Consider the following 288,358-nt stretch of genomic DNA (forward strand, 5'->3'; position numbering starts at 1 on the left):
GCTCCACACAGAAGTGACAAATCCAGGTTCAGGTTGCTGAAAACAAACAATTAGAAATCAAATCAAAGCTTGTTTGGCCTCACAATTGAATGCCAAGATGCAATAGGAATCCTAACAATGCAAAGTAATAGCCTGCCGAATTCAATGAATACAGCTTAATAACTTTGGACCATAGCAAGACTTGGGCAAAATTAAAAGGTAATGTAAAGCTCCTTGGGTACATTCCACTGAATTAGTATTCTGAGGCAAGTGCCTACACACCATCCATAATGAGGACTGCTGGTTTCATTTACAGACACTGCCTACATTAGCTAGCACTAATGTGGAAAAACGTACCATATGCTGGTCTATAAAGGCACACCAAATTTTCATTATGTTTCAGTCAAAAAGCGCTTGTTTTGCAGGATGGAGTCCATGTCAATAAAATGGATTGTATGCCACTTAAACCAAGTGACATGCTAATCTTCTAGAGGCCTCTGTCCTTAATCTCTATAGGACATGAGTCAGTTTAGAAGTGTGAGCTGTTCTCACAGGTACCAACCATTGAGCGGTTTAATGTAAATTCAAAAGCAAAACTTATCAGTGTGTTTCAGAAATTGCTTCAATGTGGTTGCTGTCTATGGAAAAAAAAAAAAATCTTCTTCTTCCCCCAAATCCTTGGCCACTTTCAAGGTTTTACAGTGCCTGGGAGCACCTTTTAATTATAAAGAAATTGGTTTTGCTGATAGCTGCCCTGTGACCAATTAGATTAGAGGCATTTCTTCTGGCTATTATGAGAGCTAACTTGACTATTGCCCAGTGTAGTCTGACATGATCAAAATATTAAATAAAGCTCAATCCAGAACTTGAAGACCCAGTAGCCTAAATTCTTAAAAATTATTCTATAAATAGCCATTTTCTAACAAAAGAACAGAATAATGGGATTGAGATCATGGAGTCTTTGGTTTGTAGAGCGAATTACAAAAACATATGGAAAATCACTTGGATAACGTTTCTTGTATTATAAAATCATATGTATTTTATCATGGGAAAGTTAGAAATCTAAATGACAATCTACAAATATTCTGGATCTATGAGCCAAACTGTTTTACAATAAAATCTTCAAAACATTAAATAAAAATCTCTGTCCTGTAGTCTTTATCTTTTATTTTATAAATACTAAGAAGTATACATTTTCCCTCACATGTTCTAAACAGAATAAGATGCAATCACTATGGCAAGTAATGGTCTATATAACTCTTTCCACAAAAATATAAGAGGATCACATCTATTATTCTACCTAGCATTAAATGAAACTTTCTTGATAAACACAAACATGAAAATTTGAAGTCAAATTAGAATCCTCACATAAAATGATATCACAAACAGAATAAAATAAAAAAAAATATTCCGTCACCTCTGAGATCAAAGCAAAAGAAAATAAGAAATGGAATTAAGGAGTACATTTATACAAAGGAATATTTTCTTTAATTCAGAATTTTTGAAATATAAACTTCTTTTTCTTTTTAAAGTTTGTGCAAAGTATATTTTCATTCTTAGGAAATAAAGTATGCAGAATCAAATTTTACTTTCATTTGATAATTTAATATCAGTCACTAACTTGCATTGTTGTTATAAAGGCCATTTCTCTTAATTATTTACGTAGAAACACTGAAGCCTATTGTGTAGTATCTAGAATTATTCCAATATAAAACAGTCACATTTGTCTTTTTAATATATACTTCTTCATATTAGCTTATATTATTTCCACATTCACAGAGTAAATAATATATGTTTTGTTGACTAACCCGCTGAATATTGTAGCTCTGGTTAATGAAAAATTACATTTATAACAATAAATCAGTTTAACAGTAGCAATAAAATATAGCTTATTTTAGCTATGTTAAAAAAAAGTTCAGCTAAAGTTTTGGAACCATAGCCAAAGGATTAATACTATCATACCCATAAAACAAAAGCATCTTTATGACACATTTAGGAGGAAATTTTAAAAAATGATTTTAGAAATAGTATTTCATACAGCTATGAAGGATGTTGATTTTGTTACTAACATAACATTTAAGAAAGAAATAAATAGGTCATTATGTCTTATGTAATAAGCAAATGTATGCATGGATCGTTATAGATAGCTTCATGTACTGTACATATAGATATTGTTAGAACTACTCGAGGACTTGAAAAAAGGATATCTATCCTAGGATATTACAGATTGCAAAGAGAGAATAGAACTATATCAGTACAAGAGCTGGTTACATAAATTTAGCTAATGACAGTGAAAAACTACACAGAATAAAAATATTTTACAGTCAGTATTGAAAATAAGAGATTTTTCAGTTATTCTTCATTACATAAATTTACAGTGTATATTTTCTTTATATGCCTTCAAGTTATAAAATTATAGCAATTTTAACAGAATATTAGATGAGGACATTTTTATCCAAGAAAAACACAGAGGAAACTAAAGCATTATTTTCCAGATTCTTCCTGAGGTCAGATGAAGAGACCCTGAGTAGAAAAACCTTCTGTTGATGCCGCAGGACTTATTTATCCTGTAAGCGCTGGAAAAAATTGACACTTGTCACAAATAAGTAGAGAATAATTATTCCTTCCTTTCTGTAGCTCCAGAAAGGAAATTAATGCATTTGGCCTATTAGAAAAGGAAGGACTGAGCTGAATATAGGTAACAATAGCAGTGATGTACTTCAGGAAAAGAATAATCTCTTCGCATTTAGAACATCAGGACAAAGGCAATTGGGGGCAGGTTTTATGCAGTTTTTGCAATTGAATCTCTGGTAATAATAGTTGATTGAGTCACTCATATAGACAAAGGGTTCATCTCTAGAGGGCTGTACTGTGCCTAGTGGATCAGCCATGTTCGACTCTCTGCGACCTCATGGGCTGTAGCCCCCTCCAGGCTCCTCTGTCCATAGGGATTCTCAGGGAAGAAGACTGGAGTGGGTTGCCATGCTCTCCTACAGGGGATCTTCCCAACCCAGGGATCGAACCCAGGTCTCCATTGCAGGCAGATTCTTTACCAACTGAGTTACCAGGGAAACCCAAGAATACTGGAGTGGCTAGCCTATCCCTTCTGCAGGTGATCTTCCCCACCCAGGAATTGAACTGGGGTTTCCTGCATTGCAGGAGGATTCTTTACCATCTGAGCTACGAGAGAAGCCCCATCTTAGTGTACCTCCTTATATTATCTTACTTTGGGCATAAAATTATATATTAAAACTATTAAAAATTCCTAATGATGCATTTTAGAAATTTACATGTAAGTTTACTTGGATACACACAGTTGAGGAATAACTACTTTGTTTGATAGCTTTGTTAGAGTAAAGATCAAATATGGAAAATTTCACTGTAGAATGCCTAAGATATATTTAAGGTTTAGTATTGGCCAGACTATGCAAGATACTTATTTGTATAAATCTTAGAGTAATCATATGGGTATATTATTATGTCCATATTCCAGAAGAGAGGATAAGAAAAATTCAGAAAGTTACCAAAATTCATGTAGGTATTATGTATCAGAGTGATATTTAAATCCATATTCTTGTCTCACATATACATTCTTAAATATTATGTTGATGTTTCCCAGTGCTTTCAAAACTAAAATTCAGTATAATAATTTCAAATAACATGTAGAACAAATGGAATTATTAGATGCTAATATTAAAAAGTTTTATGTAAATACCTTTATCTTTTTCCAACCATTTTCTTTTGCATATTTACTTTGATATTGTGATATGTTTTTAGAATAAATTGCAGCAATTTTTCCAGATTTAAATATATGTTTTAAACAGTTGTATTTTAAAACATGCATAAGAATTATTTTATTTAAATGCACTTAATCCTTCCCCATTTGCAAACACTTTAAAACTCTAAATATCTTCTTTTTACTATAATTTATTTTCCTAGAGAAGTTTTTTTTTAATTTTCAAATTAAGCAGGAAATAATTTTTAAAGTATGCCCTACAATACAATTTGTACAGTATAATGAGTTATTTTTAGTCATTCTCTATTTCATTTAGGATGCATTGATAATGATTTCTTTAAATAAAAAAATTATTCTTTTAAATATATGAAGCCAAGAATTTAGAAAATTTAAAGAGAAATGGCAAATAAAAATTGAATAAGATTTAGATTTAACATTGTTATTTTGTTTTAAGGGCTTCCCTGGTGGCTCAGCAGTAAGGAATCTGCCTGCCAATGCAGGAGACATGGTTTCTATCCCACAGTAAGGAAGATCCCCTGGAGAAGAAAATGGCAACCCACTCCAGTATTCTTGCCTAAGAAATCCCACGGAGAGAGGAGCCTGGTGGGCTACACTTTATGGGTTCACAAAAGAGTTGCACAGGGCTTAGCAACCAAAAAACAACAACAAATTTTGCTTTAAATCCTTAGAAGCTAAAAAAGCAGTAAGTCCTTCCTATTACCATTACAATAAAATTTCTTTTCAAACTAGAAAGTTTTGCTTCTTTTAAGTAGATAAAATCTTAGTGTATCAACAAATATATAAGTAAACTGGAACTCAAACATAAGTTCTACATTGCTGGTGTTGACTTGTTCTCTCTAGGCAAAACCCCTGAAATCTTTTAAAAATCATTTTTATATTAAAAAGTTTGACTGGAGAGAACAAGGTGGTGGAGGAGTAGGCAGACATGGAGTACATCTCTCTCCATGGATTCATCAGGAATACACCTTCAGACACAGAAGTGAATGCAGAACACCAGCTGAAAATAGGCAGGAGTACCTGACCAGAGGAAAAGAATATACAGAACCACGCAAAACTTGGTAGGACAAAGGAACTAGGGGGAAGTGTTAGTAGGACTGGACCTGCCCTCAGTGGGTGGGGGAACTGAAGCAGGGGTGCAATCCCCACACCGGGGCAACTGTCTGAGTCAGAGGAGAAACATTTAAGGCTGAGAGTGAAACAGCTGATCTGTGGCAGCCTAAATGGAATGAGAATCAGACAGTCCTTGCCATAGACATATATACCCTGGACAGGGACGCAAGTTCCCTAGAAGGGGCAGTGACTAGGAACTGGAGTTTAAAGATTGTGGAGCAATCCCAGGGTGAGGGCTGCTGTTGACTATGGAGAGATGGATCAAAGGGATGTGAGGGAGGAGACTGTGGTGGGAAATGCCTGTGGAGGAATGCTGGGCAGCCATGGAAGCAAGGTGATACTGCTGAGTCACGCATAGGGGCTGCAGCCATCACCGTAGCCTCTCTCTGCCCACACACCAGCATTGGCAGGTGAACAATGGAGAGGCTGGCCCAACAAACACCTGACACATGCAACTACAGAGCAGGATCCCACCTAGGGGACTCCTTTAAGTGACTGATGCGCTGAACCACAAAGTAGGTCCTCACCCAGGGTGCCCCTTTAAGTGCCTGGCCGCGCCGATCTACAGAGGAGGACTCCATCCAGGGGGACCCCTCTACATGCCTGCTGTACTAAACAACAGCGTAGGACCCCAGGCAAGGGAGCCCTCTAAGTGCCTGAATGGGGGGAGTTACAGAGAAAGACTGGCCAAAGAGGCCTTCTGATTGCAGGCTACAGGAGGTTTCAGAAAAAACTCTGAAAGGGCCTACTCCTGTGGCAGAGGCAGTCTGTGTCCCTGCACACTTGGGGTCACCAGGGTCCCCGCAAGCCAAGCAGCTGCGCCACCTTCACACTCAACTCTCACTGGGGCAGAGCTGCCACAGGTAAAAACAGTCTTGCGCAGGGTCACTTCAGTATTGTCCAGCTCTTTGAGACCATGTGGACTGTGGCTTCTCTGTCACGGAGGGGCTTCTCCAGGCAAGAATATTGGAGCATGTTGGCCAGTACTGTGCCATACCCTTCTAGAGCACAATAGTTCCTGCTGCCCTAGCCGTCAACTCCCCTGAGTTCCTGATGCGGCCAGAACCCCTGTGACCCAAGCAGCTGCACCACCTCCTCCCCTGGCCCTCACAGGGGCAAACCCAAGTCCTCCAGGGCGGCCTCAGGAGCCAACCCCAGTGCACAATCCACATGCAGAGGTGGAAATAAAACCACAATTGAAACCCAGGGCAGTGTGGCAAAGGAAGAAGACCCAAAACCCTCCCAACAGCTGTACAAGCTGCAGATTAAATCCACATGATCAACTAGGCAGACTCTGTGTCTATGGAACGTGTAAAAGGACATTGAGAGCGCCCACAAAAGAAAACACACTAGTTCTGATAGCTGTGGGCATTGGAGGCAAGAACAGACAGGAGTAGGACCAGATGAGAATCTGAGCTTCCCCCACAACAGGTCCAGAGATCAGCACAATGTTAGAGGGCATCCTAGGGAGGTGAGGTGGACTGTGACTCCCAGCGAGGGAAAGGACTCTGACAGCAGTGACGCAAGAAAAACATTTATTATTCTTATGTTTTGACTTGTTCTGTAGATTCTTTTGGATTTTTTCCCTTCCCCGTGCTGACCCCCTCCCCCCCGCCCCTTGTAGTTGTTGATTTTATTGGCACTATGAAATCTAATTAAGCTTTTGAGCTTTTTTTTTTTTCTTTTCCTCAGTCACATTTTTTTATTGTTGTTATAAACCTCTGCCTCTATGTAGGGCTTTTGTAGTTCTGTGGAGTTTGCCTTTTTTTTTCTCTCTTTTTTTACTTTAATTTTTTAATATTTTAAACCTACTATTATTTTTTTCCATATTTACCCTTTTATTTGCTTTTCTTACTGTTCTTTTCCCTTGCAGTTAATCTTTAATGTATATAAACCTTTTTTATCTACCTCTATTTAACTTTGCATATCTATTCTTTCTTTTCTTTTCTTTCTTTCCTTTCCTCTCAACATATTTATTAGTTTTATTTTCATTGCCTTATTCCCCAACTGGCACCTTGCTTTAGTTTTGCTTTCCAGTTTGTGCTTTAGTTAGTTTGGTTCTGGTAGATATAATTTTTGGTTTCCTTTGTTTCACTGGGTCAATTTATTGTACTTTACTTTTGTTGGACTGTTTTGACTTTGCTCATGGGTGTGTGTGTGTGTGTGTGTATACATATATGTATACTTCATTAGTTTGATTATTATTTGCCTGATGTTTAACAGCCATTTGTCTGAGGATCTTCTTTGGCTTCTTATTTTTGGATATTTGTTTAACCTCCCTTAATGCCATAACAAACCACTTGTGGAATCTTCATTCCTTACCAGAGATCAAGCCCTGAGCCTTTAGAGTGGGAGCACTGACTCCAAGACCTTAGACTACCAGAGACTAACCCTAGGGAGTATAAAATAGTGAGAACTCACACAAAGGAAACCACTTGAATACAAGACCCAGCATCACCCAACCATCAGTAACACACTGTGCAGGCTGCCTCATCTAAACAACAAACAAAACAAAATACAAACCAAATAAGCAGACAGGATTACCACCCCACTCAGCCTTGTCCATCAGAGGAAAAACAAACAAAAACTCTGCACAAATCTCACTCTATATGAAGCTTACACAAGCCACTGGACCCACCTTAGGAGGGCAGAAACCAAAAGGAAGAAAGAATTTAACCTTGAAGCCTGGGAAGAGGAGACCTCAAACACAAGAAGTTTAAAAAAAAATAATGAAAAGGCAGAGAAATACTACACAAATGAAGGAATAAACGAGAAACAGAGAGGTCCAAATAAATGAAGAGGAAATATGCAAACTACCTGAAAAAGAATTCAGAATAATGATAGTAAAGATGATCAAAACTCTTGAAAACAAAGTGGACAAGATGCAAGAATCAACTAACAAAGACCTAGAAGAATAAAAGAATATACATGCAGAGACAAACAACACAATTACTGAAATTAAAAATACTCTAGAAGTAATCGAAAGCAAAATATCTGAAGCAGAAGAATGAATCAGTGAGCTGGAAGATAAAATGGTGGAGATAGCTTCTGAAGAGCAGAATAAAGTAAAAAGAATGAAAAGAGCTGAGGGTAGTCTCAGAAACCTCTGGGACAATATCAAACACATGAACATTTGAATTATAGGGGCCCCAGAAAAGAAGAGAAAAATAAAGGGTATGAGAAAAATTTTGAAGAGATTATAGTTGAAAATTTCCCCAATGTGGAAAAGGAAATAGTCAACCAAGTCCAAGAGGCACAAAGAGTCCCATACAGGATAAACCTAAGGAGAAACACGCCAAGACACATACTAATCAAAGTAACAAAGACAAAATATAAAGAAAGAATGTTAAAAGCAGCAAGAGATAAGCAACAAGTAACATACAAGGGAAACTCCATATGCTCAACAGATGATCTTTCAGCAGAAACTGCAAGCCAGAAGGGAATGTCAGGATATATTTAAAGTAGTGAATGGGAAAAATCTATAACCAAGATTACAGTCCCTGGAAAGATCTCATTCAAAATTGATGGAGAAATAAAAAGCTTTTCAGACAAGCAAAAGTTAAAAGAATTTGGTACCACCAAACCAGGTTTACAACAAATGTTAAAGGGACTAACATAGTCAAGCAATACAAGAGAAGAAAAAAGATCTATGAAATCAACCCCAAACAATTAGGAAAATGGCAATAGAAATATATATATATATCAATAATTACTTAAAATGTAAATGGACTAAATGCTCCAACAAAAAGACATAGACTGGCTGAATGAATACACAAACAAGACCCATATATATGCTGTCTATGAGAAACCCACTTCAGACCTCAAGACACATATAGACTGAAAGTGAGAGGATGGAAAAATATATTCCATGCAAATGGGAAGCAATAGAAAGCTGCGGGAACAGTCCTCATATCAGACAAAATAGACCTTAAAATAAAGAAGATTACAACAGATAAGGAAGGACACTTCATAATAATCAAGGGATCAATCCAAGAGGAAGACATAACAATGGTAAATATCTATGCACCCAACATAGGAGCACCTGAATACACATAAGACAAACACTAACAGACATAAAAGGAGAAATAGACAGTAACACAATAATAGTAGTAAACTTTAACACCCCACTCACACCAATAGACAGATCACCAAAACAGAAAATAATTAAGGAAACACAAGTCTTAAATGATACATTAGATAAGATGCATATCATTGATATCTTCAGGACATTCCATCCAAATGCAGAAAAATACACCTTCTCAAGTGCACATGGAACGTTCTCCAGGATAGACCACATCTTGGGTCACAAATCAAATCTCAGTAAATTTAAGAAAACTGAAATCATATCAAGCATCTTCTCAGACAATAATGCTATGAGACTAGATATCAATTACAAGGAAAAAAGTGTAAGAAACACAAAGACATGGAGATTAAACAACCCGTTTCTAAATAACCAACAGGTTACTGAAGAAATCAAAGGGGAAATCAAAACATTTCTAGAAACAAATGACAATGAAAAGACAACAATTTAAAACCTATGGGATGCAGTGAAAGCAGTTCTAAGAGGGAAGTTGATAGCAAGACAATCCTACCTCAAGAAACAAAAACATTGAATAGACAACCTAAGTTTACATCTAAAATAACTGGAGGAAGAAAAAAAATAGTAGAAGGAAAGAAATCATAAAGATACAAGCAGAAATAAATGAAAAAAGAAATGAAAGAAACAGTAGTAAAGATTAATAAAACTAAAACCTGGTTCTTTGAGAAGATAAACAAAATTGACAAGCCTTTAGCCAGACTCATCAAGAAAAAATGAGAAGAATCAAATCAACAAAATTAGAAATGAAAAAGGAGAGGTTACAACAGACAATGCAGAAATACAAGGGATTAAAAGAGACTATTATGAACAACTATATGTCATTAAAATGGAAACCTGGAAGAAACAGACAGATTCTTAGAAAAGTTCAATCTTCCAAGACTGAACCAGGAAGGATTAGAAATTATGAACAACCTAGTTACAAGCACTGAAATAAAAGCTGTGATCAAAAATCTCCCCCAAAAAACAAAAGCCCAGGACCAGATGGCTTCACAGGAGCATTCTATCAAACATTTAGAGAAGAACAAATGCCTATCCTTCTAAAACTCTTTCAAAAAATTGCAGAGGAAGGAACACTTTCAAACTCACTGTTCGAGGCCACCATCACCGTGATACCAAAACCAGGCAAAGGTAACATGAAAAAAGAAAACTACAGGCCAATATCACTGATGAACATAGATTCAAAAATCCTCAACAAAGTTTTAGCAAACAGAATTCAGCAACACATCAAAATGCTCATACACCATGATCAAGTTGGGTTTATTCCAGGACTGCAAGGATTCTTCAATATATGAAAATCAATCAATGTGATATACCATATTAACAAATTGAAAGATAAAAACCATATGATCATCTCAATAGATGCAGGAAAAGGCTTTGACAAAATTCAGCACCCATTTATGATTAAAACTTCAAAAAATAGGCAGAGAAGGAACCTACCTTAAAAGGCCATATATGATAAGCCTACAGCAAACATTATTCTCAATGGTGAAAAACTGAAAGCACTCCCCCTATGATCAGGAACAAGACAAGGGTGTCCACTTTCACCACTATTAGTTAACATAGTTCTGAAAGTCCTAGCTATAGCAATCAGAAAAGAAAAAGAATTAAAAGGAAACTAGATTGGAAAAGAAGAATTAAAGCTCTCCCTGTTTGCAGATGACATGATACTGTACATGGAAAACCCTAAAGATAATATCAGAAAATTACTAGAGCTAATCAGTGAATTTAGCAAAACTTCAGGATATGAAATTAGTACACAGAAATCACTTGCATTTCTCTATACTAACAATGAAAAATTTGAAAGAGAAATTAAGGAATCAATCCCATTCACCACTGCAACAATCTATACTAACAATGAAAAACCTGAAAGAGAAATTAAGGAATCAATCCCATTCACCACTGCAACAAAAATAATTAAATATCTAGAAATAAACTTACCTAAGGAGAGAAAAGACCTGTACACAGAAAATTATAAGACAGTAATGAATGAAGATGACATGAACAGATGGGGAGATATTCCATGTTCCTAGGTAGGAAGAATCAATATTGTGAAAATGACTACTACCAAATGCAAATCTTTTAAAAATCATTTTTATATTAAAAAGTTTGACTGGAGAGAACAAGATGGTGGAGGAGTAGGCAGACATGGAGTACATCTCCATGATTCAATGTGATCCCTATCATATTACCAATGGCATTTTTTCACAGAACTAGGACAAAAAATTTCAAAATTCATCTGGAAATACAAAAGACCTCAAACATCCAAAGCAGCTTTGAGAAAGAAGAATGGAGCCTGAGGAATCAACCTTCCTGTCTTCAGATTATACTACAAAGCTTCAGTCATCAAGACAGTATGGTACTGGCACAAAAACAGAAATACAGACCAGTGGAACAAGTTAGCCCAGAAATAAACCCAACTACCTATGGGTACCATATTATTGATAAAGGAGGCAAGAATATACAATGGGACAAAGACAGCCTCTGCAATAAATGGTTCTGGGAAAACTGGACAGCTACATGTAAAAGAATGAAATTAGAACACTTCTTAACAGCATACACAAAGATAAACTCAACATGGGTTAAAGACCTAAATGTAAGACCAGAAACTATAGAACTCTCAGAGGAAAACACAGGCAGAGCACTCGATGACATAAATCAAAGCAAGATCCTCTATGGCCCACCTCCTAGAGTATGGAAATAAAAAGTAAACAAGTGGGACCTGATTAAACAAAAGCTTTTGCATAGCAAAGGAAACTATAAGCAAGGTGAACAGACAACATTCAGAATGGGAGAAAATAATAACAAATGAAACAACTGACAAAGGATTAATTTCCAAAATATATAAACAGCTCATACAACTCAATACCAGAAAAACAAACAACTCAATCAAAAAGTGGGAAAAAGACCTAAACAGACATTTCTCCAAAGAAGACATACAGATGGCTAATAAATACATGAAAAGATGCTCAACATCCTCATTATTAGAGAAATGCAAATCAAAAGTACAATCACCTCACACCAGTCAGAATGGCCATTGTCAAAATGTCTGCAAAAAATAAATGCTGGAGAGGGTGTGCAGAAAAGGGAACGCTCTTACACTGTTGGTGGGAATGTAAATTGATAAAGGCATTATAGAGGACAGTATGGAGATTCCTTAAAAAACCAGGAATAAAACCACCATGTGACCTAAGAATCCCACTCCTAGGCATATACGTTGAGGAAACCAAAACTGAATAAGACACATGTATCCCATTGTTCATTGCAGCACTATTTACAATAGCTAGAAAATGGAACCAACCCAGATGTCCATCAACAGATGAATGGATAAAGAAGTTGTGGTACATATACACAATGGAATATTACTCAGCCATAAAAGGGAACACATTTTAGTCAGTTCTGATGAGGTGGATGAACCTAGAACCTATTATACAGAGTGAAGTGAATCAGAAAGAGAAAGAGAAATATTGTGTTCTACACATAAATACAGAATCTAGAAAAATGGTACTGAAGAATCTATTTACAGGGCAGCAGTGGAGAAACAGATATAGACTTATGGTCATGGGGAGAGGGGAAGAGAGGGTGAGATGTATGGAAAGAGTAACATGCAAACTTACATTACCATGTGTAAAATAGATAGCAAACGCCAATTTGCTGTATGACGCAGGAAAGTAAAACAGCGGCTTTGTATCAGCCTAGAGGGGTGGGATGCGGCAGGAGACAGGACAGAGGTTCAAAAGGGAGTGGATATATGTATCAGTTCAGTCACTCAGTCGTGTCCGACTCTTTGTGACCCCATGAACCACAGCAGGCCAGGCTTCCCTGTCCTACACCAACTCCCGGGGTTTACTCAAACTCATGTCCATCGAGTTGGTGATGCCATCCAGCCATCTCAGCCTCTGTCGTCCTCTTCTCCTCCTGCCCCCAACCCCTCCCAGCATCAGGGTCTTTTCAAATGAGTCAATTCTTCGCATGAGGTGGCCAAAGTATTGGAGTTTCAGCTTCAGTATCAGTCCTTCCAATGAACACCCAAGACTTATCTCCTTTAGGATTGACTGGTTGGACCTCCTTGCTGTCCTAGGGACTCTCAAGAGTCTTCTCCAACACCACAGTTCAAAAGCATTAGTTTTTCAGTGCTCGGGTTTCTTCACAGTACAATTCTCACAACCATACATGACCACTGGAAAAACCATAGCCTTGACTAGACGGACCTTTGTTGGCAAAGTAATGTCTCTGCTTTTAAATATGCTATCTAGGTTGGTCATAACTTTCCTTCCAAGGAGTAAGCATCTTCTAATGTCATGGCTGCAATCACCATCTGCAGTGATTTTTGGAGCCCCCAAAAATAAAGTCTGACACTGATTCCACTGTTTCCCCATATATTTCCCATGAAGTGATGGGACCAGATGCCATGATCTTAGTTTTCTGAATGTTGAGCTTTAAGCCAACTTTTTCACTCTCCTCTTTCACTTTCATCAAGAGGCTTTTTAGTGTCTCTTCACTTTCTGCCTTAAGGGTGGTGGCATCTGCATATCTGAGGTTATTGATATTTCTCCTGGCAATCTTGATTCCAGCTTGTGCTTCTTCCAGACCAGTGTTTCTCATGATGTACTCTGCATATAAGTTAAATAAGAAGGGTGACAATATATAGCCTTGACGTACTCCTTTTCCTATTTGGAACCAGTCTGTTGTTCCATGTCCACTTCTAACTGTTGCTTCCTGACCTGCATATAGGTTTTTCAAGAGGCAGGTCAGGTGGTCTGGTATTCCCATTTCTTTCAGAATTTTCCACAGTTTATTGTGATCCACACAGTCAAAGGCTTTGACATAGTCAATAAAGCAGAAATAGATGTTCTTCTGGAACTCTCTTGCTTTTTCGATCATCCAGTGGATGTTGGCATATTGATCTCTGGTTCCTCTGCCTTTTCTAAAACCAGCTTGAACATCTGGAAGTTCATGGTTCATGTATTGCTGAAGCCTGGCTTGGAGAATTTTGAGCATTACTTTACTAGCGTGTGAGATGAGTGCAATCATGCAGTAGTTTGAGCATTCTTTGAGAGTGTCTTTCTTTGGGATTGGAATGAAAACTGACCTTTTCCTGTCCTGTGGCCACTGCTGAGTTTTCCAAATTTGCTGGCATATTGAGTACAGCACTTTCACAGCACCATCTTTCAGGATTTAAAATATCTCAACTGGAATTCCATCACGTCCACTAGCTTTGTTCGTGGTAATGTTTTCTATGGCCCACTTGATTCACATTCCAGGATGTCTGGCTCTAGGTGAGTGATCATACCATTGTGATTATCTGGGTCACAAAGATCTTTTTTGTACAGTTCTTCTGTGTATTCTTGCCACCTCTTCTTCGTATCTTCTGCTTCTGTTAGGTCCATAACATTTCTGTCCATTATTAAACTCATCTTTGCATGAAATGTTCTCTTGGTATCTCTAATTTTTTTGAAGAGATCTCCAGTCTTTCCCATTCTGTTGTTTTCCTCTACTTCTTTGCATTGATTGCTGAGGAAGGCTTTCTTATCTCTCCTGGCTATTCTTTGGAACTCTGCATTCAAATGGGAATATCTTTCCTTTTCTCCTTTGCTTTTCACTTCTCTTCTTTTCATAGCTATTTGTAAGGCCTTCTCAGACAGCCATTTTGCTTTTTGCATTTCTTTTCCATGGGGATGGTCTTAATCCCTATCTCCTGTACAATGTCACAAACCTCCGTCCATAACTCCTCAGGCACTCTGTCTATCAGATCTAGTCCCTTAAATCTATTTCTCACTTTCACTGTAGAGTCATAAGGGATTTGATTTAGGTCATACCTGAATGGTCTAGTGGTTTTCCCTACTTTTTTCAATTTAAGTCTGAATTTGGCAATAAGGAGTTCATGATCTGAGCCACAGTCAGCTCCCAGTCTTGTTTTTGCTGACTGTATAGAGCTGCTCCATCTTTGGCTGCAAAGAATATAATCAATCTGATTTCAGTGTTGACCATCTGGTAATGTCCATGTGTAGAGTCTTCTCTTCTGTTGTTGGAAGAGGGTGTTTGCTATGACTAGTGCACTCTCTTGACAAAACTCTATTAGCCTTTGCCCTTCTTCATTCTGTATTCCAAGGCCAAATTTGCCTGTTACTCCAGGTGTTTCTTGACTTCCTACTTTTGTGTTCCAGTCCCCTATAATGAAAAGTACATCTTTTTGGGGTGTTGGTTTTAAAAGGTCTTGTAGGTCTTCACAGAACAGTTCAACTTCAGCTTCTTCAGCATTACTGGTCGGGGAATAGGCTTGGATTACTGTGATGTTGAATGGTTTGCCTTGGAAACAAACAGAGATCCTTCTGTCGTTTTTGAGATTGCATCCAAATACTGCATTTCAGACTCTTCTGTTGACCATGATGGCTACTCCATTTCTTCTAAGGGATTACTGCCCACAGTAGTAGATATAATGGCCATCTGAGTTAAATTCACCCATTCTAGTTCATTTTAGTTTGCTGATTCCTAGAATGTTGATGTTCACTCTTGCCATCTTTTGTTTGACCACTTCTAATTTGCCATGATTCATGGACCTAACATTCCAGGTTTCTATGCCATATTGCTCTTTATAGCATCGGACCTTGCTTCTATCACCAGTCACATCCACAACTGGGTACTGTTTTTGCTTTGGCTCCATCCCTTCATTCGTTCTGAAGGAATATATGTATACCTATGGCTAATTCATGATGAGGTTTGACAGAAAACAGAAAAATTCTATAAAGTAATTATCCTTCAATAAAAAAATAAATTAAAAAGAAAAAATGTTTGAATAAACAAATATAAAATGTCCAACTCGTATTGGTTTTTTGTTTAAAGATAGAAATGTTTGAGAGAACGGTTTGTTTTTTCTAAGAAGAAATCTGACATTGACATTTGTCTCTAACCTATATCAAGTTCATTTGTGATCCCTCAGATATCTTTGAACTGGTGTCCAGCTGTTGGAAAATGTTCTTGGTTTTGTGTGACATTTTGTTGCTGCTTGATCCTCCTGCACCTGTTTGCTCTAATGACTGTTTGCCAGTCTGAGACAATCAGAGCATGTGGTGCCTGGATATCAAAATGCAGATATTTAAATTGTACATAGTGGAGAAGAGGATAAAGGTACTGTGAAGTAGAGCATATCCTTGTTTTACATATGTCCAGAGTTTAGGGGATTCTTAAAATTTGTTATCACAAAAGAAATAGATTTAAAAAATTATAGAAAAAAGCTAGTGTTATATGCTAAATTATAATTCCACAGGTGGAATTTTTTGGGGGGAAATTGTTAAAAGGATGTTTTTTTCTTTCTATAAATAAACAGTCAAATACGAATTCAGAAGTAAAGAAGAATATAATAATGTATAATTTATACAATTAATTAACAAATTAATTGTATAATTAATTAAAAAAAATCCCATCATAATAGAGTAGTGAAGGAAGATATATTCATGTTATGATATTATGTACAGTTTTACTTCTTTCCCTCATGATGTTATAACATTATTCAGGAAAACTATCATGATAACTCAGAAAATTATCACTCAGTATCAGTACCGTTAAAAGTACCATCTTCCTAGTCTGAACCTGGAATGGAGCAAGATGTTAGTGAAAAAATGCAAAATGAAACTTCAATAAAGTGTGGAGTTTAATATAAATATACCAAAGTTGCTTTTCTTAGTTTGAAAAATATACCATGGTGATATAAAACGTTAACAGTAGGGAAAACTGTGTGAGGAATACGTGGGGATTTTTATAAATCTAAAAGTACCCCAAAGTAAAATGTTTATTTAAAAACACTTTATGTTATATCACAGATGTGCATTTTATCTATTTGTTTATCAGATACTCATTCAGTAAGTACTGAATTGAGCTTAGCACAAAGTAGACAGTGGGAAATTAAAAACAAGTGACAACTCAGAAAATACTGTTCTCATGTGACTTACAGGTTTATTTGGGAAAAATTTACTGACTGAATGAATAAAAGAAGATCCTTCATAGGTCAGTCAGTAAAAAATGTGCCTGCAATGCAGGAGACCAGGGTTCAATTCCTGGGTCAGCATGATCCCCTGGAGAAGGAAGTGGCAACCCACTCCAGTATTCTTGCCTGGAGAATCTCCATGGACAGAGGAACTTGCAACCAGGGGGTTGCAAGAGTCAGACATGACCTAGCAACTAAACCACCACCATAATGATAAACTAAATATTTTAATAAAATAGTGATAGATTTAATAAGGGGAAAAGATTACTGAGAGAGAAAATTACAAGTGCTGTGATTTTATAGAGTTTTTAAATTGTGGTAAAACATGGTGGCTCAGTGGTAAAGAATCCACCTGCCAATGCAGGAGAAGTGAGTTGGATCCCTGGGTCGGGTAGATCCCCTAGAGAAGGAAATGGCAACCCACTCCAGTATTCTAGCCTGGAAAATTCCATGGACAGAAGATCCTGATGGGCTGCAGCCCATGGGGTCACAGAAGAGTCAGACACAACTTAAAAACTAAGCAACAACCAAACAAACATAAATGTATATTTAGCAAGTGTACAATTCAATGTCATTAAATATATTCAGTGATGCAACCATCACCAAGAACTTTTCCAGAGTCCATAGTGAAATTGTATCCATGAAAAAATACTTCTCCTTCCTCTGCTTCCCAGCCCTTGGTAACTCTTTTACTACATTCAGTTCATCTAAGTGGAGCCATATGATATTTGTCCTTTTCAGTCTGGCTTAATTTACTTAGCATGTTTCCAAAGTTCACCATGTGGTAGTATGTATCAAAAAATCATTTCTTTTCAAGACAATAACATTCTATTTACACTGTTAGCCACCACTGCTATTTTAAGCAACACAAAGTGTGCAAAGGGAAAGTCATTTGAGGAGTCAGATAGTATGTGGGGAGTAAGTAGGTGTGGAGGGAGTGGAAGAAAGAGAAATTCTGAAACAGAGGAAACAGTGTGGCACAGGGGTCCAAGGCCAGAAAGAGACTGGCCAGTTTTCAACACTAAGAGGTCAGTATGGCTGTCCACAGAGAGAGAAAAGGAGTTGGGTTCAAGACGAGGTGCAGGCCTAGAGAGGGGTCAATTCAGACACGGACATGTCTGCCACTGCAGTGTGTTCACATTTTCTGTGCAAAAAGGAAACACATTGAAGTATTTTAAGTCCTAGGTGGCACAGTGGTAAAGAATCTGCCTGCCAATTCAGGAGATGCAAGAGATGTGGGTTCAATCCCCAAGATCTCCTGGAGGGGAGCACAGCAACCCACTCCAGGACTCTTGCCTGGGAAATCCCACGGTCAGAGGAGCCCGGCGGTTTACAGTCCATCAGGTTGCAAAGAGTTGGATGTGACTGAGCAAAACACACACTAGGGACATCCTATAGTTTAATTTTTTTTTTCATGTGAAAAATAGACAGAATTACGATAGAAATACATGTAATGAGACACATTAGAAGGCTATCGCCACAGTGCTCCAAACATTATTACTCTCTTGTATGAGGAAGGTGGAATTTATGATTTAGCCATAGAAAATTTGTGAAGAATCTAATATAATCAGTGGAAGAAGAAGTAAGGGAGAGGAAAGTGTCAGGCATCACTTCCAGGTTTCTATTTTTAAGAACCAGATGCACAGTTGCAACATTTATCAATGTGGAAGAAAACTGTTTGGAAATTTAAAATTTGAATCATCTATTAGACATGAAAATCCACATTACTATCAGTAAATAAAGTCTTTCCTTGTCTTTAGAGTTATTCATAAGGGAAAAATAAACTTTAGGATTTTTTTTTTTTTTCAGATTCTTATTGCCATTCAAGATACCAACCCTACAGAATAAGCATATTATCTTTTTTTGCTTCTTTTTCTCTGGCAGTTGTAGACAACTGGAGTATCAAAAGAGAAGCAAGATGACTAAATGCACTTAAAACCTTTTAACAATCACTTTATTTCTTAGAGGTATTAAAACATATTACTCACAATTATCTGGTTAATTTACCCTATGTAATTTGTAAAATCTGGTCACTCAAGTAAAATATGCATTACCTTTGGAATATACTGCAAAATGACCTGACTCTACAGGGCTAATTTACTGTATAGATTGGAAATCTTACAATTAACTTCATTTTACAGTTTATTCTCAATTTTATTGTCCTTTATCTTAATATGTTCTTCTCTCATCTTATATTTTAGTCATTCTTATTGTTTGGTTGGATTGCAATCCCTTTTTGTTTCTCATCTATGTGTCCCAGCAAAGAAAATTTGTCACCCACTCTTAGGACTTTAAAACTGTTGTCATTTGGTCACTTATAATCTTAGGGTGCTTGGAATTTCATCAGTTTATGCCATTTCACAAGCAGCTCCTTCCCTTTGATATTTTGCACCATAATTATTTTATCTAGTGGTCCCGCTTCATTCATTTCTGCTCCTTAGAATGCATTTCCAAATAAATTGTCTACTTAGGAGTGTGGAGACATTTTAAATAGCGTAATATATGTTATAATTCTACCACGGTGATTCTTTTAGGAAAAAAGATGTTCTTCACTTGGTAATTTATGTGCTTTACTATCATTTCAACATGGATGTTTGAAAGGTTTAATTGATGCTGTATCAATACGGCAGACCAGAAGAATTACTACTTTTTTGACTTTAGGGTTGTACTTTTTTTCATATTCTTATGGTTACATGAATCTATCATGTATTATTATGGCCCCCTCTATTCATTAGCCAAGATCAAGACAAAGTTTTTCACAGAAAAACAGAAGAAAAGAAAAAAGGAAGAGAGGAAGGAAGAAGAGGATAAGAGAGAAAAAAGTTTAATTTTGAAGGGAAGTGTACTGAAAGTTAAAATATTAAAGTGTCTTTTCTGGTGATAAATGTAATATACAATTAATAATATATGATTAGAAAATACAAAGATTAGCACAGCATAAAGTAATATCTCTGGTAATCCTACTAACAAGAAGTAAACATGGTTTCCATATTAGTGTAGTTTATTTTAACATGAGATTCAACTGATTTTTTAAAATATTTTTTTCTATTGAAAGTAAATTATAACTTAAAGAAATAAAATGATAACAAACTACTTCCAAGCACAGTTTCTGCTACTGTAGAAAATGTTATTGTTTACATGTTTCTGATAAATTTGCAGCATAAAGTGTCAGTCTTGATCACTGATAAGTAATTTGTAACTCTGTGCATTGATAAATGAACTACACAGACCCACTTTAGGTACTGAGAGGATAAAGATGACCCAATAGAGAGGGAGACTGAGGAAAGGGTGGCGCATACAGACCTTATGTCTAGACAGTGGCTGAGTAGTGTTACTCCTTATCTGAAATAACTGTGAAGGTTATTCAACAAGGATTCAGAACGTTATGGCTCACTAAAGGGACAAAAGAAATATATCTCAATGTATAAAAATGATTGTGGAAAAATACATGACATATTTTTTAGAAAATAATAAAATGCAAGCTTCAGATTGATTCTTCTCTGAGGCTTCTTTTAAATATTTAAACATTGGTGACACAATATACAGAGGGATAGGAACTTTACACTTGGAGTCAGACAGTCATGGGTCCAAAGTCTGACTTTAACTGCTTACATCTGTATAAAATGGAGCCTGTCCTCTCACCTCTCCATCTTGACTCATTTTATTTATTATTAAAATGAGATTAACATTACAATCTCCTATTTGGAATGTTGTGACTATTGGATGAAGTTTGTGCAGTTTAATACAGTGAGTGACATAGTAAATAACAAATGAATGATACAAATTAATGGTAGACCTAAGGTATTTCTTACACCATTATTCCTTTTTCCTACTTGAATTATTATGATATAACCCTTAAAAACAGGTACCACACATTCCATTCACATTGCTGATACTACATTAAATATTGGGGGGAAATGTTATTTAAGGGCACAAGCTTGCAACTAAGAGATAAATTAGTTCTGGATATCTAATGTACAGCATAGATGTTATACTCAACAATTCTCTATTATAAACTTCAATTTGCTAAGAAAATAGGTCTTAACTGTTCTTACTACACAGAAAAAGAAATAACTGTATGACATGACAGACATGTTCGCAGAGGTTAAAGTAGTACTCATTTATATACTGCAATGTATAAATATTTCAAATCAATATGTTTTACACCCTAAACAAACAATGTCAATTATATCTCAATAAAAATACCATGAACTTGTGATGTTACAGTTGCATAGAGAATGTGTGTTTTCCTCTGTTCTACTTTACAAATTCAGAGAATATGCTGTATTCTATGTAGGATACTATCTACAATTCTGTGATTGTTTTATAGTCCAGAAGTTGTGGCCCTCTGATGACAGGCCTTGTAAAGCCAACTCGATTTTCTAAGGTGCCTTTGGGACAAAACTTACCAATAGGGAAGCAAGCACAGAACAGGAGGAAAGGCCCTGCTAACCGAGATGAGAGATCCGGTTTTCAGGCCTTGTCCTGCCCTTCAATAGTCACACGATTTCAGTAAATAATTACCCTATAAGACACAGTATCTTGTTTGTGAATGAACTGATTAAATTAGATCGCTTCCTTGAGCTCTATCATTCTCTTCTCCATTCCCTGTGCATTTGCCCTTCACTTTACAAATATCACAGAGCTGACATAGCAAATCTTTACAAACATTAAAGGCTGTTGTTGATTATAAACTGAGGGTAGAGACGATTGAACAGATGATAGAAAATAATACTTCCCTTAGTTAAGATACACAAGTGCACAAAGGCAACATTATCAAAGTATCAAAGACAGATCAGTGGGGAAGCCCTATTGCCAGAGGAAAGAGACTTGATTTTCAGTTGCCAAATAAAGTTAAGAGCTGACAGAAGCCTACAGCAGAATCTTTAGAACCAAAGGCAGGAACATCAAATTGGGATGAGCCTGAATGAAAAGCAGAGGAATAACTTGTCCTTATTGAACAAACAGATTTCATTTGGGCCTTGATGAAACATACTTGCTTCCCTTTTGTGCTTCATATGCTATTTCCATGATTTAGCTCATTGCTGGCCTCGAATTCTCCATAGACTCATAGCATCCCTTTCTCAATCTGTTCCAAACAGATCTACATGGGGTAGGGTGGTGAAAGGTAAAGCCAAACTAATTAAGGACTTCAGACTTGACAAGTAATTTGCTAAGGAATGCACATTCTGATCAAATCAGCAAATAATTATCCATATCACCTCCATTTTATACATCTAAGAACTCAGAGCCAGAGAGGTTGGTTATTTGTTCAAGGTCATACAGATAGTACTGTTCATATGGTTCATGGGGTTCTCAAGGCAAGAATACTGAAGTGGTTTGCCATTCCATTCTCCAGTGGAGCATACCTTGTCCGAGCTCTCCACCATGACCCATCCGTTCCGGGTGGCCCTACACGGCATGGCTCGTAGCTTCATTGAGTTTGACAAGGCTATGATCCATGTGATCAGATTGGTTAGTTTCCTATGATTCTGGTTTTCAGTCAGTCTGCCCTCTGATGAAGAAGGGTAAGAGGCTTATGGAAGCTTCTTGATGGGAGAGACTGACTGAGGGGGAAACTGGGTCTTGTTCTGATGAGCGGGGCCATGTTCAGTAAATCTTTAATCCAATTTTCTGTTGAAGGGTGGGGCTGTGTTCCTTCCCTGTTATTTCAGTTCACTTCAGTCGCTCAGTCGTGTCCGACTCTTTGCGACCCCATGAATCACAGCACGCCAGGCCTCCCTGTCCATCACCAACTCCCGGAGTTTACTCAAACTCACGTCCATCGAGTCTGTGATGCCATCCAGCCATCCCTCCTCTGTCGTCCCCTTCTCCTCCTGCCCCCAATCCCTCCAAGCATCAGGGTCTTTTCCAATGAGTCAACTCTTCGCATGAGGTGGCCAAAGTATTGGAGTTTCAGCTTCAGCATCAGTCCTTCCAATGAACACCTAGGACTTGTCTCCTTCAGGATGGACTGGTTGGATCTCCTTGCAGTCCAAGGGACTCTCAAGAGTCTTCTCCAACACCACAGCTCAAAAACATCAATTTTTTGGCACTCAGCTTTCTTCACAGTCCAACTCTCACATCCATACAAGACCACTGGAAAAACCACAGCCTCCCTGTTATTTACCTGCGGCCAAACTGTGGTGCAGGTAATGAAGATAATGATGACCTCCTTCAAAAAGTCCCATGCGTGCACTGCTACACTCAGTGCCCCCAACCCTGCAGGAGGCCACTGCTGACCCACACCTCTGCCGGAGACTTCTGGGGACACTTAAGGCAAGTCTGGTCAGTCTCTTGTGGGGTCACTGGTCCTTTCTCCTGGGTCCTGGTGTGCACAGGTTCTGTTTGTGCCCACCAAGAGTTTGTTTCCCAGTCCTGCGTAAGTTCTGGCAGCTCTCTGTTGGGGTTAATGGCGACCTCCTCCAAGAGGGCTTATGCCATATCCAAGTCTGCTGCACCCAGAGCCCCTGTCCCTGCGGCAGTCCACTGCTGACCCGGACCTCACAGGAGACGTTCAAACACAGTTCTGTGTCAGTCTCTGTGGGGTCTCTGGGTCCTGGTGCGCACAAGGTTTGTTTGACCCTTTGAGCATTTCTGCTCAAAGGTATGGCGTTTGATTCTAAATGCAAATTTGTCCCTCCTATCGTCTTGCTGGGGCTTCTCTGACGTTGGATGTGGGGTATCTTCTCACAGTCGCTCCCATGCTGCACAGTCCCCACTCCCACACTGCGTAACCAGAGCCACATTAGAAATTAAACCAGAGTCAAGCGTTGAAGAAAATGTCTGTTTGAGCTTTGATGCTAGCTGCATTTTATCCCATGCCTTTTTCTGTTAGCAGCCAGATCTCATCTCGCAGGCCCATCCTCCACCTTGGGGCCCAGAACTGGGTTGGGGGAGGGGTCCACTGGATCATCGAAAAAGCAAGAGTTCAGAAAAATATCTACCAGTGCTTTATTGACTATGTCAAAGCCTTTGACTGTATGGATCACCACAAACTATGGAAAATTCTTAAAGAGATGGGAATACCAGACCACGTGACCTGCCTCTTGAGAAATCTATATGCAGGTCAGGAAGCAACAGTTAGAACTGGACATGGAACAACAGACTGGTTCCAAATAGGAAAAGGAGTACGTCAAGGCTATATATTGTCACCCTACTTATTTAACTTATATTTGGAGTATATCATGAGAAACACTGGGCTGGATGAAGCACAAGCTGGAATCAAGATTGCTGGGAGAAAGATCAATAACCTCAGATATGCAGATGATACCACCCTTATGGCAGAAAGTGAAGAAGAACTAAAGAGCCTCTTGGTGGAAGTGAAAGAGGAGAGTGAAAATGTTGGTTTAAAACTCAACATTCAGAAAACTAAGAGCATGGCATCTGGCCCCATCACTTCATGGCAAATAGATGGGGAAACAGTGGAAACAGTGGCAGACTTTATTTTTTGGGGCTTCAAAGTCACTGCAGATGGTGACTACAGTCATGAAATTAAAAGATGCTTGCTCCTTGGAAGAAAAGTTATTACCAACCTCGACAGTATATTAAAAAGAAGAAACATTACTTTGCCAACAAAGGTCCATCTAGTCAAAGCTATGGTTTTTCCAGTGGTCATGTATGGATGTGAGAGTTGGACAGTAAAGAAAGCTGAGTGCCGAGAATTGATGCTTTTGAACTGTGGTGTTGGAGAAGACTCTTGAGAGTCCCTTGGACTGCAAGGAGATCAAACCAGTCAATCCTAACGGAAATCTGTCCTGAATATTCATTGGAAGGACTGATGCTGAACCTGAAACTCCAATACTTGGCCACCTAATAGGAAGAACTGACCCATTTGAAAAGATCCTGAAAAGGGAAAGGGAAATCTTTCCTGCTGGGAAAGATTGAAGGCAGGAGGAGAAGAGGACGACGGGGGATGAGATGACTGGATGGCAACACTGACTCAATGGACATGAGTTTGAGTAAACCCCGGGTAGTTGGCGATGCACAGGGAGGCCTGGCGTGCTGCAGTCGGGGTCGCAAAGAATCGGACATGACTGATTGACTGAACTGACTGATAAAGATAGTAAGTGTTTATGCCTAGATATAAACCTCTGTTTTGAAATTTCCAAATCCCACATCTTTATATCAATTCACAAGTCTGAACTGGTGCTTTTTATGGGTTAGAACTATCCTGAGATAGTTTTCTCTTAATCAGCCTGGGGAGAGCAGCTGGAACCCTGGGCGGTCGACGCCCCAGTCCAGTTTCCTCCAGCACAAGGTGCAAGCATCGCTTTCCACGTGTGCTATGATTTGAGAAAGGTGAGAAGCCCTGCTCCACTACATAACTTGAACAAGTATAGAAAATAGAAAAAAATAAAGATGCTAAAGAACACACTTATGGCTTTCATTATTTTTTTTTAAACAAAAAATCAGCTTGAGTAAGAAATTAAAATGAAAAGTAATGTGTACTTCTGTAACTTACAACGTCCTTAAAATATGCCAACTGAATAACTGGGAAGAAGCTTTAGCAACTAGAATTCTACCCTTTCAGAAGTTCCATAGGAACAGAGGAACGAGATCAACTGAGATATTTTATTTACATTCTATAGTAATGACTCTAACAATGTTGGCTGTTAACCTATTTCATGTCAATCTCCTGACTATGTCAACAACAGTTTAAGATGTAAAAAATGTCTGTCATTTCCGATATGTAATTTCAATGCTTTAAAACCTCTTCATAAGGAAATGAATATATATTTTTCCATAAATTCATTAGTGTAGATCACATTTTCAATTTATTTGCATATCTAATTACCTATCTACATCCATCTTTATTCCTCCTGGACAGTTTCCAAAACTACATTATATGATAGAAAAAAATAAAGATATAGGAAATGTAAAGGCCAAATGCTACATTGAAACCATAGGTGAAATTAATTCTAAGATGTCCTGAAATTTTGCTACACATAGCCTCTGAGCTTCCTGCTTTGTCATATATGTTGTCTCCTTCAAATTTTACCTTGACAGGACACATTTTGTTCATTTAGAAAACCATCATGCATCTGCCCTGTTTATACGACAAGATTGTTGTGATGCTCAAACAAGTTACAAATCTTAAAATAATAAACACTTACAAAATATAATCATATATCTGCATACTTTAGCAGGCATTTAACTGGTGTTAAAGAAGTTGAGCATATAATAATATGTATTTTTATAACTCAAAATAAACATTAAACTTAATTCAGAAACAACAACAACAAAGTCTCTATGTTATTTTACTATAACAAAATTCAGAAGAAAATGTGAGCTATATAGAGACAAAAAGATAGTTTAAATTTTAATTTTCCTTAAAATTTTGGTTTTAGCTAGACTTTATATAGTGACATATGGTGACAATTTATTACATATATATATTCACTCTTGATTTAATTTTGAAGAGAAATCAACAAATAATAATACCTAGTTACCTAGCATTCATCTATATTTAATACTTCAGTACTATTAAAGTGTTTTATAAATATTAGCTGATATATTTTCTTCAGTTGAACAATAACACCTATGAGCTTTCTCAAAGATAAATAATATAACTAACAGTGAAGAGAAGAGGGCTTTGAGGGGATCTTTCTTGTATTCTTGAATTAACAAGATAGAACAGGTTTTACTCTGTGGATTAGAAAGGGCAAAAAAAGGGTAAAATGGCAAGACAAAGTAAAACTGGTAATGTTTCAAGTAAAGCAATTTGATCTTTTCTAAAATTCTTGAAGACCAGAATGAAAGTAAAGCACTATAAATAAATTAATTCTTTAAGAACTATCTTAAAATGTTTGGACTTAAACTGATATTATCTCAGTGTAAACTGCTTTAGAGCTTCAAACATTTCTTATGGGAGGAATCTTTTGAGACAGAACAGCAGTTTCTTGGAGGTAGATATACAATGTATAATTTACAGAGGCATAGATAGTACTTTGGATTTTCTAAGGATGTGTTATTTTAGGTTTTCTACTTATAAATTTCAAACCAAACATCACTCTAGCTAATAGAAACTGTCTTATAATGAATAATGTTTAAATTTTATAAGATGATTTCACTGTATGTTTTGGGTTGCTTCATTTCCTTTCAATTTATGTTGCTACAGTATTATCCTTTTCATTTCAAATGATCCATTTTCTTAAAATACATAATTTTTAAAAGCCAAGTGCTCTTATGCAATAATTTTACTAATTTCTGATAATTATGCATTGATATAGTTAAGGAATACCTTGAAATGCAAAAAAAACAGGCCATGATTATTTTCTAAACACATATTTGACATATATTGATCAGTTTGCTAGTCAATTTGCATTTATAATCTTATTTTCAAAGATAAGCATTTTGCATGTGACCCTTAAATTTGAATATATATGAACACATGTATTAATATATGCACCACTAATACAACTGTGGTAGCAACAGTGGTAGTGATTAATAATGGAATTAGTAATAGTAATGGAATAATAGTGGAATTAATAATAATGATGATATTATTAACATACCAGTGATAATAATGATCTATTTATTTATTGCCACATTATAGTGTTTTCTCCCCCTCACAGTTTTCTTGCAAGATATGATATATTCATGAGGATGCTGTCACTCAAAGAAGTAAAAATCTTACATCCATTCTCCTAACTCAAGGAATCTAAAGCTGTTCTGTTTGATTATGGTGTATGTGTTTTTCCCATTGCATCAAGTTTTGGTAATCTCTTCTCCAAAATAAATAGTTTCCAGTTTAAATTCACTACTTAATAAAACATATATTCTATGTACATATCGATACCTACAATGTGATGTGCAATGTATGAATAGAATATGTGTTTTCATTTCTCACTATGATAAAATTTCATTCTCAATTTCCATATGCCAATAACTCTTATCACTAAAAGATCTTACTTAAACAGATAAACAAATATGATACAGTAGCTGGCAAAATAATTGTGTAAAAATAGTTCTCACATCTTTACATATAAAGTGAACATTTCCAGCTCAAGATATTACATTATTTAAATTAGGTGATATTGAATATGCATTTAAAGTTTATTTTTTCAATTAAATATAGCTATGTTTATATTTAATTCACTACTTCAAATATTTATTGAAGATATACTATGATAAAAGTGTTGATGGGAAAGCCAAAATGGATAAAAACACACATTTTCCTCCAAAAGAGACTTTGATATAATGGTAAAGATACAGAGTAAATGCACAAAAATAACCATAGCACACATCTTATGACATATAAGTAATCAGGGAGAAGCAACACCCAAGTGGTGTTAAAGCAAGGAGTGAACAAATGCAACTGGGAGAAATTAAGGCATTTCCAAGAAGGAAATCACATTCAAGGAAGATTTAAATGGTTGATTTATAAAGACTGAATTTTAAATCAAAGGCAAAAGATCAAGGAGAGAAGATTAACTGATTATTCAGGGAATAGCTTATTTTTCATTTGTGCAGTAGCATATGGTATGTGGAAAAAACTAGAAGGAGATAAGGTTTGAAAGCCATGATGTAGCCTGAAGTGTCAAAAATTCTGTATTTCACATAGCATAAAAAAACTTAAAAGTTTCTGTTAACCAAGGTGCAACATGAGCAGAGCTTGCATCAGAAAAATTTATCTTGCAACATATTAAAGTCAAATGAAGAAGAGCCTCTTATTAAGCATTATTCTCCTGCGTGGTCCCTGGGAATAGACACGACAGCTTTACAGATTTTTAATACCTATTTAAATAACTTCTTATGTCAGCCACAATAAATTTGAGTTTTCATGGTCTAGTCCTTTTCCCTCACTCTGAAAAAGTAGATTATCCTTGAGAAAGCTTTCTCATGATCTTTACTTGGCATTCAATTGCTTACAGGCACTGCAGTATACACAAAATGAGATTAATCTCTCAGGATCCCAAAAATCCCCCAAATAAGATCCTCTTTATATTCATTCTCCTTTTGAGTAGCACCATAATGCATCGTTACCCAGAAATAAAATTGGGCCAACATCCTGAGTTATTATTTTTTAACCCAGAGCTCAAACAGTCAATGTTTATGTCTGTTCTCTACTCTAGTTCATTCCTTTCTCAGTATCACCAGCCTCAATTTTTGTTATACCTTCTATGTTGTTTATATCAACTATGACTTCAACACCAGTTTTATTCCTTATGCTGCCTTCTGATTAGTCTTTCTGAAACAGTAACCTGATGTTGCTTCTTCTGTGTTTCAGATCCTTCAAAGGGCTTTTTCTGCAGGACAAAGAACACACGACTCAGTTTGGCATGCAAGACCATGAGATTTTTCAGGCCTCTACCTTTCTTTTCTGCCTCTTCTCTCATAACTTCTCTTGAGGTTTGCCTTCTAACAATGATAAGCCCTCTGAGTTCTTAGAAAAGGATCATCCAATTTCTCACCACCAGGCATAATTTCTCATTAGAAAGCCTTTTCTTATTCTTCTCTGTTTCATTTACTTTATTATTTTCTACTATGAAATATATCACAAGATATTCTAGTAGGTGGTATATAACCATTTCCTGTCATTGGAGCAAAACAAGAAGTATCTTTTGCTTTATTTCCCTGGCATCTAGCATACCACATGAGATACAAATGATGCTCAAAATAACATTTGTGTAAGCAAAAAATGAACAGAGGAGATTATAAAGAAATTAAAATAATATTCTGAATGTCTAATGCATTTTATTTTCAGTTCAGATTGTAAGTTCCACTGGAGCACAGCCCTGAACAGAAAACAAAGAAGTCTTTAGTAAAAATAATAATTTTTCTCATATGAAAATTCATGAGAATTTGAGAGTTTCCATATTTTCTGTTTTTTCCTAAAACTTCAGAATTAGCATTTCAGTGCAGATAAAAGCATCCAGAAAGATGAAAGAACATGGAGTTTTCTGGTTACTATACATATATTAATCTAAGCAGGTCCCCATTATAATTGGGGTGTATTATAGACATTGTTATCTGATTTAAGTTAATAAATTAAGTATTTGTATCTCATGATGGTATCACCCATTCCACCCATAGACACACACTGAGAACACATAAACATACAATAATAAAAAGCCTTATTTTTTTTTATAATAGAAGTCAAATCATTCTTAAATATCATTAAACACTAGCACAATTAGAAACTTTTTTTACTTCTTTCTCAATTTTGTTTTATTCTTACATTAGAAATAAAAGTAGAAACTATAATCAAATAATTTTATCTCAAAATTTTACACTAGATGAGTTTAAGAATGTTTTATATCAAAAACAAGATGACTCTTGTCCCAAATGTGCACTTTGTTGAAGACATACACCAAAGTTCCCTGAAATGTCTTTCTTTAGGCACATACATTCTGAATCTGTTCAAGAAGTTATAATCACAATTTTATCAGAAATACTAATGCTTTGGAGCTTCCCTGCTGATCAGGGGTAAAGAATCTTCTGCCAATGCAGTAGTCATGGGATTGATCCCTGGTCAGGAAGATCCCCTGGAGAAGGAAATGGCAACCTATGCCAGTATTATTGCCTGGAGAATCTCATGGACTGAAGGGCCTGGTGGACTACAGTCCATGGGGTTGCAAAGAATCAGACACAACTTTTCAACTAAACAACAACTAATGTATTAACTATGTGAGTTAACTACTGAACACAGGTAAAACTTTCTTTGATGAAGATAACCTGACTTAAAAAAAAAGTTACTACAGACCCCTATATTGTGTTAAAGCAAATAGCAGACAAAAATTATTATTATTTTTTTAATCTTGAGAATATGCCTTCAAAGGTATCAGGACAGCTCCTTCACCTGCTCCCAACACAAGCACAAACTGAAGGACTTTGAAATGTGAAAAGGCCAACTAATTCTGTCCTTTGTCTCCGGAGAGATTCAGGAAAAGTCAGCTTCTACATAGAGACCTGGCTGTGAATTTGTTCTTCATTGTCTACATGTGTTCTCTTCTAATAACTGTCCCAAAATACTGCTAACATGGGGTGTGTGGGCTGCACTGACTTTTCCTTCAAAATCATGTGAAGCAGACTTCTTGGACTAAAAAGCAAATATTTTTAAAAGTTAAAATAAGTCAGTATTATTTTGTTTTTATTATTGTGGTTTATAATTATCAATTAATAATTTTGTACTATTATCAATGATAAACTAATATATTCAAACATGAATGCTTATTAGAAGAAATGCAACATTTCTATCCATTTTTTATATATATTAAAATATTAAAAGATATATGTGATAGTAAATTTATAAGTGGATTATTTTTTTAACTATGTGAAAATAGAATAGTTATAATTCTGACTAAATTTGATGGTTTAAAATAAGAAAATGTTTTTACAATTTAAGCTGTTTCCACCACACTTTAAGATTTTAATATTAAAATAAAAGTCTGTATTTCTTGAGTAGCAGTATTTCTTGAGCTGACTGATTTTGCACTAAAAGGTTTTAAAAAGTCAATATCAGGGGTGCCTCAGTAACAAGTGACAGCATCATTTTCATGAGATCAGATCTTTGAATATTGAAATCAAAGATAAGCATCATTTTAGCACATGAATATAAAATAAGAGGTAGTCAGAGGAAAATGAAAGTGTCAATTCAATGAAGGACTGTATGCATAGACTTGATCACATTAATTCTGCAGCACATTTTTTAACAGAGAAAGGAATGTAGAGGGGAGTCTTAGTTAAGCACTCTTCTGGCAAGTCAGCAGTGCAAAAATAAGCATTCAAGTCATAGGTAGTGGAGGATTCCAGAAATTATGAAAACAAACTTGCAAGAATATTTTGAAAAGAAATTAAACAATATTATGGGAGATTCTGAAAACATCAAGGATTGCACAGGACTTCAAAGAAACTAGAAAATACATACATGAGAAGGAAATTATTATATAGATTTATATCCATTTTAGCTCTGTGATTTCAGAAGTTTCAGCCCTAAACTTCTTGGGCTTCAGCTTTCTTCCATATTTCTTATAGAAATGCTATTTGCTGTGTGAGTGATTACAAATACATAGCATTTTCTATCTGCACAGTATTATAAAATTTTTGAAACTACATTAACACAGTAGTAGCAGTTGTAGTGTTAGTCACCCAGTCGTGTCTGACTCTTTGCAACCCCACAGACTACAGCCCACCAGGCTCCTCTTCCTTGGAATTCTCCAGGCAAGAATATTGGAGGGGGTTGCCATTCCCCTCTCCAGGGGGTCTTTCTGACCTAGGGATCAAACACAGGTCTCCTGCGTTGAAGGCAGACTCTTTACCATCTGAGCTACAGGGAAGCCCTATAAACACAGTACTAAATTTATTTGGCCATGAAAAAAGTTCACACCTCTTTTGCCATTTACCAAGGAAGAAATAAAACTCACTGCATAAAATATGTAGTATGATACATATTATCTGTGTATAGGCAATATCTTATGATGATGTACCCAAGGATAATAAATCTATTCCATATATTAAAATATCAAAGATAGTGCAATATAATAAAATCAATTATATTTTAATATATTTATATCAATTAAGAGCCTAAGAAGTTAATCATTGAATAAGCAACTGTAGAGTTGAGAGCACTTTAATGAAATAATGAATTTGACATATTGAAATTAGGTAAACATGTAGGCAAACAATCAAGAGGGTGTTACAGTACCACCGGGCTAGAAAGAGATGGCTTGAGAGCTCTAACTAACACTGGGCCCAAAGAAGCAAGATGAGGGAGCAATTACTGGAAACCAGAGATGGAAGGTGAAAACAAGAGGGATGTCCAAGATGCACTATGGCCTTAGATACAGCCAGCCTATGGAAAGCTACTGTTCTCCCACTCTTAAATCCTTCTGATGAGTCCCACTGGCCAAACCTCCTTGAAAGTCTTCAGTATGCAGTCTATATAATACAGCCTCCTTAAGTCCAAACCAGGTAGAGAAGTTTAGAAAGCGGATTTGGAATGTTATTCATTTCATGAATAGATTAAATATTCATCAAGTATTTTTCTTCTAACAAGTAGTTTAAATATTAACAGTATATAACAGTAAATGGAGACTTTTAATCTAGATTTGACTATTGCTTTTATTAGAAGATAAACTCATTAAAAATTACACTCTCATTTTAAAGAATAAATATCATGAGGATACTAACTCAATGTAATTAATAATCATTTAGTTTGCACTTAGCACAATTCCAAATAGATCATGCCTTATAGTCTATGGGTAAAAGATGAATAAAGCATCATGGATTCAGTTTGATGGCTGGTAAGGGTAGATACTGTGGAAGAAAGGGGAACAGTTAAAAAAGCATGAACCAATGAAGAATTATTGAAGGCATAATGATATCATATCCCAGAATGTCAACATGGGAATGAGTTTGGGAGATAGTTCAGAGGTACAAATAGATAAACAACATAACTAAGTGGATAGAAGTGAATGATGAATTTCCTAAATTTGTAATATGATATGAATTAAATCTATTTCTAGCCCAAATCAGAATAAAAGAGAAAAGGCAGGTTTTTATGGGTGCAGGAGAAAAGGATGATACACAGTAGTATTTTTGTATCTGATAAGGTTCAGTTACTTGTGGGACATCTATGAGCTATTTTCAGAAAGATCTAGATACACAGGGAAACATAATGATACATGGAATAATGTCGTTATTTTAAAGCTATCACAGAAGCTAGTAAAATTGTCCTTTTAAATCAGCAAATACTCATTTTCTATAGGAATATGCTTTAGATCTATATTTGATTATATATAATAAATCTAAATATTAGGGTAAAGTACGAGTTTTTCAAGAAAAATATTCATAATTTTGGTTTAAATCTTATTGTCTCAAATGTTTTTAAGTGGCTAAAGAAAAGTACAAAGAGAATGAATTACACATAATAATAAGTAATAGCAAAAAACATTACCTTAGCCTAAAATAATGATGATGGTAATAGTTAACATGTACATACTGCCTATGTACCAGGAATTATTCAAAGCCATGTGTTATTTCATGCCCGTTACACAAAATAACTCATACATTCCTCAGAATATGTTTACGAATTTTCATTTTACGCAGGAGACATTTAGGCTAAAAATGTTTTAAATGATTTGAGCCAGATTCCAACCCAATTAATAGGATTAATCAAGGTATGTGTTGTGTTATGTTGCTTTAGTCATGTTTCACTCTTTGCGACCCTGTGGACTGTAGCCCCCCAGGCTCCTCTGTCCATGGAATTCTCCAGGCAAGAATACTGGAGTGGATTGCCTGGCCCTCCTCCAGGGGATCCTCCTGACCCAGGGATTGAACCCTTGTCTCTTATTTCTCCTGTATTGGCAGGAAGGTTCTTTACCACCAGTGCATCATGGGAAACCCCCAAAGGCTGGCTTGTCAGGAGTTGGATTCAAACTCACATCCATGAAATCTTATGTTTAAAAATGTAATTATTAATTTTGTTCATTTTCTTTCCTACCCACAAAATACACAGTAATTCTGGGCTTTTGGCTAATATCTCTGAAACTTAATCTTTGTTTGAAATAATGTACCAGTTAATTTTTTCAACACTATGGTATATATCTTATATGAGCAAACTTAAAATCAGAGAGGGTTTTAATTAACTAAAGTAACAGTAGAATATTAAAACCTGATAAAAACTGGTTAACTCTGTTTTCTCACATTCTGAGATCATTCTTCAATATTTAATGGTGACTACATATCTTATTTTAAAATGTTAGGAGGGAAGGGCTAATATAAAAATAAGAACAGTCTAACTTAAATACATTAAAAATCAATTCTTATAAGTGATATGGCTACTGGGGAAAAAATTGGGTATTTCCTTTTAAAAATTTCAAGGATATTAGCAAAATATTTTGACAAGAGTCATAATGACTTCAGTTAACAAAGGAGAGATAACATTTATACAAATTCTTTCTTATACAAATCATATTCCTCTTAATATAGGACCATGTCCCAGTTGGATGGGTGTTGGGGGGGGGGCGAAATCTAAATAAAACCTCAGATATTTGAAATGAATAGTGTGTTTTTCCATGCTTTCTTTTTTTATGACATAGCCCATCAAGAATACAAACATATTCATGTAAAAAATCAAAGTACAAATTTCTTGAAGCTACTACTATCTTACTAAGTTGATGTTTTATAAATGTATCTCACTTTTAAGAAATTAAGTCATGCTCTTTAAAGAAAATTTGGGGACTTAGCCATCAACAGTGAACGAAAACTACAGTTCTCCACAGTGCCAACAGTAAAATATATAGTCTCACAATTCAGTTGAAAACCAAAATAATTCATTGAGACAGAAAGTAAAATAGAAGGTACCAAGGGCTTGGAGAAGGCATAAGGGAGTTATTGTTTCAGAGGTACAGAATTTCTGTTTGAGAAGATGAAAAACTTCCGAAAATGGATAATGTTGATGGTTTTACAATATTATCAATGTACTTAATCCCACTGAATTTTAGTTAAACATAGCTAAGCTGCCAATTTTTATATTATTTATTTTACTCTCCTAAATGAAAAATAATAATAATAAAAACAAAAGGAATATTATTGGATTTGTCTCCGAAGTGTCCCACAAATTGTTGCCTGAAACACACACACACAAGCACAAAAAGAGAGCTGTGCATTCAGTTTTATTTGGGAAGTTACTGAGAGCCATGGCCTGGAGACAGCCTCTCGGATAGCTCTGTGGGTTCCTCCTGGAATTAAGTAAGCAGAATTCTCCAGTGTCCCAACCCACCCCAAGTACAAAGGCCCCGCCATTTCTCCTGAGGAAAAGCTGGAGTCTCTCAAAAAAGAGTGAGCAGGCTCAAGTAGCTAATGATTAGGACAAGAGAGTCACAAACTCAGGTGTCCAATGCAAATTTCTGAATTGTTTCACAGATGTTGTAACACCAGAGGGAAAAAGCTACATGATGACTAGACTGCAGCTATACCATAAATTGCTCCAACTTGAGAAATACTGTGTCTACGGCTAGCACCGTTCTAAGAACTGGCCCTAAGAGAATAGGATTAACACTATTGCTCATAATGGGCATCAAAATAATTGTAGATTGTTCTGCTGGTAATATTAATGGGCACTTACAACTGTCTGAAAGAGATGCCACAGAAGTCTTCAACTCTAAGAACACAGTGCCCAAGATGTTACAGAAGATGGAACTTCACCCATGATTCCATGGAAATGGAATGATGTTTTGACAAACAGGAATTTGAAAGCAGCTTGTGGCAGGAAAAAGTTCTTTGCAGGAAACAGCTCTCTGCAGGAGGCACCCCTTTGTCTTGTCACTAACCTAGACCAGGCACCTCCATGCTCTACTCATCTCTGATCCTAGCACACTTTTTCTCTTTTAATCACAGAATACTTCTGCCTAATTTTTTGGTTCTTGCCATAGATCAAAGCAGTAGAAATGAAGAATAATTAACAGATGATCGGGTCTCTTCCCTAGCTTTCCCTTCATCTCGTGAACAAACTGTGTGAACAAGATGGCATCTAAAGAAAGATCATAAGAAGCCAACAATCCTGGATGTGTTGAGGGTGGCAATGACTCTGACCACTTATCTCAATGATTAACTGAGATTTCTTCCCCATTTCCCTTTAAAAGCTTTCATGGCTGAGCAGATTCTTTGCAGGTGACTTTTTTGAGTTCACCCCTTCCCAGCTTGCTGGCATTCTGATTAACGGCAACTTTTCTTCCTACCAACATTGGTGAGCACTGACTCTGTAAGCAGCAAACAGTAGGACTTGACTCAGTAACGGGTTAAAGAGGTGGCAATTAGGGAAGTATATACGATTTTTTTTAAAGGGGGTACACGCACATATCTTGATAGTTGCTCTAGTCACAAGGAGCAGATGCCTCTGTTCATGATTGCAGCGCTTTTCTAGGTATGACAAAATGCAAGGAGTTGGGTTCATAACATTTTCTCCTGAAAATATTTATCTGAAGTCCTGTTCTGCCAGTTTCACTCAGAATACAGAACACTCACACCTAATCTCCACCCTGAGTTCCTTTCAGAATGTGTTAAAGGTCAGCAACTGCAGTAGCTAAAGACCTAATCTTCATAGAGCTGGGTGGCAAGCAACGTTCTTTAGTTAGCAAGACTGATAAAACTTACTACCACTCACTTATTTTCCTGTTAACTTCAAATAATAGTCTTACCATCTGACTTACCATCTTGGTACTCAAATGTGTTGGGGATATCATTTAACTTAGTCATTTATTCTCCCAATCATTGCTTATATCTTTGCTTGTCACCTCTCTTTAATCTCTATGACCTAGAGGAGGGCTTAAGGGTGAAAAAACAGCTATGACATTTGACCTTCTGTTTCTATACATGTGGGGCTGTGTACCTGTGTATATGTGTATATATGTATCAGTTCAGTTCAGTCGCTCAGTCATGTCTGACTCTTTGTGACCCCAGGAAAGGCGGCATGCCAGTCCTCCCTGTCCACTACCAACTCCTGGAGTTTACTCAAACTCATGTCCATCGAGTCGGTGATGCCAACCAACCATCTCATCCTCTGTCATCCCCTTCTCCTCCTGCCTTCAATCTTTCCCAGCATTAGGGTCTTTTCAAATGACTCAGCTCTTTGCATCAGGTGGCCAAAGTACTGGAGTTTCAGCTTCAACATCAGTCCTTCCAATGAACACCCAGGACTGATCTCCTTTAGGATGGACTGGTTGGATCTCCTTGCTGTACAAGGGACTCTCAAGAGTCTTCTCCAACAACACAGTTCAAAAGCATCAATTCTTCAGCACTCAGCTTTCTTTATAGTCCAACTCTCACATCCATACATGATCACTGGAAAAACCATCGCCTTGACTAGACAGACTTTTGTTGGCAAAGTAATGTCTCTGCTTTTTATTTATTTTTTTTCCATTTATTTTTATTAGTTGGAGGCTAATTACAGTATTGTAGTGGTTTTTGCCATACATTGACATGAATCAGCCACGGATTTACATGTGTTCTCCATCCCAATCCCCCCTCTTGCCTCCCTCCCCATCCGATCCCTCTGGGTCATCCCAGTGCACCAGCCCTGAGCACTTGTCTCATGCATCCAACCTGGGCTGGTGATCTGTTTCACTATAGATAATATACATGTTTCAATGCTGTTCTCTCGAAACATCCCACCCTCACCTTCTCCCACAGAGTCCCACAGTCTGTTCTGTACATCTGTGTCTCTTTTTCTGTTCTGCATATAGGGTTATCATTACCATATTTTAAAATTCCAGATATATGCATTAGAATACTGTATTGGTCTTTATCTTTCCGGCTTACTTCACTCTGTATAATGGGCTCCAGTTTCATCCATCTCATTAGAACTGGTTCAAATGAATTCTTTTTAATGGCTGAGTAATATTCCATGGTGTATATGTACCACAGCTTCCTTATCCATTCATCTGCTGATGGGCATCTAGGTTGCTTCCATGTCCTGGCTATTATAAACAGTGCTGCGATAAACATTGGGGTACACGTGTCTCTTTCAGATCTGGTTTCCTCAGTGTGTATGCCCAGAAATGGGATTGCTGGGTCATGTGGCAGTTCTATTTCCAGTTTTTTAAGGAATCTCCACACTGTTCTCCATAGTGGCTGTACTAGTTTGCATCCCCACCAACAGTGTAAGAGGGTTCCCTTTTCTCCACACCCTCTCCAGCATTTATTGCTTGTAGACTTTTGGATAGCAGCCATCTGGACTGGCGTGTAATGGTACCTCATTGAGGTTTTGATTTGCATTTCTCTAATAATGAGTGATGTTGAGCATCTTTCCATGTGTTTGTTAGCCATCTGTATGTCTTCTTTGGAGAAATGTCTGTTTAGATCTTTGGCCCATTTTTTGATTGGGTCATTTATTTTTCTGGAATTGAGCTTCAGGAGTTGCTTGTATATTTTTGAGATTAATCCTTTGCCTGTTTCTTCATTTGCTATTATTTTCTCCCATTCTGAACTATAAGCAAGGTGAAAAGACAGCCTTCAGAATGTCTCTGCTTTTTAATATGCTGTCTAGGTTGGTCATAACTTTCCTTCCAATATGCATAGATATATAATATGTATATTAGAGAGAGCCTTCTCTCTCTCTCTCTGTGTGTGTGTATATATATATATATATATATCTTAAGCTGCATTTGGGCTCTCTCCCTTGAAAATTTTGGACAATTTTCTAAAATTCCCTGAGCAATTACTCTAAGCCTTGCTCAAGATTTTTCTTTAACCTGCACTTACTATCCCACAGTAGCCCTACATATGCTCTTCATAAGTAAAAGTCAGTGAGTACTTATTTGTTTCATTTTTATACAGCCTTATATTTAAAGGAACTCAGAAAATCCCACTATAGGCCAAACTTTTTGACAGCTAGCTTGAGAAGTGTAAATGGAGGAAGGGAGGTGGTAGTTGGGAGAGTCTTTTTTTTTTTTTTTCCCCAGGGGAGTTAGCCACCCACAATGAAGACATTTACAGGAATCCCAAGTTCAAAGGTAAACACGCACCTCAGCTCTGTGCCTTTATACCATCTAGAACTCTACAGAAGGAAGCTGAGAGACTTTCATCATTTTTTTGTGTGTGTGTACAAGAACTAAACTAGCATGCTTTAAAGAGTACAAGTAAAACTTCAGAGGGCTATGTTGCTCTGAAGTAATGGTAAAAATCCTAGCAGGGGAGGTGAATTGAAAAAAAATGGATGATTCCTAAGGGATCTCTGGTAACTATAGGGTGGTTAAACTGACTTGACTGCTAAAATACCTCTTGGATCTGAACATCAGTCAAGAAAAGCAAAAAAAAAAAAAAAAAAATACATTTTGATTTTGATTAAAGAAAATGTGCTTAAAACTCAAGATAATGTTTGATGTTATTTTAATTCCCATTCTTACTGTTCTCTCACATTTCCTTTAAAGAACATTAAATTGGAACATTTTACTTTTTAATAAAATTTTTTTTGTATAGGGACTTCTTTATAACCACAATATACCATTTCATGCTCTGAATTATGGGGTAATAATTCACACCTTGTGCATTAAATGGTGCTCAGTACAGTCATATCTAACAATGCAAAGGGTATGAATTATTACATCATAATTCACATCCTGTTGTGTTGTGCTTCTTAAATATCATCTCTTTGTAGGAAAAGTCAGCACTTTATTTTCATCTGTCTCATTCTTAAATTTGAATTTGGATATATGGCTTTGGAAGACTACAAATATGAAAGTCACACCATACTTTAATGCTGTGGATTATGATATGCTTTTGTTTTACATTTGAAACACTGATGTTGGCTAATTTAAATCAAGAAATATGAGTGTACTAGCAGAAAAATTCAATGAACATCTGAATAAATATTACACATTTGTTGTACAAGCAGATCTATTCATCTGTCAGATGACCTTAGAATATTGTCCTTAATGTTAGATATGTATGTTTGCAACTTATTTTCATAAATTGAGGCAAGATTTATAAATTAATTATTTGAATAATCCAGATGACAACATCTTTTTCACAATTAGGGTTCCATCCTGGAAACACTTGAAAAATTTCTTTTACTTGTTAACTCTAAAATAGAAGTATAAATGTTTTGGTAATTCTACCAATGTCATTAATGATAAAGGTTTTATTTTTCTTACTGAATTAAAAAGTGAAAATTAATTTTGATGTAGAAATTCTTATTCATATGTGTCCATGTTTGGCTTAGACAGAAATATGTAATTTCAAAATTAATGGCCATTAATGTGTTTCTTGTTATTAGCTTCAGGATTCTACATAAAAAGCAGCACCAGAAATTGTTTGACTCAACCTTCTTTTTGTTTGCTTAAGAGACAAACTTAATCCCAGAGAGACTGAGCTAAACAAATTTGATAGTAGAGAGTTTAAATAATTTAATTTTTCAGTTGTAGGTTTTGCGAGACTTACTGAATGAGTCTCAAAATTTCCTCCTATTGCATCTGCACTGAAGGAGCCAGTACTTAGCCTTCAGTTAAGATGAAGAGCACATACATACAGTCTGTGCTTTCCACGTGGTACATTTTATTATTTAAACTTAAATTGTAGTTAATTATGATTAAAAAAATTAAAATTAAGTTCCTCAGACACAACAACCACATTTTAAGTGCTCAGTACTCACATGTGATTAGTGACTACTCTTTTGAACAGTCCAGATACAGACTATTTCTGTCACTGCAGAAAGTTCTACTGGAGAGTGCTGCTGTCTACTGGACAGACATATCTATGCATATGTAATCGCCAATATATTTATGGTTTAAAGCATAAAACATGTTTTAAAGTAGATGCCTCTACTTGCTAATCAAATTGAGTAGGCAGTAGGTAATCACAAGGAGTTCTAGTTTAAAAAACAATCTAATTTTCTTAAAGGTATTTTTAAAAGTTTCATTAAAGAATTTATCTTAATCATCATTGTGCTGCTTGTATTTATTTATTTGTTCATTTTAAACACATCTCATCACCCCAATATACCATTAAAATTTGACTATAAACTGCAAACTATTTAATAAAATATGCTTTTAGGGGTTTAAAAAGTAAAACTGGAACACAAAGGGATTCCTTTCTTTGTTTATACACATGTGATGGGTAATATCTCCCTTGGTTGATGTCAAGTAAATTCATTTTTTTCCTTATCTGATGTTGTATAAATTACTTTTGTGAACTTACTGTATCAATATATTTTTATCACTTTATAAATACTTATTGCAGTTTTGACTCCAAAACTTAAGTAGACTATAATTGGATTTGACTGCAGTTGTTTTTGTAATTAATGTTCATGTTTGTTTGTTGAATGTATTATGTACACTTTTGAGCAGTTTGCCACTTGCAATTAATTGTTGAAGATTTGACCTGATATGCTATTTTTCCTTTAATTAAAATTCTAACTCTTTGCTGTGATGAAGATTGGCACAGTGGAAAAGGCAAACACTCTAAAAAAGAGCGTAAATTACCTAGCTTCAAGGAACTGTACATACTGTGGAATGAAGTGAGAAAAGATTAATGTCATCTAATATTTATCTTGTGCTCCAGCCTATGGAAATTATTCTGACATGTTATTCATTTAAGCCTTTTAATCATTTATTTAGCACCTACTGTATAAAAGTTACCATGTTAGATGAATGCAAAGCTAGAAAATTGTGAAAAAATGGGAAAATTTTGAGTACCACAAAGTCATTAGAAGAAGACCTGCTTCAGAACGTTTTCAAGTAGATTAAGCTTTGCTGAATAAAGGTAGAATTAAATAGAGGCAACTTTTTGAAAGCATGATCAGTGACTATGCACTGTTCTCTATTTTTTTCCTGCTGCACCTTGAGAATCTTGCTACCTGCTCAGAGATGAATGTGGCTAATGTGAGCAAGGAGGTGAGTATTATGGAAATGGGAAATTGTATAAACATCTAAAGTGAAAGTGAAACTAACTCAGTTGTGTCTTTGTGACCCTATGACTCTTTGCCACCCTGTGGACTGTAGCTGGGCAGGCTTCTCCGTCCCTGGAATTCTTCAGGCAAGAATACTAAAGTGGGTAGCTATTGCTTCTCCAGGGGATCTTCCTGACCTAGGCATCAATCCCAGGTCTCCTGCATTGCAGGCAGATTCTTTACCATCTGAGCCACTAAGGAAGCCCATAAACATGTAAGTGAGTGAAGTCGCTCAGTCATGTCCGACTGTTTGAGACACCATGGACTGTAGCTACCAGGCTCCTCAGTCCATGGGATTTTCCAGGCAAGAGTACTGGAGTGGGTTGCCATTTCTTTCTCCAGAGGATCTTCCCAACCCTGGGATCGAACCCAGGTCTCCTGTATTGCAGGTTGTCTCTTTTCCGGCTGAGACATCAGGGAAGCCCTATAAACATCTAAGGAACAAATACTTGTTATGCTGCCAGAAAACATACAGATATTATCCCATTAAATTCTTTCTGCTCCATCTCTGGGCCCTGATTTCCTGGTTACTCATACCCCAGCATTCTCATTCTTCTGTTTATTACTATCATGATCAGACTCTTAACTTAAATCTGATTCTCCTCTGAACAAAGAGATTCTTCTATATCTCTCAAAGTGAAGGATGCTTAGACCAGCTGACCAGAGACCCTATGGCCATCTCAGGCACTTTTCCTAACTTCACTAGTGAGACAGTATACAATTGACCATGTTTCCTTTCAGAGCAAGTCCTCCTCTCATTTTGGCAAGCCGTACTGGCCACAAGAGCAAGATAGCTCGTGATTTTTTTTTTTTCCTCATTCATTGAACTTGATAACTCCAAATATTTCATCTCTTCAGCTACAAAATCCCAAGAAATTGACCACTGAAATTATTCTATTTTTAAAGTTACAAATTATACCTATAAGCTCCCTTCTATCTTTCTCAGCAGTATTCACTGAGCAAATTTAGAATGAAAATATCAAGATTAGGCTATTATTCCATGAACCTAAAAATATGAAAGGGCATACTTATGATATCTTTTTTAAAAACTATATCTTTAGAAAAAATAAATTCATTGAAATTCCACTGTTCATCTTTTCAAGCATTTCACCCATGGAGAAAAGCATATTAAGCATAAGCAAATGTAATACTTGACGTGTGCAGAAATTCACATAGTGGTCATTTATAGAATTTTGCAATAACTGATGACCCTTGTTTTTCTAAGACTGTGCAAACTAGGTTGCTTTAATTTATAATATTTATATTGGTCTCTCATGGACAAAGCTACCACTTACGTGCTTCTGTTCTACCACTACCATCTATAGAGGAAAAGCATCTTTATACTGAATGAGTGCAGGAGCCACAAATGACCTCTCTGTTCCCTGTTTTGCCCACCCCACCCCCATGGTACCTCCCTTGCCTTCTCCATGCTGGAAGTGATTGATCTCTCTAAATTTCACACATCTAATCATATCATTGCACTACTTACAGCAATTCAATAGGTTCCAAATGGCCTTTGTTTTATGAAACTACACTCTATACAATGAAGGGCATTTGTCATATTATAGGTAAATGTGTCTTAAATTACATACCCTGTCAGAGTTTTTTTTTTAGAAAAAATTCACACCCATGAAATTTTCCTTGATGCTTGCCATAGTTTTCAGTTTTAATTTGAAGGATATCAGATATACAATTATCTGAATTAAGTACTATGTTCTAATTAAGTTAGTTATCAGTTACTTTATAATTTGTGGCAAGCCATTGTTTATGTAGGAGATGAAATATACATGCATGTGTTTATTCCATTCTCACAACTACCCTAAGATGTGGGTAGTATCATACCTATTTGTAGATGGAGAACAGAGAGGCTCAGTAACTCATAGAGGGTGACACTGCTTAGGGTGGAATTATATTTAAATAGGGCTTCCCTGGTAGTTCAGCTGGTAAAGAATCCTCCTGCAATGCAGGAGACCTGGGTTCCATCCCTGGGCTGGGAAATCCCCAGAAGGAAACCCACTCCAGTATTCTGGCCTGGATAATTCAATGGACAGAGGAGTCTGGCAGGCTTCAGTCCATGGGGTCAGAAAGACTCAGACATGACTGAGCAACTTTCATTTCTTTCACTTCACATATTCAAATGCAGCCAGTCTCCTTTTATGGCCTCACATCTCTCAGCAGTATTCACTGAACATATGATCAGAGCTCTGATATAGAAGGTGATAAAACCAAAGTTTACTCTCTTTTCATTTTAGAATAAAATTGAAGGCAAAGTTTCTAAAATATGTCATATGAAAGAATACTTTAGCATCCTTATAGGGAAGCATTGACTTCCAAAATTATCCCAAGAGCATAAGGATGAAATAGAAAGAAAATTAAAAAATTGTCTACTTTACATAATTAAAATAGAAATAGTGATACTTTGCAAAGACCATATTCCTCTAAATTCATTCACACTTATGTTTTCAAAGGTGTATTTATCACCTTTTATGGTATATGTTCAAGTTTATAAATGTCTTAATTACATAGTTCCCTAAACATGGTACATTTGGTTTATTAACAAAAAAATAGGAGCTCATACATATTATATCTGGCTTATCTTCTGTTAAAGCTCCCTAACATTCAAGCCAAGTGAAAATGCCTAAGATTAATAATAGGTCACAGTAATCCAGGTATTTATATATTTTTAGAGTAAACAAAACCAAAAAAGTAAATATGTGAAAAGTCAACCTTGAAGCCAGTAATGATGACAGGCTATGTGTAAATGGATGATTATTATTAAAAATCTTAACACCCAAAAAGCCAAAATAAAAAATGTAAACCCTTTCATAAGGGCATGGGGCAGATAAAGAGACAGGAGAAATCTAATTGCAATGTATCCTGTAATGGAATCACAGTCTGTGTAGAAGCTGATTAAGGTTAATTTGAATCACATCAATTTGAATTAATGTGGCCTTTGCAGAATGAGCAACACCTAAGTGCCAACATGATCAATTAGTACCTTTACCTCCATACATCCGCCTGGAAAGGTTAGATTTATTAGTTATCAAGATAACATTTTAGAATGCAAATCCATGTTACTTTATTTCCTCTAGCCCACCTCACCTGAGCACCTGGAAAGTCTCAGGACATATGGGTCTTGGAGGGAAATTATCTATAATGCATAGAAAAAAAGAATATAAGAGAAAAACAGCCAGATTTACTGAAAATACATAGTTTTGTGTACTTATGAATACTGTACAAACAAGTCCTAGTTACCCAGTTAAAACTGTAATTAAGGACAAATAATTGGTTCTGTTATTAGGCGTATCATCATATGTTACTCATATGAATTTTAAATTTAGAGTTTGGAACACCCTTGAATCTTTGAATCTTGTACTCTAACTGCCCACCTCCACGCCCTAGTCTCAGCTTTGTATTACTCATATTTTCACTTATCTTATGTGCTCATGGTCAATCACTCAGTTTTGTCCAACTCTGCATCCCCTTGGACTATAGCCTGCCAGGCTTCTCTGTTCATGGATTCTTCAGGCAAGAATACTGGAGTGGGTTGACACTTTGTACTCAGGGGATTTTCCCAACCCTCCATCTCTTGGGTCTCTTGCATTGGTAAGCAAATTCTTTACCACTGTACTAACTTGGAAGCTCACTGGTGTGCAACCAGCCATAATTACTTGCTTAAAATGACAAAAATGACTATGCTCATGATGATTCTGTATCTTGGGCAGACAGGCATTTATGTGGTGTCTGGGACAAGTCGCCTGGAGTAGAGCATCTAAATGGTACCCCTGACATTGCTATTGCTTCACCAGCTATTGCTGCAATGGTTGAAGATGGCTGAGTTTCTCTTTCTCCATTTCCTAGTCAGTTGTCATCTGGGACCTTTCTGTTTTCAAGGACTATCTCTTCTCAGAGATACCTAGACTTCTTTATAATGACTGCTTCCCAAAAGAAGGTAACAGAAGCTGCAAGGCCTCTTAAATCCTAGGCCTAAAAAGTAACACAGTATCACTTCTACCACTTTCTATGGGTTAAAGCAAATCTCATCAGCAGCCCACATTCAAAAACAATGTGAAACTCACTCACTGTCTGGAGGGAGGTCGTGTCATATCCACAGGGATGGGACAAACTGTCAGAGACCAGTTTTGTAATCAGTTGATATCACACAGTCAAACCTGAGTCCTGTTCTATACAGTCATCTGAAACTAGACCAGAAGTGTCTGTCTACCACTTGTCTTTATGCTTATCACACTTAACTGGAATGATCTGTGACTCCTTCCTTGCAAGACCATAAAAACACAAGAACATAATCAGTTAATTATCCTTGTGTCATCTGTATTTAGAGCATGTCTGGTAAAGCAAATGCTCAATAAAAGACTGCCAAACATAACTCAAACTCTTAACAAGGTTTTTGAAGATATTCCGATGGCTGACTAAGAAAAAATGAATTCAGGAAAATACACAAAACTTATGGTGACCACGTAGCTAAAATATTTTATTGAAAAATTAACAATAAAATGAAATGAGACTAAGGAGGCCTAAGATTTTATATAATAGCATATGGCTCTAAATGTGGGGGGTACCTGGAACATTTCATTCTACTTTGTTTTATTGTCTCTCTGCTTTAATTATAATAATTAATTTTTTTTTCTCATTTAATATGAGTATCTGTATGTGGTATTTTTAAGTGTTTACTCTCATCGTTGTAAACTTTCACTAATCTAGATACTTTAGGAAATGTAAGAAAGGTTTTACAGGGAGTAAATTTTCCTGAGGGCAAAATTTTAGGACTGAAACTTCAAGAGAGCAAAGCTATTCAATAATATCTACAGCCTGCATCAGTGTATTTGAAAGATATGGTGGACTCTTCTTCCTCTAGTGTTTCCATTTATCTCTTATTTCCTCTCCTTTCCATTAGAAATAGTTGTGAATTTATGAAAACTATTTTACTAAACTATTTCAAAGCATTAAACTGACTCTGTATAAAATCAGTTGTTTAAAATGCTTAATAAATGTCATTTAATGTTTTGTTTGTTTCTTTAATGCAGCAAAGGACTTGACAGAAGCCAGGGCTAGCTTTCCCATCTATTTTAAAGACATGTGAGAATGAGAAATAAGGATCTGGATATAACACATTCTCTAGTCCTGATATAAAACTTTGGTCAATGAACAGAGTACTTGCAAAACTATTAAGAATGTTTAACTGAGAAATAACTATAAATAGCAAATATTTTATAGGCATAATGAAAAAATTCTTTATGTGTCAGTAATTACTTAGATAAAATAGAAATTTTGTCTTCAACTAGGAATTGCTATGAATAACAAACTGTTCCTTTCCAGTTTTAGCAGTAGCTTTGTTTATATACATCAGGATTTAAGTTGTTAGTTTGTTAATTAATTTCATTAGTTTTCTATTCCTATTCATAATGTTGAAGCCTGTAAGAAAGGTCTATTTGAAATGTGTCCCTAGAGATATTTTTTTTTATTACTAGAAAATCACCTTAATGTGAAATTTATCTGCTAGACACAGGAACTTGAACACAATAAATAAACTTACACTTTTCTTCCAATTATTCATATGCATAATTCACAAGGCTAGAAACTCTACAGCAGATGTGAAGCAAAAATGTAAAGCAAGGAAAAATTTGTCCATAGGTTTTATTACTGGGGAAGGAATTGTTAAGCTGGCTAAAAGCAGAGCAAGGTGTGAAGGTTAGGACCTTCCCACACAACTGGTGCAAAGGTGGCAAGAATGGAACAACTAAAAAGTACACGCTTCTTCGTCCAATCTGGTTGCTGCTAGGAAAGAGAAATGAATGGAACTTGTTTACCAGAAGATTCTTCTTTGAGACTTGCCCTTGTGGTTGTTAACAGAAGAAAAATATAGGGCTGGGCAATGATATAGGTAAAATTGTCACCCCTCAAACACCAACTTTCTGGTATGATCATTTTGGTCAGTCTTAGTGGTTAAGTGTCCATCTTCAGAAGCATTCCAAACGTTTAATTACTTAATATAAAACAAGTAACATTTTTATAACTATTTTTCACTAATACTATTTACATGTCTCATTGTATTTTCTAGCAAAAGATGTGTTACAAAAATACCATTAAAGTATCTTTTAGCAAACACTGGTCTGTGAATTTAAAATATTGACATCTAGTGTTGAAATATGTTGACATAAACTTACTAAAATTAAAAATGTAACAGATATTCATCTGCATTTTGTTTAGCTGAATATGTCTGTTTTCTTTTTAACTTGCATCCAAGGAACATTATGGAGCTTTTTATCTATTTCCTGTCACTCCCATTTAATAATTATGTCTGGTGTTTGTTCATCTTAGCACATTTTATATTCATCAATGCAAATAGCCTGTCTTTATTTATGGAACACTAAACAATGCCCGCATAAACTAATGGGCCCTACATTCATTTAACAAATGATTACCATATGTATCTCCGTAGTTGATATTTCATTCAAATATACAAAATTTATATATAAATGTATATATGTATATATAAACACACAGATGTATACACTTTAATTCATTTCCATTGAGCATACAATGAGTGTTTAGTTTACACTATTTTCCATAGTAGTACTACAATAGCAACATGAAATATTTGGACACAATGAGAAAATTTTAAACCTTAAAGAAAAATAAATTAGACATAAATACAGAATAAAGTTGAGAAAAGAGAACAAACTGTGCTAGTGGAGATAGCAGTTAAAATTAGTTGTGTTAGTTAATGAAGTGACAGTCTCTGGAGTCTAAACAATAATCTTTAAATTAGAGAAAATCAAATTTACCTCATTTGATTCTAGTGATGATTACATTTATAAGAAATGTCTGGCAGATAGGAGATGCTCAATAGTATATTCTTCCTCTATCACTTCAAAACAGACACATGGTGTTTGCTCATTCTTTTTAATCAGACTGTATCTGACTGTCTGTACAGACTGTAACCAGACTGTATCATCGAAGGAAAGGGACAAGGATTTCTACTTTAGGAAAATCTAGGTTCCAATCCTATTGTGCACCTAGGATTTAAACTAAGTGGTCTTTTGGAGACTAATTTCTATATGTAAAAAATGTATTTCAAATTTCCTAATACACAATAATACAATGATTACTAATAAGATTAACATATATCATTTATCTATATATTAAAAGTGTAAGTGTTAGTCACTCAGTCGTGTCCGACTCTTTGAGACCCCATGGACTATAGCTTGCTCGGCTCCTCTGTCCATGGAATTCTCCAGGCAAAAATACTGGAGTGGGTAGCCATTCACTTCTCCAGGGGATCTTCCTGACCCAAGGATTGAACCTGAGTCTCCTGCGTTGCAGGTGGATTCTACACCATCTAAGCCACCAGGGAAGCCCAGTACATAATTAAGACAATAACAATATGCTATATTTATACCTTATGATAAGCGCTGGGCTAAGCAATTTACACACATTATCTCATTTAATACTTAATTATTTCATCATTATTATCTTTGTCTCTCAAATTATTTTTAAATATTTAAGCAAGGCTGAAGAATTTTCTGCAATAATGGAAATTTGGGGGTTATTTTGGGGGGAGGGGCATTATCTGATATGGTAAACATCAGTCACATGTGTCAAATAAAATGTAGCTAGTATGACTGAGGAGTTTTTTAAAGCTTAATCTTATTTAAAATTAACTTTAAATAGCAACTGTTTCAGCGGTAAAGAATCTGCCTACAATGTAGGAGACAGAGGAGACGCAGGTTCAATCCCTGAGTCGGGAAGATCCCCTGGAGGAGGGCATGGATCCCCACTCCAGTGTTCTTCCTGAGAATTCCATGGACAGAGGAACATGACAGGCTACAGTCCATGGGGCCACAAAGAGTTGGACATGACTGAGCAAATAAGCAGAAATATGTGGCTAGCAGATACTTACAGGACAGCAAAGACTTAAATGATATGGATATCACACTAAGTATAAGGATGTGAATAAAACTTAACTTGGAATTGTTTTCTAAGATCAGAAATATCTGGAGTTTGTAACTATCAACACAATTCAGCACTTAATCTTATTATACATTATTCTACTGATTGTTCAATGTATGCTGGTTCTACCTCCATAGACTTTTCTGTGAACACACTGAGGTCAGTGGCTTTTTTTTTTTTTTATTCCTACATGTCTACACCACGAAGCCTTGCACAATCCTGTTCAGTTAAGCTGAGGGACTTCTTTGTTCATTTGACACATGAAAATATTTCCATCATCAGTGAGAAATTGGAACTGATAAGACTATGGTTTACGCCATTTGATTCCCAAGAGGTCATTTATAACAAAAGATGGAGACCAAATATGAGACACTCTCTTTATATCATATCATCTTGATATATCATAATCATGAAACCATGATATCTTATACCATCATCCAAAACTATATCAAGAGAATTTAAGTTCGTTTTTTAACTTTGTCTCAGAAGATAGGCTGACTTATTCTATGTAATCAAGCTGACCAGCAGCAGAGTCAAAATGAAAATGCACATTTTTTTCTCAGTTGAAGTTTTTTTTTAATTATGTTGATAGATATTAAGATTACTCTTGGAACAATCCTAAATATCTGAAGAACATAAAAGTTCAAAAACACTAGAATGTGTCACAAATATTTGATAAATAGAAAAGAGTTTGTTGTCAATTACCTTGAAAAATCTATCAAATAATTTCCTTCAAGATGATCATAGACTCTAGTAGGGAACATATAATTCTATGACCCTATAATTATTATAAGTATGGTATGAGCTACTTTTGAAATGGTTAGCCAAACTTAAAAAGTTCTCTTACAAAATCCAACTTAATTTACTTAATTCCATTAGCAAATTATTAGGCCTACTAAAGATTTTTTCATAAACAGTTGAATCAAATGACATAAACACTGATCAATATGTTTTTCTTTCAGTTTTATTGAGATATAATTGACACAGAACACTGTATAAACTTAAAATACACAGCATAATTATCTGACACATACATTATGAAATAATTACTACAAATAATGTAGTTATCATCCATCATTTTATATAGATATAAAATCAAAGAAAAAGAAAAAAAATAATTTCCTCATGATAAGAAGTCTTGGGGTACACTCTCAATTTTCATATATAGCATTTCAGTTCAGTTCATTTCAGTTGCTTAGTCATGTACAACTCTTTGCAACCCCATGGACTGCAGCATGCCAGGTTTCCCTGTCCATCACCAACTCCCAGAGCTTGCTCAAACTCATGTCCATTGAGTTGGTGATGTCATCTGACCATCTCATAGAACATTGTTAATTATATTAATCATGTTGTACATTTCATCCCTAGCTCTTAGTTATCTTATAACTGGAAGTTTGTGCATTTTGACCAGCTTCATCCAATTTCCCTTCCTCATATCCACCTTGATCAACATTTTCTTTCAACTAATACCTTACCAATGGAAAGGGAGAGACTTTTCTCCTATTCTAAAAAGACTTTGCCTGTGCATCTCCACATGGTGTTAATAAATGTCATGGAAACACATAAAAACTATGCTAACAGGTGTCATAGAAACATATACAGAGAAGGATAGATAGATTGATTGCCCAAATTAGTCTTCACAGTTGCTTGAAGAGGCTTTACAGGCTTCCCAGTCTATGCAGGTAACACAACTGCTGTTTTGCATTTTCCCTCCAGGGTCCTCAACATTGTATGACCACCCAATCCAGTTTATCTTAAGCAGAAGCTATTGATTCAGATCAGACAAACCACTGTATATGGAACATGGGCCAGGGGACAGTTGCATCTAGCTAGATAGCACATTTAAATTTCATTCTTGGCTGATACAATCCAGGATTTTAAAAATATGATTTTATAGAATAATAAAGTGGGCTTCTCTGGTGGCTCAGAGGTTAAAGCGTCTACCTGCAATGCAGGAGACTGGGGTTCGATCCCTGGGTCAGGAAGATCCCCTGGAGAAGGAAATGGCAACCCACTCCAGTATTCTTGCCTGGAGAATCCCATGGACGGAGGAGCCTGGTAGGCTTACAGTCCATGGGGTCACAAAGAGTTGGACACGATTGAGCAACTTCACTTTCACTTTCAAAGTGTAACCACACATAATATTTTGAGCTATTAAAAAAACCTGGAAAATAGACTTATTCTTCAAGCCCATAGGAAAATGCTGCTATGACCTTTGTAATTCTGATTTATATAAATAAAATAAATATTTATTTAACACTTGCATTCATTTAGTCACTGAATTAAAGAACATACTTCTCTATATACATTCTATAATATTCATATTATATACTATTATGTATTTATATGTGTCCTAGTTATAGGATAATTTGATCCATCTTATTTAGAATGAGTCAAAACACAAGGTGATGTAATCATGGAGCTAAAGATACTCTCAGCAAAGCCTTGAGAGACATGATATAAAGCTTTAACATCAGTCTTTAACATCTCTATTTTGTGACTTCCTCCAAAAATATAAATTATGTAGGTCCTATATACAGGTAAAATATATCTAGAGCCACTATTTCATTAATTCAACAAATGTTTACTAAGTGCTCATTATGCGTGAGACACTGTACAATTGTGCAGTGGACATAAACCAACAAACCATATATAAGATACAATAAGCAGTTATATAGTTACTGAATAATTACATGTATTAAGAAAAGGCCAAAAAGTGACAAAGCATTATGGATATTATAGGACATTCATGATCTGGCTATCTATCTTCTACCTAACCAGTACAAAGTTTTGTTACTACTCATGACTACATGTTAATTTTGGGGACTTCCCACGTGACACTCGTGGTAAAGAACTTGCCTGTCAATGCAGGAGACTAAGAGATGTGGGTTTGATCCCTGGGTCAGGAAGATCCCCTGGAAAAGGGCATGGCAACCCCCTCAAGTATTCTTGCCTGGAGAATCCCAAGGACAGAGGATCCTGGCAGGCTAAAGTTCATAGGGTCACACAGAGTTGGACAGGACTGAAGCAACTTCACACACACAGCACAAATGAATCCTGAGTTTCACTAGTATTCATTTGGGGTTTCTACAAACCATATTTTTTCACAATTTTCTAGGCCCACTGTCCAGACTTTAAATATACTAGGACCCTCCCTATACATGCCTAGCTCTTGGTCACCCTTTAAATCTCCAATAAAGTATAAAGTATTAGTCGTGCCTGACTCTATGTGACCCAGTGGATTGTAGTAGCCTGCCAGGTTCCTCTGTCCATGGGATTTTCCAGGCAAGAATACTGGAGTGGGTTGCCATGCCCTTCTCCAGAAATATCCAATAAACATAACTGAAGTTTTCCCTAATGAAAAATTTGTCTTTAATCAGTGTTTTCTTAATATTCACATGCTCAAGATTAGATAAATATATATACAAATATATGTTGTTATGAATCTTTCTTGATAGTTTCAGATGATATTTATGCCCTTTTGCATTCTAATCAAATTGTAATTTTCAAACTTTGTAGTACTGAGGATTTACATGGCAAGCCTACAGTTTGCACATTCCTAGTAACTTAATTGCTAATGATACTAAGCATCTGTTACTGCGTCTATTGACCATCTGCAAATCACCTTTGGAGAAATGTGTACTCAGATCCTTTGCTAATTTTCTTAATTGGACTGTTGGCTTTTTTATTATTTGGAGGGAAGGTAGATTCTGTTCCCAGCTTGGCTGTCCCAGAGTGGAACTCTTTCCCTACAGATGAGCTGGGATGAGAGTGATCAAGGTCCAGGGCTCCTGGCCTACCACCCCTAGAGTAGAAATTCCGTCTTTCTTTTAATTATGTTTGACTATGTCAGGTCTTAGTGGAGACACGCAGGCTCTTCACTGCCGTGTGCAGGCTTCTATAGTAATGATGTGTGGGTTGCAGAGTGTGTGAGTTCTGCAGTTGCAGCACACAGGTTCCATAGTGCGTGGACTCTGTATCTGTGGCGTGTCAGATCAGTAGCTGCAGCGCGTGGGCCTACCTGCTCTGTGGCACATGGGATCCTCCTTCCTCAACCTGTTTGATCCCTGCATTGGAAGGCAGCTTCTTAACCACTGGACTACCAAGGAAGGCCTGAGCTTTCATCTTTTAAATGAGGAATGGATGGAAGAAGAAAGCCCTGGATGTCACAGCTGCTCTTGTCTGGAACTGGACTTTTGTAACATGGAGCTGGATTGGGGGTGGTGGATAGGATGGGCAATGGTGGTCTCCTACCCTTCCCAGAGAGAAACCAAGCCCTGGGTTAGTAGCTATGAAGAGAGGCAATTACTCTTCTTGACTACACATGACTGGAACAACCTGCCAGACTGCTGGGCAGACCAAGGGAGGTCATGGTTCAAATGAAACAATCTCACTGAGACTTAGTAGCTTTCCTTAAATAAATGTTTCTCTACTTATTGTATGTCTTTAGAAAAATTTCAAGAGATTGTAAATAAGTTTTTTTTTTTTTTTCATATTCTCACCAATTAGGGTTGTTGCTCTGGGGAGAATGTGTGGAATTCCTTATGCCACCATACTTGAACTTATAATCTTGCAAATATACATTTCAACGCTAAACTATGTTAATACCGCTTCTTAATAGGTTTCAGGTTGAAGTGCTTCTGTGATTTATGGTCACCATTTTACCTCGTATACCCTCTCAAATATCACTACTTGAAGAAATTTTCCTCATTTTCTAGATGAAGTTTAAACAGTATTTTCTTTAGATTTCTTGATTTCTCAACTTGATGTATTCTCCTCAATATCTTATCTTCATAACTTTCTATTCATAAATATGTCCAGTCACTCATTTATCCCTTAGTTTGGAGTTGTTATTGTTGTTTTTGTTGTTTTCATCTTTCTTTCTCCCTCTGATGTTAAATTCCTCTACAGAAGAACTTATGTTTTATTTATCTTTGTATTTTCTACCTTCTTTTCGAAATGTTGGCATCTGAAACAAGTAACATCTAAAGAGTTGTCAATATGTACTTTGTTATGGAAGTAAATTAGTCAGTGAACAGCATTAAAGTAGCTCATTATATGAAATACTATATTATAAAAGTATGCAGTTATCAAACTGTGACTAGAAAGGTTTTATAATACTATTTTTATTTCAGATTTCTTTGATTCTTATATTAGCTTAGACATATTTCATATATTTAAAATATATGAATCAAGATAAAAACATGGGGGAAAATTTTATTTAATAATTTAACATCCATCAAGAAGCTTAAAAACGATTTGTTGGAAAGAAGATATGTAGGATGTCAAATGATGTAAATATGCTAAATATTTTCAAGTGATAATTACAGACATACTTTCAAAGTTGAATTACAATTTTCATTTTTTTTCCACTGAACTACTTCCTTAGTTTTATATCATCATCTTGGATATCTTCCACAACTTTAATCTCACAAAAGGAAGGAGAAGGACAATGAAGCAGAGGAGAAAAAAACTAACCTTCAGCTTTCTCATAATGTCAGAATTCCAAACAACTAATCTTTGTTTACATTTCTAGCTAGAAAGAATAAGAAAATGTATAGTGCACCATCACTACCAATAAAAGGTCAAATTGTATTTGTGAAATAATTAACAATGAAAACTCAGTAGAACGTGTTTATTCACAAATTAACCTGCCAAAAACAAGCCTGTGTAGCAATAACTGAAATAGTGGTTCATCCGATTAACAGCTCTTGGAAACTGGAATAAAATACATTTATATAACATTTTGTTAAGGATTTTGATGACTAACTTCTGAATACAAATGAAGAGCAAAACTGTTATTTTCTTAAATATTAACTTCAGATCCTATTGACAGAATGGTCTGGGAGACTTGTCCCAATAAATCAACAGCCCCTGAATAGGAAACTATAAAGGTCGAGTGATTTAATGATTAATTTGTTCATCCAACATTTATTGATAGCTGTTATTTACAAGGGGATTCCCTGATGACTCAGATGGCAAATAATCTGCCTACAATAAAGGAGACTAGGATTCAATCCCTGGTCATGAAGATCCCCTAGAGAAGGGACTAGCAACCCACTCCAGTATTTTTGCCTGGAGAATTCCATGGACAGAGGAGTCTGGGGTGGGCTATAGTCCATGCGGTCCCAAAAAGCCAGATACTACTGAGCAACTAACACATAGACACACACACACACACACACACACACACACACACACACACACACACAGAGTACCAAAATGCTATATTACTATATGACAGTAAATAGTTACTGTACTATAAACCTAGCAACAACCTTAAGGAATTAATAATTTTGATCCATAAAAAATAGGAGGGGGGGAGCAGGTGGAATAGCGTATACTATAAACACAAAACAGTGGAGTTTTTTCTTTTTCCTGGGAAAATAATCCTTCAGCTCGTTCTTATTCTACCTACGCCCTTCCTGAGGGATTTAATCTTTTTCTCAATGCCAGAACAACCAAGAACTGAGAACAATGAAAACTTCAGCAAAGAGCAGAGGTCAAAGATAGAGCGCACACACACACACACACAAAATAGAATAATTAAAGAAATACAGTAGCAAAAATATTCAAACCAGTATAATAGTAGAGCTACAGTTTAAGAATACAAAAGAGAAAAAAATGTGCTCAAAATATAGTTAATGAAAGGAGATACAACATAACATCAAATTGTGGATTTTAACAGAATTAATCCTGGTGCTTCATAAAATGTACCAAGGCAAAACAACCCTTGGTGATTCAGACTGAGTACACTGGGTTGATATCATAGAACATGGGTCAGCAAGCTGTGGTCAAATCCAGTCATCTTGTTTTGTTTGTAGGGTTTTATTTGAATAGAGACAGTCAATTTGCTTAGGTATTATCAATGGCTCTTTTCGTACTACAAAATCATAGCTATAAGATTAAAATGTTATGACAAGTAAGGCCAAAAGCATTTACTATCTGGTTCTTTATAGAAAAAAATTGCCGACCTCAACATAGAACATTTGCTCTATGAGTAAGTCATATAGGTGCCGATTCCTGAGAAATCTTCACGTCATCATACCAAGAAAGAGAGAAGATAAGAGAAGACTTAAGAAAGTGTTGCATCCCCACTGCTTATGTAATAATTTGAAGGTACAAAGAAGGTAAAAGTAAGAATACTTCAAAAGCTCACAATATCTTAGCTAATATTCTGCCTAACTAAATCTGCCTTAGTTCATCTCCCTAGGAGCAAAACCCAAATCACAGTGATATAGTAAGGGAGTGTTTTTCCTAAAAAAGAAATAAACAAACAAACAAAACCTGAAGTGGGTAAAGGATAAAGGTTAGGGGTCCACCAAGGATATTAACTCAAATCAAAGCTAGCCTTAGTTTTAACTATGAAGAAGAAAGGGACTCTGAAAATACAAATTGCACTGCAGAATTTTGCCCTTTTGAAGCAAAGATACCCTTATACCATCCGTTCATTGCATGGAGACTGCCTTCAGAGCAGGTGGGTGAGTGTGTAGTCTACCAGCAAAAATGTGGCTTCTGTTGGAAGAAGCAATTATCTAGGGAAGGGGAGCATCTATGAGCATTAGCAGCTAGCACTTGCATTAAATGGAGGACGGGGATCTCGGTGGAGTACCCTCTAGTATAATATCTTTACTCAAATAACTGTCTACTGTCTAATGAATTTCAGTCCTCATACTATCAAGTGAGTCAGCCACTTGATGGGCATTCAGTAAAGCATTTATTGTGTGAGTTAATTTGCTTATCATCATCAGAGAAACGAGGTTACTTTAGTGCATTTATAACTAAGAAGGATGATGTGATGGGAAAGTAATTCTTCTTTGGTTTGTATAATCTTAAGAGTTGAACTTGACCAGTTTTCTTTCACTGACCAAACACCAGAACTTGAGATGTAATAATGTTCATAAGATCTATCCCTGCCAATGCTACAGTAATAACAAGCATAACATTTATTTTATTTTATTTATACTTGTAAGTTAAAATAAATAAAAATTGTTAGAAAAACTCATCAGTTCACATAAATTTATGTCTTCTTAAACATTTTTCTCTACAACATAACAAAGGCACAGAGCCCCATGCTGTATTTTACTGACACAGTAAATATTTTTTAAGATTTTTGTCCCCATAATTTCCTCTCTCCTTCCTGTTGCTTTTCACAAGCCTCAAGAACAACCTAAGAATATATACAGCCAAATATTCTTCCTCCCACCCCCTGAACCATGCAATCTGTCCTCAATATTCTCATACAAAACACTGTTTTAGGCTATGAAAAGAGATGACAGCCTTAATTTTTTTTAAGCCCAAATGTATTTAAAGCAAAGATTTATAAAATGGTTGAAAATACTATTTCAAACAGTCATGACTGGATGTTATCTGGTAACTTCTGCATGGATTTTGAGGCAACATACACATATTCACTACATATGCCTGCAAATGTGTATATTTTCCCCTTTTTTGTGACAGCAGTCACCTGACATTGAAGACCTCACAATGGTGTCTGAATATGCTGCTACTCAAGTTTGCCTACTAAAGACAAGCTACATTAGTCACTATAGGGATTATTATGATATTTGCCTGTTATATATCCAGGAAATATCTTAAACATTACTTTCTATGTCATACTACAATTTAAAGCCCATTGTGTACATTGTTTACTCATCAATATATCCCATGAATCTAGAATGAAGCCTGGCATGTAAATGGTTACAATATTAATTAAATGAATGAATGAATCTATTATGAACTGAATTCTGGCTATTTTCATTAATACTGTGAAGTGTTAGAGCTTATTTTCTTCTTAGGATGTCCAAATCATCTATGTCTATATTTTCTGTCACAAATACAACAGGGGTCAGTTTAAAACATCTAGTGAGGGTGAATGTTTAGGCATTAAAAGAGGAGATGGACAGGTATTGAGAACTTAGTAAGAAAAGGAAGGAGACTGAAAAGATAGCAATGAATAATTCTAAGTAGAATGAGCTCTAAGTAGAATGCAAATCAGTAAAGCTTTGCTCACTGCCTGCTCTTGCCTTTCTTGCTTTTCATTTTCTCATAATTCTAACCCTTCATGTTCACAGTCCTCTTCAAGAAAAGTGAATTCTCTGTCATTTTTAGACAGCCAGAGAGACTTAAAACAAAAATGATTGACTCTTTATCCCTTTTATTCCAAGAATGCACTCTCATTTTTATTATTATTGCCTATTATTCTGAACATATTCAGCTCTAGATTTTCTGTTATAAGTCTCACTGTGTGTATTTTTAAATTCAAATGACTGAAACTTTGATCAAATCTACAACTCGTACACCAGAACATTAAGATGTTAGCTGATGTCTCTTCCCTTGGAGATTCATATATATAATTTAAGAAAAAGCACAAAGCTTTCTTATCTAAAGGGGCATGTTTTTAAACACAAATCCTATTACTCTGAATAAGGGTTTTCTGAATAAGGGTTAATTGTATTTTTTCCTATTTGAAGTTTAAAACGGAATCACCTATTAAGATGGGAAAAATTATTCCTACAAATGAAATACAACTAACATTAAAATGAACTTGAAATATAAGTGAATAAAACCTTAAGTGAAAAAAATTACCTCCTTCTGATATCAAATATTAAATAGACACCATGTAGAGCATTGAGATTAAATTAGAACAAATTATGGTAGCTTGATCAACAATTTGAATGGAAGCTATATGTGTGTGGAAAACTTTACAATGGAAAAACTAGTCTAATTTTTTGACATTTTAGACATCTATCTATTTGGCAGTTTTTATCATTTAAATTTTTGCATTATTATCAACTGTACAATTCAGTGTTATGATGCTTCCTGCAGGGGGATGCTAGCATGAAACAGCAGCTAGAAATAACATGAGTGAAAGGATACTTCGGAATTCTGAATAAAATTCCTTTCTGCTGGTTCAACTCAGTCACTTAGTCGTGTCTGACTCTTTGTGACCCCATGGACTGTAGCATGCCAGGCCTCCCTGTCCATCACCAACTCCCAGAGTTGACTCAAACTCATGCCCATTGAGTCGGTGATGCCATGCAATCATCTCATCCTCTCTTCCCCTTCTCCTCCTGCCTTCAATCTTTCCCAGCATCAGGGTCTTTTCAAATGAGTCAGTTCTTTGCATCAGGTGGTCAAAGTATTGGAGTTTCGAGTTTCGGCTTCAGCATCAGTACTTCCAATGAATATTCAGGACTGATTTCCTTTAGGATGGACTGGTTGGATCTCCTTGCAGTTCACAGGACTCTCAAGAGTCTTCTCCAATACCACAGTTCAAAAGCATCATTTCTTTGGCGTTCAGCTTTCTTTATAGTCCAATTTTAACATCCATACATGACTACTGGAAAAACCATAGCTTTGACTAGATGGAAATTTGTTGGCAAAGTAATGTCTCTGCTTTTTAATATGCTGTCTAGGTTTGTCATAACTTCCCTTCCAAGGAGCAAGCATCTTTTAATTTCATGGCTGCAGTCACCATCTGCAGTGATTATGGAGCCCCAAAAATAAAGTCTCTGACTGTTTCCATTGCTTCCCATCTATTTTCCATGAAGTGATGGGACTGGATGCCATAATCTTAGTTTTCTGAATGTTGAGTTTTAAGTCAACTTTTTCACTCTCCTCTTTCACTTTCATAAAGAGGCTCTTTAGTTCTTTGCTTTCTGCCATAAGGGTGGTGTCATCTGCATATCTGAGATTATTGATATTTCTCCCGGCAATCTTGATTCCAGCTTGTGCTTCATCCAGCCCAGCTGGTTCAGAGTAGGCATCAAAGCTCTGCCTTGAGAAATGTACCTTGAAATGCTACTCTACATGAAGCAAAAAGAGACTGACCTTATATGGATTTAGTTCTCAAAAGAAAGTTAACATAGAAATGGAATCATCCACAAATTTCTAAATCAAGTTCTGTCATATAATTCTCTCACTTTTAAATGAATTAAAACCATCTTATATTCAGAACTAGTTATATTCATGGAATGCAAAGTAATAAGGAAGGGGCTAAATAAGATGGGTTAAAACTTGTTTTGAAAACTAATCAAATAACAATAAACTTCAAAGTTTCAAATATAATTATCTTTGTCAAAAATTCAGACACTTAAAATGGCGTTTTAACTTTCTCTGTATGTTCTATGTGGATTCATTTGATAGTTATCTGTGGTGTTAGGAAAATAATAAAATTTTAAAATTATGTAACTCACTTTGCCCACATACCAAATTATGCTCCATTAATCATTTTTCATTACTTTGACTTTTGTTACTTCTTGAAGTTGGAGTTTTCTAGTCTTCAAACATATCTCAAGTGTACGAGAGCCTGCTTAATTCCAGACCAGCACATCTAACTGGCTTATTAAGCACTTACAAACTTGAATGTCTGAAAGGAACCCAAAACTCAACTATATATCTGGGCTCATTATCTTTTCCATACAACCAGTGTTTGCTCTATTCTGTTCAGAAGTTGAAGCCAAAATGCAAAATGTGGTGCTAATCCTTGCCAATTCACTTTCCTTTATAGACTGATATTTAATCCTAGATTGTATTGCCAGTTTTATCCCAAAGGTATGAACTCTCCATTTCCATCTTCATTATTTGTGATCCAGCTACCATATCATTTTTCTTGTACTGATGCAACATCATCCTTCAACCTTACCTTCACTCTTATCCTTTTCATTATATAAATTACAGCTAGAGTTATTTTTCAAAATGAAAATCAGAGTATGTCACCCCATTGTGAAAACCTTAACTAGATCTCAATGCTATTAATATAAAGAGAAAGATGAAAAATTTTAACTTGCAAGGTTCTGCATGATATGGTAACTACGTAATGTATTAAATTAGGTCTCCTCACTATATATTACTTCAATGTTCTGGATTTCCTTAATACAATATGTGAAAAGTTATACATACATAGCTGTGTGACTGTCTCATCTAACACTCTTATGACTTTGTGGTCAGACAACCCAGTCTAACTCAGACTACAGTGTCTGGCATCTGGCCTGACTGATTCTGAATGAATCCACAAATCACAGCAAAATGAAGGAGGCCACACATCAATGTAAAAATAAAAATAATAAAATAGTAGTTAACACTGACAGCATCAACTAGGAGGAAATGAATAAAACACTTTATCTGATAATTAAACAAAGGTAACTTGGTAATGAGAAATTTATTCATTCATTTATATTTGATCCCAACATACATTCCCTAGTAGTCTATAGTATTTTAGAAATGCAGTTGCTGACAAAGAACTCACCACTAGAATTGTATATAAATATGTAACTGAACTGAAGTGGGAGATATTTTAATACAGAAATTCAGAAGAGGCATTAGAAACACAAATGAGAATTAGGGAAACATGCACAAGTATTTGGGAAATGGTTAAAAATTTGACCACGGAATTTTAGCAGTAAGTTCTGAAGAAAAAATTACCAATGCTGCTTGATGGTAATAACAATAAATATTCATGAATAAAGATTATTAACTACAGCATGCTCTGGTCATAGTAGAAGACACTATGGAGCCATTAAACAGAACAAGGTTGATGGGTAGCACTGATCTAGAAATGTATCAACGGCGTTTCTGTTGTTAAGGTAGAGTTGCAATATATGTATATGTGTGTGTGTGTGTGTGTGTGTGTACATAAAATGTCAAACAGTCTAAAAGATATACAGAAGAAAAAATAGTTTGAGTGCACATTTGAGTCTTCTGGTTATAAAATTAAGAGAACCAAACTTTACTTTGATCCACCTATCCATTCATTCATCTCTCCATCCATCTAACTCTGCAGTGAACTTGTAAACAAGTTATCAAACATGTTCTTCAAGTATGCTGGAACTGTGTCTAGGAACAAAAATTTGTATAGGGGGTGAAGTTACCTTGTGAAATTAATGCTCAAAATCTATGCATTTCTTTAAAAATCAACCTTAAATTAAAACTACAAGTAAAGGTATTCATATATTATGATAGAATGAAGAAATATTAAATTTGAAAAATAAACTGGGAAAAATGATTACCAACAGAATATAGACATTATTTTGAAAAAACAACAGCTTATCTTGGAATATGTATCTAGAAAGTTTTTTAAATGTAATTTCTATTTATACTGGGATCATAGTTTATTAACAATGTTATACTAATTTCAAATGTAAAGTGACTCAGTTATACATGCAAATATATTCATTCTTTTAAAGATTATTTTCCAATATTTTGTACCAGATTAATACAAAATATTAAGTAAAGTTCCTTGTGCTATACACTGTGTGTTCCCAGTAGCAACAAGGACCTACTGAACAGCACCAACAAAAGAAAATAAATATAATTCATAAATTACTAAGCCAATCTAAAGCATGGACTTAGAATCTAAAGAAAGAGTTAGTTAGAAATAAGTAAGTAAATCCCCTTCACAGATCACTGCCTTGATGTGGTGAAGATGCTAGTGTAACTCAATGAAGCTATGATCCACGCCATGTAGGGCTACCCAAGACAGACAGATCATAGCAGAGCGTTCTGACAAAATGTGATCTACTGGAGAAGGGAATGGTAAGCCACCCCAGTATATTTTCCATGAGAACTTCACGAACTGTATAAAAGAACAAAAAGATATGACACCAAAAGATGAGTCCTCCAGGTCTGAAGGTGTCCAATATACTACTGGGGAAGAGCAGAGGAGAAGTACTGAGAGTCCCAGAAAGAATGAAGCAACTGGGCCAAAGCAAGAATGACACTCAGTTGTGGATGTGTCCTGTGATGAAAGCAAAGTCCAATGCTTCAGATAACAATATTGCATAGGAACCTGTAATGTTAGGGTCCATGAATCAAGGTAAACGGGACATGGCCAAGCAGGAGACGGTAAGAATAAACATGCACATCTTAGGAATCAGTGAACTAAAATGGACCAGAATGGGCGAATTTAATTCAGATGATCATTATATCTACTACTCTGGACAAGAACCCTGTAGAAGAAATGGAGTAGCCCTCATAATCAACAAAAGATACAAAATATAGTACTTGGGTGCAACCTCAAAAATGACAGAATGATCTGTTTGTTTCTAAGGCAAGCCATTCAACAACTCCAGAATTCAAGTCTATGCCACTATCACTGATGCCAAAGAAGCTGATCAGTTCTGTGAAGACATAGAAGACCTCCTAAAACTAACACACACACACACACACACACACACACACACACACACACACAAGATGTTCTATTTGTCATTGGGAATTAGAATGCAAAAGTAGGAAGTCAAGAGATATCTGGAGTAACAGGCAAGTTTGGCCTTAGAGAACAAAATGAAACCTGGCAAAGGCTAAATGAATTCTGCCAAGAGAATTCATTGGTCACAGCAAATACATTTTTTCAAAAACACAAGAGATAACTTTACACATGGACATCGCTAAATGGCCAATACTGAAATCAAATTGATTACATTCTTTGCAGCCGAAGATGGAGAAGCTGTATACAGTCAGCAAAAACAAGACCTGAAGCTGACTATGGCTCAGATCATCAGCTTCTCATAGCAAAATTAAGCCTTAAACTGAAGAAAGCAGGGAAAACCACTAGGCCAGCCAGGTACGATTTAAATCAAATTCCCTATGAATATGCAGTAGAGGTGACAAATAGATTCAAGGGATTAGATCTAGTAAACAGTATGCCTGAAGAACTATGGACAGAGGTCCATAATACTGCACAGGAGGCAGTGAACAAAACCATCCCAAAGATAAAGAAAAGCAAGAAGGCAAGTGGTTATCTGAGGAGGTTTTACAAATAGCTAAAGAAAGAAGAAAAGAGAAAAGCAAGGAAAAAAGGGAAAGGTACATCCAACTAAAATCAGAGTTCCAAAGAACAGAACGACCTACAAGAAGGCCTGCTTCAATGAACACTGTATAAAACTAGAAGAAAATAACATAAGGGGACAGACTAGAGATCTCTTCAGGAAAATTGGAGATATCAAGGGAACACTTTGCCCAAAGATGGGCACAATAAAGGACAGAAGCAGTAGAGACCTAGTAGACACTGAAGAGATCAAGAAGAGATGGAAAGAATACATGGAAGAACTGTACAAAAAAAGACCTTACTGAACTGGATTACTATGATGGTGTGAGAGCCAGAGATTCTGGAGAGCCAAGTCAAGTGGGCCTTAGGAAGCACTGCTGTTAATAAAGCAAATGGATGCTATGGAATTCCAGTAAAACTATTCAAAATCCTAAAGGATGATGGAGTCTAGGTGTTGCATTCAATATGTCAGCAAATCTGGAAGACCCAGCAGTGACCACAGGACTGGAAAAGGTCAACCCTCATCCCAATTCCCAAGAAGGGTAGTACTAAAGAATGTGCTAACCATCAGACAATTGTACTCATCTCCCAAGCAGTAAGGCTGTGCTTACAATCTTGCATGCTAGGTATTAGCATTATGTGAAACAAGAACTTCCAGATGTCCAAGCTGGGTTTAGAAAAGGAAGAGAAAAGTGAAAGTGAAGTCACTCAGTCGTGTCCGACTCTTTGTGACCCCATGGACTGCAGCCTACCAGGCTCCTCTGTCCATGGGATTTTCTAGGCAAGAGTACTGGAGTGGATTACCATTTCCTTCTCCAGGGGACCTTCCCAACCCAGGGATTGAACCCGGGTCTCCTGCATTGCAGGCAGACACTTTACTATTTGAGCCACCAGGGAAGTAACCAGAGATCAAATTCCCAACATTTGCTGGACTATAGAGAAAAGCTAGGGAATTTCATAAAAACATCTACCTCTGTTTCATTGACTATGCCAAAGCCTTTGACTGTGTGGATCATAGTGAACTGTGGAAAGCTCTTAAAGAGATGGGAATACCAGACCATCTTACCTGTTGCCTGAGAAATCTGTGTGTAGGTCAAGAAGCAACAGTTAGAACCCTGTATGGAACAACTGACTAGTTCAAGATTGAGAAAGGAGTACAACAGGGCTGTCTGCTGTCACCCTGATTGTTTAACCTACATACTAAGTACATCATGAGAAATAGTGGGTTGGATGAGTTACAAGCTGGAATCAAGATAGGCAGGAGAAACATCAACAACCTCAGAGGAAATGCAGATGATACTACTCTAATGGCAGAAAGCAAAGAGGAACTAAAGAGCCTCTTGATGAGGGTGAAGGAGGAGAGTGAAAGAGCTGGCTTAAAACTAAATATTAAAAAAACTAAGATCATGGCATCCAGCCCCATTACTTCATGGCAAGTAGAACGGGAAAAGGTGGAAGAAGTGACAGATTTCCTCTTCTTGGGCTCTAAAATCACTGCAGATGGTGACTGCAGCCATGAAATCAGAAGACAATTGCATCTTGGCAGGAAAGCTATGACAAACCTAGACAGTGTGTTGAGAAGCAGAGACATTACTCTGCTGACAAAGGTCTGTATAGTCAAGGCTATGGTGTTTCCAAATGGTCACTTATGGTTCTGATAGCTGGACCGTAAAGAAGGGAGAGCACCAAAGCATTGATGCCTTTGAACTGTGGTACTAGAGAAGACTCCTGAATGCCCCTTGGACAGCAAGGAGATCAAATCAATTAATCTTACGGGAAAACTCTGAATACTCGTTGGAAGGACTGATGCTTGAAGCTTCAGTATTTTGGTCATCTGATGCAAACAGCTGACTCACTGAGAGCCCCTGATGCTGGGAAAGATTAGGGTAGAAGGAGAAGAGGGCATCTGAGGAAGAGATGACTGGATGGCATCACAGATGCAATGGACATGAAAACTTGGGCAAACTTCGAGAGATGGTGAGGCACAGGGAGGCCAGGCATGCTGCAGTCCATTGCATTGCAAAAAGTCAGACACGACAGGGCAACTGAACAACAAATAAATTTTAAAAAGCAGGATAATCTCATGTGGAATAAAGACCTAAAGATCTCTTTAAAGATCTTTTAAAAGAAGCTAGGAATCTCTATCACAAGGATTTCAAAATTAATCTTTGATATAATTACTGGCAGTTTATGCACATGTGCTCACTCAGTCATGTCTGACTCTTTGCAACCCCATGGCGTGCAGCCTGCTTGGCTCATCTGTCCATGAGATTTCCCAGGCAAGAATACTGGAGAGGGTTGCCATTTCCTCCTCCATTGATAGCTTATATCTGTATCAAAACGATGCAAGAGATCTGCTGATTATAAAAGTGAAAAGCTATTTCTCTTTACAAGTAAAAAATCAAATAATCAACCATGATTTAATCTAACCATGCTCAGAAGAAATATTTTTAAAATGTTGAGAATTATAAACCAGCTCTGTGGCTAATAATAACTTACTTTATTATGAAATTCATTCCTAGAAAATGGTACTATGCATTCATTTATACACACATATAACTTACCATATATCATATATTGATAACATAATTTCCTATTTATAATAAAAAATAAGTCATTCTAATACTGTTTTCTTTCACCTTCTCTTTTCATTTGTTTTTACCTTCAAGCTAATAGCTGAATTTATTCTCTTTACTTTCTTTTTTTGTTGTTGAAGATTAAAGACTCACAGAGCTTTGTACTGCAGCTGCCTGGGCAGTTGACAGCCCATTAAACTAAAGTCTTACAAGCTGTACATTTTAACGTCCTGACTCCAGAGTGTAACCAAAGTGTCTTTTTTATATGTAAGAGCAGTGCATTTCTGAAACATTTTGATATGGATACATAACAGTTTCATAAGACTCTCTCGGCCTTTTGCCTTTTTAAAAAACATTGAAGTCAACTAAGCTGATTAAAGTCTTTTTTTCAGTTGGAACCTCTGAAGAAATTTTGGTGCATATAGAACATGCAATTCTTGATTATAACTCTGGAATAACTTTGGAAATACAGTATATATAATTGCATAATACTGAATTGACTATGGAACTGCCTTTTATTGACTGAATGTAATTAAATCAAAAAAGTAAAATATCGCAACAAATAAACTGGAGATGATCTAGCCTAATCACTTTATGTGATGATGAGTGTCATCATTCCTAATTCACGGTATTATTTATTGTTTTCCTGTGAACTGAGAGAATCACAAGAAAATTGCCATTTTACATACATACTCGAGACTCCTTAAATCATATTTGAATTAGTGGGGAATGTATTTCTCCACTCCATGTCCTAACACCTCACAGGAACTTATAGATCAAGATACTTGTATTGTAAAAGGACTATCCTAATGTATGATAAGTGTAGCTTGCTTCCTGGCATATCTTTTATTCCCTTTATCCATGCTTCACTTCAAAATAAAATCAACAATAGAAAACTTAAAAAGTCACATTTCCACAATTCTGAAGTGTTCCTGAAACAAGAACAACTTTTAAACAGTGGGAACGTCAAGTGGTGTTAGTGGTAAAAACACCTCCTGCCAATGCAAGATATGCAAGAGATACATACGTGTTTGACCCCTGGGTTAGGAAGATTACCTGGAGTAGAAAATGGCAACCCACTCCAGTATTCTTGCCTGGAAAATTCCCTGGGCTGAGGAGCTTAGCAGACTACAGTCCGTGGGGCCTGCAAAGAGTCGGACATGACTGAGTACACATACACTCATTAAGATATCTCCATTTTTTGAATATTTATTTTTAATTGGGGGGAAACTGCTCCACAATGTTGTGTTAGTTTCTGTCATACAACAGTCGATATCAGCCATAATTATACATTTATCACCTCACTCTTGGGTCTTTTTCCTCTGGGTCCTCAGAGAGCACCAGTCTGGGCTCCCTGTGTTATATAGCAACTTATCACCAGCTCTCTGTTTTACACGTGGTAGTGTATATATGTTGATGGCACTTTCTCCATTCATACCACTCTCTCCCTCCCGCACTGTGTCCACAAGTCCATTCTCTATATCTGAGTTTCCATTCCTTCCCTATCCCTATTTTAAAGATTTCCAAAGTGTACATCCTGAACAAGAGCTGGCCTGATTGTATAGAGCAGTGATGGATGCTTGTTGTCATGTGGTCAGATTGCTTATTCAGATCTGAACAAAATAGTAGTATTTCCCACCTTTCTTCCATTTAAACTTTCTCAATGAAGAATAAATTGCTTTGCCCTTTATGTGCATATTTTCCACTTGGAAGCAGCCTGCATCAATTCAAAAGTGTTAAATTTTTATGCTTTGGCACTACATAGATGAAAATTTAAATAAGTGGATAAAAGAAGCTGTTTGTTTTTTATTTAAATAAAGAAGTGCTAAGGAAACAAGCAAATTTGACATAAATAGCAACACTTGTAAATACAGATTTAACAAGACAAAATTATAATAGCATATTTTCCAAAGCAATTGAATGTAGAAATCATTTTTGTTACAAATGCTCAAAGTAAAGTGAGGACTTGAGAAAATAAGCTAAATATTTTGTAAAGAATGATCAAAGTAGCAGGCATATATTTTCATTTTTATTTATTAAATGAATCAAATGGCAATGATGTAAAACTGTTAAACACTAAATGGAATTTAGTATATATGCTAATCACCACATGTTACTTTTGGCTTTGAAATTTCATTCAGAGAGACAGTATGGTTTTGTAGAGTAATTTTAAAAAGCAGTCAAATTCCTTTGTTTCCTTCAGTGCATTGACATTCATGTGTACTTTCATATCAATTCATTCTATTAAGCTCAATTTAGGGATATTTTCTGAGCTGTTACTTTATGTATAAGATATAATGTTCAGAAAATGAACTACCAAAATAGTTTTCCTATTTTCTCATTTCTGTTACAAAATTAGGTAGCAGTTGCAATTAATGTCAAACATACTTGTGAGTCCACTTTTTGTGTGCAAATAACAAAATATTTCATTCTCCCTGAAGCCTCCATAGGTTATAAAATTACTTATATATATATTTTTTTAAATTAAGATTTGTATTGTGACCACATTTTATATGTTAAAAGTAAATTTAAGTTTTAAAAAATGTATTGAACATCCTGGGATAATACATTTTCAAAATATTTATGGGAAGATTTTAGTCAATTTCTTAATTTTTATATGACTAGCAAATTAGATGCTACTAGCTGTTCATAATCATTTCTAAACGTCGAGCCAAAAGCCCCCAATACAATAACTTATTACTTAAATTGATCACTTTGACATTATTTGATATACCTGTTAAATGCTATTTAATCAAATATACTTATTAATTACACAACTTTATGATTATAATTTTATTTTTTCTCTATCATTATTATAGTTAGTGGTCACTGACAACTATATCCTAAACTCATTCTTTTTAAACTCAAATCCTAACTTCATATTTTCTAAACTATTCAGCATTTTCCCCCTCAATTTCTAGGAATTTAACAAACCAACCAACTCAGTGATCAGTGCTTCTTTTAATGATGTAGAAATTTACTTGCTAACACATTTCCTTCACAAGAAAGGCTAAATAAAAAATAGTTTTAACAGCTAACAATAACTCTTGTATTTGTGTATTCATGTATACATTTCACCATGTCATCAGTTCATGACATAAACACAACTTATTAATTCAACTGAGCTATCTATTACCTACTGTTTGATCTCAAAGCTGCTCCTTCTCTCACTTTACCATGAGGATTTTGTGAGTTCTCTCATTTTCTTACATGATGCTGCTCCCTATATACCCATTACTTCCATCTACCATGGCTAAGTCCTACCACTTCTAGCACATTACCCAAAGTTCATCTTCTCACTTTTTTTTTTTTTTTAATGAAATAAAGAAAAAGGCCTGTCTCTCTCTCTATTGGAATTTAAGGTATACAACATGTGTCCAGTCTGAGGCACTAAACCATCCAAGATAGGGAAGCTACAGAAAAACAGTGAGAGAGCTTTTAATCCATTTTGAGTTTATCCTTCTTAGGATAAACTAGGATAGGTGTTAGGAAGTATTCTAATTTCAATCTTTTACATGATTCCAGTTTTCCCAGTATTACTTATTGAAGAGATTATTTTTTCTCCATTATATAGCCTTGCCTCCTTTATCAAAGATAAGTTACTCATAGGTATGTGGGATTATCTCTGGGCTTTCCATCTTGTTCCATTGGTCTATTTTTCCGTTTTGTACCAGTACCATACTGTCTTCATGAGTGTACCTTTGTGGTATAGTATGAAGTCAGGAAGTTTGATTCCTCCATCTCTATTCTTCTTTCTCAAGATTGCTTTGGCTCTTTGGGGTCTTTTGTGTTTCCACACAAATTGTGACTTTTTTCTTGTTGTTGTTCAAGTTCTGTGAAAAATGGCATTGATAGTTTGATAGGGATTACATTGAATCTACAGGCTTCCCTGGTGGCTCAGATGGTAAAGAATCCACCTGCAATGCAGGAGACCTGGGTTTGATCCCTAGGTTGGGAAGAGCCGCTGTAGAAAGGCATGGGACCTACTCCAGTATTCTTGCCTGGAGAATCCCCATGGACAGAGAAGCCTGGTGGGCTACAGTCCACAGGCTCACAAAGTGTCAGACACAACTGCACTAAGTACAGCCACATTGAATCTACAGATTGCTTTGGGTAGTACAGTCATTTTCACAATATTGATTCTTTTTTATTTGATTTCTTATTGATTCTCTATCTTTTTATGTCATATTTGATTTCTTTCATCAGTGTCTAATAGTTTTCAACATATAGCTCTTTTGTCTTCTTAGGGACCAGAAATTCTTTGATACAAGTCACAATAAGATCCTCTATGACCCACCTCCTAGAGTAATGGAAATACAAACAAAAAGGACATAGTTAAACTTAAAGACTTTTGCACAGCAAAGGAACCCGTGAACAAGACTTATGTTGAGGTATGGAAACCAACACAACATGGTCAAGCAATCATTCTCCAATTAAAAATAAATAAATTAAAAGAAAAAAAAAAAGAAACACTGAGAGAGGAGGGGTTTGATTAAGTCAACAGAGAAGTAGAGGTGAGAAACTAAAATTCTTGGTGTCGTAGAAGTCCTAGAGACCAACGATTGCTGAAACCAAGATTAATTCCTGACCTTTCCATAAGTGTGCAAACTTTCCTGGCAATTCATAGGCATTTATGTCTAGGCCCATTTGAATTAGGTTTCTGTCACTTTTAGTATACCTGCTATAACTTTTTCTATCCAAGTATTCTGTTGGCCAATTAATATCCCTAAAATATCTCTTTCACGGTGATGATTTTCTAAAATAAAACACTGATGATGGTTGCAAACTCTGAATATACCAAAAGTCATGAATTTCATACTTAACAGTGTGAATTTTTGGCACAGTAATTTTATTTCACACACACACACACATATATACACATATACAAATATATCTATATATACATGTAGATATATAGATATATCTCACCACTTCATTAGTTTCCTTAAGTGTGATGTTTATCAGAACTTTGCCTTTTCAGACAAGATTCAGATTTTTCATTTTGTCTTTTAATGTCAATGTCCTTCTCCACAAATTTGATGTAACCTCCAAGTGCACATTTCTCTACTGTCCGTTATAACCTTTCTTATTATAAGAATCAGATGCTATTTCCCACACTCCTTTCTGTTCTCTCAACCAAACCATATCCAGATGTTCAAGCTGGATTTAGAAAAGGCAGAGGAACCAGAGATCAAATTGCAAACATCTGTTGGATCATCGAAAAAGCAAGAGAGTTCCAGAAAAACATCTTCTTCTGCTTTATTGACTACACCAAACCCTTTGACTGTGTGGATTACAACAAACTGAAAAATTCCGAAAGAGATGGGAATGCCAGACCACCTGACCCGTCTTCTGAGAAATCTGTATGCAGGTCAGGAGGCAACAGTTAGAACTGGTCATGGAACAACAGACTGGTTCCAAAGAGTGAAAGGAGTATGTCAAGTCTGTATACTGTCACCCTGCTAACTTAACATATATGTAGAGTACATCATGTGAAATGCCAGGCTGGGTGAAGCACAAACTGGAATTAAGATTGCCAAGGGAAATATCAATAACCTCAGATATGCAGATGACACCACCCTTATGGCAGAAAGCGAAGAAGATCTAAAGAGCCTCTTGATGAAAGTGAAAGAGAAGAGTGAAAAAGTTGGCTTAAAACTCAACATTCAGAAAACTAAGACCATGGCATCTGGTCCCATCACTTCATGGCAAATAGACGGGGAAAAAATGGAAACAGTGAGAGACTTTATTTTTTGGGTTATTGCAATCATGAAATTAAAAGATGCTTGCTCTTCAGAAGAAAAGTTATGACCAACTTAGCATATTAAAAAGCAGAGTCATTATTTTGCCAACAAAGGTCTTGTCAAAGCTACGGTTTTTCCAGTCGTCAAGTATGGATGGGAAAGTTGGACTATAAAGAAAGGTAAGCACCGAAGAATTGATGCTTTTGAACTTTGGTGTTGGAGGAGGCTCTTGAGAGTTCCTTGGACTGCAAGAAGATCAAACCAATCAACCCTATAGGAAATCAGCCTTGAATAGTCACTGGAAGTACTGATGCTAAAGGTGAAACTCCAATATTTTGGCCACCTGATGTGTGGCCAAATGACTCATTGGAAAAGGACCCTGTTGCTGGAAAAGATTGAAGGCAGGAGGAGAAAGGGACAACAGAGGATGGATGAGATGGTTGGATGGCATCACCGACTCGTGACATGAGTTTGAGCAAGGTCCAGGATTTGCTGAAGGATAGGTAAGCCTGGCATGCTGCAGTCCACGGGGTCGCAAAGAGTCAGACACAACTGAGTGACTAAACTGAACCAAACCTTACTGATTTTTTATGATATTTACAATTATCAAAGCATTAGGCACTTCTATGTCCATTTTTATTTATTTAATGTATCAGATAGCAATAATTGAAACTCCTGAACACTAAGTGGAATTTAGTTCAATTCTTACATGTTATTTTTGACTCTGAAATTTCACTGAAGGAGACAATATTTTTTGGTTGAATAATTTAAAGTCAGTCATAGTCTCTTGATTTTATTAACACATTGACATACATATGTAGTTTTATATAATTTTTTGTTAAGCTCAACTTATAAATATTTACAAAATATTTCTAAGTTATACTACTTCACATTCATTTTTCTTTAAGTGCATAAGTACATTTATCTGTGATAATGTCTTGATAAAATGTCATTTGTTATTTTTTAAAATAAGTGAAATCAATATGAGGAATTAATTTATTTCTCTATTTTTAATCTCAGAAATTATTTTTAGATTCTTGTGACTAAGAAGGAGTTGGTTCCAGGTCAAACGCCTATGTGTGATTTTTTTCAGGCTCCACTATGGGCGATTACAAAGGTTTTACCTGGCAAGTCTCATGGGGAAAAACTGTCTTCCCACATCAGGTTTTATGCACAACCAGTGAACTGAACTCTAAAGTCAGTTGCAATCAAGAACTAAGGTCCCCCTGGCCCACAACCTTCTCATATGTATCTATATTCCAAGCCCATTTGCCTCTATTTGGAGGTCTCCTTATTGAAGGCACTTGGCCAGAGTCTTTCTCAGGCATCTCTTCTGAAACCTTCTCATGGGGGAAAGATGGGAATCTAAAAGACACTATTTTTCACTCTAACTCTGCACTCGGTAAGTTTCCCCTCTGAGCCCCTCCTCTCCCTCCTGCTCTTTGAGCTGAAGTCTCAAAATGAGAGGAAGCTTTTTCTTTTCCTCCCCAGGGCTGCTTCATTAGGGCAATATTCTCCAGCTGTGCCCAGATCTTTGGCAATAGCCTTGCACTCTTTCACGGAGAAAAATGAAATGATGGGAGGAGGAGCTTTTTTCAGTTAAGCCTCTTATACTACCAAAGTGACTAAGGGCTTGACTGTTCTTTCCATTTTGACCTGTTGCTTTAATCAGCCATTCTAACTCTCTCCAGCTCAGCTCTGTCTTGACAGTATCTTTCCATGACAGTTAATTTTATTTCCCAGAGTCCAAACAATAGCTGGTACTTAGCAGATTCAAAATAAAAAACTTTCCAAAAAAAGTGAATGGAGAGTTTTCTAATTCTTTTTGTAAAGTCTTGCCAGGTAAAACCTTTGTAATTACTAATCTTTCCCTGATTTTTGTATTAGCTAGATTTGTATACATAATATCACTAAAGATAATATTATAAATTTCTTCCTTTCTACTATAACACAAGTCTTAGTTGTGCTACTTTAATTCAAATTGAGTTTTTAAAAATAATTTTGGATGCTATTTTAAGGAAATTAATTTATATTCGTTAAATTACATATTAAATCTTATTTAATCTAAATAATTTAAAAGCTCTTATTTAATTTAAAAAATTTTTAAATTTAGGTCTTCCAGTTTTATTGAGATATTACTGAAATATAGTGCTGTGTAAATTTAAGGAATCCAGTATAATGATTTGACTTGCATGCATCAAAAAATGATTACCATAATAAGTATAATTGACATCCATAATTTCATATAGACACAAAATAAAAGAAAAAATATATTTTGCTTTGTGATGATAACATTTAGCATTACTCTAACAACTTTCATATATAACATACAGTAGTATTGATTATATTAAGCACATTGTACATTATATCCCTAGTATTACTTTATCTCATAACTGGAAGTTTGCACTTTTTTGACTACTTTTACCATTATTTTATACAGCTAATATTAACTCAAGTAACCCAAATTAACCTATATCCACTTATGATTGATAATGATTTTACCAGTCAATGTAAAATTATTTTGGTTTATGTTATTTATACAAAATATTTTGGTGCAGTTCAATTATTAATTCTTTCAGAAATGTGTTGAACTAAATGTGTGATAGAACTGTACTTAACTGTGATCTACATATGACAGGAATAAAAAATTTACCTAAGAACACAAGTGTTAGAGTTTTCTAAAATATATATATCAAATTCTGGCTTTCATTCAGAATTGAAAGTTTTTTAAAGTTGGCAGTTCTGGATGGCTTACCAAGGGAAATAAAGTTTGAAGTGCCTTTAGTTAACACTTCAAGTTGAAAACTGAATGATACATCAATTGGTGCTATGCTTCGATAACTTGCCCAAATTCAACAAGAAACAGAATGTGAATAACTGCAAAGAAAATCTTTCAAAGAATCGTTCAGCTATGTTGTTTTTAGCTCAACATGGCATGTGCTAAATAAAATCTTTGTGTCAAGCAAAATATATCCTGTCATCCACTTACTCAGTAATTCTACTAATCATGCAACATTTATCAAAACACAGCCACCAGTTTACTGCTGGCGCGTGCGTGCACACACACAATATCTAAAAACTCACAAAGCTTTACATATGCTCTCAAACTCTTTGAAGCCTCTAAATTCTGCTTCTTCTAAGCATTTAGGACAACTTTCCAATGAAGATTGTTCCCAGTTCTCTAGCTGACACCATAATGTGCACCTTATTTTGTGTGCTATTCAGCTGCCAGCACTGAGGAAAAATATCCTTGATTTCAAGAAGTTGCTTTTTTAACATTTGTTTGGCAATGGTTATGACAAGTTATCTTTGCCCTGGTTTATTTGATGTGAGCAGTTTTTTCATGTATATGAGAAGCAATAGCAAAAATACTTATTAGAATTACATGATCACGTGTCATCCTTCCATCTTCATTATGTTTTATATATTACTGAAAAAAAGAAAATTTATAACTAAATTTACTTTAAATGTTTCTGATAAAGAATGCTTTGCTGCTCCTATATGTAAGTTCTGGAAAGCTGAATGATCAAAGGTTGTATGTAAAATTATAACCATACAGTAATCTTCATAACTGAGTAACTGCTCATTCAGAATGAACTCTCATAAGATCAAATATTCTAGTCCTAAGAAAGTATTTATTCCTTAATTGTTTCTCAGTGTTCCTCACTGAATGACATTAAAATGTTTTCTTTTAAACATTAGACCTAGAGATCAAATTTAGAAAATAACTAAATTAAAAAATAATATTTAATACATATGAAATCTTGATGTCAGAAGTAATTGAAAACAGAACTTTTGTTCAAGATTCATATGTCAAACTGTAGGTATATTTTGAATTGTATACTTTCAGACTTTGTTTTATTCAGCCAATAACTACATATAATTTTTCTTTAAAATTAGTCAAGGACAGAGTATAGTAAGTATTACTTTGTTGTACACTTATACAGATTTGAGTCAGTACTTAGTATTTGTTAAATGATACACTGCCCACAAGAAAGAAAATGCATTTGGATTTCCAACCACAACTTTGCCCCTTGGCCCTGTGTCACTTAAGCAAGTTACTTTTAACATCTCCAAGACTCAGTTTCCTCACCTATAGTTTTTTAAAACCAGCTATTTATTCTGACAAATAAAATACCAACTTTGTTCATTTATGCAGATACAGTCTGGAAATAACAACATAAAATGCTAAGACATAAGATTTCCTGTTTCCCTTATCATGCTTAAGATCCTTATACATACATATATATATATATATTGATCTAAACTAAACTTTTATCCAATAAATGCTAGGTGCTGTAATTGAACCCCTTTACCATACCCAAAGCAATGTGGCATTTCCAACAGTTTGCGGTCTAAACTGTAGGCTATGTACCATCTAACTGTAGAGGAAAAAAAAAATAAAACTATTGGATAAACATCTTTATTTGGGCTTTAGCTAATTTTCCTGGGACCTGCTACCGAATATATCACTACAATAGATACACTTTTGAAAACTAATGGGCATTAGGTCTACTCACTGTGTGAAATATCCTACTTATAATAAATTAAAGTGTATCTTATATATATATGACAGATTTCTAACTAAATATAGTTCATGAAATTCCATAGGATGATTCAGAATTTTATTACAAAGAAATTCATGATGAGAAAGAAAGCAGGGAATTTAGAACAAGAACAACAAAAAAAGGATAGAGTAGGTAGACAACTAAGTGGTTATGATTTCTGTATGAGATGAACAGTAGAAAGGAAAGGGATAAATACATAACTAGTACTTGCAGATAAAAAATAAGAGATCACATGTAGTTACTCATGTTTGTAGCAATGAGCATCAATCTGGAGCATAAATTGCAAAATACATAGAAAGTGCAGTGACAATATGAATTCTTGCACTATATCCCTAGTTGAATACAGCAAAATAGATAATATGGACAAACCACTTATGTAAAGCCTGAGAATTAAAAATCTAATTTATGCTCCAAAGTGAGTTGTTACTTTAGGTATTACTGTGAATTGACCAAAAAAGAAAAAGAAAAAAAAAAAAAAAAACAGTTTAAAAAAAAAAATCAGAGAAATGTCTTAGCTAGCATTATTTCATTTTTTCTAAATGAACTTGTTTTTTGCCTAAAAGGAACACATTAATGGGAGGATATTTTAATTAAGGTGACCAAAGAAAAAATAATGGCAGTTTTCAACATTTGGTACTATACATAGTAGCTTATGAAAATCAGAATTAATACACAGATAATGAGATCACCAAACTAAACTACCCCCCTCTTGATTTAAAAGTCTGGTCAAGAAACAGAAAATCATTGAACTAATTAATAATAATTTCAGGAAGGCTGTGGATGATTTCATGTTTTTTAATCTGTGGATTAACAGTTAAACTCTAAATTGATGCTTTCTCGATGGTGTGATATTTTTAAAATACACTTCATGGCCACCAATCACACATAATCTGACTCAGCAGATTATATGTGGTTCTTAAGACCTAGGGAATTCTGATACTTTGGGGGATTTACATCTAGAAGTTATAAATGAGTTAGCTGATCATATAGTAAAATATTTCAGAAATTCTGGATATTAATGAATTTTCTTTAATATGAATAGGTATGAATCTTTTGTTTAGTTAGTTTTTGCTTTGTTTTTGTTTCTAAAGAAAGTTCTCAATTTAGGAAGAGTGATACAAATCTGTGTAATTCAAAGCTAAGTCTAGACGAGGTAAAAAACATTACTATGAATAATTATTACCCTCAAATTTTGTGAGTTTAGACCATAATTATCAACACTTAGACTCTGACAAAGTTAGAAAATTTAAGCGGGGATCTCAAAGATTATTCACATTTTGAAATATGAAAATCAGTTCAGTTCAGTTCAGTCACTTAGTCGTGTCCAACTCTTTGTGACCCCATGGAATGCAGCATGCCAGGCCTCCCTGTCCATCACCAACTCCCAGAGCTTACTCAAACTCATGTTCATAGAGTCGGTGATGCCATCCAACCATCTTATCCTCTGTCGTCCCCTTCTCCTCCTCCTTGCTTGATGAAAATCAAGCGAGACAAAAATTATCCTGTATTCAATTTTTTGAAGAAAGAAACTGAAGGAAAATTTAAAAAGTCTTCAAATGGGGTTGGGGTGGGGATGAGAGGTTAAGCCTTTATTCTGAGTCTTAATTTTTCTTTACTTATGAAGTGAGATAATTGAAATAGGCAATCAATAGAACATTAATGATTGAGGGTAGCAATCTGTTTTTCACTTTTGTAGTATCAGAGACTAGTATATATATATATAACACATAGTATGTTCTTAACAAATATCTATTGAATAAGTGAAACTATATATTGCTTAAGTACTAAAATAAATGGTTCCATGTCTATCCAATGTGAGCTAAGGAAAAACAATACATATATTGTTCTACATTTTGGAGATTTCGCTTCTAGTCTAGTCTGTTCTAAGACAAGTAATATAATTATTAGTTATTTTATTGGCACTATAAAGTTTAATATTATGTGTTTGTTTCACAAAATATTTTGACATCCTTTACTTGAAAGTTAATGAGATAAAGGTTTGGAGGAGATATAAATTTATGTATTTATTTGTATGTTTAACAACCTCATGTATTTATTGTTCATTCTATTAGAAATATTGACATTTTAAATGCCATTGATATTTAAAAATACATTTAGAAAAGTCATTTGAATAAGATGTTTAAGCCAACACATTTACTTATTTCCAAATATTACGTTTTATCAAGTAAACAAAATCTATATGCGTATTTTGCAGTTTCTAGTGAAATGACAAGTGAATTTGATCAGAGACTGATGAAGGATACCAATATCCCACATGCTCTGAAGGGTACTCCTCCGAATTCTTTCTAATGGCACTATTGCTGGCATTCTTTTTGGAAAACTGCATTTTTGCCTAGGTTAATTACTATAACGCTCCCAAGGAATAACATATATTCTTTCACTGCCGGTCCATTAGCTCTAATTTTCACCCAGAAAGGGGGAGGGAATGTTGAGGAACTGGGACATGTGTAGACAGCTCAGTTGTATAGGGAGCGGTGGGTACCATTGCTGCTAAAGCATCATTAAAGAAATCGCTCACTCCTTACTGGTGCGGGAGACATGGGTTCAGTCTCTGGGTTGGGAAGATCCCCTGGCGAAGGAAAAACCTACCCACTCCAGTATTCTGGCCTAGAGAATTCTACGGACCATACAGTCCAAGGGGTCACAAAGAGTCAGACAGGATTGAGAGACTTTCACTTTTCCCTTGCTTCCCTGGGCCAGCACAAATTTGGTTTATTTATAGAAATCTGTGTGCTAGCAAATGTTTTAACATTAGATTCTCTGAAAGATAAGCCCTGACTTGTAGTATTTGCCAAATTCCATGGTGAAAATATTTCCGCTATTCTTCCACATTAGCTACTGTCAAGCAATGAACTTGCTTAAACTATGAACTATTTTGTTTTTGCAAATGATTGCTTAATGTCTGTTTCTTAGGCTACAGTACAAATGTTAAGCCCCAAGGTGGCAGAGCACAGACAACAGATGAAGAAACACAATTTCATTTTAGAAGAGTTCCGACTAAGTGCTCATACATGTACATTATTATTTTACAGTAAGTTTTCCTTAACGGTATCACTACAAGAAATACAATTCTAGCAAAATATCCTGCAACACCAGCAGTGCCTGAAGGAGATGGTAATTAAGAAATGGAGAAAAGACTACACTATAGAATTTTCTACATATTAACAACAATAAATGTTTTCATTCAGAAACAAAAAAAAATGTTAGAAAAGAAAATCAAATAATTACTGAGCTGAAAACTTGTAGGCGGTTTTTCAGCTGGGAGCAAACATGTAATACAGAGAAACAGGTCTCTCCAAAAGGATGTTTAATGATGAAAACCCTTGGGGAAAACCTGCTGCACTGCATCATATTTTTAATAAAATAGTGTCTAAAAAGTTCAGACTTTTGTGAATGAAATGAGAAAAAAATAAGGAGATAGAAGTATATTTCCTTGGAATTCTATATAATTTATTACCTTTACCTCAGTATATAATATTTTTTCCTTTATTATCTCTTTCTAAAGAAATTATCAAGAAAATTATGGAGAGAAAATATGTAGACTTTGTGAAAAAACACACTAGCTTGAAATTTAGTCTAAATTATTTACTTTATTACTTTGGCAAATTGCCTGACATCTCTGAAGTTCCATTTCCTTAACTGTAGAATATGGACAATAATAAAAATAATTACTACATGTTATGAGTATGCTTTTTGAGTTATGAAAAGTTTTATATATATATGTGTGTGTATATATATATATATATAAATTTTTTTCTTTTTAGACAGTAAGAGATCCAGGTCCTATTATGCCATTTATAGCAGAAGAAAAATCTGGGAGGCAGAGGAGCTAAATTCCTTACTGAAAGTCACAGAGCAAACAAGTGCCATAGAAGAGACTGAACTTAGAAATCTGATTCTTAGCCTCAGGCTCTTAATCCCCTCACCTACCTCATAATATCTGCTAGCAAATTAAAGGGATGTGAAAAGCTAGCATTGTGCTTAGTATGAAATTAATAACTTAAATCATTCATATGTTTCTAAAGGTTTTATGCTGTAAGGATGAATAGCAATTTTATTTTAAATAATCAACATACTCTGCTGGCCCTTTTTGACACTGTTCAAGAGTTTCCCTTATGGGTGGGGTGGAGAAAAGTAAAGAGATACAAGGAAAAAAGAGAAAAGAAAGTTGTAAATTGAACTTATATAAATAGCAGGATCTGTCCTTAGCACCAAGCCTGCTATTAAACTAAAAAGGTGCACAATGGATGCACATCGATCTTTACTGTCACCTTCTACAAACTATGACTGAGTAATAGATGAGTATTTGCATAGAGAACTATACTCCATCATTGGCATGTCAACCCACAGTGCTGACTAAGTGAATTGCGTTGCTCACTGATTAACTTGAAATAAAGAGGACAATCATTTCCATCAACATTTATCAGAACTTTGTGGTTCAGGCTAAATGGTTGGTGCCACAACTATTCTTGAAGGAAGTTCCTGAAATTTCAATTTATCAGCAGAATTAGTTTCCCAGTTTCTTTTTTTTTTTTTTTTTACTTTCCAGATTTGGATCCTTGAGTATGTTTTCTGATAACTTCTGCAGAACATTTTAAGTATATTTGATAAAAACTTCCTCTTGATATAAAAAATACCTTCATATTTTTACCGAGAACTAAACTATGCCCTTTTGCTTTCCTGATCATTTTATACTAATAAACTTCTCAAAATAGTTAGCAAGGCATTTGCATGTTGCACTGATTTGAGGGGGAACAGGAACAAGTAAATGTGACCAAAGAAGATAAGTGTATTTGCTAACATCATCTAACAAAAGATAAAACACAGAATACAATTTCAACTGTAAAGAAAAATTTTTCTTCTTACCTTTTCCAAACACCTTATATACATGGTTTGTATGCTTATTTTGAAAGCAAAAGTAAAGATAATAGTGGGAGATATTTTCAAGATGGAAAGTAGGGGTATGCACATTCTTCACATTAAGAGGTCTGTATTTCAGATAAAACAATATGCCCAATTAGAATCAGAAAGTTGGGAATACTCCAAAATTCAAAGTACTTTCATAATCAATGATTAACTAAATTAAAGCCTTGTGTGATATATTTTTGAATTTTTTATTCTAGAGTAATTCACTTAAATCTTCCTCCTCTTAAGTCCTATGAACAATTCCTTTCTTTAAAACTGGGAGGTACATCAGCTGAAGTTTGTATCATTTGTGGCTCAATAGTAAAGAATCCACCTGCAATGCGGGAGACTGCAGTTTGATCCCTGTGTCAGGAAGATCCCCTGCAGGAGGAAACAGCAACCCATTCCAGTATTTTTGCCTGGAAAATCCTATGGACAGAGAAGCCTTGCAGGCTGCAGCCCATAGGGTCACAGAGAGTTGTACATGATCAAACAACTAAGCATGCACACACAAAAAGATAAAGGATTTTTTAAAAATCATCTAATGATTAAATCCTTGTTCGATTTTCATAAATGCCATATTTCACAACAGGCCTGATATTGGTGGCTTAATGAAGAGGCCTGGTTTATAATGACAGATAAGATCTGCCTGTCAAGATCAGTGATGGCAAACAACTGGAAATGGTGGGAACCACTGAAGAAAAGAGTGCCCCATCTGAAGAGGATAATTATACTCAGGACTTGTCAATGTTGGAAGAAGCCAGATTCAGGCTATCCACTGTGGGATAAGCTATCTGAACTTCTCTTATTAGTATGATGCTGTATTAGACTGATCTTAATACAGTTTTAATTACACTACCAGGACTGAACCCCACACTTTAACAACTCTTAATTTACAGTAAACCTACAAATGCTAGCTAAACAGAATAACACTATATACATATTCTAGTATAGATCAATATTGTGATATATTGTCATTTTTCATGAATAATAACGTCAATATTTAATAAAAAATAAGTTTAAAAGTAGATTTCTTTTAATGAGAGAGCAAAACACAAAATTCACAGTAGAATGATCCCTGTGCTATTGAAAACAAACAAAAAATGTTAACAATTGAGTGTGCTGCCCAAAGTATTTGACATAATGTAATTTAATCCTATAGGAACTCCAAGTGATTGGTTCTATTGTGTCTCCAATGGATGTATGAGGAAACTAAGGCCCAAGTAAGACAAATGATTTGCCCAAGACTGGAGTTCTCAACTAGAACCGGTGCATGCTCCCTCTTTCTTTCCTCTCCCCACCCTCCTGGCCAACTACATCTCTCTTTCCCTCTCTCCAATTTAACATTAACCAACTTGTTCATATTATACACACATACCTGTACCTTGCTTTTATGCATGGCAGTGAGTTTCAGAACTATTTATCAACATATTCAGATCTACCTCACATCCACCTAATATTATAACACTGTTACATGGATGAATCATTATTGACCACCTCTTTAGAGAAGCAGCATAGTAGCAGTTTAGCACACAGCCTCTAGAGTCAGATTCCTGAGGTTTGAATCTAAAGACTGTATTCTGTAAGTCATTACTGCACTCAATAGTTCAATGACCATGATGTAAAATGGGGTTACTAACAGCAAGTACCTCACAATGTTGTTATGAGAGTTGAATGAATGAATATTGCAAAAGCATACAGAGTCTGATGTAAGTAAATAATCTATATAAAGATTATAAATAAGTATTGAGGAGTGTTTTTCTTATTTCTAAGGTGCTAGTACTACAAGCAATGGACATTTATCAAAGGATGTAGCATTTCTAATTTCAACATTGTAAAATGATACTTCTGAAAGTATGTCACCTTATATGAGAAGTATTATTGACATTTTTGTCTGGATTAATTTTTAGGTAAAAAATGAATTCTCACTTTAAATTTTATTGATTTATTTATGAGTGTGGTTGAGGGACTTTTCAGAAATCTATTGACTGGTTGTGAAAAGTGAAAGTCGGTCAGTTGTGTCCAGTTCTTTTCGACCCGATGGACTGTAGCCCACCAGCCTCCAAATCCATGGAATTTTCTAGGCCAGAATACTGGAGTGAGTAGCCGTTCCCTTTTCCAGGGGATCTTCCCAACCCAGGGATTGAATCCAAGTTTCCCACAGTGCAGGTAGATTCTTTACTGTCTGAGCCACCAGGGAAGTCTGTCTACATAAATTACCCTATTTATCCATTTCTCACTTAAAAAATAGATATTTATTTATTTATTTTTGGCTGCATTAGATCTTAGCTGTGGCATGGGCTCTCTAGCTGTGACTTGTTCTTATTTACCCCATGGCATATGGGATATTAGTTTCACAACCAGTGATCGAACCCATGTACCCTGCACTGGAAGGGGAATTCCTAACTACTGGAACACAGGAAAGTCCCTATTTCTCACTTTTATAAAGGATTGCTTTTCTTTCCCTTACTGTTCAGCATGAATTTTTTTTTTTTTTCAAATTTGTATCTTATTTCCCCAATTTATTCTTTAGATATACTGTAATTATGTTTTCCATGTTGAATTTTTTAAATGTACTCAATTTATAAAATTGCTTATATTGATTCTGGAAAGACTAATTTTAAAACATTTTACTAAAGATTATAAAACTGTATTTCAAGATAATCATAATTATTATACAGCACTATTATTTATAATAAGTACTTTATATTAATAGAACTTAAATGGCCATGCATTATAATTTACTGGTTATATATAATCACGGAGAAGGAAATGGCAAACCACTCCAGTATTCTTGCCTTGGAGAATCCCATGGGCAGAGAAGCCTATAGTCCATGGAGTCACAAGGGTCGGACATGACTGAGCAACTAAACTTAACCTAACCTATATATAATCAACTAAGTGTAAAAGACAAATATTTCATATTCAAGCCCTTAAAAATATATGCTTTTAAAAATATATATACTAAGAATTAAATAAGCTTTCTTTAGTTTCTTTTACTTTTAACCTTATAGAGCTAAAGTAATTATCTTTTAGGGAATCCAAAATTGTGGATGAGATATTTGGATATCAAAGAGTATAACATTTTCTTTTCTTTTCTCTAACATGGTAAAATAACATCACTCAGCTGAAAATCAAATGTATTACAAACAGTTCTGGTCATTTTTCACTTGACAATGAGCCATTAGACACTGTATTATTTTATTAGAGTGTGTTGTTATTCTCTGATACTTAGATTCCTAATAATTCTTTTTTTTTTTTTTGCAGTTGACAGATAGTGTCATCATTTTCTGAAACAAATGATAATTGCAATTCTTTGCCAAAGAGTGTATCATGACCATACCTATCATTTCTCTTTTATTAATATACCCCTCCTTTGCACTGTATTACTAGGACACAAGAGAAGAATTATTTTATGTTTATGAAGCATAATTTGAAGGAAAATAACTTATTATATATTCAGCACTAACTGAAGCTACAACAATTATTTGTATTTAGGATCATATTCCTACTGTCACAAAGGGCAGCATTATGATAAAACACTGTATTGAAACTATCTATAAAACCAGTCTTAAAATATACAAGATATTATTAAATATCTCAAGATGTGAAGAACAATATGGAAATTCCTTAAAAAACTAAAAATAGAGCAACCATATAATCCTCCAATCCCACTCCTGGGATTACACATATATATCCAGAAAAAACTGTAAATTGAAAAAAATACATGCATCCCATTGTTCATTGCAGCACTGTTTACAAAAGCCAAGACATGGAAGCAACCTAAATATTCATTGACAGATGAATGAATAAAGATGTGGTTCATATATACTGTGGAATATTACTCAGCCATTAAAAATGAAATACTGCCATTTGCAGCAACATGGATGGACATAGGAATTGCCATACTGAGTAAAGTAAATCAAAAAAGAAAGAGAAATACCATATGATATTGCTTATATGTAGAATCTAGAAATGTAATACAAATGAAATTATTTACAAGTGAGAAACAGGCTCACAGTCTTAGAGAATGGACTTATGGTTACCAGGAGGAAGGGTGTGCAGGAGGGTGGGTTAGGGAGTTTGGGATTGACATGTACACATTGCTATATTTAAAACTGATAAACAATGAGGACCTACTGTATAGCACAGGGAGCTCTGCTCAATATTATTTAACAACTTAAATGGGAGAGAACATGAAAAAGAATATGTACATGTGTATGCATAACTGAATCACTCTGCTGCACACTAACACATTGTTAATATAAAATAAAATACATATATATATATATAAATGGAAAAATATAGAAATTTACAAAAAAAATCGTATTGACTAGGTATTTACTATAAGATAGTGTGATGGTTCAATTTAAGTATGAACTTGGCTAGGCAACAGCACTCAGATGTTTTGTCAAACACCAGTCAGGTTGTTGCCGTGAAAGTACTTTTTAGAAGAGATTAACATTCAGATCAGTAGACTGAGTAAAGCAGATTACTTCTATAATGTGTTTGGGTCTCATGTAGTTTGTTGAAGGTCTTAAGAGAGAAAGACTGAGGTCCCCAGAAGATGGGGAAATTCTGCCTCCAGGCTGAGGTTGGACTCAAGCTCAATATCAACCCTTCCCTGGGTCACCAGTCTGCCAGCCTACCCTACAGATTGTGGAGGGAGTCAGCAGCCTCCACAATCACATGAACCAATTCCTAAAAATAAATCTTTCTTTATCTCTGTCACTAATTCTGGTTCATATTCCCCTCTCCTCTTTTCTTCCCTCTCTTCCTCCCTCCCCACCTCTGTATCTTTTATCTCTCGAGAATCCTAATACACTCAGATGAAATATTTAATTTCTGGTCACATTACAGGTGACATTTTAGAAGGAACCCTGGTTCTCTCTCTTTTGATTTTCAAGTTTTTATGGGACAGATGCCTATACAGCTTTGCTCTCTATGTTATAAATGGTCAATAACAATCAGAAAATAAACAAAAATTTAAAAAGATTATGGAGTATCTCAAGATAATATTCTAATAGCCCAGTACAGCACATTATGGGGACCCGAATTCAGATAAGAGCAGTAAAAAAGGCAAAGAGAACATCTACTTAGTACCTTAATACTTAGAATATAGGCAGAGTCTACCAGAGTTTTTATAAACTATAGAGAAGATGAAAAGTATGTGTGTTACAAAATATCCAAGAGGTAGTGACCAACTGAACTTAGGAAGAAGGAAAGTATAGGAAGTTAAGATGATTTTATTTCTAACTTAGGAAGTTCAGGTATGAAAGGAAGATAATGAACACACACACATACAAATATACAAAGATACGTAGAGGTTTGTGTCTAATCACAAAAAGTAAATCTTTTCTAAAAGATAGATATTTTATCATCAAAATGCAAAGATATCTGAAGCCATATGCATTTGAAATTTCCTTGGGTAAGACGAGTATATATGAAGAAGGGCTATGAACAGAAATCCATCTAAATGGTAGACAAAGATCCCACTATATATATTTAAAAAGAAAAAAAGATAAACCAGCAAGACATGGAACAAGTTGACTCAAATTCTGAAATATTACAGTAGACAAAGGAAGGGAAATTATCAGAAGGAATGGAATAATGAACACTGTAAAATACCACAGAGAAATCAATAAAATAAAAGTAAAAAGGTACTCGGAGGGATGGGCAGTTTTCCAAGTTTTCTGGCAACTTTAGCAATAATAGTTTTAGCAGAGTGATGAGGACAGAAGCCAAGCTGCAATAGATGTACAGAGACTGACATGAGGAAAAACAATACTAAAGCATACTGCTTGTTGAAAAAGCTTGTTTTTAAAGAGAAAGGAATAGATAAGGCAGTCACAAAATTTCACAAAAGGTCCTGGACATGTGTGTATAAGTAAAAAGAAGGAACAGCTGAAAAGGAAGAAGTTGAAAAAAAAGTGATAATTGATAAAGCAAGGATTTCTAAGAGATAACACAATTAGAAGGAAAAGCCTGAACAGAATAGGTTTATCTAACTAATGGAGGCAGGGAAAATTAGGTAAATATGAATATGTGAAGAGAAATATATTTGAATAGAGAGAAACTGAAACAATGTGTATCATATAAACAAAAGAAAAATAATTCCAGAGATAATCTCCTTCTTTTTGACATTTTATGTTGCAGATGCTATTCCACCTCTCATATGCCTCTACACTATAATTAAAGGCTGATTAATAGCAGGGGCTGAGAGAAAAAAGAAACAGAAATCTAAGACTGTCTTATTTCATAAGACTGACTGAATCCTAAAAGAGTCAGAGTAGAGAGCCATTTAAGCCATTTAAGGCAGACAAGGGCCCTGAGGGCAACTTCACCAAATTAACATCAGGTTGGCTTGGGATCCTTTAGCTCTTTTCAAATTCCATTTCCAGCTGAAATAAATATGTTTGCTCTATCACTATTTCCTTCTCTCTTTTCCATGTCTTCAATACGTTCTCATATTAAATTTCCCTAACTGGTCTATAACTGACATCTGCTGGGACATTCCTGAACGGATCAGCATTTGATTACTGCATGTTGTTTTTCTTCTGTTTAATGCTTATCGCATATAACATCAAAATGAAGTGTGGAGTAGATATCTTGACACAAATAATGCTGGATGCTTGGACACACTTGCCTTTGTACAGATCCAAGTTATGAGCTTGTCTCTTGATGAGAAGATAAACCTCAGTGAAGACATTATAAAGACATCTGCCTTGTAATGAAAAACTGGATATCTTATGTTTAAGAAGGTATAAGAAATATATTGCAATGATTCATAGTGATGGAACATAAAAGCAATAAAAGATGTTTTAAGTACACATTTTCTAGTAAAATATTAATAATTATGTCATCTTTCTTTCCTTTTTTTCATCTTTTTTTCTCTTTTTACTCTAAATTTTGACAACTGTTCCAAAGATTTGGAAAAAAAGCCTGTGTGTTCAAAAGTGCCCAAATAATATATTCCATGACAGTCTGACACAACAGACGGACCCCTGACAGAGTTTGGTAACTATCCAAAATATAATGCCAGTATGCTTTGTGTGTGTGTGTGTGTGTGTGTGTGTGTGTGTGTGTGTGTGTATGTAGTTTCAGAAAATAAATAAAAATTATACAGGACCTTTTGTGTCTTTGCACTTTGTTACAGTACATTATCATCTATAACTCCAGCAATTTAGCAAAGGTGATTTCAAAGTATCAACTTTTTAGATTTAAATTAATAGCAAGAAATAAAAGCTAGTTGATGATAAGCTAAACAAAAACTATTCTATAGTCTTGATATAATCATCAGAATCATATTTCAACATACTGAGTAAAAAAAAAAAAGTCCTTGAACCTCGATGATACAGCAAATAAAATGTTAATAATCATTAATATAGAACTTTCAAAGCCATTGAACTGAGCAATGAATGACAGAAAAACAAAGAATATTTAAGATGAAATAGGTAAGAATCTAGATCGCATTTTTATGTAAACTATGGATTAATATCAGCCTGTTTTAACATATGTTTACACATTAGGTAAAAAATGGAAAAACATAGAAAAATATAAATCTTTAATCAAATATAAAGATTTGTCTTGAATTACCTGGAGTATCTGAGATTTGGCCTTCACATGTGCATGGAATGCTTATAAAGATGATTATATTAATAAAATACTAGTAGTACTAGTTTTTGTACTAGTTTTTGTACATGTACTCAGGTAGTTCATGTTTACCAAAAGCATCATCTGCTAAGTCCAAACTGAAGATCATTTGATAATAAACACAAATAACACAACTAGTTACCATAAATCAGATATTTTATTCCTCAGAATTTTTATAAAATTAATAAAAGCAAATACTGAAGACAATTATTTAGTTAGTTGGAAGTCATACTTTACCAAGTATACAATCATCAAACATCAAGGCTAATCTTTCTTCTGTTTATTCTTTGAAATTACTGTGACATTCTGGCCTCCCTGGTGGCTAAGAAGGTAGAGTCTGCTTGCAAGGCAGGAGACCTAGATTCTATCCCTTGGTTGGGAAGATCCCCTGGAGAAGAGAATAGCAACTCACTCCAGTATTCTTGGTTGGAGAATTCCATGGTGCCTGGTGGGCTACATACAGTCCATGGGTTCCCAAAGTGCCGGACTCAACTGAGAGACTAGCACTTTCCCTTTCACACTTCCACATGACCATTAGGCTCTTGGCTCTTGCAATCAACTTTTCTGTGAAAAGTTAAGAATTTTGTTGAGCAATATGAATTTTGTCCAGTTTTACCAATACTTGAGCCTGTTACAAAGTATAATTTTCCTTTGAGTTACTTTGTAATTGTTTATCTATGTAGAGTTTGGTATACTTTTTTTTTTTTTTTTTGCTGACCCAAGGCTTATAGCATCCCAACCAGGAATTGAAACCAGCCCTTAGGCAGTGAGTGCATGGCACCCTAACCACTGGACTGCCAGGGAATTCCCCATTTTTCTTATTTTTAATTCACAGCAATAAACTACCTGAGGACAGGGGCTCTATTTTGTAAACTCTATTTCAGGCAGTGTTAGCAAATTTAACTAAAAACAGACAGTTCTACTAATTTTAAGTTCACTCTTTTTAAATGAGTGAATTTATGACCTTTTGAAATGCCAGTAAACATTTCATTAAGTACTTTTTCTATCTTGGGAACTTCTAGATTGTAATGATGTAGACATAATTAATAACCGAACTACTTGTCTGAAGAAACTTCTAGTAAAGGGAGTATGCCAAAACCGAAAACATACAAGTGAATGTTGTTAGTATTGAGATAAACACATAAAATATGCTATGGAAGAACAGAGGAGGGACTGTTCAGGTTTCTTGCAGAACTGAGGTAGATTTACTTGAGGAAATCACTCCTACCCTGAGACTTGAAGGATGAACAGGACCACACCAAATGTACCCAGATAGTGTGAATAAGGGAAAAGTTCATGTCAGATTATAGAAATGTGACAGGACACAGATGGCTCAAATCTTTGAATCTTTGGGACCCTATAGACTGAAGCCCGCCAGGCTCCTCTGTCCATGGGATTGTCCAGGTAAGAATACTAGAGTGGGTTGCCATACCCTCCTCTTGGGAATCTTCTAGATCCAGGGACTGAACACACATCTCTTGCATCTCCTGCATTGGCAGACAAGTTCTTTACCACTAGTATCAACTGGGAAGCTGTACTGCTCAAAAGGAATGCTCCACAAATGTTACCATGGCAAAACTGAGAGAGTCTACAATGCTACCCAGCATACTGTTGTCATCTTTGCAAACAAACAAGGACAAGATTCTTGCCAAGAGAATTAATGTGGGTATCGAGCATATTAAGCACTGTACGAGCCAAGATAGCTTCCTGAAACGTATGAAGGAAAAATGATAAGAAGAAGAAGGAAGCCAAAGACAAAGCGACTTGGGTTCCTCTGAGGCACCAGCGTGCTCCACCCAGAGAAGCACATTTCATGAGAATCAATGGAAAGAAAGGAGCCTCAACTACTGGAAACCCTCCCCAATGAATTCAGAGCATGGTGGGGGAAAAGAAAACAAAGACCTGGACTATAAAAAGAAAACAAAAAGGAAGAATCACAGAAAGAAAAGAGAGGAATCAGGTCCACAAATGGCACAGGGCCACAAAGGATAAAATAAGTAGTTAGCATGAATAAACACTTTGAGATAAACATAGAAGATTTCTAAATGAAAAACAGCAAAAAAGCAGTTATTTACATTGAGACTAACATTTTAAAGATGGTAAAAGAGACAGATGGTGACTGCAGCCATGAAATTAAAAGACACTTGCTCCTTGGAAGTAAAGCTATGACCGACCTAGACAACATATTAAAAAGCAGAGACATTACTTTGACAACAAAGGTCTAGTCAAGACTATGGTTTTTCTAGTGGCCATGTATGGATATAAGAGTTGGACCATAAAGAAAGCTAAGTGTCGAAGAATTGATGCTTTTTGAGCTGTGGTGTTGGAGAAGACTCTTGAGAGTCCCTTGTACAGCAAGGAGATCCAACCAGTCCATCCTAAAGGAGATCAGTCTTGGGTGTTCATTGGAAGGACTGATGTTGAAACTGAAACTCCAGTACTTTGGCCACCTGATGTGAAGAGCTGACTCATTGGAAAAGACCCTGATGTTAGGAAAGACTGAAGGCAGGAGTAGAAGGGGACAACGGAGTATGAGATGGTTAGATGGCATCACCAACTTGATGGACCTGAGTTTGAGCAAGCTCTGGGAGTTGGTGATGGACAGGAAATCCTAGCGTGCCGCAGCCAATGGGGTTGCAAAGAGTCAGACACGACCGAGCAACTAACTGAACTGAAAGAGACAGAAAAGACTAGGTTCTTTATAAAAATACTTATTTAATTATTTTCTGGCAAGTTGATTCTTATAAATTCCTTTGATGCATAATCTAGTGATAAGACTGTAATTCAATGGCCTAATTTACATCTTAATCTAAATATGTGAACAGAAACTACTGAACTAAGTTGAGACTAAAGTTTAAAAATCTGTTGATCTAATGAATACTTTCTGTGGGATTGTAGGCTATAGAGTTGGCTGGTATGGTGTTACAGGCAATTTTCCAGAAACACATATAAACTGAAATACTTTCTAGTCTGAGGTTTGGCTATATTTGTATCACCACTGCCCTTTCTGCAAAACATGCCATCTGCCATTCTGCAGTCACGTAAAAGCTCTGGAAAGGTTTGAGCATCATCAAAGCAAAGCCGAGAGGATGCTTATAAAAAGTGTTACCTTTTGATCTCTGTTTTTTGAATAGTTCTGCCACCATTTTTTTTTTCTCTGCTTATCTGAACTTTTGAAACAAGAGGAAGATTTTAGTCACATTTCAGCATGTGATGCAGATTGCTAATTATGAACTGGGAATCTCTAACTACACATGTGCTCAGCAATTTACACAAGTTGCTAGAGACTACAGCTATAACCTACTTCATCTATTAAAGCACATGACATATGATCAAAAAGGAAAAATAACATAAACCAAATACAACTACTAAGATAAAGAATCTTAAGCAGCTATCTTCAGTGTGTATAATCTGAACTCTTTAATACATCTGGCTTCCATGCCAGCTAAGGGAACAAAGACCTGCATGTCTATATTCATATTATACATTCAAAAATAAAACTCCAATAAAAAGGAGCATATTTTTCTACTGTGTAATCTAAGTTTTCCTTACCTGAGTATTTATACTAGTCTTGGAGACAGACTCACTGAGTTTCAACTGTGAAAAATAAATGAGATGCACATCTCTATTTGGTGTGCAATGTAATTTGGTTCTGCTGTTTGGACTTTTAGAACTAGTTTTGAAAGTAAGGACTCCGACTCCAAGTGTAAAACAGTTTTTAGAAGTTACAATTGAAAAAAAAGTTATAATTGGTAAACAAGATATTTCTTCATTATGATGTCACTGAGCCTGATGTCATTAAGTGACTTTAGTCTTCTGTAGTTCATTTTAGTGCTTCTGATATGGAACTTATGTCTCTTCACTTTAAATGATAGCTTTACTGCTACCCTGGTCATGCATGCATTCAGATGCCAGAAAGACACAGAGCAATGAGTGAAGGAATGTCCACTCTGCCATAATAAGCACCCAGTAATCTACATAATGAATATATTCTGCTGAAGTTAAAGGTTTATAGCACAGTATAAAGTTTGGATTTATTAATGAAAACCAAAAGGATAAAGGAAATTCATTAACAATTTTATCATTTTTTCTAGGTGAAAAATTCTGCTATTCTCCAATACCTGCTTTTTCCTTCCATTCAATGGCTCACTATGAGCCATGTACTTTTCCCCATTAAGCACAGAATTAGAACCAGGCTTTCTTCTAATGTGGTTTCTACCAACTGATCGGAATTAGGACATGGTTTAAAACCCATTTTCTATCTTTATTCGGTATGGTAGAATTTGCCAACAAAGGTCCATCTAGTCAAAGCTATGTTTTTTCCAGTAGTCATGTATGGATGTGAGAGTTGGATGTAAATCAAGCTGAGCTACAAAGAATTGATGCCTTTGAACTGTGGTGTTGGAGAAGACTCTTGAGAGTCCCTTGGACTGCAAGGAGATCCAACCAGTCCATCCTAAAGGAGATCAGTCCTGAATATTCATTGGTAGGACTGACACTAAAGCTGAAACTCCAATACTTTGGCCACCTGATGCCAAGAACTGACTCATTTGAAAAGACCCTGATGCTGGGAAAGGTTGAAGGAAGGAGGAGAAAAGGGTGACAGAGGATGAGATTGTTGGATGGTATCACCGACTTGATAGACATGAATTTGAGCAATCCCTGAGAGCTGGTGATGGACAGGGAAGACTGGCATTCTGCAGTCCATGGGGTCACAAAGAGTTGGACACAACTGAGCAACCGAACTGACTTACTGAAAACTATAGCTTCTATTTAAAGCTAGCCTGTGAAAAATTGGAAAATAAAGTTTATAGCAATTCCTGATTTTTTTCCTACTCTTTACTATATGGATCTACTTTTAGCACAGTTTATCTTAAAATTTCATCCCTCTTACTGTGTATACTACTTGGACACCTTTTTATCACTTCTTTTTTTAGCTGGTAATCTTCATGTTGGGAGCTTCCCTGGTGGCGCAGCAGTAAAGAATCCGAATGCCAATATAGGAGACACAGGTTTGATCCTTGGGTTAGGAAGATCCCTTGGAGGAGGAAATGGCAACCCATTCCAGTATTCTTGCTTGGGAAATCCTATGGACAGAGGAGCCCTGAGGACTCTGGGAGGAGTCCTTGGAGTCACCAAGAATTGGGAAGGACTTAGCAACCATAACAACAAAAATCTTCATGTCAAATGCAAGACTGTTTAGGGAAGTGGATACTTTAAAGTCAGCACATTATACTTTAAAGTCAGCACAGTATTTTATGAAAATGTGTGTTCTCAGGTCACTGTCTCCAGACTTTGATTTAGCAGATTGGGTTCCACAGTAAGATGTAAAATGGAATATGTATGCAAGAAATATAGGTGGTAATGCCCTTGGTTACGACAACTGTAAGAAAGGGAAGGAAGCAGGACGGGCAGAGGGAGTAACAAAGTGGATGCATTGTGGTTGGTACTCCTCAAAGTTATCCCCAAATGAAGCATGCGGCTTTGGCCCACAAAGACTGTGCATAATACTTGCCTGAGGTAGGGGCATGCTTTAAGGTTAAGCAACACTTCTGGCTGAGAGCAATTCTCAGAGCTTCTAACCCTCTCCATTGTTGTGTCTCTCAGCCAGCAACCATGATTATTTGCTCTGTTGGAACTATAACACCTAAGAATCTCATATACTTCAAGCCAGAATATGAACTGTTAACTTTGTTTCAGATCTCTTAAGATTTGTCCAGGTAAATGAGGCTACATGGTACATTTCCTGATGACCTGAGCATAGGGAACTAACGGCCTAGAGCTGTTTCCCTCAACTGGAGACAACGGTTTCTGAAGCTTTCAGAACTTAAAATGTTCTCCCGAACCTTCAGCAATCATATATAACTAAAAGTAATTTTTAAAATGCATATAACAAAAGGAAGAAAACTTAGATAATAAAAACAAATGATTTGGAGTCAAAGAAATATTTTCAAATGGCTAAGCCAGTATATTTGTTCATTCACTTACTATTTACTGGGTACATATTATGTGTGAAATGTGTTATTAGGCTCTAAGGATACAACATTGACAGAACAAGTATATGAACAAACTCTTCACTGGGTTTATTTTCTAGGGGTATAGATATTATTTAAATATCTTGAAGCTTAATTTCCTTACCTAGAAGAAAGGATTCTTGCCTTATAATGTTAACATGAGTGATTATGTGTAAAATACTCAGCTTCTGTTTCTAGTTATTATAAGAAAAAGTTCTTTTGGAGACATTTTTGGTCATATATAGTAAAATAATCATAGAAAAGTCCATTATTCCATAGAAGAATGGGGTATTCAAGGTTAAAGTGCATATATCTTTATAGAGGTACATTTAAAAATATATATATTTTTTGTAATTTCCTCTACTATTCCGGATAGGATTTGGGAAAGTTGATCTTGCTCAGGGACTAAAGGGAAAGAGGACATGTTTATTTAAAAGGGTCTTTATTTTTTTTTAAACCCCTTCAGCTCATGTGTCTCACATACCAGCTGATCTCCTCCTTGCAGAACTGGTAAAATTTTGAAGTATAGAGGACAGCTTGCAACTGTGGGTTCTCAAAGGTATCAAAGACACTTGAGCTGCTAACAGAGTGAAAGCAAGACATTGAAAACGATTCAGATCTCTGGCCTCAGGTTTTAAAAGTGAGAAGTGAAGACGAGATCTTGAGCATGCTAAAGGATTAAGGGTTAGAACATTTGTTTTCTTTAGGAATAGATTTTTTATTTAGCTAAAGAACTTTCTTTATTTCTTAGGATCAAACAACAGAATAACAAAATCAGACAACAGCTTACTAGATGTATGAGCTACAGTGCATTTTCCCCCTCTGGTTAAAGTGGGATTATGTGCTTTGTATAGTCTCGAGTTTAAGAACACCATCTTTAGGTCAGTCTGACATCTCCGAGCTGTTCTTACCAGCTGTGTGACTTGAGTATGCTCTGTATGATTGTGAATGCTACTTCACCTCTTTAAATCTGTTTTCTTATTACCTAGTGAGTACTGATACAACATCTGTTTTATGATTGTTGTGAGAATTAAATGAGGTAATTTAAGAGATGTAAAGAACCCAGTTACTCTCTAGTAAATTTGTAGTCATTGATTCACTTCTATTACCATTAATGAAGTAATTTTTATTAGCATATTTACTGGGTTTATTGATTTATTAACTAAAACAGCATATGATTTCCAGCTATACTTGAATTTATTCCAAATTTGGTTAAAATGGAGCAAATCCAATCATTCCTGATTTTTCCAGCAAATTTTCATTTCTTTTAGATAGATGGAAGATACTTCTTTTCTTTCTTTTGTAGCATTTTCTCTCTTCTGCAGAGAGAATTATCCATAAGAGGAAAGATACTATAGCCACCTGCAGTGGATCTGCCAAGATGTCATGAGTGTTCATATGGAAAACAGAAGAGGTGATGTGTCCATGATTTGGTCCTTTCCTGAGTTTTTTTTCTTTTTAATGAATATGTGGTTTAAGTAAGCTTGTGCTCCATTCAAAGTACTAACTGAGTGGATGATAAAATGCTGTCTAAGAGATGTTTCAAATTCAGAAAACTATTTTCGTAAGGAAAAATGTGTCTTCCCCAAAGAATAAGTCTGATAGCCTTCAATAATCATTCATTATTAAGTCAAATTAACAAGTTATAGAATTAAACTTTGTCTTAGAAGAGAAAGCTAATTACTGAACCCCTAAAGCTTTTCTTACCAAGCTAGAATACTTAATGTCTAATACTGAAGTTTCTTTCTCAGAAAATAAGATAACTGGTTTTAAGTCTCCTAAAAATTCCTCCCACAAATGCTTTCTAAATTAAACTATAATCCCTGCCACACCTTTCCCCCAACCATTTTTCTTCTTTGTGGAATTAAAAGGGGAAAACTGCTGCACTTACGTACACATGCTAAGATATAATTTTCCAAAGTCTATGCCTTGTTCAATTTTTCTAATAACTCTGAGAGCCTAATATAGTTCCTATATTCAGGGTATATAAAGCCTGTCAACATTTAAATCATCTCTTTTTTTCTCTGTCTGCCTTTTACCCCAACCTAACCTCCCTCTCCATTCTTATTTTAAAATGTATTTAGCTCTTAGGACATTTATTAGACTTTTATTCTTCTCAGTATCCTGGAGCCAAAGGTTTAGATCTTTAAAATATTAAACTTATTTAGCTCACATTGACTTCACATTTTAAAATAAATGACTGAAGAACATATTTAGATTTCTTTGATTAAAGTAAAATATTAAAGATGCTTTTCCTCATTGTGTGTGTGTTAGTCACTCAGTTATGTCCAACTCTGTGAGACCCCATGGACTAAGTCTGCCAGGCTCCTCCGTCCATGGGATTTTCCAGGCAAGAATACTGGAGTGGGTTGCCATTCCCTTCTCTAGGGGATCTTCCTGACCCACGGATCAAACCCGGGTCTCCTGATTGCAGGCAGATTCTTTACCGACAACCACCAGGGAAGCCCTTTTTCCTCATATTAATATAAACATTTTAGAGTATTCTGACTTCTATCCTGCTAATTTAATAAATATATCTTTGCTTAAGTAAGTCATCCTCAAAAAATGTATTTCTTTAGTATATAATTAATACCAAACATATTATGAAGTTTTATAGGAAATTTTATATATGCACTTCCATAGTACATATATACTTATTAAATATAATGATTGTTTTAAAATACATCTTTACTTACTTTTCTGGATTTCTTTTGTAGTCCTCAACAAAAAATAGCAATGTATTTTTTTATCACATAGTTGATGAGTAATTCCCAAAGTCTTCCTTTATCAGAATAATAGTGTCAAGAAATGCACCACAAGACACAGGTTGTGTGACCAAGTAAGAGTGAGAAATACCTTCAAATTATGTAATGCACTCTGGCATTTTAGAGGCTCTGCGAAATATGTCAGTTATAATGTCAACTGACTCTTGTTCAGCTCAAAGTTTTGTAACCTTATTTTATTAAGTGCTGACTTTATTAATTTATAAACAAATAATATTTATTATTTAACTAATACTTTTAACAATTATTTTGTGCTATGCAGTATTCTAGGGAGGAGAAACATAGGAATCTGTATAAAAATATTATTCTCATCCTTAGGGTGATAATAATGAAAAAAGGGGTCTTCTTAATATGAATAATATCCATCACTAAAACTCAGTTTTAAACATTTTTAAAGACACCATTTCTATATTGATTTTTTTTTTTAAACTTAATTTTATGTTGGACAGTGAATTAACAATGTTGTGATAAGTTTCCGGTGGACAGCAAGGGGACTCAGCCATACATATTCATGTATCCACCCATTATCCCCCAAATTTCCCTCCCATCCAAGCTGCCAAATAATACTGGGCAGAGTTCCCTGAAAGATATCATTTTTTAGATTAAAAAACCAAAAAATTCTAAGGCAGAAAGAGAAAGTATGTAAATTCTCAAGGCAATGAATTTTATAATTAATATGGCTAGAGTTCAAAGCCAGGTGTTCTCTTCCAAACCCTATGTTGCTAAAGGTTTGTTCTCTTCCAAACCTATGGCTGTTCACAGAGCCTGACTTTGCAAATATTGCAATGGATTATAGGTTGCTTGAGATCAAAGGTCTGTTCTGTCCTATTAACTTTATCCTTCTCAACACAGTCCCTAACATGTTGCCATAGACACTGTCCAATAAATAGATGAATAAGTGAACAAATACATGTTCATTACTGATCTAAAAGATGAGTAAGTGCTTCTAAATTATTGCTTCCTACTGCATAGTGATAAATAGGTCAAGATTAATACCTTTCATATGCTTGCTTCTTTTTCATCTCTAGGCCTCTGAAATACACACCTATTAGCTATAAGAGCCAGACACAACTGAGCGTCTTCACTTTCACTTTCCTGCATTGGAGAAGGAAATGGCAACCCCTTCCAGTGTTCTTGCCTGGAGAATTCCAGGGATGGGGGAGCTTCGTGGGCTGCCTACCGTCTATGGGGTTGCACAGAATTGGACACGACTGAAGCGACTAAGCAGCAGCAGCATTTAAACCAAAACCTGTTCAAGATCCACTCCTTCCCCTTCCCATATACTGATCATTGGCTATTCTTTGCTGTCTTGTTCTTTTTATCACAGACAATCTCCCAATCTAAAATCACAGTTCATTCACTATAAACTTCTCTCTTCATGTAAACTTCTAAAAGGGTAAGTCCATACTTTTTTCTATTAACATCCACTTTCAATCAAACCTCAAGTTGTGATAACTTCATATTTTTAAATATTTCACAATCTAAGCATCTATTCATTCACTCACCCAACTGATCAAATAATACTCTTTGAGAGTTTCAGTCCTTCTCTCCCCTGTTAGATGAAATTAATCACCATGCTCTCTCTCTCATTCTCATACTGAATCCTCCTACTTTTCTCTAATTTCAATATTCCATTCTCTTTAAAGCCATTCATGTTTCTCCCCTGATTACTGCCATAGTTTTGCATTTCCCTCCCATGTTTTCATTACATTTTTTCTTTCCACCTTTTCACCCATTCTTCTCACTCTAGCCAGAAGGAATGTGACTGAGACACCCCTGCTATTCCTGTCAGAGGAACAAGCAGAAAGTATAGCTATGTAGTAAAAATAATTCATAGCTGCAGAGAAAGGCCCCATGCTCCTTATGGTCCTGTTTCTGGTGCCAGACCCATATAATCCACATCAACTTCCCTACTAAACTGATTTTTTGGTCTTTGCAGGAAGTAAAAGAAGGGAATTGACATCTTGAGAAGAATATTTTATGAAGCATTAATACTTTTCTTCCTCTTTTTCTATAAGGAAAAGAGGAAGAAAAATTGAAGCAAATGTTCCCATTACCTTTATGGGACACCTAAGTTGTCATATCTCTATGACACCTAAGTTGAGAAAACTCCACTGAATTTTGATAAGCCTTCACGCTGCTGATGGGTGTCTTACAGTACAAGCATGTAAAAGGAAGAAGAGGAGTAAGGCTGAGAATACAGAAGCCACGATTCCCACTTCTAGGTGTGCAAGGGTATATGCTTTTCTCTGAGGGGAAGAGGGAATGATGAAGCAATGAGTACCTGCAGTAGGTGGGTATAAAACAGAGGAAAAGTTAAAAGAAGGTGGTTTAAAAAAGCATCTCAACCTTGATAGGCTCACCAAAATTAGAGAACTCGGTAGCAGGAGGGGCAGTATTTGGGGCTTGTCTGAAAAACAAAAACAAAAACAAAAAAAAACAGCAAATGCACCACTTGGGAGAAAGAAAACATTGGATACAAACAGCTCTCTGAAAGCCAATGGCAAAGCAGTTTGAAGAAAAATATACTATACCAAACAAATCATGGACCCCCAAATTTGCAGCTAATGTGTGCTTTTCTTATCTGGGCAAATATTTTCTTCACCTTTCTCCCTCCATTTCCTGCTTCTGCAGATAGGAGGCACAGGCAAAGTAAAAATGGGGAGAGAATCAAGAGAGAACAAAGTCTGACCATACTCCCCGCCTCTGTCTGCCCTTTTGGTAACTTACTGAAGCTAACAATAAATGAACCTTCTTCTGGAGAAGAGTTCAACATGACATCATCGGCAAGAAATTTAATGAGACCATTATAAAGTCTGAAAAATTCTTGGATATAATTATATTTTTTGTTAAGTACTGATTCCCTTGATTGGCACATTTAAGTTGCCTTTTATCTACTACACAGTTAATGAAGTTTCAAATATTAATGTTGCTCTCACTTACTTGTTTAAATACTATGGCATTATTGAATTGAAATTAATTAATTTATATCTGTTAGTTCTTCCTCAAAAAAGCAAATCTCTGCGATTCATCCCCTTGCTTAAACACCTTCAGTGGCTTTCTACTGAAGTTATGATAAATATCTCAGGTTCTTTTTTCTTAAAAGCCCCTCCATAATTTATCCCAGGCTTTTTCATAAGCTTCACCTTCCTCTATCTCCTACTTGCCTGTGTGTTCTAACTTTATTGGTTTCTAACAGTGTCTTGAATATGCCTTCTCCTCTTGCCTGAGGCTATCACACAGACATTTCCTTTTGCTTAGAATACCACATTTTATCCAATCTACTTCTTTTCCAGTTTAAAAGTCTTTCCTTATTTTCACTTGCACAAGAAAAGAACTTCCCTGAAACTCCAGGCTAGTTTAGTTTCTCATTTTAAGTTCCCCTGTAGAATGAAGCACATCCCTATTTGTAAAATTCATCACATTTGAAATTACTAAGTGTCTTTCTTCCCAACCAAAGAGTGAAGCAAAGGAATAATGTCAGCCTTCTTTACTATAAATTCCCATTGTCTAGCACGGTTTCTAGTAGATAGCAAGCATTTAATTAATCTCCTATTTGACAAATTTATTAACTGTGGATATTTGAATGATACTACTTAATTTAGGCTATCAGAGATCATGTGCCACACAAGTTAAGATAGAAAACAAAGCAAAACAATCAAACATTGCCATCAATGCCTCACAAATAAGGAGTTGTCCAGTGAATATTCATTAAAGCAACCTTGTAGAAGGAAAATTACCCATATTTCTTAATACAAAGTGTCACTTATCTCTTCAAAATGAAGGTATACATAGGCAGTAGCATTTTTGTTGTTTTAAAGGATTCATAATTAGAAAATATCCAAGTCATACTACCTCTTGGGTAAAAATATCACATTAAGAGAGATTACATTAAAGGAAATAATTAAAATTTTCCTAGATGCTTGGACACACATGCATAACAGAGATTTGTGGATTTTTTTCTCTCAAGTCTCTTTATTTCTAGGGTTTCCAAGTTGTGATAGTTCATGAATAGTCCCTGTACATTATTTTACTTCAGTCCTCCTGATTTATGTCTATTTATCCATGAGGCCATTTCAGAACAGAGTTCATACAGCTATAGAGGACTATCCCCTTCGTGGGAAAAAAGTAGAACTTGTCCCTTTATCTCTGACCTTAAGACACTTTTTTCTAAAGGGACAGATATAGACAGATATACATTACTTGGGCAGCAAATACATATTAGCATACATATATATATATATTCTACATATATATATAATATGTATATGATTTAGATAATAACATCACAATGTTCCTCTTGTTCTCCTTATTGGTCCTGTTTGCCAAAATATAAAATCTTCTAAAAGGCCTATATATGAATAAATGTCTTCTCAAGCTGCTTACGGTTATAACTCACCAAACAAACCAGGACACATCTGAATCTTAGTTTTACTCAGTTGTAACTACCTACCACAATTACAAGTGTTAAATTTATTAACTGTACATAATCATAAAGATATAGTTAAATATAAATATCCAAAATATATTTAATGAATCATGATTTAATGCAAAAAAGTCTTCAAAGAAAATAAATATCAAAGGAAATAATAGCTGAACATTATTTTTTATATTGCATATTGGGTTGTAATCAATTTATTTTTCTTTTCTGACATGTGATATTCATGTAGCTTTTTAATCTTGATGAAACTACCTGAAAAGTTGAGATAAAAAGCAAACATCCTCTACCATAGACTGGAATTAACATTTCCAAGTATCATTCTGCCTTAAGTATTCTGATAGGTACTTACCACAACAATACAATACAATAAGTGTTATTCCATCTTTTGTGTGTGTGTGTGTGTGTGTGTGTTATTCCATCTTAAAATGAAGAAACTAAAGTAAAAGGGGTTTAAAATCTCAATGCAGAGTGAGATAATTCTCCAGGAAAATACTTCTGACAATTAATTTTTTTTAAGCTACAGTTTTAGAATCACATTTGATTAAAATTCACTTTTTCATAGATCAGAGGAGTAGGTGGGAGAAGGCTTATATGTACTTAGATTATATTACACTTCTTTCGAGGCGGGGGTGGCAGTGATTTTAAGCTTGGCTGCTTTTGGACATGCTATTCAATGCTCTGACCAGGGTCCACTCCATGTAATCTTATGTATGCCCAATTCTTGAGGCATTTGACTTTTTCCCCCTAACAAGAACTGCTCCTGGGAAAACAGCAAGGTCAGAAACTACTTGCCCTTTAAAGGTCTAATAATGTTATCTACTTTATGATATACAATGTGGAACTTCAAATCCCAAGAGATTTCACTGTTTTTATAGAATTCTGAGTTATTAATGATGATACTCAAGATTTGATCTATTCTTCCTTATCACGCATGCATGTTTCTCTGTGACTGTGTGTTGTGCGTGTTTGCATGAATACATGAACAGGAAGGAGGACCTCTGTGTTTTATATTGGTGAAACTTTTCAAAGTATATAGTATAAAGATGTCTGTTTCTGTAACTCTAAATTTTTGTTTTTCTGTTTTATTTATTTATTTATTTTTACCTTTGTTGGTGTGTGTGTGTGTGTTTCATTAGGTATTATGGAAGAATGGTCCAATCCACTATTTTCACGTTCATTAAAATTACATCATAGAATAGAAAGAACAGAAGTAATGGAAAGAAACTCAAAAATAATCTGATGGAAGGGGGGGATGAAGGAGAGTGGGTGGGGGAAGTATAGAATTCCGTATATAACCAGTTGAAAACCTCTTTATGTTCCAGAAAAAAAAAAAAAACTAGTGAATGACTTACTTTAAAAAGTCACTTTATTGATTTGGCTAATAAAACAGAGGAGAGGAAAAGGCTAAGTGCCTTGAAGCCATTATTAAATGACTGCAAGTTATATTAACAAGCTATCTGAAGAGAGGTAAGAGGCCCTTTATTTTGTGTCTGAGCAATTAGACTTAAAGGAGTCTTTCCTATTGAAAGGGTCATCAAAGGGGAGATTTACCAGTAACACACAATCATGCCTGGGAAAAATCTCTGCCCCAGCTTGTTTCTAAAAGTCAGTTTTTCTTTTGTCTAAAGAAATAAACAGACAAATAAATTTTATTTGTCTAAATAAAAAACAGGACTGGAGAGTTGATTTTCAAGTTTAAATTAAGGATGATCTAAATGCAACTTAATGCTTTCCCTCAATTAATTGTATACAGACTGACTTCCCTGATAGCTCAGTTGGTAAAGAATTTGCCTGCAATGCAGGAGACCCTGGTTCTATTCCTGCATCTGGTAGATCCATTGGAGAAGGGATAGGCTACCCACTCCAGTATTCTTGGGCTTCCCTTGTGGCTCAGCTGGTAAAGTATCCGCCCACAATGTGAGAGGCCTGGGTTTGATCCCTGGGTTAGGAAGATCCCCTAGAGAAGGGGAAGGCCACCCACTCCAATATTCTGGCCTAGAGAATTCCACGGACTGTATAGTCCATGGGGTTGCAAAGAGTCAGACACAACTAAGCAACTTTTACTTTCAGACTGTTTAAAAGCTTAAAAAATTAAATCATCTAATATACGAAGCTTCCCTGAAACACATCATTGCCTCTATTCAAGATCCATGTAGGTACTTGTTATGTTTGTGAAAACCAAGAAGACATTGAAGAATACAGACTGCTGTTGTTGTTGCTCTTGTTGTTTTAATTTTAAGCCTTGAATCTGGAAGCGTACAATAAGAGTTAGAATAACTCATTTTTTTTTGTGTGTGCTTTTGCTAGCTACATATATTCAGTCATGAATTCCAGTGACATGGAAAGCATTCTGTTCCATATTTTAGAGGGAAAAAAAGACATGGTATGGGTATTTAGAAAGGAATGATATGAATCAAATGTCTTTATGTGTCATCTTCACAAATGCCTGCTTTAATATCCTTCTATTATCTTTTTCTCTTGAGTTGTCCAGCACATGAAACCAAAATTCCTTCCCAAAATTTGTAGAGATAATTGTAAAGGGTGTGGAAAACATGAATAGTTAGGTTCAGTATGAAACTTTACACTTTTAATTGTTGATACCACAGTTTGCTCCTACCTTGCAGATTTTCACTCCATTTGAGATGATGCCAGAATAAAGATCTTCACTCTGGGAAGAAATTTTGTCAAGACCAAATCTATGGCAAAGCATTTTGATAATGATGATAACATTAATGACGATAATAATAATAAAGCTGATATTTATTGTGTGATTATGGACTAGGACTCTACAGATTATATAACCAGATTTTCATAGAAACTTCATGGACATAAGTTCTATTACCATCATTCTAGAAATAAAGAAACTGAGACTCAGGGAAGTTGTCATGCTTCCCTATGTTAACTAGCCCTGATACACTTTTCTAATCTGTTTTTAATATTGCCAATCACAGAATTTTCAATCTAGACCTTTACCGAGGTCTAGATTGACCTGCTAAAAAACTGTGACCATGTTATCCTTGCTTTTCTCCTCATTATAGTGCTGCATGCTAAGTCCGTCCAGTCATGTCTGACTCTTTGCAAGCCCATGGACTGTAGCCCGCCAGGTTCCTCTGCCCATGGGATTTCTCAGGCAAGAATACTGGAGTGGGTTGATGTGCCATCCTCCAGGGGATCTTCCCCAACTAGGGATCGAACCCTGAGTCTCTTAATTTTCCTGCACTAGCAGATGGATTCTTTACCACTAGCATCAACTGGTAAGTCATTTATCAGTCATATGTAAATAACATAATAAAAGTCTCTTATTCTACTAACATGGACGGATATCTTAAGTTATATAAACCTTCCCTTTGGATCCTATATTTTCGATATTTTTAGTTTATCTGCAAGAAAACACAGAGGATACCTATCACTACAAATACTAAAGGCATTTTTATTTTACAGCTTACTTTTAGAAGGAAACATTCAAATGACATTATTTATCCTTATTTTAAAAATGTAACTTACCATCTATGCAGTGATTATATTTTTATTTCAGATAAGAAAACCATATACATGTTATTGTTATTACATGAGCAATTGGTAAGGTAAAGTAAGCTTTGTCTTAAACTTCAGTTCAGTTTAGTTGCTTAGTCATGTCCAACTGAGTTTAGTTGCTCTTAAACTTCGGTTCAGTTTAGTTGCTCACTCTTTGCGACCCCATGGACTGCAGCACGCCAGGCCTCCTTATCCATTGCCAACTCCCGGAGTTTACCCAAACTCATGTCCATTGAGTCAGTGATGCCATCCAACCATCTCATCCTCTGTCGTCCCCTTCTCCTCCTGCCTTCAATCTTTCCCAGCATCAGGGTCTTTTCAAATGAGTCCGTTTTTCGCATCAGGTGGCCAAAGTATTGGAGTTTCAGCCTCAGCATCAGTCCTTACAATGAACACTCAGGACTGATCTCCTTTAGGATGGACTTTTGGATCTTCTTGCAGTCCAAGGGACTCTCAAGAGTCTTCTTCAAGACCACAGTTCAAAAGCATGAATTCTTCAGTGCTCAGCTTTATTTATGGTCCAACTCTCACTTCCATACATGACCACTGGAAAAACCACAGCTTTGACTAGACGGACCTTTGTTGGCAAAGCAATGTCTCTGCTTTTTAATATGCTGTCTAGGTTGGTTATAACTTTCCTTCCAAGGAGCAAGTATCTTTTAATTTCATGGCTGCAGTTGCCATCTGCAGTGATTTTGGAGTCCCCAAAAATAAAGCCTGTCACTGTTTCCACTGTTTCCCCATCTATTTGCCATGAAGAGATGGGACTGGATGCCATGATCTTAGTTTTCAGAATGTTGTCTTAAACTTTATTTAATACAGAGTTGAGAATTGGTAGCACTGAAGTGGCCCTTAACATATGGGCTTGAATAATAACTCCCTCCCTTTATTTATAGAAAATGCCAATTCAATTGCTATTACATTAAACTTCTAAATCATGAACCCAATATGGAGCATTATGGCTTATTAATTTTAATTCAATCCCTTTCACTTTTGATGAATAATACAACTTCTTGTCTACTCTAATACACATAAAACAGAATCTGAAAATACTACAACAGTGAAGTTTACTTCTTATACTTTATCAGATATTTTCTTAATTTATATTTCCCCTTCATTTATTTTTCTTTGTTCATTTATCTTTCTAATACTGTTGAATGGAGTTTTAAAGTATTCTAAAATTGGTGCTTCAGTCAAAATCTGTGCTTCTTTCAGCTAATGCTTCACATGTACAACTTTCTAAACTAGCGTCCTTTTGCTTCAACTGTCACATTTTAAAATAAATTAGAGACTCACCATCCACTGGCTATTGAAGTTCATGAATTAATTGACTTGAATGTTTTGGCTTTCTTTGATCTAAGCTATTTTCTCTGTAATACTGTGATTTACCTGACATTAAAGGGCAAACTGAGCAGTGAGTTTCTGGAACTATATTCCTAAAAAAACAGCACCAGTATACCAGTGAATGGCATTAATTGCACTTGGGATATTTATATAGAAGGAAGATGCTAATATAACATTTCTACTATATATCAAGTGTCAGATATTATAATCAGTGCTATTTCAATGGACAACATGATCATTTGGCTCTATTCAGCAGATGTAGTTAATATCTACTATCTGCAGTATTTTGGAGGATATCAGGAAACATCTATTAAGTATACTTAAAGACAGTACAAGTGAATATAGTCTGATTTTAGAATATACCCCTTCCTATGCTCAAGCTCAATCAGGTTGTTGGCTGAACCCAGCTGGTTATAGGATAGTGGTCACTATTTTCTTCCTGGCTCTCAATTAGGGGCTACTCATAATCCCTAGGGATTCCCAGATGGCCCTAGTGGTAAAGAACCCACCTGCCAATGCAGGAGACATAAGAGACTGGGGTTTGATCCCGGTTGGGAAGATCCCCTGGAGGAGGGCATGGCAACCCCCTCAGTATTCCGGCCTGGAGAAACCCATGGACAGAGGAACTTGGTGGGCAACAGTCCCTGGGGTCACAAAGAGTCAGACACAACTGAAGTAACTTAGCATGTGCCCATGCTTAATCCTTAGAGGCCTCAGTCTCATCCTTGCAAATAGTATCCCACATCTCAGAACTAACAAAGGCAGGTCTTAAACTTTCTCAAACTTAAAATCTCTCTGATTTTCCCTCCTCTGTTACTTTTTCCTTCACCTTGGAAAAGTTCTCTGTTTTTTTTAAAGGCTCATGTAATTAAGATTGGAACCCTTGGATAATTCAAGCTACTCTGCTTATTTTAAGGTCTACAGCCTAAACTACCTTCCCAGGTGGCACTAGCAGTGAAGAACCCACCCACCAATGCAGGAGATTTAAGAGTTTGATCCCTGGGTGGTGAAGATCCCCTGGATGAGGGCATGGCAACCATCTCAGTATTCCTGCCTGAAGAATCCCAAGGACAGAGGAACTTGGTGGGCTACAGTCCCTGGGGTCACAAAGAGTCAGGCACAACTGAAGTAACTTAGCATGCACCCATGCTTAATCCTTAGAGGCCTCAGTCTCATCCTTGCAAATAGGACCTCGCATCTCAGAACCAACAAAGGCAGGTCTTAAACTTTCTCAAACTTAAAATCTCTCTGATTTTCCCTCCTCTGTTACTTATTCCTTCATCTAGGAAAAGTTCTCTGATTTTTAAATTTTTTTCATTTATCTTTATTAGTTGGAGGCTAAGTACTTTACAATATTGTAGTGGTTTTTGCCATACATTGACATGAATCAGCCATGGATTTACATGTGTTCCCCATCCTGCACCCCCTCCCACCTCCCTCCTCATCCCATCCCTCTGGGTCATCCCAGTGTATCAGCCCTGAGCACTTGTCTCATGCATCCAACCTGGACTGGTGATCTATTTCACACTTGATAATATATATGTTTCAATGCTATTCTCTCAAATCATCCCACCCTCGCCTTCTCCCATAGAGTCCAAAAGTCTGTTCTATACATGTGTCTCTTTTTCTGTCTTGCATATAGGGTTATTGTTACCATCTTTCTAAATTCCATGTATATGTGTTAGTATACTGTATTGGTGTTTATCTTTCTGGCTTACTTCACTCTGTATAATCGGCTCCAGGCTCACGTAATTAAGTTGGAACCCTTGGATAATTCAAGCTACTCTCCTTATTTTAAGGTCTATAGCCTAAACTATCTTCCCAGGTGACACTAGCAGTAAAGAACCCACCCACCAATGTAGGAGATTTAAGAGTTTGATCCCTGGGTGGGGAAGATCCCCTGGATGAGGGCATGGCAACCCACTCCAGGAATCTTGCTTGGAGAATCCCATGGACAGAGGAGCCTGGCAGGCTATGGTCCATCGGGTCCCAAAGAGTCGGACACAACTGAAGTGACAGCATGAACGCAACCTAAATCACAACTACAAAGTTCCTTTTGCCATGTAATGTAATATATTAAAAGGGTCTATGAATTAAAGCATGAACATTTTGAGGGGACCATTTTGTGTACCACACTAGGTACACTTTAGTTTTTTTCTCTAACTCATACAATGCTAAAATAATTTTTTGAATGAGCATTGAAGCTTATGTCCAAACAGCTAAAATATTTTTTGTAAAACTAGAGCTGTAACACTAGAGTACATGGGAGTGAAAGTAGCTGTTGCTAAACAATATACATAGTAAGTCTACGATCAGCTCAACTTTTTAAAAAAAACATTTCTGAGTAAAAGGTATGCTATTTCAACTGAAAAATAAAATATTTTCCTAGTGTTTTAACAAGTTTTATTTGTAAAGAAAGAATGTCAAGTGTTGAATGATATTTTAAGACATTTTTCTAAAGATCCTCCTCTCAAAGTAAAAACTTTCTAAATTAACTTTTATAAACAGAGTTCAGTCTATTTTGACATTTATTAAATACCTTGACTGTGGTGAAGTAAAGAAAACACTAACATTTAGAGACATCACTCTCAATGAACTTAAATAGGAAGTTAACTTAACTTACAAAGGAAGTCAAACAAAAAGCCATTAGGGCCTTAATACCAAACAAAAGATAAAATATTCATTTTATGACTTTTTAAAATTTTCCTAAGCCTTCCCTTTCCCTCATTAGAAGTGCCTGTATCATCCTTTCCCCCCGCCCACCCCTTTTATAAGTCCACTTCTGGCCACAGCTATGTTAAGAGTATAGGATCTTAGAGTCAGCAGACACTATAGACCCTGCAGGTCCAACCCCCTCAATTTAGAGGGCATGACTGAAACTTTTCCCAGCTTTTAAGCTCTTTAAAGAAAACTTTTCTAAGAACAAAAGGCTTGTCCAACCTAGTCAGATTCAAGAGCTTTTTAAACACATTATAACATCTCTAAAAAGACAGTTTAAAGAGAACATGATCACAATTTGCTCACAATTTCTGTATCAAAATACAGTTATCCACTAAATTTCAAAGATTTGGCAGATGTTACTTAGGGTACAATATTCTTTAATTTAGCATATAATGCAACAGTTAATATACCTTAGGTGGATTTTAGTCCTATGAGGTTTCCATCTGAATTAAGGAAATTAAGAGAAATTGGGAAATTAAAAAAATTCAGAAGGTAAGTCTTCCTTATACTTTTGTGCATTTAATAAAATATTTAGCTGGATCTCATCCAATACATGTCACTAAATACAAAGAAGAAAAAAAAAAGAAAGAAAGAAAAAAGAAAAAGTGACCTATATAGTTTTCCAAGAGACCACAGGTATATGGATACTAATAATATCAACTAACAGTGACTGGAAAGGAATTAACTTGTGTTTTACTATTAATGATTGAGAATATTTTTCATAAACAGAGAAAAATCTAAACTGGAATTTACCTATGTTTAATTAAATTCATCATTGAGGACAGAGCCTAATAAATAAGGATTAAAGGAGGTACAGGCGGCACAGTGATAAAGAATCTGCCTGCCAATTCAGGAAACACAGAAGAAGCGGGTTCAATTCCTAGGTCAGGAAGACCCCCTGGAGTAGCAAATGGCAATCCACTCTGGTATTCTTGCCTGCAAAACTCCATGGAGAAAGGAGCCTGACAGGCTACAATGCATGGGGTTGCAAAGAGTTGACACGACTGAGCAACTGGGTACACATACACACACACACACACACACACACACACACACACACACACACACACACACACGTGACTACTATCATGAACCCAGTTTTTGAGCTTGACAGAACACTCTGCTTAAAGTTGCAGTGAGACTGACTATACAATACTAATTTCCAACTCCAGAAAGATACTTCAAGAATGCCAAATGCCACTCCAAATATTATTTTGATATTCCATTTTATCTACTCCTTTCTTACAAATTGCCAGTGAAGAAAGAGTAGAAGTTTCTAGAGATGAGATAGTTTAGTTTTTTTTTTTTTTTTTAAGGCAAGAAAATATGATGTTTTGTTTCTTGGCTTTTGTTCGTATCAGGTAGGTGCCCACTCACTTGACAAAAAGTTATAGCACAACAGCCTATTCACAACATATGATTTTGAGAATCAAGGTTCAAGATCAGAATGAAAGCAATCATGAGGATGCCCTTGTATTGAACCACCAAGCTGGTACCACAGGGCAAATAAAAACCTAGTAAATGGGCTGATTTCAGAGCTTGGGCTAAGTTAGCTGAGTTAGCAGCTGGTAGTTTTTTGTTTTGCCTTGTTTATTGTTGTTTTTATTTCACCTGCAAGACCAAAAGTTTATTAGGGCATAGTGGCAGCCAGTGTATTATAGTTCCAAATTGTTCTTAATGATTGTTTCAGCTTTGTGTGCATGTTTATGGGCATCCATGTGTGTAGCTGAATATTTTGATGCTTAATTTCCTTTAAGACTTAAGTTTCCAGCTTAAAGATCATTTTTATCATGGAGAGGAAAGATTCTGAAAGTCTCCTTTGTCAGCCATTGCTTAACAAAACAATATCTAGACAGAGAATATTCTTTCTCTAATTATCAAATAAAAGGAAACAAATAGAACAAAACAACTATTTTTGTTGGCATTTGTTACAAACCCCAGTCCATTCTGTCTCCTTCTTTTTCATTATCCAGAGTTCATATAAAACTTTGGATTCATTTTTTTTATTTCTCCAAGTTTATGAATCCTCCCTTTTGTAAGTCTGATTAAAAATATCCATGGTCACCTAAGAAACCTTTCTTTCCTTCTCATTTGAATTAATTTTGTCAAGATTAATTTTAAAAAACTTACATTCCCATGAGTCACAGTGTAAAAAGACTTTTATTTTTAACTTAATTCCATCCAACAAGAAAGGAATTGGTGAGTGACAGGAAAATCATAAGAGTTTTTAGTGTCTGGATGAAGCTTTGCTATTATCTAGTTGAATCTGAACATTTTATACATAAGAAAACTGAAGTTTAGAGATACTTGGATCAAATCATGGCTAGCATATGGACTGATGATCAGCTATTTGACTTAGCATTTAATATTTCTGGTGAAAAATTGTTATGATTCAGTCATTAATAGGAATCAAAAGAAATACTAGCCATATTTAGAATTTAAAAAATCATATTTTACAAACTTGAGAAAACCTATATACATAGATCTTACGTCTACAAATGAAAGTAAATATAGCAATTATTAGGTTGTCATGGTCAAGAATTTGGGAAGAAATTTGAAATATTTATGAAATGGGGAAAGCAGTTAAGTATACCTGATTGAAAAAGAAAAAAAAAAAAGAAAGAAAACAGGATGTGTTTTAAAAGTCAACAAAAACAAGTCTGAAGATCTATTATAGAGTTAATTCCACAAAAACTATTATTAAGGCCTACTCTTCTCAAGGCTATTCTATCTAGACATTGTTTGATATAATTTCCAGGCTGGTACTGTCTTTAAAACACTTAAGCCAAAATATAAAATTTCACACACTTGGCACACTTGAGGAAATGAAAGTCCCATTTGCTTCTCATTAGCTCCGACATGAGCACACGCAGCTACAGGATAGCTATTGTAATTATGACTAGAATTTCAAAAATAAACAAGGAAAATTTCCATACTAATTAGGAAATGTGAAAAACCATATGCCACAAAATTTGAGTTATTTACCATTTAAAAAACTATACTGAAAACTCAATCCCAAAAGTCATACTTGAGACAAAGCTTGATCCAAAATATGAGAAAGAGCCCTTTATAGAACCAAGTAAACAGGTCATAGTAGGATCAGAGCATACATGGTTTGGAATATGATGTTTAAGAACCTCATGAGACTTCAAAAACTAAACAGAGTGATGAAGCCATGGGAAGTTTATTGCTAGTTTATATTAATAGTTCACTTGGACAGTTATACAAGAATAGAACTGGAACATTGCGATAGCTCATTCTGAACTTGGAAAACTGAGCCAGGCAAAGAATTGGATCACTGTTTCACCTAAGTGGTTGGATTCATGTAAACGAATAACAAAGATGTTAAAAATCAGGCACTGACTGACTTCAGCTCTGATGCATTATGCAGGTTACTGGGTGCTTGGAATAACAAAGGATAACCCAGGTAAATTTAAATCTAGTTTGGTCTCTTTGATTGAAGTGGAGTCCTGGAAGAAAATCTAAAAATCTTACACTGCATTCCAAATCCTAATACTGAACTCCTTACAGTCAAACAGAAAAAAATTATCCCAACTCTACGGAAAAAAGTATATTATAGATGAAAAGGCTACTCTGAAATCTCTAAATGTATACAACAACAGTAAAATAATAGAAGAATGTTTCCATTACATAAAGAAACACTTAAATCTTCAGACCAACAGTATTCAAGCAATGGAAGAAAAATATAATTAAGAGTCACAAAATAATCCATCAAGTACTCATTTATTCTACAAATATTCTACTTGTTGGAAATGTCAGTGAACAAACAGATCAAATTTCCTACCTTCATGGAGCTTACATTCTAGTAAGTGAAAGTCCCTCAATAGTGTCCGACTTTTTGCAACCCCATGGACTATACAGTACATGGGATTCCCCAGGCCAGAATACTGGAGTGGGTAGCCTTTCCCTTCTCCAGGAGATCTTCCCAACCCAGACCTCCGGCATTGCAGGCGGATTCTTTACCAGCTGAGCTACCAGGGAAGCCCAAGAATAATGGAGTGGGTAGTCTATCCCTCCTTCAGCAGATCTTCCTGACCCAGGAATTGAACCAGGGACTCCTACACTGCAGGTGATTATTTACCAACTTGAGCTATCAGGGAAGCCCAAATTCTAGTAAAGGCAAACGTAATATATTAGGTAAGCTACATATTAGAAGATAATAAATGCTAAGGAGAACAGCAAAAAAAGAAAATGTCAGAGGGGAAAGGTTGGTTTCTACTTTTAAATAATATGGTTGAGGAGGATCATCTTACAAATGCAATACTGGGGCTATGACTGAAAAATGTGATGGAGGGACAGTTTAATATCTAAGAAAAAGTATTCCATATAGAAACATAACCTGTTTGCTCTATTTCACTATATATATTTCCATCTTAAAGTTTTTAATGTCAAAAAAAGTTATAAAAATCATAAAGCCAGGCAGAAAAGCAAAATTCCTAACAAAGGGTAATGCAAAATATCATACTCCTCTTCTCAAGTACTGATAACAGAACACTATAGACCACTTTTTACAAAGTGTAGAAGAAAATTTTGTGTATAAAATTCTAAATGATCCAAAAGTGTCATTCATTTTGGGCAAATCTGAAAGTCATTTTTGCTCATGCTTGAGTTCAGGAATTGTCTGATTAAAAATGCTAAAAATTACCAAATATCTAGAATTACCTAAAGAATAAAAAATATGTATTGAAGAAATAGAGTGCAAGTGTAATCTCATTAGAGATCTGAAGAATGGAAAACTTACAGTTTGGGGAAAAACTAGTGTGGAAGGTGAAACAATGTTTCAATTTTTACTAAATAATTATTGTGAATATATAATACAAAATGTCAAGGTCAAATTATATTTAAAGTGAAAAGGTTTATTTCTGTCATCACTTGATTCTCTGGTGGCACTTATTTATGAGTAATATTTCCTTAAGTTCCTGATTATAACTGTTTGATTTTTGTACTTGAAGAAAAAAAATGTATCATTGCCATTGTTCACTCACTAAGTCCTATCCAGCTTTTTGTAACCCTATGGACTTCAGCACCCCAGGCTCTTCTGTCTCCCACTGTCTCCTGAATCAGGTGATGCTAACTATCTCATCCTCAGTCATCCCCCTTCCTTTTTCTTCAATCTTTCACAGCATCAGGGTCTTTTCAAAGTCAGCTCTTGGCATCAGGTGGCCAAAGTATGAGAGATTCAGCTTCAGCATCAATCCTTCCAATGAATATTCAGGGTTGATTTCCTTTCGCATTGACTGGTTTGATATCTTTGCTGTCCAAGGGACACTCAAGAGTTTGCTGGAACACCACAATTTAAAAGCATCCTTTAGGATTGACTAGCTAGATCTCTTGCAGTGAAAGGGACTCTCAAGAGTCTTCTCCAGCACCACAGTTCAAAAGCATCAATTCTTTGGTGCTCAGCTTTCTTTATAGTCCAACTCTGTCATCCATGTGTGAGTACTGGAAAAACTATAGCTTTGACTAGATGGACCTTTGTTGGTAAAGCAATGTCTTTGCTTTTTAATATGCTACCTAAGTTGGTCTTAGCTTTTCTTCCAAGGAGTAAGCATCTTTTAATTTCATGGCTGCAGTCATCATCTGCAGTGATTTTGGAGCCCAAAAAATAAAGTCTCTCAATGTTTCCATTGTTTCCCCATCTATTTGCCATGAAGTGATGGGACCAGATGCCAAGATCTTAGTTCTCTGAATGTTGAGATTTAAGCCAACATTTCCACTCTCCTCTTTCATTTTCATCAAGAGGCTCTTTAGTTCCTCTTCACTTTCTGCCATAAGGGTGGTATCATCTGCGAATCTGAGGTTATTGATATTTCTTCTGGCAACCTTGATTTCAGATTGTGCTTCATCTAGCCTGGCATTTTGCATGATGTACTCTGCATATAAGTTAAATAAGCAGGGTGACAGTATACAGCCTTGATGTACTCATTTCCCAGTTTGGAACCAGTCTGTTGTTCCATGTCCAGATCTAACCATTGCTTCTTGACCTGCATATGGATTTCTCAGGAAGCAGGCCAGGTGGTCTGGTATTACCATCTCTTTTAGAATTTTCCACAGTTTGATGTGATCCACACAGTCAAAGGGTTGGCAAAATCAATAAAGTAGAAAGACCTTTTTTCTGCAATTCTCTTGCTTTTTTGATGACGCAGCAGATGTTGGCAATTTGATCTGTGGTTTCTCTGCCTTTTCTAAGCCCATCTTGAACATCTGGAAGTTCATGTTTCATGTACTATTGAAGCCTGCCTTGGAGACTTTTGAGCATTTCTTTGCTAATGTGTGTGATGAGTGCGATTGTGTGGTAGTTTGAACATTCTTTGGCATTGGATTTCTTTGGGATTGGAATGAAAACTGACCTTTTCCAGTCCTGTGGCCACTGTTGAGTTTTCCAGATTTGCTGGCATACTTAGTGCAGCACTTTCACAGCATCATCTGTAGAATTTGAAATAGTTCAACTGGAATTCTATCACCTCCACTAGCTTTGTTTGTAGTAATGCTTCCTAAGGTCCACTTGACTTCCCATTGCAGGATGTCTGGCTCTGGGTGAGGGATCACACTATCATAGTTATCTGGGTCATGAAGATCTATTTTGTATAGTATTCTGTGTATTCTTGCCACCTCTTCTTAATATATTCTGCTTCTGTTAGGTCCATACCATTTCTGTCCTTTATCATGTTCATCTTTGCAATAAATGTTCCCTTGGTATCTCTAATTTTCTTGAAGAGAACTTTAGTCTTTCCAATTCTATTGTTTTCCTTTATTTCTTCACATTGATCACTGAGGAAGGCTTTCTTGTCTCCTTGCTATTCTCTGGAACTCTGCATTCAAATGGGTATATTTCTTTTTCTCCTTTGTCTTTAGTTTGTCTTCTTTTCTTAGCTATTTTTAAGGCCTCCTCAGACAACTATTTTGCCTTTTTGTATTTCTTTTTCTTGGTGATGGTCTTGGTCACAGCCTACTGTACAATGTCATGAACCTCCATCCATAGTTCTTTAGGCACTGTATCAGATCTAATCCCTTGAATCTATTTGTCACTTCCACTGTATAATCATAAGGGATTTGATTTAGGTCATTCCTGAATGGTCTAGTGGTTTTCCCTACTTTCTTCAACTTAAGTCTGAATTTGGCAATAAGGAGTTCATGATCTGAGCCACAATCTGCTCCTGGTCTTGTTTTTGCTGACTGTATAGAGTTTCTCCACCTTTGGCTGCAAAGAATATAATCAATCTTGATTTCGGTGTTGACCATCTGGTAATGTCCATGTGTAGAGTCTCCTCTTGTGTTGTTGGAAAAGGGTGTTTGCTATGTCCAATGCATTCTTTTGGCAAAACTCTGTTAGCCTCTGCCCCTCTTCATTCTGTACTCCAAGGCCAAATTTGCCTGTTACTCCAGGTAGCTCTTGACTTCCTACTTTTGCATCCCAGTCCCCTGTAACGAAGAGGACATCTTTTTTGGGTTTTAGTCCTAGAAGGCCTTGTAGGTCTTCATAGAAACATTCAACTTCAGCTTCCTCAGCATTACTGGTCTGGATATAGACTTGGATTACTGTGATATTTAATGGCTTGCCTTTGAAATGAACAGAGACCATTCTGGGTTTTTTGAGACTGCATCCAATAGTGTATTTTGGACCCTTTTGTTGACCATGATGGTTACTCCATTTCTTCTAAGGGATTCCTTCCCCAGTAGTAGACATAATGGTCATATGAGTTAAATTCACTGATAGTAGGCTGTTTTAGTTCACTGATTCCTAAAATGTCAATGTTCACTCTTGTCATCTCCTGTCTGACCACTTCCAATGTGCCTTGATTCATGGACCTAACATTCCAGGTTCCTATGTAATATCATTCTTTACAGTATCGGACTTTACTTCTTTCACCAGTCACATCCAAAGCTGGGTGTTGTTTTTGCTTTGGCGCCGTCTCTTCATTCTTTCTGGAGTTATTTTCCACTCCTCCAGTAGCATATTTGGCATCTATCGACCTGAGGAGTTCATCTTTCAGTGTCCTACTTTTTTGCCTTTTCATACTGTTCAAGGGGTTCTCAAGGCAAGAATACTGAAGCGGATTGCCATTCCCTTCTCCAGTGAACCACGTTTTGTCAGAACTCTCTGCCATGACTGGTCCGTCTTGTGTGGCCCTCCGGGGCATGACTCATAGTTTCATTGAGCTACACAAGGCTGTGGTCCATGTGATCATTTTGGTTAATTTTCTGTGATTGTGGTTTTCATTCTGTCTGCCCTCTGATATGATAAGAGACTTATGGAAGCTTCCTGATGGGAGAGACAGACTAAGAGGGAAACTGGGTCTTGTTCTCAAGGGCGGGGCATGTTCAGTATATCTTTAATCCAGTTTCTATTGATAGGCGGAGCTGTGTTCCCTCCCTGTTGCTTGACCAGAGGTGAAACTATGGTGGAGTTTGAAGTGAAGTAATGAAGATAATGGACGACTCCTTCAAAAGGTCCCAGGCATGCACTGCTGGACCAGTGCCCCTGACTCGGCAGCAGGCCACCGCTGACCCATGCCTTTGCCGGAGACTCATGGACACTCATGGGTATGTCTGGGTTTGTCTTTTGTGGGGTCACTGCTCCCTTCTCCTGGGTCCTAGTGCGCACAAGAGCCTAAGTATATAAAATCTGTCACTGATTCCAGGTTTCCTTTCCATTTGCCATAATGGGACCTGATACCATGATATTAGTTTTTTTTTTAAGTGTTGAGCTTTAAGCCATATTTTTCACTCTTCATTAAATGCCTGTTTTTATAATATCTTCCTTCTATCTAAATTTCAATAAATTCTTTTTGTACATTATGTCGCTACCAGTCTTAGCACCCTTAAACCAAATCTAATGCTTGAGATTGCTTGGGCCACCCAGATAATTTAAAGCCCAAATGACAAGAAACCAGGATGCTAATCCCTTCAAGGACTATTTTGTCTTCTTTGTTTTTGAATTCTTAATCTGCTGATAAATACACACACGTTCAGACACACAGATGTGTATATATATGTGTGTGTGTGTGTGTGTGTATGTGTGTGTGTGTGTTTTAGTTTCTGTAACAAATTACTGTAAACTTAGTGGCTTAAAACAATGCAAATTTATTATCTTGAGGACAGAAATCTCAGGGAATCTGCAAGGACCCATTTACTCTGAAGGCCCTAGGAGAGAATCTATTTTCTCATATTTCTAGCTCCTGGGGATCCTTAAATTCCTTGGCTTGTGCTTCTCTCTACCATATTTGAAGCCAGTAGAATAGCATATTCAACCTCTAACTCTGCTTCCATTATCATACCTCCTTCTCTAGCTGACACTCGTGCCTACTTTCATAAAGACTCGTGATCACAGTATGCTCATACAAATAATCCAGGATAATAAAAATATTTAATTTAGTTATATAGGCAACATGCTTTTTTCATGCAAGCTAATATATATTCACAGGTTATGGAGATTAAGACATAGAGTTTTGGGGGCCATTATTCAGCCAAATGTGTGTGTTCATAGGGATGTGCATATCAAGGTATCCTAGTTGCAATGCAAAAATTCATCATTTCAGTCTGTTTTCCCTCTCTCTCTATTTTTTTTTGGCTGTTAGGCTATAGCCTATTTTACAGATTAAAAATTAAGTGAACATTGATTTCTTGTTATCTTGTGAAGAACTGCCACTAGGAAATTCATAGGACAATTACTCAATGAATACAGTCAATTAGCTATTCTATATAGATTGTAAGCTTTACAAATTTCTAATCATGGAGTTAATTAATATAGATACATACAATACATCAATTTTATCTATAAAAGTAAAAACAGATCTAAGCAATAAAAATCACTGAGATCTTAGAGGAGAATTGATCTGAGAGAGAAGATATAAAAATGTCAGAACATATTTTAGTTCTTTCTTAGCTTTTAGAAACCTCCAAATCCCCTACTCGCATGCAGAAAGTGCTCCTTGAGTAATTTCAAATTCTCAGGTGCTTTCATTCAAGAGAAGTTTGGGAAGATTTTTGCCTGCGGGCATTAAGAGCACTAAATCCTATAGTACAAAACACCACCTAGGCTTCTGAGCTTACTGCTGTATTCAGAAAGCTCTCTCATTGAGGAGCATTCTTAAATAATTTTAGGCAGGATGACATATTATTTAAATACAGACACTGCTGCTTTAAAAAGCTTTCAAAAGCAGCTGACTCTAATTACTAACACCAACAAAGTAAATATTACCTATGATCATGGTGATACTATGTAAAAGGAAACAGGTACTAAGACAAATACCGCTGTGCTGCTGTAACACAAAGCAGAAGCAGACTCGAGGGCTAAGGAAGTTGTGGTTTAGTTTGGTATCCTCAAACACATATAGGTTATTACTGTCATCATCAGGATGGTGGTGATATCATAGACCAATTTCCTGAATGACAGATATAGACAATCATGAGCTAGAGCCTCAGAGTTTGAATGCTCTTTGTAGTCATGTGTAATGAATTATGGAGAGAGGATATTACACCAATAGCTTGCATTGTTAGGGCAACACTGCAGCATTTTGTATATCATAAGCTGAAAGTAGTTATCAGTAGAGATGAGAGTGCAAGTGATGGAGGGAAATACAAGAATGCATTCTGATCACACAGAGGAAAAGGCAGAAGACTAGAAAATAGCAGTAACTGTGAACATGTAGATTTTCCTTTACATCTGGGGAAAGAAATATCTTATTTCTTTGTATTTTATTTATTTATTTATTTATTTGTAGAATACATGGGAGGGAAAAAAGCCCAAGGGAATGTAGAATAAATGAGAAAAATAAAATGACAGAAAGAATTAAATTTCAAGTGGCTTGGCTAAGCAAATTTAAATGCCTGGCTATGTTCTTTAAAAATATACATTTGTTATGTGTTTGCTTCCTTTCCTTAGGATATTGGTCCATAACTGTTATTTATTCTCGACTACTGAGCACAGTTTTTGCTTAATTATTTTTATTTAAATGAGTGAATTCTTCTAGGGTCAGTCTTTAGACACTGACATTAATATGTCCTGTGATGCACAGATGACTTTATCCCAAAGCATACTGCCAGAGATGATGAACATTTTCTTTTTCTTTAGGTCATTTAATAGCTTCCTTGCAGAATTAGATAGTTCTTAACACATTGTCTGACTCTCACAATATAACAGTTACATATGACATGATTTGGGATCATTCACTAAGAAAAGTGACTGTCAAATTACATTCTCCTAAGATGCCCCTTAATGATTTTACAATTTTTGTGGTGAATTTTTAGCACAACCTTTTCTAGTATTGGTGAGCTTGGACATGAGAATAATCTGACTTCCTACTTGTATGCATATCATCCTGACACCTGCTTTTCCTAAGGGGCTTTAAGATTGCACAAGGCTGCCATGTTATTACAGTTTTCATGAAAGATTGCCTGAAGTAGCGTCACAACATCAGACATTCAGCTCCAGTTGACACTGAAACATCACTTACAGAAAACAGTTGCTTTGGGCATATTTTTACTTGAGCTACGACAACTCCATCTAATCATCTAAGTGACACACCTGTGGAAATAACATTAATCAATATCTTATTCTATTCCTGTTGCTATTTATTTAATTATTCATGACTTATCCAGTTTTCGACTCTATTTTTCAGATTGCCACTTTGACATTTATTTTTAAAATTGACACAGAATGATTTCATTCCTTATCTTCAATAGCAGAGTAAGAGACAATCTTCATTTTCAAGATCAACATAAATACCCTATGAGAGAATTTTGAAAGCTTCCTATAACTATTATAGTTTAAATCAACTTATATAACAAAAGAAACTAACATGTATTTTAATGATCAAAATGTGTGCCAAGAGCAATATAAAAGATTAAAGAGGAAACTTAGAGAGGACAAATCAAAACAGATGAAGAGAAACAGAGGTTTAAATGTAGTACATTTTTTTATATACTGAGGTAATGGGTGCAGTGGGATGGGAAGGTCTCCTGGAGAAGAAAATGGCAACCAGAACTCCAGTATTCTTGCCTGGGAAATCCTATGACAGAGGAGCCTGGTGGGACGGAGGATCCCTGGTAAGTCCATGGGATCGTGAAAGAGTTGGACACAACTTAGCAGCTAAAAAATAAAACTGCATTTACATTTCTTGTCATTACTATAGGACATAAGGAAGGTGGAGGCAATACTCATGAAACATTGGCCTCTCAAATAATTTCTTACAGACTTTGTTTCCTTCGAAACGGTGTTTTTCAAAAACGCTGAAGTGTACTGCTGTACCATTTCTTACTAAACACATTTTGAGAATATTTCATGTAATATAGCTCCTTATGATTGTATTATCTATCTTCTAGGTGATAAGTCCTTACTGTCTTATTCTAAGAAAGAGAAAAAAAAAAAGTTTCTGACATCCTCATCACTAAGTCTCTTTCTGACAGTTCCAGTAGAGCCTCACACTGCTGCTTGATTTTCTCTCCTGACAGCAAGCCAAGTCAGTCACCAATTCAAGTGACAGAGAAGGTGGTAGAAGAGGGGAGGGAGAGAAAGGTGGAAGTTAGATTTAAATAATAGCTTGAACATACTTCTCATAGCATAAAATACAATATATCATAGATCAAAACAATATATGTTTTGGCTAAAATATCCAATTCTAGCCAACCTTAGTCTAATTCTTATTCCTCCATGTAACCTCAGATTATTGCTTTTTCCAATATTTTATATAATCCTGCCTATTATTATTTGAAATTACAGATATTATCACTTCATTTTAGGAAGAAATAAATTGCAGACTGTACCCTTATGATTTTAATTTATGGAGGTGACTGATTGATGACATGGAGATGCCAATGCCATTGACAGATTTTCATTCATCACTTGTATTTCCTGAGAAAAGACAGCATGCTACATCATACAGGGTCATATAGAGAGCCACTGAGTCTAGTCAGGAGGCAGAAACAGGAGCAAGGAGGAAGCTGAGGTCAAAACTAGTACTGGGGTTTCTGTGGAAATGCAAGGCAGAGCATACAGTTTAGGGTTGGCTAGTTTGAACAATTCCTTTTGACTTTGGGCTCTTGTTGACTGGTGCCTTGTCCTTGAATGACTTAGGGCTGGGTATAGAACACTGACTTGTGTGTTAAAGTTAGGTAAGAAGTTTCTTGGGGTTATAGATCCAGGATTGATTGGTTTGCATGCAAAAGACTTGCTCATAGACATATCGTTACTATATGTAATGATAGGAATTAGGTAGGAATTAGGTAGCCCTAGGAGGGGACTCTTTCCTCAGGTCTGTAAAGTCCCCAAATGCCAAAGCACCAAGAATACAGAAAACAAGAGAAAATTTTGTTGTTAATATAATTGACCATGTGATGAATGGATACCAAATAGATAAATGCTGAATCAAAATCACAGAAAGCTAGACTTAGCAAAACATCAGACATTGGAAAGGTCTCTACAAAAGGCAGGATTTTGGTTGGATACCAGAGCCAGAGTTGGTGGTTTCTAAAATGATCAATATATCAGTGCAACATCAGGCAAAATAAGGATCTTTTTTTATTTTTTTTTCACATTTAAAGGAGGCATAACTAAAGAAAGTAAGTGACCTACAATTAGTTACCTCTGTTGAATGGTTACAATTGAAAAGCATATGTATTTCACTTCATAAAAGTCATGGATGCAGGAACACTCACTTCCAGGTCTCAGAAAAGAATAATACAAACAGAAACCTTACATTAGTCTCTGAGCTTAGAACTGTTAATATATATCAGGGCAAACTTTTCATTTGGTAATATTTTTAATATTATTTATAAAATACTTATTCCCTCAGCTTTCTGTTTTTCCAGTGTCATACCTATAAATACCTGCACACACTCCATGGTTATTCTTTCTCCCCTCTTCTACATTAGAAAAATAGGTAAAAATTCATTCCAAAGCAGCCTCCACTATTTGTGCTCTAGATCTCATCAGGATTTTTGCTGTTGATAACGTCCCCGCTATTCTGAGTCTCATGTATCATTCATATAGTCTATACATGTTTATTCAGTGCTTATTTGTTATCGGCTCTGTCTAGGTTTTAGGGCAATGGCGACTGAACAACAGGTTTCACGGGCATGGCATCTGTAAATGCAACCTTTTTTAGAAAAAAGTGTGTTTGCAGATATCATTAAGAATCTCAAAATAAGATTATTCTAGATTACCTGAGTGGGTCCTAAATTGAATAATACTTGTCTTTGTAAGGGAAGAGAAGACCCAGATAGAGGAGGAAGGGAAGACCAAGGAGGAGGCAGAGATGGGAACTATGCTGCAATAAACTAAAGAAGATCTGGAGTCACAGAAGGCAGAAGAAGCAAAGAAGGATTCTCTCCAAGGGTCTTTGGAAGGGCGTGGATATCTTTAGGATGAACTATATGAAAATGCTGATTCTATCATTTTGTCCACAGAAATGTCAATTTCTTCTTGCTTGAACACAATACAAGCTTTCAGAACTCTAATTTTAGTAGGTTTGGCTACAGATATAAATACTTTGAATCATCAGGCTATTTAAATGTTTTAAATACAAAGGAAAAAAATTCATAATGTGAAAAGAGAATTGGAAAACACAGGTATTGAGGATATAAATAGAGGAAGAGATAGAGCTATCTGGGACGCTGAGAAGGAACAGTCAACCTCATCAGGCAGAATTACAATATAATAGACTTAACTGGTCCCATTAATAGGGTAAAATAATATGGATTTCATATATATTCTAGCTGTGAACAACATATCTGTATTACACAAGGAAGTCAATAATTTAACATACATCACTATAAACAAAAGACAAATTATGGCAACAGAAATTAAACTATTTTCCAACTTACAAAGGAAAACATCTGTGCATAAAATATTTACATTTTATAAAATCAAAACTTTATATTTAGAACATATTAGCTATTCAAGGCAATATATACATTCTTTTAAGATATAGACCACCATATGCCTAATGGTCTGCTCTCTCATACATGGTTTTGCTATTGGTATAGATAAATCTAGATCTACATCAATACATTATAGATGGTAGCTACAAGCTATTCTTTCAGCAATTCTATTACCCATCCCCTTATTCTTTTCCATCTTGTTTCTGGTAACCATTCACGTTCTTCATGATAAACTCATCTACTAAGGAAAACAATTCATTTAGTTAAGTAAAGAAATAAAAAGATAAAACCATGAAGGGAGACCATGAAGTATATGTTTCTACAGTGAGTGTGGGAATACTTTCTTAAAGAAACCAGAAGTTTTCAAAGTAAAAATAATCAAGTAGTTTTAATATATTTTATTTAAATATATTTTAATTATTTACTTTTATAGTATAATAGCTACATTTTTTTAAAAATTTCATATTTTTAACAAAGAAAAAATTTTGAATCATGTATTGCTGTAAGAGCAGAAGTTAACATAACTCTAGTAAGGTTATTGGTGTTTAGCTTTTGTGACAGGAATTTGAAAGGCTGAAGAATTAATAAACATTGTTCAAGAGAAAGTTGTCAGAGATCATTTGAAAGCAGATGGAGAAAGATGCCAGAGACAGTCACAACCTTATGTGCATGTATATGTGTTAGTCACTCAGTTGTGTCCAACTCTTGAGCCACCAGGAAAGTCCAACTTTATAGCAAGGGTTAATGAAACAGATAAACAAACAAAAAATGTTCCTTACAAGCTCAGAAATCTGTAGAAAGGAATTAACATGAAAGGTGAACCCCCTCACCACCAACTGGGAACTTTAAAATCACAGAATTGATTAGATTACAGTTTCAAGCTTTATGCCCAGACATTTCATCTCTAATTAGTGAATGTCTGTAATGTGGATTTCAGATGAACTGAGTCCTATATTATGTGGTCTTTGCTGACTGGCTTTCACTATGCATAGTGCGTTAAAGGTTCATTCATGCCGCAGTATGACCAGTATTTTGTTCCATTTTATGCACAAATAATACTCCATCACAGGGACACACTGCACTGTGTATCCAGTCTTCTGTCAATGGACACTTTGGTTGTCTTCACCCTTGCGTACCATGAATATTGCAACCATAATCATTCACACACATTTCTGTTTGGAAATATGGTTTCATTTTTCCTGGGCATGTGCTTCGCAGTAGAATTGTTAAGTCATACAGTTATAGCAGGAACCTCAGATATGCAGATGACACCATCCTTGTGGCAGAAAGTGAAGAGGAACAAAAAAGCCTCTTGATGAAAGTGAAAGAGGAGAGTGAAAAAGTTGGCTTAAAGCTCAACATTCAGAAAACTAAGATCATGGCATCTGGTTCCATTGCTTCATGGGCAATAGATGGGGAAACAGTGAAAACAGTGGCTGACTTTATTTTTTGGGCTCCAAAATCACTGTAGATGGTGATTGCAGCCAGGAAATTAAAAGACACTTATTCCTTGGTCTATGACCAACATAGACAGTATATTAAAAAGCAGAGACATTACTTTGCCAACAAAGGTCCGTCTGGTCAAGGCTCTGGTTTTTCCAGTCATCATGTATGGATGTGAGAGTTGGATGGTGAAGAAAGGTGAGCGCCAAAGAATTGATGCTTTTGAACTGTGGTGTTGGAGAAAACTCTTGAGAGTCCCTTGGACTGCAAGTAAATCTAACCAGTCTATCCTGAAGGAGATCAGTCCTGGGTGTTCATTGGAAGGACTGATGCTGAAGCTGAAACTCCAATACTTTGGCCACCTGATGCAAAGAGCTGACTCATTGGAAAAGACCCTGATGCTGGGAGGGAATGGGGGCAGGAGGAGAAGAGGACAACAGAGGATGAGATGGCTGGATGGCATCACTGACTCGATGGACATGATTTTGGGTAAATACCGGGAGTTGGTGATGGACAGGGAAGCCTGGCGTGCTGCGATTCATGGGGTCGCAAAGAATAGGGCATGACTGAGCGGCTGAACTGAACTGAACAGTTATATCTATATTTAATACTTTGAGAAGCTGACAGACTGTATTCCAAAACAGTTGTACCATCTTACATTCCCACTAGCAGAACACAAGGGTTCTGATTTTGCCACATTTTTGCCAATGCTATTGTTATGTGACTTTCTGATTCTAGCATCCAATTGGATGTGAAGTGAAATTTCACTGTGATTTTTCTTGCATTTCTTGATGTCCAATGATTATGACTATAACTTTCCAAGCACACTGAACATTTGTATATTTTCCATGGAAAGATGCCTACTCAGATCCTGCTGCCTATTTTTTAATTGTATTATTTATCTTTGTGTTATTGTGCTGTTAAGAGTTCTTTATATATCCTATATGCAAATACTTTATAATATATACAATTGAAAAATATTCTCTCATATTCTGTGGGTTGTCTTTTTACTTTCTTGATGGTACCCTCTCAAGCACAAAACTTATTTTTTTTTTTTTAAGACTAAATTCAATGTATCTATCTTTTCATTTGTTGCCAGTTCTTTTGGTGTCATAGATAGGATGTGAAAAGTGAAAGTGAAAGTGTTAGCCCCTCAGTCATGTTCAAGTCTTTGCAACTGCATGGACTCTAGCCCTCCAGGTCCCTCTGTCCATGGAATTCTCCAGGCAAGAATACTGGAGTGAGTAGCCACCCCCTTCACTAGGGGATCTTCCCCACCTAGGGATTGAACCTGGGTTTCTTGCATTGCAGGCAGATTCTTTACCATCTGAGCCAGCAGGGAAGCCCCATAGTAAGGATATTTTTGCCAAAATCAATGTTATGAGTTTAATCCCTGTTTATTTCTAAAAACTTTATGCTCTCTGCTATTATATATAGGCATTTGATTCCTTTTGAGCCTTTTTTCTTTGTATGTGGGGTAAAAGGACCAATGTCATTTCTTCACACATCAATCCAGTATCCCAGCAACATTAATTGAAAATACTATTTTTCTCCATTGGATAGTCTTGGTGCTCTTGTCAATATTTACAACAGCTAGGACATGGAAACAACCTAGATGTCCATCGACAGATGAATGCACAAGGAAGTTGTGGTACACATACACAATGGAATATTGCTCAGCTATAAGGAACAGATGTGAGTCAGTTCTAATGAGGTGGATGAACCGAGAGCCTAGATACAGACTATTATATAGAGTAAAGCAAGTTAGAAAAAGAAAGACAAATAGCATGTATTAATGTGCATACATATGGAATCTAGAAAGATGGTATGGATGATCCTACATTCGGGGCAACAAAGGAGACACAGATGTAAAGAATAGACTTTTTGACTCAGTGGAAGAAGGAAAGGGTGGATGATTTGAGAGAATAGCATTGAAACATACATTACCATATGCAAAATAGACAACTAGTGTGAGTTTGATGTATGACCCAGGGAACGCAAAGCCCATGCTCTGTGACAACCTGGAGGGATAGGGTGTGGAGGGAGGTGGGAAGAGGGTTCAGGATGGAGGGGACACATGTATACCTTGGCTGATTCATAGTGATGTATGGCAAAAACCACCACAATATTGTAAAGTGATTATCCTCCAATTAAAATTAATAAATTCTTAAGAAACTGACTGCAGATATATATTCTTTTTTTTTTATTCCTAATTCTACTCTGTTCATCTTTATCTCTATCCTTGTGTCAATACCACCCTGACTTGATTATCATTTTTTGGTAATAACTTTTGAAATGAGGACTGTAAGTCTTCCTACTTCTAGTTACACTGCTTACAAATTTTACTATTATAAGTAATATTTTGATGAAAATTGTTTTATTTTTGATAGCTTTGTGAAAAATCTCATTTTTAAGCATGACACAAGTAAAATTATTAAGCCTAATATATAAAATATTTTATTTTAAAAATATAACTGTTTCTATATTTAACTGAAGTATGTACTCTTTCAAACTTAGTTTAACCTTAAATACTCCCAAGGTTCTAGTTCTCAGATTCTTTTATTCAGAATTTTCTCCTTCATATGTCCAGTATAAATAAAGTATCTATCATTTTCTATATATTTACAACACTTTCTTGTATCTTTGCTGATTATTACTCTTGTTACATTGCCTTTCTCCCATGTTGTATCCTATTTCTTCAAAGTCTTAAAAAAAAAAAAAAAAACCTCTGCTACAATATTTTCCATGGTATTCTTTGCCCTAAATAGCCTCTGTAACACTTTTCTCTCTCTCTATCCTGACTTGAGTTATCCAGGCCTATTTGTTTTATCAACCATCAAATCATAATTTCCACAGTATTTGTATCATTATCAATGCACACTTTATGCATAAAAGAATTTCAAGTAATTGCTGCACAAATAAATTGCATTTGCATGTTACAGAAAACTGCAAAGAGCTTTGATCTCACAGCACATCCGACCTATGATTATTAATTCATTCTGCAGCAAGAAAACAACTTGCAAAAAAAGGAAAATCTGTGAATTGATTTTGGTAATGTGAACCATGTGAATTTTAGTACATGTTCACTGAATTGTTTGTAATGATGTTCTCAAATATTAGGACACTGTGAAATCAAGCACAGTAAGATGCTCAGTATTTAAATCTCACTATAGAATTTAGTCATGCAATTATGGTTTATTCATGTTTGAATATTAACTTAATAATATCCAAACATCTATACTGAAATAATTTAGTATATGCATAACTAATTACAGAGGAGTAGGAGATTAGAAATTAATATTTATAAACTACAAAATTTCCTGTTTCTCTGCAAACATCATCAATAAATTTGTCATAGGAAATCCATCTTGGACTAATGATTTGAAAGAGGAAAAATACATCCCTATTATTTCACTTCCAAGAGCAGAAAATTGTTTTATTTTTAAAAAGTAATGTAGTTTGTTTGTTTGTTTGTTTTAAGCTTTCATTTATGTATAATTTTGTTCTGAGTTTTGCTACATCAGTTATTCCTCCCTAACTTCTATTTGCAGAATTTATCCTCAGGTGGAAAGAAGCAATTAATTTGAAGAGGAAATACATTCAAAATCATAATTTCATAAGATGAAGTTTCTTTACTCATCTGTAAAATTGCTCCCTTTATCGAAAAAGAGAAGAGGCGTAAACAATCCAGGAGACAGCTCCATGGGGAGTGAAGACACATTCTAGGATACAACTTTAAAAATAAACACAGTAGAAAAGTGTTTCCTACCTGTAATATTAACAAGCCTTATAGATATACATTTGAGAATACCAAATAACACTAAGGATATCATATTCTTGATTCCAGTTCTGTTCTCATTAGTTTCTAACTTCTACCTCTCATTTATTAGCCTCTTTCATTTACTCTATTTTATAATTTAAAGGTAAGAATTTTTATATATAATGAGAATAGCAGTTCTTCTATGCTTGTTTTATAGACATCAATTCCAATTCTTCCTTTCTGAGCACATAGAAATCCATACTAGTTCATTTGATATTAATAAAAGGAGGAAACAGTACAAGTTATGAAAAAAAGAAGATACACAAATACACAAAGAAACACCAGAACTGTATACATTATTGGGAAAGGATGCACCTATACACATAGGTCTGATTTCTAAATGTTCAGTGGCCAAACACACAGCCCTGCTCTGTAAAATACACTATGTACAAATTTTATCTCATATTTTTTCCTCTAAATCCAAAAAAACACAGATTTATCTATATTTATTTATATTAATATTGTTTAGATTTATCTAAGCATAGTCAGGTCAGTTATGCCAAACTTTTTTCAACTGAAATATATTTGACACATCACATGCCAACTAAGGTGTATATGTTAATTAGATGTATTAGCATATTGTAATATAATTCAGGTGTCTAATAAGTAGTAATTCACTACAGTTTTTATATAGATCCCCAAGGTTTTTGCTACATTTTTTCTATTAGCATATCATCATGAAAACTCACACATTTATTTAAAATATGAATTTTTTAAATGTCCCATAATTTATATCTGTGAACTTAAGTTCCAAGGAGTCAATGTAGTTTACATTTTGCAATGCAAAAAGTCCCTAAAAACTTTTAATAAATATAATATTTATCACACGTTAATATGTGTTTTCTTTTCTGAATTTTGCACTAAATTAAAAGATTCCTATGTAAGGGATTACACCTTTTATCATGGTGAATTACATGACTTAGCCAATTTTCAACTATTTTTTACCTTCTAAAAATACAATGCCATATGATTGAACTTAATATACCTATCTCCTAGGTGTCTAGCTCTATTTAAGAGCAGAGTAGGTGCTCAATAAATATTTGATAGATAAATGAAAAAATGTGTGGTAGCTTGTAAGGTCCTCTCTCCATCGGATTTCCCAGGCAAGTATACTGAGTGGTTTGCCATTTCTTTCTCCAGTTTATAAGAGCTCATGAAACTACCTGAGTACATGTACTTACATTTTGTTTCCCAGTTCTTATTCACTGAAAAGGAAAAATCAAAACTAGAACTCTTGTTTGCTAGCCAAGTAATATATAAAAGAAGTGGCCACTCTCTCCCTGACTACCCCCACACCGCCACCCCCCCAAACACACACACACACACACACACACACACACATAGGGCCCAAGAAGTCTCACAGACTCTTTGCATACTGATTTCCATTATATACTCTACTCCTGCATGCTCAGCCAGGAAGCTTGTATCCTGTTCAATCACACATGTAAACAAAGGAGAAAATGATACCAATGTAGCTTTATGTACTAAATGTCTGGATCTTCTTCCTGAATGGAGCTATCTGACTAAGTGCGGTCCTCTCTGAATTAGCCTCCCACTATTCTCTACTCTGTTAGAAATCCTGTGCCCACATTAGTAATCTGCGTTAAATCTTCATCCTTTTTCTTAGGGGATCTTTTCCTCTATCCTCTTCTCTTCATTGATAAAATTTCACCCCCAACTCAGAAGCCCTCTCTGGAGAGGTTGCCAGACCCAGAAAAAGCATTCCAACTTTATGTCCATGAAAAAGAAGCAATAGCCTTGGGAGTGTTATTCAAAGGTTGGGACCTGAGCCCCAGCCTGTAGCTTACTTATCCAAGAGGCTCAACTGAACCACCCTAGGCTGGCCTCCCTGCCTTTGAAATCTTGCAGCTATCTCAATTCTGAGAGAAGATGCTTTAAAACTCTCTTTTGGGGAAAATTAACTATTTTTTACCAGCCACCAAGTGAAACAACTCCTAAATGGGAAAGCCTATTTATGGATGTCTGATCAAAGAATCCTCAGATATTAAGTAGTGCTGATGGAAAATCCAGGACTGACTATATCCACTTGTGAGGTTCTTAACACAGCCATCCTCCTGCCTATCCCCGAGGGCTCTCTCCCCTTTCACTCTTGCTTAGAAACCTTGGACCACTGGCCAAAACTCCGAGAGGGATTGTCAGAAGATCCTCTGACCAGTTCTGGGGAAATCTGGTACACTGATGGAAGGAGCTTTGTCTTGGATGGAAAAAGAAGAGCTAGATATGCAGTAGTCTCCAATTTTGAGACCATAGAGGCTAAGCCTCTGCCGCCACGTACTTCAGCCCAATTAGCTGAGCTCATAGCCCTGACTCGAGCTTTGGAGCTGGGAAAAGGAAAAAGAGTAGCCATTGACACTGACTCCAAGTATGCCTTTCTGGTGCTACATGGACATGCTGCTATTTGGAAAGAAAGGGGCCACTTGACCACCCGAGGGTCCCCACTCAAATATGGTGACCAAATCCTTAGGTTCTTGGAGGCAGTTCATCTGCCCACTGAGGTTTCAGTCTCCCACTGTAAAAGACACCAAAACGGGAGCACAGAAGTGGCATGAGGGAACCAAGCAGCCAATCAGGCAGCTAAGAGGGCAGCATTACAGAACCATGACCTAATAGGGGTTGCCACCTTAGTTCCACAGACTAATTTTCCAGAAACTTCTTCATATACTGAAGGTAAGACTCTTAAAGCTAAGAGTGTGGGTTTTCAAGAACACATGGGGTGGTTCCACAAGAAGAGACTCCTTTTTCTTCCTGGGAACCTTCAATAAAGTCGCTTAACTCCTTACATGCCACCACTCATTAGGTGAAAAGGCCCTCCAAAGATTACTAGAAAGGTCTTCAAAAGAACAGGCCTCCAAATGACTATAAGGCAAGTGGTTTCCTCTTGTCCTACTTGATGATTAAACAACCCCCAAGGAGCTTGAAGACCCCAGCTACCCAGCCTGTCCAATGACATGGGACCTACCCAGGAGAGGACTGGCAGATGGACTTCACCCAGATACCAGTTTCTCAAGGGCATAAATACCTATTAGTCATGATAGATACATTCACAGGATGGACTGAAGGCGTTCCCACCCAGACTGAGAAGGCTGAGGAGGTGGTAAAACAAAACAAAACAAAAAACTGCTCCATGAAATCATTCTAAGATTTGGTCTGCCTAGATCATTACAAAGTGACAATGGGACATCATTTACTTCTAAGGTTATCCAAGGGGTCTCTAAAGCATTGGGTATTACTTATTACCTCCATTATGCCTGGAGGCCTCAGTCTTTAGGAAAAGTAAAAAGAGCCAACCAATTCTTAAAATCAGTGATAAAAAAGATAATCCAGGAGAGCTCCTTGGGATGGATGGAGGCTTTACCAATAGCTATCCTCTGCACTCATTTTGCCCCTAAGGGACAGGTCAGTTAGTCCTTATGAGATGGTATATGGGAGACATTTTGTTTATGTCAATGATCTCTTCCTAGATCCAGGGGCTCAGACCCTCTGGTCTTATACCATGGCCATTGGGCAATTCCAACAGGATATGCGCTTGTGGTGTGTCAACCCAGACCCAAAAGATTCTTTTAAAGAGTTACCACTATATGCTTCAGGGACTCAAGTTCTAATTAAATTCTGGATTGATGGGGTCCCCAAAGGCTCAACTTCAGCCAACATGGAAGGGCCCCTACCCTGTGATTCTTTCTACCCCCTTCCCCCCACCCCCCCCCACAGCAGTCAAGGTACCAGGACACAACTCCTGGATTCACTACTCACGAGTCAACACGTGGAAGTAAACAGAAGAGGGCACTCAATACACCTGTGAGCCCCTGGGAGATCTCAGATACCTATTCAGAACTATAAAAGAGTGCCATTCTAATAAACAACCCCAAAATTAAATTTCATTTGATAAGATTTCTCAGGATAGCTCTAAAGAGCCAGCACAGCTTGGCAGGGGTTGTACTCCAAAAGAGACAAGAGATCTCCTTATCCCTGAACAAGGAGGGATTTGAGCCATCTTGGGTGAGATATGCTGTTTCTGGGTAACTATCTCCAGCTAAGTTAAAGAAAGTCTCACAGTCCTCAAGAAAAACATTCAGATCCTACAGGATCTCAAAGAACGAGCTGGAGGGTTCTGGGGGTGGCTACAATCTCTCCTTGGGCATCCTCCTGGCGATGGGAAATTTGGAGTTGGCTAATGCCCCTACTAGTTTCTGTCATTACCATATTAATACTGCTTATGATTGCTCCATGTATCATTAATTGTCTAACCCATTTTGTCTCTGCCCAGATCAACAAGCAACAACATGCAGTGCCAGTTCAACAAGGATATATAAAACTACAGCCAGCCACAGAAAATATCACTCACCCTTAGATGGAATCCGCTATAAGGACTCTGAGGCATGAGACTAGGAAGAGGGGGAGGCCCAATACCCCTCACAGTTCCAGGTCAGCAGGAAGTAGCCAGAGAGACCTCGAAGCCCCTATTCCCAAAGAATTGGGCCTCCCATCACTTGAGGGGGGAATGTTAGGTACTCAGAATAGGGAAAAGGAGTCCAGAATGGCAGTAGCTAAAAGACAAAGGGAAAAAGCCATGAAAAATAGGACAAAGGAAGGTCGGAGGACTGGAGTGAGACCCTCAGGTAAAACAAGCAGCCCTCCTGGCTAGCCCAATTTACATAGGGTAGGTTCAGGGGGAAGAGACAAAAAAAAAAAAAAAAAACATATTAAAAAAAGGAGCCAAAATTGGAGCAGGGCTTCTCTTCACTTCACGTCTTTTGAGTCTGCGTGCCTTCACGCCTCAAGGATGTATTTTCCTTTGCTTTCTAAATAAAACTGAGCTGTAACACGGAGCTGTAACATATGGTCTGTGCAAGGGCTGTAACACTGGTCCATCCGTCACTTCAAATTTTTGTTGCGATAAGACAGAACTGAGGAAATTACCAACTCCCCCAACAAATCATACCAAATTTATTTAATCTAGTCACTCTCCCATGCTTGATAATTATTTGCTCCCAATAAGTATTTTTTCCATTTTTCTCCTTTCTCAAATCCCCTTTCTAAATTTATTCAGAATATAAATGCTTCTCACCTTGACTTCTACCACTCTGGCCCAGGACACACCTTCTCTCATTTGGATACTGTTGTAACCTCATTACTTCTTTCCAACAGCTATGGTCTGAATGTTTGTGTTCCCTAAAGTTCATATGGTGAAACTTCACACCCATTGTGAAGTCATTAAGAGGAGGAGGTGGGACCTTTGGGAGGGAATTAGGTCATTAGTTCCCTCATAAGAGATGCCCACGAGAGTTCCCTTGATCCTTCTGGCATGTGAGGATACAATGAGAAGTTGGAAGTCTACCACTCAGAAGAGGGCTCTGCTATCAATCCTGCTGGGACGTGATTGTGGGCTTCCAGCCTCAGAATTGTGAGCAATGTTTCTGTTACGTATAAGCTACCCTGTCTATGATATTTTGTTAAAGAAACCTAAGCACACTAAGACATCAACTTGTCTCCCAAATATCTTTTCTCAACCCAGAAGATATTACTATAATATAAAAATATAAATAAAAAATATAAATCTTACTCCTATTAATCCATTTAATGTTTCTATACTAAATGAGGTAAATTCCAAAGTCTTTTGACAGTATACAAGACTCCACATAATTGGATGAATCTTTATTTTTATAGCCTCTCTCTACTCAGCTTTGTTCTCTCTGCTCCAGCCATACTAGGTCCCCTCGAAGGACCTCTGCCATAGTTACTTTCTGTGCTTGAGATTATCTTCTTTCAGATATTTTAATGGCTAAATTTCTCACCTTATCTTTTCATAAAAGTCTATACAGTAACACTTTTTTTTTTTAAATTTGGAGTAGACTTACAATATTATATTAGTTTTAGGTGTACAGCAAAGTGATTCTATATTTTTATACATTTTGCACCAAAGTTATTATATTGTTTACTCTATTTCCTGTGCTGTACATTTCTGTGGCTTATTTTATAGCTGGTAGTTTATATGTCTTAATAATCTTCACCTATTTTACCCATCTCCCCACCCACCTTCCTACTGGCAGCAACTAGTGAGTTCACTGTACTTATGAATCTGTCTCATTTTTTAAATATCTGTTTTGTTTAGTTAGATTTCACATATAAGTAAGAACACAATATTTGTCCTTCCCTGTCTGACTTATTTCATTTAGCCTAATAGGCTTTGGTTCTATCCATGTACTTGCAAATGGAAAGACTTCATTATTTTTATGGCTGGGTAATACTTCATTGTATGTACACACACACACACACACACACACACACACACACACACATACCACCATATATATGTGAAAGCACTCTTTTTATGTCTCTGCTGTTAAGGCAAAGCTCCCTGAACCTTTTTTCTCTATGTGCTCGATTGGTTTAAAATAAGGCAATCAATATTAGGACATTTTGCTCCATCATGTTATTTTTTTTTCTAGTTACTCCTGAAATGAAAACAAAATACTACATATGTGTATACACACACACACACACACACACACACGTGTATCTATACATATATACACATCACTTCTTTATACATTCACTTGTCAATGAGTACTTAGATTGCTTCCATATCTTGGCTATTGTAAATTACAATGAACACTGGGATTCATATATCTCTTCAAATAGGTGACTTTGTTTTCTTCAGAAAAAATACCTAGAAGTAGAATTAATGGCTGCTGCTGGATAACATGGTAATTCTATTTTTAATTTTAAGAGGAACCTGTATATTGTTTGTCATAGTAGTTATACTAATTTACATTCCCACTAACAGTACACAGGGGTACCCCTTTCTCCTCATCCTTGACGACACTTGTCATTTCTTGTCTTTGCAATGATAGCCAATATAACAGGTGTGGGGTAGTATCTCACTATGGTTTTGATTTGCAATCTGTGATGATGAGTGATATTGATGCCAGGATCCAGAGTTGGGTTGTCCAACGTGGGGCTTGGGCCCATGCTCCTTAGGGAGAACCTCCAAGCCTATGACATTCCCTTCTTTTAGGTCACCCATCCAGGATGTGGGTCTGGACTACATGATACTGTTTTATATCCTTAATTGTGGTAGAGCTATTCAGCTAGCCTTCAAGTCATTCTCAGAGATGGTTATTCTCTATGTAGCTATAGTTTTTGTCTGTCCATAAGAGCTGATGAACTCAGGATCTTCCTACTCTGCCATCTGGATTCCTCCTCTCTATTTCATTTGTTGTACAATGACCTAATTTTTCAGTACAAACCCATGCTCAGTTTTCTTGATCCCCCTTATATGTTTTATTTTTCCATATCATTTTGTTGTTTATAAGACAATGGTTTATTATGCTATTAGTAGTTAATTATGCTATTATCAATTTTATTTTTTTCTTTACCACTTAACCAATATAAAGAAACTTCTGTTTTTAACTTTTATATCTGAAAAGCCTAGAACAGACCCTGATAAAATAATACTTAAATAGCTGATGACATAATAAATGAATTAGTAAAATCTATCCCTTTACATTTGCTCACAATCCCATGTGTCTTATCACCCACTGATTGTGTTAAATTTTGTACTAAATTTTGTATCTGTTTCATTCTGTATCTTCATTTCTCCCTTTGTGCTCACTCTCATAGCCATTTACAACTCAAGTGTTCATAAGCTTAAAAATAACTCAGCCTTGACCTTAAGCCAACTTTATCTTCAGTATTAGCACTATCCTATACTATGATATCAAAATTCTTTAGAGAAATATCAATAACTGTTGACTCTGTTTGCTCATCCTTAAACCTCTATTCCCACTACTTGCATTGAACCTCTTCATATTTATTTGGAACACTTTTTACATAATTTCTAAACCAAAAGTTCTCTTGAGTTTCTTACCACATTTCCATCCTTTTCAGGGGAGCCTTCCAAAAATCTACCCTAGACCCTCTCACATAATCACCCTTCACTTTCTCCCTAGATATCTTGTCCACCCCATACCTTCAACTGATCAAATACTAACACCTTCTGAATTTATATCTCCCTCTCTCCTGAAGTCTGGAGACCACATTTTCTACATAAATGCATCAAAGCTGTCTAAAATATGTTAAAACTAATTATTCATCTTCTCTCACAAACCTCTGCTCTTTTCTCCATATTTCCTATCATAATATACCATATAACCAATCATTAGCTCTAATGTTCAATCAGTGAGAACTGTCAACTCTACATCTTTAATTACCTTGTGACATTATTCTTTTATTTCCCAATCTTCATTACCACTATCTTTCTCTGCGACTATCATCTCCTGATTGGATAATTTTGGGGTTTTTCTCTCACTGTAAGTCATGATACCATTCTATAAAGAGTTGTATTAAACAATATGTATTAAACAAAATGTATCACTATATTCTCCAATTAAATTCTTTTAGTGACTCCATATTCCCCAGTTGGTGTAATGTAAAGGATCATTTAGATTAGGATCTGTTCTCTGCTTCAGTTTCAAGTCTCATTTTTCTTAATTACCTATACTCCTCCTCACAGTGTTTCCCTCATGCTGAACTACTTGCAGTTTCCTGGATATAACAGATTCCTTCACTCTCAACTCTGGTCATTAGCACATAAACTTGCCTCTTATGGAATACATTTTCCTCAACATATAAGATCTCCCCTGGTACGCTCCATTCATATTTTTATTGAATTTACACATCTTCCTTCATGTCTTAGACTTCGTTTTAATTGTGAATTCTAAGTGAGTTTTTCTTCTTTATGCTACTGTATCACACTGTGCTTATTGCTGACATCACTTTTCACATTAATTATAATCACTATATTAAATGTGTTCTTTCTCTAAACTGACAAAGCAAGCAGAAAATGTACATATGTATAGTGCCTAGTACATTACCTGGCACATTTGCTTTTTATTAACTTAAAAAGCTAGTATGGTGATTATTATGCTTCAGGTATAATAAATTAATATTCATAAAATACTATGAGTTAGGTGGCATTATTATTGTAATTTCATAGATGAGCAAACTGAAGCTGAGAAAAGTTAAGAAACTATGAAAGATCAAACAATTATTAATTGGTAAAGCTAAGAAAGCATGAAAGCATGAATTTGATGCTTTTGAACTGTGGTGTTGGGGAAGACTTGATAGTCTCTTGGACAGCAAGGAGATCAAACCAGTCAACCCTAAAGGAAATCAGTCCTGAATATTCACTGGAAGAACTGATGCTGAAGCTGAAGCTCCAATACTTTGGCCACCTGATATGAAGAGCCGACTCACTGGAAAAGACTCTGATGCTGGGAAAGATTGAAGGCAAAAGGAGAAGAGGGTGGCAGAGGATGAGATGGCATGACTCAATGGACATGAATTTGAGCAAACTCTGGGAGATAGTGAAGGCCAGGGAAGTCTACAGTGCTGCAGTCCAGGGGGTCACAAAGAGTCAGACATAACTTACAGACTAAACAACAACAGAGTTAAGGTTAAATATTATTGGCATGCAATTATTACTCAACAAATGAAAATATGAATAATTTAGGGAATAAGTGCATGAATTTCCCTTTCCCCAGATCACCAAGTATTTGTTACCGGTAACTGGGGTATATGTTTTACAATTCAGTCTGTCTTTTTTTTGAATGATTTTTTTTTTCTCCAGAAAGTTACTCAGTCTCTCAAGCAAATATATTCTGGTAATCCATCTGCCAGTATGTATCTTAATCTGAACAGTAGACACAATTGACAAAAATGAGACATTGGTTCCATTAAGTTGAAGAGACCCCTTAATAACTTGAAGAGACTTTTTTTGTGAACAGTTGTACAGATTGTGTCCACAACAAGGGCCTCTGGCCAAGAGGGCTAAAATCCAGCCCAGAATGTACTGTCATTTTGGAGGAAGAAATGACATTTTAACTAATTAATTTTTCCAGCAAGCAGGGGTACATTTTCCAATTAGTCTGCCAGATTGTTTTTTTTTTTTTCGCCTAATTGTAATTATTTTCTACTTTTTTTTTTTTTTAAACAAAGTCATCATTAGCAGTCATCACTAGTCATATGCTAGCAGAGAGCCTGCCCAGGAGGGTTTAGACATTTAAGTATATATTCTTTTCTAAGCCATGTGATTTTAGCAAGTTTCCTCAACATCATTTTTCTCCTCTGAAGAATGGAGGTAATATAATATCTAATTCAAAGTTTTGTTAAGAATATTGAATGATATAATTCATACACATCACCAATACTTTGTGTTGCATACAGTGACTACTCCATAAATATTGGATTTTTATGTTAATATTTTTATTCCATTAATATAATTATTATTTCTTCTTAAAATTTTTCTTATAATGATTGCATCTTCTTTGGGTTCTGATAGCTAATGAAGCTTAATGAGATAAAAAAAAATCTTTGAAATTTTGTTGGAACAAATGTTAAGACAGCAATCTCTAACACCATTCCCTAAATATTAGAAACAAGAAAAACTGTTTATGCATGTACATTTTCTACTCAAAATTACCAGAAGTATTATTAAAATTACAGAATTACTCTTGTCATACAAAATCAAAGATGTTTCAGCATAAAGTGTAGTAAAAAGTGAAGGTACCCTCTGTTCTTAACTTGGCAAATTCAGATAAGTTTATGAACACTACATTATAAACTGTTCTAGACCAAGGGCAATCATCAAGATGAATCTGTAGCAAAGTCTCAGGTTATGTAACTTATTTGTGTTACATGGTAAGCTGAATAATTCCTCAAAAATGTCTAGGACTTACTTCTAGGTGAATATGTTACCTTAAGTGGTAAACAAGACTGGCAGCTTTGAATAAATTAAATATCACAGGTTAAAGAGATTATCCTAAACTATCTGGGTGGGTCAAAAGTGAAGTGTAGTCGCTCAGTTGTGTCCAACTCTTTGTGACCCCATAGACTGTAGCCTAGCAGGATCCTCAGTCCATGGGATTTTCCAGGCAAGAATACTGGAGTGGCTTGCCATTTCCGTCTCCAGGGGATATTCCCGACCCAGGGATCGAAGCCAGGTCTCCCACATTATAGGTAGATGCTTTGCCATCTGAGCTACCAGGGAATTCAGTCACAAATATCCTTACAAGTCAGGGTCAGGAGAAGAAAATATGACAATGGAATCAAGAGGATAGAGTGATGCTAACTAGAATATCACCAGTCAAGGACTGAAGATGACTTCTAAATACTAATAAAGGCAAGGAAACACATCTCCCCTAAAGCTCCCAGATGGAACAGACCTTCTAACACCTTGAGTTTAGTCAAGTAAAACTGATTTTGGATTTCTGACTTCCTAAACTATAAAGATAATAACTTTGTGTTGTTTTAAGCTATCAAATGTGTTTCAATTTGTTATAGTAGCAATAAGAAACTAATATAGGCAGGTGATCTTAGAACAGTGAGTGGGGAATTGAGATAGGAAAAGAGGAAAAAGCAGTGTCATCATCAATTAAATATATATACATACATATATGTGTGTGTGTGTGTGTGTGTGTGTGTGTGTGTATGGTCTTTTGGATAAATTTGAGAAGTGTGGAATATATAGATACATCTTAAATGCTCTGCTCCTCACCAAAGTATGAAAAATCTGGGAATTTTATATACAAATTTCCATCAGTCATCTTTTTAGGGCTAATTCTGAAATATTAGTTTCCTGTCACTTCTGGACTGCAATGTGGGCAGATAAAGCAGACTCTAGCAGCCAGAGAGAACCCATGGGCAAAGAATTGCAGTGCTGATGCCTGGAAGTCTACCTATTGTACACTGAAGCATAATCAAGAGGATGGAAACAGGACAGTGATAGCATCTACAGAGGTTTCCAATCCGTATTTACTCATAGTGAGTGAGCTAAGAAACTCAATGAAGCTAAGAACTGCTTATTTATAAGCATACACACATCTTTGAAATATGATGCACTAAAGTAAGCCAAATAATTATTTTTGAAATTAGTGATCTAAAGGGAAAAGTGAAGTATTATCCTTAGTAAAACTGAATAATCTATCTGAAATTTAAACATTCAAAGATTGGCCAAACGTATTATCATGTACACCTTATCAAAACATGAACCTAAAATCAGATTGCTTTAATATTAACCTTCTCCCAAAGTGCCTCACAGAAAGAAATTAAGTTACCAACTTCACAAATAATATTTTAAATATTAAATTAGTCTTTATGCTGCAGTAAATTATGAGCATTAATATAATACCAATTTAACAAATATGAGTTTTGAGCCCACAGTTGAATGATTTATTCATCACTCATTCATTTTATATTCAAGAAATATTTTTAGAACACATATTACGCACTAGACACAACTCTAGGTACTGGAGATGTGGAGCTTACACTATAGAAAATACAGACAATAAAAAATACATAATTAAACATATAATATGTAAAAGTGATCAGTTTCATAGAGAAAGGTAATACCACAACAGTGGACATAAAGTTCCAGGAGTAGGAGGAGATATAACAATTTTAAGTGTTGCTTAAAGAAGCTTTTTATGAGTATAGTTCAGGGGAAATTGAGATTGGACTTACACATTTGATATTTGTCAATGAATAAATGTTATTGAAAACCACAGACTATAAGAACTAGGCAAATGGATCGAGTACATATAGAATATGATATCTGAGGACAGAATTCTGCAGCAACCAAGATTTTATATGTTGGGGAAATGAGAAAACTCAGCAGTGAGATGGAGAAGCAGCAGTAACAGAAGTATAACAAACAACAGAATTAGGACAAAGTGTAGTATCCTTAAAGCCAAGTTAAAAATGAAGAATCTCAGGGAGAAGTCAGAGATCACTGGTATGAAATATTGATTTCCTACAAGGGATGAACACTATCCAGTGGATTTACCAATGTGCAATGGACATAAATTTGGGCAAACTCCAGGAGATACTGAAGGACAGAGGAGCTTGGTGTGCTGCAGTCCTTGGGGTCTCAGAGAGTCGGACACGACTTCATGACTGAACAACAAGCAACAAGTTTAATGGTGCTCTTCAAAAGACCTGTTTTGTTGAAAAGAGGAGGGGCACAGACTTATTGGGGAGCTTTCAACAAAGTACAGGAAGGGACCTGTCCTTCAGTTCTATATCATATATTCTTCACTGTAATTTCACTCATTAAACTCTTCTCTGGTGGATACCATGTAATTCATATTTCTTTTTGGAGACAATTCTTTTTCATCCATTTCTTTTGTGTGACCCATCAGCTATCTCTCATATTTTTCTGATTGTCATATCTATTTTGAAATTATGAAATTCTGATATCAGTGTTATTTCCTATCTTTGGCATTGGTTAAATTCCTTTGAATTCAAGCTGGGGTGAAGATCCTACTTTACTTTCCTTCATGTCTTTCTATATGTATCTATGTATGTTGGAGCAGGGATATACTAACATTAATTTAGTAAAATGTTTTAATTATTTTTCTCTTCTTACACTATTTTTAAATGAGAACTGTGTTATTTTTAAATATATGTTATTTACATTGACATGTCTTAAAACAGTAGACAATTCAAAATGGGGTAAGCATAGATGTTTTGGGTAATTAATTTGGATTTAGTTTGTGTATGTTTTATTCTGCTTTCATCCCTAGGTATATTTAGTGAAAATATGCCTTCACTTTGGTAGTATATTGTGTGTTATGTACATTTCCTCTGAATCTCTGATGTCATCATTCTTTAGTAGCATTCATACTTTACTGCTACCATACTTATGAGGAACACCTTCCCCTCTGTGTTCCTTTTTCCTTTCCCAGAAGTAATGTCTATCCAAGAATGACAATAGTTTATTCTTTGATCCACTAGATCTCAGAACCATTTTGGCTATTTTATAATCAATGTAAACTGCATCACCGACCCAATGGACATGAGTTTGAGCAAGCTCTGGGAGCTGGTGATGGACAGGGAAGCCTGGAGTGCTGCAGTCCATGGGGTCACAAAGAGCTGGACACGACTGAGCAACTGAACTGAACTGAACTGAATCAATGTAAAAACTCTCTCTTGGGATGTATGTGTGTGTCTGTGCTCTGTAGCTCAATTGTGTCTGACACTTTGCAGATATATAAGGACTATAGTCCATCAGGCTCCTCTGCCAATGGACTTTTCCAGGCAAGAATACAAGAGTGGGGTGCCATTTCCTACTCCAGGGGATCTTCCTGATGAGGGACAGAACTCCTGTTTCTTGCATCTCCTGCACTGGCAGGCAGATTTTTTACCATTAGCACAGCCTGGGAAGCCTTCTCTTAGGATAATCCTTGTTAATGCTTTCTGTTCTCCTCCACCATGAGGATTCTACTCCTCTCTTTCCTGCCCAATCCCTACCTAGTTCTACACTCTTAGACTCAACAGAAAACTCTACTGGTCAGATATCTGTATTTTCCCATATACACAGAAGCTACAGTTTGTTGTATATGATTTGTTGATAAGTTGGAGTATAGGCTATAGGTGGTTTGATTTTATTTGCCACCTGTTTGGACTTATCTGTGGGCATTTTTTCATTCTTTTTTTGTTTTGTTTTGTTTGTTGAGAATGTATAGAGAAATTTGTTGATTTCCATAATCCCCAGGGTAGTTAAAACTGCCTCTCAATGTAGTATAGTATTGTTAGTCCTTCCTCCTACCAATATATATTGATATAGATAAAAAACTTTGCTGAAAGACTGGGAGGACATTACTGTGGCTTATTAATGATCAGGTACAATTTTAAATAAAACTTGGAACTTATAGTCTGCAAATCTAAAGGATTCAAAAGAAAAGTAACAAGCTAAAATAAACAACTGTGTATAAATGGAAAGAAACAACTCTTTGTTGAGAAAAATGGGGATTTTCAAAACAACTGCTACTTCAAAGATATAGTAAAGAACACTACAAAGGATTCAATTTAACTTTTACAGTAATAAGTTTTAATAATCTGCACAAATATAGTAATCATACATTTGAATAAATGGCTGTGGGGAGCAATGTGGAAGTTCATTTCTGGAAATCATCAAAGATAAAAGTAGCATATTTTGTTTGTTTTTATGAGAGACTTAAATGAAATATTTCCTGACCAAGAAGAAATGAGATATTTTACTTTTCAGTGTTCCTTTCAGCCATAACATCAGTTTTGATGATCCAACTGTATTTCTTACTTATTACATTGCTAGCTTTATTCTTTTTGGTATAATGTCTGTTTCTTTTTTCTATCATAAGAGGAGACAGATACAAGGTGGAATCTGTATAGTTTCCCATATACTACTTTTGAACAAAAATAAAAGCTGAAGGAGTGGAGGAAATACTATAGAGTGTTGAGCAGCTGGAAATACAAGAACACAATTTCTGCAAATGTTCACAGCTTCAATTTCATACTTAATTTATCTATATGACTCAACAAAATCACTTAACCACACAAAAATACTTAACATTTGGAATTGGAAAATTACTGCACTAATATCATTAGTAAGAACTATCATCAGTGACATGGAAAACACTCAAATATTTTAATCCAGAAAATTTTAATTACCTAGCTATGCTAAAAGTAACAAAATCATTTTCCTAGCTGCTTTTCTACTGCTTACAAAATCAGCCCTTGAGTACGATGATAAGTTAAATGCTACTTTTGTATTCATGAAAAAGGAAGCAGGCTGAAAAGAGTGCAGCTGCCCCAATACTTTTAAGAAAACCTTTCATCACTTGCAGAATCACACACATATTTACATACATGTGAGTGCATATACACACACACCGCCACAAACTTGAAGAGGTAAGAATACGTTTTATCCTGTTTCACTTTCTATCCACTAAAGCATTTTGATGTATTAATTGATGACAGGTAAACTGACAGAAATAAAATTTTTGAATTAAAAACATCTTTTTCTAATTACATAATTTTAACATTTGACACCATTTTTGAGACATCCAAAGACATGATTTTTTTTTTAATATAAATGCTATGAATGTAGTATTTTAAAAACCTCATCTCAGTAGCACTAGTATTTTCACTGCACTCAACTGAAAAATGATCAACTACCATTAGAATCCTATTTATATTAATGTGTCAAGGTTTAAAAAGAGAAAGAAATGTTGCTAAAATTGCTACTATCCAAGTCTATGAAAATTCTCCAAATTTTAGCTATAAAGTTAGGGTACAGTGACAATGTGTTTAAAGAATGTTACTTTTCATGATTCTTTGTCTAGGAAATTTTCCTATGTCTTTCCCCAGAATAAAGTTAATCTGTCAGAGAGATTTTTATTTTTATTTAAAAATAAATAATTTTTACCTCATCTTCTTGCAACAACTTACTTATATACAAGCAAAACATATTTAAGAAATTAATTTCAACTAAAGAAACTACTTTCATACCTTTCAAGCACTATAATATTTAATACATTATGAACACTCATCATTTCACTCCTATGAAATTCTCTCCTTAATTGAATTAGTTGTTTTATTTCTTCTTTAACTGTTTTTCTGGGTAGCTTTCTTCAGCTCCTTTATACTCTTGAGATGTTTGTGTTCTTTCCCTCTCCCACCTTTCTGGAATCTAAGTATTTGTATCTAAGCCCATAGCTTTGTTTTTTACCCCCCAAACTCCTACACATCAATAACTTTACTATTGAATTAATAAAGTTTAAGCTTTAGAAATCATTTCTCATGGCTCTATTTAAAGACACTGTACCAAACACTGTATTACAAAATTTATACATTTTAAAAGGTCTCCAAAAATTGTACCAGTTTCCTGCAGGTAAAACTAGCATTAACTCCTTGCTCTTGACTGTACACACCTGATGTGAGACCCAGATGCATCTGTGATTTCCTTTAGCTATGTCCACCTAGATATGCTTTCCAACAAAATAATTTTCATCCCAAACAGTATATATACATCTAAATTTATACCTATATTCTAACATTCTTCTCTGTTAATCCCTATATTAGTAACCTAATTTTCACTCAACTAGCCATCCAACTAAGAATGTGACAGGCATCCTTAATCTCCTACATATTTCAGCCCCCAAAACAGAGAATGAAATTCATTTTAAGCATGGTAAACAAAATCTTGAATGTGACCACCACTGGCCTGTCCTGCTCACCTACCATACATACACTATAAGCCATTAATATCATTTACAGAACCATTAAACCTGTATAAACTTGGAATTTACTATGTCTTGTATCTAAAACAATCTTCCTCCATCTTTCATTCTAATTGAGTCATCATTAAAACCTGGACTTTACTGCAAAGTCTATTCCTGAAACCTCCTTCATCATTATGCACTCATTCTCTTAGAGTATTCACAGTCATTTTCTCCATTATGATAGCACTGTACTTTGAAACTTTTAAAACTAAAACTGAATCTTTTTAAACTAAAATTTACTAAAATGGATTTTGCTCACTCCTAGCTCCATGATGGGACTTGAATCCCCATGATGAAATCTCTATTTTACTCATTTTTATATCTGTATTATCTTACAAAATAATCCACAAGCAATAGTACCTGGCAAATATGGTGAATGAATTAATTTACTGATTATTTTGGTTTAACCATTTATGTTCCAATCTAACACAAAACCCTCCACTTGTGCCCATGACTATGGTTACTCCTTCTACTTATGAAGACCATCACTTGAATAATTGTCTCATCTGTCTTATATTTCTTGTATCATTTTTCTCCTCTCTACTAGATTATTTCCATTGACTTCATACCTGTGTTAATATTTTCCATTTTTAGAAGCCCACCCTTCACTGTACCTGTCCCCCAGCTATCACTCTATTTGTTCCTTTCCACAATAAAACTCTTAGAAAAGGATTGCTGGAATGTGTCTCGAATTCCTTTTTTGTTATTGTGACTTGAATTTTGTGTATTCAGACTTTGTTCTCACCTTCCATTCCACCATTTCTGTTCATGCCAATGGCACCACTGATATCCATTTTTTTAGGTGTTCACGTTTTGCCCCTATCTTCCTGGACTTATTAACAGCATTTGACACAGGTGATAAGATTCCTCTCCTTAAAGTATTTCCTTCACTGAGTTTCTCTTTTTACCTCATTAGTTGTTACTTCTTAGTCTCCTTTGCTGTAAATCCCTGCCCTCTTACAGAGCTCTCTATTTGAAAAGCCTCTAATATTTTGCCTGTGTGTGTGTATATGTTATCTCAGCTTTTCTTTCCCTACACTGCCCTGCAACGCTGTAGAAGACTTTTTCTGCTTCTCAAAATGCCCTTCATCTACTCATTTTCTGACCTTAAGTACCTTACTATTTTCGGCCTTTCAGTCCATTTCAACCACTTTGCTGTTTCTCAATAACATCAAGCCTGTACTTACTTGGGGCGTTTATACCTGCTATTTTTCTTGACTAGAACTTCCTCCAGATATAATGAGGAAACTCTTTACCTCTCTGCTCAAATATTACCATATTAATAAAGCTATTTTTGACATATTATTTAACTATCTTTTCCTCTATCATTAGCATTTCTTATCTCAACTTTCTCCAAAGGATTTAGTTCATTGTGCTTATTACAATCTTTCAGAAAAACTATTTAATTCTGTTATTTTCCCTTGGATTAGACTAGCCAAACAGATTCAAAGAAAAGTATTCTTCCCAAATAATACTCTCAGATCCTTTTGAGAGAATCTGATTCCATGTCAGTTCATTTATTATTGTATTTTTATGGATTTTCAACCTGCTATTCATTTCTAGTGATAATTATTTACCTTTAAAACAGTTCTTAACTCTTTCCATAGGTTGAAGTTAAATTTTATTATTTATTTCTATGGTCATTGCATTTTCCTTTGAGGATATAGTCATTTTATTGATTCTCTTATAGTATTCAGTTAATTCTCCTGGGCTTTATCAGATTTTAAACACTGCAGTTTATAATGCTTTCTTTCAGTCCTTCTGTTGCTATGTTAGTGTATTATTTAGAGTGTATAAAGGGTGTCATACTTTAAAAGACTATTATGTTTTAGTAGCCTCTTGTTACTGTCTCCTTGCTCAGTGGAGGCTGACTCTTTGAGACCCGGTGAATGACAGCACTCCAGGATTCCCTGTGCTTCACCAACTCCTGGACCTTACTCAAACTCGTCCATCCGTCAGTGATGCCACCCAACCATCTTGTCCTCTTCGTCCCCTTCTCCTCCTGCCTTCAGTCTTTCCCAGCATCAGGATCTTTTCCCATGGGTTGGCTCTTCCCATCAGGTGGCCAAAGGATTGTAGCTTCAGCTTCAACATCGGTCCTTCCAATGAATATATAGGATTGCTTTATTTTAGGATTGACTAGTTTGATTTCCTTGCTGTCGAAGTGACTCTCAAGAGTCTTCTCCAACACCACAGTTCAAAAGGATGAATTCTTATGCATTCAGCCTTCATCATGGTCCAACTCTCACATCCATACATGACTACTGGAAAAACCATAGTTTTGACTACACAGACTTTTGTTGGCAAAAGCAATGTCTCTGCTTTTTAATATGCTGCCTAGGTTGGTTATAACTTTCCTTCCAAGGGGCATCTTTTAATTTCATGGCTGCAGTCACCATCTGCAGTGATTTTGGAGCCTAAGAAAATAAAGTGTGTCACTGTTTCCATTGTTTCCCCATCTACTTGCCACGAAGTGATGGGACCGGATGCCATGATCTTAGTTATCTGAATGTTGAGTTTTAAGCCCGTTTTTTCACTCCTCTTTCACCTTCATTAAGAGGCTCCATAGTTTCTCTTCACTTTCTGCCATAAGGGTGGTGTCAATTGCATGTGTCAGTTGTTCAGTTGTGTCTGACTTTTTGTGACCCCATGGACTGTAGCCCGCAAGGTTTCTCCATCATCTGCATATATGAGATTACTGATATTTCTCCTGGCAATCTTGATTCCAGCTTGTGCTTCATGCAGCCCAACAATTTGCATGATATAGCCTCTAGTCATTTTATTATGTTTTATAGGCTTTACAGGGCACATATTAGAAAGAAAATCACATGCATGTATACACATATACAAACACAAGTTAGTTTTTGTGAAAGGACTTTCTGATTTTCCCACTATCCAATGTTACTTAAAAATTTTCTACTGTAAGATTTGACAATTGCCATATAAAATGACAGCTTAATAGAAATGTTCATGATGGTCTCATTTAATTAATTTCTACCAAATTTATCCACCATTTTTCCTGATATGTTTTTGAAAAGTGTTACTTCCACATGTAATAATTTATGTGCATGCATGATCAATCGCTAAGTTGTGTCCAACTCTTTGTGACCCCATGGTCTGTAATCTGACAAGCTTTTCTACTAATGGGATTCTCAAGGCAAGAATGCTCAAATGGGTTGCCAGAGATCAAACCCTTGTCTCCTGCACTGAAGACACATTTTTTAATTGAGTTAGCACTACCCAACAGTTGGTACTGGTTGGAATAATGGTACAATAGAAGTTGGCACAGTGGAAGAAATATGTAGAAAAAACAAAATAATATGTATAAAAAGCAAAAAGTAATAAAACTGTGTAAAGTTCTAAATACAACTGGACATTAAGTTCAAAAATGTAAATAAGTAACAATTTAATATATGCTGGCAAAAGCATGTTAGTCACTGAAATAAAGATCTCTAAAGAGAGAAATCTCAGATTTCATGGGTATATATATGAGAAAAAATAGGAATACATGAAATGTTAAATTTACATTTTATAAAGTGCTTTAAAAATATATTTTATTACAACAATCATTCTTTCTTCATTCAATTCTATACTGAATCAAACAGCAGTTTTATAAAGAAAAGAGAACTTTGAATTTAACTTAGGTGAATGCTGGTCTTTATTCATCATGCATTGATTCCTTAATATTACGTTGTATTTCCATAGATTAAGTGCAGGCCTCCTTCCAAATAGAGACCACATGTTTGTGGAATGTCCAGGCCATATTGCTGTGCCAAAGGTAATAATTACAGCAGTATTTATCAAAGTGGTTGTCCACAAAAGAGCCATGTGTAACTTCTCCTTTTCAACTGCTGTAAATGGAAGGAGACTAGAAAATTAAAAATAAAATTTCAAGGATGAAGGGGCAGAACAAAATATTAATCAGTTTCCAGCTGAGTTAGTAGAACCACTAAGTCTTACTTTGAAGTAAATAAAGAGCTTGTCCTTGGGGAGAAAAGAATGAACATAAAGGTAGCATTTAAAAAGTCTCTCATCTTTGGAATATTTGTTGCTTAAATTACCCATTCTTCTCAGTACTAGATTTTAAAGGCTTCCAACTAGGCTTTGAAACTGATATGCTCCTGAAGTTGTTAGGCTGAACTGGTGGAGCTGACATCTTCATTAAAGCATTTTTTTAATTATGATAAATAATTCCTATAAATTTCTCTGGTACCTTTATTACCAAGTATCCACAAATATATTTCATTTCTTTCTTTCATTTCAAAGAATATATTTCGTTCATTCTTCTAAAGCATTTTTCCTGCCAAAATATTTACTTTTAACAGAAATATTCATATGTCATATCAAAATTTTTAATTCAATGCATAACACCAAGATATTATTTATATTTTAAATATGTAATTATTGAGTTAAATAAATTTTCAGACTCAACTATCTTCTTTGAATGAACTTTTGCTATTAGTCAACAAAGTATGCATTTAAAAAACTGTTCTGCCTTTGGAATATTAAATTATCAGGGAAATAACTTTACAGACTTTTTTTTAAACTTATTCTAATTTTTATGAGCACAATCTTTCTTGTAAATTTATGACAAACACACACAAACCTAATGGTAGCAACTTAATGCCTAATCTCTCCATTAGTGTTTTCTAATACCTCTATTGTATAGTTTGAATTTTGACACACATATATTCACACACACACACACACACACACACTCCCCTTTAGCTTATAACTGGAGCTAAAGCAATCTAATTATATACTATCAAATTTAAGTGGACACGTTTTCTAGCAATTAGACTTTGAAAGTTCAATTATAAGTGTATGAAATAGTCATTTCAATTTTCATCACATATTGGCAAAGTTCTCTCACTTGAATGATGCTACTGTTCTAAAGAGAAGCAGCGGCCGGCAAACTGCCCTAGAATAGGGAAGCACTCAGTCTCCAACATCTCTGTGGCTTATTGAGTTGGTTAGATGAGTTCTAATGTCAAAGAAACAGAAATTATCATGTATATTTTACTTACAGACTGTGGAGCTTTATTAACCCCCTTTTTTAATCTATGAAATAAAACGAGGGTGCATTTTGAGTTTTTAAAATTAAAATTATATAAAATTTGCTTTCAGCTTTTTTTTTAATGTAACAAAATGCAGGTTAGTCCAGTTCTCTGAATGCAAATATTTTATATTTTTAAAAACTTTATAAAAGCCTATACATATATTCCTTCCCTTTCTTATTTCTTCTTCTTCATTTATGAAAATCTTACTCTTAGGCATCTGTTTTAAAGGAAATGAGAAAAGTAAGATTGTTATGTCTCCACTTGATTCCAATTTGTCACCTCAGACATAATAGCATGATGTTGACTAAGCTTAACTACTTTGCTTGGTGTGTAGGAAAATTAACATCTGTCTATATAAAAACACACCCACTCCAGTGTTCTTGCCTGGAGAATCCAGGGATGGGGGAGCCTGGTGGGCTGCCATCTATGGGGTCACACAGAGTCGGATACGACTGAAGTGACTTAGCAGCAGCAGCATATAAAAACACAAAATACTAATATATTAGGATTTGTAAAATATTTGCCATGATACAATCATGTTTTTGAAAATGTGGAACTAGTAAATTTTAATTACTCTTTCTAAAGCCATGTATAGTAAGACCTTTTCCATTCCTTTTCAAAATGTCATCACTACTGAAATACTCATGAGACCTTTGTGCTTCCTTGCAATTTTATTATTTTTAATAAATAGGGAATATGGGAAAATAAGGATCCTTAGTGCCTTGAATGAAGTGAAAAAGTGCTGAGTACTTATCACTGTGACCAGACCTTTCTCCCTCAGTGAAGGTAATAAAATAAGTCAGATCACCTTCCTTGCTTTTAAGTATTCCCAAGCAGCTGTCACAGAGTTTGGCTGTGAAAAGCACTCATGGGTCCTAAGTAGTTAGACATTTGGGACATTTGGAATGAAAACGAAACTTCATAAGCAGGAGGCTGCAGGTAATATTTGAAATTGTTTAACATTGTTTCAGGTAGAAAATAAAAGGGATGTCAAAATAACACCTTCAAAGGTCTCTTCATGACAAGAAACTTTTATCTCATTCTCAAAAAAAAAAAAAAGTAACCCATTTGGAGGTAACTCAGAAAAAGGCATTAAATTTTTTTTCACAACGTTTTAAAGTACTACCTCTTAGGGTTCTTTTGGATAGCTCATGATATATGTGAAAACATCTAACTTATGCTTGACACATAGAAGGCACTCAATATTAGTTTTTCTTTTTAAGATAAACTACTATGTACATCCAGAGAATATGATTTTATGATTTATTTATTTTATAATATATATCATCATTTTATTCTAGAGTCAGAAATCACCTTAAAGCTGTATGGTTTGAGCCAAGTATTTTATAAATGAAAGAAAAAAAAAAAAAAGGAAAGCCAAAAAATGTTATGGGAACTCTGAGTTAGAACAACATTTTTTTCTTTTTTCTAATTTTTAGTCTGTGTTCTTTCAATCATTTTTTTAGCCTTGTCTCTTTACCTTGATTTATCAATTCCATGACCATAGGAAATCTTTCTGTCTGGACTTCCCACAGTGTCCAGTACAGTTGTCAATACATATGTACACTTGATATTTTCTAGTAAGTTGTAAACTAACAGAGTGTATGATAACATCAACATGGTCAGAAGAATTGAGTATATTCAGCAGTGATGGATACAGTAAAAATAGGAATATCATGCCAGTTTGAAAAAAAAATAGTGATTCTGTCCTAATTTGATATTATATATACTTATTATATATAAATATACATAATTGTGATATTATTATATACATATATATTGTGATATTATATATATTATTGGGAAAATCTGGATATTTCTCTTTATGCTTCTTTAAGTATATTAAAGTTTTCATTAGACCCTCCTGCTTGATCCTCATATATAATCTTCCTTTGTTTAAGAATCTCAGCATGTAAGTGGATTTGTTGATTTTTTATAATAGAAAATATTTAATTAAAATAATCATGGTCAGCAAAAAGGGAATGCATGCCTACTCACCCATATTAGTATCTGTTTAGTATTTATTTTTTATTTTTTTAAATCTTATATAAATCTAGTTGATCTACAATGTTGTGTTTAATTTCTGCTCCACAGAAACATGACTGAGTTTAATGTATATATATTCTTATTTTTTTCCCACTGTGGTTTTTTCACATGACACATCATATATTTCTCTGTGCTATACAGTAGGGCCTTGTTATTTACCCATCCTATATGTAATATTTCACATCTGCTAATTCCAAACTCTTAGTACTTCTCTCCCCTACTTGGCCTCCCCCCTTAGTAATCACAAGACTTCTCTCTATATCTGTAAGTGTGTTTTTGTTTCATAAATATGTTCATCTGTGTCATGTTTTAGATTCCATATATAAATGATATCACATGATATTTCTCTAGGTCCATCCATGTTACTGTAAATGGCAATATTTCATTATTTTTTAAGGTTGAAAAATATTTTATCTATATGCCACATCTTCCTTATCCATTCATCTGTTAAAGGACATTTAGTTTGTTTCCATGTCTTGGCTATTGTAAATACTGCTGTTATGAACATAAGGGTGCATGGAACTTTTTGAATTATGGTTTTGTCTGGGTATATGCCCAGGAGTGGGATTGCTGGATCATATAGCAACTCTATTTTTAGTTTTTTTATGAACCTTCGTCTTGTTCTCAGTAGTCACTACACCAATTCACATTCCCACTAACAGGGTAGGAGGGCTCCCGTTTCTCCACACTCTATACAAAAATAAATTCAAAATGGTTTAAAGACTTAAACTTAAAACAAGACACCTAAAACTCCTAGAAGAGAACACAGCCAAAACAGTCTCTAACACAAACTATACCAATGTTTACTTAGATCAGTCTCCCAAGGCAATAGATAAAAAAGTAAAAATAAACAAATGGGACCGAATCAAACTCAAAACTTTTTTGCACAGCAAAGGAAACCATAAACAAAACAAAAAAGATATCCTATGGACCAGAAGAAAATGTTTGCAAATGATGTGACTGACAAAGGCTTAATTTCCAAAATATACAAACAGCTCTTACAATTCAATAACAAAAGGAAAAAGCAACCCAACTGAAAAATGGGCAGAAGACACCTAAACAGACATTTCTCCAAAGAGGAAATACAGATAGCCAATAGGCAGATTCAAAAATGTTCATCATTGCTAATTATTAAGAAATGCAAATCAAAACTACAAGGAAGTGCTGCTTCACACAGATCAGAATGGCCATACCTAAAATGTTTAACCATATTTTATACCCATTGAACATTAAAAATATTGACTTAAATCACTTTATATTTTTTTTTTTTCAGTTCAGTTGCTCAGTCATGTCTGATTCTTTGCGCCCCATGGACTGCAGCATGCCAGGCTTCCCTGTCCACCACCAACTCCTGGAACCTGCTCAAACTCATGTCCATCGAGTCGGTGATGGTATCCAACCATCTCATCTTCTGGTGTCCCCTTCTCCTCCTGCCTTCAATCTTTCCAGCAGCAAGGTCTTTTCCAGTGAGTCAGTTCTTCACATCAGGTGGCCAAAGTATTGGAGCTTCATTTTCAGCATCAGTCCTTCCAATGAATATTCAGGACTGATTTCCTTTAGGGTTGACTGGTTTGATCTCCTTATGGTTCAAGGGACTCTCAAGAGTCTTCTCCAACACCACAGTTCAAAAGTGCTCAGCTTTCTTTTTATAGTCCAACTCTCACATCCATACAGGACTACTGGAAAAACCATACTTTGACTAGACGGACCTTTGTTGGCAAAGTAATGTCTCTGATTTTTAATATGCTGTCTAGGTTGGTCATAGCTTTTCTTCCAAAGAACAAGTGTCTTACTTTCATGGCTGCAGTCACCATATGCAGTGATTTTGGGGCCCAGAAAAATAAAGTCTCTCACTGTTTCCATTGTTTCCCCATCTATTTGCTATGAAGTGATGGGACCAGATGCCAAGATCTTAGTTTTCTGAATGTTGAGTTTTAAGCCAACTTTTTCACTCTCCTCTTTCACTTTCATCAAGAGGCTCTTTAGTTCTTCTTCACTTTCTGCCATAAGGGTGGTGTCATCTGCATATCTGAGGTTATTGATATTTCTCCCAGCAATTGCTTTAAATATTTAAAACAAGTCCAATTTTTAGTGAAAGTGTAAGTTCTTTGAAATTGAAGAATTTAATAAAATGTTTCTAATGCTACACTGCTTATAACAAAGTTATTTTCTAACTATTCAGTTATTAGAGAATGGTAGAGATTTATGAAGAAATAAATGCCAATATTCTGATTCAAACTGGTGGGAAAATTCCTTCCGCTTTGAACACCATGCCTAAGTGATTAGAGGGAAAAATGGCATTTTGTATTCTTGGCTCTCTGAGATCCTCTCAAGTGAACATATGGAACTGAATATGGGATTAAATCAAATACTGAGTGCACTAACTTCTCTACCTCAGTTTTCTCTTTCAATTTATTTTCTTTTTCCTTTTAACCCAGATCAAATCTCTGCATATGTTGGTTCCTATTTAGAATAGCAACAATTTTCCCTAGATTGCTTTAATGTTACATTAGAACCCTGGGGTAAATGTCATTAACTGTAGTTTCAGCCATTAGTTTCATCCCATCATTATATAATTGACTTTCCAGAGAATCTTCTCTGTATGTGTAATTTTGACTAATTCAAGTCACAATTTGGAAAACTTTTCAGAATCCTTTCAATGCAATGATTTATCTTAAGCAAAATAATCAGCAAGGTGCACTTTAAAGAAGTAATATTTGAAAGCAAGCCTATTTAATTTTCCTGTTTTTATCTTTAAAAAAAGGTGATGAAAAAGAATCTATATTTAAGAAGTTACATCTCTGTTTAAAGTATGGATATTTGTGAGAAGAGAGAAATATAAACAAGGAGCATGACAAAAGGATAGTTACTTTGAATATTATATACAAATATAGATCATATAACATTGAAATAAAATTAGCAACTTTGAAAATATTATTTGAATATATAACTGCTACATTAATGTAAAACAGATTATATATTTATATATTATTCATAATATTTCTACATATTTAAATTTGAAATACAATCATTTAAAAAGTATATTTTAAATGTTTACTACTTTGAAAAACATTTATAGCTACAATCTTCTAAACAAGAAACAAATGGGTCTTTATAAATTTAAGTCCTTTCACAGTTGTTAAAGATCCCCTGGAGAAGGGAACAGCTACCCATTCCAGTATTCTGGCCTGGAGAACTCCACGGACTGTATAGTCCATGGGGTAGCAAAGAGTCAGACACGACTGAGTGACTTTCACTTCCTTTCACTTCACAGATGTTAAAAGGGGACCCAGGGTTCTTCCACAAAAATCATTTCTGTCTAGGCCTCAGATCCTGTAAATATCAGCTCCCAGGAGAATATAATAAAATATAATCTATTGAAATACCAGACCCAGAGCGTTAACTAGAAAAGTTTCATGGAATTTGTTGCTCAAACAAAGCCATCATACCAACATAAATATCAGGCAAACAATCAACCAGTTATGAAATACTGACAGTAAACAAAATGCATGAACTTATTTGGCAGAAATGACAGATTCTTTAACTCAACCAATAAATTATCCTACAATGTTCATTCATTGGCTAAAGGGATTCAGAATATGTGATGCAGTTTATCCCACTCTTCTTATCCCATCTACACAGGTCAAATTGAGTACTCAATGCTAGATCTTACCAAATAAACTCTAGCCTATACTTGAATACAGAAAAGGTAAAAATGTAAACACTTACTTACATCTTTTATTCTTGATTTCTTGATCCAAAGGCAAGAGAGCCCCAGACTTGACTGCAATGTTCCTCAGAACCAAGATCTGTGGAAAACAATGATGTATTAACAATGTTAGGTTAATGTCATGTCCTGAAGTATAAGTTTTACTACTGGAATCCCATTTTTCAGGAGTTGGCTGTGTAGTGACTGAGTTAGACTGACTTTTGCCATCAGAGTTTACACACTGCACCCCATAGCTGCTCTATTTCCTCGCCACAGCTCAGCCCTCTTATAGAGTTGCTCTCCTGTCTGTCAGACTAAGGCACTGACCTCACTGGTTCATATCCCCAAGTGCTATTACCTAGGCAGGAGACCAAACCAACTTCTCTTTGGCTTATTTACTCAGAGGAGCAGACTGTATGGAGGCTTGCGTGTATCTTTTATGTGTGTGTAAACTAAGCTTTCTATTCAAAATGTTCACAATGCTTAAAGATGCTAAGCAACTCTAAAATATCAAAATGTTTTTATAACTAAAAGAACTCTACCTGGCATAAAGTTAATTCTAATTATAATGACTCACTACTGAAACATGCTGGCATCTCAATATAAAATGTATTTAGTATGTCTTAAATTTCCAAGCTGAAATAATAATAAACATTGACCTGTTGGAATGTATCTGTGCCTAGGTTACTGTGGGCAATCCTTTGTCATCACATAAGATGAAATCATCAGAAAGAGAAGTTGAAGAGCTTTCCTATTTTAATAAATATACTTTAAAAATAGATTAAAATTTCACTTCTTAGTGTTAGGGAATATTCTCATAGAGAATATATGTAACCCCTTATTATCACACACAACTGAAGTTTTAAAGGCATGTTCTAAGAAGAAAGTAGGGCAACAGAAAATAGAACAAACCATTAGTTCAAAACTATTCACTTGACTGGAAACCTAGAACTCTTGAGTTAAATACTTCCTTTGAGGTTTACCAAGCACACTTTTTCAGAATTCGAAATTACTTCCACTCTCTGTATATGATGAAACTAGCTTTATTACACAGGGCCATTCTGAAAACAAACAATAGATGCATTTTGTCTTAAGGCAGAATATGTTTTTTCGGATCAATAAATAATTATAAAACCTTCATCATATCTTTACAGAAGCTATTAGCAATGCTGAATATTTTTGAGTCAGAAGTCTTAAGGAAACCTTGCATCATTTCTAAAAATACATCCCAGAGTATCTGTTCTGCAAAATGCTATATAGAAAAATAATGATGGTGATGGCTAGGGGAGTTATATGGTTGAATATGTTTTGAAAAGTGAAAAAAGTGAAGCTGCTCAGTCGTGTCCAACTCCTTGCAATCTCATGAGCTGTAGCCTACTGGGCTCATCTGTTCATGGAATTTTCCAGGCAAAAGTACTGTTGGAAACTGCAAATAATATCTCTTGGCAATTTATAAAGCATATTAGAATGCTAAAACCAAAAATTTGTTCAGAAGAGCATGTTAGACACTTAAAAATCAGTGTTAAACAAAATATTTTTTAAATTAATCTGCCTTCAAAACAACCTACTCTAACACTTACCTACCCCAATTGTATTTTTTTATTTTTAATTGAAGGATAATTGCTTTACAATATTGTGGTTTCTGCCATACATCAACATGAATCAACCATCAGTATCCACATGTATACCCAAATGTATTTTTTAAGCAGATTTCTCGGATGTCTTTCTCATTGAGTCCTAAGTTCTAAGTCAGGACAATTATAAGTTGTAGGAAGTCTTCCACTGTTAGTGCTTAAAAAAAAAAAAAAAAAAAAAAAAAAAGAAGAAGAAGAAGAAGGCTGTGAATAATTGACATTAAAATAAACACAGGTAAAGCAGATTTTAGGTTTTCCTCTTGTTTTCATTTCTATATCTTAGTATCTTAATCTGAAGAGAAATGACTGAAGTTATGTCTAACTTGTAAACTGTGCAGTCTTCCAGGCATTCATTGGCATGACTGAGAGATAGCTTTTTCCACATAATATTGACAGTCCTAAGTGTTATTGAGAAGACAAAGTTGAGAATCCCTGGTGTCCACAGGTAGCTTAATGGTCTGAGAGTAAAGTATACTTCACATGCAAGTATATTTACATACTTCTTAGAAATGTGCATGGCAAATAAAAAAATTTATTGGCAATAACAACTGTAAGATAATTTAACAATTTCTGGAAAGACATACAAGGCAAAGGGACACGCAAAGTAACTCCTTTGTCCCAGAAAATCTTAACCAGAATGCTCTGCCATTACTTCAAGATATACTAACGAAATTTTAACTGGTGTTTACAATTAATGTGTAGTGTTGCTGAACTTTCAATCTTTACATAGTGTTTTCTAAAGCTTCCAGACAGTCTATACTGAAATTACAAGACATTCCTCTTAGAGTTCTTCAGAATTCTTTCTCAAAATACCATTTTCACTGTCAACAACATTTATGAATAAGTAAAAATTTGGCTAAAATCGGCATTTTATTTGTTTTAAACAAAAATGGAATTGCCTCCATTTTGAGATTTAATGATTTATTTTTCTGGCAAAGTAAAAATTGTGCTTTGGGGGCTCCTATTAATAATAGATACACATAGGTTCACAACTACACATTAATCTATAGATATGGATTTGATACTTCTGTGTGTATAAGTTTGTATAATGTTTGTGCAAGTATGCATTTCTGTAAATAGATATGGATAGTCTTCTTTCTTATCTCTTCCTGTGTTGGCCTATAATACCATTTTACTCTAAAATTAGGATATCTAAATGGCAATTAGTTTAGCTAAATTTAACTTAAATAACCAGATTTTATTCTATAGTTGAGGGATCAGTATTTGTAGGTAAAAAGTTTGGGCTTAAATTAAGGCTTAGATGTTTGCTATCACACCTCTCCCAAAATACATTGTTAAAATATTAATGAGTAAATGAGAAACTAAATGAATCAAGCAATATTTTTTTCTTTTTGATCCAAGTAAAAAAGTTAAAAACTAATAATGTGTTAATCTCTTTTCATTTGCTCCTCATTTTATTGAGTAAAAGGTATGAACACTGGCACTAAAGTTTTATTGATTAATATTGAAGCAAGCAGACGTATATTGTTAAAGACAAAATTTCTTCTGGATATTTTATGCTAAAAATCACCAAAAAGATGTAACTGAATTAACTATAGTCTTTTGAAATGTACTGATCATCTCCTCTATACAACATAAATATTTTAAAAAGTTTTAAAACTAATAATAATGTGATTTTAATAATTATAAAATATTTTGCACATTTGAAAATACATATATATATTGGTTTTTAAATGTTATCCATTTTTATGATTATTCCAAGGCCAAGAAACAGACCTTTTAATATATGGCATTATATGTGATTATATTGTGTATCATATAGCATGTATGACACACTTATATTTAAATAATATTTAGATAATAAAGTCATTTGTCCATATTTTCATCTCAGGTCTCAATTGATTTAAGTTTTATAAAGATTACCTGAACATGTTACATTGCTATGAGATAATACACAGTATTATAAATGATATTTTAGAGGCAAATTAAAAAGAAATTTATTTTTCATGGTTATTAGTATGTGTTCTGTGATACTTTTAAAGTACTACAATTTTAAGCTTGTCTCAAGATAATATTCTTTATTATATCGATTTTTACTACCTTTCATAGCATATAATCCAATAGGGTTCATCTTTCCTTCTATTATAAATTCTTGCCTTAATATGTTCTTTTTTTTAAATTTGTCAAATATATATCTGGATCCTACTACCTGGATCAGTTAGACTATTAAAACTAGACAATACAAAACTTAACTTTGACTCTTTGTTATTGTGTAACAACGTGCGCCAAAGCTTAGTGCTTTAAAACAGCTACCATTATATTATATTTCACATTTTGGAGGGTTGAGAATTTTGACAGATTTCAGCCTCATGATCCTTCTGCACAAAGTTACATTGCCTAGAGCCAGTGGTATTCAGTTGACATCTGCAATGGTCTGAAAGATCCAACTGAGCTTCACTTGCATGCCTGGTGCCTTGGTGGAAAGACTATAAACAGCTTAACTAGCATTCTTCCCTTCTCCATACATTTTAGGGCCTCTCTCATGATCTCCTCCACAGAATCGGTGATTATTTATATATGGTGTTTCTTCGAGACTAATTCTGACACTGCCATGATGCTACTTCTGTCATCAAAGCAGTTCCAGATCAGTCCAAATTCAAAATGGGGAAGAGACTCATTCCTCTGTGGGAAGTAGGAGAAAGAATCCTTTACCATTGTTATTCTTCCACAGCAACATTGCCAAAGAACTGATGCCTTACATTATTCAACTTCTTAAGTCTCACTGCTATGTACTGCAATATTTAGGTTAGGGAAAATAATGAATAGGTATCATAGTTTCTATTATAATTTAGCAGTAAAGTTATATATATAGATCTAAAAGTGAGGCTCTGCACACTAGAAAATATGATACCATTTCATGAAGATATTGATAATTAATCAGATTGCCTTTAATAATTATAAAATAATAATTGCTATTATTTTAGGATAATGGGAAAAAAAACAACAGGCAATGTGTTAAGTGCCTTTTTTTTTTTAAGTGCTTTTTTAAAGTTATTTAATTCTCCAAGAAGGGCTCTATTATCATTCTTGTTTTATAGATAAAGAAACTGAGGCACAGAAGTATTGAGACAAATTTCCTAAATTTTTAAAGCTAGTAAGGTGTATAGGTGGGATTCAAATCTCATCAGTCTAGGCTTAAAATCTGTACTAATGCCTTTTTACTTATTCTTTCAAGATATAATGATTCCAAACTATATCCACAGAAAGATACATAAAAGCTGTCAATTGTAAAGAAGTTACAAGGATTTTACTATCTCCCAACTGGCTAGTAATATGGTAGCAATATCAGCAATCTATTATCAGTTTCATTCCCTTCTAGATTATTTTGGGTTTGTTCTGTTTTTAAAAACACACAGATAGGGGGAGACCTATGGGGCCTTAAGAATTAATCAGTTGTATGGCTATTTAGACTTAAAATAATTCATAGTAAATTTAGGAATTGTTATATGTGAACAGTTTTAACTGGATGTACATGTTACAATGATTATCTTCAAGTCATAAAATATTTGTCACTTATATTTTATTGCTTATAATTTTACTCACATTGTTTCAGTGAGTACAATTTTACTAGTACTATATTATTACTATTATAACAGAAATATAGTTTTAAACTGTCTTCTAAGAGTATACTCTAATTATAAATTCCTCTAGAAGTTAATTTCTCATTGACAGTTCATAGAAATATATGACAAAAAATGAAAACATTGCTTTTAGAGAAAGTTAATTTCCTTGTGTATTTTATAATTTGAGTAAATATAAAATTAATTTTAAAAATTCTCAATCAGAGATGATATTTAATCTCTTTCAGAAATTAAAAACTGCTTCTGGTTAGACATAAACATCTGGGATCCAAAGACATACAATGAACTTGAAGCCATTCTCTATTCTTCTTTTTCTTACAAAATTGTTTTGACATTTGGAAAATAATCTAAGCAGAAAGTAAAAGCACAGGGATTCAATCAAGTCAATGATTAGTAAAATAAAAGCATAAGTATTCAATCAAATCAGTGATTAATATTCATGCAAGCCATTACAGAAGTAATCCTAGACCATCAGAATGTGAATTCCCATAATTTGTATGAGGCACTTATTCTGAAATAACTCAGATGTACAGTTTGTTGTAGAGGAATCATGCTTATTGTTGAAAATCTTAAATAGGACTCTTCTAACTTGTATTAAGGAAAAAGAAAGGAATATATTAAGGAGCCTTCTCTGAACATTCACAGAACACACTAGCATGATAAAGTCCTTAGAAGATATGCTGTTTAGAAATCTTTAAATGTTATTTAATCTAACATCTCCCAACCTCATTTTCTAAAAATTTTCTAAAAATCTCCTCATGCCTTAATCTGTAACATTTTAGGAAATGCAACTTAAAATACAATATAATTTCTGCAATTATAAAAAAAAATCCTGCAAATATTTCAGGCCCTTCTTATAGAAAGTATATTTGAGAATAGCACAGCTATAGTTTTAGAGGGATTATTTACTTTCTGTAAATGTATAGCTAATTGCTTGGTTAAAAATACAAGTCAAATGGTACTCCAAATAAAATCCAGAAGAGACAGATGAAATCATATATAAAACATATAATATCTTTAAAATATTGAATATAAATGATATTGAATATTGATTGAATGATATAATTTACCTACTATACCCAAATATCACCATTTAAATGTGAAATCAATATAATGTGATTTTAATGACATATTTGCAATCTTTTTTTCACACTAGGTCTTCAATATCTGGTATTTATTTTTATACCTACAGCACATCAAAATGGAAAAGCCATATATCAAGGTTTTCATAGCCAGTTTTGGCTAGTGACTACCCAATTGGGCAGCCAAGGTCTACTTCATGAAGTTATCTATTTTATTTACACACATCTAAATTTTAAGTCCACAACTTCTCCCATTAATCACATTTATTTGTTTCAATAAATAGAAAGTTGGTGGCCAGAAATCATTCTAGATTTTTGATATATATTTTAAACTTTTAATTTAACTTATGCAATATTATATTTAATAAAATATATATTGTATTTTCTTATACGTCATTATATTTCCCTATATTTATATTACTATAAATACACTATAAAATAGAAATATATTTATACTTATAAACAAATGTATACCTATAAATAAGAAAATGCATCATGCAAAGAGTACAGTTTTATGGGATTTAACCAACATTTACAGGTATGTAGCGAAAATCACAATGAATATAAAAATTTTCTATCATCCTAAAAACTTCTTTTGTTTATCCTTTCAGTTACCTTCCTCCCTGAGTCCAGATAACCATCGATATGTCTTCTGTCACTAAAGATAAATATGCCTGGTGCAGAGTTATAAATACATGAAATTGTGTATTATATATTCTTTCTTTCTAGCTTACTTTGCTCAGCCTAATGCTTTATGAGATTCCCTCCAAGTTACATGTAGCAACATTATAATGCTGAATAATCTTTCAGTTTATGAAAATGTCACAATTTGTTTACCTGCTACTGAACATTTGTGTTGTATCCAGGTTTAGGCTATTATGAATAAACATACTAAAGACATTCTTATACGTCTTTTTGTGGACATGCGTATTTATTCTCTTGAAAAAAATATTGGCATGGTATTTATGGAACATGTTGCATTTTTCAAAGTAGAATCTGTTCTCTAAAGTGGTTGAACCATTTTATAAAGCCAAGAGTCATATATTATTCTAGTTGTTTCATATCCCTGGCATCTCTTGATATGGTCAGCCTTGATAATTTTAGCTATTCTATTGGGTTGATTAAAACCAGATGTTCAAGCTGGTTTTAGAAAAGGCAGAGGAACCAGAGATCAAATTGCCAACACACGCTGATCATCAAAAAAGCAAGAGAGTTCCAGTAAAACATATATTTCTGCTTTATTGACTATGCCAAAGCCTTTGACTGTGTGGATCACAATAAACTGTGGAAAATTCTGAAAGAGATGGGAATATCAGACCACCTGACCTGCCTCTTGAGAAACCCATATTCAGGTCAGGAAGCAACAGTTAGAACTGGACATGGAACAACAGACTGGTTACAAATAGGAAAAGGAGTACGTCAAGGCTGTATATTGTCACCCTGCTTATTTAACTTATATGCAGAGTACATCATGAGAAATGCTGGGCTGGAGAAGCACAAGCTGGAATCAAGATTGCCGGGAGAAATATCAATAACCTCAGATATGCTGATGACACCACCGTTATGGCAGAAAGTGAAGAAGAACTAAAAAGCCTCTTGATGGAAGTGAAAGAGGAGAGTGAAAAAGTTGGCTTAAAGCTCAATATTCAGAAAACTAAGATCATGGCATCTGGTCCAATCACTTCATGGCAAATAGATAGGGAAACAATGGAAACAGTGGCTGACTTTATTTTTCTGGGCTCCAAAATCAATGCAGATAGTGACTGCAGCCAGGAAATTAAAAGACACTTACTCCTTGGATGGAAAGTTATGACCAATCAAGGTAAAATATTAAAAAGCAGAGACATTACTTTGTCAACAAATGTTCGTTTAGTCAAGGCTATGATTTTTCCAGTGGTCGTGTATGGATGTGAGAGTTGGACTGTGAAGAAAGCTGAGCACCAAAGAATTGATGCTTTTGAACTGTGATGTTGGAGAAGACTCTTGAGAGTCCCTTGGACTGCAAGGAGATCCAACCAGTCCATCCTAAAGGAGATCAGTCCTGGGTGTTCATTGTAAGGACTGATGCTGAAGCTGAAACTCCAGTACTTTGGCCACCTCATGCAAAGAGTTGACTCACTGGAAAAGATCCTGATGCTGAGAGGGATTGGGGGCAGGAGGAAAAGGGGCTGACAGAAGATGAGATGGTTGGATGGCATCACTGACTCGATGGACATGGGTTTCGGTGGACTCCAGGAGTTGGTGATGGACAGGGAGGCCTGGAGTGCTGCGGTTCATGGGGTCGCAAAGAGTTGGACAGGACTGAGCGTCTGAACTGATTGGGTTTGTAGTGGTAATCCACAGTGATTAAAGATGTTAATGATCCCTTCATTTATTTATTAATCCTTTAATGTCTTGTTTTGGTATACATATGTTCAAATAGCTTGCCCATTTTCTTAACTGGGCTGCTCCTTTATAATTTCTAGATATAAGTTTCTTACCAAATATATATATGTATATTACTAACATTTTCCCCCAGTTTATCATTTGTTTTTTATGTGCCTAATGCTAACTGCTGTCTTTCAGAAACTAGAAATTCGATGAAGTTCAATTTATGAATTTTTTTCATGTTATGTGCTTTTTGTGTTCTAAGAAATCTATGGACTCTTAGAAACTGTTCTAAAGTATCATTTTCTTATATATTTTCTTCTGAGTGTTACATTTTTAGCTTGTATGTTCAGGTCTATAATCAATTTTAAATTAATTTCTGACTTTGTTGTGAGGTACAAATTCAGATTTTTTTTCCCCCAATATATATATACTTGCATTAGAACCTTAAAGCTTCCCAGGTGGCACAGTGATAAAGAATCCACATGCCAATGCAAAAGACACAATAGTCACAAATTTGATCCCTGAGTGGGGAAGGTCCCCTGGAATCTGAAATGGCAACCCACTCTAGTATTCTTGCCTGGAAAATTCCATGGACAGGAGACCCTGACAAGCTACAAGTCCACTGGGTCACTAAGAGTCAGACTCGACTGAGTGAGCACACACACGTGCATATTGGAACCTTGCTATTGTCCTAGGTAACTGAAACTTTGTTAATTCATTTTGCTATCTCTTTTTTCAGTTTATCTATGTGCTTCAGTTCAGGCATTGCTATAGACTGAACTGTGTCTCCTCAAAACTCATCTATTGAAGCTCTAACCTTCAATGTGACGAAATTTTGAGACAGAGTCTATATAGAGATAATTAATGTTAAAGAGGCCATAAGGGTGGGGCCCCGATTAGAATCACTGTCCTTTTAAGAAGAAACACCAGAGAGTTCCTTAACTCTCTCTCCATGTAAGCACAGAAGAAAAACAATCTGAGGACATAGCAAGAAGTAGCTGCCTGTGAGCCAGAGAGAGAGCTCTCATCAGAACCTGCCTGTGCTGACATCCTGATCTCTGATTTCTGGCCTCCTTAACTATGGGAAAATAAATTTTAGTTGTCTATGCCACCCAGTCTATAGTATACTCTTATGGCAGCTTGAACTTACTAACACAGGTATTCTCGATAGCTATTTCTTGGCATTTACTAGTATTTTGACTTTCAGTACCATATCAGCTGCTAACCTCACCCAGTGGATAGTATATATATATATATTATCTAGATATTGCATTTTTTATCTCTAGAAGTTCCACCTGGTTCTTACATACATATCTTCAACTTCTTTTTTGTATTGTGTTTTCCTCTAAAATCTTGAATATTCAAGATTTTTCTTATGTGGTTCACAATTCTACTTCTCTGCTTGTTTAGTGACTGTTTTGTCAGATCCAAGACATGGCACATGCCATGTTTTTGAGTGTTCATATTTTGCTGACTTTCTTTAAAGAGTATTGATGTTTGCTCTGGGAGGCAGTTAAGTTATATTGTGAGGCTTTAAAAATTGTTTTTTGTTAGGGTAGGAATGGAGTGCTCTTCTCTCAAGGGTTAATATAGTCTTACTACTCAGTTGTGACTCTTTGAGGTTTCTATTGATCGTACAAGAGTTAAACAAGGTTTCTTTACTCTCTCTGGGTAAAATTTGAACAACTTCTATCTCAATGTGTGGCCTGGGAATTAGTCCAGTTCAGTTCAGCTCAGTCGCTCAGTCGTGTCTGACTGCTTGTGACCCCATGGACTGCAGCACGCCAGGCCTCCCTGTCCATCACCAACTTCTGGAGCTTACTCAAACTCATGTCCATCGAGTAGGTGATACCATCCAACCATCTCATCCTCTGTCATCCCCTTCTCCTTCCACCTTCAATCATTCCCAACATCAGGGTCTTTTCAAATGTGTCTTTTCAGTTCTTTGCATCAGGTGACCAAAATATTGGAGTTTCAGCTTCAGCATCAGTCCTTCCAATGAACATTCAGCATTGATTTCCTTTAGGATGGACTGGTTCGATCTCCTTGCTGCCCAACAGACTCTCAAGAGTCTTCTCCAACACCATAGTTCAAAAGCATTCTTGCAGTTGGTTTTGCATGGCTTTGGGAGGTTCACCATATGTATATGCAGATTAACATTCAGCCAAGGGGGAAAAAAAAAAGACGACCACTGTATGCATTTTTTCCAAACTCCCTTCTTTCTGATAATCTACCCTGCAAATTATACCAGCCTCAGTCTCTCAAACTCCAATGTGTCTCTTCGATTGACCTCAGGTTCTGCTTTGCTTCTCTTTCTTGCACAGTAATCCAGAACTTGCATCCCCTTCAAACAAAAAAGCAGAGCAACTGTGGGACTCACCTCATTCTCTCATGAACCATTATGCTGTAATTTCCATCACTGCAATTAGTGAAAACATTGTTTCATATATTTGTCCAGATTTCTAGCTGTTTGTATGGCAAGACAAGCTGCATACCAGCTACTGCCCTATAGGATTTGCAATAAGCACTGATTAAGAGAACATATAAATATATTCACTTCTGGGTATCTGTTTTGTTTCAAAAATAGGGATTAACAGTAGATGGAACTGAGAAAACAAGCATGAACATGACAGAAAGAATTTTTCTGAAAGGCAAGAGAGTTGTGCAGTTACTGCATATCTAAGAGGTGGATAGTTAAGAAGAAGTATTTTAAAATAATGAAATAGGGATTAAAAAACAGGTGGCTTATGCACAGGCATTAACCACTTTATTTTTTTCCCCAACATCCCACTAAAAATATGGCCAGGCTTCCCTGGTGGCTCATAAAGTAAAAATATGGTACAAGAATATAAAAAGTACAAAGGTCTATAGGAGAGAAGGGAAAAGCAAAGGTTTCAATGATTTTTTTTTTAATTATACAAAGCAGGAGAATCATTAACTAATTTAAAGAGTAAGGAAGTATTTAATACAGAAACATTTTGAGAAGAATAGATGAAAACAAGTGAATTCATTTACCCTGTTCAATCTCAGAGAAACTTAGCATTTGAAGAGACCATTTCCAAGATAACAAAATCATTGAGGTAAATGTTATATTAATTTGTCAGTTTTTGCTATAGAAATTTAAATATACTTGGGAAACTTCTGTAAAAATTATTTTACTTCTAAAAGTTATATGCAAAATTCCTACTTGTATGAAGAGCTTGACCTTAAATGTTGCTAAAGCTGGTCCACATATTTTCATTACCCCCTAACCTGAACATATATTAACTAAGGGAAAACTCATATACTTACTGCTGTTTTGAAAGATCTGTGGATGAGTAATAAAATATTTTGTTATTTTATTTAATATTGCCAAGTTAACATTTACTTCTTTTCTTTTTATACCATATAAATTTCATTTCTTAGAAGAAGTTAAGGTATTGTGATATTTGAATAAATAATTATATTTCCAATCAACTAGAAATATGAATATCACTTTATGATTGTTTTATACTCATCTTAATAAATGGCCCGGCTACCTCTGGATAAATAATGTATCTTTGACTAAACATCTATCAAATGACATAGAACCAGACAGCATTGTAAACTTGGAAAAGGAAGAGGAGTTGAATATAATTAAACATGAATATTGTGGCTTGCTCAGAAATGTAGCAATATAAGATAACTACACAAAATTTAGGATTTCTTTCATTAGTAATTTACAAATATCTCATGGGCATTATAAAACATATCCTGCCACACTAATGGCATAAAGAGGAACTAAAGAGCCTCTTGATGAGGGTGAAAGAGGAGAGTGAAAAAGCTGGTTTAAAACTCAACATTCAGAAAACTAAGATCGTGTCATTCAGTACCACTACTGCATGGCAAATAGCTGGGTAAAAATGGAAACAGTGACAGACTTTATTTCCATGGGCTCCAAAATCACTGTGGACAGTGACTACAGCCATGAAATTAAAAGACACTTGCTTTTTGGAAGAAAAGCTATGACAAACCTAGACAGCGTATTAAAAAGCAAAGACATCACTTTGCTGACAAAGGTCCATCTAGTCAACGCTATGGTTTTTCCAGTAGTCATGTATGGATGTGAGAGTTGGACCATACAGAAGCCTGAGCACCAAAGAATTGATGCTTTCAAACTGTGGTGCTGGAGAAGATTCTTGAGAGTCCCTTGGACAGCAAGGAGATCAAACCAGTCCATCCTAAAGGAAATCAACCGTGAATATTCATTGGAAGGACTGCTGCTGAAGCTGAAGTTCCAATACTTTGGATACCTGATGCAAAAAGCCGACTCATTGGAAAAGATCCGGATGCTGGGAAGACTGAGGATAGGAGGAAAAGGGGCAACAGAGGATATGATGGTTGGATGACATTATCTACTCAAAGGATATGAGTTTGAGCAAATTCCAGGAGATAGTGAAGGACAGGTTAGCCTGGTGTGCTGCAGTTCATAGGATGCAAAGAGGTGAACATGACTTAGCCACTGAACAATAAGAAGCTGGGGGAGAAGAATTAATATCTCATAAAATATTTAATGGCTATAATTGTATACATAACAAAAAGACATCTAATTGTTCCTATTCGGTCCTTCACACGAGCAACAGCAAGATTTCATGAATTAATCACTTCAGGCTGATTAAAAAGCATTATAAAACTTCAGCCTTTATAAAAATACTGACTTCTAACTCAAGTCATCAAAAAAAGGAATGTGAAAGCGAATATGATTGTTAACTTTAAAAACCTAAGTATCACATTCTCTTCTGAGATGTAGTCAGAAACAGTGGTCAGAGGAAATGTTCCATAGGTTGAGATAATTTGTCCTTAGTGATAGATGTTTATAGCTATAACCAGCAGGAGTCTACTCCCTTCCCCTCTAACTCTCTAGAAAGGAAGTGAAAAATATTTCTGTAGCTGCTATAAAATTGTTCACTTATAGGAACAAGAAAGTTCTAATACAATGCTGTTCTCACAGTAATGGATGAAACAATGCAATGAATAGAACTTCTGGTGTTTATAGTAATAAAATCCCTTGGACAGGGTCCAAAATCCATTTGCCTAATCCAACATGCCTGAATTGCATGTTCCTAATGCTGTTATAGTGGCATTTCAGTTTATTCCGGAAGAACAGATGCCCACTGTTTTGGTTTTGCAGATTTTCACAGGAGATTGGCTGTGTCTACTCACTAAATGACAGAACAATTTAGAAAATATCTTTGGCCATAACTTCCTCATTTAAATTGATTAAGAGTGCAACCTATGTAGTAACAATCAGAACTATGTATAATCCAGTCTTTAAAACTGTATTGCCAGCTGATGAAGAATCTGAATTTGACTAAAAGCCAAAACCAGAATTACAGTATTTTATGCAACCACATAAGCCAACATTTAATTTTCATTAATTTTGATACATATTGAGATATAGATGTTAAAACTTAAGGCATTTAAAGTGCCACATTTCTTTTTACATCTGTCAAATTCTTTTCAAAATATCAGCGTTCAAAATAATGTTTTTATACTACAATTGTGATATGTTCTGATTTAAGTACCAAAAGCCATATATAGTTAACTTTTATGTATCTGTCAGTGATACATAGATACAGTAGATATATATAAAGTTTCTGCTAGTAATTAAAGAATTTGATTCTAATCCAAAAAGGCATAGATCTGTTGAAAGTATCAGTAGCCCATGGTGACACTGCATTTATTGCTCGAAAATGCTGAAAACCAGTGCAAAACTAATAATTACAAATTCAATTCCATTCAATTTCAATTGTATTCTTGATGCTATTTATCAAGCCTATCATTAATTTGTTTTTGGTTCCCAAGCTAATGCCCCACATGGCATTTTCTCTCTTCCCTTTTCAATGCTCTACAAAATTTAAAGTAGAGGAAAGATTATACAACTTGATATCAGAAAATCAGTTTGAAATTAAGATTTCATTAGCTGTGTTGATTTAAGTCATAGCACTGTGTCTGTTCTCATTCATAAGTAAAAATAGTAGCTGTGTGTACCTGCCAAGTTGCTTTAGTCATGTCTGAATCTTGACGACTCTATGGGCTATAGCCCGCCAGGCTCCTCTGTCCATGGGGATTCTCCAGGCAATACTGGAGTCGGTTGCTGTGCGCTTCTCCAATGGATTTTCCCAACCCAGGGTTGCTGTGCCCTTCTCCAATGGATTTTCCCAACCCAGGGACTGAACGCACAGTCTCTTACATTACATCTCCTGCAAAGGCATGCAGGTTCTTTACCACTAGCCACCTGGGAAGCCCAAAATAGTATCTAACTCACAACAACTCTGTGGAAAAAAGAATGTGAACATGAACACTGACGTTTTAAGGGCAGCCTGTTGTGAATAAATTACTGTTTAAGACTAAGACCCACTGTGTGAGAAGTGGTTCTCAAAGTTTTGTCCTGGAAGGAATGACATCAGAATAACAGAGGACTTGTTAGAAATACAAAGCAATTAAATCCCATTCCAGATTTACTAAATCAGAAACTCCAGGGATAGAGCCTAGGAATCTGTTTTAACAAGCCCTGCACGTAACTATTGTGCTTAGTTAAGTTTGGGAAAGAGCAGTATAATGAATCCTACTTGTCTTTCCACTTGGCATCAGTCTTGCCTGCTATAGTCTTTGGGGAACCCCATGTAAATTGTATTTAATGATTTGTCCAGGGGTCACTGATAAAGACACAGATTTTTCACATGTGGCTTTATGACATGCATTATTAAATATCTAATATGTAATGAAAATCTCAACATGATTTTAAACATAATTATATAAAGCACAATATAAGAATGTAGATATCTATTTTGATATTAGTTCTAAATTTCATATAACTATGGTATTGGGGAAATTATCATACATCACATTAGGAATTAGGAAATAACATTAGAATTTAGAAAATAACACCTTTTGCTCCAATTTGTCTTTCTGTTTATATATGCTCAAATTCTAGTGACTTTTTTCTTCCCCTCCTCTCCTCTCTCTTTTTTCATTATTTTTCTGTCTCAATTTCTGCCTTTCTCTCTTTACCTTCTATCTTTCCTTCATAAATATCATTGTATCATCCTCTAATATGTTCAGTTCAGTTCAGTCACTCAGTCATGTCCGACTTTTTGCGACCCTATGGGCTGCAGCATGCCAGGCCCCTTTGCCCATCACCAACTCCCAGAGTTTACCCATTGAGTCGGTGATGCCATCCAACCATCTCATCCTCTGTCATTCCCGTCTCCTCCTGCCCTCAATCTTTCCCAACATCAGGGTCTTTACCAATGAGTCAGCTCTTCGCATCAGGTGGCCAAGGTATTGGAGTTTCAGCTTCAGCATCAGTCCTTACAATGAACACCCAGGACTGATCTCCTTTAGGATGGACTGGTTAGATCTCCTTGCAGTCCAAGGGACTCTCAACAGTCTTCTCCAACACCACAGTTCAAAAGCATCAATTCTTTGGTGCTCAGCTTTCTTCACAGTCCAACTCTCACATCCATACACGACCACTGGAAAAACCATAGCCTTGACTACATGGACCTTTGTTGACAAAGTAATGTCTCTGTTTTTTAATATTCTGTCTAGCTTGGTCATAACTTTCCTTCCAAGGAATAAGCATCTTTCAATTTCATGGCTGCAGTCACCATCTGCAGTGATTTTGAAGCCCCCCCAAATAAAATAAAATCTGTCACTGTTTCCACTGTTTCCCCATCTATTTGCCGTGAAGGGATGAGACCAGATGCCATGATCTTAGTTTTCTGAATGTTGAGCTTTAAGCCAACTTTTTCACTCTCCTCTTTCACTTTCATCAAGAGGCTCTTCAGTTCTTCTTTGCTTTCTGCCATACCATATGCAGGTGGTTTCATCTGCATATCTGAGGTCATTGCTGTTTCTCCTGGCAATCTTGATTCCAGCTTGTGCTTCATCCAGCCCAGCGTTTCTCATGATGTACTCTGCATATAAGTTAAATAAGCAGGGTGACAATATACAGCCTTGATGTACTCCTTTTCCTACTTGGAACCAGTCTGTTGTTCCATGTCCAGTTCTAACTGTTGCTTCCTGACCTTCATACAGATTTTTCAAGAGGCAAATCAGGTGGTCTGGTATTCCCATCTCTTTCAGGATTTTCCACAGTTTGTTGTGATCCACACAGTCAAAGGCTTTGGCATAGTCAATAAAGCAAAAGTAGATGTTTTTCTGGAACTCTCTTGTTTTTTTGATGATCCAGCGGATGTTTGCAATTTATTCTCTGGTTTCTCTGTCTTTTCTAAAACCAGCTTGACCATCTGGAAGTTCTTGGTTCACATACTGTTGAAGCCTGGCGTGGAGAATTTTGAGCATTTCTTTGCTAGCATGTGAAATTAGTGTGATTGTGTGGTAGTTTGAACATTCTTTGGCATTTCTTTTCTTTGGGATTGGAATGAAAACTAACCTTTTCCAGTCCTGTGGACACTGATGAGGTTTCCAAATTTGCTGGCATATTTAGTGCAGTATTTTCACAGCATCATCTTTCAGGATTTGAAATAGCTCAACTGGAATTCCATCACATCCACTAGCTTTGTTTGCAGTGATGCTTCCTTAGGTCCACTTGACCTCACATTCCAGGATGTCTGGCTCTAGGTGAGTGATCACACCATCGTGATCATTTGTGTGGTGGTGATCTTTTTGGTAAAGTTCTTCTGTGTATTCTTGTCACCTCTTCTTATTATCTTCTGCTTCTATTAGGTCCATACCATTTCTGTCCTTTATTGAGCCCATCTTTGCATGAAATGTTCCCTTGGTATATCTAATTTTCTTGATAAGATCTCTAGTCTTTCCCATTCTATTGTTTTCCTCTAGTTCTTTGCACTGATCATTGAGGAAAGCTTTCTTATCTCTCCTTGCTATTCTTTGGAACTCTGCATTCAAATGGGTATATCTTTCCTTTTCTCCTTTGTTTTTCCGCTTCTCTTGTTTTCACAGCTATTTGTAAGGTCTCCTCAGAGAGCCATTTTGCTTTTTAGCATTTCTTTTTCTTGGGGATGGATGGTTTTGATTCCTGTCTCCTGTACAATGTCACGAACCTCCGTCCATAGTTCATCAGGCACTCTGTCTATCAGATCTAGTCCCTTAAATCTATTTCCCATGTTAGCTTTTTTAAAATAGTGCTGTTGGGACACTATTGCAACTGCATAGAAGTCTTCAGGTATTTGTATTTAATTCAGTTTAGAGAAACAATTTCTCTTAGAACAGCAGAGAAGACAAAAGGGTAAAAGAGCAGAGAACAAAAGTAATAAAAATGTTACTTAAGGAAAGGATTTTTGTGTGTCTCTATGCTTAGTTACAACACAGAATATTTTCCTACTCTAGGTTGTAGGAGAAAAAAAAAAGTCTCATGTATAATGCCTGCCTTCAATACTTTTTTTTTTCTCTTTTCCTCTCCCTCAAGTCTAATACTTCCGTGTTTTGTCTTCTGCCAACACTGCTTTAATTGTTTTGTGTTGTATATTCATTCCTTAGGGCAAAAAGAATAAATCTAAATTTTTTACAAGCTAAAAAAACGGACTTACTATCAGAAAAAAATGTATCTTTATTAAACATCTCTGGCTGTAGTTGTTCAAAGTAGAGCCTTGATCAACAACCGCAGCCTTTCCTAGCCCACTGCTTGGTAATTAGCAAAAACATTCTTATACTATAAAAAGCATATATTTTCTTGCAATTAAAATTATTTCCCATTTTAATAATCTTCATAATAACATAATGGTTTATTATAAGTGTAATGCAGTCTATAAAATCACTTGTTACTTAAGTGGCAGATAAAAGCTCTACATGCTTTAATTCATTTAATATTATTTATAATTTTATATAAATAAATACTATTATTAGCCCCATTTTAGAGATGAGTAATCTGAAAAGAATTAACATATATGCACTACTATATTTAACCTGTTCTGTAATAACCTAAGTGGGAAAAGAATTTGTAAAAGTGTATACACACACACACACACACATATAAAACTGAATGACTGTACACCGAAACTTACAACACTGTAAATTAGCTATGTGCTGTGCTGTGCTTAGTCACTGTCGTGTCTGACTCTTCGTGACCCCAAGGACTGTAGCTCGCCACTTTCCTCTGTCCATGGGGATTCTCCAGGCAAGAATACTGCTGTGGGTTGCCATGCCCTCTTCCTGGAGATCTTCCCAACCCAGGGATCAAAACCAGGTCTGTTGCACTGCAGGCGGATTCTTCACCATCTGTGCCACTAAGGAAGCCCAAGGATACTGGAGTGGGTAATCTATCCCTTCTACAATGGAACTTCCTGACCCAGGAATTGAACTGGGGTCTTCTGCATTGCAGGCGATTTTTTTACCAGCTGAATTACCAGGGAATCCCTAAATCAACTATAGTCTAATATAAAACAAAAACTATAAGAAAACAATAGATGGCCACTAATAAAAAAAATGACCTGTTAAAGATCACATAATAAAGCTGGAAATTATTTATATATTTGTGTGTGTGTGTGTGATTAAGGCTTTTTTTCAAACATATTTTCACTTTAGTTTTTTTTTTTTTTTTTCTGGACGTCTTAATGTATTCATTTATTTTTAAACTTTTTTTTTTTTGGTAATGGGGTATAGCTGATTAACAGTGTTTTGACAGCTTCAGGTGTATGGCAATGGGACTCAGTTACACATGTACATATATCCATTCTCCCCCGAACCCCCCTCCCATCCACGCTGCCACATAACATAATGGACAATGTGAGTTATCCATTTTAAATGTAGCAGTGTGTACATGCCCATTCCAAACTCCCTAAATATCCGTTGCCCCCATTCTTTTCCATGGTAACCTTAAGTTTGTTCTCTAAGTCTGTGAATCTGTTTGTTTTCTAAGTTCATTTGTATCATTTCTTTTTAGATTCCACATATAGGGGATGTCATATATTTATTCTTCTCTGACTGACTGATTTTACTCCGTATGACAATCTTTAGGTCCATCCATATGTCCGCAAATGGAATTATTTCATTCTTTTAAATCACTTAATAATATTCCACTGCATATATGTGCCACATTATTGATTCCTCTGTCAATGGACTTTTATGTTGATACCACATCTTGGCTATTGTAAACAGGACTGCAATGAACTTTAGGGTGCATGCATCCTATCAGATCCATGTTTTTTCCAGATATATGCCCAGGAATGGGATTACAGGGTTATCCATGGTAGCTCTATTTTTAGCTTTTTAAGGAACCTTCATACTGTTCTCCATAGTGGCTGCACCAATTTACATTCTCATAAACAATGGAGGAAGGTTCCCTTCTCTTCACACACTCTCCAGCATTTAGTGTTTGTGAATCTTTTGATGATAGCCATTTTGACTAATGTGAGGTGATACCTCATTGTAGTTTTGATTTGCATTTCACTAATTTTAGTGATGTTCAACATCTTTTCATGTGTCTACTGGCTATCTGTATGTCTAATTTGGAGACATGTATATTTCGGTCTTCTGCCAATTTGCTTATTGGGTTGTTTTGATGCTTTAAGCATCATGAGCTGTTTGTACATTTTGGAGACTAATCCTCTGTTGGTCATATCATTTGCAAATATTTTCTCCCAATCTGTGGTTTATCTTTTTGTTTTGCTTATTGTTTCCTTTGCTGTGCAAAAGCTTTTAAGTAGGTCCCATTTGTTTATTTTTATTTCCATTATTCTGAGAGACAGATCAAAAAAAGATATTGCTGTTGTTTATGTCAGACAGTGTTCTGCCTATGTCTTACCCTAGGAGTTTTATAGTGTCTGATGTCACATGTAGGTCTTTAATCCATTCTGAGCTTAGTTTTGCATATAGCATTAAAGAATGATCTAATTTCATTTTTCACATGTAGCTGTCCAGTTTTCCCAGCACTGTTTGTTGAACAGATTGTCTCTCCAACATTGTATTGTCTTGCTTTCTTTCTCATGTATTAACTGACCATAGGTGCATGGATTTATTTCTGGATTTTCTATTCTGTTCCATTGATATGTAGTTCTATGTTTATGCCAGTACCACACTGTTTGGATGACTGTAACTTTCTAGTATAGTCTGAAGTCAAGGAGCCTGGTTCCTCCAGCACTGTTTTCTCAAGATTGTTTTGGCTATTCCTGGTCTTTTGTGTCTTCAAATGAACCTTGAGATTTTTTTTGTTCTAGTTCTGTGGAAAAACTGTCACTGGTAATTTGATAGGGATTGCATTGAATCTGTAGATTGTCTTGGGTATTATATTGTCATCTTGACAATATTGATTCTTCCAATCCACAAACATGGCATATCTTTCTATTTGTGTCTTCTTCAATTTCTTTCATCAGTGTCTCATAATTTTTGGAGTATAGGTCTTAGGTAGGTTTATTCCTAGATATTTATTCTTTTTGATGTGATGGTAAAGGGAACTGGTTCTTGAATTTCTCTTTTGATCCTTCACTGTTAGTACATAGAAATGCAACAGATTTCTGTGTATTAATTTTGTAATCTGCAACTTTGTCAAACTCACAGATGAGCTCTAGCAGTTTTCTGGTAGCATGTTTAGGGTCTTCTATATATAGTATCATGCCATCTGCAAACAGTTTAACTTCTTCTTTTCTAATTTCAATTCCCATTACCTCTTTTTCTTCTTTGACTGGCATAGCTAGGACTTCCAAAACTATGTTGAATAAAAGTGGCAAGAATAGACATCATTGTCTTATTCCTGATCTTAGAGGAAATGCTTTCACCTTTTACCAATGAGTATGATGTTAGCTTTTCACCTTATTTTCTTTTTAATTTATTTAAGCAGTGATTTAAATGATGTTGATCTTGTTACAGAGTGTTTGGTCTTAGTTGTTTCAAAGTAATAACAAAGACAAGACTTAGGAGTAAGGTATTAAACAATTCCAGTTTGATCATCTCAATCTGTATTTTCTTTTCAGCAGTGTTAGAGAAAAGTGTCAGCATTAGCTTCTAGGGTTTTACACAATTTTGAATTTTAATTTTTGGACATTTGAAAGAGGTGGGAATGGGGAACTCCTCTCTTCAATTGTCAAGCTACCATTTCTGAAGAAGAAATATACACTTTGCATGAAAAATCTCAGGAAAAGAAGAAGGTGACTTTCTTCTCTTTTACCCTTCCCCTACTCTCCCCCAGCATTCCTGATACTGAAAACTCCATGCTGGAAAAGGTTCTGAACTTAGAGGCGCCTGCTGTGATGCAGATGCATAAAGAATGACCAATTATTTTGATGGAAGATATAACTGATCTACTCTTTCTCTTTAAAATAGTCACAGCTGTCTACGGCCATACCACCCTGAACACGCCTGATCTCGTCTAAAATAGTCACAGCCTTGAGAAATTTTATTTTGCATGATTTTCATAGTTTGTTGTTGTTGCTGTTGTTTTTTTAACTTGGATTGCCTTTGAAATCTTATCACATTTTTTTTTAATTTTTTCATTCTTCTATTTTCTGATTTTATATATTTGGCTTCATTGGCTCTCTTTTATGTTTTTTTAATTATATTTTTAAAAAATCTGATGTTTACCAAACAGAAATGAAGTTCAAAGAAGCTTCAGCCTTGGGGCACAGTATTTAAGAGGACAGGAAAACTCAGTAATCAAAAATATAATATTTTCAAGCAGTATATTTTTTTTTTAAATCAATGGCTGCTCATCTCTTTATTGTAAATAAAGTTTTATTGCAATAAGCACTGTGATTAGATAAGGTGAGTTAAATAGACATAGCTATGCAGGTGCACGGTCAAATTTTGTCCTTACTTAAATTTTTGCAATTTTTTATCATGGGTTTTGTATTACTCTTATTTTTTATATACTACATTAAAATATTATTTATATTTACTATGTACTTACCTTGTACTCCCTTGACTTTTCTACCCTGAGGCAACTGTTTCACTCATATTACCCTTGTCCTAACATGATAATATGGGGTGTTAATTGTTATCATAGTTATATGTAAACCTGGAGTCACTTTCATACTCTAGTTATTGTTTTCTCTATGAGATCTACAACTAAAATACTTTTGCCTCACAATGATTCTTTATATAGGTATTACTGATGGATTAGTAGGTTTTATTAAGTATTTTAACATGTCAAGCTATGTAATGAATAGCCTACTACACAAATTCAGAGCATGATTTCCATGGCTCTCTTTTCATTTTCAAATAAAACATAATAAAGTTTTCACATATCAAATTGGGATGAATCCAAGTACCTAATTTTGCCATGCTTTACAGTTTTTTCCAAAACTATGGAGAGTTACGGAATCCACAATGATGATTTGGATGACTTTCACACTTCAATTCGAAAAAATTTGCCTAAAGAATAAAAACAATGGAACTTTCCTGTACTGCTTTCACTTCCTGGTGTCACATGGTGCCCCTGTTGAATTTCAGTCCTCCACAGACAACACTCGTAGCTCCTCCACTTCATGACAAACATTTTTTCTGGTCTGAGACTTGGCACACATTGCTATAATCCTACATAGCAAAGATATCTCAATTCTTTACAGGGAAAACACAATTAAGTTTCTTTGTATTGGCCTCTCTCTTCTGTTTGTTTACCTAATCTCAGTCTTTATTCTTAGAACTCAAGCTATTCACTAGGTCTTCTGGTACTAGCTTCATGCAAAGAAGATGATAGCTATCCTCCAAAGAAGCTGTATTTCTTGCCTTGAGATTAGTTCAGCAGCTTGACTCACTGCCTTCAGATAACCAGAATTAGGATTTTTGTTGCACTTTTATGTTCTGAACCAATTTGTCCACCAGTACATGTCTCCTGACTTTGATTCCCAACAATCTGATAGAGAATTCTATTTGCTTACCTCCAGGAAGGTATTTCAATTTTATGCATATTGGATCCTCTTCTAATTTATTTTCTACTCCAGCAGTGCCAGTAGTGCAGAATCACAAAGGAAAAGAAATTCTAATATAGCAGTTTTCCATAAAGATTTACAGAACCAAGAAGGTAAATTTTTCCAAAATAAATGGATGAAAATGAATCAATGAATTAAATTTGTTCCCTGTAGTGAGGAATACTGTTTTTTCTTCCATTGCTTGCTTCGCTGGTGACTCAGACAGTAAAGCATCTTCCTGAAATGCAGGAGACCTGGGTTCAATCCCTGGGTCAGGAAGATCCCCTGGAGAAGGAAATGACAACCCACTCTAGTACTCTTGCCTGAAAAATTCCATGGATGGAGGAGCCTGGTAGGCTGCAGTCCACGGGGTTGAAAGAGTCAGACACGACTGAGTGACTTCACTTCCCTCTCTCACTTACCTCAAAATATAGAAAAAGGAACTTGGTACATCTGTCCTCTAGGACATTGTATGTCTTGACAGAGGAAGTGCATTTCAGCTAACACAGGTGCTGATATTGAGCCACATTTTCTGGAGGATGTCAGTCTCCTGATTTTTGCTCTTTCCTCCACATGACACAGTTGGCTCCCATTACCGGCTTTTTCATTTTTATCAGTCTTCAAGTACTTGGCATCTCCTGCCTGTCTCTACCATTCAACCCCCTGATAATCTCTCTTTCTCTGCCTGATGGTAGAGGGCCTTTAGTCCAGCATCCACAAAATTAGATTTGTAGACTGCTGTCAGGGACATTGTGGGGAGAGAATAAGAGGTTTAGGCTTTACATCTAAAGAACACTTGCACTTATAATTTCATAAAACATACACTTAACCATTTAATATTTTAAATGCCATTTAATTTCCTATTTTTAAATTGTCCCTATTGGTAAATCCCAAGATACAGCAAGAAGAGGAGATTTATATTTTATAACTTCAAAACATATGATCATATATATAGTCCTCATAAAATTTCTATGGGTTAGTTGATCAATTGTTTCTTATGTGAGTAATTACAAGTTTAAGGAGTTTAATCATTTATAAAATTGCATGGATTGGTAGAGATAGGACTTGAATCTAGGTTTCTTTGGTCCAGGTGCTGGCCCCTTAATCCCTGTGTGGGAACACATTAGCCTTTCAGAAGTCCCTGCAAGGTCCTCTGACATTTCAGCATCAAGTCATCATTTCTTTATTCTATATAGGTAACATTTCACTTCCAAGACAGGCTCTAAGTTTTGTTAAATAAAAAGTGGGTAGGGATTTTAGGACTGAGGACCAAGGCTCATTCCCTTTTCCTGTCTTTCAAGAGCAAGAATCAGATGAAAATCAGAGTCTGTGTTACAAGATTCATTGTGCATAATAACACAAATATCCTTCCAATGAAATAAGTAAGTGGTCAATTTTCTGAAACAGTTCATTTAAGAATGGTGTAAAATTATACCAGTTTACTAATCACAAAGGACAACAATATGGGATACACAAAAGGAATCAGGGAAAATTTTTCGACTCTTAGGTTAAACAAGTCCATTAAGCAATTATTTCGCCTCAACTTTATTTTGTATGTCAAATTACCACGTTAGGTAGAAGCAGCCAATAACAACTCACATGTCTTAAAATTATAACAGTATTCCTTACAACAGTTGCCAAACTCAGGATATTTCCCTGAGGAATAATTAAAAATGGCACATTATTTAGTACAATCAAAGGTGAAGTTGAACCAGTGAGTGGAGTAAACTACAGGTTTCAGTGTGACAACACTCGTGTGAAGATATTTCTAACATTACTGTACAGTGTCATGAATTTGATTTGATAATCATCACAGGTTTGAGTATGGGCTTCTCTGGTGGCTCAGACAGTAACGAATCTGCAATGCAGGAGACCTGGGTTCAGTCCCTCTGTTGAGACGATCCCCTGTAGGAGGCCACGGCAACCCACTCCAGTATTCTTGCCTGGAGAATCCCCATGGGCTGAGGTGACTGGCAGGCTACACAGTCCACGGGGCTGCAAAGAGTCGGACAAGGTTGAGAGACGAAGCACAGCAAGGCACAGGTCTGAGTATACATGATTGGTCTAAATGAAAAAAGAATGCAAAGGAAAGGGCTAAGTTTAAACCCTCTCTGGTCACCGTCCTGGTTTGTGAATTATATCAATACCATTGCAATGCAGGATAAAGTCCCTCCCAGTGTGTTTTTTTCTATTTAAGTCCCTACATGCAACAACCATAAAACTACTTCAAAAAAGTGACAAAAGAAAGTGATTCATTAATTTGTAAATACCTTTTAAAGCTTTTCCTTCTTAATAATTAGGCATATCAAGGTACGTAAGTCACTAATACAAAAGATTACCAAGTATCTTATTGCCCAGTAAGTAACTGTACTGAATTTTGCCTTTCAATTTGAAGAAATTGAAATACTCTTTCTTTATTCCTGAAAACAATTTGCTAACCACTTTCATCAGGAAGCTTGTTTTTCTTTTCATGAATCTTATACAAACAGCAGTTTGTGCTGGTTTCCCAAGGTCTACAATTATTTTCATCCTGTTGAAGTTTGGGCATATATTATTAACAGTGTTTCTGCGTGTAATGATAGGTGATGACACACTGACACAGACCCTAAGTCAGCATCAAACTAAGCCAAATATATGTACATGTCAAGGCAATAAAAAATTTCCCCCTTATTTTTTCTTTGCCATTCTGACAGTAGTGTTGACCCTCAAAAGAAAGAATTATTGGTTTCTTTCATAATTTTATTAACAGTGCAGAATGTAACTTTTGTAACTACAGTTTTTCATTTGCCATCTAGGCATTGATAATATAGTTCAAGAAATACCCTATGTGTGGTGTGTGTATGTGTGTGTGTTTATTCTATGATAATTTTTAATTAAAGGTAATTAACTTGAAATGTTCTTATTAGCAAAGAACATTGTCTTTTAAAACCTAAAGTTTAGTGCCAACCAACCATTTAATGTTCTATGGCATGGGCCAAAGCCATGCTACCACCTCTTTTGTATGGCCAATGATCTAAAAATATTTTTAATACTTTTAAGTGGTTGAAGAAACATTAAAAAAATAATATTTAGTGGCACATTAAAATTATACAAAATTTAAGTTAGTGTCCATACATAAAATACTGCTAAACACTGGTTTACACAACGTCTATTGTTGGTTCTGCATTACAATAGCACAGCTGAGTAGCTGAGAGAGTGACCTTATGACCTACAAAGTCTAAAGTAGTATCTGGCCCTTTATAGAAAAAATTTGCAGACTCTGCTCTAGATGAGTTAAAGAAAGTGATTAACCCTGCCAGGATGTCTCCTTAATGCATTAAATGAAGATAAAAGTCCTTCTCTAACTGAAGCAGGTGGTATTAGAAAATGGAACCCTGTGTTAGATGGGGTTCTTGTACTCATGAATCTAGAAATGGCTATCATGTACTCAATCATTATTTCATTTTATATATGAAGAATTAAATTACTTAAGTTTACTCAGGTTGATAGTAGTTGTGAAATATGACACCAAATCGTATTACCAATAGTTGTCAGTTTTATATGCTTAACATTTATTGTTCTTTGTGCCAAAAGTTTAATACACATTTTGAACTTAATCTTGATAACCCTGCATGATAAGTACTATTATCAACATTTTATAGTTTTGCAGATGTTAAGTAGAAACCTCATTGTTTAAAGTTGGTAAGAGGCAGATACATTATTCTAACTTGGGTGTCTCTTACTCCTTGGATTTTACATTTAACTACAAACTAATGCCTTCCTTCCTTCGACAGAAATCTTGAATTCCTTTACTAAAGTTTTAAGAAAATGCACATTTTGTGAAAGAAATGAGTATAGTCCATAGATGATAGTATTAGGGGACACTGACTTGGAATGCCCTTTCTGTGGATGAAAATGATACTTAATGCACAGGGGAAATTTTTTAGCTCTATGTTTAGTAGCATTATGTGTGCATTTCTTGGATGAATAGTTCTGAAATAATATTAAACAGTAACAGATAAAGTATGTGAAATTAGGCATGTCTATCCAACTTATAAGCTTCAATACTTTGGCCACCTCACGCGAAGAGTTGACTCATTGGAAAAGACCCTGATGCTGGGAGGGACTGGGGGCAGGAGGAGAAGGGGACGACAGAGGATGAGATGGCTGGATGGCATCACCGACTCGATGGGCATGAGTTTGAGTAAACTCCGGGATTTTGTGATGGACAGGGAGGCCTGGCGTCCTGCAATTCATGGGGTCACAAAGAGTCAGACACGACTGAGCGACTGAATTGAACTGAACTGATCCAACTTCCAGGTGTGTCCCGAGGGATTTTTGTGTGTGTGTGCATTTGTTTAAAGGGCAAATTGTTATGACTATCTTGATTTTGATGGTTTTCATTTTATAAAACTATTTTATATATATTTTATTTTATCTTCAAAGCAGATAGTTGGACAACATTTTTATTCTTCATTTATAAATGAGAAAGTGAGAGAGAAAAGTAAATTAATTCCCAGAGAGTATTGTGCAGAGGTAGAGTTGCACATCATGACCCCCAGTCCCAGTTCTAGGCCTATTTATGTATCCTGGTAGAAGGCTACTGGTAACACCACCATTTGTCAGTGGCCAAGAATAAAGACAGTTGTCTGTGTTTGAGGAAAAGGGGCAAAGAGAAATTTTTCCTTTTCCATATTAATAAATAAACATCAATAACTTTTTTAAAGATATGAAGTATGGAATAAAACCAGCTACTATTTAGGGAAAATGTACTATATATTTTTAAGTTTTGTTTTGGTTTATGGTTGAAGATTTTCTTTTTTAATTTGGTATGTAGTGAGTAATTCTACTGTTTTTATTGACTTTCATTCTTCTGAAAAACAGAGGGAGGTGATTAAATCAGAGTTGACAGGACTATTTTTCCTCCATTAATTGAATAGGATGATTTATTCAAATATTCAGGCAGTAAACATTTTTATGAGTATTTACTTTTCATGCCATTCATGAGACATTCTGATTAAAATATTACCATTTTCAAACGCAAGATAAATATATCTTTGATTGGCTGAGTGAATTCTATAGAAAGAATTTCATAGAACAGCTCATGTCATTTTGTGTTGTTAGAATAATCTGATGAACACCATTGTTCCCTTTATTCTAGAAGTAGCTGGCTTTTCCCAGAACAAAGATGCTATGACTGTAGCTACAATTTTATTTTTTTCCAGATTACAAATTGTAACTATTCTATCTCACTACCTAATATATTATATTCAAATAGATTTTCTTGCATATTACTTTATGTCAAGAATAAAGAAGTATTTCCATGAAAGAATCCAAAAATTGTTCTGAAATCACACAAATGTGGAATTAGTTACCAATTTATTCTATAAAGCAACTGGGAAATGTAGCCTGCTCTTTAGTGAAATAAGAAACTTAAAGTTAGAAGTTGGCATATTAGAAGTTTTGTCCATAGGAGTACCTATTACATTTTTAACGTTCCTTACTCCTAACACAGATGCTAAATTGCCTGCTAAGAAATCTAGCAAAAAATTACAAAATAATTTTTTGTTTTAAATTTTTTGTCTTTTCCTATTTTTCTATTTTTGTTAAAATTAGAATAAACAGAATTAGGAATATCATTCTATAATCATGCAATCACTAAGTCAGGTACTTAAATACTGGATAAATATTTATTAATGATTAATAAAAAGATGAAGAAGGAAATGGCAAACCAATCCAGTATTCTTGCCTGATAAATCCCATGGACACACAAAGGGTCACAAAATGGTCAGACACAACTTAGTGACTAAACAAGAACTGAAACTAAAAGACTGTGTACACATATGAAAATACTGCCCAGTTTTGCTAATCTCATTTAAATGTTTTTGCTTAATAAAAAAATTCTTTTAAAAAATCATTATAATAAAAAGACATATTGTCCAGAAGAGAACTGGATTCAGAAAAGAAAAATTTTATTCTAGTGCAATGAGCTTGCAAATACTGGAATATTTTTCCTCAAAAGAATGTTCTGCTGAGTAAAATTCACATTTCATGTTTCAAATGAAAGCAATAACAACAGTAACAACAACAAAAAAAATAAAGTTATCAGGGTGTGAACAATTTGAGGTCTCTGAAAGTCAGGGGTATGCATCAAAAGAAACTAATTGTCAGTTAAGATTTGTTCAAGTGGCATGTATTCATATATTGTGGTATATTTTCTCTCTGAAGTACGAGGCAAGGTGATCTCTTGAGAGAAAAGGGGAAGAGCAGGACTAGCAGGTTTAGGAGAGGAGAAGTTTAAAATAATTATTGAATTATAAACACCCTCTGCACACAGTGAATGTTGTCCAATTGACTTGAAATTACAGATAGCATTTACTGAGCCTGTTTGTGATCCTGCCATCTCAACTGAACAATTGAATCAATTTGGTCAAATATCATGTTAATAAGGTCAAAAAGCCAGTCAAACTGGTTGTGTGACTTGAATGATTGTATGACTAAAGTGATTAGTGAAAAGAGCCTTAAACTCATATTAATCCCCAAACCTTTTCTTCTGAAGAACTGTCCTGTTTAGATGTTGAGTTGTTACTATAGAGTTTTGCTGTCTATATTAATGTTCCTCGACATTTTAGATCACATACCTCCTGTTGAAAGCATACTCAATTCTACACCCTCTTTTAAAGTCTCTCAAATTCAACACAATTTAGTTAACAATCCCGAAACAAAAAATGATTTTCAATTAGTTCTTCAAAATAAAGATACATTTTCTTCATCTTTCGGCAGTAATGCCTATTTTACAGGAAAATTTAAGTTTAGCAGGGTCTTTACAATGTCTCTTGTCCCATTATCTTCATAAGCTCATTAGAGAAACTGTGTGTCAGTAAACATCTTTCAATAATAAAAAAATTCCTATTCTCCAAAATCTAATTCTTGCTATCTGTACATTAATACTTTATATACTGAACTCACTGGATATTAATACCACTGGATATTAATTCTATATTTACTACACACCATCCACCATAGTTATCATTAGTGCAGACACAGTGGAAAGTAGGTTATGGCATTTATCAACTTGAGTCAGTAAAGTCTCATCTGTGGCGTCCCACTGTTTACATATTAAAATCAATCTTTCTGTTAAGATGATGGGATAAATCAAGCCCAGATCTACACTGTAACCTGTTGTTTCAAGAATGTTTTTGTAGGGCAAAAGGGATCTACTTGAAATTCTTTTTTGGTAAAATTATTAACCTGCCGAAAGGACAAAAATCCTTAACTAACTGAAAAGACTCAATATAATCACACATGAAAAAATATACAATGAGCATTTTTCTACGAGCTCTTAGTAACTTTACAGAAAAAATTAAAATTTGATAATGTCTGTAAAAACAGATTAAATGTCAGCATCATACTGTTTACTTCTATGCATTATGCCCATCACGTCCAAGACAGGCTCCACTCCTTTTGTCTGATCTAAGAAATGTGCCTGATGCTAAGTGTCCTTGAGGACTTTAATAGAAAAAAAAAAATTTATATTTTCCCCATTTTCACATATTACAAGTGAAGGCAGTCAAGAGGGGTGCATGTTAGAGAGGGAATATTGTACAGAAATAGGGATCACTGATTAAGAAAGAAATAACATTGTTACAATTTATGTCAAAGAGTGTTCTGCCTGTGTTGTCCTCTAGGAGTTGTATGGCTTCTGGGCTTACATTTAGGTATAATATCACTTATATTTGGAATCTAAAAAATAAGACAAACTAGTGAACATAACAGGAAAGAAGCAGACTAACAGATACGGAGAACAAACTAGTGGTTACCACTGGGGAATGGGACTCAGGGAGGGGCAATTTAGAAGAAGGTGATTAAAAAGTACAGACTATTATATACAAATAAGCCACAAGTATATACTGTACATCAAAGGGAATGCAGTCAACATTTATCATAATAAGCAGAATGTAATCTTTATAAACTGCAAATCGCCATATTGTACACCCATAACATATAATACTGTACATCAAACTATAATTTTTAAAAATATGTGTGTGGGTTATATGCAAATACTACAACATTCGATCTAAGGAACTTGAACATCTTTGAATTTTGGTATCTGAGGGGTTCCTGGAACAAATTTCTCAGGGATACAGAGAGACAACTGTACTTGATCACAGTAAATCAAGGAGAAGGGGTATTCACTCTATGTTAAACACAAATAAATATCACTTACTACTCAAAAAGAAAAGAAAAAGAGGGAAATAGTAATGTGTTAAAGACTATGAGATTGGTACGCCACCATGCTGTGTTTAGTCATGCCTGACTCTTTATGACCCTGCGGACCGTAGCCCACCAGGCTCCTCTGTCCATGGGGATTCTCCAGGCAAGAATACTGGAGTAGGTTGCCATGCCCACCTCCAGGGGATCTTCCCAACCCAGGGATCAAATCCAGGGCTCCCACATTGCAGGAGGATTATTCATCTGCTGAGGTACCAGGGAAGCCCATGAGATCAGTATACATTTAATGAATTCAAGATAACTGTGAGAGAGCTAAGTGTTGATGTTGAGTAACCAGTTACATACAGAAATTGGAAGTGTTTTGACCTCGAAATAAAAATTTTAGAATCCTCATAGTTGTTACTATCCATGGAGGACCACTGTCAGAAAGCTGTTATGTATAGTTTACAATCACAGTCTCCTTTGCAACAATCTCTATCCTACTGAAAAATCCTGGTCTTATAACCTCCAATTTCCCTCAAACATACCAACTTCTCTCTATCTCTCCATTCAAATCAATAATATATCTCTACCAGTCTCCAGAATTAGTCTCACATGCTTATAATTTCTACTCTTGTCTCCTTTTCTAAACATAGCTCCATAGTCTCCAAAATATGTTTATACAAGAATGAGACCTTATAGATCATAATTTTGACCCTGTCACTCTAAATGCTACACTTAAAAGGCATTGTTCATTGCTCAAGAGTAGTGCCTGGGCCTTTCATGCTCCGGCCCTAGCCTATAGTTCCCAGCTCCTCTGGCTGCATGCTCCTTCTGTGTTCCATCAATACTGCATTCAGTGCCTTCCAGGTAGCAGTCCTCTTCCCTTGCAGGGATTTCTGTATATTTTTCTAGGTAAGTCATTCCACTAACTTCCATAAAATCATGGCCCAACTATTTACAGTAGCTAAGACATGGAAATAATCTAAATGTCCATCAACCGATAAATGTATATAAAAGATCTGGTATAATATATATATATGTGGTGCTTTAGTCACTGAGTTGTGTCCAACTCTTGAGACCCTAAGGATTGCAGCCTCCCAGGCTCCTTTGTCCATGGGATCTGCCAGCCAAGAATTTATATATATATACACACACATATACAGAATAATATACATATATATATATATATATATATATATACACACACACACACATATGTATATACACACACACGTATATAACAGAGTATTATTCAGCCATGAAAAGAATGAAACAATGTTATTTACACCAGCATGTATGGACTTAGGGATTATCATACTAAGTAAATCAGAAAGAAAAAAACAAATACCATATGATACCACTTATATGTGGAATCTAAAATATGACACAACTAAACATAGCTATGAAAGAGAAACAGATATATAGACATAGAGGACAGACTTGTAGTTTTCAATGGGGAGGGTGTTGGGGCAAGGAGGGACTGGGGGTTTGGGATTAATGGATGCAAAATATTATATATAGGATAGATAAATAAGATCCTACTGTATAGCACAGGGAACAATGTCAATATTCTGTGGTAAACCATAATGGAAAAGAATATAAAAAAGAATATATATAACTGAATCACTTGGCTATACAGAAGAAATGAACACAACACTGTAAACCAACTATACATCAATTAAAAAAAATAAATAAATAAAACACGGTCCAGTACAGTTTCATTAAATCATTTCAAGTTACTACATGCATTTTCTAAAGGGAGAAAACGGAGTAAATAAGAGGTACATGGTCATTTAAATATGAATGGAAGACTCAGTGTCGCCACAAAATAAAATACTTTGAAAAAATATTTCTGATATTCTGACAAGAAACTAATGTAGTCAGTTACATCTTGGTAGCACTAATTTTCTTCACTGAGAAAACAATCATGAAATAATCTCTAGTCCTTTATTTTTGGTTCAATTACCCAGTTTTATTTATCTTTTAGTCTTTAAATGTTAGATTGTTGGGTTTGGTTACATATGCATAACATACTACTTTTCCTATTATACTTTACTTGAAAAATATATCTACTTCATCTAATTTAAGGCAGTCTCTTGCAAGAGAAATAAAGTGAATATTACTTTAATAATAACATCCCTTGGTCTGTAGGTAAACAAGTAAAATGATTTCTAGATTACTTAAATGAACAAAATTACATGCAATTGAAGAGGTTAGATTTCTTTAAAAAAATAATCTGGGCTATTTGTGCTGCTTCATAAAACTTAGCTATCGAAATGAACAAAAGGACTTTTGAACTATTTATGTTTTTCCAACTTGGGAGCTTTAAAGGTTTCTTGACTATTTTTAAAGTACTATAATCCTGTGTTTATAAGCATTCAGTCAGTTGAGTCATTCAGTCGTGTCTTACTCTTTGGGACCCCATGGACTGCAGCATGCCAGGCCTCCCTATCTATCACCAACTCCTGGAGTTTACCTAAACTCATGTCCATTGAACTGGTGATGCCATCCAAACATCTCATCTTCTGTTGTCCCCTTCTCCTCCCACCTTCAATCCTTCCCAACATCAGGGTCTTTTCAAATCAGTCAGTTCTTCGCATCAGATGGCCAAAGTATTGGAGTATCATCTTCAACATCAGTCCTTCCAATTCAGGACTGTTTTCCAATTCAGGACTGATTTCCTTTATGATGGACTGGTTGGATATCCTTATGGCCCCAAAACTTTCAAGAGTCTTCTCCAACACCACAGTTCAAAAGCATCAATTCTTCTGGGCACAGCTTTCTTTATAATCCAACTCTCACATCCATACATGACCACTGGAAAACCATAGCCTTGACCAGATGGATCTTTGTTGGCAAAGTAATGTCTCTGATTTTTAATATGCTATCTAGGTTGGTCATAACTTTCCTTCCAAGGAGTAAGCGTCTTTTAATTTCATGGCTGCAGTCACCATCCGCAGTGATTTTGGAGCTCCCAAAAATAAAGTCTGACACTGTTTTCACTGTTTCCCCGTCTATTTCCCATGAGGTGATGGGACCAGATGCCATGATCTTAGTTTTCTGAATGTTGAGCTTTAAGCCAACTTTTTCACTCTCCTCTTTCACTTTCATCAAGCGGTTTTTAAGTTCCTCTTCTCTCTCTGCCATAAGGGTGGTGTCATCTGCATATCTGAGGTTATTGATATTTCTCCCGGCAATCTTGATTCCAGCTTGTGCTTCTTCCAGCCAGCGTTTCTCATGATGTACTCTGCATATAAGTTAAATAAGCAGGGTGACAATATACAGCCTTGATGTACTCCTTTTCCTATTTGGAACCAGTCTGTTGTTCCATGTCCAGTTCTAACTGTTGCTTCCTGACCTGCATACAGGTTTCTCAAGAGGCAGGTCAGGTGGTCTGGTATTCCCATTTCTTTCAGAATTCTCCACAGTTTATTGTGATCCACACAGTTGAAGACTTTGGCGTAGTCAATACAGCAGAAATAGATGTTTTTCTGGAGCTCTCTTGAATTTTCAATGATCCAGCAGATGTCCCTACTTCTTCAATTTAAGTCTGAATTTGGCAATAAGGAGTTCATGATCTGAGCCACAGTCAGCTCCCAGTCTGGTTTTTGCTGACCGTATACAGCTTCTCCATCTTTGGCCGCAAAGAATATAATCAGTCTGATTTCGATATTGACCATCTAGTGATGTCCATGTGTAAAGTCTCTTGTGTTGTTGGAAGAGGGTGTTTGTTATGACCAGGGCATTCTCTGTGCAAAACTCTGTTAGCCTTTGCTCTACTTTATTCTGTACTCCAAGGCCAAATTTGCCTGTTTGCCAAACTCCAGGTGTTTCCTGGCTTCCTACTTCTGCATTCCAGTCCCCTGTAAGGTAAAGGACATCACTTTTGAGTATTAGTTCTAGAAGGTCTTCTAGGTCTTGACAGAACCGTTCAACTTCAGCTTCTTCAGCATTACTGGTTGGGGCATAGACTTGGATTACTGAGATACTGAATGGATTGCTTTGGAAACGAACAGAGATCATTCTGTCGTTTTTGAGATTGCATCCAAGTACTGCATTTCAGACTCTTTCATTGACTATGATGGCTACTCCAATTCTTCTAAGGGATTCTTGCCCCCAGTAGTAGACATAATGGTCATCTGAGTTAAATTCACCCATTCCAGTCCATTTTAGTTCACTGATTCCTGAAATGTCGACGTTAACTCTTGCCATCTCCTATTTGATCACTTCCAATTTGCCTTGATTCATGGACCTAAAATTCCATGTTCCTAAGCTATTGCTCTTTATAGCTTTGGACTTTGCTTCTATCACCAATCACATCCACAACTAGGTATTGTTTTTGCTTTGGCTCCATCTCTTCATTCTTTATGGAGTTATTTCTCCACAGATATCCACTAGTAAATTGGGTACCCACAGACCTGGAGAGTTCATCTCTCAGTGTCCTATTTTTTTTTTTTTTTTTTTTGCCTTTTCTTACTGTTCATAGGGTTCTCAAGGCATGAATACTGAAGTGGTTTGCATTCCCTTCTCCAGTGGACCACGTTTTTTCAGGACTCTACACCATGAGCCATCCATCTTGGGTGGCACTACATGGCTCATAGTTTCATTGAGTTAGACAAGGCCGTGGTCCATGTGATCAGATTGGTTAGTTTCCTGTGATTGTGGATTTCAGTCTGTCTGCCCTATGATGGAGAAGGATACGAGGCTTATGGAAGCTTTCTGGAGGGAGAGATTGACAAAGAAAAACAGTCTTGTTCTGATGGGTGGGGCTATGCTCAGAATATCTTTAATCCAATTTTCTGTTGATGGGTGGAGCTGTGTTCCCTCCCTGCTATTTACTGGTACTGAGGAGATACCCCATGTCCAAGGTGAGAGAAACCACAACAAGATGGCAGGAGGGGCGAATTCGGGTTCAGAATCAAACCCCATACCCGCCAGAGACACTCAGAGGGCTCAAACAAACCTTGGGTGCACCAGGACCCAGAGACCCACAGAGACTGAGACAGAACTGTGTTTGAGCGTCTCCTGTGGAGGTACGGGTCAGCAGTGGACTGCTGCAGGGGCAGGGGCTCTGGGTGCAGCAGACTCGGGTATGGCATAAGCCCTCTTGAATGAGGTCGCGATTAACCCCACTATAGAGTTGCCAGAACTTACACAGGACTGGGAAACAGACTCTTGGAGGGCACAGACAGAACCTTATGTGCATCAGGACCCAGAGAAAGCAGCAGTGACCCTACAAGAGACTGTCAGACTTTCCCAGGAGTGTCCTGGAGTCTCCAGCAGAGGCATGGGTTGGTGGTGGCCTGCTTACATGAATGGGATCTTTTGAAGGAGGCCACCATTATCTTCACTATAAGCATTAGGAATAAGTTAATTTTCAATCTAATAGTTTCATTTATCTCAGGCTGAATATTTTTAAAAATAATTCTAGTATACTAGACAGACTAATAGTTTGAAAAACCTGATAAGATTCTTGGAAAAATATGCTCAGAAAATTTAGAATATATATTTTGATAATACCAACTTAAAATATGCATCGATTCTGATAATTGGATAGTTGTTCTCTATCCAACAAAAAGCAACATTGGTTGCAACATTCTTTAATGCTTCTACATTTTTTCCTATTATACTATGTATGTCCAAAATCCATAAAGTAGAGATTAGATACAGAAAACAAAAACCACTTATTAGAACTTGAATTAACATATCACTATTTTTATGATGTTTCTGAGTCCCCTGTGATTTTAAATATATCTGTCATTTAGATAGTAGTTCTAATTAATTGAAAAGTTTTTCAAAGTCTTCTCCAAAGCTGCTACACTGTTAGGTGCAGACCTAACAATGATGTGGGGGACTAACTTTTGCATAATGTTGCATCCACAGTACATTGCCTAGTAGCTGAAAATATTAAAAATGGACTAACATATTTGTTTTGCCTAATTAATTGCCTATCTGTGATATAGCTATCCAGACAATCAACAATAGGACAAAATAAAGTATCAACATTATTTCCATATATACCAATCTATAGATTTAGTTTGAGCAAAATTATAGACAGTTCATTTTATGGCTTCCCTGGTAGCTCAGAGGTTAAAGCGTCTGCCTCCAATGCAGGAGACCCGGGTTCAATCCCTGGGTTGGGAAGATACCCTGGAGAAGGAAATGGCAATCCACTCCGGTATTCTTGCCTGGAGAATCCCATGGATGGAGAAGCCTAGTAGGCTACAGTCCACGGGTTGCAAAGATTTGGACACGACTGAGCAACTTCACTTTCACTTTCATTTTATTGAAATAAGAGGACAATGGTTATATAAAATTGATTTTCACTTACTAAATAAACATGTTGAAAATGTATTTGAAAATAGCCACTGACTGTCTTTAACAATTATCTTAACCTGTAGATATAAAAATAACAGGCTTCCCAGGTGGCACTGTTGTTAAAGAACCCCACTGCCAACACAGGAGACATAAGAGACGTGGGTTTAATCCCTGAGTGGGGAAGATCCCCTGGTGGAGGACAGGGCAACCCACTCCAGTATTCTTGCCTGCAGAATGCCATGGACACAGGAGTCTGGTGGCTATAGTCCATAGCGTTGCAAAGAGTTTCACGTGACTGAAGCAACTTTGCACAGACACATGAAAATAACGCCTTCTCAGTCCCAGACTTTAGTGATTTTTTTTGTATAAAACTTGTTGATGACTAAAAAACTTATTATATATATTTATATATTTATATATATATATATATATATATATATACACATCTATCAGAAATATATATCTGAAATTAGTAAGGTAGAACTGGAAGTTTGTTGCTGAACCACAAAAGATGCTGGGATTCTTGGCCTCCAAAGGAGAAGACTTCAATCCAGGGCCAGAGATGAGGCGTGATCGCTCAGAGCTTTTGTGTAATAAAGTTTTATTAAAGTATAAAAGGTATAGAGAAAGCTTCTGACATAGACATCAGAAGCGGGCAGAAAGAGTGCTCCCTCACTAGTGTTAGCAATGGAGTTACATACTTTTAATTAGTTATTACAATGAATCAAAAGAATGTCTGGACCCACTCCCATAATTTACATTTAAAGATAACAGGATTAGCCAGAAGGTTTTTTTCAGAAACTGCCCTCAAGCAGGAAACATTATTGTTATATAATCATAAGGAATGTAGAGGAAAAAAATAAACGTTTGTCCTTTCCTCCTCCTTGAAAATTCCAGACCCCTATCTCCTTGGGGACCCCTGGACTTCTTATCAACCTGTCTAGGAATTGACTCTCTCAGAACCTTACAGAATATTTTGTGATCTCATCTGGTAATGAACGAGTCTTTTATCCAACTGCCAAGTATTCAGCAGCAAAACAGGATGAGCATAGCTTATGAGGCCACTAACAAACATTTTAGAATACTTCCAAATGCCTGTGATAGCCCTGGGCCTTTTATAAATCACTCCATGAAACAAAGTCTGAAGTATCCTTAGGATCTTATAACATGACCACCTGACTTAGTCATTTTAAAAGAGAAGGGAATAAAATGTAAACATTTCTGTGATAAATAAGAATAAATAAACATATACTATAATAAGGAAGAGTTCCAACAGCTTTTCCTAATTTTTCCATTATATATACTCATTGTCATTTAAAACTAGGGATAATGTTCCATTTAAACAACTGTATTTTTTTTTTTTTTAAATAAGCTTTGGGCATTTTGTTCCCTTTTCAATTTAAATCATTTTTACATTGGCATAGCTGTTCTTTTCAACTGCCCTTTACTGACACCAAAGTTGTTTTTTTTTTTTTTTTTAAATTTTGTATTGGAAAAACCCAATTCAGATGAACATTCCATTACAATAACTGTATCATGTGAATTATTTTTTAAATGCAAGTTACACAGTATGAATCTTCTGCTTAAAATCCTTCAGCAGCTTTCCACTGTCCAATGAATAAAAATTCTAATTACTTAGGCCAGCTCTTAAGTGTATCTGAATCTTGCCTGCTTTCCATTCTTCCTCTTTGTCCTCCAATCACATTGCTCTCCTTCAGTAACCATTTCAGAGCATCCCATGTCCACGTTTCCCCTTCCTGCCATAATTCATCTGAAACTCTAAGGTTGATAGGTGAGATGGTCTGGTATTCCCATTCCTTTAAGAATTTTCCAGTTTATTGTGATCTACACAGTCAAAGGGTTTGGCATAGTCAATAAGGCAGAAGTAGATGTTTTTCTGGAACTCTCTTGCTTTTTTAATGATCCAACAGATGTTGCCAATTTGATCTTTGGTTCCTCTGCCTTTTCAAAATACAGCTTGAACATCTGGAAGTTCATGGTTCATGTACTGTTGAAGCCTGGCTTGGAGAATTATGAGCATTACTTTGCTAGCATGTGAGATGAGTGCAATTGTATGGTAGTCTGAACATTCTTCGGCATTGTCTTTCTTTGGGCTTGGAATGAAAACTGACCTTTTCCAGTCCTGTAGCCATTGCTGAAGTTTCCAAATTTGCTGGCATATTGAGTGCAGCACTTTAACAGCATCATCTTTTATGATTTGAAATAGCTCATTTAATACTGATAAAAATTATTTTCAAAAGATTAAAAGATACTAAAATAAAATTTTTGTATCATTTTAAAAACTAGGCCTTATCCATTGGTTATTAAATTGAACTGACTGCTACGGTTTAATTGTAGAGGAAAAAGATGTTCAATATACAGCACTTTCTCAATTTATATATGCATGATAATCACTTAGTCATGTCCACCTCTTTTGAATCCACGGACTGTAGCCCACCAGGCTCCCTTGTGGCTGCTGCTGAGTTTTCCAAATTTGCTGGAATATTGAGTACAGCACTATACAGTCCATGGAATTTCCCAGGCAAGAATACTGGAGTGGCCAGCCATTCCCTTCTCCAGGTGATCTTTCTGACTCAGGAATAGAATCCCAGCTTCCTTCATTGCAGGTGGATTCTTTACTACCTAAGCCACCAGGGAAGCCAAGTTTACATTTCTACAAATAAATTGGAAGAGAGATATGAGAAGACAGCTAAGCTACTCCATAATATCACAGCCTTGACATCCATTCTGTGTGGCCAAGCTGTTGCCAAGGATCTCTTAAACTAACTCCCCATTGCCCTTGTTATATGCATTCTACCCCTAAGGCACGAGACCTTCCCTTTCTGCCCCCCTCAGATTACCAAACCCTCCAATTTATCAAACACCATTCATTTTGGTTTGAATTAACCAATCCAGCCTGAGCCTGGGAATGCCAAAGCACTCCACACTTGGACCCTAATCAAGACATGTGCCCCAGGTCCTGGAACTCTCTCTCTCTCTGCCTTAATTCTGCCCTTACTTCACTGTGGGTGCTGTGCCAGTGTTCCTCCTACAGGAGGTGTGAATAACAAAGGTCTCTGTTTCTCTTGCCTTGCACTTTTATGTTAAAATGGCTTACCATCTGACGCCCCGGGCTCTACCTAACAAATGTTAATCTAACAAAGCCAAAACATTAGATTATATTAAATTTCTAGTATATGTAACCTAATTTCTTTTATGCCTATGTATATGGTTAAAATTATTTTTTCTTTGCAAAGTATGACTAGAGATGAATTTAAGTAATTCATGATGTGAGGGATCAGTTCAGTTTGAAGAAGGAATTCATAGGGCCTGTACTCCATCTCAGGCCTGTCCGTGCTGGTCGTGCGGCCACCTCTCCAGTGAACTCTGAACTCTGTGCTTAACCTGTGGGAATGACAATGGAAGGATAAGACCCCCCTCTGGGCAGGGAAGACACTAATCACCCCTGCCTCAGTATCTATTGGAATGTAACCACAGGCTTATCAGTTATTAACTGGTTGGAATGTAACCTCAGGTTTATTGATTACATATAATACGTGAATGATGGGGTTATTGTGATTGTATTTACCCTTCCTTTGTAAGCCTCAAAGGATTTGGGCTGGTGGGTTTGAACACATACACATGGGGTATAAAAGATTTTCACAAATGCTGGTCGGGGTCCTTGACTAAGAGAAGACTCTGTCTTGGGCCCGCTGGTGTAATAAACTGCACTCCACTATCTGCACTGTCCTTCTGAGTGAGTTTGTTTCCCGGAATGCGTGGCTATAACAAGTTCAGTTCAGTTGCTCAGTCATGTCCGACTCTTTGCGAACCCATGAATCACAGCACGCCAGGCCTCCTTGTCCATCACCAACTCCCGGAGTTTACTCAAACTCATGTCCATTGAGTCGGTGATGCCATCCAGCCATCTCATCCTCTGTCGTCTCCTTCTCCTCCTGCCCCCAATCCCTCCCAGCATCAGGGTCTTTTCCAATGAGTCAACTCTTCGCATAAGGTGGCCAAAGTATTGGAGTTTCAGCTTCAGATGTGAAGGATAAGCACAGTTAAGTAGACATTAAAAAGATATTAAATCATTGTTGGATTTTAAAATGTACATACCACAAATATTTGCAAGATGAAAGCAATAAATGGAGGCTCTTCGAAATGCAATGTATAAGGGACTATAAGATTTTATCAAATCTAAGACAACCTCAATTGAAAAATGCATCACTCTTGCATATATGAACACACACACATTGCCAATTAAGCAGTGAGAGAATGCCTAATGATAAACTCTCAAGATATCTCACCCCAGACTAATGTTTCAAATTTACTTTCAAAAGATTTTAGAGAATTTGTCTCTCTTTTTGCCTTCAATTATATTGCCTGGCATGTTCTGTCCAATCCCTTTCGAGGTATGTCAGTAGCAAAATATACAATGATTTCAACTACTTCTTAGTACTGTCCTTTTTAAGTTCTATAAACCATATCGTTGCTTTGCAAGTACATATGGAATTGTACTTATTATCCATTGGCATGTATTGATATTTTCTTTACTAATATATCAAATTATATAGTGTTGCTTTTCTCCCCATTACTTTATGTATACCTTGAAGAAAGAAATGGCAACCCACTCCAGTATTCTTGATTGTAGAATTCCATGGATAGAGGAGCCTGGTGGGCTACAGTCCATGGGGTCACAAAGAATAGGACAGGACTGAGTGACTAACACTACTGGTTTGAATGCCCAATCATTTTCCATAAGACATTTAAAGAGCAATTAAATCCAAAATTATGTAGTAAAGATTGCATGTAAGGTACTTGAAGTGAAAAAAATAATGAAAATATTATGGCTAATTTCATATATATGCAGGCAATTTCATGTTTTTCATAATGGCTGCCCAGCAAAAATGCAATTATTAAATGTCATCAACTGTACGTATCCCAAATTCAGAAAATTCAGAGCTGTTAGAGAGAGAGAAGTGTGGCTTGAGAAAATTAAACATTAAGGAAGTGAGTGGGTAAAAAATTCAGGGGCAAAAGTGTTATATTCATATCCTATAATTTTTTTTTTCTTTTGGACATTTAATATTTTCAATAAATATTTTCATGAAAAACAAAAAATAAATGTTTCAAATATTTTGTTTATACAATATATGTAAGAGAATAAAAGCATTTGAATTATTGAGCTAGTATCATACACAATCAGATTTATAAACAAACAGATGTAAATTTGACAATAATAATAATAAGCAACTGCATCAACTTTAGCTTTATAAACTAACAGTCTACATTTAGCTCATAAAATACACAAGTGCAAAGGGAAGGGGTGGGGAGAGAGGTGGGAGGGGGGATCAGAATGGGGAACAAATGTAAATCCATGGCTGATTCATGTCAATGTATGGCAAAAACCACTACAATGTTGTAAAGTAATTAGCCTCCAACTAATAAAAATAAAGGAAAAAAAAAACACTTGCATAAAATTAAAAATCTCATCAGGAGAAATTAGGCAAAACTGTATAATCTAACATGCTAACATATATATATTTTTTTTTTCTGAAGAGCAAATAGGGACTTCATATATGCAAATTCACATAGCTTTGATTACTTTGTTGCATGTTCATTGAAAGAATTTATAAGGTAATTAGAGTAACTTGTTTCCACTATACAGAAATCAATACATATGACTAAACTTGGTCATATCTTTGATTCTAAACAGATTATTGCCTATTGATAGTGAATGATTATGGAGCACTATTTAATGAAGAAGAGTGGGTACAACACACTACACTTGCTAATTGCTAGCATAAATATACTTTTTTTAAACTTACACAGTCAACTCTTTAATGGAGAATTCTTCCTTTCATCCTGAACTCTGTCTCATAGGTCACAACTGTGCTTGTCTTTCTGAGAATTACTGAACTGTACTGTCTTTCATTAAGTCTTCAGTGAGACCAAGTACTCAATATTTAATATCTCTGTCAAATAAAGTCATATCTTATTGTTTATTCTGAAATATGTTAAATATATTCTATTGCCAAGAAAGGAAACAAAGTTCTATATCTTAAAACATAGGATAAAATTACTTTTCTAAATGTTTCTAGAAAGTACGATGAAGCTTAACAAACACTTTTAAAAATAAACCCTTTAATTCCCAAATGCTTCTATTTTATTATCTTTTACAATATCACATATGCTCTTACAATACACTTTTACTTATATTTTTATTCACTTTTTACAACTATTATTTTGGGGGAATATTATTCAAATTGTTTGAGCCAGCAGATCAGAAATACTAGCAAGTATTGAAAAATAACCCAGCACCAAATAATTTTTGCAAAATATTTAACCAAAACAAATGGATTATTTGCCAAAATATTTTTCATATTTAAACTATAGTATCAACTATGAATATCTACAAAAGGGATATACTGGGGTCACATTTCCAAAACACTTTTGCCCACAAGATTACTTTTCATTGACAAATCTCATGTAATTTTTCTTTGTAGAATGGTATGAAAATTCTAAAATATGCTACTTCTAAAATATTAAATAACATTTAAAATATATTATACCATCATCTGTAAAATCTAACCTAAAATTTGCACACATTTACAGGTATACTAGGAAATCATTTCTATTTTCAATGAGGTATTTCAAGAATTCATTTTGAGGCTTATTTATCAGTTGAATAAGTTACAATTTTTGTAAATATGTGATATTTATAAAAGAATAAACAATAATAAAAATAGCAAGTGAAAGCCTGAGATACTACATATATCTCTAACAATGCTGAGTAAATGGAAAATAAATGGCACATCAGCAAATAAGAAAAATAGAGAATAAAGCTATAATATCTGACATGCAGTTAAAAGAAGTCCCAGAGAAGCCATGAAGTGTACACCAGACAAAATCAAGGGGTTCTCTGATGGTTCAGTTGGTAAAGAATCAGTATACAATGCGGGAGACCCCAATTTGATTCCTGGATCAGGAAGATCTCCTGGAGAAGGGATAAGCTACCCATTCCAGTATTCTGGTCTAAGGAATTTCATGGACTGTATAGTCCATGGGGGTCTCAAAGAGTCAGGCATGACTGATGAGGCCTTACAAATAGCTGAGAAAAGAACAGAAAATAAAGGCAAAGGAGAAAAGAATAACATTTGAATTCAGAGTTCCAAAGAATAGCAAGGAGAGAAAAGAAAGCCTTCCTCAGAGATCAATGCAAATAGAGGGAAAAAATAGAATGGGAAAGATTAGAGATCTCTTCAAAAAAATTAGAGATACCAAGGGAACATTTCATGCAAAGATGAGTACAATAAAGGAGAGAAATGGTATGGCCCTAACAGAAGCAGAAGATATTAAGAAGAGGTGGCAAGAATACACAGAAGAAATACACAAAAAGATCTTCAGGACCCAGATAACCACGATGGTGTGATCCCTCACGTAGAGCCAGACATCCTGGAATGCGAAGTCAAGTGGGCCGTAGGAAGCATCACTACAAACAAAGCTAGTGGAGGTGATGGAATTCCAGTTGAGCTATTTCAAATTCTAAAAGATGAGAGTGCTGTATTCAATTTGTCAGCAAATTTGGAAAACTCAGCAATAGTCACAGGACTGGAAAAGGTCCTGTGGTCCAATCCCGAAGGTCCAATCCCAAAGAAGGGCAACAACAAAGAATGTTCAGACTACCACACAATTGCACTCATCTCACACGCTAGCAAAGTAATGCTCAAATTCTCCAAGCCAGGCTTCAACAGTACGTGAACCATGAACTTCAACATGTTCAAGCTGAATTTATAAAGGACAGAGGAAACAGAGATCAAACTGGCAACATCTGTTGGATCATTAAAAAAACAAGCGAGTTCCAGAAAACATCTACTTCTGCCTTATTGACTATGCCAAAGCCTTTGAATGTGTGGATCACAACAAACTGTGGAAAATTCTTAAAGAGATGGGAATACCAGACCACTAGACCTGCCTCCTGAGAAATCTGTATGCAGGTCAAGAAGCAACAGTTAGAACTGGACATGGAACAACAGACTGTTTCCAAATAGGGAAAGGAGTACAACAAGTCTGTATACTATCATGCAGCTTATTTAAATTATATGCAGAGAACATCATGCGAAATGCCAGGCTGGATGAAGCACAAGCTGGAATCAAGACTGCCAGAAGAAATATCACTAACCTCAGATACACAGATGACACCACCCTTATTGCAGAAAGCAAAGAAGAATAAACAGCTTCTTGATGAAAGTGAAAGAGCAAAGTGAAAAAGTTGGCTTAAAACTCAACATTCAGAAAACTAAAATCATGATATCTGGTCCCATCACTTCATGGCAAATAGATAGGGAAACAATGGAAACAGTGAGGGACTTTATTTTTGGGGGCTCCATAAATCACTGCAGATGGTGACTGCTCCTTGGGAGAAAACCTATGCCCAACCTAGACAGCATATTAAAAAGCAGAGACATTACTTTACCAACAAAGGTCCTTCTAGTCAAAGGTATGGTTTTTCTAGAAGTCATGTATGGATGTAAGAGTTGGACTATAAAGAAAGCTAAGCACCAAAGAATTGATGCTTTTTTTTTTTTTTTGGTTTGACTCTGAATTTTTATTACTCTTTTTATATGAAATAATTTTTGCTACATCCTTTTCTTATTAGCTTCAGCTCTTCTAAATTCTTTCATTATTCTGATGTAGAATTGATGCTTTTGAACTGTGGTGTTGAAGAAGACTCTTGAGAGTCCCTTGGACTGCAAGGCGATCCAACCGGTCGTCCTAAAGGAAATCAGTTCTGAATATTCACTGGAGGGACTGATGCTGAAGCTGAAACTCCAATACTTTGGCCATCTGATGCGAAGAACTGACTCTTTGGAAAAGACCCTGATGCTGGTAAAGACTGAAGGTGGGAGAAGGGGATGACAGCGGATGAGATGGTTGGACGGCATCACCAATGCTATGGACATGAGTTTGAATAGGCTCCGGGAGTTGGTGATGGACAGAGAATACTAGCATGCTGCAGTTCTATGGGGTCGCAAAGAGGTGGACACGACTGAGTGACTGAACTGAACTGATACAAAATCATCAAGCAAACAATGAAAAAAGATTTTCCAAATCACAGAAAGATTTGAATATGCAGGAAAACAAGATAGCCTGGTATCTATCATGATGAATTAAACAATATCAATATTTTCTACATATTGAAATCTGAATTTCCAAATATACACAACAAAGAAAATCATCACATCCTCAGAGATGGAAATATATATACATATATAGAAAAGAAATAAGAATTGGAATAGAATCAGACCTGATACCAGACAAATCAAACATAAAAAAAATGAACTAATGATTTAAGAGAAAGTTATTTTGAAATTACAGGTTAATAAACTCAGTCAAAATTAACAATCAAATATGTCCCAATGAAGATATCTTCAGACTAAGCCTTGGGTAATTAAGTTCTATAGGATGCTTTTCATAAAGCGAGAAAACTGGAAAGCAGAACACGTGTATTACAAAGATAGAGCACTTGATCCAGAATACAATGAAACAAAATCTGAGGATGACAGCTTTGAAACAATCCTTAAAGTAATCTTTCTAAATTAGAACAGGAACGTAACTGACAGACAATTTTGTTTTTTAAAGGTACAATAAAATAAATTGTATTGACTAGATATACTAAAGTCAAGTTCTGGAAAATTTCCATAATGTGGTGAAGAAAACATCTCTTTTCTTAACAAAGAAAAAGTTAACTGAAATCCCACAGTAGGACAAAAAAAAATATCATATTATCAAGTGGTGGTCCAAATATAAAGCAGATGATATATGGTATGATTTCTGAACTGTTGAGAATTCAATAAATAGATATGCCATTTATGCTTAAATAATTTTGAATTTTCAGAATCATTATCTAACAAAACAAACCATGGTAACTGAACCAGCTTGTAAATACTGTAATCATTGACAAAGCATACAGTGCATTACTATCCCTTAGTCTTTATTGTTATTCCTAATTCACATGACCATTGAAGGCAATCGCAATATTGCTTAAAAAACATTTTTGTATGTTTATGCTGACTCTTAAAAACACGTTTGATGAACTTTTGAAGTCCTCTCCCCAACTATCCCTTGCCATCATTCCCAACCTCTATGCAAACTCCCTTGGTTTTGTGATCTACTGCAGCATTCATCCTTATTACCAATAATGAAGTTATTATATACTAAATAATTATGATACATTGAACAACAGAGGCTTTTTATAACATCTCCAAACCACAGAAAGATAAATGACGGGTTTTTCCATGCAGGGTTGGAAATCATGTGATAGGTATATGCATTTGTTTGTAGGTTTATAGAAATGGTCAATACTTCCATTTGACCACTTCTATAAAAGTGGTCATAACTTCTGTTTATATAAGTAGTTCATAACCTCCATAATCCCCATTAAATCTAAATTGAGATTTAAATTTCAGCCCAGCCTCTTATTACATATTTCATTTTGTCAGCTTGCATACTGTCTGTGAGCCTTCTTTGAAAAATGAACTAAGACAGCAATACTATAAAGTTTTCATGAAGATGTTATAAAAAACTGGCACCTGCCCTAGTGTCTGGCACAGTGTAGATGATTCACAAAATATCATTACTTTTACCTTCACTACAATCATTAAGGCATTATAAGTTGCATGCATAAAGTGAAGAAAAACATTATTTGGTACAAATTAAAATAATATTAAAATATATTTGAATGTGTTACATTTAAAAAAACACACACCTTTATTTGCCACAATAAAAATGTGAGAAAGATTTTTTTTTTATCCACAGATCTAATCATAACATGAGGAAAATATGTGGAGTGATATAAAATATTTTGGCATGGTTAATTAAGTTTTTGTAGGATACCTGCACATTTCCAGTTACCAAAGACAACTGTGACTTAAATTACACAATTTTTTGCTGATCCAGCATTATCTTGGTTATTCTATCATTTTTCCGAGTAAAGTTTATTACCCCTCTGGGGGGTTAATGGGAACATGTGTGCATCCCAGTGGTTCCCCGACTTCAGCTGTTTTTCTTGACAATGTATTTATGTCTGATGCTTCACTGGTCAGGTAACAAGCCAGAATGCTACTGACTTTCTCCTTAAAAATTATTCAAAGTAAAATAGCATTCTGAACCTCATTTTTAAGATAATTCAGTATCAGGTTTAATGAAACAAACTAAACACAGTGAGACCAAGCTTGACCCCAAGCTTGGGCTTCCCTGGTAGCTCAGAGGGTAGACAAACTGCCTGCAGTGTCAGAGACCTGGGTTCGGTCCCTGGGTCGGGAAGATCCCCTGGAGAAGGAAGTGGCAATCCACTCCAGTGTTCTTGCCTGGAGAATCCCATGGACAGAGGAGCCTGGCAGGGCTACAGTCCATGGGGTCGCAAAGAGTCAGACACAACTGAGCAACTAACACACTAAACACAGAGAGAAGGCATAATGTTCAAATTGTGTTAAGATCCATGTTTATACACATTTTTTTTATTTTTAAGATTTTAAAAGATATCCCTGCAGTGCAACAATAAATTATGTTTTTCTTAAGTATTTATCTTAAACCTCTTCTGCTTCAGTTTCTTCTATATTTGATGTGAGATCAGCCTCTTGAACAGTTGACCTCAGGGGCAATGGATATGTCAGGGATGTGGTAAGGAGAAACAATACCATGAATTAAGATGAAAGTATATACAAATATATACTTCCTTTTCCATGATATCCTTTTATTTCATGAGAAAATATGTTTTTATGTGAAATAAAGTTCTTTATGTACTTATTAAGGCAGAGATGGTGTTATTAATAATTCAAATTCTAAGAAGTTAATAACTCATTAGAGGTCAAGTATGTAATGTTGACACTTTGACAAAGTAAATGTGAATATAACCATTTAAAATTACATTAATAGAGAGACATAGGGAGTTGGAATAAATGAATTCAAAATTTTCCAGTTCCTTTTTTTTTTCCCCCAATTATTTTTATTTGTTGGAGGCTAATTACTTTACAATATTGTAGTGGGTTTTGCCATAATTGACATGAATCTGCCATGGATTTACATGTGTTCCCCGTCCTGAACCCCCCTCCCACCTCCCTCCCCATTCCATCCCTCTGGGTCATCCCAGTGCACCAGCCCCGAGCACTTGTCTTGTGCATCCAACCTGGGCTGACGATCTGTTTCACACTTGATAATATACATGTTTTGATGCTGTTCTCTCAGATCATCCCACCCTCGCCTTCTCCCATAGAGTCTAAAAGTCTGTTCTATACATCTGTGTCTCTTTTCCTATCTTGCATATGGGGTTATCGTTACCATCTTTCTAAATTCCTTAGAACTGATTCAAATGTATTCTTTTTAATGGCTGAATAATATTCCATTGTGTATATGTACCACAGCTTTCTTATCCATTTGTCTGCTGATGGGCATCTAGGTTGCTTCCATGTCCTGGCTATTAACACTGATTTACATTTCCTTTTCTGATGGAAGAAACATTTGTTACAAAGAATAAAAAAAAAAATAGTTATTGTTAAAAATCCTGTCTGAAATGACACTCTAAAATACTTACTAATTATTTATAAACAACAGGAAGAAGAATATGTCAAAATACATTCAGTACAAACAATCCTGACAGTGCACCTAATATCAGAATCTGGAAAGTATTTTCACTGAATACAAGACTGACATGCCAAAAACAATAGCTAAAGAATTCATACTCTGTAAGTCAGACTTTGATTTTAAGTCTAGGAAAAGATTAGAGATTTTGTCACTTCAAATGGTAGAATGTAGTGAAAGTAGGCTGAAAGGCTATAAACATAAAAAATGGGGGGCTGGCAAAAATAAAAACTGTTGAGACAATGATAATTAGAACTGATATAGTGCTGAAAAATACAAATTTTAGAATGTCTCCCAGAATGGACAGAATATTATAAAGAATATTTTTAAGATTTTTCTTAGAAATTGATGTCACTACAATTTTTATACCTAAATTTTCCTTATTGTTTGAAAGCCACTAAATCACATATTCAGATACTTAAGGTCAAGAGAACTATGCAATTTTTCTATGCTTTAGAAAAATATTAAAATCCTAGAGATTGGGAAGCAAAGGAGACTGGAGACAGTCTCTAAGAAAGTCTCAATGGTTTGCCTCCTGCTACTCCTATATAACCTCCTCCCATCAAGTGTACAAAGGATTTACACACATTGAGTGAAAAAAATCTTGCAGTTTTGATGTTATATTATTACCAAGATTAGGCTAAGAAAGACCAAGAGTCTTTCTTACTGAGAGTTCTCTAAATCTCTCTTGAATCCTTCATGCTAAGGGAAACAAATGTCATTCTGTGAGTAGACCTCTGGCTATGGAGAAGCCCAGGTGGTACAGTGAAAAAATGAGGCTCAGTCCAAAAGCCTGCAAGGAACAAATACATGCCCCATGTGAATATGACTCTGACAGCTAATTTTTCAGCTCTTGTCAATCTTCCAATGGCTACAGCTCTGGCCAGCAATTTGACTGCAACATCATGAGAAATCTTGAGTGAGATGTACTTAGCTCAGCTGCACCTAGATTCCTTGTTCACACAGTGTGAGATAATAAATATTCATTGGTTTAAGCTATTAAATTTTGGAATAACTTGCTACTCAGTAATAGATAACTAAAACAAGGTCCCATAATGGACTCAAAATTGTGATTGGTTTCAAATAAAATATTTGGTAGTGAACATTGAAAGCAGTTAATAATACATCTACTTTGTATTACAATTATAATTATTCATATTCATATAGATTTTATGTAAAATACAAATTTTAATTATTTAAATAGTGGTTTAAAATTCTGATAATTATATATTAATTCAATTATTTCTATTTTAATGAGGAGTTTTCATCTTTATGTACATACTTTGTTCTTGAAGAATTTCATATTTTTACTACTTTATTTTTAAAAATACTATAAAAACAAATGGGCTGTGTGTTATATTTATATATTTGTAGTGGGACAATACTTTTTGAATATTGAAAATTTCTAATTTGAGGTTAGTAATAATGAGTATTTGGAAAAGAATATTTTGTACTTTTTTTAAGTAAGGAATGAAGAAATCAGTTAATATTTCACATGAAAAGATTTTAAGTATATTACCTTTAGACTGCTGCTGTTCTGTTAGTATACATGAATAACTCAAAATAGTGTTTATTCAAAATTGTAAAATATATAATATAAAAATCCATTTGATGTATGAATTTGGGGATTTGTGCACCAGTTTTCTTCTACAAAAATAATAATTCCAAACAAATGTGTGCATGTCACAAAATATAAATAATAATTCAGTATTACATTGAGTTTCCTGTAATAGCTCTATTTTGGCTTATTAGCACTGTGAATTGAGAGCTATCACGCAGTCATGTAGTTATATCACCAGTCTGTATGACATCAAATTGTTGCTTACTTTATTGTGGATAATCTCTTACACAGTGTGTTATCTCTTAATAATATCTCTTGTATTTACTATTCTGTTTAGCATTAAAAAAAAACTTATTTTTCTATGCCTTCTTTGCTAACTATTTCTATGCCTAACTTTGCTAAGTTCTTTGGTAAATAATTGCATACTATTTAAACATCTTTAAGATATTTGAATATTTAATGATAAAATGTTTCTATGATCAACCTTATGCATTACATTTATGCATGAATCAAGAAGAAAAGAATATACAAAAAATAAGTTATACATAATGGAAGATTAGATTGACTTTTTCCTCAGAAAATTATTTAAAATCATTCATAATTGCTTCAAATTGCCCCTCCTAATGTATTTATGAAAAACCTAAAATGAAGTTCACATAGTGATCATTTAACTAAAACATTTGAATTGACCTGCAGAGCTCTATAACATATTTTGTAAAATACAAGTTTATTGTAATACAGTTATATGAAAAGCATTTTTAGTATTTATATTCTGACCACAAAGTAAAACATTGACATAGACATAATTTTAATGTATTTTCTACTGAAGTGCTTTACAAGTAAATTACATATTGGACACTCAGCAAGTTTCTAATGAAAGGAATAATATGTAGCCAGTTAGACTCTGATTTAATTTTTTATTATGTAAATATTCTGCATAAAGCAATGTGCAATACTACCAAAATTTTTAAATGTTTTATATTTTAAGCTTAAAATAATCCAGAGACACACGGTTGACTCCAAATAAGCCAATCAAATACCAAGGCAAATAGCAACTACTTCAAGAAACATATGCTTTTAAATCTTAATAACATTTCTTATTATATAATGCTTTTAACCTAAAAGAAAAATGTGCTTTGTATAAGGGAAAATAGTTCACTTTATTATTTCATCAAATTACAATAATCAATAAATTAAAATATTCATTATTTTTTAAAAGACTATATTGCCTTAGAACAATTAGACCTAGTACACATGTTACTGATAAAAAATAATTAAGAATACTAAATCCTCAAATATTTCTGTAGCCATGAATTTGGAAGAGGTAGAGCAGTAACAATTTGATGGGTTATATTATTTATTATTTAAGTATGACTATAATTGCTAAAGTCAGAACCACAGAAATGAATTTGAAATTTAAAATCAAAAGGAGTTAACCAGGAAATCTGACTTTGAAACATTATTTTTCTTATAAAACCTATCTTTTGGGATTACACTTTGTGGTACAATTGGATATTTAGCAGAAGTCTAAAAGGTTGATTTTAACCATTTCAATAGTGAAATTTAGAGCAATATAAACAAAAGGAAATGAGGTTTTAAAAGAATGCTGTAGCCTTTGTATTTTCTATTTTCATCAGTTTAATAAAGTCGTCAACGTTATATGAATGGCAGCATGTGAAATAGAAGCGACATGTCTAATAGGTTTTGAAGGCAGGTCAATAAGAATGCTGCTTTTATCCAGATCAGCCCAAAGTGAGCTGATGATAATTATTTTATAATCAGTGGGTATTTGGTGCCACTGAGACATTACTTTGGGCATTAAATTATGCTTTTCACAATTTTTTAGAGATTTATCTAGGTAACATATGTTTCTGTATCATGTCCTCGTGGCAGTTTAATTCACAAACAATGGCAAATCTCCTGCCATGATAATGTGATAATTTTGGTTTTGTTGATTATTTACCCCAGCCCCTTTTCAAAATACAATAAATTAAAACACTTTCATAAAAGATTAAATATATTTAAATAATCAAAAGCATAAAATATAAGTTCTGAAAGACTTAACAGTCTTCTTTCACCTTTGCACTTACTTCCCCAGAAACTTATTTACATTATTATGCATTTTTAAGTCATTACCACTGCATTTATTTACACTTATATGTGCATGTACAAAACTCTTTATATGCAAAAGAGGTTTTATTATATATTTATGTCATTATTTTTTCAAACTGAAAATTTCTTGATGACCTTTCTGTAAAATATCTCATTTTATATTAAAGTCTGCATGATGTTCCAGGGCCATTTTTAATGAACTTGCTGAATCAATATACATATAGAAAGTGAAACAAATCTTAAGCAAATTTATAGGAACTAAATATATTCATGGAATGACCCATATGTATCAAAACAGGTAACATTTTCAGCTTTTCAGAATTCACCCTCTTGTCCCATTATAGTTACTACACAACTTCCCACCCAAGGTAAACACACTTCTGATTTCTTAGATAGATAATACACTATTAAAACTGATATAAATATAATTATACTATTGTGTTCTATTATGTTAGGTTTTTTGACTGACATTGTTATTTGTGAGATTTGCTTGTCATTAAATTTATTAGAATTTATCTTAATTGCTCAAGTGTATTACATTATATAAATATATGCCTATTTATTGAGCCATTTTATCATTGAAGGTAATTTCTGCTTTCTCTAGTATCTATCTATTATGAGTAATGCTGCTGCAAAAATTCTTAAACATGAACTTTGTTGCCTATTTGTAAGTGTTCAGTTCTGTATATAGCCACACAAAAGTAAAATTGCTAAGCTGTGAGGTCAGATTAAATAGATAATGCCAGAGAGATTTCCAAAGTCATTTTATCAATTTATTTTCTCACCTTCCTGGTGGCTCAGATGGTGAAGGTTCTGCCTGCAATGTAGGAGACCTGGGTTCAATCTCTGAGTGGGGAAGTCCACTGGAGAAGAGTATGGCAACCCACTCCAGGATTCTTACCTGGAGAACTCCATAGACAGAGGAGACTGACAGGCTATAGCCCACGGGGTTGCAAAGAGTTGGACATGACTGAGAGACTAAGACACATACTCTCACAAGCAATGATCTGTAGAAATTCCTTATTCAATTTGTATGTATTGGAAATATATATTATGTTGTTGTCCAGTTGCTCAGTCATGTCCAACTCTTAGCAACCCCATGGACTGCAGCATGCCAGGCTTCCCTGTTTTTCACAATCTCCCAGAGTTTGCATAAACTCTTATCCATTGAGTAGGTGATGCCATCCAAACATCTTGTCCTCTGTGTCCCCCTTCTCTTCCTGCCCTCAATCTTTCCCAGAATCAAGATCTTTTCTAATGAATCAGGTAGCCAAAGTACTGGAGCTTCAGCATCAGTCCTTCCAATGAATATTCAGGGTTGATTTCTTTTAGGATTGACTTATTTGATCTCCTTGTAGTCCAAGGGACTCTCAAGAGTATTCTCCAATTCCACAGTTCAAAGGCATCAATTCTTAGGCGCTCAGCCTTCTCAGTGGTCCAACTCTCACATCCATACATGACTACTGGAAAAACCGTAGCTTTGAATATATATATGTATTGGAAATATATTATATACATATATATATTTTTTTAATTCCTTGATTTTGTAGCTTGCTTGGTCATTGACTGACTTAATGGAGATTTTTGATGACCATTTTTAAGAATTTAATGTACTATATCTAATTTTTTCCATTATCTTTTTTTCCCCTATATACCAGGAGACATCTTTGCCCGCTCTAAAGTCAGGATCAAATTCCCATTTCTTATTTTCTAGAACAGTGGTTCTCAACACAACCTCAAGTACACTTGGCAAGGTCTGGAGACATTTTTGACTGTCACCTTGGCTGTCTGTGCTCTCGGTAAATGTCCTACGATGCACAGGGCCGTCTCACAAAATAATTATCCAGTCCAAAATATAAATAATGTTGCTATTCAGAAATCCTAAAGTTCTGCATTTCAGCCTCTCATAAGGCAGCTTTTTGTAAATTCTAGATTTTGTTCTTTGTCCAGATACCTTTGGTTTCCCTGTGTAGATACCCAATCACTTACTGAGTTGGCCATACTTTCTCCACTTCTCTGTTTCTCCTTTGTCTTAGATCAAGTGTCTATGTACTGGACGAGGCCTGTCTTTGGACTCTAAATTTTTATCATTTTCCTATTTTTTTCAAAGTCTATACCAATGCCACTATCTGAATTACAACAGTTTCTTAAAAATATGTTATATGTGGTGGTATATGTCTCAAACTTCCTTCTCCTTCTCTCACTTCTTCCCTTTACTTCTCCCTTCTTTTCCCCTTCTCTTTTTCCCTAATTCTGTCCTCTTTTTCTTCTTGAATGTCTTTATTTCTTTCCACTTTTGTTTTTAAGTTGCTAAGTTGTGTCTGACTCTTTGCGACCCCATGCATTGCAGCATGCAGGCTCCTCTGTCCTTCACTATCTACTGGAGTTTGCTCAAATTCATGTCCATTGAGTTGGTATTCTATCTAACTATTTCATCCTCTGCCACACCCTTCTCCTGTTTTCTTCAGTCTTTCCCATCAGCAGGGTCTTTTCCAATGAGTTGGCTTTTCACATCAGGTCGCCACAGTATTGGAGCTTTAGCATTAGTGCTTCCAATGAATATTCAGGGCTGACTTCCTTTAGGATTGACTAGTTCGATTTCCTTGCAGTCTAAGTGTTTCTCAAGAGTCTTTTATAGCATCACAATTTGAAAGCTTCAATATTTCAGTTCAGGCTTCTTTATGGTCCAACTCTCACATCCACACATAACTATTGGAAAAAATACCACCCTTTATACTTACATAAATGTGAATTTTGACAACAGTTTATCATGTTGCTCCAAGATAGCTTGGAGATTTTAACTTGGATTACATTGATTCTATAGATCAAATAGTGGAAACATAAATTTCAATAAGAATCCTTCCATGAATATGGTATTTACCTTCATTTAAGTCTTTAATGTCTCCTAATAATATTTTATAGTATTTCTTCAGGGGATTATATACTTGTTCATCTTTTGTTTTTCTTATTCACAGATATGTGAAGCTTTAAAAATGATACTGTAAAAGTCTGTTCTGTACATCTGTGTCTCTTTTTCTGTTTTGCATATATGGGATGTTCTGAGAGAATAGCATTGAAACAAGTATACTATCAAGGATGAAACAGATCACCAGCCCAGGTTGGATGCATGAGACAAGTGCTCAGGGCTGGTGCACTGGGAAGACCCAGAGAGGCGGGATGGAGAGGGAGAGAGGCAGGAGGGGGGATCAGAAAGGGGAACACATGTAAATCCATGGCTGCTTCATGTCAATGTATGGCAAAAAACCACTACAATATTGTAAAGTAATTAGCCTCCTACTAATAAAAATAATGGGGGAAAAAATGATACTGTAAATGCCACCATTTCCCACTGCAGTTTTTAACTGTACATTTTGAGTAATATAGAGATATAATTCATTTTATATTGATTTTTACCTAGTTACCTAACAAAAATGCTTATTAATTCTGATATTTCACCTCTGGAATCTTTTTGATGTTCTTTGTATACAACTATCAAAACAGTAAATACTAAAAATACTATTCCTTTCTTTCTGACCAATTGTCTTTTTTTCTCTTTACTGTCACGTAGATTTAAGGTTCTGATCACCAGTTCCAGTGTGTGTTGGCAGTGATTTCACCACATCACCAAATGAATTGTGGTGGTGGTTCGTTTAGTCTCTAAGTCGTGCCCAATTCTTATGACCCCATGGAGTATTGCCTGCCAGGCTCCTCAGTCCATGGGATTTGCCAGGCAAGAATACTGGAGTGGGCTGCCATTTCCTTCTCCAAATTGAATTGTAGAACAACTAAATTCTACTGATATTACCTCAGATTCCAAAGGTTATCTGCTCCTCCTCCCACTCTCCACTTCAGATGCTAGTGGCAAATCCATGTTATCACCTGTGTTTCTGACCAACTCTAGATCAAAGGTTCCAAGGACCTTCCCCTTGAGTTCAATTAATTTGTTAGCTATATAAAAGGGTATAAGTCAAGAATAGCCAGATAGAAGAGATGCACAGGTCATGATTTCAGGAAAAGTCATGGAACTTCCATGCCCTCTGAGTACACCACTGTCCCCAAATTCACCAACTGGGATGCTCTATGAACCTCCATCTTTTTGGTTTTCTAAGGAGACTTCATTACACAGGTATGACTGATTGAAAAACTGGCTATTGATAACTGATTCAACCTTTACCACCTTCAGCCCACTTCTTTTCCCTGGAGGTGAGGGGCTGGGAAGGAAAGTATCAATAATCCAATCTGCTGATACAGCCTCGATATTTAGGTGAGTCCAAGTCACCTCATTAACATAACAAAAACCATCTTTATTATTCTTTTTACTAGGAAATTCGATTCCAAAGGTTTTAGGAGTTCTGTGCCAAAAATTGGGATGAAGATCAAATATAATTTCTATTAAGAATCACAATGTCACATTTCAGTAGAATTTTTAGTAGAAATAAGTATGACAATTAAAAAAGTTTTCAATATTTCATGATTAAATTAGTTATTTGCTGAGGATTTTATATTTATTATATTTTAATATTTATTCTCTATGTTAGTTTAAATTACAAGTGGATTTACTATTTATTAAATCCTTTTAAGACATTTATTAAAAATAACATGATTTTTTTAAATCTATTAATGTGATGAATTTCATTGCTATCTATAATTAACCTTTCATTTCTGGAAAAATCTCAACTTTGACATTGTATATCATCTTTGTATATACTGATAAATTTGTTTTGCTAATTTTTAAATTAATGGCGACTCTATACATAAATATCATTTATATTAATGTCAATTTTGCTACTAAATTGTGGTTTGATAGAATGCATTGAAAGTATTTTTTTTTCTCTTCTATAAAGGAGTTTATGTGATTGAAGTTACTATTTCTTAAATGTTTATTTGAAATCATGAGTAAACCTATATGAGTCTTGAGTTTTATTTATGAGATTTTTAAGAGCTTCAATTTCTTTAATAGTTATTGGATTAGCCATATTATTTTTTTTTTTTTGCTAGTTCTGTTTTTACAGGAAAAGTTAATTTTATATAAATTTTAAATTTATTACTATAAAGTTATATGAATATCTGCTCACTATTTTAATGACTATAATAACTGTAGTGATGCTTTTATTTTTTTCATAATATTTAATCACTCTTGACAGCAGTTTACATTTTTTTCAGTATTTAAAATAACCAATTTTATAGTATAGTAGTCCCCTATTATCCATAGAGAATGATCTAAGATCCCCAGGGAATTCTAAAACCTCAGATATAGTACCAAACTCTATATACACTATGTTTTGTCCTATACATACATAACTATGATAAAGTTTAATTTATAAATTAGACACTGTAAGATTAACAGTAAAATAGAACAATTATAACAATATATTATAATAAAAATTATGTGAATGTGGTCTCTCTTTTTCCCTCAAAATATCTTGCTGTACAAATGTAATATATTTTACAGCTTAACTAAGCACTTACCACACATGCTGTGGTTATAGTTTTTCCAGCTATCTCTGTTGGAAGATCCATGGCAAAACTAGCACAAATTTATTTTTCCTTCTTCACAATTTCAAATAGAAGGTTCATTTTTACTTTAGAGTGTAGCAATCTCAGCATAAGCTTTTTTTTTTTTTTTAATCAAACCAAGAGCTTTCACCTTTTCACTTAAAGGAAGCACTCTACAGCTTTTCTTTATCCGAATTGCCAGCATCACTATTTCTGTGCTTTGGGGACATTATTAAGTAAAATACAGATTACTTGAATATAAGCATTGCACTGAATATAAGCACTGTCCTGTGACAGTCAACGTTATAACCAGAAGGCTACAAGGTGACTAATGGGCAGTATATGCTGGATAAAGGCAAGATTCACATTGCAACTGGGCTGGAGTGGGCTTAGCATAACCACATCATGCTATTTTAAATGGCACACAATTCAAAATTTACAAATTATTTATTTCTGGAATTTTCTATTTAATGTCTCCAGATTGAGGTTGACCACAGGTAATTGAAATTTCAGAAAACAAAACTATGGATAAGGGGAGGCTACTATATTCATTATCTTTGCTATATAATTATCTTCTATTTTATACATTTCTGCTTATACTTTATTATTTTTTTCTACTATTTTTTGGTTTCAATTATCATTTGTACTTTATCTTATCCAGCGAGATTCTCGGTATGTGGGTTTTTACACTTTCTTCTTACATGTATTTAAGGGCACAAATTTCCGTTAAAGCATAGTTTAATTATATTTACTAATTAATGTAATTTTTTCTTTGATCTAAGAGATACTTAGAAATGCATAGCTCAATTTGCAAACTTTTAAAAAAATTGTCACATTTTTTTCTATTTCAATTTCACAATGATATAATGGCATATTCTGTAAGATTTCAATATAAAATTATTAAAATTTACTTTAGATTTAGGGAAATAGAGGAAACATGCTTTTGAGCTTAATATTCAAGCAATAAGATGTTGAGTGTCAAGAATTAAATATTTAATTACAATTCTTATCACTGCAATTATAGTCCTCTCCATGGATGTTTGAAGTGATGAGAGTAACCCATATTGTCTTTGTCATAACTAGTTAACTGTCATTGCAGTGTGAAAGTCGGCATAGATATTAAGTAAATAAATCAGGTGACTGCCCCAATAAAACTTTATTTATGGACAGTGCAATTGGAGTTTCATGATTATTTTTCACAAAGTACTATTACTCTTTCAATATTTTTTAATGGTTTTATTTTTTTAATTGGAGGAAAATTGCTTTAAAATGTTGTGATGCCATTCTGAATTTGTGGGTCATATAAACACAGATGGTGGCCAGATCTGACCCACAGTTTGTAATCTGTCAACCATTAGCTTATTTATCCTTATCTACATTTTTTCTGTTTTGTAATGTACTACAAAAGTTGATTTAAAGTTTTTATTATGGTTTTTGATGTATCTATTTCTGTTTTGTCAAATTTACTTCATACATTTTAAGGTTATATTAAATATACATAAAAAATGTAGTAGGTTTCTTATATATTCCACTGGGTTAATCCTTTACCATTAAAAATGTTTCCAGTTATCTTTAATACTTTTTGCATTATGTTGTACTGATCTGGTATTACTATAGCTAAATCACCTTCCTTTTGGTTAACATTTTAAAGAATATTTTTGCATCCTTTTATCTGTTTATTTTATGGAATGTTTTTTCTAAATTTTTATTTTTAGTCTTTTTGTATTAATATTTCGTATTACTTTGTAAGCAGCATGTAGTTGGACTTTTTGTGAAATACATTTTGAAAGTTACTTGACTGCTTACTCCTTACCATATTGCAATTGAGTACTGGTTTTGCATTTAATGTAGACAATGACATATTTAAGTAAGGATATGAATTTACCACCTTACTATTTTCTATTTGCACCACCCATTCTATGTCTCTCTTCTTTTAATGCCATCTTTTGTTTTACTGAAGTATTTTTTCAATCTGTATTCTCTTTTAGTTTGTGAGTGTTATTCTTCTAGTGGTTGTTTCAGAAATTTTAACAAAGTCTTTGAATTAGAGGAGTTTAACATAAGTTAGTATGGCTTTTACTTCACAGGTAATGTAATTTCATTAGCACTCTTAATATTGTCTCTTTAAAGACATCTATTTTGTTTTGCTTTATTCCTCCATCATTTCTGCCGAACTCATACCATTAAGTTTTCCTTGTGCTCTGATAAGATACTGTGTCTTTTTTGTAATCTGCCCGCTTTTAAGATAGTTTCCCTGTCTTTGGTTGTTTTACAGTTTTATTATAATGCATCTAGACATTTTTCTTCGTATTTCTTCTACCTGAGGATCTACTGAGCATTTTGAATCTGTGGATTAACATTTTTCATCATTTTCAGAGAATCTGGGCAAGTCTCTCTTCTCACACTGCCACTTTTACACATTCTTACTTCTGCCCTTCTGGGTTTCCAAATATTAACACTAACTGCTTTTTATAATCAACTTCTTTTGATTCATGTTTTCTATCCATGCCTCCATCTGAAAATTTTTCATCATTATATATTCTAAGATTCTCTTTTCTATTGCTTCCAATATCCTCTTCAGCCTTGTCTTCAACTTTTAATTTTAGATAATACTTTGTTTTCTAGTTTTAGAAACATCACTTATTTTTTTTTTAAGTTCAAAGTAAAATTGTTTCGAAATTTGTTCTATTTCTAATTTGTGATTGTTCCTACTATGTTTCTCTAAGGCTCTATTTGGGAATTTTAATATAACTTTTCTTCCTTGGCTTGACTTCTGATTTTCATCTAACCAGATTCATGTGCCATATTGGTGGTTCTTTCTTTTCTGATTCTTATTTTCTTGGATGCTCATGAGTGGACGATGTTTCAAAGTTAATGGTAGGAGAGAAGGTTTGGATCACTTTAATGCACTCTCTCTCAAGAATCATTGTCTTTGAAGTGCTAGCTGCCTCAGTAGTTATGAACACTAAGTTTGGCTCAGACCTATGATGCTGCTAAAAGTCCAACGGATTTTCTCAGTCTCTTTTATACTACACTCTGTTCATCTTTTAGTCAGTGATTCTATGCCACATTTAACTTGGCAAATACGTTGAGGGAAATTGCCAAAGAATACTGAGCTTCTGTCAGTCTGTTCCCTTAATCTTTGGGACCCTGGTTCCTCTAGTCCTGACTTGCATATGCTTTTTAGTATATTTTTCCATGTTTTTCTACCTGTATTTCTGGGAAAGAATGATACCATCTGTCTCTAGAAGTTAAACCAGTGGTTGTACATAAATCTTTAGGGCATTTAATGTACTATTTAACAAATATATTGAACCAGTTTACAATTCTCAGTTTCTCTTACTTTAAGAGAAATAAAGACAATTTGCAGGCAAGTTTTTAAAGCCCATTCTCTGAACTTACCTTTATAATTATCAGAAAATTTTATAAAGAGTGAAAATAATTTTCTTATCAATCTTGAGATCAAAAAATAGAAACTGACCATAAACAGAATCCAGGAGGATGTAATAATAAGCCAATACTGATAGCACTAGCCAAGGAAACTGTTAATTGCCGAAATCTGCTTTACTGACTCTGTACCTACAGAGTCAGTATGTTTTCTATAAAACAGACTAGCAATTTATTAATACCTGTTGGGACTGTTTTGGCAACAAGACTGATTGTAAGTGAGCAAAGATAATCTAGATATCAGTCAGATAGTCCAGACAGTTCTATCTGCAGCTATTCATGTGAAAGTGTTAGTTGCTCAGTCATGTCTAACTCTTTGCAACCCCATGGACTGTAATCCTCCAGGATCCTCTGTCCATGGGATTTTTCAGGCAGGATTATTGGAGTGGGCTGCCATTCTCTTCTCCAAGGGATCTTCCCAACCCAGGGATCGAATTCAGGTCTGCTGCACTGCAAGGAGATTCTTTACCATCTCAGCTACCTGTGGCTTACTCCATTTCCTCCTACAGACTTTGGCTCAAATATCATAAAGCCCTAATTTGAGTATTCATAAGAGTCACTGTCACAAAATTTTTATACTTTTAAAGGAGAATTTGACAAATAGTATGAGAACATAAAACTTTGAGAAAGACAAATGCATCAACAGAAAACAGTAAAAATTTTAAAAATAAATAAAATTTAAAAACACATGCATGCATATTCTCAGTCCCCCTTTAGTCTACCTTGTATCTTTCTCGTAAACAAAACAAAACAAGGGATCTTTATCCCATGTAATTAAAAAAGGAAAACCATAAAAGGACAGTTACATCTAAGCTTTAAGTTAATACAAATTCCTAGGAAGACAAAATTTAAATGAAACTCACTGTATAAAATGGGCATTGTGAGGAGTAAGGTGACAATTTAAATTCTAACAAAATTTGTCTTGCATTAATTACATTGAGCTTCTAAATCCAATGTGATATTTTTATCAATCTTTGAGTTTACAAGTAGAATGGGATATTTGACACATAAAAGGACTTAGACTTTGGCTACTTGATCAGGAGTCTAGTCAATATGACAGGATGAATCCACTCATGCTCATAATAATATAAACAAATTTTTGCCATTTTCTATCCCTGAGGGACTTGAAGCTTGTGTAAACTTCAAAAACTTGAGAGATGGCCCTATGATTCGTAACATGCCCCTATTCTTTTGACTATCTTGATTACTGTAAAAAACTGATAAATTTTAATAATTACTATAAAGTTATCATTTTATATATCCAACTGTACATATCACCCAGATGTCTTCTTATTAGAGCATGCAAATATACCCCTTGGTGAGTGGTTTGTTTTTACTGATCTAGAAATTACATTGGCAATGGAACACAAATTAAAACAGTAACTTGTTTGCACCTGACAGGAACCACTTCTGGAATATTCTGCCTCTAGGATATACCAGCCTTCTACTTCTATGCCATAATAGAGTTTACAGGAATCTTACCTGATTCATCATTCTGTAGGATGTCATACTATTCCACTATATTGTTAATATCATGTTGACAGAATCTAAAGCTATAACAGTGACACCAACTAATACACATTATTTACTACTGCAAATTCTCAGCATAAATCTTATAAAAGAGTTAATATTATATTTTTCATTTTATAATAGAGGAGAGTCACAGCACTCTTAATTTGCCCCCAGTCATGGCTAAGGAGGAGCTGAGTGGATTTAGCCCCAGATAGCCTGAAACCAAGCTAGACACTTACTCACTGTGATAACTAATAGTGGAAGCATGGTTAGCAAACTCTCTTCATGTCTTGAAAAATATACACACGAGGGGAAAGGGAAGATATATTTCTTGAAAATGTAAGTACTCTCAGTGGTCTAGTGATGTGTATTACTTTTCTGTTGTTGTGTGATAAATTACTATAAACCCAGAAGCTTAAAACAACACACATATATGATGTAACCATTTCCATGGGTCAGAAGTCTGGGAATGGCTTTTCTGGGTCTTCTGCTTGAAATCTTATCAGGGTGAAATGAAGGTGTCTAGACAGTATGTTATTCTCATCAGACGCTCAGGGTCCTCTTCTAAACTCACTGGTTTTCAGAAGAAATCATTCCCTATATATAATTGATGTTCCTGTTTTTTTGTTTTTTTTTCCCCTAGGTATTATTGCTATTAGATCCTAGAGGCCACCTGTAGTTCTTTGCCACATGGCCCCCATCAGCAGTTCACAACCTTGCTACTGCTTTCCTTAAGGCTATAAGGAAAACATCTCTCAGACTGTTCCTCTGTATTCAGCCAGAGAAAACTACTTTTAAATGTCTCATCTGATTAGGTTATGCTCACTCTTGCCACAGAATGACAGTGATATCTCACAATTTCAGTCCACAGAAACAGCTGAAAATGTTGATGGCAGATCAATACCATGAGGAACACCCTGATAAGAGTATAATAGCAAGTAAAAGAAGAGATCAGTATTGTTAAGTAGGAGGACTTAGAGCCCATCTCCCCCCCATGAACACATAAAAAATACATTTACATAGACACATTACTATTATACAGTAGAAAACCAACAAGTACCTACTGTATAGTGCTGCCCCAGCTGTCTGGTCCAGCACTGAGAAGATGAGTGCCCATACCTGATCTGAAAACCAGTGGAACTAACCTGAGGGTGATAAGAAACCTAGACTCCGCTCATGAAGAGCATGCCCACACTTGCTCACTCCTTAAACAAGGCACAGGAAGCAGACGGAAACTGCACAGGATTCTGTCTAGTTTACAGAGATCCCCCTGGTGTGCCCTCTCTGTCTCCACTTGCTCTGTGACACTGGGGTTAGGACTGCCACAGCCAAGAGGAAGGCCCTGTTGTTGTGGACAGAGCCAGCTCAGGTCTGGAAGCATATCTGAAAGGGGTGTGGTCAGCCATCACTGGCTCCTACAGAAACAGCACGTCTAGAGTGGTCCAGCATGCTGACTAGTGCTGGACCTCCAAGCCTACATCCTGATACAACTGAGTGTCCAGTCCAGCCCCTCTTGCACCAGGGCTCTTCTCCTCTGGGTGTGAGTGTTTTGGTAATGGGAGCCAGGAGATCCCACCCTTAGAGCGAACAGAGTCAACTCAGAGCCAACCCTCAAGTCTTCTGCACCAGCAACTTGGGATATACTCCCAGCAGGGTGGTATTGTTCAATGAACAGAGGAGAAGCCCTGGCTCACACCTGGATCTGGTGGATCTAGCCCCTCCACCTCCAGCCCCACCTCTTGCCAAGGTGATAGTGGCCAGCACATAGTGGGGGAAGATGTGACCCCTAAGCATAAGAATCCTGATCGAAGTCTTTGAGCAAATATAGATTATATAGGGATGCTCCCACCCAAGGACACCACTTCAAGACTAGAGTAGGTAACTGTTCCACCTGATTTCATAGCGACAGAGAAAGTTAAGGGAAATAGGAAGACAGACTAATTTGCTTCAGTTGAAAGAATAAGAAAAACTCCTGAAACAACAACTAATGAAACAGAAATGAAAATTTGCTAAATAATGAGTTCAAAGCATTAGAAATAAGGGAAATTAGGGGAAATTAGAAATTAGAATAATTAGAAATTTAAATATTTAGAAATCTAAATAATTAGAAATTAGGGGAAAGAGTAGGTGAACACAGAAGGAATTAAGAAAAAGAGAACTAAAAAACAGAAAAATGAACCAATCACAATTGAAGAAAACAACCATTTGAATGTAGAAGACTAGAAAGCAGAAGTCAATCAATGTGAAACATCACATTAACATTTTGAAGAATGAAGACCACATGATCATCTCAAAAGATGCAGAAAAAGGCTTCTGACAAATTTCAATATTCATTTATGATGAAAACTCCACTGCAATGAAATATTACTCAATCATAAAAAATGAAATTCTGCCATTTGCAACAAGATGGAGGGACCTAGATGTTATTAGGATGAATGAAATAAGAGAAAGAAAAATGCTGTTATCACTTATGTGTAGAATCTAAAACTGAAATGAATGAATATAGTAAAACAGAAACAGACTCACAGGTTATAAAAAACAGATCAGTGGTTACCAGTGGGTAACCAGTGGGTAGAGGAAGGGTAGAGGATTGAGAACTACAAACTTCTATATATGAAATGGATAGGCTACATGATGTATTGTAAAGCACAAAGAAATATAGCCATTATTTTGTGGTGATTTCAAATGGAGTAAGAGCTATACAAATGCTCAGGTGCCATTTGTATACCTGAAACTAAGATACTATAAAGCAACTATATTTCTCTTAAAGAAACAATCATAGCAAGTAACCCTGAGAGTTTTTATTTTTAAAATATCTCTTTAATAAGAATATTTTAATTTAATAAGGGATATTTAGAAACAAAATGAAAGCAAAAACAATACTTAGCCCTATCAGAAGAACTCAGTATGTGTACCTGGGATAATAAGTAACCTGTGGATATAAGTTTATACAGTGTTCTCAGTGTTTTTTGATCTGCCTAACTGTAAATTTAGGCATGCCCAAGTACTCCAATATTATGTGATAGCAATATATATGAAACAGACCAACATGACCCAAAGGAGCAAGTGAGTAACGTAAACAGGTTTATTGCACTTTCATGGTACCATATCCTGTTAGAATATCTTTCCTCCCTCAAACTATAAGTGATTATCAATAACCAGATGATGAAGAATTAAAACTCGCAAATATCATAATGCTGTGTGTTTCTATTAGGTACAGCTGCACTATTTACAGTCAGGCAACTATCACTCTTGCGAGTGGCTGTGACCATGAATGGAGAAGGGAAATTCTCATAAGAGACAGAACTCTGAACTCCATATTCACTAGGTCTAGATGAAGTCACGCCAAGGGTAAAAATCTATGTTGATTCCGAGGTAATGGTTTGGTTGGATAACTTGAAGAGAAAATGACTAAATAATGGGTCACTGAATACAATATGGATGAATATCACAAAGATACTGTTGAACTAAACAAGTCAGGCATGAAAGGGAAGCTGTTATTTGATTCAATTTATATAAGGTTCAAAACAGTGCAAAACAAATCTACGGCAACAGGAATCAGATGGGTTATTACTCTTGTCTTTATAGAGACTAGAAGAAAGCATACTAGGTGTCTTCTAAAATATGCGTAATATTTTACTTCTTGATCTCAGCACTGTCTGTGCAGATGTGTCCAGTTTGTGAAAATGCATTGAGCTGTGCCCAGATGGTCTGTATAGTGTCCTAAATGCATGTTATCATTAAATAAAAAGTCAAATAATTTAAATAAATAATTTATCATGAGAATTTTTTTTTCAAGAAACCTATAGTTGGAACTCTGGGAATGGGCCCAGAACATGAAAACATATTTGTCCCTAATGTAGAAAAGATACACTAATAATCAGGTATATAAGATAACAGAACTCTTAGATGTCAGCTAAACGCTTTCCCAGATAGCCTACAATTTGTATAATGAATTCATAATTAAACTGTACATGATGGCAGGGAGGAACTTTAAAAATATAGTTTTCCTCCTCTCAAGGTGATCTAGCCACCGATACTTATAAATGTGCAATTTCTAGCAACGATATATAATTATTATTATTCAATAAGGCTAGCCAGCAACAAGATGGCTTCAAGATATTTACATTAGAATTTTTCCCTGGGTGAGGAATATGGTAAAGGATCTTCTTTAACAGACATAAATTTATTCAAGATGTGGATTTTCTTTTCAGACTAATTGTGCTTGGTCAGGGACCACTAACCTTGGATTACCTAAATGCCTCATGAATTATACTATTCAACATGCACTGCCTCCCATTAAGAATGTTTTCTGAAGTAAAGAAACAATGCATTGCTAACCATTAATTTTGCTGCCCCAACGGCAGAAGCAATTGATTCTAAAAAATTAATGTAGGTTCAGCTCTAGCTCCAAGAGAGAGACGACATCCCATGAAGTTGGCTTTTCTGCACAATTAACATATATATATAACCTAAACTCATGACAATATATGTTGCTCTCCTTTCTTTAGCCACAATGCTATATCTCTGAACAGATGAATCCAGAAAAAAAGGGTAGAAGGCAGTTTTGGTACTTTTTACTCTTATACCTAATATTACACCTCAAAATGTTGCTTTTTGCACTGTAGAGTGATGGATTATGGTGTAACAGTTTTATTTATCCAGCAAAGTAATATTTCTATAAGCCAAGCTTCTTGACACCCCCAGCAATAGAACAGGGTTCCATTTTTGCTAGAATGATTGACCTGGGAGATATTGCTACAGAAACATGTGTAGAATCCAAGGAAAAGCTCAGGATGTTTCCATGCACTAACATGCCGAGTAATAAATGTTAAATAAGACAACATGACAGAATAATAGAACTCTTGGAGGCTCAAATATCAAGGAACAGATGATTTAGTTCAACTCACGAAATGAAAAATAAAGAAATATGAGCTGAAAATATTATGGCCAAAGATAAAATTATATGAAATAGAAATTAGGGAAAAAAATCATGTATAAATTTGTTTCTCATGGTCATTTGCAGGACTTCTTACTCTATTGTATGTATTTCCTTTCTTTCTTTTGCTTTTGTCCACTATCGAGTATTTAGTACATTGGTTAATTTATCCCATAAATCACAGAACACTGAGATGCTATGATGACAGAACAACAGAAGACACAGACGTAACCCAGAGAACACAGGTATCATCTTTAGAAGCAATAGCCAAAAATAACTTTTGGTTTTCTCCTACTGTAAATGAAACAATATTTTTCAGTTGTATGTGAGGCAGATACGTTATATAAAAGAGGAACGTTTCAGAAATTGTATATAGAAAAAGATGCAGGTTCGTACTTGCAAATGACTTTGGACAGGTAGGGCAAATATGATGATTTCTATTGGTTTTGCTTGCCTATTACCCCTTCTCCTAAGAATGGATCCCAAGGTAGATAATGCAGGCTGCTTCAATCAAATATCTCAAGCCCCTGACACTCAGATAATATTCATTCTTGTGAATATTAACCTATAACGGAGAGGCTCGGGTTTATTAACCTACATTGTTTTAAAGCTGCATCCTGGTGAGAATGCCCTGAACTCCTGCCAGTCCCACTGTTGCCTTGATTTGTTTCCTCAGACTGGAATGTTTAGCTTTAGCTAATTCATTCTCCTTTATAAAAATTCTTTGTTTATTTATTTCAGTTAGCTGAATCTGAGTCTTTCTTTGGTAGTTGGAAAAATTGCAACTAAAGAATATAAGAGCTACCAAATTAGAGCAGCATCCACAGAAATTTGAGTTTAGCATTTTTCAACCAAGACTTTTAACAAAAATTAGTCTTTCAAATATTTAGAAAGGCAAAAAAAAAAAAAAAAAATCAACTATATGAGTCTCCTAAGTTTTTTTTTTTATGTTTCATTGAAGGTAAATTAAAATTTGATGTTACTGATAGCAGTCATTATGTTGGGGAAATTGTGGTTATGAACACTGAAAACTAAAAAGACTGAAATAAACACACAGAGTTTCAGATACAAACTACAATTCTACTACAGTTATTGAGTGAGTAAAAGTTACTTTACTACCAGCTTTCTATTTCCCTAAAGCAGTGGTTAGAAAAATAAGGTGATTATTTTAATTAAACAGACTAATGTCAAGATGAAAGGATCATTAATATTGCTATGACAGAGGAAGGATGGACTACTTTGTGCATAAGAGTTCTTATTTAGGAGTAAAGAAAGTCCATGGCTGATTCATGTCAATGTATGGCAAAAACCACTACAATATTGTAAAGTAACTGGCCTCCACCTAATAAAAATAAATGGGGAAAAAAAAAAAAAACAACAACAACAAAAAGAAAGTCTATCCAAAGGCCTAGCACAGTTCCAGTCACACAATGGATACTTGTTAAATATCTTCTGATTGTGTAAACGAAAGAGTTAATACAAATTAGAAATTATAGGATTTTCTTTAGTGTGACATAATCAAAAATTTCTGAAACAAAAGATTCATTTTATTATCTAAGGAAAACAAGATCAAAAGGAAAATATAAATTTGTAAGACAAATAATAGTATTGAGAAAATAGTCATAAGCAATTTAAGACAAAATGTCTTCCAGAATACATGATTATATAATATTTTCCCATTTCAGACATTCACTGATAAGCAGAAACTGTATTTTGTATTATATTAAATAAAAGAAAAAACTGACAGATGTATTGGAAAGTATTTTCTGTTCTCTGATGTTCTTTCTATCAGTGTCAAAATAAGGAAATGCAAATTAAGCCAACAATGAGATTGCCATTTTAAAACACTTTTTACAATGAAATCTCGAATCATGATAACTAAAGGACAACATTGTTTTGAAAGAATTTAAAAAAATTAGGAATCCTTTTTTATTCCTTACCCCTAGGTGTCCCCTTTAAACAGTAGTTAAATGCAATTCATTCTGCCATTCTCTCTAATCTCTACTCCTCTCCAGTGCCCACAGCTGCCACTTCAGCTTAGTTTTAACATCATAGGTACCTGAATTCCCACAATTACCTTCTATTTTGTCCTTCAGGCCCCAGTCTTATTTCCCTTAATACATTCTCTTCATTCAGCCACAAAGCAATTTTGATCATGTCACTCCTCTATTTAAAACTGTTATAGCCATCTCTTTGCCCTTACTTAAAGTCAAATTGATTAATATGTTTTCAAGACACTTCATTTACTTTTATGTTGCTGTTCAATTACTTATCCAACTTCATTTTCCCTTTTCCCTGTCCTTCAACCCCATCTCCCACTCTATAGTTCCAGAATCTAAGCCCAGGCAGCTCAACCTTCCATCTGCCCATGTTCTCACTTACCTCCTAACCTTGGCCTAGGTATTCTCTTTGCAAAACATGCTTCCTTTCATGTGACTGACATCCAAGCATCCTTGAGACATGGACTCAGTTTTGATAGCAATCACTCTATCATTACAGCTAGTTTCCGTAGAAACTTATAATTACCCACTTACAGCATTGCACTGCAGACAGGCAGTTGTTTTTTCCTTGAAGTTTGTTCATTTAGGTATCTGAAGTACAACTATACTTGATTATTGAAAAAAATCAATCAAAATTCATTGACTGTGGAATATTTGGCATAATATTATTAATTCTAGAACCCTATCTAAAATCTATAATCCGGAGAGTAGAAAATAAAGGTACATAATAGTATTTATAGTAACACTATTCTACAAGTTTAAGTATAGGATATTAGGTAAATGCATTAGGGCAGCACTAGTCACTTGCTATTTGTGTTTACTTTCAAAATTTATTCTCCTGAAAACATTTTTCCCTTTTTACCATCATGGTTTATAAGGAATAGGCCCCCCTCTCAAGGAGTGGACCTTCATCAGCTTAAACTAATCAGCATATTCCATTCTTCTTGAACCAGTAATTAGCTCACAAATTAACTAAGAAGCCATCTAGAGCCAATATAGCTCTGAAAGATAATTACTAGGGCTTCAAAAGAAGGAAAAGTCATTTTCCTTTTCCACTAGACAGGATTGAATGCTGTTATAGTTAAAAGATATGAGGTCTGATACAGAGACATTTTTAATTAAAATTTTAATAAGATAATTGTAGATTCATATGCATATATAAGAAATAATAGATCCCATGTGTCTTAGCAATAACAAAGTATCATATGCTGGGTGCTTATAAACAAAAGAGGCTTATTTGTTACAGTTCTAAAAGCTGAAGCTCAAGATTACGTTGGCAGCACAGCTGAGTTCTGGTGAGACTCCTCTATCAGGTTGCAGACTGCCACCTTCTGGTTTTATCCTCATGTGACAAAGCACAGAGACAGGAAGCAAGCTCTCTTGTGACTCTTATAAAGCACTAACCCCATTCACTAGGGCCCCACCCTCACGACCTAATTCTATTACCTCCCCAAAGCCTCACCTCCTAATACCATCACATGGGGGTTAGAGTTTCAACATACAAATTTGAGGGGGTGGGCACAAACATTCAGTTCATAACACTGCATCCCTTTTATCTAATTTCCCCCAATATCTTACAAAAAGACCGTTATCACAAGAAACTGACACTGACAGAGTTAAATTACTAATCAGTTCCATTTTACAAAGCTTTTTGACATCCTTTTATATCATGCCAACTTCCCTCTTATCCAAACGCTCTGACACTATTAACTAAAATGCTCCCCATTTCGATAATTTTGTCAACCTAAGAATTATATAAACTGAATCATAAAGTGTATAACCTTTTAGATTGGCCTCTCTACAGCATAATTCTGTGAAGATTCACTCAAACTGCTGCATGTATCAGTAGCCCATTCATTTTTATTGGTGAACAGTATTCCATATTATAGATGTACCATAGTTTGTGTTATATAGTCATCTGTTAAAGGACATCTGAGGTGGTTCTACTCTATGGACATTTTGACATATACACGCTACTATATATAAAATGGATAACTAGTAAGAACTGACTGTATAGCACAGCAAATTTTCCAATACTCAGTAATGACTTGCATGGGAAAGGATTTAATAAAGAGTGATGTATATCTGATTCACTTTGCTGTATAGCAGAAACTAACACAATACTGTAAAAATATGGGGAATACGTGTAAATCTATGGCTGATTCATATCAATGTATGACAAAACCCACTGAAAAAAAAAATAAATGCAAAGAAGGAAAAAAAATATACTCCAATAAAAATAAATTTAAAAATAAACTAAGGCTAATATATATATTCAAATGCAAGCTTCTGGATGAACATAAATTTTTTATTTCTCTGGCATTATGCTGAAAAGTACAATTGCTGATTTTTATGGTAGTAACATAGTTAGTTTGATTAAGAAACTGCCAAACTGTTTTTCAGAGTGGTCGTATCATTTTACATTTCTACCAGCAATGTGTGAATAATCAATTTTCTGTGCACCTTAACAGCATTTTGTATTGACACTATTTTATATTTTAGCCTTTCTATAAAGGTATCTAGTGCTATCTTACTGAAAGTTTAGTTTATGTTTCCTTGTTAGCCTATGATCTTATGCAGCTTTTCTTGTGGTTATTTATCATTTATATTCTCTTTAGTGAAATGTCTTCTGCCCATTTTCTATTTGGATTCCTCTTTCATTTTTCTTGCTTGCTTTCTTTCCTTCATTCTTTTTACTATTGAGTTGAGCATTTTATATTTTCTAGATACTAGTCTTTTTTTGGATAAGTGGTTTGCAAACATTTTCTCTCAGTGCCTAATTTGTGATTTCATTTAGGGTCTTCCATAGAGCAGATCATTTAATTTTGATGAAGCACAACTTATCACAATTATTCTTTTTATGAATCACAGTCTTTATATCAAGTCTAAGAACTCTTTACCTACCCCTAGATTCTTAAGTTCCTTTTATTTTTCCTCTAATTTTTTCCCCTAGTTTTTATATTTAAGTTTATGATGCAGTTGGAGTTATTTTTTCACATTAGGTAGTCAGGCATACATTTTAGTCACAAGTCACCTGTGGAAAGTTGATGAATCATTGGGAGAACCTGTGAATGAGGCTGTCACTACAAAGGTTAGTGAAAATATTGCTTGTGCCTAACTATGAAGGTCTTAAGCTAATGATTTTCTTTATATTGCCTTAAACAAATTAATTTTTGTTTGCTAATCATAAAAGAATTCTAACATGCTAATATTAGAATGAAAAACTTTACAATGGAATCTGGAAGAAATATAAATTAGTAAATAAATTGTTGCTGATGTAAAAAGAAATGCTGGTTTAAGGAAACAATATGTAATTCTTTATGCAGGATGGTCACAACATATACTCCCACATATACTAATAATTAAAAGGAAATAGGTGAAATTATTTGCATGTCATTGCTCTTTAGATGATGTTCCTTAATACATAATATTCTTTTAAAAATATATTATTTCCTTAATATCATCTTAGCACATTCTTCCAACCTTTCAAATATTGAAAAGATGTTCATGAAATTGACACAGCAGTTACAGCTTTTAAATTCTCTTTAAATTTATGTGTCCAAATAATTTATCTCAAATAAAAACCTAAGAAAAGTATCTAATGTGAGTTTAGTATGCATATAAAACATATGACATTAAACTACGCAAAACTACAATATTTATTTCTTTAGAATAAGAACATTTAATAAACAGTAACCAGAATTTTCAATTACTATTCACTAATTTACCATCAGTCATGTAATTTTTTTTCCTATAAGTGTGCTTCAAAATCTTTTACTCTTTGTTATTATATTTAGGATTTGATTCCTTGAGCTTTTTCTTTTTTTGGTATGTGGGTTAAAAAAAAGGTCCAATGTCATTCTTACACACATAAATCCAGTGTACCAGCAACATCAGGTGAAAATACTAATTTTTCCCCACTGAATAGTCCTGCTGTTCTTGCCAATATATAAAATAGCTAGACAGGGAAGCGACCTAGATGTCCATCAATACATGAATGGATAAGGAAGTTGTGGTACACATACACAATGGAATATTACTCAGCTATAAAAAGGAAGACATTTGAGTCAGTTCTAATGAGGTGGATGAATCCAGAGCCTATTATACAGAATGAAGTTAAAAAGAGAAAGATAAATACTGTATACTAATGCATATATATGGAATCTAGAAAGATGGTACTGATGAATTTATTTGCAAGGCATCAGTGAAGAAACAGACATAGAGAACAGACTTATGGACGCAGGGGAGAGGGAAAGAAAGAGTGAGATGTATGGAGAGAGTGACAAGGAAACTTACATTACCGTATGTAACATAGATAGCCAAGGGGAATTTGCTGTTGGCTCGGGGAACTCAGACAGGGGCTCTGTATCAACGTAGAGGGGTGGGATGGGAAGAGAGATGGGAGGGAGGTTCCAGAGGGAGGGAACGTACTTATGGCTGATTCATATTGATGTCTGACAGAAAACAACAAAATTCTGTAATTATCCTTCAATTAAAAAATAAATTAAAAACCACTTCAGTTGATAATTTTTTAAATTCCTATTTAACCTAAATAAAGTGCCAATTTTAAAATTGTATTATACTTAAGTCCATTTAAAAATGATTTTTAAAATCCCTTCCTCCCTTTCATTTTAAAGTATTCTCTACAAATTTAATCTTTTCTCATCTGTAGTTTGTGTTGCCATCTCTGCTTTCTGTTTTTTGTCTTCTTGTTTGTAATTTTTAATTCTTTCATTAAAGACACGCTTTAAAAATTTAAACAAGTTTTTTCTAGTCTGTAAGCAGTTTTATCAGCTCATACCCTGAAAATGTCAAATGTTTATCATACCTTACTGGAAGACTACAGATATTTTTGACCATATAACATTTAAACAAAAACACCTTAGTTAAAAAAAAAAAAAGTTTCCTTTCCTGTGATATATATTAACATAATTTTAAATAAAAAGAGACATTTCATGAATGTCAGTTTTTTCCCAAAAATATCCTGAAAAAACCCAGAATATACTGACATCATATTTTACTATCGATACTGATAGAAATAGGTGACATAGCAATGTAAAATGATCTATTTATTAATTTCCTCATTGGATATAACAGCAGTTGTTTTATTCTAACATTATTCAGAACAAATGTTTGTGGAAAGCATCCAGAAAAAAAAAGTACCAATAGAACACTATTCACAACTAGTCCAACATGCATAATTTTCTGTTTTTATTTAGTACAATAGATTTAATTTAAGGAAGAATGAACAAATGAAATACTTTGTCTTCTAAATATTTCAAGCTCATAGTCTTAGGGCTTTGAGCTTTTTTTGTTTTTTAAGATGATAAAGTTTCTCCTGAAATGTATCATAAGGAACATTGTCAGCCAAATTTTTTCCAGAAAGGTTTAAGTGTAATATACTTTCATTGAGAGGAATTTTAAATGTCAAAAAATTCTTAAAAATGAAAACAAAATGTACAGTAAGATTATATTCAAATTTAAAGGGTCAGATGTTACTTGCAAATTCTGCGGTGTAGGATCCATTAGGTGACATAACATGGGGATGAGGAAAGGGGCATTTAAGAATATAATCTCAATTTCATAAGTAAAGCAATGAAGGTTTAGAAGATTTTTCATCCCACATAGAGTTAACTTGGTATAGACGTAATATTCAAACTTGTATCTGTCCAGTTCTATAGCCTGTGATTTGAAAAGCCATACTGTACTTTCCAAGAATGCTCACACACATAGTAATTTTATTATCATACTTGACTAACAAATCATATCCATCATACTTTATAACTTACTACTATATTATTAAGAGAAACTCAATGGTTAGCTAACAACTCCCAGGAACATTTAAATATCCTGGAATCTCTACTCAAAATTCAAAGCAAATAAGTAAATGCTTCTAGGAAAAAAATTAAACAGTTAAAGTAAAACCTCTAAGACTGCAATGTCTAGCCAGTGCATGTGGACACACAATGCTGGGTCACAGGCAGAGGACCAGCAAGGAAACAGGGTCCTGGAGACATCCTCCTACCTAGGCTTTACTTTTTGTTGCTGTATGAAAGGGAAATCGGGATGCTTTGTGCTGGTGACACCTATGTGGTAGCAAGGACACTCAAAGCCATTCGGGAAACTGGCTATTTACCACAGGGGTAGGAAATTTTAATACTTTAATAAATGGTATGCCTGTATAAAAAGCATGCTAAATCTGTATCATCCTGGTTCTAGGTGTGCTGAGATGTGCTGAGACACTGACCCATGCAGCCGGTTGCGGTGGTCAAAAGGACCAGGTAAGGTTACCTCACTGAACCATACTAATGTTGTTTTCTACGTCTCCTCTAGTGTCATAAGCTGTGGAGCACTTTTCTGGTAATTTAACTGTTACCACTTACTTTAAAGAATCATCTTTTAAAATAAAGTAGTATGCTTTCTTATGTTTATCTATATTTGAGGTATTGTTGCTGCTATTGTTCATTAACTCATTGTTAACTGGAAAAGGGCCCATTGAGGCAAGAAGTTCAGATTCAAAATCTGGCTTGTGTGAATGTGGACTATAATCCGGATTTCTTTTAGAGCCACGAGTTGCCTTAGCAGTAAAATTATGAGATGGGAAGAGATTTGTTCATCCAATTCAGTGTGGAGTTATTGCTAATCTTTAAAATATTCTCTATGAAATAAAAACTTACACATTTGGAAAATATAGCTAAAGGTAAGAGAGGCATCTGAAGAAACTTTATAAAATCTTACATTGAAAAATGGCTGCAAATCCATTCTCTACATCTGTGTCTCTAGAGTAACACTGAAATATACACACTGCATGCTCAGTTGCTTCAGCCATGCCTGACTCTTTGTGACCCTATGGACCCTATAGCCCATGGCTTCTCTGTCCATGGGATTTCTCAAGCAAGAATACTTAAAGAAAGAAAAGAGAAATCACTCAGTTGTGTCCAGCTCTTTGCAACTCCATGGACTGTAGCCTACCAGGCTCCTCTGTCCATGGGATTTTCCAGGTAAGAATACTGGAGTGGGCTGTCATTTCCTTCTCCAGGAGATCGTCCCCACCCAGGGAGTAAACCCAGGTCTCCCACATTGTAGACAGACGCTTTACTGCCTGAGCCACCAGGGAAGTGAAGAATACTGAAGTGGGTTGCTATTTCCTCCTCCAGGGGGTTTTCCTTATCCAGGGATGGAACCTGGCTGTCTGCTGCATTATAATAGGTGGATTTTTTACAGCTTAGCCACCAGGGCAGCCTAAGCAAGTAAGTGTTTGTCGCTCAGTCGTGCCAGACTCTTTGCGACCCCATGGATTGCAGCCCACCAGGCTCCTCTCCATGAGATCTTCCAGGCAAGGATACTGGACTGAGTTGTCATTTCATGTGTAAAGTAGATAGCTAATGCGAAGCTGCCATATAGCACAGGGAGTTCAGTTTGGTCTCTGAAAGGACCTAGAGGGGTGGAATGGCGGGGAGAGTGGGATAATGACTCAAGGGGGAATGGATATATTTATACTTAAGGCTGATTTATATAGTTGTAGGGAAGAAATCAACACAACATTGTAAAGCAATTATCCTCCAATTAAAAAAAAAAACAAAAAACAAAACCTAAAAAGTGTCAGGAGGTCAGCTGGACTATATTTCGAGAGCAGAATTAACAAACCAGGATGCTGGAATCAAGCATATCTCACACTTGAATTCAAGTTTGAACACATATTCCCCAGAGCAAGAGAGTTCATGTAATATTTGATTTTCTCAGAAATAAACTGATAATAAGCAGCACAGACCTGTTGCTGTTTGGGCCGACAGTCTAGGCCAGGCGCGTGGCCAGGGAAGCAGCCGGCCCTTGCTGTCTCCTTCCATGCCGCCATGAATCTGGAGGCCCACCCGTGCCAAGCCAGCCCCATGTGGCTGGAACACCTTCCGCGGCAGGTCTGCCGGCCCCTCGGAGAACGCTGCCTCAGTGATTGGCAGGCCACTGTGTTTGTTCCCATAATGCAGCGCGGTGCTGGTGCTGCGCATGCGCATCCTTACAGCAAAACCTTCGGGGCAGTGGCATTGTTTTTACGCCGATGCAGGGTTCACGGCTCAAAGGCTGTCAAGTCAAAACGCACGACTAAGACAAAGAGCTGGAGAAGCAAGGATTTATCACTTGCAGTAAGTAAGGCGAACATGCAGGATGTTTTCTAAAGCAGTGTCTCCCGGAATAGCAAAATTGCGGATGTTTTAAGCTAAAGGTACATGCGTGTCTGTGAAGGGGCTTGAGGTGAGGAGAACTCAACACAGAATTGGGACAGAAGTTGACAGAGGCCAAGCTTTAGCCCACTGAGTGAGGAGGGTCAGAAAAGTCTTCACCATCTTCTCTTCAGTTCTGGTTGATCCAGTGGTTGAGAGCTTCAGGGATTTAAATTCGGCAAAGTATGTCAATAAAGTGTTTCAGGTTAAAACGGAACTGGGGGTCCTTACAACTTAATATCTTTGCTATTGTTACTTATCTTGCCTGATGAAATTATTTTTATTGTTTTCTTAAGATTATTATCGTAGGACCAGTTCAAGGGCAAGCATTGTGTCCGGGTTTGGATCACAAATGTAATTGCTTACCTCTAAAAGGCTTCTCATGTGTCAAAAACTATATCTAGTTCTTTTCCTGTGGACACCTCTACCCTATCTGCATACACTGGGGCCCCCAGAAGTGATGGCTCAGCTGGAGAATGTGGGCAGAGTTCTGATGGCACCACCTTCCATGTTTGCTATTGAACAACTCCAGTGTGCAGAGCATGTAGTGTTCGTATCGAAATCAACATCACCGTTTGAAGTTTGCAAGTATATTTTAGTTCTTTACTTGGTTCTGTGGAAGTCATAGTTGAAGACAGGTGGGAAAAGTTTATGAAAATTGTGATTGGTGATTAGTGCCACCTGCCTGGGGTGTCTTTGGAGAGGAATAAACATCTTTATGGCTTTAGAGCCAGTCACTAGGTTAAAAAATAAAGAATGGAATAAAGTGGACTATGTCATCTTTCAAGCTGCCACATCCATAGCAAAAGCAATATTTTTCTGAAAATGATTTTTTTTTTTTTTTTAAAAAAGGTAGCTTCAAGTCATGGTGAACATTCCTTCTAACCTATGTTTTACAAAAGTCAAACCTCCAAAAGTATGTTGGGAAAGAGATTCAATTAACGGTAGTTGTGGTGGTGGTGGTGGTTTACTTACTAAGTCATGCCCAACTAAAAATCCTTAGATAAATCAATTGACTACAAAAGCATTTTTCATGAAGACAGCTGATAATTTTGGTGAAAAATTAATCAATTGATCTAAGAATAAACCAATAATAATAATCCTCAGTTATAACTGAGGATTGTAGCTCTGGGAATAGCATCTCAGAAAGCTCTGAGAACTGTTCCACCAATGAGAAGTCAAAAAGCAGTTATGAAAGTGTTTTTTTTTTTTTTTTTTAACTGTCCATTAAATGATGTACTATTGGCAGTACTATTGACACAGCCTGACAAGTAGTGGGTAATGGGTCATCCTGGCCTCTTATAAGATTAAACAAGAACGTTATCTTTTAAGGAGTTGTCTTGTTGGTGCTAGGAGAATGTTGCTCTTTATATTTAAATTATATTTCTGAGGATGAGGAGGTTTGGTTGATGCATAAAGCTGATACACAATGCACAGTAGAGGAGAGAGGAGGCCAAAGGACAGAGGAAAAAAAAAAGTTTATGTTTAAATTGTGCTTGTCTTGCCATAAGGTATGAATTTTATTTCAAAATAAGTAGTGCCAATCTCAGTGTGCAAAATATGGCTTCTATTCTAACTGCGCTGTGGATTGAATTGTCAAATTCAAGTAAAGCTAGCTGTGTTTGAGTTTGGAATTCTGTGGTAATTGCAAAAGAGTTTTTCAGGAAAAAAAAATAGAAGTCCAATCTTCATGTTAGCTGTTGAAGTCATGCAGTTCACCTGAAGGGAATATCTCAGTGCTCAGGTATCTTTAGTATTTCATCTTTACCTTTCACTTGCTTATCAAGCTTTGAGCTGAAACTTTCTTCCTTTTGCCTTCATGGAGCAAGTATCTGTTCACATTCCCTGCGGAGTTTTCATGTTGGAATCTCCCCTGTCACTTGTGTTGCTTAAGAAAAGAGCTAAGTTTAAGCTTGGTGGATGAAAATATTTCAATTGTGTGGTGGACCTAACAATATTAGGTGTCTCACTGTGCCTGAATTCCAAACAGCCTTCTTAAATGCACTTTAAACGACATCCGCAAGTAGAGGCTGATTTAACCTTTAATCGTGAATGGTTACATAAAAAATTAAACTAGCTAAAGTATACTATATAAACTCTAGAAAGGAGATGTAATAGCTTAGAATTATCACTTGACATATTTTATTACTCCTTTCCATTCCCAATAGGTAATTACTCTATTGTAATGTTAAAATTCAGGCTTATAAATGCTGTTTATAAGACTATAAAGACTTTTTCTTTCTGTAATCTGTCTTCTTTGTCTTGGCAGCCAGTTCAGTCTCTCACTAGGAAAAAGAGACAGACATCAGCAATATGTGGTGAAACAAGATTTAAAAAATAGAATACTCTAAAATTAAATAAGATAGTTTTAGTGTTAATTACTCATAATTACTCCAATTTTTTTGTTGAAATTCATCCAATGAATTGAAGATGAGTTGGCTTGAAAATATAATGTTTGAGTGTTTGATCTTAAAAATATATTTACATATTTACATGCTTTTTTCCTTTAGATTACATTGGCTGTGCCTAAATTTTACCAATATAATTTAGCTAAACAGTGCTAAAATGATTGTGTTGTTATAAATTTATTCCTATTATAGATTGTCAGAAGTTTCTTTCATCCTTCTCTGCTGCTCCCCCCCACTAGGTTACATGAACTTGACAAAAATCAATCTGCTTGGTCATTATGCAAATACTTCTTAAGAGTCTTCAAATTGGAGGGAGATAGTCTCTGAGATACAGACAAAAAAAAAAAAAAAAAATGGAGATTTTAAGCCCCAGCAATTACTAGCTATGTGGTTTTGACTGAGATAAAATCTGAACTTCATCTTTTGCATTTTAAAAATAGAAAATAAATTTTGTGCACAAAGACATGGATAATGTTAATGCCTTCTTCACAGAACCTCATACCTAGTACTGTATGTTTCCTACTGTTCTGTTAATGAGGGTACAAATAAGTCTACGTCTAAGAGGGTAGCAATTTAGGAATTTTTAGGGGTGGATATTATGACTATCATGGTGTTGATTATATTCTGATAGATAATTGGAGATTAACCAGGGGTATTAGCCACTTGTGATGTATGACATGGATGAAGTGCTTAGTTTTCATGTTTAGCTCTGCTGCCGTTTAACGTTATCAGTTCAGTTCAGTTGCTCAGTGGTGTCCGACTCTTTGCAACCCAATAGAGTGCAGCACGCCAAGCCTCCTGTCCATCACCAACTCCCAGAGCTTGCTCAAACTCATGTCCATTGATTCAGTGATGTCATCCAACCATTTCACCCTCTGTCATCCCCTTCTCCTGCTTTCAGTCTTTCCTAGCATCAGGGTCTTTTCTAATGAGTCAGTTCTTCACATCAGGTGGCCACAGTATTGGAGCTTCATCTTCAGCATCAGTCCTTGCAATGAATACCCAGGACTGATTTCCGTTAGGATTGACTGGTTTGATCTCTTTACAGCTCAAGGGACTCTCAAGAGTCTTCTCCCATACCACAGTTCAAAAACATCAATTTTATGGCGCTCAGCTTGTTTATGGTCCAACTCTCACATCCATACATGGCTACTGGAAAAATCATAGCTTTGACTATATGCACCTTTGTTGGCAAAGTAATATCTCTGCTTTTTAATATGCTGTCTAGGTTGGTCATAGCTTTTCTTCCAAGGAGCAAGTGTCTTTTAATTTCATGGCTGCAGCCACCATCTGCAATGATTTTGGAGCCCAAGAAAATAAAGTCTGTCACTGTTTTGATTGTTTCCTCATCTATTTGCCATGAAGTGATAAACCAGATGCCATGATCTTTGTTTTCTGAATGTTGAGTTTCAAGCCAGATATTTCAGTCTCCTCTTTTACTTTCATCAAGAGGGTCTTTAGTTCTTCTTAGCTTTCTACTATAAGGGTGATGTCATCTTCATATCTGAGGTTATTGATATTTCTCCCGGCAATCTTGATTCCAGCTTTGCTTCATCCAGCCTGGCATTTTACATGATGTATTATGCATATACGTTAAATAATCAGGGTGACAATATATAGCTTTGACATACTCCTTTCCCAATTTGGAACCAGTCCATTATTCCACATCTCGTTTTCTCTGTTGCTTCTTGACCTGCATATAGATTTCTCAGGAGAGAGGTAAGGTGGTCTGGTATTCCCATCACTTTAAGAATTTTTCAGTTTGTTGTGATCCACACAGTCAAAAGTTTTAGGGTATTCAATGAAGCAGAAGTGGATGTTTTTCTGGAATTCTCTTGCTTTTTCTATGATCTCCATTCTGGGGAATTATGAAAATTGAAATATCTGTTTCTGAATTTTTAAATTAGTGATTAAAAGGATTATTACCTCATCATAGAGTTATATATTATTGAGTATATTGTGACCCTTTATATTCAATAATTGATGTTATACAGTTCCATTCTCATAGCAGTCAATATCCTTGAACCCATGATGAGTTCTGAAAATCACTCTTTTCTTTTATTTCTTTTTCATTTATTTTTATTAGTTGGAGGCTAATTACTTTACAATATTGTAGTGGTTTATCTTTTCTTAAGTACACCTGCAATCTATAACTATGGATAATTTTTGTGTATGAACAGTTTGTTCCTTTCTATTACTGAGTAGCATTTCTTTATTGATATACCACCATTTGTTTATCCATTCCCCAGACGAGAAGCATTTGGATTGTTTTCAGGTGTTGGTAATTTAACTAAAGCTGTAAAACAGATATAACTATCTTTGTGAATATAGAATTTTATTTCCCTTGGATAAATATATAGGAGTAAGGTGGCTGAAAAGCATAGGAAGTGCATGTGTAACTTTATAAGAAACTACCATAGTTTATTCCCAATGGCTGTATCATTTCGTATATTAGCCAATTATATGTGTGCTTTTAGCTCAGTCTGTAAAGAATCTGCCTGCAATGCAGGAGACATGGCTTTGATTCCTGGGTGGGAAAGATCCCCTGAAGAAGGACATGGCAACCCACTCCAGTATTCTTGCCTGGAGAATTCCATGGACAGAGGAGCCTTGCAGGCTATAATGCATGGGGTCCCAAGAGTCAAACATGACTTAACCACCATGTATGTGCTCAGTTGCTCAATCATGTCCAGATCTTTGTGGCCCACCAGACTTCTCTTGTATATGGAGGATCTCCCAGGCAAGAATCCTGGAGTGTGTTTCCATTCTCTTTTCAAGGAGATCATCCTGACCCAGGGATTAAACCCATGACTCCTGCATTAACAGGCAGATTCCTTACCACTAAACACCTGGGAAGTCCAGTTATATGTGATATTTCCAGTTTTGAATTATTTTCTAGCCCTTTGTTCTTGGTAGAGTGAGTTTTTCACCCTCATTCTAAATGGATGTTACGTGGAATTTTTGCATGGTTGTAACTTATTTCCCTAAAGACTAATGATATTGAGCATCTTTTTATATGCTTATATGCCATCTGTGTATCTTCTCTCATGAAGAGAGAGAAAACTAGAAAGACCAGTGTTTCCTTGGAAAATATGTGACTAAATATCTGCATTGGGATTTTCTGGAAATTTCTCATGTGCACATTATATTCTTGAGCAGGTACACAAAACAATGAAAATAAATAAATCAGAATTACAAATTTGTACAGGTAATTTGACAAATGTGAGCTGTCTTGTACATGTAAATAACTGAAGGTAAATTGGGTGATTGAATTGTGCTATCTCTTGTGTAACATCTCCATCTTAAATAAAAGATAAATTACACTTTCAGGTTTATAAAAATATCCTAGATTTCAATTTTACTGAAAGGTTGAAATTAGTATATTACTTTAAAAATATTACACTTTACAAAAATATCTTCTGCAAATATTCAAAATGGCAAGTATGTCACATACTTTACACATCATTTTAAATCTTGGCATCATTTGTCTCCTGATCTTTAGCCCCTTAGCTGGAAAGTAAGGTAAATAAGGCTGAGGTGGTGTTCCCAGATGAAATCTGGTTGGCAGACAGAAAAGTAAACAGATGTTAAAATGACTTAATTCATCCCACAAGCAATTAGGATGTGCCTCCCACACTTAAGGTTTCTAAGATATATCAGTGGACAAAAAAAATAAAAATATATTTTAATAACTACCTTTGTAAGGCTCACATTCAAGCAAGGAAAACAGGTAATAAAACATTAACATAGCAAAAGAAAATAATTGTAAGAAGTGGATAAGGACAGTAGGAAACAATGAAGCAGAGTAAGGGTGTCACAAGTGGCAATTTAAACTATGTTCATAAGATTTGTTTGATAAGAGTGGTTTTAGCAAAGACTTGAAGAACATGATGTAGCTAGCTATATAGCTATCTCAGAAGAGAGTATTCTAGGAAAAGGGAAAAGTCAGTGCAAAGTCGATAAGACACCCAACCTGGTGAATATGCTGAAAACTAAGGAAGTCAGGGTAACTGTAGCAAAATGAACAAGGGAAAGGGGTAAAAAAATGGAGATGAAATCATGTAAAAACTTGAGGGCAACTGTAAGGCCTTTGGCATGTTCTTGGATTAAAATGGGAGCCATCGTGGAATTTTGAGCAGAGATGTAGTTTTCTGACTTCTGTTTTAAAGTGGCCGCAGCACTGAAAGCAGCAGGTGGATCATACAGCCCCATATACTAGAGGGCTCATAGGCTGACGGGGTCAGGGAAAGCCTCCTGATGGAGGTTACCTCTGATTGTCATGAAATCTGGACTTCATTTTGGTACCTCTGGATAGAAAATGATTCACTGGTAGATGAGTTCAATAAGATAGATGAGGTCATCAAGCCTGTAGTGGCCTTACAAAAAAGGGAGAATTTGAGTTATTTTCACTCTAAGAGTAATAGAAAGAGATTAATATTGGAAGTCTCAAAAGAGTCAAGAAATTTGCATAAGTTTTATTAGCTTTATAACTTGTTTATTTTCTTCCTTCCAATATTATTTGGAACTCTAGGATCAGCTAATTCCATCCATGTTTCTTCTCCTTAGGTACTGAACAAAAGTACTGTGTCCCATCTGTGCTTCCTTTCACAGCTTAAATTATTCCACTTCAGCCCTTCATCCAAATGCCACCCCTTTAGGTCTTTTGAAACTTCCTTTTTTATACAGATAAATTGCTAAATAAAGCTTGTAGCATGAAAGTATCTGCATCTTATTTCCTAATTGAATCGTAGAAGTCCCCTAAAGCTGTGACTTATATTAACAGCCCTCATTGATAGAGGGTACTCACCCACACTATCAGAGTAACCTGGTCAGGAGTGTGTTGAGGCGAGGAAGAAGTCAACATTACCTTTGTCATTTAATGACACTTTCAAACCTTCCTCTGCTCTTAGGCAAAACATGTCATGCTTTTGAAGCTTATCTCATCTGGTCTATTCCAATGTCTCCCCTCCTAATCATTTTCCCATAGTAAGCCAGGTCTTGGACATCTCTCTTATAGTTTCCTTCTCTTGAATTCTATTACCACAGATTTCATTGTTGTCTTTAACATTAATCACCAAGTATTTCTGGCTCTCCTTCTGGGCATGTGTTAGGATCACATACCAGTCCCTCTTGTTCTGACCAGAGCTGTGAATAGTGATCTGTGTCTCTTAGAGAATTTAATTGCTGGTTTGAGATCCTTTAACACAGTGGTCTCCAACCTTTTCGGCGCCAGGGACCAGTTTCATGGAATACAATTTTTCCACAGACTTGGGGACGGGAGTGGTTTCAGGATGATTCAAGTGCGTTATATTTATTGTGTACTTTATTTCTATCATGATTACATCATCTCCACCTCAGATTGTCAGGCATTAAATACCAGAGGCTGGGGACCCCACTAGCATATTCTTTTCCATTGGTAACCAATCAGTATTTGAGCTGGTGAATGCTGCTTCAGCCTAGATCCCTAAATGATTATGAAAAACAGTGCGCATAAGCAGACTTCTCAAGGACTAGTAGCGTGAGTGCAGTATTAACCTTTGTTTTTTAAGCCACTGAGCTGTGGATACATTGATAAGGTTGCATAAATTAGCCCATTCTGCCACTGAGTAATGTAGAAGTTGTTATGTAATTTAGAAAACAAGACAATTGAATTAACATATGTAGTACTGGCTTGTGAGCTGGCTGCAGGTGTAGGAAACTGTTATAGTAATTTGGAAGGATGGTAATTCATACTAAGTAGTGACAAAACAGTTACAATTCTCACCTGTTATAATTATATGACAGGAAATGTGTTTTATGAACTTACAGATCGAGCAAAGCCATTGAGAAACAAAATGCTAGCACTATATGTTGGCTGTAGTTGACAAATTGCTACAAAGAGGTGATCTCAGATAGTGTATGTATGGTAGCAAGCAGAGTGAAAGAAAATAGAATTCAGAAGTTCAGAGACATACAGGTTTGGAAGAAGCCTGAAGAAATAAACTTTTACATTTATTTTGATTAATTTAAATTTAAATTCTCAACTGTGGGGTTAGGCCATTTGAGAACCCATGACTTATACATTGAAGTGATTTGGGTCACTTCTGAACTGGAATATTCCTCTGACATCCACTAACCAAAATTTTGTTGAGGGCTGCTTCTCCATCAGCCTGCATGCTTAACAGGCTATGTGAACAGAGCCTCCCTGCTACATGGTAGACACAACAGGAGCAGGAGATAAACCTTTATTATTTTAAGGCACTGGGGCTATCTGCTATCTCAGCTTATATCCTAGCCTAGCCCAACAGACATTCCTGACAAATTCAATGTCCTATTATATAATCCATTCGACACACTTGTCTTCATTCGGCAAACCATTCCCGTGGCCTTACACTGCTCTTTCTAGAAGCCACATTTGTTTTACCTCTAAAGTCTTAAACTTCATCTTGTTTTCCTATTAAACACAACTTTATTGTTTGAAAGGCTTACATTTCCAATGATTTTCATTTTGCAGAATCATTCTTTTTACATTGTAGAATCCCATGCTACTGATAAATTTGTCCTTTGATTCTCTTAAGATACTGGACCTATTTATTCTGTTTTTGCTGAAATTCACAACCCTGGTCTGTCACCTAAACGCGGGAGCTTCCAATCTAGACCCCTATAAAAATCTGTTTTCATTTGTCACATTTGTCTGCAATCTTCCCCAATCCCACCAACATAGAAATTACAGTGTTGAAGTTTATCAAGCCTGTGATCCTGGAAAACATTGATATTTGAATAAATCTCCCCATCTCTCTCTTTTTTTTTTTTTCCAGAAATGGATTACAGCAGGAATCATTATTTTCCATGATTGATGGGGTCGAGAATACTTCTGTTGTTTACCAATGAGAAGCCTAGACACAGACCCTCTAAATTACCTTCTTTGCCACATAAATTTTAGTTAAAATGTTAGGACATATCAGTCAGTCTGGATAAAATACCTGCTCCCTTGACTTGACTAAACTCTGGATAAGCTTTTCTCTTCCCTCCAGGATGACCCTCCTGCCCCAGCATACAGCTTCTCTTCAACAGCCCCTCCAGAACATAAGCTGACTTCTCCAGGAAAAATATTACTTGATGAATTGCTTTTAGTATTATCCTATCATCCCACTTCTCCACACCCATTTTTCTAATTTTGTTCAACTCCTCCCTATTTAAAAAAAGCCCCTTTTGTCTTACCTTTGAGAGATTTACAGATCTCATGGTCAATGATTTCTCCATGCTGTAATAGTGTGCCCCCAAACACCATTTGCAGTTATCCCTTTGAATAAACTATTTTCTTACAAACATCCTGATTTTTTTTACACTAAATACATCTTATGGCAAGCAAAATTATTACAGTCTCTGAAGTGTTTATTTGTCTATCAAGGCAGTTTAAGCATTTTTACCAATAATAAATATATGAAATGTAAATTTCAAACTTAGCATGCTACATTCCTACAGAGATTCTCTGATACTAGCCCTTCTCATCTTGGCAGCTGCAGTTTTTGATAGGATCTTTCCCAAATTTGTGATCCAGATTCATGTCCTTCTGTTTTCTCATTTGCACAGCACTGTGATCACTCTTGTCTGTGGCCTTTCGTGTGCACTGTCCCCTCAGCTGGTAATGTTGTCCACACATTCTTCATCTATCTTTTCTCCCTTGTTACACTAGACCCTCAGTTTGAAAGTCAGTTCCTCTGTGAAACCTTCCTCAAACCCCTTAAATCTGTTTGCAGTCTGCTTTTATGTATTCCTTCTTTATAAAATTCTACTCATACATATATTCCTTCATTACCAAACACTTCTCCAGTCAAATCATCATAGCCCTGAATTGTAATTGTGTCCTACTTGACAGATCAAATGGTCATTTCTTTGGGGATGGAGGGACCAACCTCTCTAAAAGAATGCTGACAATAGTGCATTTTGCAAAGCCTGAATTATTCAAAATTTTGAGTGCATATAAGGGATATGGCAGAAAAGGCTAGAGTGGTTTGACATTACCAGTCTGATCAACTCTTATGTGCCCCAGTAATACGTGTTCAAGATAAGCCGTTTCTTATGGATCTGCCCTTCATCTCAGAGAGAATATAATTGCTTCTAATAACAATTTGCATGGGCAGTGAATTACAAATCCATATCAAGGTGGAAAAGCTCCTAAAAGCAATCACATTTGAAAGATGTTACCTATTACCAGGCACACAATAAAGAAATCTTTTTGTATTATTATGCAAGCAGTTAGAATCCTATTGAACAGTCCTGAATAGAAGCTTGATTTTAATTTTGAACAGAGAAGACCCATTGAAATGTTTAATTCAAACAGGGGATCTCTTTACTCCAGAGGTGAATTCAAGCAATACAGAGAGGTTGCATTGCTTTTCCCCCCATCCTTCTCTCTCTTTTTAGATGAAGCTTTTCCTCAACCCAACTTCTGAATGTTGATAAATCTTGATCCTAGGCTCTCTTCTACCTGTGCTATTTTCTAATGTGATCCAACTCAGGACTATGTGTTATAATAAATATCCAGACTTATGTTTAAAAAAAAATAACTGATATCTCCATTTAATGTGTATCAAAATAAATGAATGTGCTCATATCAAACATGTGACTTTAGACCTCCAACTTCTGTCTCTCCCCATCATTCACATAAAGATAAATAGCACCAATGACCCAATTGTACAAGTCAGAATCTTTAAACAGAAGTAGACACAAAGATTTGGATTTGAGGTTTTTAAACTTAGGAGTTGGGCTTTTGGGGAAATACTATACAAAATTATGAATATAAAAGTAAGATGTACAATATAGTATTTAGTATTTACAAGGAGAAAATAATCACAACAAATTATAAATTTAAAGAAGTTGATGGATACTGTAAATGTCATCACAATATATAAAATGTTGTCAGGGCAAGATGCATCAGGAATCAATGCTTTTGAACATTTTTGGATGTGCAAAATGAGACTTTAGACTCAGGAATATTCTTTATGGTCCTGAGAGACTTAATATACAAAAGGATAATAGATAATATATATAAATAAAATTTTGACCCATAATCTTCAGTAACCATACCAGGAAGCCAATTTACTATGTAAAATAACAAGACCAGGAAGTCACAGTACTCTCACTCGCAAACAATCCAGGAAGTTAAACAATAACCCCTATGTCATTTGACCGCAAACAACTGGTTTCTAATTTGTAATTGACAGCTCCTAATTTTTGCTCTCTTTTCCAACTTAGGACCAGTTGGAAAAAGCCACCAATATACCCCCTAACTAATCACATGTGATAGCCTGCAACTGCTTAGCCTCCCTTCTGCTGTTTCTCCATGTCAATAGCCTATAATCAGGATATACCTAGTCTTCCCACTGTAATGCTTTGAGTCTCTGCCAAACTCTAGAATAGTGGTTGATGCCCTGCTATTGCAATATCTGAAAAAACAGCCCATTCTTGTTTGAGTGGTGTTTATTTCTATAGTACTCCTACCATTTGTTCCCTAAAAACATAGAAATTCTACAAAAAAAAAAAAAAAATTATACATGCTTCTAATTAAAAAAAAAAAAAACATGTTAATTTTTAAATTCATTCATTACAATGCCAAGTATATTCCTGACAACTGAAAGCTTTAGATTTGGTTATGCATTAGAAAAAATTATATACATATTCATATTTATCTGATGATTGGAAAACTTTTCCACTGTCTACCTTCTGACTCTGTTTATCTCAAATTTGTTTCTCTTTCATAAGTTTGTACCTCCTTTGGACCCCATGGCACAATGCTAGGTGACTTGGCACAGCGGGAACTGGGAAATTCCTGTAAGTTTTTCCACATGAATAGAGTTGGTGATAAATATATGTTTATCTGGCACTGGCTGAATTCAAGTTAGTTATGTCTATCAGTTTCCTCCAAGCTAGACCCCCCCCCCCCCCGACTACAAAAAAAGGCCTATTATTTCCACATCACCATACATAAGAGGAAGTGTGGTAGAGGGGAGAAAAATAGAAGGAAAAGTGGTGAATTTAGTCAATTCAAATGTTACACAGATTTATGGACACATTGCTAGGATTCCTTCCCAAGCCTTGCAACATGAAAGAAGGTACCCAAAGTCTTAAATTTCACTACTTTCTTGGTAAGTATATCTCTTGCCTACCACAGTCATCTTTAATTTTTGGCTTTCTTTCCTATACTAACATACCATCATCAAGACTGATCTGTCGAAGAGAATTCACGTAGATCTAAAATGGAAAATTCAGACTAGTAAACCTATGGGCAGAAAACTGGAGAAATTCTTCTGGGAAGAGTAGATAAAGAAGGCAAACCTGAGGCAGTGCATTAGACTAGATTTAGGCCAAGAATGAGAAGTAAGGATTTCTGCAGAAGATTTTGTCCCTGAACTCTGAGGGTTTATATCTTTACCTTTTAGGTTTTTTTAGTTTCTTTTTGTAGTACTCTTCCTGCCTTTTAGCACCAAGGCAATGATAACTATGATTTTGGGAAATTAAGGAATGAATTTATATTCTCCCTGGAGACAGGATAATAAAGAGCATTACATTTTCCCTCACATCATTTCTATGAAACCAGTGTACTGGGACATTGTTCTCTAAGAAGTGACTAGAACTAATGCAAGAGATGTTGCATTCATTTCTCATGCTGAGGCAGAGAAGGATGGGAAAGTGAACAGAAGCTCACAGGAAAGACATGAGCAAGGGAGAAAATAGCAAGAAAGGAGATAAGAAAAATCTCTTTCTTGATATAATATTCTATAGAGTTTTTGGGGAAACAAGAAATCAAGACCCAAGGGAACATGCTAATTCCAAATATAGAATTAGCTAGGCTTGGTATTGATAAAAGAAATCACAGTGAATGTTTGTAGGTAGCCCACAAGTGACTACAGAGTCACAGTGGATTTTCTGTACTATTTATCTGGAATTAAATCTGCTTTTAAATTTTCAGGAAATAGGAGTTATTCTATTTCCATCCGTAGATGCATTGTTTACTTTGATATCCTGTTTATATAATTCTTTATCAGTACCTCCTGGGGTTGCCCCTGACAGTGCATTTACTGATAGTACATATGATTATTCATCTTCTTCAACATTCCTACATTAGGTTAAGATTGGTTTCTATATTCTATACTATATTCTTCTTCAGTGACCATTAGTACTTGGGAACTTGTTAAAATTGCAACTTTAAGAGTCCCATTTCAGACCTACTGTATCACAATTCTGGTGGTGGGTCCCAGTAAACAGGAATTTACCAAGCCTTCAAATGATATTGTCACACTCTTAAGTTTAAAAAACTTTAGTCTACTGTAACTATTCAGTTATTTAATTACTACTTTTATTACTGTATTATTTCAATAAATGTCACACTATAGTCAACTTGATTTTCCCACATGATAATCTAACCACATCACCAACCTGAAGGCTCTACGTGTAAACTATAATCTTCACATCAGGTTACATTCCATTGTCATTAATGCAAAAATGCATGAAAATAGAAATAGGTTTTCAAAACAGATAAATTTTGTTTTCCTTTTGGTCAGTTGAAAAAAATGGTAAAATAATTTCTATATTATAACTTGATTTAAGTTTAATATTAGAATACAAAGAAATTTTTATTAGGGCAACATATATATACTTTAAAATATTTTGAAATAATAATATCCTACTTCTGACTCTCAAATAGATTTAAATATCAAAGTATGTATCCTTATATAGTATGTGTTCTTGGGCAAAACAAGACCAAGTTTAGGGTTTATATAAGTGTAATGGGAAACCTCCAATCATGAGGTAGAGAACACATGGGAATACTTTATGGAAGAGAAAGGAAAGCCTTTCTGAGAAATTTCATTGTGTATGTCAAAATAATTGCCACAGTTTTCACTATCATTATTCCTGTAATAGAGTTAAGAATAACAGTTCTTCGAGAAAAATTTACTTTTTTAAAGTAAAAAGCAAATTTCCTTCTGAAAAATGAACCTTTGTCTTAGGCCTCAAATAATTTAAACAGATAAGTTTATTGAAAAGAATAAACAGAAGACTACCCAACATATATTTAGTGTGAGACTCAGAAAGAAGTTGAAAGAGAGTGTAACAGTGTCAGTATATGAAGAAGTATTGACTGAAAATATCCCAAACTCAAGAGAGACACAAATCAACAAATTCAAGAATTTCCCAAAAAATTCAAGCAGGATTAGGACAGAGAAACCTATATCTTAACACAACATAGTGAAAATGAAGACCATTAGAAAAAATGAAAACATCAAGAAAACAGCCAATGAGAAATAGAAAAATCGGATCGCCTTTAACAAGCAACAACTAGGCCAATAGCTATCTCCTCAACAACTGAAGCAAGAAGCCAGTAGACTGGTGTCTTTAATGGTCCGAGAGATTATGATGTTAAACTAGAAATCTATGGCAAGGAAAATACAGTTTCAGAAAAGAAGAATGTGTTTCCATTTGTAGTATCTCACAAAAGGAATATGATACTGATTGAAAAGTCTAGATGCAAAAAGAAATAAAGACCTGTCTGAATCTGTTTAAGCTGCTATGAAAAACTATCATAGATGGGTAGCTTAAACAACAATTCAGGTTAGAACGTCTAAGATTAAGGTATCAACACATTAGGGATTTAGTGAGAGACTCCTTCCTGACTGACAGATGTCTGCTTTCTCCCTGTGTCTTCACATGGTGGAAGAGGTAAGAGAGTTTTCTGGGATCTCTTTTATGAGTTCCACTCGCATTACCTAAATCTCCTTCTAAAGGCCCCACTCCTATTACCATGACACTGGGGATTAGGATTTCATGTGATTTTGTGTTGGGGGCACACACACTCAACCTTTATTCTTAGAACACAAGCTATGAACCAGATCTTCTGGCATCAGCTTTATGCAAGGAAAATGGTAATTATCCTCCAAAAAATCTGAGTGCCTTATTCTGAGACTAGATCAGCAGCCTGACTCCCATTGCCTTTAAGTAACTGTCATCAGTACTCATTATGCATTTTTATGCTTTGAGCTAACATGCCCACCAATATATGTCTCTCAGCTTCAACACCCAATGATCAGGCGTATAATACCATTTGTTTATCTTCCAAAGGTACTTAGATTCTTCTGTATATTGTATTTCCTTCCATTCTTATAATTTATTTTCTAATTACTTAATTAATTCCCAAAGACTCCACCTGCTAGTACCATCACACTGAGGGTTAGGATTTTAGCATGTGAATTTTAGGGGCATAAGTCCACAATAAGACCAAAGAAAATTGTAAGTATATAGCTAAATCCATCCAACACTGATCTTATAAAACAAAGAATGTTTCATGGAGTATAGTAAAATAAATCAGAGTTTAAACATTTGAAAACAATAGTTTGTAACTTTAAAAGACCTTTCTTTGTGTTAAAATATTCTGAGATCTTTATGTTCAAAGAGGACATATGAGTTAACCATGAATGAAAATACAAGTATGCATGCTAAAATTTCCAAAACCACAAATGGATGAAGAAATAGAAAGGGGTAAAAATTAACATAACATAAAGCATAAATGGGGCAAATAGGAATGACAGAAAAGCATTGTATGTTTAAATCCAAATTTATGTCACTATGGTAAATGCATATGGAATGTTACAACTCAAAGCTAAAAAATTGTCAATGGACAAAATCAAAACAAAAGTAGTTACATACTATTAAGAAACACCTATAACACTAGAAAATACTAAAATTGTGAGGGTAAAATACTTGAGAGATATATATATATATATATATATCTCAAACAAATATCAACCATAGTATGCTGAGATAATAACATGAGACATTAATATGAGATACACTTTAAGAAAACATAATTATTCAATACTATAAATAGGGAGGATTATCACATATTAAAAAGACCAATCAATATAAACTTAAGAGAATTCTAAACTTGTATGGGTTAATAATGCAGACTATAAAGCAACATTAACAGAAATAAAAGATTTAGACAAAGTCACAATTCTTATTATAAATAAACAGATATACCCTTCAAGTTATTGCTAAGCAGATAAAGTTGTTATCCCCAGAAATTTCTTAACCTAGATAAAAGGGACCAATTCCTTGAAAGACAAAATCTGCCAAAATCACACTAGAAGGAATAGACAGGTTAAATAGGCCTATTTGTATTAAAAACTTGAATCAGTAACTAAGAACCTTTCAAAACAGGAAGCACCAAGCCAAGATGGGTTCACTAGTTAATCTTCCAAACATTTAAGGAAGACATTATTTCAAATCTTTACAGTCTCTTTCAAAAGATAGAAAAAGAGGAATTGCTTCTCAACTCATTCTATAAGGCTCAGTCAGTTCAGTTCAGTCGCTCAGTCATGTCCAACTCTTTGCGACTCTGATGGACTGTAGCATGCCAGGCCTCCCTGTCCACCGCCAACTCCTGGAGTTTACTCAAACTCATGTCCATTGAGTCGGTGATGCCATCCAACCATCTCATCCTCTGTCGTCCCTTCTCCTTCCACCTTCAATCTTTCCTAGCATCAGGGTCTTTTCAAATGAGTAATGCCAATGACAGACATTACTTATCATAAACCTGCCAACCAAATTCTCTCATGAATATAGACATAAAAGTCTTTAACAAATATTAACAACTCAAATCTAATAATGTATATAAAAAAAACTTTATATTAAGGGAGTAAAAAGACAAGCCGCAGACTGGGAGACAATATTTATTTGGATGACTCATATGATAAAGAACTGTTATCAAAAGTTTACTAAGTACTCTAAAAAGTAAAAAATCAGAAAATAACCAGATTGAAAACTGAGCCAAAGATCTTAACAGTCACTTTACCAAAACTGATATACAGCTAGTGTTATGGAAGGTCATCAAGAGGACATGATTGCTACTGGTTGACCCTAAAGTTGGATCCAGGAAAATAGAAGTTTCCTTTCCCCTCCCCTGTTCTTGGAATGTGTGTTCCACATGCCTCCCTGTTCCCAGAAGCTTCCCCAAGGATACAGCTTTGAGATAAAAATATAGTATTAATACTGTCTGGATGATATACGTGGAGAATCAAGGCTTACAAAAGGATGCCCCTTCAGATGGAAGCAACACTAAAATTACCCTGTATCAAGATAAATGGGAAACCATCCCAACAAACACATTTTGGATGCATCCTATTTATTGTCTTGCTATACTACAAGGAAGTTCCTACCTCTCGTATTCAAAGGCAACTGGAAGAGTGGACTCTAGAGTCATTTGGGGCAATGTGAAATAAAATGAAGGCAGTTTCCAAGTCTAAAGTCCACAGTGCTGAATATAAGGACTGCTTACCTAGAAAGAGGAAAGCTGTTGATGCCAATGCCACAGAGGGCAAAGAGGAGAATCTGGTAAGAACTTGAGAACTTCTGCAGGACACCTGAATCTTCACATTGATCTAGTTGTTGGCAGAATTTAAAAAGACAGTCATTTCATACATGCAGGACAGATGCTGCATTTAAAAGTTTATGTGCTCCTGAGAGTATCTTCCCTGCGGCTTCCCTGGTGACTCAGTGGTAAAGAACCCACCCGCAGTGCAGGAGATGGGGATTCAGGCATTGGGTCAGGAAGATCCCCTGCAGGAGGAAATGGAAACTGGCTTCAGGGCTGGCATAAAAGTTGGGAGGGCAAGACAAATTGGAGACCTTAGTGGACTTTTGCAGAGCTAAGAGGGCACAAGCTGCCATGGATTAAGGTCTGAGCACCTACAATAAAGCCTGATTAGGATTGTAACTGGTAAAATCCCTTGAAAAATGAGAGAGAATGGCAGGATGTTGTAGTAACTGACAGTGAAATGGACAAAGTACCTCATGCTGCCCAACCCCTAATACAATGAAAAAATTTAAACAATTATCCGAGACTTTTGGTAATAGAGAAATATACTCCAAACTCCTAGGAGAAAACTTGTATTCTTTATCTCTTGAAGTTGTAAAATTTATCATGTCTTTGAAATGTAAACACCCCATGAGATAGCTAAAACCCTGCCTGCAAAAACTGAAAGAAAAAAGGGGACAAGAGACTTTTTAAAGTACAGACCACTGTAGATGTTCCCATCCCCTAAAACCTAGTCCAGACTTTATGAAACCACAGATATCCATAAAAAAACTAGCCATCTAAGTGGGGTACCTGATTTATGCTTAAAGTTTTAGAGTGAAAGCTATGGGGTTTCAGTTTGTGTCTACCAGCATGTTTATGTATATCTATAGATATATATTGTGTACTTGTGATGTTTTTCTACCCCAAGAAGATATTGCCAAAAGTGATTTGTTAAAGAGCTAAAGTTTTTTGCACAACCATTAGAAATAATATGTGAGAGAAAATAACTGTACATGAAAAGTTATAAGGAAAATATAATTTTTTTCACATAAGGAAAAATATGAAGGATATTGGGTGAAAAAGTAACTCTGTCCTAAAGTAAAATGATGTTCAAGAATGAAAAGCTACCAAAAAAAGATTGGACAAAAGCTGAATGATATAGAATGTTGCAAATGCTTGTGAAAAAAGAATATTTATTAAGAAAGGAATTTAATGTGTAGTCAAGCTGAGATTGGAATGAATTTAATTTATAAAAGAATCTTAATATCAAAAGTACATTGCTGCAAAATTTGATTTTGTTTTTTTTCTGTTAGAAGGACAAACTTTTCTTAGATTATTGGTCTCCTCTTAATAAGAAATTGTTTTTTAAAAAGTTTTTCTTTACCTTTAATGTAATTTCCATAGAAAACAAAGATTCTGCATTTTTTCTTTATCAACTCTGTTTACTTAAGAAAACTTACTCTTTTTTATTAAAAGAACTAAGTTGTGTGTGTGTGTGTGTGTGTGTGTGTGTGTGTGTGTGTGTGTGTGTGTGTGTGTCTTACAACCATATGACTTCCTATATTTGCCTTTGAAGTTTCTTTGTCAGTGTGTTTAAGTGGATAGCTAACCACCCTTTCACAGATCGGCGATCCTATTTAATCAAGTATTTCAAACCTTATATTTTTGACAAAATTTCCTAAAATCAAATGCTAAGTGATGTCTTGAGCTGTCTTTAGAATTTTTCAGAGGGTCCCTAAAGTATCTCAAAAGATGTGTTCTCTCTCCTTGTAAAAGAAAGATGTTAAACTAATTTGGCTTATTTGGTATGTTTAATTCCATGGGAAGTACTGCCAATACCAAGTGCTATTAAACTTTCTTTAGGATATATTTGTATGAAATTCCTAAAAATCTGATATGTCCTGGTATGTTATCAGTTATAATTTTAGAAGGTACATCACAGAAAATATTTCCTTGTTAATTGCTTTATAATGAACTCTCATCAGATCTTTAAACATGGCCATATTTAAGTCTTTTGTCACTTGAAGTTATTGTTTTTCTCTGGTACTTTTGCAAAAGTGCTTCATTTTCAAAGACATTCATGGAAAGACTCTGACAAGTACAGGTTTCTGACAAATATGATTGATTTGCTCTCACATAGGAGGGGCAATATGGACCTTTCAAGTTCTTCCCCAAGGCTACCTGTATAATCCCACTACAGGATTTGGGATGATAATGTGGACACCAATAGTGAACACTAAAGTAAACTATAGGCTCTGCATGATAATAATGTGTCAATGTAGACTTAGCAATTCTAACAAATATACCACTCTGCTGATGGATTTGATAATGAGGGAGGCTATGCATGTGTGGGAGCAGAGGTATATGGGAAATCTCTGTACTTTCTGCTCAATTTTACTGTGAAAGAAAAACTGCTCTTAAAGTGTATTAAAAATCACTAAAGATATAAACAACCTAAATAACAGAAATAACAGTCTTGATCTAATGTTTAATATCTCTTAAATGATGTATAGGAATAAAATGTATAATGAATAACTTAAGGAAGCACTCTTTACACTTATTTACACAGAAAGCATTTTAGAATATTAACTACAAGATCCTAAAACAAACTTAACAAATGTCAAAAGTTTGAAATCATAGACATTTTATGTTCAACTACAATGTGATTAAGCAAAATACCAATTTATTCAAACTCCCATCCCCATAGAACACATACAATGTTTAAGATTAAAGTCCATAATTGAGAAATTCATCTAAATATACTCTCCCTATTCTCATTTCAATTACAGTGCATTCATAAGTGGAGCAGAAATACAAATACAGGTTTTATATTGCTTATAATTTCTATAGTTTTTTTGTTCTTTTATCTTTGTTATAGTTTATTTTTTTAGCTTAAATTTCCTTGTGCACATAGGTATGGATTTTTGCACATACTTGTCTCATTTTGCCCTTAACTTAATTCATATAAATTAAAATATTCTTTAAAAATTGGAACTTTGCAAAGTAAATATAAAATATATTTGGGAAGAGGCTTTTATGAAAGTATTTTCATCATATGCAATGAGCAATTCTATGAATTGAAATAGGCTGTGCTTTATTTTCTTTCTTAAAAAAAAACAAAACAAAATGAGGCTCTTTGTGCATTTCTCAAAAAAGTAACATTAGCCTTTTTGCTTTTTCTTAAGCTTCAGCCATATGCCATCAATTCTCATTGAGGCTAGTTTTTTAGCCAGGATCATATTAAAGTATTGATTTTAGATGTTATCTTATTATCTTGCCAGATGGCATGAGAGTGAAATCTCATCTTGGGACCTTAAGAAATGAAATAACCTATTTTCTAGAAATAGAAGACATTGCATGAGGATGTTCTTTATAGGTGTTTAATTTCTAATGATATGAAAACATGAATAAGAAAATACAGTTTAAATCTACTAAAAATTAAATATTTTAAATACATCCCTTATATCTGATAAGGTTGAGGTGACATTGATACTACTTATCATGGAGAAGCTTAAAAACATAAATGATATTATTTTATGATAGGATAACAAAGTCAATTAGACTACCAGTTTAAAGTGGCATATGGCTTCAAGATCCTTCAGAGACTTTTCTTTTTTAACATGTACCTAAATATACAGAAATAAAGATACAAATATGACCCAGACTAGCATTGATGATATGCCAGATTTATTCAGTGTATCCCACTAATATAAGGAAGGAGTTGACTATTTGTATAAAACAGAAGCAGATTAACCCCTTGACAGAAGAGCACTTCTTTGTGTGTGTGTAATAACAGATTAATGTATCAAACACTAATATCACCTTACAATCAGGTTTTTAACTTTAAAGCATACAGTTACTTATCTCTACTGTTCCTGTATTTTAAAATTCTGAGCAGCAAAGGGTGGGAATGGGAGCAACTCATGATGGGTGCTTAAGGTCTCAGATATATAGTGTTCCAAAATAATTAATAAGGGGAGTTAGCATCATGTGTGGTGGGTACATTTTTTAACAGTTCAAATGATCAGAACATAAGAAAACCATTTCTATAAAGCAGAGGTACTTCAATAGCTTATATTTACCAAGAAAGTCCTTATAAGGCACCAGGTACTGCCAACTCTTTGGTTAAGTATTTACATTTGCTCCTCCCAACAAATTTATGAATCAGGAACTACTTCTATCACCAAAATACAGATGGAAAAGTTTAAGTAGAGATTACATTATACCTATTGGGTACTGAGAATTAATATTTGTGTACAGATCAAACTGGTATCCAACGCTAGATCTCATGTAGAAATAAAGCCAGCATCAAGTGGACAGAGCGCAGAGCTATGATGAAACCAAATAGACTAGCAATTGGCAAAAGAATGTCTCAATAGAAAAATAAGTATTTGTAAAGGGAAAGAGATTTTCATTTTGAACATTCCAAAGTGGAGCATCCCTCTGCTAATGTATATAACAAAAGAACACCAAAAATTGGTGGTATCCACTTGGAGGTGCAAGAAAACATAGCCTCTTTGAAACAACACAAAAATCATAAACACAAAATGAAAATGATATTACATATATATTAATTGAAAATAATTAAATTAATTGAAAATAGATATGAAAATGATATTACATATATATTAATTGAAGATAATTAAATTAAATTAATTAATTGAAAATAGATATGAAAATGATATTACATATATATTAATTGAAAATAGATATTACATATATATTAATTTCTAATTAATTACTAGAAAATGTTCTAACTTAGTAACAGTGTAAAATATATATTGTATTTATGACATTCTGAGTAATTTCCCAAGTGCATTTCCAATAATATTAATAGTATTTTCTTTATTTTTCAACAGTTCACGATCATTTGTAATACTGATGTTTTTGGATATTTCTCTCATGTATAAAACATTGCATATTATTGTTAAAAACAATTCTAGATTAATCATTTTTAAGTTGATAATTTTGGTACTGAATAATTGATAATACTTTAAAAAATTATTATTGATTAGCACAAGAGACATGCAAATTCTAAGTAAACAACACTTTAAAAACATAGCTAACCTTCAACTGCCCACAGCAGTCATCTGTTAACACGATTGTTTTATATAAATAATATTTATCTATATAAATATAAGGTAAACATTATCCCTTATATATTTGCTTTCTATGTGTTCCCTTATCATATATCCTTGAACTTAGTTATCAGAAAGATCTGCTTGTTGTTCAGGCATTCAGTCGTGTCCGACTTTCTGTGACCCATGGACTGCAGCACACCAGGCTTCTGAACAACAAGCAGATCTCTCTGTTTCTCAGTCATCCTTAGCTTCAGCTTTCTGATCTCTAAGATATGTCTATTTCTTAAATCACTGGGCTGTAATCACCACTAAATGACACAACAGAAGTTGAAATTCAGAGACCTTCAACTTGTTGAACTCTGTCAGGTTGGTTTATTTCTCTCCCTCAGTTCTTGTCTCATCACAACAAAGATTTGAAAAGAGGGACTAAGGGGTTTACAACAACAACAAACAAGTCACAGGTCAGTTACAGCTCAAGCAAGTAGAACTTCTATTAAACAGACACCTCCAAGGTGTGGGAGCAAGAAGTCCGGATAATCCCTCTTGGCTTCCCCTTTTTATACTTCCTGTCTCCTCCTCTTGGTTGTGCCCTGTGCAAAATAGGGCTTGTACCCACCACCAATCAGGAAAGGGAATGCAAGTAGCATACGCTCAAGGAAGACTGACAGTTGCAGGTTACAGAACAACAGACTCTGTTGTACAATCTTCCCATAATTCAGTCTGTTACAATCCATGTATGTATGTATAGAATATTTATGAACACTTAATGGGCTCCTAACTGCCAAAAGTTAGTTGAGGAAGCCCCTTCTGTGGTTAGTTTGTATCCACTATATGCCTAGGGTGCATGTGCAGGAGTTGGAAAAGTCTGGTTATTTTTGTAGCATATCTGTGAGCTCTCCTGGATGTGTCTGGGATGAGGTTTAGAGATCAGTTTATATCATTTTTGGCTAGGGGCATTGCTCATGTCTACTTCCTACCTAATAGCTCTATCCAAGAAAAGCATTGATAGTTTTTTAGAGTGCTCTGTGTGAGGAGATCTTTGGATTCCCCAGAGTAGAGCATCTATAAAGTAAACATTTGTTATCTCAGTAAAAAATGAGTGCTTCTCATGGGATTTTATCAGGCTTAAGGAAAAATCTTCCTATCAGGATAAGAAGTGGCGAAGTTGAGAGAGAATCCTATCTTGTTACAATATATGAATATAAACTAAAGAGTAAAATAGGTTTCAGAATTCATACAGGTTAGATCTGATATTTTATATTAGAAGAAGATAAGCTAATGAAAATAATAGGTTATTAAACATTTAATTATGTGCTAACGAATATGTGATCTCATTTTACCCTTAAATAAATAAAAGCACAAAGAGATATGATTGATGCTCCATTTCTGTATGTTACAGTTGAGGCCAAAAGATTTAAAAAACTTGGCATAAAAGCACAACTAGTAAGTGGGGGAGTATGATTTAAATACCATCGCTATTACCCAGTCTGTACTTTCCCTAATTCTCAATTGAATAAGAGACAGTGAGTAATAATACCTAGTAGTTTTAGGATATAATGCCATCAACAGCGCAAGTATGGTAACAGCTCCTTGTGAAAGACTATTTGAGAGTCTGGAGATGCAACTGAGGTAATTTCAATAATTTTTATCTGTAATGAACAGGGAAAAGAAAAAAGTATTCTTGATGAGAAAATATAATAAAAGAGGGATGAGACCAAGACTTGAAGGCAAAGAAATGTGTGTACAGTTGAGAATAATGGATTAGGTCATAAGAAAATAAAAGCTTAGGGGTTGGACAATAAAGAGCATGTTCATTTAAAAAAAATGACTAGGCAAATTCAAGCAATTAGAGTTTGAAATAAGGATGGGGAATCTAAACACTTTGCCCTCTTATAAATTTCTATCCTTTAAACCTCACTCATCAGGCTAACTCTTGCTCATGCTTTAGACTTAGGTTATGTGTCACATCCCAAGGTCGTATTTCCTTGTAACTGATTACATTGAATATATGTCTATAGTAAGTTTACCACAGTTATAATTAGATAAGTCGTTGTGTAATTAAATGAACCTTTGGGATATTACATCTTTTTACCCCCAGTATGTCCATTATGAAAAGAGCTATCCATAAAGCATTGGTTTCTTCACCTAGTACCTGACACATTGTATATCTGAAAAAATTATTATTTTTTTCAAGAGCCAAAGTATTTGCTGAAAAATAAAAAGATCACATAAGAAAGGTAGGGGGCAAAAATATTTTAAAACTGACAAGTAATAGCATCTAATATCTATTGAGTGCTTTCATTGGATTAAACATTATTTCACAAGTCTATAAGAATAATGGGCTTCTCTGGTGGTTCAGTCAGTAAAGATTCCACCTGCATTTGGGGAGACCTGGGTTGGGAAGATCCCCTGGAGGAGGGCATGGCAACCCACTCCAGTGTTCTTCCCTGGAGAATCCCCATGGACAGAGAAGCCTGGTAGGCTGCACTTAAAGGGGTCACAAAGGTTTGGACACAAATGAGTGACTAAGCAGAGCACAGAGAAATAATTATTTTATTCTCATTATTCAGATCAGGAAATAGTTTTTCAGTTGCTCAGTCCTGTACGACTCTTTATGACCCCATGGACTGCAGTACGCCAGGGTTCCCTGTCCTTCATCATCTCCCAACGTTTGCTCAAACTCATGTCAATTAAATCGGTGATACCATCCAAATATCTCATCCTCTGTCATCCCTTTATCCTCCTGCCTTCAATCTTTCCCAGCATCAGGGTCTTTTCCAATGAGTTGGCTATTCTCATCAGGTGGCCAAAGTATTAGAGCTTCAGCTTTCAGTATTCAGGGCTGATTTCCTTTAGGATTGACTTGTTTGATCTCCTTGCAATCAATAGGAAATAGGTGAAGTAACGACTCATTGAAGGGAATTTGTCCACAGGGAATGGATTCTGAACCACTGTGCTATACTGTTTCTGAGACATGTAACTCTAAAAGAGAAGAGTGATCAGATCTTTTAGGCTCTATATCAGGATAGAAAGTTGGATTTTATTTTGTGTCCAGTGCCATCCAATGTATAAAAGAGAGTGGCATTATTCAACTTGCATATCAGTAATATATTATGCTTTTGAACTGTGGTGCTGGAGAAGACTCTTGAGAGTCCCTTGGACTGCAAGGAGTGCAAACCAGTCAATCCTAAAGGAAATCAGCCCTAATTATTCATTGGAAGGACTGATGCTGAAGCTGAAACTCCAATACTTTTGGCTACCTGATGCAAAGAACTGACTCATTGGAAAAGACCCTGATGCTGGGAAAGATTGAAGGCAGGTGGAGAAGGGAACAACAGAGGATGAGATGGTTGGATGGCATCACTGAATCGAGGGACATGAGTTTGAGCAAGCTCTGGGAGTTGGTGATGGACAGTGAAACCTGGCGTGCTGCATTCCTTGGGGTCGCAAAGAGTGGGATATGACTGAGTGACTGAACTGAATTGAACAGATCCTCTTACAGAGAAGAGAAGGTAAAGATTTCATGGGAAATCAAATTTTAGAACATTAATGAGAAAAAAGTTGGGGGAAACAAGTAAAAGTTTTGGAAAGTTTTGTTTCTGTGATTTCTCATCTGGTTATAAGTGGTCTGTCTCCTTTTCGAACATAAATCTCTTGGAGAAGGGATTTGTAATGGCTGTATTTTAAGGGAGACTGTGTTTATGTTAGAAAATGATGTTTAAATTAGACTTTTTTTTTTCCCCTTGTGGTTGCCAATTTTTTCATTTGGGGGAGCCAAGGAGATCCCATCACTGAAGGCTTAATAGTTTATGTATTTCAAATTTTTGCCTCCCTAAATTTTTTGCTATACAGTATAATGAATACAGAGCATTAAGATAGTTTAAAATCATTTATTTCTTTGTACATCTTTAAAAATTTTAATGACTTCACATTTCATTTATAATAAACTTCATTCTCTTTTCTATACAATTAAATCAAACTCAGTTTGACTAAAATGAACATTTATTGTTCCCAAATCCTACTTCTACCATTTTCACACTATATGTTCTAGGTACAAAAAGCAATGAGTAATAACACCCTTCATTGTTAATCTGTATCTTTAAAAGTAAAAATGGATTAAAGATCTAAATGTAAGACCAGAAACTATAAAACTCCTAGAGGAGAACATAGGCAAAACACTCTCCGACATAAATAACAGCAGGATCCTCTATGACCTACCTCCCAGAATATTGGAAATAAAAGCAAAAATAAACAAATGGGACCTAATGAAACTTAAAAACTTTTGCACAACAAAGGAAATAATAAGCAAGGTGAAAAGACAGCCCTCAGATTGGGAGAAAATAATAACAAACAAAGCAACAGACAAAGGATTAATCTCAAAAATATACAAGCAACTCCTGCAGCTCAATTCCAGAAAAATAAATGACCCAATCAAAAAATGGGCCAGAGAACTAAACAGACATTTCCCCAAAGAAGACATACAGATGGCTAACAAACACATGAAAAGATGCTCCACATCACTCATTATCAGAGAAATGCAAATCAAAACCACAATGAGGTACCATTACACGCCAGTCAGGATGGCTGCTATCCAAAAGTCTACAAGCAATAAATGCTGGAGAGGGTGTGGAGAAAAGGGAACCCTCTTACACTGTTGGTGGGAATGCAAACTAGTATAGCCACTATGGAGAACAACGTGGAGATTTCTTAAAAAACTGGAATTAGAACTGCCATATGACCCAGCAATCCCACTTCTAGGCATACACACTGAGGAAACCAGATCTGAAAGAGACACATGCACCCCAATGTTCATCGCAGCACTGTTTATAATAGCCAGGATATGGAAGCAACCTAGATGCCCATCAGCAGACGAATGGATAAGGAAGCTATGGTACATATATACCATGGAATGTTACTCAGCCTTTAAAAAGAATTCACTTGAATCAGTTCTAATGAGATGGATGAAACTGGAGTTCATTATACAGAGTGAAGTAAGCCAGAAAGATAAAGACCAATCCAGTATACTAACACATATATATGGAATTTAGAAAGATGGTAATGATAACCCTATATGCAAAACAGAAAAAGAGACACAGATGTACAGAACAGAATTTTGGACTCTGTGGGAGAAGGTGAGGGTGGGATGTTTCGAGAGAACAGCATCGAAACATGTATGTTATCTAGGGTGAAACAGATCACCAGCCCAGGTTGGATGCATGAGACAAGTGCTCGGGCCTGGTGCACTGGGAAGACCCAGAGGAATCGGGTGGAGAGGGAGGGGGAGGGGGGATCTGGATGGGGAATACATGTAAATCTAAGCCTGATTCATGTCAATGTATGACAAAAACCACTACAATATTGTAAAGTAATTAGCCTTCAACTAGTAAAAATAAATGAAAAAAAAAAAGTATTCCTTTTGTCTGGATTAATCTTCCTTTCATATCCTTCTCAAAGAAAAGCTTATATGAGAAAATCTGCAAAAGGAAAAATTTGCCAGTTTACCCCCATTGAAACATTTTGGTGCTTATAGTTCAATTTGAGGCTTTTCTTTATATGCATCCATATTTATGGTTTAAAGGGCTTCCCTGGTGGCTCAGATGGTAAAGTATCTGCCTGCAATGCGGTAGGCCGAGGTTTGATCCCTGGGTTGGGAAGATCCCCTGGAGAAGGAAATGGCAACCCGCTCCATTACTGTTGCCTAGAAATTTCTATGGACAGAATAGCCTGGTGGGCTACAGTCCATGGGGGTCACAAAGAGTCGGACACGACTGAGCGACTTCACTTTCTTTCACTTTGTGGTTAAAAGATTAGGCTATGGGATCAATGCATAAGGGTTCAAATCCTGGTTCTAATTTAAAGACATTGATTCTAGTGAGTGATTTTTTTTTTTTTTGCCATCTGACTTTTTATTTATTTATTTTTCCATTTATTTTTATTAGTTGGAGGCTAATTACTTTATAATATAAGATGGTAACGATAACCCTATATGCAAAACAGAAAAAGAGACACAGATGTACAGAACAGACTTTTGGACTCTGTGGGAGAAGGCGAGGGTGGGATGTTTAGAGAGAACAGCATTGAAATATATATACTATCAAGGGTGAAACAGATCACCAGCCCAAGTTGGATGCATGAGACAAGTGCTGGGGGCTGGTGCACTGGGAAGACCCAGAGGGATGGGATGGGGAAGGAGGTGGGAGCGGGGATTGGGATGGGGGAATGCATGTAATGAGTGATTTTAACACTGGTTGCTTCAAATTCCTCATCTGTAAAATGATGAGCATAATAGTACCTATCTCATATCAATATTATGAGGATTTAATAAGAAAATTTATATAGAACCTTTAGGATAGTTCTTGGCAAAGGTAAGCATTTAAAAATATTGGACATTTTTATATCATGCAAAGTATTAACTCTTAAAGACAAATACCTCATTTCATTCTCTTTTTGTCATATAAGACAGCCATATAAAGCCATCAGAAATTATGAAAAGATTAATAATAACCTACTGAGATTTTTTTCATATAAGAAACTTGTCGAATTCTTAACTTTGAAGAAATATTGCAATTAGCCAAAAGTGAAAGTTGCTCAGTCATGTCTTACTCTTTGTGACCCCATGGACTATAGCCTACCAGGCTCCTCTGTCCATGGAATTCTTCAGTCAAGAATACTAGAATTTTGAAGATAATAAATATATATAAAATTATAAGCTCCAATTTTATATATTTATAAATTGTTCTAATTCTATAACAGGTTTTTTAAAAGGGTATCCTAAATAATTATTGAAATAATATAAATTCCCCAAACATCAAAGTTTTGGAATAACAGCATGCTGTCGTTGAGGGCAATGAAATATATTACAATTTGAATTACATTTAGATTCTGTTAATTTAGCTAACTGCCTTATTACTATTATATTTCACTGTAAGGAATGTAAAATTATATGACAGAAATTTTAAGGATAACATTTTTTCCTACAGCCAAAGAGATAGTGTTCAAAGCAAGTTGATATTTTAAAAATATTCTTCATTTGTCTGTCTAAAACAATTAGAAAATATTTTTTCAAATATCAGTTAGTTTCAAAGTGTGTTCTTTCTAATATAATATTGATAAGGTAACTACATTTGCCTGTTTTTCCTAAAGCTCTTTTGTGTTCATACATATTTTAAAATGAAAATATTTTATAAGATAGGTGTAAAACATTGCATATTCAGAAACTAGTTCAAGAAATATTTTATTAAAAGGGATATGCATAAGTAATTGTTTAAATAATAATACAATTAGGCACTACCTGGGAAGACTCAAATTAAATATATTTTATTCATTATTTTTTCGTAATGTAATACTGCAAGGAGATCCAACCAGTCCATACTAAAGGAGATCAGTCCTGGGTGTTCATTGGAAGGACTGATGTTGAAGCTGAAACTCCAATACTTCGGCCACCTGATGCGAAGAGCTGACTCATTTGAAAAGACTCTGATGGTGGGAAAGATTGAGGGCAGAAGGAGAAGGGGACGACAGAGGATGAGGTGGTTGGATGGCATCACCGACTCAATGGACATGAGTTTGGGTGAACTCTGGGAGTTGGTGATGGACAGGGAGGCGTGGCGTGCTATGGTTCATGGGGTTGAAGAGTTGGACATGACTGAGCGACTGAACTGAACTGAATACTGAATGAGGTTTACGTTTACAGTTTTAATTTTTTATTTTGATATTTTACGTTGTATTAAAATATATATATATATATATATATTTATATTTATGGTATTAGCTTTGCATGCATTCACGCTAAATTGCTTCAGTTGTGTCCAACTCTTTGTGACCCTATTGACTGTAGCCTACCAGGTTCTTCTGTCCATGGGATTCTCCAGGCAAGAACACTAGAGCGAGTTACTGTGCTCTCCCCTAGGGTATCTTACAGACCCAGGGATTGAACCCACATCTCTTAGGTTTCCTACATTGACAGGCAGATTCTTAACCACTAGTGCCACCTAGAAAGCCTGGCATTAGCTTTATTGAGATATAATTCATGTACCATACATATCACTGCTCCAATCCTCCATACTTGTAACCACTAGTTTGTTATTTATATCTGTTAATCTGCTTCTTTTTTGTTTTATTTGCTAGTTTGTTGTATTTTTAGATTCCACATTTAAGTGATACTGAATATTATTTGTCTTTCTCTGTATGACTTATTTCATTTAGCATAATGTCCTCCCAGTCCATCTATATTGCTGAAAATGATAAAATATTCTTTTTTATGGCAGAGTGGTATTCCATTGCATGTATATCACTTTTTCTTTACTCACTGATCTGTTAATAGATAGATTGATTCCATATCTTGACAATTGTAAATGATGCTGCTATGAATATTGGTGTGTACAAATCTTTTCAAATTAGTATTTTTGTTTTTGGTTTTTGGAATATTTCCAGAAGTGCAATTACTGGACTGTATGGTAGTTCTATTTTTAGTTTTTTGAGAAACTTCCATATTGTTTTCCACAGTGGATGTACCAATTTATATTACCACCAATGTGCACAAAGGTTTCCTTTCCTCCACATGCTCACCAGTATTTGTTATTTGTATTCTTTTTCATTCAACCACTCTGACAAGCACAAGGGGATAGCTCAGTGTGGTTTAAAGTTACATTTCCCTGGTAATTAGCAATGTTGAGCACCTTTTCACGTGTCATCTGCATATATTAATTGAAAAAATGCCTATTTGATTCTTCTGCCCACTTTTTAACTGAGGTTTTTTTTCTTGTTTGATGTTGAGTTTTATGAGTTATTTATATATGCTGGATATTAATCTCTTATTGGTCGTATCATTAACAAATATTTTTCCCCATTCAGTAGGTTGTCTTTTCATTTTGTTTATGGTTTTCTTTGCTATGTAAAAGCTTTTAAGTTTATTTGGCTCTCATTGGTTTATTTTTGCTTTTATTTCTTTATTTTAGGAAATGGATTAAAAAAATTATTGCAGCAATTTATATCAAAAGAGTGTTCTGTGTATGTTTTCCTCTAGAGTTTTATTGTATCCAGTCTTGCATTTAGGTCTTTAATGCATTTTGTGTTTCTATTTTGTGTAAAAACTTAAAATTGAAAATTTTTTTAACATTTTATAATTTTAGGTGAGAATGACCCTTTAAATCATTAAGAGTTAATGAATTGGTACAAAAGTCAAAAATCTATAAATCTACATAGAATCTATATCATGCTTCTCAGAGAATTTGCTAACATATAGAAGAAAGTTTAGTTATTAAAATGAATAGAATTGTAAAAAGATTTGGAAAATGGTTGAAGATTTGGGGTTTTTGTTCTTACTTAGTATTTATAAATATAGAAAAATAGCTTAATTGTTTTATTGCTTTTTAAAAGTAATCTGTAGTCACATTTAACCATAGAGATTAAAGAGTAGACTGTGATAATAGAATGTAATTATAGCCTTATGTCATTTTTATTTTAAAAGGAGTATCTTTTTTATATTTATTCTTTCCAGAAAAAGTTATTCTTTGGGAAAATATGGTGGGACTTCTGTATGTGAAATTCCATCGAAATAAAATTAAAAATGAAGTTTAACAAGACATGATGAAAGATAAGATTCTATTAGCAAAGGAACCTTAGTATGAGGACAAGAAACTAGATATCGCTGCTGCTTCCAAACAATAAATCATGTCAAGATATGGAAAGCATTTTATATTTTGAAAATGAGAAATATGATGTTTAACTTCATACTTATATATTTAATAAATTTCTATAATCAGTCATTTCAAATAAAGTATGCTTTTAGAATATATCTTAAAGAAGACAAGTTAAAAACCAGGATTTTGTTTGTTTACTTTCAAAAAATAGTGGCCTATTTACTTCAGGAATCTTTATGACTAGCATTTTTTTTTTTTTTGCAAATTAAATGAAATATAGTGAATAGATCTTGTAAAGTTCTCTAGAAGTGAATTTTCACATTTTCTTTTTTTTTTTAATTTTCACATTTTCTAGGGATTTCCATGAAAATGATTAATTTTTAGATAAACAGCCTGCCAGAGTTCTTCAAAGTCATAAAAATCCTGATTGCAAGGTATCTCAGTGTGATAATAGACATAACCAGACACAAAGGCATACAGAAGGGTAGCAACCTGTAAAACTTTTCATAAATATTTATATTCATGAACTGAGGCAATTTAAAAGTACTATGAAGTCCTTGAAAGTATATAATAATGTTAATAATTATTTATAAGACACTTGAGAAAAAACTTTAGTGAACCAAGAAAAAACATACTTTTTGAGTTAATAGTAGGCTTATTTTTCAAGCCTTTAAAATACAGATATTGTTGAAGAATTTTAATGAATTAAACAAAAAAAATATAAAGTCAAATAAATAGCAGGAGTCAGATTCCATTGTAGGAAAAATAAAAAGTTCTAATTGAATTTAGATTCAAATGGGACTACTTTTGTTATAAAAAAGTTTTCACAAGGACTGTGCAGAAAGAATAACACTATATGGGGCATATGTTCTAGTGCAAGTTCCAGAATTTTTCAGAGCACAGACATGGAATCTGAGGAGAAGACATAACTGCTAAATTTCACTTAAGATGGTTATTACTATACCTAGTTTTAAAGACTTATAAATGTTGACAGGTAATCTTTTGGAGCATAGGAAATTTGAAAAGCTAAAAAGTAAACTCAAGCAATGAGATTGTCTGGCATAAATGCTTCAATGCACCTGAACAGAATAAAAAGTCAAAGCAAAAAAAAAAAAAATCTTGAGCTGGAAGTTTCCAAAGTCTCTGAAAGTTAAGAGAAAAGAAAAGAAATCCTATCTTCAAGATATTTTTCTATTTTTTTAAAGAAGTTAACTTTCAAAGACTTGCAAAGTTGTTTTTTCCACCTTAAATAACATCAGCCAGGAGTATGTATAATGCATATAATCTCACCTATCCTTGCCAAATATAATATCACCTTTCCTTGCCAAAAATAAAAGACTTTGAGAATCACTGTTGACAAAGTGTCTTAGAGATGGTAGTAACTGAAATTTTATCATACCATTAAATTTTAACTCAGCAAAGAAATGAACACATTTAGGCAAGTTGGGCAGTTTTAATCATGAAAATGTAGCATGCAGTGATCTGAGTTAATTATGTGGCCTTGAAGTCACACAATTGAAGTTTTCAGAGACTCATTGTTCCTTTTTTATAAACTTGATTATGGAAGTCAGGAATAGTTATGATAGAGGCAAGATTAACCAGGCTGTCTTCTATCCACAGTGAAAATGCAAAATATAAAGCTGTCTTACATATTATATCTTTTTAAAGAAGTTTAGAATAGTTATATTCAACTTAGAAGAAAACTGACTCCATTCATTCAAGATAATATATCAATAAAAATAATTGGAAGTCTCCTGCTGGCTTCAGTTATATTACTCTTTTACTTTATAGTTAAACTTCCAGAATAGATATACTTTTCCCTTCCTCTCCTCTCATTCTAACCATGCCATGGACACTGTTTTTATCAGTGATCACCATAATTGTATACCCAGTGGGCATTTTCCAGTTATCATCGTCTTAACATCACCATACTCCCTGTTTTTTAAAAGTTTTCCTCTTTTATTTCTTTACATACTCATGAAAATTGCCAACATGAATTCCTGGAATTTCTGGATGTATAGTATTTTAAAATCATGTATAAAATATTTATTCAGGGCATTCTCTAGTTATTGGGGGTGGGGTGGAGTGGGGAGGCTACAGTAAACAGAGAGTGGTATTGAGGAAAGTTCAACCATCTACAAAGACTGTCCTCCAAAGGGAGGCTTTTCTCCCCCGACTTTTCCACAAACAAAAGCATCGTCTCATTCTTATGTCTCTGAAAGCTGATTTTCCAACCTGCAAAGATCAATCGTCTCTTAGCACAAAATTCATGTTCGGTGGTTAAACACTTTTCTAGTACCTTGATTAGAAAGTGAAATATAACAGCTGAGGAGAAGATTCACTCAGACCATCTTCGTTATTTTTTCCTCCCCCAGAATACAGGATATATTAGAAATTAATTTTAATTAGAATGACAGCTCTTAATGTAAATGGAGAAAAAAACATTGGCAAGGTGATTAGATATCCACATTATGTTATTCTGTGCTATTAGTTATCTTCTTGGAGGGAACACTTGGTGTATAATGGGAGTTTTTCTCTGATCTAAGCAGGAAAAAACAGATAAATGACAATTATTATTTTTTTTAATGTTAGTTGTTTGATTTAAAAACTAGCATAGAATTTGACTTGACAATTTAGTTTCAATACTTTACTGCACTTTTCATTGGTTCTGTTACTTTCCCAATCCTCTTAAGTTGTAAAAGTAGCAGTTACATTATGTGCAGAACCAGGATAAGTAAACCCAGTCAAAAGAAGCCTGAGTGCTGAAGAATTGATGCTTTCAAATTGTGGTGCTGGAGAAGACTCTTGAGCATCTCTTGGACCTCAAGGAGATCGAACCAGTAAATCCTAAAGGAAATTAACCCTGAATATTCATTCAAAATACAAATGCTAAAGCTTTAATACTTTGGCCACCTGATGAGAAGAGCTGATTCATTGGAATCAGCTATATTAAATTTAGTTACAGCTATAACTGGGATGCTGGGGAAGATTGAAGGCAGCAGGAGAAGGGGATCACAGAGGTTGATATGGTTGGATGGCATCACCAACTCAACTGACATGAATTTGAGCAAACTCAGGGAATGGTGAAGGACAGGTAAACATGGTGTGATGCAGTCCATGGGGTCGCAAAGAGTCAGACACGACTTAGCAACTAAACAACAACAACATACCCAGCCTGAAATACATCTAAAGGTTATTCTAAGGATCAGGTATAGCAATGTATGAGAAGCATTATATAACCTAGAAAATTACATAAAAATATGACCATATATTTTTCCCCAAAGAGAAAGCAATTGTTATATTTACCATTATCTAGGCTGTTGTAACTAAGTATTATGAACTAGGTGACTTTAACAACAGAAATTTATTGTCTCACCATTCTATAGTCTCAAAGTCCAACATTAAAGTTTTGGTAGGATTAATTCTTTCTGAGGGCAGTGAGGGAGAATCTCTTTCATGCCTCTTTCCTCATTTCTGATAGTGTATTGGCAATCTTTGACATTCTTGGCTTGTTAGACATATCGCATAATATTATTCCTGTGTGTATGTCTGTGTTTAAATATTCCTTTTTAGAAGGATATCTGTCCTATAGGATTAGCTTCCTGCCCTACTCCACAATGACTTTATCTTAATGTAAATAATAGCCTCTGCAAAGACTTTATTTCTAAGCAAAGTTACATTCTTAGGTACTGGAGGTTATTATTTTGACACATGGATTTTGGAAAGACAGACTTCAGCCCAAAACATCATCATATCAAAAAAAAAAAAAAAAGCTTAGTGTTTACTCTTGATTCTTTAGTCAATAGCACTCACCCCACCATAGAGCCTCCAGAACCTACACAGGACTGGGAAACAGACTCTTGGAGGGCACAAACAGAACCTCGTGCACACCAGGACCCAGGAGAAAGGGGCAGTGACCCCACAAGAGATTGACCCAAACATGCCCATGAGTGTCCAGGAGTCTCTGACAGGGGCATGGGTCAGCGGTGGCCTGTTGCAGGGTCATGGGGACTGAGTGCAGCAGTGAGTGCCTGGGACCTTTTGAAGGAGATTTCCATTATCTTCATTACCTCCACCATAGTTTGGCCTCAGGTCAAATAACAGGAAGGAACATAGCCCTGCACATTAACAGAAAATTGGATTAAAGATTTGCTAAACCTGGCCCAGTCAGAAAAAGACCCAGTTTCCCCCTCAGTTAGTCTCTCCCATCAGGAAGCCTCCATAAGCCTCTTATCCTTCTCCTTCAGAGGGCACACAGACTGAAAACCACAGTAAACTAAGCAATTTGATCACATGGACCACAGCCTTGTTTAACTCTATGAACCACTTTGTGTAGGGCCACCCAAGACGGATGGGTCATGGTGGAGAGTTCTAACAATACATGATGCACTGGAGAAGAGAATGGCAAACCACTTCAGTATTCTTGCCTTGAGAACCCCATGAACAGTATGAAAAGGCAAAAAGATAGGACACTGAAAGATGAACTCCCCAGGTCGGTAGGTGCCCTATATGCTACTAGAGATCAGTGGAGAAATAACACCAGGAAGATTGAAGAGATGGAGCCAAAGCAAAAGCAGCACCCAGTTGTGGATGTGACTGAGGATGTTAAAGTTGGGTGATATAAAGAGCAATATTGCATAGGAACCTGGAATGTCAGGTCCATGAATCAAGGCAAATTGGAAGTGGTCAAACAGGAAATGGCAAGAGTGAATGTCGAAATTTTAGGAATCAGCAAACTGAAATGGGCTGGAATGAGTGAGTTTAACTCAGATGACATTGTAGCTACTACTGTGGGCAAGAATCCCTTAGAAAAAATGGAGTGGCCATTAGAGTCAACAAAAGAGTCTGAAATGTAGTACTTGGATGCAATCTCAAAAATGACAGAATGATCTCTGTTCGTTTCCAAGGCAAACCATTCATTATCACAGTAACCCAAGTCTATGCCCTGAGCAGTAATGCTGAAGAAGCTGAAGTTAAATGGTTCTATGAAGACCTACAAGACCTTCTAGAACTAACACCCAAAAAATATATCCTTTTCATTATAGGGGACTGGAATGCAAAAGTAGGGATTCAAGAGCTACTTGGAGTAACAGGTATATTTGGCCATGGAGTACAGAATGAAGCAGGGCAAAGGCTAATAGAGTTTTGCCAAGAGAACGCACTGGTCATAGCAAACACCCTCTTCCAACAACACAAGAGAAGACTCTGCACATAGACATCACCAGATGGTCAATACCAAAATCAGATTGATTATATTCTTTGCAGCCAAAGATGGAGAAGCTCTATACAGTCAGCAAAAACAAGACTGGGAGCTGACTGTGGCTCAGATCATGAACTCCTTATTGCCAAATTCAGACTTAAACTGAAGAAAGTAGGGAAAAACACTAGAACATTCAGGAATGACCTAAATCAAATCCTTTATGATTGTACAGTGAAAGTGACAAATAGATTCAAGGGATTAGATCTGATAGACAGAGTGTCTGAAGAACTATGGATGGAGGTTCATGACATTATACAGGAGTCAGTGATCAAGATCATTCCCAAGAAAAAGAAATACAAAAAGGCAAAATGGTTGTCAGAGGTGGCATTACAAATAGCTGAAAAGAAAAGAAGCGAAAGGCAGAGAAGAAAAGGAAAGCTATACCCATTTGAATACAGAGTTCAAAAGAGTAACAAGGAGGGATAAGAAAGCCTTCCTCAGTGATCAGTGCAAAGAAATAAGGAAAATAATAGAATGGGAACACTAGAGAGTTTTCAAGAAAATTAGAGATACCGAGGGAAAATTTTATGCAAAGATGGGCACAATAAGGACAGCAATAGTGTGGACCTAACAGAAACAAAAGATACTAAGAAGAGGTGGCAAGAATACAGACATGAACTATACAAAAAAGATATTCACAACCCAGATAATCACGATGGTGTGATCACTTACCTACGGACAGACATCCTGGAATTTGAAGTCAAGTGAGCCTTAGAAAGCATCACTATGAACAAAGCTAGTGGAGGTGATGGAATTCCAGTTGAGCTTTTTCAAATCCTAAAAGATGATGCTGTGAAAGTGTTGCACTCAGTATGCCAGTGGCCACAGGACTGGAACAGGTCAGTTTTCATTCCAATCCCAAAGAAAGGCAATGCCAAAGAATGCTCAAACTACTGCCCAATTGCACTCATCTTACAAACTAGCAAAGTGATGCTCAAAATTCTCCAAGCCAGGCTTCAACAGTATGTGAACCATGAAATTCCGGATGTTCAAGCTGGATTTATAAAAGGCAGAGGAACCAGAGATCAAATTACCAACATCTGTTGGATCATCGAAAATCAAGAGCATTCCAGAGAAACATCTACTTTAGCTTTATATACTATGCCAAAAACTTTGACTATGTGGATGACAATAAACTGTGGAAAATTTTTAAAGAAATAGGAATACCAGACCACCTTACTTGCCTCCTGAGAAATCTGCATGCAGGTCAGGAAGCAACAGTTAGAACTCACATGGAACAACAGGCTGGTTCCAGATTGGGAAAGGAATACATCAAGGCTGTGTATTGTCACCCTGCTTATTTTACTTATATGGACAGTACATTATGAGAAATGCTGGGCTTTATGTAGCATAAACTGGAATCAAGATTACCAGGAGAAATATCAATAACCTCAGATATACAAATGACACCACCCTTATGGCATAAGTGAAGGAGAACTAAAGAGCCTCTTGATGAAAGTGAAAGAGGAGAGTTAAAAAGTTGGCTTAAAAGTCAACATTCAGAAAACGAAAATCATGGCATCTGGTCCCATCACATCATTGCAAATAGATGGGGAAACAGTGGCAGACTTTATTTTAGGGGGGCTCCAAAATCACTGCAGATGGTGACTGTAGCCATGGAATTAAAAGGCGCTTACTCCTTGGAAGGAAAGTTATGACCAACCTAGATGGCATATTAAAAAGCAGAGACATTGCTTTGCCTACAAAAGTCTGTCTAATCGAGCCTATGGTTTTTCCAGTGGTCATGTATGGATGTGAGAGTTGAACTATAAAGAAAGCTGAGCACCGAAGAATTGATGCTTTTGAACAGTGGTGTTGGAGAAGACTCTTGAGAGTCCCTTGGACCACAAGGAGATCCAACCAGTACATCCTAAAGGAAATCAGTCCTGAATATTCATTGGAAGGACTGATGCTAAAGCTGAAACTCCAATACTTTGATCATCTGATGTGAAGAACTGACTCCTTGGAAAAGACCCTGATGCTGGGAAAGATTGAAGGCGGGAGAAGAAGAGGACGACAGAGGATGAGATGGTTGGATGGCATCACCAACTCAATGGACATGGGTCTGAGTAAACTCCGGCAGTTGGTGATGGACAGGGAGACCTGGCATGCTGCACTCCATGGGGTCACAAAGAGTTGGACACGACTGAACAATTGAACTGAACTGGTTTTCACCTGGCAATCACAAATTTTCTATCTATGCTCTTTGAAACATTACTATGAATAGAAAAAAGGTAAAACAACTTTCCTAACTCCTTACTAATTTGCTCAGCTTCCTACTTATTTAGGTTATTAAACATCTTCAACTTTAATTTCCATTAAAATCACTTTTAGTTAAAATTTTTCTCCTTGTAAATCTATTTCTTCAATAAATTTTGAGAGCTATACTACCTATAAAAGATGTTTGTCATGCCTTCCAAAATGAAATTTTTTAAAAAAGCAATTGAAACATTTTATATCCAAATTTTTCAACTGTATTATAATGGGGAGAACTTAATGTTTTCCTCATTTTATAAAACTTCAGAGAGACAAAAACACATTTTTTGTTGGAAACATGTATAGCTGAATCTCTCACACATACACGTATCAATTCCAATGGCTCTGTTACTTATTTGATGTTACAAAAATTCAGAAATAAATATTTAGAAAATATTAAACATTTTAAACTAGAGTTCAGGCAATATATTGTGGAATAAACTTGTTTTTCTCTCTTAGAAACACATGTTAATTCATAGGAGAGCCTAACATCAAATGGTTAATTCTTTGAGATTTATTGAACTCTCCCTATGTATCTCTCAAGTTCAGTTTAGATTATGGAGCAGGACTTGTTTGCTTTATAGTCTTTAATTATATAACACATGTTCCTGTAGAACTGAGTGCATTCTGATATAAAGTAGTAACAGAGCAAGTAGGTATTATATGGCACAATTCAGGTAAACAGGAGTGGCTAATTTAATTGCCAAGGTGACAAATTATCTTATCATGAGTGAGCAGGTAATTTCTTCCTTGAAATAAACTGAGTAGCTAAGGACAGCTTTAACTAGATGAAATCATTATCCTTTTAAAGACACAAGTGTTGAATAAAGTTAATTTTCTCTGCTTTAGTGCCTTGGTAGAAAATGGCATAAGAAAATAGTGCTGCCCTTAGGTAATGTTAAGCTGTTTAAACTGTTCAGTAAGAGAATAAAAATAGTATTACTTTAGAATAAAATGCACAGGCACACACACGTCTATGAATTAGACTGCAATAATGGACTGTTAAAGAGACAAATGCCCTTACACCTTCACCTTTCTAAAGGACAAGCTCATAAATAGTATTTATTTATATCTCAGATTTTTAAAACCATTTAAAAAACTATTTAACAAGCAATAGGTTTAATCATCTTCTGACCATGGTCTAGAGTTTTATGTGTGAATATGTGCAAGGCAGGCATATTAGAAACATTTCTTTTAATTCAGAATGGTGGTAACAAAGCTCTTACTGATAATAACCTCTCAGATCTTCCTTTGTATTTTTCTCTTCTTATGTAGGCAAAAAGTTACAGATAATTCTTAGTGCCTCGATGATGGTGAATCATCTCTAGACCAATGTGGAAATCAAATGTTCATATTTTTTAGTGTTTCTTAAACTCTTCATGCAGGTCAAAAGACCTGACTTTATCTTGAGAGTCATGTTTATGAAGTCTTAAGAACTTGTAGTTTTTAAATTTTATTAAAATCTAATAAAATTACCAATGAAGTACTCAGATAGGCAACTGCCATGACCGTGAGCACCCCCTTACATTTGTCTTAACATAGCATCCACTTGCAAAGTGGGAGACCTGGGTTCAGTCCCTGAGTTGGGACGATCCCCTGGAGGAGGGCATTGCAACCCACTCCAGTATTCTTGCTGGAGAATTCCCATGGACAGAAGAGCTTAGGGAGCTATAGTCCATGGGTCTCAAAGAGTTGGACACAGCTGAGCGACTAAGCACAGTGCAGCAAGTGTACAAGAGCCTGCCTGTCTTTATGTAGAGCATTGTCCATGGTTGAGTTATACCAAGTACATCTGAAAGAGGGCTTCTCTAGTAGCTCAGATGGTAAAGAATCTGCCTGCAGTGCGGGAGACCTGGGTGTGATCCCTGGAGAAGATCCCTTAGAGAAGGGAATGGCTACCCACTCCAGTATTCTTGCCTGCAAGGAAGTCCCAAGAATAGGGGAGCCTGGGAGGCTACAGTCCATGGGATCACAAGGAGTCAAACAGGACTGAGAGACTAACAATGTCACTTTTCACTTCCAACTTGAAAGTTGAGGTAAGCCCTCACTTCTCAAGTCCAAAACAGGTGAAGAGCAGGCTCACTCCCACTTACTAAAAAGGCAAGCTTACATATTTCCTTCAACACAGCTTATTGAATTTGCAAGGATCCTTGATGAGCCCTTTGAATCACCTCTGTGGCATTTGGGGGACAGATGGAACTGGCACAGAGCATTGTGAAACTCCAGCTACTGCTTTGGTTGTGACTTATGAAGTCTTTTGTCCATCACCCAGGAGTCTTCTGTCTTCCCTCGATGTCTATCCATGAACAGTAATAACAAACTCACTTATTAACTTGTAAATAGCATAAAATCTCATATCCTTCATAATTCTTGACAGGTAAAAATTATAGCACTCACTTTCTCTTTGTTTCTACAGTTAAATTAGTAGATAGATAAATAACTCATGTCTTTTTATTTCTTGAAGAACATTCTTTTTTTCACTTCTGCCCACATAATCTTGAAGAGGTAAGAAGACAAAACAATACTCGTCTCTTGCATTATTTCATAATAAGACCTTAGGATTTCTAATACTAAAACTGATTTTCTATTTACAGCTGGAGAAAATAGCTTTATGTGTCTTTAGAGGGAGAGGGATAAAGAAGACACAGGGAGATAGTCTGATAAAGAGAAAAGAGGGCAGAGAAACAGAAGAGATTGATTTTAAATTTCTAGTCAAAAGAATTTTGAATGTTCACAATGGCCATCACAATTGAAAATACAAAATTTAATAAAACAGTTTGGACAAGTTACAAATATACAAACAAGTAAATGGAGCACAGTAAAGCAAGAATGTTTCATTAGGTATGATGGGTTATACAATTAAAAGATGAAATGACATTCACATAATCTAATACAAACATCTTCACAATTATTAGCCATTGCACGTTAAAACTGATATTAAATCAAGAAACCTGGCACAAATCTGAAAACTATTATAAATGTGCTTTGTATTCAGATACTGTGGCCTCCTAGGTAAGATGAATCTTTTTTTTAAATCTCAGCCTTTACCCAGCTCCATAGAGATTCCCTAGGTGTGAGTTTAATTCTTTTGAGATGTTTGTACTTTCAACACTCATTTCACCTAAACCTACTACATGATGTATGTGAGGAAAGGGCATATACATGAAATATGTTTGTGTCAGAGTCTGTTGAGATTTCCTAGGGGGGGAAAACAAACTAATGGACTTTTCAGCATTTGATGTTTATGTATATGTGAATTCTATATATGCACATCTGTGCATAGCTGTACACAATTTGGTTACACATCACAGCAGATAAGTGATATTTTAAATGGATTTGATCCATAAATACAGGTACTGATGAATAGACAGATTTTACTTCATAAATACTATAATTACTCCTTATAACCACCATATGATGTTAGCTAAAACTATTAGTGTTCTTTATACCTATTAGTGCCTAGGCTTTCATTCTAACTGTCCATATATCTTTAGAAAATCATGGGCTTCTCTGGTGGCTCAGTGGTAAAGAATCACTTGCAATGCAGAAGACAGCTGGCAATGCAGAAGATATGGGTTCAATCCCTGGTTTGGGAAGATCCCCTGGAGAAGGAAATGGCAATCCACTCCAGTATTCTTGCCTGGGAAATTTTATGGACAGAGTAGCCTAGTGGCCTACAGTCCATGGGGTCTCAAAGAGTTGGACACACACAATTTAGCGAATGAGCAACAACAACAACAACTTTAGAAGATCAATAACCATAATAATAGCTCAATAGGTAAAGTATCTACCTACAATGCAGGAGACCCCGCTTCAATTCCTGGATGGGGAAGATCCACTGGAGAAGGGATAGGCTGCCCAGTCCAATATCCTTGGGCTTCCCTTGTGGCTCAGCTGGTAAAGAATCCACCTGCAATGCAGGAGACCTGGGTTTGATTCCTGGGTTGGGAAGATCCCCTGGAGAAGGGAAAGGCTACCCCACACCAGTATTCTGGCCTGGAGAATTCCATGGTGTCACAAAGAGTCAAAAATGACTGAGCGACTTTCACTTTTATTCTTCACTTTCAGCCATAATAAGGAAGAAACCATTTATATCAGAGTTATATCATAAGAAACTTTTTTTTTCCACCAGCAGTGAGTCACCAAATGTGATTTTAATGTGAAAAAATCTCTTCAGAACAATTTTAAATAAGCATTTGAAAATACTGAAAGACAAAATGATGAGGTAGTGTTACTGATCACACTACATTTTAAGAATTATTTAACACTAAGATTTGCATTTTAATAGAAGAAACTCTTATTTATATTTGATACTCAGAGATATGTTGATGACAGCAAAGAAGAAAGATTGACCATCTTGTTGATAGTTTCCAAATTCATGTAAAGTGTCCACAAAGTCATGGAAAGAGTATTTTTGCCTCCATGGGACATCTAGTATAAAGTCTGTGAAAGTGAAAGTGTTAGTCACTCAGTCATGTCCAACTCTTTGTGACCCTGTGGACTATAGCCCACCAGGCTTTTCTGCCCATGAAATTCTCCAGGCAAAAATACTGGAGTGGGTTGCCATTTCCTTCTCTAGGGGATCAGCCTGACCCAGGGATTGAACCAGGTCTCCCACATTACAGGCAGACTCTATCAACTGAATCACCAGGGAAGCATATAGTTTTTGACTAACATCGAAATCTATAAGATATGACAAATATTTATTATGGTGTAATTTGTGCTGGGTTCTAAGATAGGTCATTTAACATAGGGAATATAACAAAATGATATTAGGAAAACACATTCTGCGCTTGTCAGAAAATGTGAGTTCTAATTTCATCTCAACCTAGTTAGCTCTATGACTTAAGACATTTACTTCTTTTTTAAGGCTCTGAATTTTCTTATCTGTAAAATGAATATGGTCTAATTTCTAAAACCCTTCCAATATCAATTCTTGTGATCTACGTAGTAGACATTCTGAATCTATTTGAGACATTTAGCAATGAAAAAATGAGCTACATATGCATTTATAGAGCACAACAATTATTTGAACATCCTCCGTAAAAGGACATATGACCAAATAAAAGAGAAGGTTATATTTAGAAAGAGCTTTGATGAATGGCTCTCCCAACAGCTCAGTGGGTAAAGAATCTCTCTGCAATTCAGTTCAATCCTTGGGTTGGGAATATCCCCTGGAGCATGAAATGGCAACCCACTCTAGTATTCTTGATTAGAAAATCCCATGAACAAAGGAACTTGACTGACTGTAGTCTGTGAGTCAGAAAGGAGTCGGACATGACTAAGCAAAAGAGCACACATTGATGAATGGCAGGATAGAAGGCTTTCTGGGTAGAAAGAAATCCTGAAAACAGGATTCAAGTGTACTTCTTTAGATGACAGGGCAGAATGGAGGGGGTTTGCTATTGTTGATTGTAGTGATATTAACAACTGATATTTGGGTTTAAATTGTGGGGTGTTTAAAGGTTTTTTGGGCTAACAGTAACAAAAAAGGAATATGATTAAAAGCACAAGCTATAAAAATTAGTCTTGTAAAGCATCTTTAGCTGATCAAGGAAGCAAATCTATAGCCATCAAGTAAGGTAAATAAAGTAAGGTATTAAATAAATAAAGTAAGGTATTATTTACCTTACCAAAAATAAGGTAAATAAACTGGGTATGTTTGTATGGAGCAAAGCTGAAGAAATTTAGATTTCTAGCACCATACATTGCATGTCTTCCCATATGCCTTGCTATAATGAGTAGGAGTTATTAAACCTGTTTGAAATTATTCAGTTATCTCTAAAATGAATTATTTCTTGAATTCATAATGTCTACTGTAATTAAAACATATACATAGTTTATGAGAAAAGAAAGTTATTGCAAATAACTCATAAAGGTTTAAAATATTTTTAGTATTTATATTGTTTTAAATGTTTGAAATGATTTTTGAGTTTTTCCATGCTTGAATATATAATATGATATAAAAATCAAAATTAAGTACTTTCAAAGTGTTATTTAATGTGATCAGATTACTTCAATAGGCATTTCATTACAGTTGCTAATAAAAATGAAGGTTTTATTGTTAAATACCTGTAGTATCCTTTTCATAGTGCTATTTTTTTGTTTTTGATTTTATACTAGATTTTCTGCTTATTTTTTCCCTTTACTTGAAAAAGAAAAGTAAACAATTTTGTATAAATAAATTTATTTTGTAGTGTTTCAAGACAAGACTCTTCAACCTAGAATTTCCTATACTAACTTCAGGTTTTAGTGTTGATAGGTGAGAAAAACATGTTACCTAGGGATCATGAGGAAATATGGAACACTAAAATTACATTGCTACCTACCATGTTGGGCAAAATCAGGTTCAACAATATCCTAGCTTAGGGCTGCATTAATTTTCCCCCTCAGAACCCTATTACTTGCCTGGAAGAGTATTGACTCTGAAAGGCAGAGAGCTGCATAAAGAATTCTCTCTTTTAACATTTCGCTTATTTCTCAGCCTTGTGTACATTTGTGATATATTAAAAAAAATATGTATGCATGAGACAAATTGTTTTTTGATAATGTTTTGCATAAAATGCACGGTAAGTGTTTTACAAAGAAAATATTAGGCTGTGCTTTCTCTTTTTTGAGTTGCTAAGCAAGAATCTTTGGCATTGATTGATGTGTCATTTTGAAATCTGCAAGGGTCTTTATGGTTTTAGTTATGAATATGTATGAAAAATCAGTTTTAGTAACTGTGCTATTAGAGATGGTCTAAGACTATAATTCAACAGCAATTTCCTTAAAAGACAAAGGAACTTGAATTACAATAGAATAAGTGTTGATAACTGAATGTCTTATTGAAAAATAGCTTCTTGTATTCAAGCATATTTTCAAAGGGTGACAAAAAGTAATGACTAAAGGAGAGCATACTTAAAGATATGTCAACTCCTAGTTGAATTACTAAAAAAAGAAATACTTTAACTTTCTGTCCACCTGTGTCACATTATTTATAGAAATTTTAAAAATCATGATCAACACAGAACTATTTCTGATAAAGAAACAGTGCTATACTTCTCCTATATACAGATATCCATCCTGATTGGACAACAGAATATGTATTGAGATTTTTAAAGTAAGGTAGTCCTTGAATTTTTAATCCTTTTCCCCCCTAACAAAGCAACAACAATTTTATATATATTCTGTTGTCAAGTCAGCCTTTTCTTTACATTTATGTGCCTTGTCTTCAGGATTAATCCAAGGAAACAAAGTTCAAGTTAGAATTCACGCATAGACAACCTTAGTTCTGCTGTCCAAATGTGGTTATTATTATGGTTAAAATTACAAGAAAAAATCACAGATTTGTTGTGTTGATTTAGATGTTTTTTTGACTAATTAAAAGTTATTTGATATATACACAAGCATACATAAATACAGAGCTTCTGGATCCAAATTTCTGACATAATGTTTAGTTAAAACTCCTATCACATCCTATAATCACGTATTTACTAATATACTATAGACAAAAAGAGTATTATGTTTATAGAATAATTGATCTTTTTAGTTTCCCGTTTTATGAGCAATAATATCATACACTGGACTTAAGTTATATAAATTGCCATGTATGGTAATATATCAAAGTGGAATAACATCCTGTTCACATGCTCAAAGCCTGATAGAATAGGAAAAAAAAAGGGAGAATTTCTTTTTAATTGTGGAAGTCCCAGTCTTCTTCTAAGGCATTTGTTTAAACAAAAGTAAGGAAATAAAGAAAACATATCTCATACATCCAGGTAGTCACAGTGAAGATCACTGTTGCACAGTAACTGAGGAGACTAGCTGCATTTTTGCCATGGCTAGGCCAGCTAAACTGCATCTGTTATTTAGGAAACATCATAAAATGTTAGAGCTACATAATGGAAAACTGTAAATGAGTCAACCTTCTTGACACTCAGACTCTCAGGCACCAGGTTATTGTCACAGAAGCAAGCTGGTCAGCATCCAGGGCAAAGTGCCAGATGTAGTAACAACTATGGTCTCTGAAAGAATGTAGCTCATGGAGAAAATGGAGCAGATGCAGGAGGCTATGGGAATGTAATTTATCATAGAATCACATCGTGGTAGTTGGGTCCTGTTCTGACCAGACGAGTCTATGGAAGCACTCACAGCAGCTGACAGTAACTAGAATTACAGGATATATTGACTGCAAGTTAATACAAACTACGCGTTTCTCTGAAAGCAATTCTAATTCATTACCCCATACTGTTACTGTTTTTCTTATGTACATATGCAATTTTGATCCTATTCTTGTCTCCTAAACCCATTTGGTGTTTTTTAACCTATAATATTATTGTAGTTTAGTTGCTAAGTTGTGTCTGACTGTTTTGTGACCCTGTGGACTATAGCCTGCCAGACTCCCCTGTCCATGGAGTTTTCCAGGCAAAATTACTGGAGTGGGTTGCTATTTCCTTCTCCAGGGATTCTTGCCAAACCAGGGATCAAACCCAGGTCTCCTGCATTGGCAGGCAGATTCTTTACCACTGGGCCACCTGGGAAGCCCTACTAAAAGAACGAAATACACACTTTTCTTTTTCAATGAATTGTATAAAGGCTGTAAATGGCATGTTTTTAAAACAGGTTTTAACCTCACTTTTCAGAATAAACATGTGTACTGGCCGTTCTAAACTTGCTCTATTCTTAAATACAGAAGAAATAAGCTTGCTTTATTTCTTAGACATTTTCATTATTAATATCAGACTACTCTATGATTATTGATAAACACATTGTTCTTGAGGCAAGATAAAGCAACTGGAAAAATAAAAATAATATTTATTCAGTCTTCTAGGTGACAGCCCTAATTCAAACTGTGACCCAGACAGACCTTTGCTGTCATGAACTATTCATTCTGGTGGTAGACGAGCAACAATGACCAGGAAAACAGAATAATTGGACATTTTCAGACAGTGATAAATTGTATA

At 35.4% G+C, this 288,358-nt stretch overlaps 1 non-coding gene across 1 annotated transcript; it reads left to right on the plus strand.

The window, feature by feature from the left end:
• Positions 1–197,259: 197,259 nt before the first annotated feature.
• On the plus strand, positions 197,260–197,331 carry TRNAW-CCA (transfer RNA tryptophan (anticodon CCA)). Its single transcript has one exon. It is a non-coding gene; the product is annotated as a tRNA-Trp (tRNA).
• Positions 197,332–288,358: the final 91,027 nt, after the last annotated feature.

Source organism: Dama dama, chromosome 5 (genome assembly GCF_033118175.1).
Source record: "Dama dama isolate Ldn47 chromosome 5, ASM3311817v1, whole genome shotgun sequence".
NCBI classification, from domain to species: domain Eukaryota; kingdom Metazoa; phylum Chordata; class Mammalia; order Artiodactyla; family Cervidae; genus Dama; species Dama dama.